This window comes from Trachurus trachurus (genome assembly GCF_905171665.1).
Source record: "Trachurus trachurus genome assembly, chromosome: 6".
NCBI lineage: Eukaryota > Metazoa > Chordata > Actinopteri > Carangiformes > Carangidae > Trachurus > Trachurus trachurus.
This window is the reverse complement of record NC_139897.1, coordinates 12,652,038-12,894,156: the sequence shown is the minus strand read 5'-3', so window position 1 is coordinate 12,894,156 and position 242,119 is coordinate 12,652,038. Positions and strand designations below refer to the sequence as shown.

At 41.3% G+C, this 242,119-nt stretch overlaps 14 protein-coding genes across 14 annotated transcripts; 5 read left to right on the top strand and 9 right to left on the bottom strand.

Moving 5' to 3' along the window:
- Window positions 1-48,609: 48,609 nt before the first annotated feature.
- cyp11a1.2 (cytochrome P450 family 11 subfamily A member 1, tandem duplicate 2) lies at window positions 48,610-51,518 on the bottom strand (the record flags this gene model as incomplete). Its single annotated transcript, XM_083973521.1, has 9 exons — window positions 48,610-48,744; window positions 48,840-49,031; window positions 49,149-49,227; window positions 49,718-49,884; window positions 49,957-50,120; window positions 50,215-50,418; window positions 50,525-50,724; window positions 50,850-51,005; window positions 51,247-51,518. The coding sequence occupies 9 exons, from the start codon at window positions 51,516-51,518 to the stop codon at window positions 48,610-48,612; spliced, it is 1,569 nt and encodes a 522-aa protein (XP_083829647.1).
- Window positions 51,519-51,754: 236 nt separating this feature from the next.
- On the bottom strand, window positions 51,755-57,085 carry stoml1 (stomatin (EPB72)-like 1). Its single transcript, XM_083972995.1, has 7 exons — window positions 56,774-57,085; window positions 55,704-55,810; window positions 55,458-55,607; window positions 52,949-53,152; window positions 52,669-52,867; window positions 52,393-52,578; window positions 51,755-52,193 (listed from the first exon to the last, which is right to left on the bottom strand). Exons 1-7 carry the CDS (start codon window positions 56,928-56,930, stop codon window positions 51,997-51,999), a joined length of 1,200 nt encoding a protein of 399 aa, XP_083829121.1. The 5' UTR covers window positions 56,931-57,085; the 3' UTR covers window positions 51,755-51,996.
- Window positions 57,086-58,278: 1,193 nt separating this feature from the next.
- LOC310988000 (photoreceptor-specific nuclear receptor-like) lies at window positions 58,279-60,540 on the bottom strand (the record flags this gene model as incomplete). Its single annotated transcript, XM_083974480.1, has 8 exons — window positions 58,279-58,411; window positions 58,563-58,668; window positions 58,760-59,000; window positions 59,096-59,283; window positions 59,448-59,711; window positions 59,846-59,949; window positions 60,103-60,253; window positions 60,465-60,540. 8 exons carry the CDS (start codon window positions 60,538-60,540, stop codon window positions 58,279-58,281), a joined length of 1,263 nt encoding a protein of 420 aa, XP_083830606.1.
- Window positions 60,541-66,996: 6,456 nt separating this feature from the next.
- On the bottom strand, window positions 66,997-71,788 carry hexa (hexosaminidase A (alpha polypeptide); the record flags this gene model as incomplete). Its single annotated transcript, XM_083973520.1, has 14 exons — window positions 66,997-67,060; window positions 67,185-67,292; window positions 67,395-67,485; window positions 68,369-68,543; window positions 68,799-68,871; window positions 68,964-69,050; window positions 69,310-69,490; window positions 69,660-69,792; window positions 70,032-70,133; window positions 70,227-70,337; window positions 70,479-70,525; window positions 70,740-70,805; window positions 70,924-71,031; window positions 71,527-71,788. The coding sequence occupies 14 exons, from the start codon at window positions 71,786-71,788 to the stop codon at window positions 66,997-66,999; spliced, it is 1,608 nt and encodes a 535-aa protein (XP_083829646.1).
- Window positions 71,789-72,197: 409 nt separating this feature from the next.
- arih1 (ariadne ubiquitin-conjugating enzyme E2 binding protein homolog 1) lies at window positions 72,198-84,826 on the top strand. The gene is made up of 14 exons (XM_083974255.1): window positions 72,198-72,639; window positions 78,037-78,104; window positions 78,227-78,374; window positions 79,559-79,651; window positions 79,733-79,788; window positions 80,669-80,735; window positions 80,915-81,021; window positions 81,157-81,199; window positions 81,309-81,380; window positions 81,471-81,601; window positions 81,736-81,793; window positions 82,224-82,484; window positions 82,750-82,862; window positions 82,955-84,826. Exons 1-14 carry the CDS (start codon window positions 72,352-72,354, stop codon window positions 83,037-83,039), a joined length of 1,590 nt encoding a protein of 529 aa, XP_083830381.1. The 5' UTR covers window positions 72,198-72,351; the 3' UTR covers window positions 83,040-84,826.
- Window positions 84,827-86,058: 1,232 nt separating this feature from the next.
- Window positions 86,059-97,941, bottom strand: cUnh15orf39 (chromosome Un C15orf39 homolog). The gene is made up of 3 exons (XM_083973821.1): window positions 97,662-97,941; window positions 90,119-93,389; window positions 86,059-87,999 (listed from the first exon to the last, which is right to left on the bottom strand). The coding sequence occupies exons 2-3, from the start codon at window positions 93,345-93,347 to the stop codon at window positions 86,888-86,890; spliced, it is 4,341 nt and encodes a 1,446-aa protein (XP_083829947.1). The 5' UTR covers window positions 93,348-93,389; window positions 97,662-97,941; the 3' UTR covers window positions 86,059-86,887.
- A 4,654-nt stretch (window positions 97,942-102,595) lies between these two features.
- Window positions 102,596-113,813, bottom strand: ppcdc (phosphopantothenoylcysteine decarboxylase). Its single transcript, XM_083973091.1, has 5 exons — window positions 113,580-113,813; window positions 110,944-111,039; window positions 110,500-110,628; window positions 110,228-110,396; window positions 102,596-103,680 (listed from the first exon to the last, which is right to left on the bottom strand). Exons 1-5 carry the CDS (start codon window positions 113,721-113,723, stop codon window positions 103,592-103,594), a joined length of 627 nt encoding a protein of 208 aa, XP_083829217.1. The 5' UTR covers window positions 113,724-113,813; the 3' UTR covers window positions 102,596-103,591.
- Window positions 113,814-113,963: 150 nt separating this feature from the next.
- hacd3 (3-hydroxyacyl-CoA dehydratase 3) lies at window positions 113,964-117,579 on the top strand. The gene is made up of 11 exons (XM_083974154.1): window positions 113,964-114,144; window positions 114,751-114,793; window positions 114,890-114,963; window positions 115,064-115,228; window positions 115,731-115,776; window positions 116,041-116,151; window positions 116,248-116,375; window positions 116,483-116,595; window positions 116,986-117,092; window positions 117,179-117,310; window positions 117,399-117,579. The coding sequence occupies exons 1-11, from the start codon at window positions 114,067-114,069 to the stop codon at window positions 117,473-117,475; spliced, it is 1,074 nt and encodes a 357-aa protein (XP_083830280.1). The 5' UTR covers window positions 113,964-114,066; the 3' UTR covers window positions 117,476-117,579.
- An 873-nt stretch (window positions 117,580-118,452) lies between these two features.
- ints14 (integrator complex subunit 14) lies at window positions 118,453-123,876 on the bottom strand (the record flags this gene model as incomplete). Its single annotated transcript, XM_083974153.1, has 11 exons — window positions 123,595-123,876; window positions 123,356-123,463; window positions 123,109-123,264; window positions 122,404-122,522; window positions 122,154-122,296; window positions 121,965-122,057; window positions 120,506-120,650; window positions 120,229-120,362; window positions 119,776-119,894; window positions 118,769-118,834; window positions 118,453-118,686 (listed from the first exon to the last, which is right to left on the bottom strand). The coding sequence occupies exons 1-11, from the start codon at window positions 123,817-123,819 to the stop codon at window positions 118,453-118,455; spliced, it is 1,542 nt and encodes a 513-aa protein (XP_083830279.1). The 5' UTR covers window positions 123,820-123,876.
- Window positions 123,877-124,678: 802 nt separating this feature from the next.
- LOC310987322 (sodium/potassium/calcium exchanger 2-like) lies at window positions 124,679-126,362 on the top strand (the record flags this gene model as incomplete). The annotated part of the gene is made up of 2 exons (XM_083973519.1): window positions 124,679-124,790; window positions 125,304-126,362. The coding sequence occupies exon 2, from the start codon at window positions 125,436-125,438 to the stop codon at window positions 126,360-126,362; it is 927 nt and encodes a 308-aa protein (XP_083829645.1). The 5' UTR covers window positions 124,679-124,790; window positions 125,304-125,435.
- Window positions 126,363-126,452: 90 nt separating this feature from the next.
- LOC310987321 (sodium/potassium/calcium exchanger 1-like) lies at window positions 126,453-127,757 on the top strand (the record flags this gene model as incomplete). Its single annotated transcript, XM_083973518.1, has 6 exons — window positions 126,453-126,457; window positions 126,572-126,623; window positions 126,743-126,835; window positions 126,926-127,015; window positions 127,200-127,360; window positions 127,486-127,757. The coding sequence occupies 6 exons, from the start codon at window positions 126,453-126,455 to the stop codon at window positions 127,727-127,729; spliced, it is 645 nt and encodes a 214-aa protein (XP_083829644.1). The 3' UTR covers window positions 127,730-127,757.
- Window positions 127,758-130,865: 3,108 nt separating this feature from the next.
- LOC310986795 (sodium/potassium/calcium exchanger 1-like) lies at window positions 130,866-136,617 on the top strand (the record flags this gene model as incomplete). The annotated part of the gene is made up of 9 exons (XM_083972872.1): window positions 130,866-131,909; window positions 132,743-132,802; window positions 133,031-133,139; window positions 134,332-134,412; window positions 135,000-135,088; window positions 135,268-135,522; window positions 135,608-135,697; window positions 136,110-136,276; window positions 136,368-136,617. The coding sequence occupies 9 exons, from the start codon at window positions 130,866-130,868 to the stop codon at window positions 136,615-136,617; spliced, it is 2,145 nt and encodes a 714-aa protein (XP_083828998.1).
- A 785-nt stretch (window positions 136,618-137,402) lies between these two features.
- dennd4a (DENN/MADD domain containing 4A) lies at window positions 137,403-160,171 on the bottom strand. Its single transcript, XM_083973096.1, has 31 exons — window positions 159,943-160,171; window positions 154,963-155,294; window positions 154,513-154,759; window positions 154,342-154,411; window positions 154,064-154,233; window positions 153,060-153,298; window positions 152,891-152,957; window positions 152,698-152,756; window positions 152,458-152,602; window positions 152,020-152,195; window positions 151,552-151,652; window positions 150,321-150,539; window positions 149,768-149,913; window positions 149,321-149,341; window positions 147,618-147,751; window positions 147,121-147,253; window positions 146,646-146,852; window positions 146,413-146,541; window positions 146,161-146,305; window positions 145,141-145,263; window positions 144,021-144,131; window positions 143,289-143,363; window positions 142,343-143,184; window positions 142,027-142,243; window positions 141,347-141,438; window positions 141,060-141,235; window positions 140,453-140,840; window positions 140,016-140,133; window positions 139,564-139,726; window positions 139,408-139,472; window positions 137,403-139,075 (listed from the first exon to the last, which is right to left on the bottom strand). The coding sequence occupies exons 2-31, from the start codon at window positions 155,271-155,273 to the stop codon at window positions 138,939-138,941; spliced, it is 5,226 nt and encodes a 1,741-aa protein (XP_083829222.1). The 5' UTR covers window positions 155,274-155,294; window positions 159,943-160,171; the 3' UTR covers window positions 137,403-138,938.
- Window positions 160,172-172,025: 11,854 nt separating this feature from the next.
- On the bottom strand, window positions 172,026-222,987 carry megf11 (multiple EGF-like-domains 11; the record flags this gene model as incomplete). The annotated part of the gene is made up of 25 exons (XM_083972983.1): window positions 172,026-172,201; window positions 172,468-172,683; window positions 173,376-173,420; window positions 174,742-174,805; window positions 174,896-175,065; window positions 175,230-175,466; window positions 175,565-175,693; window positions 175,838-175,966; window positions 176,622-176,750; window positions 177,335-177,463; window positions 180,106-180,249; window positions 181,699-181,845; window positions 184,716-184,818; window positions 184,937-185,100; window positions 186,453-186,573; window positions 190,651-190,825; window positions 191,314-191,526; window positions 193,111-193,247; window positions 194,076-194,196; window positions 194,366-194,612; window positions 216,096-216,116; window positions 216,280-216,372; window positions 220,731-220,831; window positions 221,285-221,386; window positions 222,881-222,987. The coding sequence occupies 25 exons, from the start codon at window positions 222,985-222,987 to the stop codon at window positions 172,026-172,028; spliced, it is 3,420 nt and encodes a 1,139-aa protein (XP_083829109.1).
- Window positions 222,988-242,119: the final 19,132 nt, after the last annotated feature.

Sequence of the window (242,119 nt, the reverse complement as noted above, 5' to 3'; positions counted from 1 at the left end):
GTGGAAGTAGTTTTATAATCCAGGTACCTGCATCTTTAGTCTGTCTTGTTGTTAATGTCAAGTTTTATCAAGTTCTAAGAAATCATTTACTTAAACTGCCAACTAAGATTGAACAAACATATTGAGAAATCTGTCTTGAACTATACACAATATTTGAGAATAAATGGATTTAATAATATGTGTAGTCACACTGCTCAGGGTTAAGGAAATGAAGTAAAGCTTGTCTAGATTTTTCTTTATCGTGCCAAATGGTGTCTTTTGTCAGCTCACAATATGCAAATAACACAACAAACATGGCCTTCTGTCCATTGTGTTGATTTACAACGGGGAAAGCAAACTCAGCAAAAGTTTCCCTAACAGAATAAATTCAATTTACCACTGAATATTTTAAAGAATCACAACTGTTTCAATCAAGGTGAAAAAGTACCACAGCAAAATCTACAGTGTCGATGATGGATAAACACATTTTGTTACAGACTAGATGTCTCACAACATGAACATCCTCTGCTTCTCTTTCATTTCTATCACTGCAAACTGAACCCCTTTGGGATTTGAACTGTTTGTCAGACTAAACAAGACAATGTGAATATGTCACATTGACTTCTTAGAAACTGCAAGGAGCATATTTACTTGTGTCTGATTTCCACAATCACAATAATAGTTGCAGGTTGAAAGAAAATCATTTTATATTGTTTATATTGTCATTCACATTTTGTTGTGAACTGACAGGCCTCGTCACGTTGGGTTTTGAATTTCCTGGTGTGATGATTTCCAGGGGAACAATTAATGTTAATCTTATCTTACCTTATTTCACCTTATCATGTTATCAAGTGATGGCCCAGTGCGTGAGTCATGACAAATCTCCGTTGCATATTAAATCCTCACTGTGTAGCAGCAGGACACACAAGATAGACCACACAATTACAACAGTTTCAATTGCCTGATTTTTCCTTCCTCTCCTTTGTATTGTATCCTACTCACACTGTTCACGACCTCCACTGTTGTGTCTTATTTCTTATAGAAAGAACAAGTCTCAGAACAACCACTGTATTTGTTTCTTAGGGGACAGAAAAGCCGAGGAATTTAAGTCAGCTAATAACTGCAACAAGTGAATAAAGAGAGGCAAAATGATCACAGAGGACCTCTGACATAAGAAAAGCACAAGCATGTGAGTTCTACAGAGACACACTAAGGTCAAGGGTCATGAAAACACCTTGCTGCAATTAATGCCTTTTTGCAACAAGTTCAATAAAAACCACATCACATATCTGCATTGCTATATTTACCACTACACACACAGCGGGTTGCATATATCTTGTGCAACATGTCTGCATCAAATCCTGCAATCAGCTGCAGCCAGCTGAGACTAAGTCAGTTTTGCAACACTGCCTCCATGTCAGCGTACACTCATTATGCCGGGATTACAGTCACACAACTTTTAAAAGCAACAAATTTTCCCTCCTAACACTCCTGAGAAAACATGGTTTCTCAAGCACATTAAGCCACCAATCAAAAATGCTCCCGAGGAAAAAGCAGCCCAGCAAATAAAGGGGTCACTGAACAAAGAATGCTTTGAACACTTATAATTACATCACAGAGAACCAGTTTGATTGAGCCAGACATCTTACTTGTATCAGGTTTAGTAAGTCGGCTCCAAAAGCCCTTTGGTAAAAAAAAATATAAATAAATAAATAAATCTGAAGCACAAGCCTTGTAAAAACAAACATAATTAAATTACTGTTTTACTAATCCATTTTAATAAAGGGCAACATCATTAACAGTGGCAGTGACAAGTCAAGCATCCATAAACTAATTATATGTGAAATGAGCTCAGTTTGCAAAAGCATAAAATGCTTAGAAATATATCAACAGCATATTTCAGAAATATTTTTTGTAAATATAAAACAACATCCTGAATTTTGCTCAGACCCCCATGACACATCAGTTCTCTACTTTCCATAGGCCACTTGAACACATCCATATCACATCATAAGACCGAGGAGCCGAAATGTTCCTCTAACGATTATACGGATTCAGTTGATTTTATGTCAAATGTGTTGCCAGTTATGCCCTAGCTGTCCGGAAAAACTCTTCCTTTTTCATTTTTGCGCTGTTTAAAATCCTATCCAACAGTGAAACAGGCACATCTCTGTTGTCCTAGATGCCGGGGCTGAGAACGCCAGTCTCCCCCTCTGTGAGATGCAGCTGCACCAAAACCGTGCAGGTCCTTTGGATCATGGGGATCATCTGGATCCGGTTTCAAACAGACACATTTCACGTCTTTGAAGTTGAGCTTGAGCTTCAGGCAACAAAGAGACCTTCATCTTGAGCGCCATAACAGGTAACCCAGTCACCTGTGCGTCACGTGTGGCGGACGAAACCATGTTCACACGAGGAGTTCAATTGTGTATTGTTAGTTTTTTTGTGTGTGTATCGGACCCACATGTGCGGATTTGCTTGACTGCAGTATCGCGATAGGAGAGTGTTTTATTGTGAGTGTATTTTATATCACCTACATTGACTAATTGGGTTTATAGACTTAAGATTCCTGGTTACTCACCGGCTGCCTGCAGGTGTGCTGCAGCCAGGTAGGCGTGGAGGGTTGATTTATGTCAAAGCGCGATTATTAGCACCCACAGCCAATTCTCTCAAGCAAGGAAATGAGCAGGTGAATGCCATAGGCTAGCATAGGCCTACTGGTTTTACACAATCCACTGAAATTCAAGATGAATTAGGATCTTACCTCGTGTTTTTCTCCTGCAGCCTGCGTCTTGGTTTGGAAAAATTCAGAAGACTTGAGTTTTAATCACTCCCCAGCCAAACCTCCACCTCTGACAGGTTCAATAATCACGTAAACAACACCACAACCTCAAGAGCAACTTTGCCTTTTTTTCCCCCTCCACACCTCCCTTAAGAGGCCTAGTGTGTGGTGTTGGGACTTTGGACGGTCTCTATCTTGTTGTGGTGAGAACATCATAAATTGCTGCTGCATGCAAAGTGGAGAAAAGTTGTTGTGAAACATAGACATGACAAATGTGGACAAGTTCAGGTCCAGGCTGCAGGTTGTTGACCTTGATCTATATGAAATTAAATAAAATCATAAGGAAACACTGCCGAAGCTTCTTTTCACAAAATTAGTATTTCATCTGTTCATTTAAAATTGTCCGTGTTTTAAATTTGTATATTCAGTGACCTTTGTGACATCCTGCTGGACTTTCTGTGATGTTGACATTTCAGGTTTGGGAAGATGAATCATGTCATAGATGCAGCAACATTACAGTCACGGAGAAATCAGACATAGGTATATTTTTGATTTCCCAGCAGTTTTGTCACAATGGATGGGAGTCACATCATAGTAAAAGGGAATTTCAACCAAAGAGGAAACTAACTACTACGCAATACAATGAGACATCATCCAGACTAACTCCGGATGGATTGATGTGACAGCTAAGGTTTAGACCGGGGTTCTGCTTGTGTAAGGCCCAGACACAGAGATTGATGTCAAAGATGGATACAGAACACTTTGCCAAACTTAACTTGTTTGATGGTCAGAAGATTTCTATCAACACAGTAATATTGTCTTCGCTTCTATTGATGCACCAAGGACAGTTCGGGACAAGTATCACCTCAGACCCTTTGTGAATAGCATCATTGGGATTGTATGGAGGCTCAGGTGTAACAAGATCAGAGACATTGGTCATTTATAGGAACTGAAATTACAACAGTTCAAATCCAGCTCCATTGTCACTACTTAAGTTCAGCAGTTAGCATCTCCTAGTTCCGTGGCATCACTCTGTCAGGATTGTTTGCACTAAGATGCCCTTCTCAAATGCATCTCATCCATAAGACTCCACTGATCCCCATTGATGTCAAAGAGTAGATTCAGGTCGTTTGGCCCAAATTGCCAGTGGCTGTATGGGCCTGAATTAAAATTTGTTTTTCTTTTCTTGTCCAGCTTTGTGCCACTGACACTGGAGTGAAAATCTAAAATGGGAACCTTTTCTGCATCATAAGGAGTCCAGACCTGTTCCTCCGCTTACCAGGAAAACCTTCATATGACCTTTCCATAAAAATGAGTGAGTACATCTTCCTACGTTAACTGTTGTTTCTCACTGTCTCTAGGTCAGTTGTTAAGACTCAACGCTGACTTAAAATAACTGAGACTAGAAAAATAATCACGAGGAAAAGCTTTCCATCATAATAATTAACTAGCTGACTCAACTTTTCTCCTCTGAAAAACATTGAACTGAGTTGGCTGTCTGCTCTCAGAGCTGCCTTTTAATTACTTATTGCATTGCACATGAAATATTAAGATATTGTCACAGTTTTTCCAAGACTATTTTTCATTTAAAATTGCTTAAAAAAAAAAATCAAACAAACCCATCAGTAATTGTGGTCCATTGGGATTGATAATTCCTGTATTCTTTATTTGCTTCTATATGAGAAATAACATTGGCAAAGTCAATTCAAAATGAGTAATACTGAGAAATATCGCCTCAGTATTAAATCATGCCTCCTGGAGGTCTCCTGGGTGCCAGTGGCTAATTACCGGGGATATTTTTTCTCCCGCTCACTCTGCTGCTTTGCCTCTGTCATAATCAATGAGCCTTGTAACACTCAATTAGAACATAATTGGATTTGTGTGTGTTCAAGGTGGAAAAACATGTACATTTGAGCGGACATAAAAGAACTGCTTATCTCTGTTGACAGCTGTAATGAAGCTGAACTGGATCGGCCAGTTGTAAATTTCAGTCAGTATACTGTAAGCATATTCCAACAATCCTCTCCTATTCTTCACCCACATGTCTTGCATTTGGCTCGGTTTAAAACGGCCTGAATTTACATTGTAATGTTTAATTAATGATCTTCACTTGGGCACGTAGCGCTGTCTAAATCGAATGAATTTATAAGCACTGTGCACAGGACAGAAGGAGTTGATTTTTTTGCACATATAACTGTAAACTGTAAATTTGTGCTTTTTTAAAAAAAAATCTTTCGAAATAGCTATTCAACAGCTTCCGACAAACAAAGAAAAAAGTTACCATGTGCTCACAGGTGAGGGGTAGACTCCAGATAATTTGTTCAGGCGCTCATGAAGTTGAGAAGTCCAAAGTAGAGAAAGCAAAAGCGAAACGCTTACAGTACTTCAGGCACTCCGACTGAGCCAAGGAATTCTTTAAAAAGCCTTAAAAGTCGCTAACGCCCTGACGAAGACCGTCTGGTCGAAACCGGTCGGTGTCTAATATATTTTAATAGAGATATGTCCTAATTAAAATAAAGGCTTTTTAAAGAATTCCTTGGCTGAAGTAAGCGTTTTGCTTTTGCTTACTCAGCTATTCAGCAGCTTTTGGACATTTGTAGAAACAGTGGTTGTGTCTCAATTCATGTCCAAGATTTAAGCCTTTGGGTGTGCGTTTCAATGACAGCAATTGACTGACTGAAGGCCAATGCTGGGAGGTACACTGTCAACTCCAGTGGAGAACATCGTGCCCATAGACTGTATGAACATTGATTCAAGAACTTATTTTCAACCAACACATAGACTGTTACAGACTGAAACTGTCCTGGTCTCAGTGCTTTGTATGTTACCCTAGAGTACAGTAGGGAGGACTCGAACCAAAACTTCCTGTCTCCAGGAGAACACCAAAGTATGGCATGATTAGTTAGATTAATACGGTGCTGTCTGAAAAGACAATAATGTCCTGTAATTGATTTCAATAATCAAGTTCTGTTGTAGATGTGCTTCCATATTGCATTTTGACACCTAAGGTTGATTGCAACTAAACGACCACAAGAAGAAAAAAAAAAATCAATTTCAGTCATGCAGGCCGTTTCTGTTTTGATATATCACTGTTATTGTTGTAGGCCAGGAGGGGAAGATTTATGTCCCAGTTTATGAGCACAGAGAATGGGATGTTATATCTAAGGAGCCTGTGACAACCACAAATCTTCCTGATAGTTATTAAAGTGGTCATGATCACTTTGCCGCAGACTCAGCACTCGGTCTCCCACGTTCCTGCTGCGCCTGCCTGACAAGCGCCTTGGATTCATGGTTGGGCGGCAGGGTCGTGTCTGAGCGGCGGCGGCGGCGCAGTAATCCTCTTTATATAACTGTTGGGAGAACACTTTGGCAAACACAGCACACACACTTTAATTTGATCCTCATGATCTGTTTATCTTAAATGACTTACACTTGATGTAAGTATGCCACAGCCGTCATACAGGAGCACTTACACTGACTCGCCAGTTTATTAGCTACACCTACAGTATATATGCTAATGTTCCCGTTGTGTATGTAAATGGGGTTGACAAAGTGTCACCTTTTAATTCGACACAAGTACATTATCAATGAAACAATACTTTTCTGACATGTTGTAACCAAATCTGAACAATTTACACTAAGCGCCACAGGAAGTTGTTGTATATAAGACTGCATTAGCTTGTGTAGGCAGCTCAGTCTGCACTGTGTGTTGTGCTGATCCAGTGAGATAAAAAAAAAAACAGGATTCACTGTTTGATATCAGGTGTTTATTGCTTTTTGAGATGTGTGCGCGTGTTGATGTCTGTTTTTAGCTGGGGTGTTGTACATGTCAGGGTGATAGATGACGTCCTTGCCATGGCCTCTATTTTGTCATTCTGTGTGTGTGTGTGTGTTGTTTGGGTGGTCTGTGTAAGCGTAAATTTAAAGGCTTTGGCGATGTGCTAATGTGGGTCATGTGTGTGCCTCAGATTATCAATTTGTTGTTTCATTTCGGATGTTGCAGTCTTATCTAAGACCTATAATCCTACAGGAGGATACAGAGGTCAATTATATTGACATATTTTCACGACCTTTAATTTTTTCCTTCGAATCAGAAACATGATTTGCTCTGTTTGTTTTTATTTTGCACTTTGCTCTTTTAAGAATGTGATTTCATCAGGTGTGAGGAAAAGGCCGATGAAGCGGTGGCTTTTAGATTAGGGAAGCACAATATCTCATGTAGGAAAAAGAAAATGAAGTTACACAAAAAAATGTATCCCAGATAATGTGCCATGAATACAAATTTCCCCATCAGCCTGATGGGGGATTTGCATTTCTCACATCTCAGAGTTTTTAATTATGGAATGAAATATTCACCACAGCATGCCGAACATAATTGCTATCAAAATAAGAGATTTGCCAAAATGTCCCAAAAGAGCTAATTGAGGGCAAAAAAATACTGATTAGGTTTGATTCTCTGAGCACACAGGATTATGTATTTCATGTTTGCACGTGTTTCCGTTAAGAGCCTGTTTGGTTTTTTTTTTTTTTTTTTTTATTCTTAACACATCAATAGACATTCTGTCTGTTTCTGACTTTGTGCAGTTTAAATTAGAAATCATCCATTCTTTTCATTTATTTCATTGTTGTGGCTGATCAACACAGAGTTAAAAGCAGGCACGTTCGATCATTCTTTGAAAAAATGTATTCTCTTTTGTATTTTCTGCTGCTAGACTAATATCTGAAGTGACTCTTCCATGCAGAGAGTTTGAAAATCTAATGTGTGGTTATTTAGCATGCCTTTTAGTAGAGAATCATTTGTGCCGCGGGGCCTGAGTTTGGCCAGTTTTTCATAAGAGACGACGCCTCCTGATCTGCAAAGCACTAGCATTTTCTGATGAATAATGTATTCATAGTCTGAAGCTGCAGACGCGTCTCACTGTGTGTTCAGAGATGCTTGACTTTCACACCTCTCTGCTGGAATGAGGCTGAATCAAGAGTTTGTCTCGGTTATCAGCAGCTGTGGGGAATATCCGTCTATGTGCCACAGACAGCGATGTTAGGGCATTTCAAAGGCTACATGCCGGCTTCAGAGGCTTTTATAACGGTGGCTGTCTGAATACACACTTAATGGCCACACAGGCAGAACCCTGCAAATTGCATGAACAGTGTTTCCAATCTGAAATGTAGGTTTTTTTAATGTCACAAATTCTAATGCATGGCAAAAATCTAAGCTCGCATGAGAACTAGAAGGAAATAAAAGGAGATGGATAATATTATTAAAACCATAATACAATATAATATACTACTAGTGTTGTATGGTATCATCTGCATCTGTTGCAATCTTTATATCTTTATGTCTTTCTCAGATAATTTATGATTTAACTCCAGATCATAACATAGTGTGCTTGGATTTTTGTAATGTAGTGAAGGTATGGGTCACATTGTGGAAGAATAAATTCCAAAAGTGCAATAGTAAGACTCAGTCAGGCAAAATATTAATGGGAGAGGTCAATATTATATTTGTCTGTTGAGAGGTTTTGTTTTTACAGTATATGTGAAAGTAAGCGGGAGAGTCTTAATCATTATTTCGAACAATAGGATTTATCATCATGGACTCTAACACTGCTGTGTTCTCGTTGAAGAGGATCAATATTGAGGATCACGTTGCTTCCATTGGGCCCAAAATCAATCATAGTGTTTTCCTTTCATAACAAAAGTCATTGAAGCATAGGAAAAATAGTTTCTCCTCAGTGTAGATAATGGTTGCTGCTTGGCCTCTTGTCAGAGGGAGGATTTTGACCAGCAGTCATAAATCTGTTGTCGTCTTAGAAGATAAAGACTCGGTTACTTCTGCAAAAGTCATGCAAATTATGACAGAGAAGAGATAACGGATGTTACACTGTTGATTTGAACACCTTTTATAAGTGATCAGAGTTACACATACAATGTTTACGACCTCCTTACATAAGTATGGTTAAATTGTTTTATAATAGAAAAAATGTAGATCACATTGATTTGCAGTGTTTCGAGTCTTCTAAACACCACTGCGATGCCTCCTCCGTCAGAGTAGATGGATTGCGGGAGCAGCTTTGAAGACAGTGAAGTGGTCAGCGTGATGATTTGTAAAAGTCAGTGAAGCACAAATGGCCAGGCGAGCGGGAATCTGGGTGTTCTCTGAAGCTGATGGTAAATCCCATAGAGGCCATAATGCCATCACACTGCGTAGGTCCCCTGCAAGGATCACTCACGCCAGACTCCATTAGCAAAAGGCTGCTCTCCACATGTCACTGCCTGAACAAAGACGCATGCATTCATCTGACACTAAGGGAGGAATGCCGTAGCAGCCATAAATAAGGTTCTTCTCAACACGTTCTGACACGAGGAGAAACAAAAGCTTGTCTCGTTTATAAATTGCGATATTGCGTAACGCTGAAACTGCACTTTGTTGTGTTACTATAGCCTTGATTGCCTGACGACGTGAAACGTTCAGTTCAGGATAATCTGAACCGATGTGCTTCAGAGGCGAGATCATCTGATAAAAGAGAGCGGTGATTCCCAAAGATGGGAGATGATTGTCAAAGCAACGTTCGTGTCACCTCAAAGGAAACCTGCTCTGCATGTTGCAGCTGTTGACACTAGTGTGTGATGTTATTGCTGTGATGTTACCACCACCTCTGCAGTCTCTACACAGAAGAAAGAAATACTGCATACATTTACTGTAGCAACTGTGGCTTTTAGACACTTTTTGGAACCATCTGTCCAGTATTATGTTCCTGCATTTGTGATGATAGTTTCCCTGATGTATTATCATTATTGGTTTTAATACCCACCTGCTGTCACAATGACATCATGGTATTGATTCCCCATATGACTGCTATGGAAAACTGAGTCATGTTTCCCGGAGAGGTTTGACTTAGATAAGCCCAGCGAGGAAACCCCCTGTGGGCATTGTATGGGCAGGGCGCAGTGCTGTGATTTCATAGCGAGTGTCCTTCAGTGCTTCTTGAAAAAATGATTTCTGACACAATTTTCATAACATCACAGTCCCAGCCTTCATCAGTAGGCTGCGCGTTGTCTGATTGGATCATAAAAACGCCTCTTTGAGCTCAAGGAGTCACACCGCTCTCTCTTTCACGTGACCCAGACCTTAATTAGTACAGCAGCAGATTGTCATTTGCATGTACGTGCCCCGGTGAGTAGAGGGGAGGTGGCGCACATATGGGGGGAAGGATAGTAGCACTTCAGGGCCAGTTTGCTTAACAGACCCCAAAGGTACAGTCAGTTTACAAGTGCTGTTGTTATTGTCGCTTGTGGAGACATTTTACTGTGCACAGTTTCCTTTTAATAACCAGAATCATTTTTATGTAGTGTGCCGGTGCAGTAAAATGATAAATTACGGAATAAACTTAATTTATTGTGTCATACTGTTGCTTTTCAGGATGACTGTGCCATTTGCATGAGAGGTTGATTTTGAGCTTCACACAGCTCACCCTCACTGAGCACAAACACAAAAGGCAACTCCACAGAGCGTCATTATTTTTCAAAGCAGTACCCTGATCCCGACAAAAAAGATCCGCCTGGAATACCTGCCGGGAATTCCTGCCCCTGGAGAAAAAGAGCGTCACTGCTGCGCTGTAAGACTCCTTTTATTTAGCAGGCAGCCACATTTAGACGAAACATGCCTTTTGGCAGTTTGTTTTAAAGTAAAGAAAAAAGCCATGTCTGCCATAGACAGTCCACTTTGTTCTAATACTGATACAACATCTGTTCTGTGGTATCAGGTTGTGAGTTTATGAATTGCTGGAGTGAGTCATGAATCGTGTGTAATCATGTATTTGGGTTTCCTCTGAAGGCTGCAACAAAGGCCAGCTGCGTTGTATAGTACTGTATTTTTCATAGTGTTTGAACTCACATAGGAAATTCAAAATGCATTACAGTATCAGGAAGATGGTTTATTGACCTAGGTTTCTTATTTTACATGTTTTCAACAAGTATTATTTACCACCTCTAGTTATAATTAAACACATAATTGTTTTTCTCTGATCTTTAATCTCCTCCTTCAGCTCATATGTCACATCCAAAACCATTTCCCCTGCCCCTGTGTGAATTAGTTTTTGTAGTTCATTACCTGTACCATTTGTCAGGCGGGTTGTCAGTTGTACACATGCTCCTGGCCAGTTTAATATCTCGCACCATCGCTCATACTGTTATTAAGCTGCTAACTACAGCGCATGCAAATATTCTCCGCAGTGATTTGCATCTATGCTGCAGACACCCATCGGTGTCGCTCTATTGTCGCTCCATTGTCCACACCAGCATCTACTCTCCATACCTGTGCGGCCCACAGATTCCCTGGTGTATCATTATATCACATTCTTTATTTCTCTGGCAAACCGGGAGCCACACAAAATGGAAGAAAATGGCTGTTTTCCTGTACTCCATAGTGACCCTGCACTGAGTATCTTGTTGATTGACAGGTAGAATCCCTGAAAGCCTCTGCTGCCGTGTTATTGCTCTGGGTCAGGAGCAGGCAAACAGGAGTTACTCCCCCCTATATCTACTCTTTGCTTTTTCTACCTACTTGTTTTTTTCTTTTTTTACTGTCCACTATCTGTCTACCTCCTTATAAAATTTCTTGCCACCCTTTGAATTATTGACTAGTCCAGAATCCCATGAGACTTGGCTTATGTTGTGTTGTTGTCCATCAGCAGCAGCAGCAGCAGGATAGAGCCTTTTTATTTTTTTGTAGGATCCCTGAACCAAAATGAAAACACGCAGGGATTTATCATGTTCAGAGTCAGAGGGAATGGCGAGGATAGCATTTCACACTCCACATATACTGTATGCAACTGCATACTGTAATGATGGCAAGAAAATGGTGTATGAATAAATACATTTTTAGTGTATAAACTGGATTGCTGTAGATGACTGAACACAACATGCTACATCTAATTTAAGAAACATTTCCAGAAATGTAATTTTAATTTAGACAACAGATCAGATTAAATCACATTAACAATGGCATCTTCATCTCATGGACATGAAGTGACACATCTATAGTATAACGAGTGGAGCTTCCTCTGTTTTGTGGACAGGACTGATGTCAAAATGTATTTGACTTTTGGACAGGACTGTTTCTTGTATTGATTTCCTTGTTTGTGCGTTAACATTAGCACTTTGCCAAGGTCAATCCATTGCAGGAAATGGATTTTTAACACTATCAGCAGCTTCTGAGAAACATGGCCTTGCAGCAGTCACTGTTTTGAATGGTAAATAGAGACAATCATGCTATCTGGCCAATACTTATTGACACCTGTTGGACAGGAAACACAAAGAGAATACCGTAGGCACGTGAAAATGTTTTCAAGACTGTAATATAACCCTCTACACTAACTCTGCCCAGACAAGTCCATTTGTTGTTGAAGATGTAAATATTTAAAAATTGACTCTTTTTTTTTCAGTTCAGTTATTACTAAAACAGAAAGAAATGGAGCATTTACTGTGGGCTGTTTTCAGAAAGCCTATTTGTGAGTCATTGATATATTTTTTTCTTGTACTGTTTTTGTCTTAAAAGGAAAGAAAGACTATAATTGGATTTAAACATGCCTCATAGTAATTAACGTAAGTATATTTAGAAATAATGTCTTAAAAGAAAAGAACTATCCGCTATAATTAGACTTAAAATTTAACATTATTCTACATTTAATGCCCTGATTCTAATTTATCTGAGTGTATTGAAAAATAATCATCACACCAATTTATTTTCATCAGTTTGCCTCTGATCCTCAAAATTCAAGCAATGGGGTGTTATTCTTTTCTCTCTTTTTTTTCAACATTTTCACATCAAATGAAAATGTAATGGTCTGTTTGACAGACTCTTGCGCAGTCACACACACTGAAGGTTTTCACAGATTTGTTTTCTTCTAACTTTAAAACCTGATCTGAGCCAGATATTCATGGAAGATCCCATCTGGGTGATGAGATGGTTTCCATCATGACCATTTAAACTCGCCAACCTGAGCCTGTGCCTGGAAACCGCTGGCGGTGCAGGGGAATGTCGATTCATGTGGAGCTGGAGACGGCCTTGCTGTTTACGATAAATGCTACCTCATTGTCCTGGGCTAATTATTCCAGTGACAAGTGTGACAATGTCCCCCATCTTTGAACAGAGCTTTGAACAGTATTGAGTGGCTCAAGGTTGCCATCTGATGTGACTTTAAATTGAAATTCGAAACCCCGCTATGAAAAGCTGTTGCTGCATGTACAGCAGTGTGTGTTGTGAAATTACCTGTTGCTTAGGAACCAGTGTGACTTGATGCATGAGAGCAGGCTTTGCCAAGGTCTTTGAGCCCAAGAATTTCCTCTACAGTTGTGTCTTAATTATTGATATATTCTGTATAATGTATAAGATCATATGGATTAGAATTACAAAGCAAACTGACCTGGTTTTTTTGTCACCATTTTTACAGACTTTGTGCATTTTGAGCTCTTTTCATTGTAACGCTTAAAACAGGAAATAACACCTGTTTTTTCAGAACATAGTTGTGAATGATAATATCATAATCAGTGTGTCTAATTGGTATTATCTATTCACTCCTTTAGCATATTGTGTTTATTGTTTCCTCTTTTAGCACATTTCACAACTGAACAAAGGGATGTGTGAGAATATTTTTTCCAGGTTACTGATGATCTGAGGGAAGTGGAGGTGTTGGACAAAGACGCCCACATGTTCAGCAATCACTACGCAACCGTACATGGTGATTACCTTCCCCCAGCAAATGAAAAACACAGATCACAGCCATGTGAAACAATATGAGTATCACATCTGTTAGTTTTACTCAATACACATATCTGAGGATTACACAACCTTTGTGAGAAACAACATGAACAATATGTGCAACATCTGGATATTGTAAAAAAAAAAAGAAAAAAAAAAGAAAAGAAAAGAAAACATCCCGTTTTCCAAAGACAAAAGTTCAAACTTGAGCGCACTCAAAAACAACATCCTCTGTGGTGTTGCAATGTTTATGTTTGTCCTCGTTTCACATGTTGCTTTGTTTTGTGTTTTTCTTTCTTGAGAAATGCTCACAATTACTTTTTCACAAGAAATTCTGGTGAACAGAAGTAACACATGTTGGTCTTTTCTTTTTTATGCTGCATTTGGGAGACAAATGGGACATTTATTAAGTAGAGGTCTAAAGTACAAATCTAATCTAATTTGTAATGGTCAGGCTGCCATTGCAGTGTTGGAATATTATTTATCACAGTACTTGTAAATCATTACAGCACTGATTGGTCTTCAAATTAGTTTATTTCATTGGGAAATGAATTTACTGTAAGGAAAATGCCAATATATACCAGAAAGGATATATTGAATATAGTGGTACTTAACTTCCAGTGAGCACATTTAACTGAGTGAGTGGCAGGTATACAATCCTCAATAATTTATTCATTCATTATATGCAGTTTATACACTGTAATGAAAGGGCATTGTGCAAGTAAATATAAGCCTTACAACTAAGAGTACGAGGTGCTACGCCTCCAATAAGCAATATTTCTCTAATATGATATTATATAAAAATGTAACAAAGAGATGCAGAGACAGACACATTGCTGTACGGCGGCGAGGGAGCTGTGTGGGGGCGAGTTTTTGCCATCTAATCAATGTCTCATTGCACACAGCCAAGAAAAATCTGTCCTTGATTAGTGAATACAAGTAAAGGGGTGTAAAGCCGTGGACGCCATCCCACCCTCTCTCCCTGATTTGCACTCCCACTGTGAGGAAAAGCTCTGGTCAAATGAAGACGGCAGACGCAGTCGCCATCAGTGGGGGCAGCATCAGAGGAACAGCAGCACTTCAAATGGAATGTGGAGGTTTTCAAGGCATACAGTCATAAATTTTTCATCTGCAAGCGCCTTTGAGGCAGGAGAGGGGGGCAGGCCAGCCGGGCTCCATATTGAAGGCTTCTAACAACAAACCAGGGCTTTCAGAGACAAAAGGTAGACGGGGGAAGGGCACTTGAAATGAGAAACAACAAAAATCCTTTGTTTACAATAGATGAACAAAGAGCAGTAAACAAAGTCACTGTGGAGTGGCTGTGGATGAGGGAAGTGACAAATATCTCACCAGCAATCGAAAAGATAATGGCACAGCAACAATTGTGAATATTGTATGCCTTGAAATAATGGCTGCCACAACAACAAACCTGAAAAGATAAGTGGCAAATTGAAATTAATTTTACAGTCATCCTTTTCATAACATCTGTACTGTGAACATCCAAAGAAAACGAGACCAAGCCTTTGTAGAATTAAATTGTAAATTATTTGAGAAAATGGTATAGAATGTTTTGATTAATAAAAAACTCAATAACATGTTGACATTCACACATTAGTTCAGTGATTTTCACTGAATCATTTTGTTGAAAATGACAGTCCAGTATAGCATCACTAAGCTCTTATTTTGAAATTTGGATTTCATTGGCATGTAAACTGTTTTTTATAGCCTAAAATGAAGTGAACAACTTGCAGACTATTAAAAAAAAAACAATACAGAAGAGGACTAAGCATGAACTGCAGGCTTAAATGTATTTTTAGCACAGTCCTTTTTGGTAGCTGGCAACAAATTAGCATGCTGTAAATATTGAATGGGCACTTTCAGGGCCCTGGTGTACAAAGATGGCATGCCAGCTCTCCCACAGTTCAGAAGTAAAAATATAACCCACGCCTTTTTACAACTCCATTTTGACCAAAAACATCCTGGGACATTGTGTCATATGTCAACAGGCGTCTCTTTATCTGTGAAGTGAATCAGAAATATGAACCTGAGATGAACGCATCCTGACCATGAAACGCTGTCCCTCATCCTGTAAGCAGACGGTGGGGCTCTGCAGAACAGCTGCAAATTTAATGACTGAATTTTCCCGGCACCGCTGAATCCTTTGGGTGCAGAGTATGTCTGGATGCTAATACAGCCTGACATCTCCATCCTTGTTTAAACAACCCCATGTTATCCTGAATGGGCCACAACAATGCTAAATTGAAGGCAACTTTACTATAAAGATCCATCTGAACACTGCTGCTCTACTTTTTCAGTTTAAAGTCACATCCTGGTCTGATTTGATCCTGACGACATTGTGAAGGCAGTTTGAGAAATCAGACGACAGCACTGTGCTCTTTTGAACACAATACACAGGATTAATTTTACATACTGAATTCATGAGTGGTATTTTTTTGTGTCACTTTTAGATGCTGCAGAGAAATTAGCATGTCATAGAAATACAATTCAGTCCAGTCTGATCCTTCACACAAAAAGTATCCTCATACATTTCACATGAATACCGTCATCCTCTCAACTGAAAGCAGTGACATAAGCTTGCTGGAAACATCCATTACATCCCTCTTCTCTTAAAGGGGTCTGTCATCAAGATTTGTGTTAACAATCTGTAAATCATAGTCTGTCGCAGTTTCCTGTTTCTCTCTATACCTACAGTACACTGAACAAAAATGTAAATGCAACACTTTTGTTTTTGCTCCCATTTTCCATGAGCTGAACTTAAAGGTCTAAAATGTACACAAAAGAAAAATTTTTCTCAAATATTGTTCACAAATCTGTCTAAATCAGTTAGTGAGCACTTCTCCTTTGCCGAGATAATCCATCTACCTTATAGGTGTGGCATATCAAGATGCTGATTAGACAGCATGATGGTCAGAAAACCAGTCGGTATCTGGGGTGACCATTTGCCTCACGCAGTGCAACACATCTCCTTCGCATAGAGTTGATCAGGTTGTTGATTGTGGCCTGTGGAGTGTTGGTCCACTTCTCTTCAATGGCTGTGCAAAGTTGCTGGATATTGGCAGGAAGGAACTGGAACACGCTGTTGTATATGCCGATCCAGAGCATCCCAAAGATGCTCAATGGGGGTGACATGCTGCTGGCCATGCAAGAACTGGGATGTTTTCAGCTTCCAGGAATCGTGTACAGATCCTTGCATGGGGCCGTGCATTATCATGCTGCAACATGAGGTGATGGTCGTGGATGAATGGCACAACAATGGGCCTCAGGATCTCGTAAATTATTTTTAGGAGATAAATGTTGGTCTCATTGATGAAATCTAACAATTACGGCAGTAGCATTAGTTTGTTTGAATGAAAAGTGAAGCTTCATGTATTGGACAGAAGAGCAGCACTGCCTCGGGGCTCTGTATGTAGCCTACAGAAATCAGCATATTACATCAATAAATAAATGTTTTACAATGAACCGATCAGTCTGCATTCAATTTTATTTTATTTTATTAAGTTATATAAAATGGTTACGGTACACGGCAAAGATACTTCACTAATCTAAACCGTATTTGGTTACGGTTAGACGTCAGGGTCTGACGTCGGCTACCCAAAACTCTGTTTTTCTCTGTTTACATGGAAAAAATCTTCACTCTAGCTGGAGATTTTAGAAAGAATTGTTTGTGAATTCTCTGTTTGCGTCCAAACGAAGGGTGCACGATGGTTAATGTCTCCGTTTTTAAAAATAACCGCGTACGTATAAACAGGGCCTTAGAGCGGCCTTTTATTGTGGCCAGCCTAATGCACACCTGTGCAATAATCATGCTGTCTAATCAGCATCTTGATATGCCACACCTGGGAGGTAGATGGATTATCTCGGCAAAGGAGAAGTGCTCACTAACAGATTTAGACAGATTTGTGAACAATATTTGAGAGAAATAGGTTTCTGTGTACATAGAAAACATTTTAGATCTTTGAATACAGCTCATGAAAAATGGGAGCAAAAACAGAAGTGTTGTGTTTATATTTTTGTTCAGTGTAGATTACCTTGCCATGTTGTAAGAAGTGTTGAGTGTTGAGGTCTTTGTGGTTTTGTCCACATCGTTGCACTCAGTTGTTAGTCTCACCACATCTGTCTGAACATAAAACAGTTTTATGGAATAAAATCAGATTGAATCAGGAATTATGCCCTTTTTAAGGCTAAAGCAGATGATTTGTGTGTAAGGGGATGGAGTATAGATAGTTTGGCTTCATTCCTGTGTATTCATTATGTTTAATGGAGTTAAACCAGTGGAAAAATATTGTATGAGGTTCTTTGTTTCCTTCTCTCATATTCTTTGGCCTTTGGCTATTTCAGGTCTTAATCCTCTTCAGCAAGCTAATTCAGATGATTATGTGTGTGGTAAGTGGTGGTGGAAATACATTTGCTCACATGCAGTAGCGAGTCCAGATCCAGCTGTAGCATCCAGCCTAGATGTACCTACATGCATTTGTTTGTGAGATTAGGGGCAACGTCATGTCACAAGGGCAGTCAGGCCTGGAGCTGTATGCCTGGAAGCAGGTGGCACGTTTCTTACGTTCTGGCTAAGAGGGATTAGGCCTGTGAAGGGAGAGGGAGTGTTATTTGATTAGCCCGTTCAAAGATTTGGGAGGATGGAGGGCTGTTCATGTGATTACTAAGGTATTTTGAGCTCAGGTCCTGATTTCTGTGGACGTGTATTTTAGAACTTCTTGCGAAATACAACAGTGTTATTTCAGTGGAAGAGGCAGCTTCGCTCTGTCTCCACTGGAATGTACAAAAAAAAAACTCTGTGTGCGTGTGTGTGTGTGTGTGTGTGACCAAACCGTAGGTCTCCACAAGACTGTTTGAGAGTTAAGAAGTAGTTTTAACTTGGGGTTAGGTTAGTGTTAAGGCTTATGAAGTTATGTCGAAATCCTTATTCAGATAATGAGGAGTGTAATTGGTATTATTGCTTTTACGTATACTTAAGGGGGGAGATCCTCCTTCGTGATACGTTGAATCCTTTCCAACTAAAAATCAGTGTGTTTCGAAAGCTTAATCTTTATTTGTAAAACTAAAAGGAGGCATTTGTCCTAAAGTACAAAACAACATTTGAGTGAACACCATGACAACACTAATCTCAGTGGTGTAATTTACATTTGGGAGGAGAGTGCCTCAGAAAAAAAAGAAAAAGACTTGCATCATTAAAACAAAGTGTTATTTCCCCACCATATTATGTATGTTTGCATCACTGCATTTACAGGCAGAGTGGAGTGGATGAGCTCCTGTGGGTGGAGGAGTTGGAGGTGACCCGTTGCACCCACCAGCCCACACACAGGCCTCTCATGGGAGGAGGAGCTCTTCACTGAGCTCTAGGAACAGCAGGCCTACAGGGAGGTAAGCAGCCAAAGAGCGCACCACCACCAAACAGGATGGAGTTATTGGGTAATGTTGTGTGGGCTCGGCTTCCGATTGTGCATTACAGTACACAGAGCTAAGAGCACAGTGCAAGGAATAATGGAAAGGGATCAAGTTTTTATTGGTTTATTGTGGTTCATCTCATTAGGAATGTAGTATGATGTTTTTTTTTTGACAAATCACTTTTCAACATGAGTTAGGTCTATGAATGGGTCCCAAGTATGGTTGCCCTACAGCTTCAACCGATTTGTTTTTTGATGCTGTGACGTTGGACGAAAGCAGGTTGTCCGTTTGATCCCCAACTCTTTTTGCCACATATCAGTGGCCCAGAAGTGCCCAGAAAATCCCTACAAGTGGGGACGTCACAGTCATGTTTGCCACAGATACCAATCAACAATGTGTGAGATTGACTGATGGCAATCCTTCTTGGCATGCATTGCAGATGTTGTTATCATATCATTCTCTCACACTTTGTTGAAGTTCCACATGTTGTTTCTTTTTGGTGGCCTGTCACACAATGGCACATTGAACAAGGGTGTAGGTAGGACCAGACAATACAGCACACTCTCTAAACTGGAGGCACCAGATTATTAACCACTGCTTTAGTACAGTAGGGAGGAGCATTAGATGCTGAGTAATGCATTGCATTGCACTTATTGTACTGCCTGAGTTGTCAATGCTTGTCATGTTGTAGTATTGTGTGTTGGATGTTGTGCGTACAGAGTGACAATCAATTTCCCTTCAGAGGGATTAATAAAGTAAACCAACCAACCAACCAACCAGCCTACAGCTGATCAAACATGTATTTTTTAATGAAAATGAACTAATCATGACCATTAGGCTGAACAATCAAGGCACCCCTACTTATGTGATGATATTTGGATGGTATAAAAGAAACAGTAAGGTGTGATCTGCCAGTAATTAGTGTTGGAGTTGCACTAACTGTCCGAAATGCAGAGCTCTGGTATGTAGCATTGTTAGCATCCCTGCGTGTTGCCAGTTCTGTAGATTGAAAGGCAAGGCAAGGCAATTTTATTTGTATAGCCCGTTTTTACAAACAGTTTGTCTCAAAGGGCTTTACAGGGCTTTTTGAAAGGTGACATCAGCACAGACAGGACAGAGGTGAACTGAATTTTTGAGTTTGTTTTGTTTTGGATACATTTCTCGAGGTTTGTTGATGCAATTCAGGAAACACTGGATGCTTCATAAAGTCGTATTACTTTGTTTGGGGTGACCAAACGCCCTCTTTTACCCGGACATGTCCACTTTTTACGTCCTGTCCGGGGCGTCCGGGCGGGTTTTATAAATTCATGAAAATGTCCGGTTTTCATTGTTTTTCATGTGACCATTAAAAATACTTTACTGGCGCTTTGCACAGAATACTCTGGTATTTTGTTGCGTCTCTGATGTAGGCTAATTCCCGAGAGGCTGCCTCTGTATGTGCGGCTCTGTGACGCGCTTGTATACAGAGGGAACAGACGTCGGAGCAGCGTTGCCTCTGCTCTCACATAATGCCGAAGCGCAAGTGTAGCTTTACCAGGGGCGGACTGGACATCTGTGTGTTCTGGAGAAGAACGGCCGGTAGCCCAGGACGGCCGGCGGCTCACACGTTCACTGTTTTCCTTTTCTTTTTTCTTTTCTAAATACCCGACAGCGTGCTTATCTGTGATCAGGGCCGGCCCAAGCCTCCATGGGGCCCTAAGGGGCCTCTATCATTGCCAATAATACTGATTATTGATCATTTACACACTAATTAAAATTTTTCTGTCGTCACAGATCATCATCCTAGCCTGGAATTTTTTCTTAGCCATCTATGGTTTTTAATCTGAAATGATATCAAATTCAGCCAAAAGTGCAGCCTTTTAGTCGATTTAGGCTAAACTTAGCCTATTATTCGGAGTGATATTAGGCCTAGTACTAAATGTCATATGGGCCTACTAAAAGTAACAAAATAAACCAATAGCCAATGCATTTGCTGTAAACATGTCATAGCCTACTTTGTTTTTGGTTTTAAACGAAGTGCAACACCAATGTGAAACAACAACTTAAAGTGCAACCACAACCAGGTTGACTGTCGTCTTTTTTGGAAATCAAAATATGGTCACCCTAACTTTGTTAGCCGATACGCTAAACTTTCAAGTGCTGACTGAACTCCAACATCAAGAGAAGACAAACATGTTTCTGAAGTCTCTCTGTCAAAGCAGATGAGGAGCATTAATTTCAGGAGTGAAAAATTGGGCTCATGCTTCTGAGAAACTGTTGCATTTCAGGGACCTTTCTCTGAATGTTTATACTTCATATTTTCCAATTTCGGTTTACACTAAATATTGGCGGCACAAATGTATAGTGTAAAATTGCTTTGCCTTGCTCTGCTCACCGGGGCTCAACTTCAATGTCGATGGTAATTGTCGAGCTTGGGTCCGTTCGTTCACAGAGCATGGTTTCTGCCTGTTAAGTGACAGAATAATTACACACAAGCCTAAATAGCGAGTGAGTGTGTGTGGAGTGATAGCAGTGGATGTGGAGGGAATACTGATGGTCCAGCAGAGGCAATGTAATGTTTCTGAAGCCTCCTCCCTTTGTTCGAGTCCCTGCTTTATTTGCCTACGGCTGCCTCCTCCCCTTTGCGGCGAAGCAAGCTCATTGGAGGACAGCAAAGTCACGGGGTTGGCGATCAGACGGGCAGCATTAAGGATTCTAACTGTTGCTAAGGTATCTCGAACGGTTAGCTGACCGTTACACAGCTTCATTCGCTATCCATCTTCACCTGCTCTATGCTGGGAGATGGTATGGAATGTGTTGAAAGTGTGAAATCTCAGGATTACTCACTTTTCTCATCAGTGAGACAGACAGTCAACACCATCACTGGCTGTCTGGGCTGTTGACGGCTTCAGGCAACATGTGTTATTGAGATTTGACCCACATCGTCTTGGATTTCTTCATATTGAACGTCTTTTAAATCCTCTGCCAGGAGAAATTTGGCAAAGACTCGTGCTGTCTACAGATAGGCCTCTAAATGGAGCTGGGAAGAAAGGCTTAGGTTCACGCTCAGTTCAGAGCTCGTGTAGTGGGAGAGCTATTTCAGTGGTGCAGACTGAGCACATCATTGAGGGCAAGAGTCACAGGAGCTTTCTTTAAGCCCAGTTATCTCTGAATGTATTCAGTTAGACACTGTGTGTGTTCAATAATTTAGTGTTAGTCTCTGAAATTCTCTATTTCTGGGAACTAATGGGAATTTTTCTCTTTTCCCCCATTTCTCTTTATTTTCTGTATTTATGTATCAAAAAGACACAGGTGTGTGATGTCTGGTCCCAGTTTGGATGAATTTTTTTTATATCTTTGCTCTCTATTATATTATTAGCCTATAAATGTACTCCCCGTGTGTAAGCCAAATAAGAGAATTTAATGTGACACAATTAACACAAAATATCGCAAATCCAGAATGTGATAAAATATCTAAGTAAAGTAAATGTGATAGTGTTGGTTACTTCAGTCAGCTTCACTGTACCCTCCTGCCTAGACGCCCCTGCAGCCTTTCCACTGCTACCATTTGGAGCTGTTCCAGCTGATCTCACCTACTGTACCCACACTCTAAAGTCTTTTTCTGGATAACAAACTGGAGCAGAGAAATATGTCCGATACAGGTTGCTGCGCTTTGCTGGCGGCGACGGCGTTTCTGCGTACACCTGTCACCACCTCTCAGCGCCTCCACCTGTCAGCTGATTTGTGTGACAGACCATTATGCTCCATCCACGTTACGTCCTGTCCTTCAGTTAAACTAAAATGAGCTCAGTCAAACGCCATCAGCACTTGTCCCCCAGTATACCTCTCTGCTCTACTACCCTCCTCTTGATACTCTAGTTTAAATTTAGGTTCACCTCAGACCACACACCATCATTATGTCTGACTATGGAGGAGAGAGAGATGAGAGCCGCTGGCCCTGTCTGTGATTCTGGGGGAGCTCATCATCCCGGCTGCGTGGAGCAGCATGAGGCTGGGCTGCCTGGGACTGTTGGTATTGAGCAGGGAGGAGCGCTCCGGGCACAATCCATCAAAAAGGAGCTGTTTGCACTATGGGAATAGGCATGAATAATCCATGCTTTCTTTACCCTTTCCTGTGTAACTATGCGTATCCCATTACATTCTGTGTTGCCTTTTCTTCCAACACCCAACCGAGCTATTTGTATTAAACATTTTTTGATTTAATATCTTTTTTTCATTTTTTTTTAAATATCTGTTGAAAAAGAAATCTGTGAAATCTATAAATTCATAATATTTTGTGTTCAACAAACTCAAAATGTGTTGCAGACATAAGCAAAGATGATAAGCTGTTTGGATTCTCTGATATATTACAATTTAGATTTCAACATTTTCAAAAACTATATCTATTTGTTTTATAATAACCACTGGTTCTGTCATTATTGGGAAAGTAGACAAGTCAAGGTGAACGATCACCACAGGGAAAAGACTGCAATCATATGCTATATGGGTTGGATGACATTTTACTGTTCTACAGTATGTGACAGGAGTCCTTGTACCACTTTTACTATACCACATACATAGGCTGATTCTTTCACAAACAGACAAAGCAAACTCATTATTATGCAGATGGACATCAGGCAGCAGAGAGCATCCTGTAGCTGCTGCACTTGTTACTCCCCACAGGTTTAGCCTGTTCTCCTCCATATTCTGCCTCAAGCACAAGCAGAGTGAATATCTCAGTGATGCTGATTACATTGTACCAAATCAGTGTCTGTGGGCAGTAAGTGCTCAACTCTTCATCTGTTCCAGGGACTGAACTGCAGGGTTGGTTAAAGCAGGGAGTTCAAGGACCAGTGGACTGGTTTCAGGTTAAATCAACATAAAGCTGGTAAAGAACAGATTTTATGGATGAATCGGGATCTGGGGGGCTCTCTAGTTTGCAGTTTTTTTATGGTGGTCATAAACATTGATTTGTGCAGCATTGTTAATGGAGGACTCTCTGGAGAGCTCTGAGCAATAATCACTGTTTGCGAAATCCACTGGTTCTCGGTAGTTCTTCCTTTATCCTCCAAAGACGGATGCCATAGCTTTAACTAACCATCAACATTATTTGTTGCTAAGTGAATTATGCAGTGAATGCTGCTGCTGAGGTTATTTCATTCTACAGTAATGGGATTATTGTTTAACAGACTACTGCCCCACAGTGGCAGTAATAATGCTGTGACCAAGTGTCACATTGTGGCTGTTTCCTTCCTGTTATTACTGTTCCAGCGGAGGTCTCTTATAATCTGGAGAGTCCAGATCCTTCCTCAGTAGCTAACCTTCACTTGAGGTTGAACACACTTTTCTTCATCCTACATGAATTAAGTTATTAACATCTCCCCATTTCCCCTATGTTTGGTTGATAAATTGTTTAAATCCTCTGACAGTGATAAATATCCAGCAAGATGCGAAAAGGCGGTTTACCGGCTCTGGATCCAAGCTATTAGAATGTCGAAAATCATTTTGCTTTAATTAGATCTGAGAATATCTGATAAGATACCCAATCTCAGTTCTCCGTTTTCACAGCTCTGAGCAAGCAAGATGAAAAAGATGCTAACTTAATCAAGCAAAGTGAGAATTTAATATGAACCAAATCTCTCCATTGATCTTTTGCCCACCAGGTGGTATTGCAAAGCATGGGTTTAAATGGCTGTATGTGATACTGCATAACTTAAACTGACCAGCAGAGATGTGCCGTGTTTGCAGATGAGCCAGTGTGAGGGATTTGTGTTGTGCATGCTCCCTCCCTCTCTCCACCCCTCCCTCTCTTTCCTCTCCTGCTAAATAAATCAGTCTTGCTTTTAGGTGCTCCTGCAGGCTATGGAAAAGCTCACTGAAGAACCCTCTGCAGTTGGCCTTCTGCCCGCCGTGGCCAATATCGTCCCTGACTATAGCACTCAGACGGGTCAGTCAGAAAAAATATCACTCTTCTTTTTATTCTGCCTCTGTGAGCAGTATAATCAATATGCTCCTGCGTTATTGTGCAGCTGGTGGGCGGGGCCCGGTGCCTCGCCCAGCGGAGGGGGCAAGTGCACACCAGCATGGGAACATCCTGTAATGCACTAATGCACCTCAGTGCTTTGACATCAATTAGGAGAGACAATGGACAATTGTCCCGTGCACTGCAGGGTGAAAACGCTGTTTACAGCTGTGGTGTGTGAGGCAAATTCAGGTGCGGAACAAGAAACCTTCACTGCAGATCACATAATGTGACATTTTGTTCTCCATCTTTAATACTTCTTCATTTTCTTATCATCTCTTTAACATAATAGAATAGTTTAACAATTTAAATAGCCCATGCTTTTCTGCTTTCTTTGTGACATGAGAAAATTGATACTGTCTGCACTCTAAATCCAGTTATCTTAGCTTAGCTTAGCTTAGTTTAGTTTAGTTTAGTTTAGTTTAGCAGAAAGATTGGAAACAGGGAGATACAATAATGTGACAGATCTTCAGCCTACACCATAAAACTACAACTTGTTTTTTGGAGGAATCAAGCAAATGAGATTGATTAGTGGGGATCGGAGGTGGTGGGAGGTGGATTTATCTTACCTGAAAAACCAGACTGTTTACGTTTTTTTCAGTCTCACTATACTGAAATAACTTGCTCCAGTATCCAACAAGAGCAGTATCCTCCCATAGCACAGAAAAAGCAAATAAGCCATAAATGTTCTTTAATGGCAATATGTCTTTATTAGGTTTGTCTATATTATTATTCAGTCAATAAATTAGTTTTATTTAACTTTTCCAATGTCTGGTAATATTAACAACAATAGTATCAGAGGTGTTAGTGTCAGGTAGAGCTTTTGGCTCCATCATCTGTGATTCTGGCCTGTCTGGACACAGTTGGAGCTTTTCCGTCTCTGTCTCTCCTGCACCTACCGCTCTGCTAATAATAGTAAAGCTGTTGCCAAGGTGCAAATGGTACAAGTCAATGTTTTATTTATTCGTCACTCAAATGGATTTCTCGGCTGAGTGTCAAAACCTTAATCTGTTGCAGGGATGGCGGTCGACACCCATATCATGTTTTCATTTATGCCTTTTGTGAGTGGGGGTAGCCACCACAGATTCTTATTACTCCTCTGGAAATCGGAAAGCAATTCTCTTGGTGGGCATGTTTCCATCACTCAATTTAATGTAAATGATGTGTTTGGGAAGAAGACACCTGAGCATTTCCTTTGTTTTATTTTGTCCTATTAGAATGTTTTTATAGTAGAATTCATCAATTATTGATTCATTATTTTTGATAGTAATGTATAAATGTTGGAAGAAAACATGTTTTTCCTCATGTGTCATTTGGGTTTAAATGATGCCATCATGCTTTCCAGCAGGACTGGCTGTGAGCTTAATATTTTTTCCAGCCTTTCGCCCCCACCCTCCACACCTCACTGCACAGGGCTGACTTCAGGTATTCTTCACGTGCTCTTTTTGGCCTTTTTTAATTGGGTTTTCCCCTGAAGCACATCCAGAAACACGACGGGATGATGTATCCAAAAGCCTCCAGATCAAATCGAAAGCTCTGTGTTTCTCTTGATGGCTGTAGATGAGTGTGGATGGGCAGGGCATGGCTGACATCCCAGAGTCATGGGGGGGAGCTGGAGTCTGGAGGACCGGCATGTCTTCCTCTCCTCTCTCTCTCTGTTTGTCGCTCGCTATCACCGTCTGTCACACCACAGAGCGCCGCGGCCACACATTCTCCTCTCGTGCATCTTTCCGTCCGAGCCATCATGGCACAACCCTCCCTCACACACTCAACACCTCAAAGGGGAAACATGTCATCCTCCTCTCCTCACATAGCGCTAAAAAGGCCCCACTGCTCCAGAGGGACCTCTGCTTCTCTTCTGTCGATCGATCTGCTGAACCCTCGCCTTTACTCATCCACCTATCTATCTGTCTTCCTGTCTTTATGCCTTCCCATTTGTCTCAGTCTTTACCGAATACTTCTGTCCGCTCACTGAGGATATCTCAATAGCTTCTGGTCGTAATCAATATTCTGTGTCCCTCTCTCTTTAGCATATAAATAATGAATATTAGTGGTTTTAACATGGATCCAAAAAGCTGCACATCCTGCACCTGGTACATGTTCTCATCAAACATGGAGTGGAATCCCTCCCACTGATGTAAATCTCTCACTTAATGTAATGTATGCAGCCTGTTTGGATTTTGCTTTCCCTTGCAGTTCTCTTCCAACTCTTCCTTAGATTGCTTTTTTCCCCTCCACATCCCACCCCCACGCGAGTCGTATTGATCGTTCCAGTGCACTAATTATCCTTCTTGGCCTTGAGTGTCTCTGTGAACCGCAGTCAGCCTTTGATAGACATGTCTGTGTGCCGCATATCACTGTTAAAAAAAAATAAACGCAGAGAAACAGTCTTGATTACATGTACTGTATGTTTGGGGTGTTGACTTCTGATCTTTGTAAAACAAGTGTGACGCCCTCTGAACTGACCAGTCTGATCGGTCCGCAGTCACTTCCTGTGCCATAGGATGAGCTCTTGATCTGACCATGTGTGGGTGTGTGTCTACTGTATGAGGGCAGTATTTACATACCGTATGCATCCATGCATATGTGATTACTCTGAATGTATGTGTGTGTCTGTGTGTGCATACGTGCATGCGCATGTGCGTGTGGGCAAAATTACAGGTCGGTACATCCTGCTCTGCCACCATCTGTGCTCAGGCAGGCAACAGGCCACTTCATACACTGTTAGCCTCTCTATACAGCCCATAGCTCTATTTGTGTTTGTTTGTTTTTTTTGGCTTGTTGAAGATATTAAAACGCCCTCAGTTTGATAGAACAGATATGCCCCTTTTATATACAGTAAAATGACCATGAGACGACGACTTGCCTGAGTGACTTTAAAGATGATCTGGGCAATTCAAATTTTAGGTTTGCATTAAATTACATTGCATTATCAAAGTGTATGAAATACGTACAATTAATGTTGTCAGTTTACCTCTGCTTTCATCTAAGATTGTGCTGAGTTTCTGTTTGCTGTGAGAGCTACTGTGTGTGCAGCCTTTTTTCATCAAGTGGGAGTATAAATCAAGCCCCACTGAAAAAATTTATAAAAACACAAGGTGTTCAACACAGCTATTTTAGCGATTATAACTGTAGCTAAAGGCTGAGTTTTTCCTTCTATATTCTTTACTATACTAGCACAATCAAACGGGTAGATTGCCAGAATATGACGTTTCTGTTTTTTCTTGTCCTCTCGAACTGAGCTTCAATTGTTTTGAGAGCAGATATTATTATACATAAAAAAATTATCATTGAATGTCACCACATATGGGAAAAAGGTCCACAAGCACACAGAGGAATCCTTGGTCTTTGGCTGAATTATACATGTTGGCACAACATTACAATTCCAGATCCATCCTCAGACTGAATATATTTCCATGATTAGGATTTCAGTTCCGTCTGTAATTGCCAGGCATAATGGCAGTAGATTGGGAATCAATAAGGAGCTCTGGAGCCAGTGTCACTGGTGACCTTTGGGTGCGCCGAGAGGAGCCTCAGCCAATGACATTTGAAGCTCAAAGGTCCCCATGGATAAGCACTCATCGGGCGGTGTGTAAATGACACTTTGCAATCTCTGTGTGTTTCTAAACAGCGCTCATTCTGGCAGAACATATAGACGCCCCGGAGCAGTCGGCAGCGTATGTTCGGCATAAGCACCCATACACGGTAGCACAGAGCAAGAAAACATTCAGAGGGTTAGAGACAGGTGACGAATGTGAAGAATGCAGACCAGTGTTATTTATAAGCCCTAATGAGCTGAAACATCTGTCTGCCTGGGGCACATTGTGACCCCTCTCCAGCCCAGTCAATTCGAGTCCCTTTGCCCCCCGCCCCCATACCCCCCCTCTGTTTGGCACTGCCTCCCGTCCTCACCTGCAGGGCCCTCCCTCTTTGCACACCCCAGCGTCAGTACCATCTGCCAGCTCCCTCCAGGGCACCAGCCAGGTGCTGGGCACGCTCTCACCCCAGCTATGCCACAACAGCACTGCCTGCTGGGATCGGCCTCACTGTGCCAACTGTTGATCGTCACGTCCTCTCAATCCCGCCCAGAGACTCTCTTATTAACCCAGGGACACGCTGTGCTTAATATAGATTCACAGTAGACTAAGGATGCATTCAGAGTATGTTTTAATTTTTGATGAATGCAGCTTATTTCCTGAAGCCACACTGAGTCTTGGTTGTACTGTGCTCCTCCCTTGTGTTTGCTGCAGGTCTCCCAGGTTGTTTCCCTCAAGACGCAGCACGTGTGGAACACACAGGTTTCAGTTTGCGGAACAAGACGGTGCTGCCATGTTTACTGGAGCTGCTGCTCTGATGGTGGAGTTCTGCATAACCACCGGTAACACAAGGACAAAGTCAAACAGGTACAGGAAGAAATGTGAGACTTAACTGTTGCTAAATCAGGAATGTTTACACTGAATATGCCCTGAGACCTTCCTGCAGAGTCTTCCTATTGTTGCTGCTGTAGCTGCTCACACGACTCCTCCAAAAAGATCCAAACAGGAAGCTGATATCAGCAATGGAGCAGAAGCATGAAGGTGAAACAGCTTCTCCTAAGGGTTGTAACAGTCATATTCTCCACATTGTAGATGGCACAGCATGTGTTTTACGTATATTGCCATGACAACAGTCCTTCTTTGTGCTTCTTGTATCTTTGTTTTCCTTTGTTATTTCCTATTATTGTAGAAGAAATCGAAGTCTGGATTGTTTGGATTGTGTCCACAGACATTTCTACACTCTAGCTGTCAGCAGAGCATGGCATCCACAAAAACACTTATTTCTTTTTTTTTTTTACCTCATGAATGATGTTTTGTTCTGCCAAATAAGTGAATTTTCAAATGGCCAAATGCTGAATTTTCTGATTTAATCAAGTTGTGGCCTCCATTAAGTGTGGGTTAGATTTCACTGCAAGTCACAATTCAACCACTTTAATAAGTTGAAGTATTCTTATCTCTCTGATTCATCCGCAGCAGCTATTTTCCTGCACATTTACTACTGATTTTTACAATCCACATCAGGGGACATGGTGGATCATTTCATCCCTGCTTTCAGTCCATGTTTTAATGTTACACCAGGTGCCACTGTGAGTTTAAACTCAGTCACTTAACTCTTGTTTTTAACTGATGTGCTTTCCCAACGACACAAATATTGATGCATAAGTCAAATTTCCATTATTCTTTTTTCACATTAAGCCACACAGACCTGTCATGAGGCCCTAAGCCTCACTTCCCAGTGCAGTTAGTAAAAGAATAAGTGTACCACTTGCCTGGAGAGGGCATTTAACATTCTTTATTGCTCTTTAATAATTGCTTTTTATGATTGTTGTCTTAATGCATTCTCTTTTATGGGATCAGAGAAAATACCATTTACTAGCTCTTGGGAGCAGCGTGGCAATCTTGGATGTGGTGTGTCTTGTCACCTATGTCCCTGCGCCGCCTCTCTCCTGCTGTTTGGATCCTTTATGAGGCCTGATTCATTGGCACGCTTCAGCCATGATATTAATAGATCTCTGAACAGACAGGATGTCTCTCTTGTGTGTTATTCTCGTAAGTATGATGATGCTGGACAAAACGAAATTCCCCACTTCAGTGTTTTATTGCGGATGTGTAAAGAATCACTGCTCAGCTGAGATCATCTTTCACAGGAAATCAAGATTTCTTGGTGTTGTGATCCAAACTTGGCCTTGTGCTCAAGGTCACAATATATGGCTGCATGGGGGCTCTCATACATAATGTATACAATATAGCATTCATTGCTAATTAGCACTAACAGGAAAGGATGCCCCCTGATTTCCCCTGATTTTAGTCTCATTTGCATAAATATAATGGGGCACAAGAGAGTGTAAAGCCCAATGTCTGTCCTCCCCAAGGGGAGGAGGAGAGGTGTTACTAGGATCTGCGTGTACAAGTGATAATTGTTAGAGAGCTGTTATTCTGACAGTCAGATCGTGAACTAGACAGTGTGAAGTGAACAAAGAGGTAGCGGCTGACACATAAATGTGCCATACAACTGATACTTTAAAATGTTCATATCGATTAGTTTGTGTCCAGAGCCCTTGTGCAATTACCTCATTTCTTTTAGTTTGAGATAGACATTGAATTTAATGGAGACAGTGAGTAAATGCTTGTGTCTGACAGATGTGATAATAGCACAAGATAAATGGCATCACTAATGAGAACAGATTGGGATCAAACATCAGTGATTCAACTTTCCTTATAAAATGTTAAAAGGCTTCAATGGAAGATTCGCTAACAGGTGTGTTAAAATGAAAAAAAAAAAAACAATAAAAGGGCTAAATAATGGGGATATGAGGGATGGATGTGGATGGGGGTTACAGTGGTGTGTGTGTGTGTGTGTGTTTGAGGGGGTGGCTGTGATATATTATTCACAGGGGTGGGGGACTTAAGTGCCAAATTAATTTGTTTTTTCTTTCCAGTTGGACGGCAGAATAAATGGGCGCTGTCAGTTGTGCAGTAAAGTGGCGTGCATTCATTTAGACAAGTGTTATTGCTGCACTGGAGCAATATGGTTTTTAGCGAAGCAGGCCAGGCTGGTGGGTGGAAGCTGTGTAATTATCTCTGGTTCCTATGATGGCAATGATTGCTAACGCAGCCAAGTGGTCCCAGAGCACAGCAGGTGTGACTGTCAGGCTGCAGGGTGGTGGGCCTGTCGCTGGATATGAGTGCGCATGAGGAGCTGCGTCTGTGACTGAACATACATTTGCTTAGGTTTAAATTTCGTTCCTCTGTGATGACAATAGCTCACTGATGAGTTACTTCGATCGCAAGAATTTGATTAAAAGGAAATATATTGAGTTTGATTTATTGGCCCGTGGTTAATAATAGCCATGTAAAGCAAAAGTCTCCTGAGGAATCAAACACCATAATTCACACTCTGGTCCTGTCCTAACACATTTAACCTCATATCTAGCTTCTATCACCTCCTCCTACTCCATCAATCTAAGCATTAGCATGTGTTTCCAAGTTGCCATTAGCCTCCGCTCTGTATAATGATCTTGAAAATATTTTTACAACAGATTTTGTTGTGACGCTGATTAAAGCAAACCAGGCAGATGTTTCTCCTTTAGAATTCCTCCATCGCTTCTGAGCAACTCTGACAATGTGCAAAATGCAGAAACACAGACATCTGCGGCGCTTCAAAGGACCAGAAGAACAGAAAATGAATACTAATGTGGCTGAAGCGCATCTATCTGTCTGGCATTCAAAAGATCTAAATGCTCTACTTATTTCCCAAGATGCAGAGGAAACTTGCAGGACTCTCTGTGGTGTGAGTCAGACCGTGGATATGACAGATGTTTGCCGAGAGATATGGTTTTTTATTGACACTCCCACACAGCTTGCACCGACAGAGATATTGCAACTGGTTTATTTTCTCTCTCTGAATTCCTGTATCAATGTCTGTGCTGCAGAGGCTCAACTGGTGTGGACACACAGAAGCAGGCAGTAAGTTTTACTTATACAGTCATTTTAACTATACGCTTATATAAAAAAAAAACTGCACAAAAAAGGGGTTTGCCATCTCTCAGCCAGTAAGCCTCTAGTTTTTTTTTTTTTTTTTTAGCTGTCATGTTGTCTGGTTCTGCCTGACAGAGAGACAGAAGATGATCTGCTGCTCTTCTTGCTGTTGTGTAGCGAGACACTGTTTGAGATGATCAACACTTACTCGGCTGACTAATGAGGTGGATTCATACGGGGCAAAGGGTTGGGCTGAACGTCTTTGTTAGACAGGCCCGCAGCCCCCTTCTTTGCAGCCCGGTCCCAGGGGAGGCCTCACAGACTGCCTAATTGAATCAAGTACACATGGTGCCTCCCCCTTCACAGCTCGGCCCCTCCCCGTACGCATGGAGCGAGGAGGAGAGCTTCAGCTTTGATGCTTTTGTTCTCCTCAGAACCATGGACAGCGCCAGGGGGCTTCGCTGCAACCCGTTGCCTGCTGCTGAATGGAGAGGCACATCATCACTGCAGCACTCCAGCAGCCTCTATCTCCACAGCTGTTCTCATTACACTCCTGTGCTGAGGCTGAAGTTTGGTGTTGGACTCTGCACCACTAACACACCATAAATTATTAGTCTAGCTTCAGACAGGGGGAGCTGCTCTGACCAGGCAGATCAAAAGGGTCAATAGCCTATTTAATCTGTATTTGGTCGAACATGGAGTAACATCCCCACAGTATAATTCATGTGGGCAGGTGGGCCAGACAAGAAGCACAAACAAAGACAAGACGGTGTGACTGCGCATAGCTTAGTGCCTTGTATTTCCTTAGTGACCATATTGCTGTCTCCTCAAACACGCCCAGACACAGACCACGTATTCCCGACTCCTCGCAGTTCAGCACCCTCATTTCTGAGAGGCAGATTGGAGTCGTGCTTCAAGGAAAAGTCTGCTTACAAGATGTCCTCCAGATGCCAGGTTAATGAAGGATCCATTTGTGAGCCGGGATTCAAATTGCAAGAAGCAGAGCAGCAGAATCCGTCTGAGTGTGAGGCCACATGAGGTCATCTCACAGACCCATCCTGTGGGCTGATCTGTTCTCTATTACGTAGTATGTTTGTGAGCATTCCAGGTGAACTTTTCAACTTTGATCTGGCAGTAACATTTCAGCACAGTAGTTGCCCTGAATTCAAAAATAAAGGTTTGTTATTTTTCAGTCCACATAGAAGAATTTACTGACTCAGTATACATGGAAATAAATAACACAACACAGTGGCTGCTGCCATCATAAATGTAGTCTGTCCTGTAAAAAAAAAAATAGTGCAGTCAGCCTTAGAGATTAGATGATTAATCAGTTGGTTGATACACAGAAAATGAATTACCATCAAACAAGAATGCTAAACATTTTCTGCATTTTCAAGCTTTGCAAATGTGAGGATTTGTCACTGTCACACTGACACAATAAACTGAGCGAGGTTTTTTTTGTAGAAAAAATAATAAATCAATAAAGCGTACAATCAGCAGATTAATTGACAATGGAAATCGTCATTCACTGCTTCCTCAATTCAAATATCTCTAAAATTAAATTGAATATGAATGAGACTTGTAAGTATTTTTTACCAGGCTCCCTCCCCAGTCAGTAACTCAATCAGTATACGCTGCCCGGAAAGCACTGTTGCAATGAACTTGGGCCAGATATGTCTAAGAGGCTAAAATGTAATTGTGGGGAACAGCTGGATTAGTCCACGCTATGTGTATCCGCTCCTAATGATATTAGATTGGAGTCTGGAGAATACCTTCCAGCACACAGCTCTCATTTTGATGAGCTAGACGAAGTCAGCGATTTGTTTCAACCTCTTATAATACAGGCTCTGCAGGTACTGAGTTTACCTTCAAGTGTGCTGGGGTTACATAACCACTGCAAACTAATTTATAGTTGCAATTTCATAATTAGATTTTAGTCTTTTATTTATATAATATCACTATTTGAAAATGTAATACTAGTAATGCCTGGGGTAATGTGTTGACTGTGTGGTGGTATTTAATCCAGAGCACAGGTGCTATCCAGAATCAATATTGAGTTCTCCATGCAATCTCCTGGTCACTGTCTCCTGCTTGACAGACCGAGAGGAGGAGTCCCTTACTTGTGTTGTCCCTCCCAGGCAAGAGGACCATGCCCAGCCCAGATCTGTGTAAGTCCTGCTCAAGTCTCACTGCAATTGTGTACTTTGTCTGTACACAATTGTTGCTTTTATGCTCATTAGATAATAATGAGCATAAAAGCAACAGCTAAATTTAGAATAAATGACTCATTGTGATGATATAACTCGTATGCATTCTGCTTGAGGTTTGATTTATAACAGTACAGTTGTGTGTGTTAAACTACATATTGATTGTAAATCTACATGAGCTTTCAAAAGTCTTTTGACTGAGACTGATCAATACTCACTCTCAGTACAAATTTTAAATTCATCAGTCCTCCTTATATGCTATTGATTTTGTGCAATGGCTGCCCTGAAAAGAATCTGATTACTTTTTTCCTCCATCAGTCAGAGCAAACAGAGGCCAGATAGCAGCAGTCAGGTAGATCTGCCGTGCATTAATACTTCCACTTTTGCCTTTTTGTGGTGTACGACTGAGACGTATAGATAAGACTGTAAAGGAGAGGGATAAAAGGGTATTTGTCTGTGATTTCCTCGCATGCATTTAATCATCCGTGGGTGGCTAAAGTGAAATCACCCTTGCACATTATATCAGTCAGCATTAAATCCAACTTGTCGTGCATCTGATTGTCAAATTGTTCTCTGAGCATGTGCAGCATGTGTGAAATCCTTTGTGTGTGTTTTATTGGCAGGGCTGTGGTCCTCCCCACAGGCAGGACCCCAGGTTCAGATGCACTATAATATATGCAGTCCTACTCCAGTAGAGCTGCAGTGTACAGTAATTTCTGATGCCCCCCCACCACCCCCCCTCCCTCCAAACGCCGCTGGGCACTGTTGTGGTTTGAGAATATTGCAGGATAGAAGTGGGCCTGAATAGTAATAGCTTTACAGACACTTTTCACACATCGCAGCTGTGCAGTCCAGACACAGTAGTGTGTGAGCATCCCATTACAGAGGCAGTCTCCCAGTACTCGCACATAGAGGTTAGTGTAGGTCGGTCAGCTGACAGGAGATGAAATGGGGTCACAGTGACATCTAGTGGCTTTGTCTTATCACTAAGAGGTTGTCTTGTAGATTGTGGTTGTAGAGTCTGGTTTTGGTTTTGATTATTTTAAGAATTAGAAATGAATTGTCCAGTGAAACAAATTTATGGCCACAATTAAAATTAAAACAGCAGGTCAGGACACCAGGTGACATTAGAATTCAACCCAAAGCTGCATGAATTGAAATTGCTCAAAGTATTTTATACACAGACTGTTCTCCTTATGATTATGACTCAAACCTTGAGAGTCTCTCTTTTTTCATAAGTACGTTTCTATTCTGCTGTGTTGTGTCTGTGCTGGAATGCAGACAGTGATTTTTTTCTCCTCTCCATTATTTAATTTGTGCTAGAAATTGAAGACATGCAGTAGATAACATGATCAACAAGGACAAAAGGTACCGGGCACAAACCGTGTATACATAAGTCTTGGGCTGAAATGTATAAGCTGATGTGATAGAAGCTCTGGCCTTGGCAGACAAAAGCAGAAATAAAGAAAGGCTCCTGAACAAACCAGGCAAGTGTGGGGAGGGGGAATCATGAACGTGGGCGGTTCAGTCTGACTCTAGATACGAGAGCTGAGAGCTTTAAAGACCTTGAACACCGAGGGTCATCATAAGCCAAGGTTCTCATGTCTGTTATGCGGAATAGCCCGAGCACATGTGCGCGTTTATTGTGATTTGGAGTCATCACCATTAGAAAACAACATTTATCAGCGACTCTTATTCACCCATCTGGCAAAAAAAGCAATTTGTGTATATTTCCAGGTTAGCAGCACACCTCACAGGCATTTCATGGGAAACACTGCATACCGCACTTCATGATTCTCCATATAACAGACAGTTAAGTCATTAAAACGGTTCTTACCAGACTTATTTACTGCTAATTCCTCAGTTGTTTACCTCATTCTCCTGTTGTTCTCTGATAAGGGCAGAGTGGGGATGGAGGGAGCTCCTCGGCTCCAGTCTGCTGTGCAGGTTGGGCTGGGTTGCTTTGTTTGAAGTGCCATGTGGAGGCCTCTATCTACACTTCGCAGCTGGAGCAAGCAGCCCAGACCGTGTAGAACAGATTTAAAGCTATTCAGCCAAACATGTAACCTCACGCTCACCTCTGAATACAGATGTTCTGCCGCCGCTTGCTTCACAATGAAGCTGTGCAAGCAGTGTCAGCTATTGTCAAGTTTGTCTTGTGTCAGCTCCAGTTAATTGTCTATCATATGTCCATCTCTGCAGGGCTGAAACCCTACTGAATAGACCAGAGATCAGAGCATTGCTTTGAACAAAAAAAAGGTTGAAGGGTTAACTTCTCAATTCCCCAGTCTTATCTGATTTTAGAAATGTAAATGATGCACCCTGACTGCAAAATATCTCAATAGCCCCCTGCGCCTTCACTCCCCTTGGTCGATATGAAGCTAATGTAAGTCTTTAACCCTCTGATGGACCCCAGGCTAATGCCATTAATTCCTCCCTGCACATGATAAATGGTCTTTTCCAAGGTTGCATGGAGCCTATGACTGATGAACGCATACCAAACAGCACTCTAAACAGCCATCTTCTCCATAGTAATGTACACTGGAATGGGGGTAATTTATATGGTCGTCGTCTGGATCCATTGACCCTTTCTTCTATGGCAGCGGTGCCACTGACCTGTTCTCTTTACTGAAATAATCAAGATGCAGGTCTTTGGCTTTCAGACACAAAATGTTGGGAAGATATCTATCTTCTGACGGGATCTGGGGCGGAAGTTGGCGTTTCCCTTTAAGCCTTGTAATTACATCAGTTGGCTGTCTGACCTCAACCCTGTGCTTACGGGAAGGGGTGTGTGGCCGGGTGTTGACATCATTGCATCACTTGTCTGCCCTCTGATGTAAATTCAATCGCAGTGACACTCCTGCCAAAATAGGGATGATGTATCACACAAAAGCTACGCCTACCACTCTCTCATCAATCTTCATGCCCTTTTCACAGCTTCAGACAGGATGTGCTTTAAATTTTAAACAAAGATGTTTAATCCATGTGGATTTTGTTTGCTTTGTTGTTGTGTTATTGTTACAACTACCTGACATGATTTTCAACTCGTTCTTTCTTTGCTATTGAATAATTTCTGCAAACCTCATTAATAATGTTGTAGCAGATCATTTCAGATACTGGTGCAGTTAGTTAACACGGTGTTTACAAAATTTCACACAAATCTCCCTCCCTTTCACTCTTGGGGTGAGTGGGTGTGTGTGTCCCATCCCGTTTGGATACAAGCAACATTAGCATTTTCATGTTTCTTTGAACTGTCTGGCGGTAAGCTGGCTTCAGTAAATGTCAACTGGTGTGTTAGTCATTAAGCTTCAGTTGTATAGCATTTTGGAAAGGTCATGTTGAGCCGGCAGGGAAATGCAGTCACTGATACTCGCTGTGCTGCGGCACAGACACCAGCCTGCTGTTGGCTGGTTTGGGTTGATTGTCCCCAGAGGCTTAGTCATACTTCCTGTGAATTCACAGAGGACATACAGGTTTTACAGAACCCCAAAGTAGAAATTTAAAGGCTCTCAATGTGCTGTATCATAGTTTTGGTTAGCTGGCTGTAATTTTTCCATTATATGCCACTTAATATTTAAACGTACATCACACAGAAATAGTGCAATTATACTCATGACATGAAATTTGACTGAATGGCAGCTACTACAGTCATTGTTTACTTTTCAGATTGAACTTTTACTTTTTAAAAACATTGAACTACTTCATGAAATAAATACATTGTTAAAGATGAAACCAGCTGTCCCCCGCCCTTTCCAATAAAAAAGGTGTTTATGTCTATGAATTATGAACAGTTACACCAACGATTACAGAAACAAAAAAATAAATCAAACATGTTTTCCTCATTAATATCTCATAACTCCTCCGATTGATGTTGTTCCACTCTGGGGGAGCTTCATTCATAGATCAGTATCAAGTGAAACTGCTCTGACATGAAAGTAGATAAGCAAGCTGCACCTCAAACAGCTATTGAAGTTAAGTGCTACTTAGGCATTAAAGCATCAATATAAACAGCCATGTAATTTATATTCCAATTCACAGCAGCAGATCTGATAAAAAGAAAAGTTCTGTAAGTGAACAGAACAGCTGAACAGTTCTTACACCATGGACTTCTTGACCAAATATACTAAGTCGTAATAAAGTGGAGTGAGGGAATGAATTTTACTGCCCTCATTGTAGCTGAGCAGTGTGTTTGGATGCACTCATTGGCCACACTATTCATTATGCTCAGGCTCCTTCCTGCTTTTATATGTGTGCCCTGTTTCTTTATGGAGGACTGTGGTTTCACGGCAGCATAACCATAATTGACAGACGTTGATTTAGTGATAATCCTTGGCTTTGCTCTCACTGTGGGCCTCATAGGGAGTGGTATTGGCTCTCAGCCTCACACGTCCTTGAGTCAAAGCTGCATGTTGCCCTTGACACACACCTCTCTTTCCCTCTCTCTCTCTCCCTCTCCCCTGCACCCTTCCTCCCTCCTCTCTCAATTGCTATATTTTAAAAACCTTTATAGCCACAGTCCAGTGACGGCTCACTGCTGATATGATTTTATTTTGCTGACAGGGCACAGATGTGATTACACGCAGAGCAAAATGTCATTTTCCCAGGGGAGACCCGTAATTAAATATTGTGGTGCCACAAGACACATTCGAGTCACGGTTTGCTGAAACAACAATTAACTGAAACTCAATTGTACATACTTGAATTTGATTGCATGTAGAGCCCACCTGCAGATCAATTATCACCAATATGGCTAAATTAGAATTTGAATGGGAATTTTCCATGATATAATTCAGAGCTACAATTAATATAAGCTGGTATTGTAGGCAGATGTGGTTAGTTTGACAAAAATGTGCTCCTCTGTGAATATTTAAACGTATTTGAGCTCACTCTCATTTAAAAAGCACCTGAGTGAGAAATGCTCTCTTGTGAAAGATAAGCAAGACTATGTTTCTCTCCTCTAATCCTGTTATTCCTTGATTAAGATCTCCACTAGCAGCAGCGGAGACATGAAACAGGAACCCAGCAGCCCACACGGCGGTGCTGAATTCCTGTGGTGACAGATACCTGAACTGCTACATCCTCTTTTCTCAGTGTCTGTTTTTCTCTTTCTGCTTCGATTGCCAACAGTTCTCTACAGTAAAACCCCTGTGTCCATTAGCACACCACAAGTATTTCCACTTGGCTTGCCATGTGTAGATATCGGGGTTGGAGGGTAAAGGAAGCAGGATGGATGGGGAAGGAGGTCAAATGTGGGGAAAATAGGAAAAAAGGGTGACATCTGGGTCAGATGAAGGTTTGGAAAAAAAGTGGTGGTGGACAGACAAGGTGGAATATGTGGAGGGAGAAAGAGAGGGAGGGAGGGAGAGAAATCTCCTGGGAGCCACCTCGCTCTGGCAGGCTAATTGAAGCCCTGTGTGGCAGCAGACTCAGAGCTGTCACTCCAATGAAGAGCCCATTTGCTGCATTTTGCAGGCTGTGTGCTGAATTCTGATTATGTTACAAAAAGCTCCAACCACAGACTGGGACTGTCAGTGAGAACCCACCCAACCCCACAGACACACAGACACACACATCCTGTATGGGAATACACAACATACATATATCCCATTCCCCTCCTCAGCTCTTCACAGATTACATGTAACAGGTTCAGAGACATTCTGAACACGGGCGGCGACCGCAGAGCACAACATGTGAATATGAATGATTCTGTAAATTTGTCAGGCAGTTTCATACATGATAATGTGATATTAGACTCTGCGGGAAGTGTTTTCAGTTGTACAGGTTTTCCCTTGTTGGATTACAAGAGATTATGTCTTCTAGCAGAGCACATAGCTGCAAGCGCCTAGTGAATTATTTATCATGAATTAAAGCAGTCACTTGTGAAAATATTTAACCAAAGAGAGGATTTTGTAATGATAAGCTGGAGTAGAGATATCCATGTTGCACGTACATGAGTAGGACATTTGTAATGCATGAATATGAAATACAATTTTATTAGCCTACGTATTCATTTTGGATTAGGATTTATTGGCACTGTCCCGTTGAGCAGTGTTTTGTTGTTGTTGTAGTTTATTGTTGCTGTTTAAAAGTAGAGGGAGCATGATGGAGACTGGGAAGTGAGTTTGTAATGCAATGCCTTATGTCATTGATGAATTTCCCTCCCCACCCCCACTTTAATCATTAAGTCTCAATCAGATCTTGTGCCATCAATGATGTCTGTCCGAGCCTTCACTACTAATGAGCAACCGAAGGAGAAGAGTTATTGATCCACAGCTATTGAGGGTTTCACATGAATTTGCATATAAGTATATACAATGTAGACAAGTTACTATTTACCCTACATGGGCATATTTTCAGTGTGTGTGTATACACACATGCACAACTATCCTGTTATGTGAAGGCATTAATGTGCCATGTGCCATGTGCTAGTGGCTAGTTAGGAAGAAAAACTTATTCTTTAGTTTTTGTTTGTTCAGAAAAATAAAACACTATATATTTCCTTCACACAGCATCGGTAATTTGACATCAGGCCCTCAGTGAGTTGATTGCATCTGTGAATAAATGTTCGGCAGTGCCACAGGTGCTGCACAGCAAATCTCAGTCCCCATCAATCTCATTAATTCACCCGGGGGCTGATATTTACTAGACAGGAACCTCCCTCTTGTTTCCATTGATTGTTGCACAGCGTTTCCTGGCATAAACATCAGGTTTGGCATTACTGGTAAGGCTAAGATACAAAAGAGCATAGCAGAACCACAGTTATTGCACCGGCCATTTCAGTGTGATATTTTCCATCATTATAATATATTGCATGACATATACTGTTTGTTATATTAAAGCAGAAGTGAGTGATCCGGTCGTTTTCGCTAATGCTGCGTTCCAGGCAGGCTTTTGAAATCATAAATTACAGCTTCAAGTCACAACTTACGACTTTGTAGCGTTCCAGGCAACCCACTCGTGTTTTTCCGACCTGTTTTACCGGTGAAAGTCACTATAACGGCCACTCGTAACTTCCGACCCGTGAAATCGTACCAGTACGTCTTTTTGTACAGTCTATGTACCAGATCAAACTGGTACAACTTCACAGGTCGGAAAAAAACGAGTTTCCTTGAACGCACCATAACAGTCCTCGTCCCTACGTCACCACATTCACGGCGTCCCTTGGCTGCACACACAGCCCTGCATGCCGTTCTCTCTCCTCATTGGATAAAAACTGTAGGATACGATAAATGTTTTCTCCTCGACTCAGAGCAGAGCAGAGTGACTGACAGACCCGTGTTTCAGACCAAACACTCTATGTAAGTGATTGCTGTCGGAAGATATAACTATTTAAGACTTATATTAACACAAATATATCACTTACTTCTGCTTTAATCTATAATGATATATCATAGAATGTTTTTAGTTTAGTTTATAATAGTATTTTGTATAAATACCTTCATAAAGAGGAGGGAGGAAGGGTGCAGGGGAGAGAGGGGGAGAGAGAGAGAGAGAGATTTTTAAAATAAACATGTGATATTACAATAGGAATAGAAATCTTCAAAGTAACAGGTGATTAGACTGTTGAGGAGTGAAAAGTACAATATTTAGCTAAAATATGATGGAATATGAGCATAAAAATGGAACCACTAACTAACTTAAATTTGTATATAACTACGGAGCGTGAGAAAATGTACTAAGGTACCTCTTATCACTGCAAAAGAGAGATTCTGAAATGCCAGATACAAATAGATTGTATTGAAACATGATACCACAGAGCTTTGTGCAAAACCTTCTCGTTAGACTCAAAGTGTTGCTAAGGCTTGTGTTGTGGTTACAGGCTGACTGTTCAGGCTTTCGCTTCCACCTTCAGTTATGTGTTCATTCTTCTGATGAGGACTCTGACATTTTCTGTCGGATGAAGGCCTCAAAAAAGACAAAACCACTCGTCAGCTCTGCAGCTAGGCAGGTAGGCTCTGAACGTGTGGAGGTATGTGTGTTGGACTGTGGGAAGATAATAGATAATGACGGTGTTTCATGTCATTTCTTTGAATCTGTGCAACCTGGCAACCGCAACCATTGACAGAGCACACTGTATATGCATGGCTCATACTTAAAGGACTTCAGGGCTGTTGACTAAGAGCTCTCATGATATGAAGTGGGCCCTGTATGCATAGTGATGTAACAGCCTTTAGGAGATGAAGAGGTAGAACAGGCCACAGACACACACACAAAGTATTGAGAGGCCATAGCTGCAATGTTTTTTTTTTGTGATAAAAGCTTCCATTTTCTGTAAAATGTGTGTGGTGGATTTAATGTTACCATTGCAAAGGTAATTTAGTCCTCCCACATTGTTATGGGAGATTTTTTAGCATTTTGCTTGTTCTGCACAACTACAGTAACAGCCAAAAGTTAATTCTCCTTGCTTGTGAATTTTGTTAAATCTAATCATGTATTGTTGAAGTTATTATTATGATTATTTTCAAATCCCAATATAACGAAAGTATTGAAGTGATAATCCTTACCTTTGCCACCAACTGTCTTAACATAATCCATGCAGGTATTAAAATATAAACTCTAAGAGATAAATATAAATATGTAAAACTCTAAGCATCAACCTGAAAAAAACAAAAGTATGTGATCTTTTTGTGGTTAAAGACAGTCTTTAGGACATCAAACACAATATTATTGTTAAACGTTAGATTTATTTTTGTTCTATTCCTGACACAGCTTCAAGATTAATGTGGAGATGGACCTCGCCACTAAAACCAGTGTTTTCTCTACAGCTTCAGAAGCAGAGGTTTCACCTCCCATCTTATGATGCCGTGGCACAGATCCTCCCAGATCACTGGGACCTCGTCAGTGGAGCAAAATCTGAGCTCCAAAATGCAACATATCGGAAGCAAGAGAGACCCGCTAAGAGGGCAGAGTCTTCACCAGCCAACAAACCTAACATAAACCACACATATCATGTTCATCATCCACATAAACGGTAAGACAGATGTATACATAATATTTCACTAAGAGTAACACTGAGATTATATGGATTCATTTCATTATTGAATCAATTTTCTTCATTGTTTCCATACTTCAGACCCCCTCTGCACGATTTTGCAGATGATCCCAACATAGCAGAGATCAACAACCTCCAAATTAAGGTGACTGGACACACTCAATATGTTAACTCTAAAATCAATCAGTGAGGCAATCTCCACTGTCACGTTTAGTTAGTCAACGGCAACATGGGAAGGCCCCTTAGACGAAGCGGAAACTGGGAGCCAAAATGGCAGCACATGGAATAGATTAACATTTCTCTGATTGCACTGAAGGAGATCGAGCTGATGAGGTTTAAACTTGTGTTATTATATATGCATATCCTGACATTTTCTCCTGTTGCTGTGAGCTTTTCTTCATCATTTGATTGTAAATTCACTGTGTAGATCAGTGGATTGGCTAAAATTGACTTTATGTTGATTAATGTAGAATTTGATGATTTCACAGTGATGCTGCACCCATTAGTGTATGATGATAATGATACACCCTCATCCAGCTTCCTCGGCATCCTCAAACCAGCTGCCTTCTATTTTTGATGTATCAGGGAGTGACAGTCTGTATGACAAGCAAGACTATTTTACTGTGTTTAAATCACAGTATGGGGAGGGAACCCCCAGTGTTCACCTGCAGAAACCGAGGCTCCCCTTTTATTTCTGACACATGAAGGGACGTTGGAGAGCTGTCTTTCCCATCATGCCTGTGGGCCCCCCAACAGAGACACAACCTCATCTGCAGTCATGATTGTCACCTCTCCACTGCCCTTTCAATTAGATGCTCAATTTCATCCTTTGGTCCCATGGGAGTCACAAACACACCATCTAAGATTGGAATCCCCTAATCGACCACCACCTCACACACACACACACACACACACACACACACACACACACACACACACACACACATATGTAACCATGCAGCTGGATCCTACTCTTAGTCTCCATACATTTCCATCTATTCAACTTGATAGAGGGGCCTGTGACAGAGCAGAGAACAATACTGGTAGCCAACAGGCACATGCCTTACACAGAAAGATGCCCTGATAACAGCTCTGCAACAATGTGATTCCTGAAAAGGAGCTCTGAATGCTTTCCTTGAAACTATAATCAGTGAGGAATATTTTATGTAAGATTGGCAGAATGTGGGAAAAAAAGCAAAGAAAATCTGTGAAAAGTTAGATACAGTATATGTCAAATTGGTGTTTTTTAGTTTCATAATGAAATATTCTCAAGAATTTGGCACAAATTTCACCTTTGCAGTTCAATAGATGGGCTTTCACAGTCGGATGCTCCCTGAATGCACGACTAGGATTTATCCATAATCCTCTGTTAAAGCTCCCGTGACAAAAGATGGCACCATAGGGTGTTGTTGTCCCTCTGGATCTGAGGAGCTGGGGTCTGAATAAAATGTAACCCGGCCTTAGACAATCGGTTAAGAGGAACATCACACTTTATGCCAGAATTTTATGTTTTGGCTCAGCTGTGTCCCATTAGTCATTTCTCATATTAGGTGTTCATCTGAAACCAGGAGTAATCAATTATTTATTGGGACACTGAGCCTCAACTGTGCACACAATGGGAATTTGTTTCTGGGGTCTTAATGTGGAGAAATGTCCTGTTGACTACATCCTGGAAGACTCTGTTAAAAATGGGGTTGAAGAGACACCTAGAGGTGAGATTAATGTAGAGCAACACAACATGAAAACATCCCTTTATGTTACTGGGGATTATGTTGATACTGTAACACTGGCCCTGTGTTGTTCTTGATATTTGTAGGAAAAAACTGACATGCAGCCAAAAAAAACAGTCAATGTTTCTGGTTATTAGGTACCGGTATTCCACTGGGGAGTAATAGGTTTCAGTCATTTTTGCACTTTACACCTTAAACTTAAACACAGTTGCACAAATGAGCACTAAAGAGGATTAGCCTGAAAAAGGGGGTGAGATTACTATTGTTAACAAATATCCCCCTTCAAGTTTCAACCATGATATTGACAGGTAACTCTTGTCCATCAAGGAGGTGGAAAACTATCGTTCAGCCATGAATAAGATGGCAGAAGACATCATAGGGCTGAGAACACAGTTGGTGACAGTGGAGGCAGAAAACAGCCAGCTCCGCAGTGATTTGTCTCTGCACCAGCACCATGGCAAAGATCTGCAAGATGAGGCAGACGTTGACGTCATGACCAAGGCTGAGATTTCTGACCATATAGGTAAACCACAACAGAACACTATGCTTGATGACTCAAACGTTCATTCATTAGTGTCCAGTCTTAACACGAGCCTGAGCTAAAACCATGCAAAAAGATATTCCTTCAGTTCTTCAAAAGATGAGATTAAGTGTTAAAAAAAAAACCCAGATTCATCAATGTCAGAAAGTTTACCATCCAACCAGCAGTTGAACCTTTTGCCCATGATGCTGTGAATTTAAGGGCATTTCATTGGCACATGATGTCGTGATATGGACAGCGGCCCACTGTGTGTTTGCAAATCCTTGTGAGAGTCTCCTCTCATGCAGACTGTGCTGTTTAGTGATAAGGCAGCTCATTTAGGCCACAGACCCTGATAAGCTCTGTCGCTGGTACATCCCTTATCTCCTGAAGGACAGTCTGTGACCCTCAGAGAAAAAAGATGTTCACAAAGGTTTCTCTGCTGGCATCAAAGCAGAGGGACTAGATTTAAGTCACTTCCAAAAGAAAATCCATAAGATTTCAAAGGATTTACTGATGAGTGTTTTGATCATAATTGTTCAAATCGCCAGGCCTCAGACTCGACATGTTCATCTTTATAGATTTCCATTTCAAATACTAACTCATCTTAGATATGACTGACTGTCAACTTGCTTTTCCCAAGTAAACACATGCTTCCAAAACTATCATGTTTCTATGTTAATAAGATGCTGCTCAAATACAAACAGGAATGTATCTTTACCAATATTTATGCTGCTGTGTGTATGCTGCTTTCCTTTTGAAGCCTCTCTGAAATTCAAGCTGGCCAATGAGGCCAGTAAGGCGGCTTCGCAAAGGGACAGGATCCAGCAGCTGCAAAATGAACTGATCAAGGTTAGAGGATGAACCAAACCACACGTGAAACTTAAATTCAGTTTTTTGTCACTGTATTTGTAGTGTTTATGTAGTTTTCTACCCTTTCGTGTTCCCATGGTTGTTGTGCAGAAGAACGACAGAGAGAGAGAGCTGCTTAAACTTCACAAAGACCGGCAGCAGCAGGAGCATCTGCAGCACCACCAGGGTCACCTGGCAAAGATGGCAAGTTTGGGCGCCACAGTCAAACAGCAGGAAAAGGTGAACAGTGAGAAAAACGTCTGTCCGCGCTGCATGTAGCGGTGTAGCATTTATATCTAGTTTATCAACAGGGAATGCTTGTGTCTCTCTGTACTTGTGTTATCCCAATTTTCCAGGTGATTGAGAAGATGGAGAAAGCATTCAACAGCAGACTCACAGAGAGGAACAGAGAAAGTGGTGACAAAAGTCTGCCTTTGAAAAAGCACAGAGGTGAGTGGACTGAGTGAGGTGAAAATATACACTTACTGGGCACTTTATTAGGAACGTGTCCCTTTGCCTCCACATGACATTGGAAACATTCCTATAGGTCCGTATTTCAAGCTCCTGACCTGTATGTGCATGATTTCATGTATTGCAGTGCTGCCAACTGACTAGCTGATTGAATAATTGCATGAATAGATACATAATGAATTAATTGATAAACTCTCCTCATGCTGTCTAGGTGAGACTGCGTCGGCCCTGGCAACAGAAAATGCTCGTCTCCGTGAAGAGCTAGATCGGATTCGCAGGCAGCCTACTCCTGTCATTGTACAGCAGTCAGAACAGGTACTCCCACTCATTCAAGCCAGAATTTAGAGACGCTTATGTTATGTTAGATAAGTGATTATAGCCAAGCATTATGATTTCATACAGTATGACCACTAGAACATATCACAATACCCAATAAAATATGTACGTTTTGTCTGAAAGTGACATGTGTCATGTTTCCCTCAGAGAAAAGAGGTTCGACCACTCAAGGAGAGACTGAGTTTACTGAATAAACTAGAGAAAGCTGAGGCCAGAGTCCAAACCCTCCAGGCTCAGGTAAAAAGTCATGTGCTGCTGCATACAGTATGTCTCACCCAGGGGGCTCATGGTTGCTCACATGCTCTACCTTTGTTTGTATCTGTTACAGCTAATGGACAACTCTGAACTGTGGGGGAGAGAGAAACAGGATCTGTTGACCAAACTGAGCGAGCACAAGCACGGGTTTGTCCGGACATCCACCATGATCCTTCATAATGGTTCTCCGGTCAGTTGAGTACAGTTATTCTTCACTTTCAATACTGTGCTCTCATGTATATTTTAAATTATGGAACAGTTTCTTCCTCTGTCATACTTCTTTCAGAGGGCTGTATCCGATTCCTTACATCAGCAAAGCACAGAGGAAGCAGAAAACTGAAAAGTGCCCTTATAAATAACTGGAAAAAATTATAGAAAAAGATATAGATCTAGACATATTTTGTGTCAGTTGAATTGTTTATTCATTTGTTTGTTTCAAAAATATTTACATATATTTCCTGAATAAAGACACTGTACATTCCAGGTTTATTAGTAAAGTGTACATACGTATATAGGCTTAATATTATAATAATGTATTATTATTTACTAAGTAATATACACAATGCATATAAAATTTGTTCACCAGTTATGGAATTACTGAGGTAATTTGTTCATGCACATTTCTTTTTCTTTCCTCATGTTTTTTTTTCTTGCTTTCTGTCAGCATACCAGGCTGGAAGGTTTTATTCAGTATGTATATTGTGGTACTTGGTGAAGCCCTTTATAAGTATGTGTGATAAAGGGAAAACCAAAAGGGCCTGATTTGTCATGCACAACATCATTTCTCTCATATATGGTGTTGCTGACTAGTTTGTAGAGGTTTCAAAGTCAGGATTATGGGCTTGTCTGGTAACAGAATGAGCTCGAAGGTGCTCTGCACTTCCACATGGCGCGGCTTCTCAACTCTGAAGTTCTCCAGCATCTGCAAACGCCAGATATAATGCAAACAGTTAGTACGATGTGTAAATGTGTGACAAAAAAGTGGGGAAACTGCTCTCTGTTCATTGTATATCTCACATGGATGAGGAAGAGTTGCATCTCTGTCTCAGCTATCCTGCGTCCTAAACATTGACGGGGGCCAAAACCGAAGCCCAGGCTTTTGAAGTAGTGTGTCTCTGTCCTCAGCCAGCGGGAAGGCTGATACTGCTCCGGACGAAAAAACACCTTGGGGTCCCTTCCCATTGCATATAGTCCTAGCTGAACCAAAGTCTAAACACAAACAAAAAACAATTAACATTGCCTCTCACACTGCACAGCTTGGAGGGAAAAAAAGCTCAAATACAAGAACATGACTAGATAATTTATCATTTGGCTTGTCTCTCTTACCCCAGCTGGGATGTGGTAGTTTTGAATAATGATATCCTCTGCTGTGTATCTTTGCAAGCACACTGCAATTGGGTGTAACCTGTGGCACAAAAGTGAAAATTCAGTATCAAAAGAGATTTATTAACTCTGTGGCAGCAGATGGCAGAACTAAGATAATTATTTTAAAAAATAAAATAAAAAAATGTCGAAGAAACTGTATCATAGGTAAAAATGTATTGTTACAAATGTGAAAGAGTAAATATGACAAAGTATGTCCATACATATGAGGACATGTTGTGTTGCTGGACTTCTAAACACCTATGTGTTACATTGATACAAACAAATTAAGGGTGAAATAAATTCAGGAAGGGCTCCCTATACTTGATCAATTAGGAAGGATAGGGGCATTAAAGGGAGTGATGCAATTTAGATGAAATGAGAAGAGGACACAGACAGTGAAACCAATAGCTGTTCTAGACTGTGATCCAATTATCAAGTCTTCACTTCCCAATATCTGCATTTTCTTTCTCACCTTCCATCTCTGCAGTATTACTGCATTCTTTACAAATGCTTGAAACAGGCTTTTTCACCTCAGTGTTTCCTTCAGAGCTCCTTTGACCAAGGGAATCCGCTTCAACATCTCTGGTAGGTCTCCCTGGCTTTCAGCCCGAGCTGCAGCCACCTCTGCCCTCAGCTCCTCCTGAAGGCTGGGGTGCTTGGCTAGTTCATACAGTGTCCACAGCAGCGTTACAGAGGTCTGAAACACACAAACTGAATTCAGCAGTCTTATAGGATAAAAAGAAGTCACAGTGGAGATTAAGTTTCTTACTGTATCTACTCCTCCAGCCATTAGCTCAGTGACGCTGGCCTTGATGTCTTCAATGGATAACTTATCCAGCATGAGCAGGCTGGCTAGGACTCCTGGGTATTTATTTGAAGCGCCAGTCTCCTCCTGACGTAACTGCCTGTAGATGTTCTGGATGCAGCGGTCCGCTGATGTAACAAAAGTATAATACTGGAATAAGAAATGTGTAGTTGTATAAGATATAGTAATAGTAAATATCAATCATGGCCCTCTGAGTCCTACCTTGGTTGAAGATCCCATCCCATGCCTGCACATGGTCCCTCCACACCTTCGCTCCAATCTGTCTCAACAGAGCAGGAGGTATGTACAGCATGGGGGAGGTAGTCTTGAACATGAGGGTGATGCAGTCAATGAAATGTTGAGCTTCAGGGTCAATGTAGTCCAGCATCAAACCCAGACGCTCACCGTACAGCACCGAGCTCACCGCTGTGCAGAAACAAGAGCAAGCAATTTGTCAGGAACAAATCGGCTGTGACCTACACTGTGAGAATATCAGATACATATCATTAATAACGATAAAAGTCAGTCCTACATTCTAGTGCATATTTAAAGAGTTCTTGAGAGAGGTCCGTAGTCCATTTGTTCTGGCCACTTCGCTGTATCTTTTTGTGAACTCTGGCCACAAAATCCTGGCCCACTTCGTCCAGCAAAGGCACAAAGTTTTCCAGCACTTTGGGGGAAATCACTTCCTTGTTGAGAATCACCCGGTTTGATCTCCAGTCTTCTCCGTCCCTGTGGGAGGATCAGATGTCAACTTCAAATGGGCCCATGGTCTCACAGCAGTTTATAAACCACGTGTAAAAAATATTAATGAAAAACAAATAATACATGCAGAGAGATATAATAGTACCACATACTTGAGTAAAACTCCATATTTGCGATTCCTGTAGTCTCTGTATGCTGTCCATGCTTCAACTTTCAGTCTTTTAGGATAATGGCCCTCTGCTTTAAACAAGATGGCAGCATCCTCAGGATTGATGATATTTACACTTTCATAATAACCTATTTTTTCCCTGGCATACAAAGGAAGAGAAGGGGTTGAGAATACCATATCAGCTGCTTGTTTTCACAAAATATGACCTTGTGCATTGTAGGTCACAGATGCTTTCATGAAACAAAAAAATATTTTTATTTGGACTGGAAGACATCTTCCAATGACACAATTCAGAGTCACAGATGTTTTGTCTCTTTAACTTAAGATAGTAGACACCTAAGTATTATAAAGATTTATGAAACTCCCTTGACTCTCATTACCTGTAGATCGGTCCGAAAGTCTTGAAGTTCTGCACCATAATACGATGAAGGTTTTTGAATCCGTCCAGTTTCCAGAAATTGTACAAGTTGGCCACCCCATTCTTCCACAGTCCAGGTATCTCTCCGAAAGGCCTGACAATGGTGCCGCTTTCTGAGAACGCCTGTTTTACCACTGGCATATTACTGCTGCAGCGGACACCTGATGATGCGAGCTCTTGTATCCAGGATACAGGCAGCGTCAGAGGGCTGCGCCACACACTCCACCTGGCCATCCTACCAACTAAAATGCTCACTCTGTTCTACCTTCAGCAGCTACAGTACTCTGGCTTTCCCAGGGACAGCTGGCGTAAAAAGGAGGCTGGTCTAAATAGTCAGCCCCCCCTCATTATGCTGATCAAGGCTCTCCAGTTCATAGTTACAGCCTAACAGAATACACCACAGCACAATATGTGTATGACGTTTTTAAACCGCATTAACTGAATCAATCAGACAATTTTATTAACACAGAATCCTTTATTCATCTCTTAGTAAAAGTGTGTCGAAAGATGTATACACAAAGCTGACAAAAATTAGGCCTGAAGACCTTCAATACATTTGTTGTTTTTGTAAACAAGCTTTGATTTGTGAAGAAAGACAAGGCCATTACAGAAATAATTCAGTTTCAATGTTATCACTGCACACATGGAAGATTTGTACTTTACAGTTAAAATCAAGGATTTTATAAATACATAAACAAAGTTTATATGAAGGCTATCTCTTCAGAAGCTTTATAAGTTCCTCCAGTTTCATGGCAGTCCTAATGTCTCCTTGGATTTTAAGCCTGCCACTGGTGTATGCAGCAAATGTTTGTAACCTGCCCTCGAACATGGCCAGAAGGTCACTGTCACTCATACTCAATGTCACATCTGGTTGTCGGTACATGAACCCTGATCCAACTGCACCGCTACCTGCAGAACACACACACACAAAGTAAAAGAGATATTTGATAGTTATGTAACTGGACTTTTGTTTCTATTTACCACAAACACTTAAATATTATTCTTCCACAGATTCATTTTACATTGTTTGCAAACAACTACAGGCCTTCTCTCAATGAAAATTCAATTTTAATTGTTGCATATCACAACAATATCTGCAACCCATTACCTTGGCTTAAATCCACATAGTAACTGTGAAGCTGTCCATCACGTGAGCTGATGTCAAACTGGAAACAGGCGCCAACTTGGCAGACCAAAGTTTCAGAGAGCAGGGGCTTCACCCTGTCAAGCAGCTCTTCAACAGAACCTGCTGTGGCTTGACTGCTGAGCTCATCCGTAAAAGTTATGCTGACCTCTTGAGGGGAGAAAAAGGCACAGATTCATTACACAGCATCATCACAGTGGCGGCGTGTTGTACAGAAGTAGCTGTGAGTGTCAGTCAAACCTTGTCGAGGCTGTGGGTTCAGGAAGTGCATGGCCAACTGCTGAATAGGGCCAGCGAGGCCTTCCAGTCCAGGCACAGAGGAAGGCATGATGAGGGGCTCAGAGGTCCCTGCTTCTGTTGCTTTCAGGACAGACCCCAGGGTAAGTTCTACCCTGTCCACCTCCAAACCCCAGGGTTGAGTCATCTCATTAATATCCACCTGTAAACAGCAAGATATGATGCAAGTCTGGGCTGAATCAGTGAAAAGCCAGCAGAGAGTTACTCCACTTGTGGGTCTCACCTGAAGATATTCTCCCAGTTTGAGTCTCTCAGTTTGGACCTCGTGGGCGGTCTTCTTGGCCAGACTGTGGGTTAAAGCATTCTGTGCTGTCATCCTGGTTGAGGCGTTCAGGTCCTGGACTGATACCACGGACATGACCGGGTTCCAGATCCTGAACTGGATGTCTGCTCCCACTGACAGCACACCACCGTCACGAGTGGTCACCTGCAATCATAGGGTAAGATTCAGTTTCATGGATGCAAACATTTGCCACAATTTAAAGAACATAGAAACATCCCCCCTTAATTCTTTTTGCAGGTTTTCATATTTTCACTGTCTAATACTAATGCTCTAATACTGACCAAGTACACAGTTCTAGACAAATTTTAACTTTGCAGATATAGACTTAAAACTAAATTTTGAGTCAGCCAAGCATTTGCATGTAATGAAGAAAGTTTGGTTGGAATAAGCACATGTAAGACAGTCCAACCCCCACCCTAAACTCTCATCTCTGAAACAATGGAACTACTTTGTATGTGTTGTACTTTTAATTATTTGAAACTGCATCAATCCCCTATGTTCGAATTTCACTAGTTAAAGATTGTCTCTCATCACTGTTTCTACCTACCTGACTTCCACTTGAAATGTTGATGGTCTCATGGCCAGAAGTACAAAAGTTTAAGTGGTTCATGTCATTAGATACATGCCTGAACAACAACACACATACACACATGTTGCTTATCACATTCTGAGAACATGCGTGGACAGTGGTTGGCCTGTCCACGTCACGGGTAACTGTCCAGTTATATTCTGTCGCGCAGAAGTCCAACCTCTGTACGGAAGATAAATGTGAACCATTTCCTGAAATCGGGGCTCGCTCCTGACTCAGATCCTTCGTGAGCTCTGTCACTCCGAGCCCAGCGCTGCTGTACTTTATCTGTGACCTGATCAAATTCTACTACTGTGAACTCAAGACTTCTCCGGTTTGTTCTTGGGCTTCCAATGAAAGAATCGGGCTAACAATGTGAAAAGACCCCCTGATGGTCTCCAGACGTGAATGGTGTCTCCATGCAAATTCCCATTTGACATAAGAATATACAGGACTTGCAGTTACAACAGTGACCAAACCTTTCTGTTCAGAGGAGAATAAAAAAGAAATAAGGCATGTTAACCGAAGTGTTTACCAAATTTGGCGAGGCATCTAAGTTAACTGAATCTAAAAATCAACACGCCTGTTTCTCAAGTGGGCTATTGTTATTATGTTATTATGTCATTATTGCTATTGGCTATAGTTTGTTCACTTTGTATGTCACAATAAACTGGAATGTTAACCACTAATTTTCTAATATTACCTTGTTGAGATTTTTATTCTAGTGGTGAAGGATCTGTTATCAGTTACGTATTAGGTCTTTAGTTATATGGTAAGTTATGCTTAAAGGGATAGTTCAACATTTTGGCAAATTGGCCCATTGCCATAATCCCTATAGTTTTAGGAGTAGGTTTGTTACCTTTAATTGTCGGTGCAAGCTATTTTTAGAACGGTGGAGCTGAGCCACAAGCTGCTCAGAGCTACGCTTTGGAGGCTCATGGGATTTCTTGTTTTCCCTCATCAAATTCTTCCAATACACAATCCAAGAACTCCAAAATGCTCTTGTGGACAAGTTGTGACCTGCACGTTTACCACGCTATGAGATAATAACGGAAAGTTACGAGACAGAGTTGTTTTTTGAGGCAAATATAGAGACTGCTTGCCGAAAAACTGCCCCCGACGGGAACACGAATCAATGGTTTTGCATGAATTTATCTTGAAAACAACTCTGTCTCGTAACGTTCCGTTACTATTATTACTAGAGATCCTTCAAAAAGTGATATTTTCATATGTCCCCTTTAAGTATCACACTGTATCAATTAATTGGTGTTCTCTTAATCTCCCATTACATGCATCACCTGCCAAGTGAACAACAGTTTACCAACACTGCCATCTGTTGGACAAAGTGAGCCACACACATCCAACAGAAATGTTGATTTAGCTCAGTACTGTTGATCACCAGCTACAACTCAGCTCACATCTCATACAAGAAACACACATTAACATTTTACACAATTTTGACAAAAGACACTCTGCCAAACTCTGGTTGCCTGTGATGAGCATAAAATATGTGTTCATCAGAACACCTGTTTACGTATATTATTGTTGTGTTTTTTTGTCATATGTAAAAGAGTTACACTATAATTTTTGTATAGTTTACTTCACGCACTGATGACATGTCCAAACTGCACCAAAAGGTGTATTATACAACACTGAATGAAAAGAAAGACCAGTTACATGTGTCTGCAAGCTGAAAGGACAACCTCTGGGAATCTTATCAACGTCATCTAGCTTTCATTTCATGTAACTGTTTTTTCTTACCTATACAACCTTAGTGTAATAGTAGAAGTAGAAGTATTTCATGTCAACAAGTTCATCATACAATGATGAACAAGTTCATCATAACAGCTGACTAAGGATGAATGGAGTACTGCGATTTACCTGGCAAGGGGGGATGTTGAAGGCGCGGGTACGGAGGTCTACTTTCCGCCACTGATCAATGAGGGGAAGCACAAGGACAATACCAGGACCCTTTGGAGGACAAATTCGCCCCAGACGAAACACTACTATCCTCTGATAGTTAGGCACTGTCTGCAGACAAAAAAAAAAAAATCAGACTCACAGTTGTTTTTTCTCTGTGAGTGGACATGCAGTGGGAATAAATGATGTGAGATCATTGCAACTTACTTTGAGCACAAACCATCCTGTTATAGGGAATGTTATAAAAGTGCAGATGTAGACAAAGAAGATGACAACCAGGTTGCAAATCCAGGACAGACATCCTTGGGTGGTGTCTTTAGGAAAAGAGAAAGAGAATCAAACAAACGTGTTGATGTTAAAATAAATAAATAGATGATTGAATTTTAAAAACAGTTGAAGGAGTATGTTGTAGGCCTATGGTAACATTATACTACTTAAGTCCATTTTGAGAAACAGAGACATATTCTATAGCCTAAAAACTACTAAAAGGTTAGGGATATTCAACTTTTGGGTGAAATTTATGGAAAATGCAAAAGGTCCATGCTATGGTGACATTATATCGTGAAAGCAGGACATTTAAGTAGAAATATTGAATGGTAATTTCTTCATTTCAAACTACTGAAACAAACACTAACAACAGTAGTGGATATACCACAATAAAAAAATGTCAATGTCTCAATAATATTTTCAAAGCACGTCCACTTTTGTGACACTTCCAGTCTCTCTGTGTCTCCGTTCAACCTGCTGATGACACTCTGAGCTCAGTGGACACTTCCCTCTGACAGCATCCCATGGTCTGAAGCTTCCACATGTCCAGGTACTGTTGATGGATTGGTAGGTGTCATCTTGGTCTCATGATGCCAACATGTTAAGAGCATGATGAAGAGGACTGTTTCCATACAAACTGTCACTGAACCAGAACATTTAGTGGTCGATTCATGGATCAGACACTTGTTGTGGTTTTTGTGCTTAATCACGTTGTTAGAGAACAGCATATTGATGTTATACAATATCCCTAACTTTTTGTGAGTAGTATAAGATGATCCTGCAGATTCTATGCATATTACACTTTTTTAATTATAGATTCAATGTATTTCATGACGATTCAGATGGGACTTTGAACACAATAAATACACAATAAACAGGCTTAATTTAATAGTAAGAAACCTGCTATTTTTATGTTTATATTGGACAGGTTTGCTGTTGGAGTTCATTCAAATATAATATCTCATCACGTCCACAAAGCTCACTGCAGTCAGTGTTTGTTAGTTACCTACCAGTGAAGTCGTTTTCAGAGACTTTGGGGATGTAGTCAAATGACAGTCCCTTGTCAAAGCGCCTGTGTGAGAAGTTGTTGGTGTCCACAAACAGCCCGGGAGTCCTGGGAGCTGCCTGCTCCCTCTGAGGCAGCAGCTGATACGACTTGCTAAACATCGTGTCTTATTTTAAAACTACTCCATGTTATGTATCTGTCTCCGCTAACAGATGACAGCCAAAACCGCTAGGCTGAAGTAAGTTACGCCGTTATATTTCTAGGCTAGCTCATTATGCTACTACCAAGTTGTTCCGTGTTGTTATGGTGTTGTTGCTCTTCGTCTTCTCTGTGTTTCCGGACTCATCATCAGTCCATGCGCTCATTACTGCCACCTACTGTTCCTGAGATAGCCTACCTACTGCAGGACAAGGCAGAGAGAGGCCAAATGTAATCTGACGTGGTTTCCAATTCCCCATTTAGACATTTTTTTGCAGTCAGATGTACTGCATCGAATCCCTCATCATCGAACACTGCAGATGATGAGGGATTACATCTGGATTGAGACAACAATTGATCCTGAATCTTTAGCAGGCTTTAGCACGCTCTTGAAGATCGCCCTGGTATGGCCTACTCATTCAAGATACTGGAAGGCTACTGGATTTTTCAGGCCATGAAAACTGAAAATGTGCTGAAATGTTGCGTAGTGGATGACTCATAGCCTACAGATGATCAGCCAGTATCTGTGTGTGTGTGTGTGTGTGTGTGTGTGTGTGTGTGTGTGTGTGTGTGTGTGTGTGTGTGTGTGTGTGTGTGTGTGTGTGTGTGTGTGTTTTATATTCTGTTTTCCTTCCATTGACCCAATAAATAAAGGACCTTTAGTCAAATAAAGCAAATACAAAATTTATTTAGGGCAAATAACTATAAATAAAACACTTATTAAACTGTAATTTTTTTTAAAAAGTCAGTGCCTATACAAAATGAGGTGTCATCCGCACAAATTTAACATTTACAGAACAAATGCTCACATTCATTTAAATAATACTGTAATAAAAAATGCATTCCCAGCAACTTAGTACCTGTATTTAAAATGAGTTCCCATGTTTGTTATCAGCAAAAACTGAACATTTACAGAGTAGCCTAAATGGTGTTCAGTTTCCACTGAGCAAAAGCTGTATGCAGTTTTAATTTGAATGCAATAAACCGTAACAGCTTTTTAGGACATTTTGTCCTATGGTATGAAAAGCACATGTTTTACAAATTATATAAATAATGGCCAAATAAGTTATGATAATGTGACAGTGAGTCAACATGTACCATATCAGGACCCTAAAAATAAAGAAGCAGCAAAATGAAATTCAACTATCAGTATTTTTACTACCTGCATGTACATGTGCTTTGTGAGGCATGTCAAAATGTCATCGCTGTAAATATCATCTAGTAGACCTGAACATGTGAGCTGAATGATGAGGAAACGTGTTGTTTATTGACTGTGCTGTCCTCGTAGAGGTCGGTTTTCTTGATGCTTGTTCAGTTTTTGAACATGTCACACAGCAGCTTCTCCATGGGTGTGCTGCCAATGGTCCTGTGAAAGAACAGCTGCTCTATTTTCTCAGAGCTCACAAAGCGGAGGGACGGCAGCAGAAGTAACAATCTCCCAAACCTGGAAGCACAAGAACAAATTTGAGTAATTTCAATGTTGTTTGTTTGTTAGTTTTTTTAATGCCATTTACAGTATAAACACACATTCACATAATCCAGATATGCCTGTGCTTGAAAATCATCCTGTCAGAAAATTAAGATACAACATTCACCTGGCATTTTGGCTGGGGTATATTGAATGGATGTGTTGACCCAACAACACCTGCGACTGATCCTGTAGATTCTCCACTTGCTCTGAGTCTTTGAGACTGTGTGTCTCTGCTCCAAGGAGACAAAAAGCAGATATAAGTTCAACTGTCCATTCAAAAACAAACTCCAAATTGATGCAATTGATACTGTAACTTCTTACCTGACTTGAACAGTACAATGGCTTTCAGGCACGCAAACTCAGTTGGATCCACAGCCAGGGCCTTGAAGCGATTGAAGACCTCTTCCAGGATGCGGATGTCAGCTGTGGGGAGATTGACTTTGGCCTGCTGTGTTGGGGAAACGTCTGGCAGCGACAGAAGAGGACACCTGTCCATAGGCATGGACCACTGGATAGCACATAGGAGGAACATCTCACTCCAGGCTTCCTCCAGGAGAATTACCTGAGGACATCACAGAGGTAAGTCTCGTCTATAATTCATATGTGTGCAAGTCACCTATAGGAAATGTGCAAAAAACATATCCCAGGTAAGCTCACCTGGTCTCGAAATGGCAGGTGAGCGAAAACAGGTAAATTCTTTGCCCACTTGACAGACATGAAGAGGAGTCGTGCTGACGTCTCATATACACTTTCTGTGCAGGTGGAGGTGTACGGCGACATACGGAAGTCAGTGGGAGTCCGATCTCTCTCTGAATCGTTTGTTGTCACATCAATATTCTCCTCCACTGTACATTAGAGAAAGAGAGTAAAGTCACATTTCTTGGGTTTCAATCCAGACAAGCGTTTGTGACTCAGAATTGTTTATCACATAGGTAGGCCAAAATAAATCATTAGGTTAAGAATGAATTTTCCCATGTCTCGCTACAAGATCCACTGGAACTTTTCTTACCATCCTCAGGTTCCAGTTTTGCACAGGTCTCAGCAGTTAGCAGGCTGACCATGAAGCGGTGGTTGTTACTGGGGTTGCCACCGGGTTGCATGGTGGCAGAGGTGGCGACAGATGAGCTGACCAGAGGCCTGCAGATGGCTGATGAGTAGGTGGCAGCAGAGATGAGTTCTCGTGTGGTGGCCAGGTGCTCCTTTTTAGTGTCCATGCTTATAGAGTCTAGACTGACATGTGCTGTGCTTCTGGGCTGTCGCTCATTCTGCACAGCTGCAAAGGGGACAGGTAAATATAGCAATTATATAGGGACAGGAATGGCTGTACATGATTTGTACTGCCATATGATAGAAATGATACATGCACGACAGTTGTACAGTTAACTTATTCAGAATATCTTTGCTCACCATCTTTGTTCATGCCAGCTTGGAGACACTTCTTTAATCGACAAGCTTGGCATTGGTTGCGATGAGCCTTGTCAACAGGGCACCTGCCAGTTCCAGCCTGACACCTATGATTTTGATTCAAAGAAATACATTAATAAATTATAACTAGTAGATGATTAAAATGCAAACATTTTGCTGACAAATAAATTACATTTCTCTATATTTACCCTAACATAAAACTACATACATGTATTACATCCAGTCTGCGTCTTGCTCACCTGTAGATGAGTCGTCGTCTCACACTACGCTTGAAGAAGCCACTGCAGCCGTTGCAGGCGTAGATGCCATAGTGTTTACCACTGCTTGAGTCCGAACACACATTACAAAGCAGGCCTTGGCCAAGTGCTTTTCCTGGGACTAAACTTTTTTCTGTAAAGAACAGACCAAAGAAATAAATACTTGAAATTATTTTCACGCTTTATCAAAGATGAACGGAAGACTTGATTATACAGGTACGTTTTTTCCTGAAAATATTTATTGATTTGTCCTAATATTGTATTTTATATTGTAACACACAAAACTATTGTGGTCATCATTATTCTGACAACATAAAGACACATTACAACAATTTGGGGCTCACCTGACTGAGTTCCATCGGTGCAGTCGTCAGAGATGTCAGAACAAAACATGTTCATTTTGGTCACATGGTCCTCCATTTTAAAAAGTGTTCCAATGTTTGAACTTTAAAATTTGTTTAGGCAGTTATTGGCATGACCAAAGCATTTCCTCCTGTAAGGTGTTGACACACTCAATGCACAAAACCAAAACAGATGTAGAATTTCCACTAAAGTTTAAGGTTCAGATGTAATTTCTTCAGAGATCAGAGTAACTCGAGGAAAGTTTGATGATGTTGATCCAGTGCTGAAGTCCTTTTTCTGCCGTTTCTGATGTAACGTTACGTGGGGTCAGCGGTTACTAGCCTACTTCTACGTCTTCCTGCTTCTTTCTCCCTGTTAGAATGAGTGTGTGAGCCTGAGTCGTCTGGGGGCTTTCTGGAGGTAGACAAGGAGATTAGCAATAGGCGCTGTGTAAGCAAATGCTGATTTGTCATCCTCTTAATCTTTACTGTCTATAAGGGTGAATCAATCAGTCACACCACCTACAGGCAGAAGCGTACTGAACAAAAGTGAACAATCAAAAAGAAAGGAAAATAACATTTCTTGTTTATTCTCACCTTCATTATTTTCTACCGATCATAACACTATCTCTCTTGTAATCAACACTGTTGTTATTATTCATGGTTCAGACTTTATTCATCATTATTTCCAGCTGTTTCATGTAGAGTGGCTTCACTCATATATTCATCGGATTAGAATGACATTACATTCAAACTGCAACCTAATACCAAAGGAGTTGCTAATCATTACAAGTTCTGTTAGTCTGTGATATTTTACACCAACACCAGTGCAGAATAAATAAACTTGAGACCAATCAAATAGTTTCTGACTATGAAATGGGGGTAAAAGTATATAGGCAAAATATAGGAAATATAGGAAAAATATAGGCATAAGCAAATAAGCTGTGTTGATGTTATTTTAAATCTAGTTTCTGTGTGTCTTTAAACACTCTGAGCATTGCTACCCACAGCATCAACTTAACGCCATCTTACGAACAGGTAGACTATTCAACCACTACTGCTCAATAAGACATTTCAAGAGACTGGAATACTGATTATTTGTCTTCCTGGTACACAAATGTTCCCTAACCTCCTTTAAACAGAATTGCTGTTACACTCCATTCCAGTTAAGACATCCCCTCTGTGCCATATTGGCCCAGTCAATGACAGTAATGGCCTCAGGAGTAGTACAGCCACCCCAAATCACCAAAGTAGCTTAACCTTGCATGAAATGTGGCCTTGGGGGTGGGCTGACGAAAAGAGGCTGATGAGAAGAAAAACAATTAGTGCAGAGATTGAAAGACCAGCAAAGAGTTGACCCTTAATTCCATTCTTCTGCCATATGGTGGTTACTCTCTGGGGCCTCAGTCTGGCTAATTAGTTGCCCATGTGCAATTTGCTGTCAACAAGGCTCCTAGAATCACAGTTTTTCTCCTTTCCTCTTACCTAAAGCTATTGAACAGCAGGTAAATGTCTGTCCCTATCTGTCAAGCAACAGTTATGACTGAAGTCAGCTTTCCGTAGAGTTAAAAACATTGAGTTCAGCTCTTTAATCAGATCACCAACAAAGACACAAAAGATACACACAGACTGATTTCTACCATGTCTGTAATCCCTATTAAGTCACTCTTGATTTTAGGAGGACAACTTAGTTTTCAAAACAGAGCTCTTTCTGTTGACTTAAACTGCTGTATAAAAGGATTACGAACTACAGGGGCTGAGCACACAGGGCCATTTGAGCTAAGAACATGTTGTCTGAATCACTTTTATAATCCTGGAACAGGGACACTTTACATTAGGATATCAATGGTCTCAATAGTTGCAATGGCGTTTGTATACATGTCATTTTCATCCTTGTCAAAGGTTTGCTCTAACTTGGTTTGATTCATTGTTCTTTCATTTATGATTTATTCTTATCAATGTTTGTAAGTTTTGTTTTGTTGCTCTAAAGCATGCCTTTGTTGTATGGTAAGATAGACACCCTTTGGTGAAAAGCATTGTTGAAGGTACAACATGTGGACCTTGAGGCAGATGGATCACAACAACAGAGAACCGCCTGATTTGACGCTGCAGTGGACACAGGGTGGGTAGATTTCTGCTAAGGAACACAGATAGGGTCGCACACTAATGGACACCTGTATTGTGTCAGCTGTCCAGGCCAGTGGTGTAATGGTTTGGGGAATGTTTTCTGGTACTCTTAGACCACCTAACACCAATCAATCATTGTTTGAATGCCACAGCCTGAATACTGTTGCTGGCCATGTGCATCCCTTCACCATCTACTAATGCCTTCCCATTCTTCTGATCTGAATCCTATAGAACACCTGTGATATGGTTTATGGATTATGGGATGTGGTGTGGCAGGATTTTCGTAGTGTGAGTGTGCAGCTGACTATTTCCAACATGGAATCCAAAGAATTGAGGCTGGTGAGTGCAAAGGGAAGCACTTGGCCAACAGGGCTGGTATCATGGATACTGTGCCTTGTATCCAGACTAGATATAAAACTATGTGAAGCACTTTTGTAGTTCAAATAAAGCTTTAGTAACTTGTGATTTGAGGTCACTTCTCAAAATGTTCTCTGTGGGAAACTGTAAAAGTTTGACACAAAAAAAAAAATGCTTGTTTGCGCTCAGTTATGCAGTGGTTGAGAAATACTATTGTAGAGTTTTTAAGTTCATACAAGCTACACTAAGTCTTTCATTGTGGTCCACAAAACATTTGCACAGAACCTTTGGTTGCAAGACAAATTTACACTTAAAACACCATACATACTTTATGGATAAGTCTAAAATACATTTTACACTGACCTAAGCAGTTCTGAGTATAGTAATCTGGAGTCCCATATCAGATTACATAACATAGTTGTTACTCATATGTGGGGAGCAGCTCATCATCTTATTCTACACATGTGCAGTCAGGAAACTTATCTAATTCACGAAGGTCAATTTGAGGAAAATATTTGGTTAGATATTTTTGATGTTTTTGTTTCAAACTGGATACTTTGCCCAGCTTGTTTGTGTTCAGTGATAATACATTTACATCCATATTACGTATAATATATATATATTTTAAAAAGTGCAATTTAAAAGATTTACATCAAACTGAAACTTGTAATAGTCCTGCCTGTCCTCTCCTGGATGCGTGTCTCTCCAGTCGTCTGCACCGGTAGGATGCTGCTGCCATCAGCAAAGTGCTGCTTTCCTGGCAGGGATAACTGTCACGTTTCGTCACCCTCAGCCCTGTGATTGTTGTACAGATGCAGCCAATCTTTAGCAGCCTGCTGCCATGAGCCAACTAGATGATTATGTATTTAGTGGAAACATTTGTGATGACGGAGCCCTGCAGGTGATTGAATGCGCGTCACGGGTAAAACCTTAGCTCAGATGCTTGGCAGGTCAGGCAGACTGGCTCTTCAGTAGCGTGTTGTTATCTAGAGCATTACAAAGATAAAAAACTTTTCGCTGCAATCATTTGCACTTCATAAGACATAAGCGGCACACAGCACTGCAGCAGGCTCATGTTGTCCTTCAGATGATGCCCTTGAATGCTAGTTCACAAATCTTTGCATCAGACTAAGCGGCTTCTTGATATAATCTCTTTGAATGTCAGCTATTGTCAAAGAGTGAGATTAACTTTTAAAGTTGTTATCATTAACTTAACACACACAGTGAGCAGGTGCCTGAAGTTGCTGAGGCATAAAATATGCTTTTGATATTAAGCATGTTTATAGTTAGGCAAATTTTGTTTTTACAAAAAGAACAAGATGAATTGGTTGAATAAAATCACTTTTTCATCAATTATACTCACAAGAATATATATTATTTTTACTTTATGTTATACACACATACATTTAATATGTAAAGTTAACTATTTCAGATGAATAAAGTCCATAAAATGCTTCAACGGGATAATCTTATTCCTGCCCAGTTATCATGGCATAAGCCTCTATTATACCACACTCAGCATGATCTGATTCCAAGTAGATGCAGAGAGAGGTTAACCAAGCTTGGTTGGTTAAGCTTTGTTAGGTTCACTTCAGCGTTTCTTCTGCACCCCCCAAGTCAGATGAAGTAGAAGGATTGAAGTGTCAGCACTATAGCTATACCAGGGATTGCTCCGCCTTGCCATCTGCTGCCACTGCTGTAATCCACACATTGAGAAAATCACTTGTCTCGGTTTATATCAAAGTCATGCTAGCTTGATTCAACAGGTAAACTAACATCAATGCAGCGCAAATGCACGGTACTGCTGAGGAAGCTTATTTTGTTAAATCATCTTAATAAAAACTCAGAAGATGAACATAGATTAAACTGAATTTTTTCAAATAAATTCCCTGAAATTGAAATGTAAATCAACTCTCATGTCGTTTGAGAGATATAAAATGACTGCACAGAATGGATTCTTCTAGCATACTCAACTTGCTTTTTATGATTGTTCTGTTAATGTTTGACTGAATACTAAAAAGTAGGCCAAACAAGCTTTAAAACGAAATGTGACATATTGTAGCTTGTCATATTTTGCAGTATATTCTCAGCCAAAGCAAAATAAGAGGGGTAACTCTGCACATGAATATAAAAGCATTGCCAGCAGCCCCTAGCGGTAATGAATGTGAGTTCCTACACCAAACCAAAACTCAGTCATTAAAATATTCTCTGTGTATTTGCTAATTTATAGAGGAAGCAGGAAGGCCGAAAGATCCCTTTCACTGTGCTGTGGTTTAAAAATGAAGCCTCATGTAGCCAGCCATAAATTGGGATAGTGAAACATTAACTTTCAGGCCTTTGTGACAGTCAATGGTGTCAGCCTTTTTGTATAAACTGTCATGGTCTTTACCGATGTTGTTGATCCTAGCTTGGTCTCTAGAGGGAGACACACGCCCTCTGACTGTACCACAAAAGTGTGGTAGGCTGTACCAGCTGCAATGTGGCTGATGATAGCTTTTCACAGGGTTGTGTGAGGTTGTCATATATAGATGGTACATTAATTGCAGTAGATTATATGTAGGTTCAGTGTAATCCCAGTTAGAAAGCCAACCAGGAGCACCAGTGGAGTGCAAGAGCTGCTAGTTGCTGTCCACAGGGCCATGGAAAAAATGTGTTTTTAAACATCCAATCACATGTCCCTTTAAATACTTGCTACATTTAGAATATTCTCAGTGGTTTGGGAAAACAGCACTAACATTTTTTTCAACTGTTGAACTATAGTGCATCTATTGAGTGATGCTCTCTAGTAATCAGTGTTTCAGCCAGGGTGGTTGACTTGGGAACAGACAATTAGACTACCTTTGTTTACTCACTCCACCGCTGGAACACTTGATGCATCCAATTAAGTGGGTGACAAAGACTGTGTCCCTTACCAAGTCACCTGCCTTGGTACGACTTGGTCTGACTTGGGGAAAGACAAGTCGGACAAATGTGCCAATGTAGTCAACTCAAGAACACCTGCTTCAATTTCACCACACCAATGTTATTTTATTACATTTCAGTTAAGACTACAAGCACTGGCAATGTTAATAATTAAAGTAAAACATACATGGTATAATTCATTGTCATCTTGTCAGTAAAACAGTAAATCAACACAACATTACAGTGCAGCGCTATGGTTTCCTACAAGGAGGGTTTTGATAAAGGAATATTTCAACATTTTGGCAAATTCGCCTAGGTCCATTACCTTTAATTGTTGGTGCAAGCTGTTTTGAGATCGGTGGGGCAGAGGTGAGCTCTGCACGACGCGTGGTATTTCCAGGCTTTTCCCTCATCGAACTCATCAAATGCACAACTCCAAAACGCTCTCATGGACAAGTTGGGACCTGCACATTCACCATAATAATACAATAATAATGGAACGTTACAAGACAGAGTTGTTTTCGAGGTAAATACGTAACCAGAACTACATTCCCGACACAGCTGCTCAGCAGAGTGACTTCAAAAGCGAAAGTTGTTCCGAGTATTTGTCTTAATGTTACATAATTATGCGTTATTATTTCATAGCGTGGTGAATGTGCAGGAGGTCACAACTTGTCCACGAGAGCATTTTGGAGTTGTTGGATTGTGTATTTGGTTTGATGAGGGAAACGTTGAAATACCATGACCCTCCGTTGCGTTAGTTGAGAAGCTTGCGTCTCTGCCCAGCCGATCTCAAAACAGCTTGCACCGACAATTAAACATAATGAACCTACTCCTAAAACTATAGCGATTATGGCAATAGGCGAATTTGCCAAAATGTTGAAATACCCCTTTAACATGTCGATTTCTGAATGCTTTGTATTCAAAGTGTAAAAACTAAAAACACAATTACTCTTACAAAAATGTTTAAATAAGAATATATATATGAGTACCTGAGTCCTTGAGTGTACATACTGAAGATTGGAGGAACAAAATATTTGTTAAAGATTTTACACCACTTTAAATGCCCTTTAAATGAAGATAACTATTAACTTAACGAGTTACTTCAAACTCTCTTCAAAATCTTGCAATGTCAGTCCATCTATAATCTTCAAACACCTTGATATTCATGTTTGCAGTGTCCAACGTTGAGAGGCGATGCCTGGATGCCACGCCTTGTTGAGAAAGGAAGGCAGAAAAACGAACATGTGATAAAGCAGATATAATGAGAAAGAGCTCGATTTCTTGTCAAGGTATGCCAGAAATGTACTCTTCAAAGATATTTGCAAGTGATAGTACCTCACAAGTTTGCAGCGGAAGTCATGCAATCGAGGAAATGCCTTGTCCACACTCAAGGTCTGCTTCTCATCACTCCACAGCCTCTCCGCTGCAGCACTTGCCCTTGGCCTGTCATTTTGGATGCAATCAGTGACTTTTTTGGATTGTTGCAAAACTTAATGTGGTAATTTCACTCTAGTGATGATGTCAGAGGACTTTTTAATGCCATACCAAAGATGTGGAGTGAGATTGGTGGCATCAACATATTCTCCCCACATGCAGATCTCACCCCCAATCACTAGCTTCTTTTGTTGTTCGGTACCTGTGAGAGGATGAACACAAAAGGTTTTATTTAAGTCAGATGAGTTTACTACTAATCAGAAATTCCACTTCAAAATGATCACACCACTTCCAAGTCAAACTCCGCAAGGCAATAACTATGTGGTCCTATAAAATGTATAGCCCCCATTTGCAACTCCCATTGCCAGACTGCAATTATCCCCAGCACATACACAAAGCCAGGTTATAGTTGTGCATGATATTAATTGGCCAGACACACATCAGAAGAGTTTTGTGGCTACACTGCGTATTTCTTGTGCCGGTGCTGGCCATAGGAAACATTGTTAATGTGACATGGACGAGCCAGCTGGACCCTTTTGCCAACCTTGGGCGATCCTGCACTTCTTTTGCCTGGGCCCTTCCAAATGTTCAACTCTGTGATATATTGTTACTGACCCATCTACCTTCAGTATCTTTCTATTGATTGATCTGTTTATTTGGTTTGGTTTCATTTTTCAGGACAGCAAGTCCTATAGTATCTATTAAAAGCTCTAACCAAGAAGGACACACTTTTACGTCACATACTTACTTACTTGTCACCTATTTTGCCATTAGTAGAAAATTGATATTTGCACTTTTTTTTTCTAGATCTAGAACATTTTGTATGCAATTAGTATGGATTTTGGACAGGATATAACTGTAACCTAAATACTACATAAACAACAGTCTTTACTGCCCCCTAGTTGTATGGATGCTAATGTAACAGTCTTTAAAAAAAAAAAAAAAAATCCATATTACGTTCTGCCATGTGTAGTTATCCAATAGTTTACAGGAAACTAAGTTTAATTGCAAATTATTGTCAGAGACACAAACCACTGCAATTAATGCTACTACTACAAGCCACAGCATACAGGTTATTCTCTGACCCTTGAAGGCAAGAGGCCACACAGTGTAGTAGCGGGCCCAGTTGTGTGTGGGTCCTGGCAGGTCCAGATACCAAGGAGAGGCCAAAATCACCCTGATTCCTGCTTTAACCACCTTGCGTATTTCACACAGGTAACAGCCCTCTCTCCATACCTCCACCACAGACAGAGTGCTGCGCTGCAACACAGTGCTAGAGTCAATCAGACTTTGCATGAAGTATTAGTGATGTAAACACACAGTGATGCTGTGATGACACGGAAATTTCAAAGACATTCAAATGAATGTTAAACTCAATTTTATGTATACTTGCAGAATAAACATTTCTAATTGTTTTTTAAACAATGTCCATATAATGTCTATGAGCCTATATTAACACAGCAGGCAGAAATAGGTTGTTTTGTTTTACAGCATAGAGGTGTTATTTGTACTTACTCTTTCATGGTAGTCAAAAACATCCTGCCACACGATAGATGTCTTATTGAGAGCTAAAGTGATATTCATGATCCTGGAAAAGCAGATATGTGTAACATTAATCAATGTGTTGGTTGGTGTATTTCACTGAGTGATCTGTGACGTACATTCCCCTTTACAACTAACTTTTCCATGTAGAAAGCCTGCAGTTTGGAGAATTCTCCTCCAAATCCCATCTTCTGCATGAAAGCACGGACATCAGGATTGGATTTCCTATGTAAACAAAAAATTTAACTTAACAAATTGTACTGATTGTTTGCAAAAGCTTACAGTTACCTCAACTAAACCTTTTACTTTGACAGCAGAATTGGGCACACACATAGACGTCATATTTCTGTTTACATGCTTGGCATCTTTCTACTGCCAGCTCAGTGGTAATGTAAACAAGCCGGAGTGATCAAAACCAGGAAATCCTGGTTCAGATCAACAACAGCTGGGAGGCATTTTCATGATCTGTTAAATTTGAGCCTACCAGCAGGAATAGTCAACTTCATCCCCCCCTAAGTGGATATACGAATCGGGAAACAGTGATGACACTTCCTGGAATAGTTTTGCCATGAACTGGTAGGTGGTGGGAAATGCTGGATTAACGGGACCAAAGGTACCCAAAGGGATGCCCTTTTTGTAGCAGGGGGTTAACAGGTCAGACTGCCCTGGGGAATAAATAGTATCACATTTGGTTAGAATTTTGTTTTACACATTCACAGTGCCACTGACATGCACTGACTCAAGCCCAAAGTTTTGTATAGCCTGTTGCCATATACAGTATAGTTTGAGAAAAGCATGCAAGTAAATGTGGCTCATTTTGTCTTTGAATTATACCTTTTCCCCAAGAATTAGTGTGGCCGGGTGAATCAAACTCAGGAAGAACTCTTATTCCCCGCAACCTGGCATATGAGATCACCCTTCTCACATCTGATTGTGTGTAGATGTGAGTCATCGGATGGAAAGCCCCCTGAAACAGAGCCAGAAGCCTTTGTTCAGGGTGAATGCAATTTTTCAGACTTTTCCTAACTCACGATTCCACTTGCTTGTTAAGATCCTCAGCTATAATTCATCTAGGATATGAGCTTCAAGATATTGTTGTTCCATCTCATAAAATGCTGATTAAAATATTTGTAAATCACATTATGATGAGAATGCTTATTCTTCCTCATTAATAGTTGAACAGCTTTCTTCATCTACATGACATACCTTACTGGAAAGCTTTGGGAAAATGTGGCTCTGGTAAGGGAATGAGGGGTCATCAACAATGTGCCAGTGAAACACATTCAACTTACTGTAGGCCATTGCATCCTACAGAAGAAAAACACATGTTAACACCACTGATGACAAGAGTTATTGATCATATAGAAATCTGAAGGTCTGATTATATCATTTGATCTTTACCAGAGTTTTAAAAATGGTCTGCACTGGTAAATAATGGCGTGAGGTGTCCAGCAAAACACCCCTAAACTGAAACCGGGGGAAGTCCTCGATCTCAGTCTTGTTAACAAAATACTGGGGGGGAAAAAACAATCATTAATTCCAAACATAAAAACCACTGTGAAACAATATTAATTAAACATTAAAAAACTTTTTTTTTTATTATTATTCTTCATAGGCATCATGAGTTTGATCGTTTGGGAAATTCTAACTTACTGAACCCAAATCATCTTGATAGACGAGCTGACTGAAGGTTTCCAGACCTGTGCTTAATGAGAGGATATAAAATCAGAAATCATTTGAGTCTGCATAAATAAACATAGGATGACAATTAGGTGCAACTTGCTTAGGAAACATTGAGGAGAACTTAATGTCTGATCGTTGCTAATGTAGCTAATTATGTGTTATGTTTGTTTTTACTTTTGCGTATTTATGTGTCATGAAAAACATGTCATGTTATGTCATGGCTTTAATCACCTCTTATAGCCCCCCACACTGTTTCTGCATTTAGAAATGCTTTCCTTTCACTGACTGTCAGATTGTCTGGAACACAGATAGGAGCAAGTTAGATAATGCATTCGACCATGCCAGTTGGGATAGCTGTTGGTACTGTGACCCTTACCTGTCATGCTCTGGCTTGGATAAATGTGTTGATACTCACATTTTTCAGAAGAGTCGTCCTTTGGATAATCCTCACAGCCATCATGGTCAACACTGATCTCCACTGTAAATGGGTTATCCTTTCTGAATTGCTGGACACCATCATTTGCTGTTGGTCATAAAAGTGACATTGTGGTTGCAGTAGCCTATGATAAAAGTTGTGAAACTATAGCCATGACACGTTAACTGTCATTCGGACAATCTGATGTCACAGAGCCATCATTCAATTAGCTAATTTTGAAAACACAAACATGTAACTGTGTTACTATGGTCCATTCTCATTGTGAGTTTTAGACAAGGTAGGCCTACACTGGCTGGGTGATGAACTGCTGCCTCTACAAAGCCCATTGATGGACTTTAGAAGCCATGACAAAAAAACATTCAAAACAAAACCACAGTGAGCACTTTTGTGGGCATTCATAGATGACTTTTAAATGTGAGTATCACCACATCATCTACTCACTAGACACACTAGAAATGAAAAAATAAAATAAAAATAAAAATGCAGGGTTTAGGTGTTGCATACGCTCCATCAAAATTGTTTTAACTTAGGTTTTCCTTTTACCATAATCTTAATCTTACCTCATTTTATTAGGATACTCACCAGATATTTTGTCTGGAAAGATAAGAGGAATATATCTCTTAAATGCAGCATCCAGAACAGAACAGCCCTGCTGTGCCGCTGACTGTTTTCCGTAACCAAACTGGAAAGCCTGTGGGTTTAGTGTGTATCGTTCCGTGGATGGGATGAAAAGCTGTGGTAATGGCCATACTCCCTCCGCTGTGTGTAGACCGAGTTGGACAACAATAAATAATAGTAAAATACAATTTGGACGAATGTAGCGTTCAAAACTGACGGCATACATGACTCTCAAATCAGCGGCGCTCAGTGAACTGTCAAACTGTAGAGACTAGGTGGACCATGCAGTCACATGACTAGACTCTACAAAAGTAGGGCTTGTTTGTATCATAGGCTGACAAAATATTGTAATGTTTTACTAAATAAAATAGGCTACCTGTGTACCATGTTAGACTCATGTAGTTTGACTGACTATTTTTTTCCACAAGGGTTGGCATTGCTGAACGTTTTAGCTAAATGTGTTCAAATGAAACGTATCCTTTTTATATATATTATTTTTGTGTGTGTGTTTTTTTTAAACGTGTTAAATATATTTGGTGAAAATAAAGTTTGTAATAAAAATACAATTTAAAAAAAATTCTTGCTCAGTCCAACTGACGTAAGAACGTCGTAAGTTAGTGACGCTGTGTCTCTTTGTTGGCTTAGCAGCGGCGACGTTTTGTTGTTATTTTCGCTGCAGCTGAAAAACAGGCTCGGATAATTTTGGTTTTCGTATTGTTACGCGATCAACGTTTTTACACGCTGTAGACCGTAAGGTGTGCTTGTCACAAGTTGATAACCACCCTAGGAATGGACTCAGACGAGGGTTATAACTATGAATACGACGACGAAGAGGAGGAATGTAGCGAGGACAGCGCCGAAGAGGAGCCCGAGGACGACACCCTGGAGCTCGGAGAGGTGGAGTTGGTCGATCCCGTGGTGGCCGGTGGGGAGCGAGACGAGTGCGGCGAGACTGGTGGAGGTGGCCACGGTCCCGGCGAGGAGGAGGAGGAGGACTACCGCTTCGAGGTTTTGACTGCCGAGCAGATCCTCCAGCATATGGTGGAGTGTATCAGGGAGGTCAACGAGGTCATCCAGGTAGGTATTTTGGTATGTCAGCGTCAGGAAAGACCGGGGTCCAGGCTTGGATGATGCATAAACAGGCCATGGACGTTAGCTTAGCCATTAGCATAGCAGGAGTAGTTTACTTGCTGGAAGTTGGCAGTTTCACAACTGTGATAGGATTCACACAGTACAAAAAAAATCTTTATTGCCAGTTTAGCCTTATTAAGTGCACGTATCCTTTTAAACAAACCCGGTGACAACTTCAAATGTGTGCATTTAAGTAACAATCTACACGAATTCTGTTCCAGGAAGTAGCCTAATCCCTATTGAGAAGTTGGCAGTAGCGCTTGCTAAGCTAACGTTAGCTCCTGAGTTAGCTAGCATGCTAACAGGCTAACTGAAACCGTCAAACTAGCACCTCATTGGAATAACGTTAAATACACCCCAATGAAAAAAACATGACGCATTTGATTCTGGATTTTGTTAACTGCCAGTTCCTACTGCACGACAACCAGAGTCCGTTAATCGTGCAATTTCATGTTAACGGTACTAAATTTGTAAAATAACATGACCGTTAGTGCTGTTATAATGTTGGACGAAAGGCTTGGTCATCGAGTTGGTTAGCAAGTTATATGCCAGATTACTGGCGTTAACGCTAACGAGCAAAATTTAACGTGATATCTTGAAAGAACAAAAAAAGGTCTGGACGTTTCACACGAAGACGTTATAATCTGTCAACTGTTAAAGATTAAATATGGGGGAAACTTAGTTGAGCCTTTAGGCTTAGCGTTACTTGGGCCTCCATTTCCTTTCACTTAGCTTCACTTGGGCTCAGAATAAAATGGAAAGTGCTCTTGACAGACCCACCACTATTCAAAATGTTAAGCTGTAGTGATGTATTCAAAACGCGTGCGTGTTTTTGGTTCTCACAACTCCACTATAAAATTCCCCAAAACTATACTGGTTAAAATAACAGTTCTGTGGATACTGTAAAGCCGCATGGCAGTTGTTTCTACAACAGAAACAACTGACAGGGCCATTCTTCTATAAATAGTATTTAGGGCTAGCTTTTTAATTATCAGGTTTGCAACACTAACCAATAACTTTTTGAAAGTCAATTCAAAAATGTGTTCAATGAAGTTTTTAATGTGGAGCATTCTGCAACTCCTATCATCTAGTGAACTTCACTTGAATATAGGCTACTCTTATCTCTAGGCTCTAGTGAATGTGTCTTCACATGTCAAGAGTGACTGGTTTGTCTAGTCTCTGAAGACAATTTAGGGTAAAGTAACAATTGGTTGATGTTTTTATTTATTTATTTTTGTTGGCTTTATATGCAGTCAAAGATAAACAGCCAAACAGAACAGGCAAAGCATCAACATTCTCCCAAATACACAGAGGTCAAAAAGTTAAAAAAGGAGGATGAAGTTGAATCTGCTCTGTAAAACATCGTCAACAAATACTGACCATTTCACCTACAATTTAGGTAGGGATTTCTGCAGGGCTGCTATTAGATTGAATGACTTTTAGATAGGTGTTCCTAATAAACAGGCAATCTGGCATATTGCCATATTTTGAGTTGTACTACAATATTCATACAGCAGGACCTATGTCATGATTTGTTCTCTTTGAATGTATTCTGCTTTGAATTCCAGCTGTTTATGTTCAAGAACCATCGATATTTGGAAGACAGCATGAATTTTGCATAAACACTTGCAAAGCTGAAGGCAAGACATAGTGCTCTGTAGTGTATCACTGCCAACTGCATTTTGAGAAATGATATGGTAATTTCTTGTACTTGAGATAAACTCATTATTACCAGTGTTATATTAGTATTGTCTCGTGAACTACCGTGTGATTTCCCACCTATACACCAGGGTGGCGTGAAATAAATACTGTGCATATGAGCATGTCCATGGAGACAATTTTCCTGTCTAATATTTAAATGACTGAGAGCAACCCCTGTTGTTTTCTATTAGGGTTGAGTCATGGCTCTGGCCTATTATGCACCCTACTGCAATGATCTTTCTCATTCTGAAATTCAGATGTAAAAATTTGTATTTTCATCCATAAGTAGAATACAATATACAAAATGAATATGCACTACACATCTTTGAAGCTGGCATGCATCACACCCAGGTATTCTTGGGAGACCACTGAATACCTGCTGTCACCATAGTGACACTTAAATGTGTAGTGATGTGGGATCCTGAGAACATGATTTTTGAACATTACATACAGCAAAGGGTGAAACTTAGCATGTGACAATGATGAACCAATATTAACAGCAGCTTTTTATAGTAGGCGTTGTTTGTTAGTGGAGTAGAAGAGCTTTTGAAAAGTTGGATGATAAGTGTTGTTTCATATTGGACTATACTGCTTTTACAAGCAAGCTTCATTCAATCACAATGCAAACCAAACATTGTCCTCTGATATTTATAGCTATTAGTGCAAGAGAGTCGTTTTGAGTCTTTTGGCCACAAAAAACGGGAGTTGTCCCTGACTGATGATTTGATATTATTAAGTTTGTAGGTGCGTGTGTGTGACCGCATAAATTTACAATAAGATTAAGATTATAAGATTTAAACAGAACTCTTAGTTTTTCCATTTCAAAATTGATTAAAAAAATTATCAGTTTATTAAGAAAGTTGAATTGTATACTAGCTTAGTTTTGGTGACCTACAATTTTTTTTTCTCAAATTGTACAGACACAACATACAATAACTCATCATTTGCTTGAAACTTTGCATTCCACCTCTAAAATTTGCTTCACTTTAACCCTTTTCCACTGTATGGTACTGGATCAACTCGCGCTAATTGGATTCATATTGGACAAAAGTTGTGGTAGATGGCCCCTCTTATTTTTTCTTTAGCACCACCTCTGCCAAGGTTCTAACGGAGCTGAAACAATACTGAAAGGTGACTTGAAAACATGCAGACTGATAGTTTTGAATGAATCACCACTACTGCATCATCAAATTTGTGCACAATGAGATGTTCTGAGGAAGGCTGCGTTTCTAAAACAGCCAAATGACTGCACCGATTACTATAGCCTAGCCTGTTACATTTGGAAGAGGGGGCTGTTTTGAATTATCCTCCATTTGTTCATGTTTGTGTTGCATTGAAGATGAGGTCACAACAGTTTTGTGCATTGTCACTGTAGTAACCTAATTGGAAGATCACTATTCACAGGGGAAAAGGTACCTGGTATCAAAAGTATATAGAGTTGAATCAGTATGATACACAAGGAAACACATCATATGTGTAACTTCACTGGAAGTCAGCATCAGTTATGGCAAATTGTATACTGAAGCAGAGTGTCTCTCATTTTGACCAGAGAACAAATGGGAAGAAACAAGAATAGATGGAACACCTGGAGAGTTATTGTTTCATTCTGTTGACATAACACAGTGGTCAAGTCAAGTGTTTGGCATAGAAAGTAGTAGTATTTTTGTTCTTGGAAAGCAAAACTGGAGGGAGCAACATGTTTCTGTCATCTTTCTGTGCATTATTTTATGGATTTATAGAATTTATGCAAAGGCAGACTAAAGCTGTTTTTGCAGGTCCTGGTGGCTAGGCACCATACTAAGACACTGTATGTTGCGATTTCCTTTTGAGTAATAAATCATCTCACATAGGTGAGACTGGCCTTGTACATGTAATGGCGTGGTCACAAGCTGTTCTACATGGAACAGAAATTTAGCAATTTCACTTTAAAATGTGCTACTGACAGGCAGAACATTTCTTTTGGTAACTGAAGCTTACTCCAGCTCTAGATAGTAACCTCATTAATTCAGCAGCATTGTGCATTCACTTCTTTCATTAGTGACATTGCTCTAATTTATTACTGAGCTGGCTTTATGAATGTAGCCAATAAACAGTGGGAAGTAAGAAATGTTACTAAATTGCAAATGGAATACAAATACTTTTACATTTTGTATAAGTGACATTTGCTAATTTCCGGAAAAGGCGCAAGAATAATATGCACTGCATTGAACGTCTAAAAGCCCTAGACCCTAATGCTGTGTTCACATGGAGTCCGGCAGACAGCAGACGGTCAGTCCGACGGCACGGCAAGGCACAACGACAAGACGCGTCACCATGTTGCTATGGCAGCATCAGCATAGTCGTACTCATGCGCCATGTTCGGTTGAGGATACCGTCGCGGCAGACGGCAAAAGTTAAAATATTTGAATGAAACAGGTTCTCTTGCGCTTCAGCCGGGTCTCATTCACTGATCGGTGCTCACAGCCCAGGACGAGATACTAGCTATACAGATATCAAATGGGCCAATTCAAAGTGACTGCACCCAAATGACGGGAGACTGGAGCACTCAATAGGATGAAAAAGTTTATTGTGCCACGACTAACGTTTCGACCCTGCACAGGTGTTCATCAGAGTAAAATATTTGAACTTGGGACGGCATTGCCGTTTGCCATTGCTGTCCACGGTATTTTTTGCCGGCCTCCCTCAAGTTTTACCGTCGTTCTCTCGTCCACTAACATGACATCCGGCTTGCCGTCTGCCAGACTCCATGTGAACGCAGCATAAGTATAGTGTAAAGACACTGGGTGAGAAATTGTCATAGCATCCCTGACATTTCACTGCTGTACAGTACAATATGCTTCGGTACCATAACAGTACAAACAGTACAGGATCTAGGCCTATGTTGCAAATCAAATGGGAATTTGCACAGATAGCTTTTAATTAAACCAGAGATGAGATTGATAGGAAAATTATGTGATGGGACTTTTATGTAAAATGCTTTTGTGGACAGGTCTGGTTTTGGTGGTTTTACTGCAACATGTGCAAGCTTGTCTATTATACTTGTTGAAATCCTCACACAGGTTTGCTTAGTTTCCCCTGAGACACCATCACCTATCCAGACGCAGGAAACGGTGCCTTCAAATGTTTGTTTTTTGTCGAACCATGTATCTATTGTGATTTATTGCAGAATATTGTTGTGGTTTATTGCCTGTGAAAAGTCAACAGATACAATACAAAATACAAAACTTTAATCTGGGTGGAATGTATGTACTGTGATATTAGGTGCCTGCTCTTGAGCAAATACTTAAACAGAAAAAGTGGAACTCCACCCTGTAGTGGGCAGATATGATTGTATATGCCAACCAATATACATAGGCGGACAGTGAGTGGTAATGCAAGTCAGAAGTATCAAATCTACATTATTTTTGGTCATTTGCACACTATTTCTAATACAGGGCCTAATCACATCAGTAACGTGGATCCTTACGCCTGTTTGTTATTACATAAAACCTTTTCTCTTATTGTGAGAGCAGAAACTGCAAATAAATAAACTCTTCAGGACAGTGGTTGTCTGAATTGTAGGTTAGGAGAAGATTGAAAATTGGCAGTTGTTGAATGAAAAATCCAGGTTTATTTCTGACAAATCATTTCTTATTCCTCTAGAATCCTGCAACAATAACGCGCATCCTTCTCAGTCACTTCAACTGGGATAAAGAAAAGCTTATGGAAAGGTAACAATGTCTGAATTATGTTCTTTATTTGCTGCCTTTTGCCACCAGGGTGAGCCAGTGTCTTCTTGCTCTTTTCTAACACTTATGTATTTATTTATTCATTTTTGTCTCCATTTATACAGGTATTTTGATGGTAACCTGGACAAGCTTTTCTCTGAGTGTCATGTCATTAACCCCAGTAAGAAGCCTCGCATCCGTCCTCCAATCAACACTAGATCATCGGCACAGGATATGCCATGTCAGATCTGCTATCTGAACTTCCCCAACTCTGTGAGTCCCATAATGACACCTACATTGCATTGCATGAGATAATTGTGTTTAGATGCATGTTGTTTTTTGTGTAATTGTGTTCTTAATGGCCCACTGGAGATTTAAGGCATATTTAAATTGTCTAATGCAATTCTTAACTGAGGCATTTCACAGACAACCAGACATAGTTAACACCCATGGCTGCAAACTAGTAATGGAAAAATGATATCTTATAAGTATCTTTTCTATGAATAGTATGGGTAACATCACAAAATGTGATCACTGTCTGTCTCTATTCTGAAGGTCTAGGATTAATGTTTTTTTTTATACCTGTTGTAATCAGAAAGAAATCAGTGAGTGTAACTTGCTTTCATTGCCTAAACCCAGTTTTCTTTACTATTGTTGCTGATTATGTACTGATGATGATTCTTTGTCAGTATTGTAACATTGTTTTAGTTTTCAGACTAAAACATTTTTTAATTTGACTTTGGATATTGATAGATACTTGGTGCCCTGTAATCAGATATTTCCCAAACAGCCGGTGGCTTTGGCTTGCCAGGTATCAAAAATCCTTAAATAATAAAATGTTCCAATATTAAACAAAGATAACAAAGAACTGAGGGGGAAACATGTTTTGCTGTGTTACATAACTATTGGAAAGCTGAAAGCTTCTATGTCCCTCTCACTTGTAAGGATCAGAGGGAAAACACTGGAAATACCACAGCAGCTGTTCAGTGGCAATGCTATACAATTTCAAAAAGAAAATTATTTTGTCGCAGGATTGGTTACATTTGTGGCATCCATTTGTAATCAACATTAAACAGTCAATCCAAATGAAGGCATGATTAATTTTTCACAGCATTGCATGTAATTGTACAGTACTGTATGGACAGACAGGTGGAGGAAGTATAATTGTTTAAGAGCTATTTTGCTGTCAAGCAGAATAATACATATTGGCAACAAAGTTTTAGTGTTGTCAGAAAGAAAATGGCAAACTCTAGACTATTTAAATCTATATTGTTTATATGTGAGAATTTGCAGCACTCAAAATGATCCATCAGTTATTTTAATCAGTTTATTAAAACAAAACCGTTTGTCTAGCCAAAACTGCACATTTTTTCTATGACTTCTATGTTTGTAAATAGCACATGTGCTTATAAGCATTTGATTTGTTTGAAAGTAAATTAGATGCTTCTCTCCTCCAGTATTTTACAGGCCTGGAGTGTGGACACAAGTTCTGCATGCAGTGCTGGGGAGATTACCTGACCACCAAAATCATAGAAGAAGGAATGGGACAGGTACCCACTGAGATTTACTGATCACTCAGAGTCTTTTAATAGCCATTTGACTAATATTTTTTGTCCTCTGGTTCCTCTTAGACCATTTCATGCCCCGCTCATAGTTGTGACATTTTGGTTGATGACAACACAGTCATGTGAGTATCTGTTTGTCTTTATGTTTGTTTCGATTTTTTTTTTTTTTTGCATGTTGGCCAGCAATAGATGTAGATGTGACTGATCCATTGTAGTAACAAAGAGAAGGGAATGAAAATTATTCTTCTGGTTGTTATTTTTCTAAAAAATACAATTACACTAAGGCAGACACAGTTACCAACTAACTGCTTGTGAAGGAACATCCCCATCTGTGTTAGTTTTAACTATTTTGCCGAAAGGCTTTTAAACCATAACGAAGCCCTTTGACTACACAACTTTGTTATACATTTTGTTGAAATGGTCAAAAATATGAATCACAAACGAAGCTGAAGAAAATGTATGTCATCATCTCATGCTATCTTCTATATTAGTTTAGTGCCTTTGCCTTTAACAGGAATACAATCTGTGAATCTTCCAATAATCTTTTACCCGGCATTCTTTTGTCAGTAGTCTACTTCTTAGTGCAAAGAAATATACCTCCATATTGGAAGCATGGACACTAATCTCTTTTACCGGCTTTTAAGCTGTCAGTAATTGTCTTAACCTACATTCTGATCACCAGCTAGCAGGAAACCTGGTCAGCTAAGGGTGTGACTTACACACAATCATGTTCTCAATGTCAGCAATTAAATCAATGAAACAAATGTTGTACCATAGTTATTGGCTTGTATTAAATCTCATTAGCTTGAAATGTAAGGAATTGTGTTGGCAAGCAAATATGAGAATTTTGATTGTAATGTTAATCCAAGAAAAAGTGATATTGTTTAACTATTTTTATTGCCTTTGGATGGTCTGCATAGTGTGAAAGGAAGGCAGCTTTTACAAAAGTAATCCATTCTATGAAATGAAGGCTAATAATAAATAATTTGACTTTTCCTGTAGGCGCCTCATAACAGATTCTAAAGTGAAGTTGAAGTACCAGCATTTAATTACCAATAGTTTTGTAGAGGTAAGCTTTGCGTTTTTTTCTCAAATGGGCTGTAAAATCTTCATCTATTATCTTGAGCTGTTCAGGTTATCCACATGCACTGCTAGGTAGAACATTTCAAGCTGTTTTCCAAGCAGTGCTTCTTTGTAATTTAACATGAAACTATAAGTTAATATTTTATCACTTGTTACTGCTTTTAGTGCAATCGACTGTTAAAGTGGTGCCCCGCACCAGACTGCCATCATGTTGTGAAAGTCCAGTACCCAGATGCCAAGCCAGTGAGGTGCAAGTGTGGCCGCCAGTTCTGGTAAGAGAGCTTGTTTGAAGAGGAGGTGTATTAGATTATTGTGAACTGACAGTGGCAGCCCTTGAATTTCGATTCTGAAAGTTTATCAGTAATAACTGAGGATGATTTGAATTTGATCTTTTGTTTCTGTTGCAGCTTCAACTGTGGAGAGAACTGGCATGACCCTGTCAAGTGTAAGGTCAGTCAATGATTATCTTATCATCTTTCTCTTTTTATCTTGTGTGAAATTCTGTTAAGATTGGCATTCAGACTTGACGTGATTATTTCTTATTTTTACGTGTTTGTAGTGGCTGAGAAAATGGATTAAAAAATGTGACGATGACAGTGAAACTTCGAACTGGATTGCAGCAAATACTAAGGTATGAAATCAATACGGTCTGTTGGTTAGTATTTTGTTGTTGTAAAACCTCGAGCAGAGAATTAAAATCAGTAACCCCCTCTTCTGACAGGAGTGTCCCAAATGCCATGTGACCATCGAGAAAGATGGTGGCTGCAATCACATGGTTTGTCGGAACCAGAACTGCAAAGCTGAGTTCTGCTGGGTCTGCCTTGGTCCATGGGAACCCCATGGCTCAGCCTGGTAAGAGCTAATGACCTATAAATGACTTTTTCCATGTTGGACTATACTTAAAATAGGTCTTTTTTGATAGTGGTATATTCACTTCAATTAAAAACTTGAACCTTTTTGAAAATGTGGAAATTGTAACATTTCAGGTACAACTGCAACCGCTACAATGAAGATGATGCCAAGGCAGCCAGAGACGCTCAAGAGGTAATAAATTATATGATAGATTTTGCCTACTGTTGCCACATAATGCCACAATATCAATGTGCAACATTCAGACCTGTTTGCAATGGGCGTAACAGCCAAAATATTAACAGTCATCAGCAACACCCAACTATACTTTCCATCCTGCTGCACTGGTGAAACATGTACAGACAAGAAATACTCTTTTGCCTCTTTTGTCTGCTGGAGTACCTAATATAAAATCCAATTCAACTAATCAGACCTTGTGTACAAAGTTCATCCAAAAACATTGGTAGTGGGGTCTGCTCCATGGACCCAATAACAATTGTCCATTACATCTTTTACAAAAATTGTTGCAGAATGAAGTATGGATGTTGCTGATGACCCAATGAGTTTGAAGATCTGTGTTAAGTAAAAGTTGAGTTAAAGCCGGTTCCACGCTGTGTGTGTGCAGCGCTCCAGGGCAGCCTTGCAGAGGTACCTCTTCTACTGCAACCGCTACATGAACCACATGCAGAGCCTGCGCTTCGAGCACAAGCTCTACGCTCAGGTCAAGCAGAAGATGGAGGAGATGCAGCAGCACAACATGTCCTGGATTGAGGTGCAGTTTCTGAAGAAGGCTGTGGATGTGCTATGCCAGTGCCGCTCCACACTCATGTTCACTTACGTCTTTGCCTTCTACCTCAAGAAGAACAACCAGTCCATTATTTTTGAGGTATGATAAGCGTTCAATCAAATGTCACAGTCGTGAGCAGATGATGCATGACATAAATAACTATCAACTGGAATCTCTGAAGAAATTGCATTGGTACTGCTGCGTCTGCACAAGCTGAATGAGAGAAAATGGCCCACACTTCCTGTAGCCTGAGCTGGGCCTTAGGCTAGGCACTCTAAAGTTTATTCGTCATAGATAATTGACAGTTCTGTTTTTTTATTTATATGATAGATTAATATTGTTTTTCAAACTTTTGGTTCACCAGAACAACCAGGCAGACTTGGAAAATGCCACTGAGGTGCTGTCTGGCTACCTAGAGCGGGACATCTCCCAAGATTCCTTGCAGGATATCAAGCAGAAAGTACAAGATAAGTACAGGTCAGTGACATAAGAACCATAATCAGTGTCTGCCATCATTAGTTTGTGTGTCTCTTGGTCTCTAAATAAATAAATCCTTCTTGTGTCTGTAGATACTGTGAGAGCAGGCGAAGAGTGCTGCTACAGCACGTGCATGAAGGCTATGAGAAGGACCTGTGGGAGTACATCGAGGATTGAGGACACGTCCCAATGCAACGGACTCTTGGGTATCTTGACAAACTAGAGCGCTGATGCAATTTAACAGGGCAGCACGGGCCTTCTGCCGCCTCTCCTTTGGCAAACCAACCACTTTTGCATCATTTTCCTGGATTTGTTTAACAAAATCTTAAAAGTAAATTATATTTAAATAAAAGGTAGAGTAATAAAAAGAAAGTGTACTACAGTATTGTTAGCAACAGAGTGAAGTCTTGAGAAAGCAGAAAATCCATCTTAAACAAATACATCCTTTTGGCTTGTATTGTAACACCTCCCCTGAACTATCTTATTTTCCTGTTTTTTGCTTGTGAATCTTTTTGTTTTGATTTTGACTTTTGTTTTTCCCATTAGTGTGAAAATGTTTTCAACACAGCTTTAATTGTCCTGGCCATGTCTGCAATATGTGGTGAGATCCTTGTCTGGGTGGCTGAATGTTGATAGGCTGATTGCAAAGGGGCAAAGACATTTCAGGGGGGGCGGGGGGAGGGGAAGGGAAAAAAAACATCAAAAGAACAAAATAGCAAGTCTGTATTTTTCAATTTGTAAATAGTCCATATGCATGGAAGTTAAAGAGCAAGAGTGGCACGTGTTTGCATAATTTTGAAATTTTGAAATATTTATTCTTTACCGATATTGAAAAAGGTGTACTTTTGCCATGTAGGTTGAGTCTGTTTACTCCCTCCATCGTGTGTGGGGGTTTAGAGGTCTTCGGCAATAAGGCATTCGCCCTATCATCCTCAGTCTCTTCAGAGCAGTGCACAAGTCACACCTTATCAGTAAATTTAATTGGGGACTGATAGAAAGGATTTCTCTTAGTTGCCAAGTAATCAAATGAAGAACTCAGTGAAAGTGCACAGCTGAGTCACTAAACCAAGAGTAGAAAAAGTTTAACAGTTCAAAGGAAAGGTTGAATGCACAGGCCCCGTGTCCCTTTATTCTAACCTTTTGCTGTACCCTCTTAGTTGTTTTTAGAGGTGTTTAACATTAAGACCATTACTAATAATTTGCAAGAGCCAAACTGAGTGACATTCACTCTTTCTTTTTTTTCTCTCTTTCCCGACGTGGCTTGAGGTCGCCCTCTTAAAGCTCAGCTTGCACCTTGGGGATTGAATGAGGGTAATAGAATGTACTGACAGCACAGCTTTGTAGTGCTGCTAATTGGGCTGGATCACTGTCAAACAGGGTCAGGCATTTGCATCACTCTTGCAGGGAATACTTGGATGGCATGGGGCTGATAATGGCCGCGCCTCTTTGAAGAGATCTCTTGCCTTGCAGTGAGACTGAACATTGCTTTAAACTGAGCTACACAGATGGACTTGCGTGATCCTTGGGCAGATGAGGAATATAGGGCAAACTTCTAAAGGTTGTAGGACTGTTTTATAACGCTGTTATGCTTTTGCATTAAAGACTGTATTTTTCGCACATGGGTTGAGGATTTGACATTGAAATGTCAGTGCCCCTCCAGGTTTTGCATTTTCTGTATGGTGGTTGCTCTGGTTGTCAAGCCCTCCTTGTAAATGCTCGTTCGTGTCTCTGCAATATGGCAGTCTTCACAAGATTGACTGGAGGGGACATGAATATACAGGCACTGATGCAAGTCAGAAGATGACACCAAAGTGTCAGCCATCATTAAAACACATCCTTTGCCCCAGTTTCAGATCTTTGGGGAATTCTCTCCCAAATGCTTCTTATGTGTTCAAACTTATTATTTTATCCTAGCAAATTATAAACTGTATTGTTTATTTGAATAAATGTCATGAGAAATCTCATTTTTGGGAGTTCTGTGTGAGTCATTAGAATAGGTTTGGTCTCAATCATATTAATTACCCAAACACCCATGATGCATTTCTGCGCTATGTATTTTGCAATGTAGTGTACTACAGACCTTGACAGAGCTGTGTCTTCCAGAATAGCGTGGAATTCATTTGGTACCTTTCATTGAATAATTTTGATTTTAGGCAACAATGTTAGCTCTTTGCACCACTTTTACTTGCAGATTGTGAGATCAACTGGTTGTTTGTATGATGTCACTTTTTGAATTCATTTTGTCTCAAGTCATAAACCAATGATGACACAAGTTGAATGGATAATAACAAAAGATGGGCTATTTTCACTAAGCTGTTTTGCAGGTAACACACCAGCTATAGCTGTGGTCATTAGGCTAATATGCTCTCCAGGGCTCACTCTGTTTTCATTGTGTCTGCTAGTAGTTCATAAACATTTCATAACGTTTGAAGTAACAGAAGCAGCTACTTACATTAAACTGAGACATCCAAAAACTTTTAATACTTTTCTACATATCTTTTCTTTATGCTATCAAAGGTGTTTTATTTCCTATTAGTGTAAAAATGTGGGAGAAATTAGTTGTCTGTTTTGGAGAAAATATTAAAGTGCAAAATGTTGCAAAACATCGTTCTGGCATGGGTGGTTGTTTGATAATGGACACTCTGCTTTTTGTTGTGGCAGCAGCCATTCAATTTTTTTTTTTTTTTTTTTTTAAATGCACCAGCTTTAATATTTGTAACTGTGAAACTGTGTCCTAAAAGCCAATGTGTACTCTGTCACTGAAGCAAGCTAGATCATTCCCATCAAATAGTTTGAAACTAAACAGCACTTTTCACTAGTTCAAAAGGGAACTTGCAGCTACACATTTTGCCACTGGATGGGGACAAAGACACTGCAGTTCTCTAAATATTTCAGGTGTGGCTATCCTCCAGAGTTTTCAACGTTGACACTGACAGCTCTTTTTTTAGTGTGTTTCATTTACAGCATGACACTATTACAAACCGGGTTTTTGATGGTGACCAATTAGAATGACCCCTACCATGGCAATTCATTTACAAAACTGCATGGCAAATGGTAAAGATTTTCCAGTTATGTGGAATTTAGTGGCAATATTCATGTTTGTTTTCCTCTCCCATGCAAAAGTGTCACAGCATTTTACAAAGTTGTGAAAAATAATGTGGGAGAAACACAGTTTCAACGATCATCAATCAAGAATCATGACATTTGACTTTATTTGAGACAACAGTTATTAATATTTTAATAACTCCATCTGCAGAAGTCTTAGAAAATGATACAAAATTAATATACAATCTGAAGTGAAAGGGATCCTGTCCCTGTGTGTCTTCAAAGACCTCTTGAGCAGCTTAGTACAGAACTACATGAATGCCTGTTCAGCTTCAGTTACTCACACCAAAAAACAGTCATCAAGATAAAAAAAATCACTCTGCTATAATTACATACAAGACTGGCACTCTTATTGTAAACCTACATGAGGCTGGTACTGTTTGACAGTCAAACCCTTGTAAAAAAAATTCAAGTCATTCAACTTTTTTTTTAGGAAATTTCAAATAAAAAATGTGAAACTATAAGTTACTAACTTCACTTTTTACCCAGAAAAGTCAATGATGTAAACAAATGTATAATTTGCTTATAAACAATGATAAGGATGTTTACATTTTTGGTATTTTTTAAAATTTCAGTTAAGCACAGTAAGGCCACACATAACCATAATCTAAATTGTGAATAAACCAGAAAAGCTGTTGATAGATGTGTCAAAAATAAGAGCTTAAAAAATGTGATACTGTATACAGTCCGTGCCTGAAGAAAAACGGGTCATGTAGCTGGAAAGTGAAATAATTTTTAGCTGACCTGTTGACACAATAAAAGTCAGTCTGACTTCACTCTTAGACACGTATACAGAGCCTTATCTGCCTGTTGTTGGCAAGCAAAACAAGGAAACCGCAAAGGGAGGCAATTCAAAACTATCACTGCACCTTGACCAAAAACCAAACTGTCATGGAAACACTGGCATGATAAAATAAAAATCAGTCTTCAATTTTCAGCCAGCCTTTTTTATAGTCTATCAGCAGCTCCAGGTAGTACTTCCACTCTGGCTCACTGTCATACCTGACCTCAAATACAGTCTTTAGGGGGTTGGTGTGGGCCTCGTGGATACGAAGCACCTCTCCTCTATACCACACTTCTGATTTGTCGTCTTCTTCGTACAGATGATGGATCCTCTTTCCCACCAGGTCAGGGTAGTACAACCTCATGGCCCTCCGAGCTCTTTGGACGGCCGAGCGCAGGACCCACCGCCGCCGGTGCTCAGCGCTGTGGCAAGCGGACAAGTAGGGACAGTATTTGATCTTTAAGAGCGACCTGTGTTTTTGTTTAGAGGAGCTGCTGAGGGGTCTTAAGGAGTGAGAGAAGCTGCCCGTTCTCTGCCATCTGTGGGTTACTTTGGGCATCCTCCTGTGAAGGTCCCTCTCGCTGCTCACCTCTCTGTCCAGATCCTCAGTCGGTGAGAGGGAGGCGTCACCAAGCGACCCCAAGTTTGACACTGCTTGGTAGCGTGCCTTTTTTCTGTTCAAACCTTCACTGAACAGCCTCCTCAGTTTGAGAATGACCCCTGAACAATTTTTGGATCTGACCAGAGATTTCTCTGGTCCAGAGGACTGGCTACCAGGCTGCAGACTGGAGGGCTCCTGTGTTTCTGTGTCGCTGGAAGATGGGGAAAGCTCGTCAAAGGTTAAAGGACACGTCCATGAATTATCAGAGGTTGGGCTTTGTGGAATGGGCGATGAATCCTGCTCTGCTACCAGACCATAACTTCCTCTATTCTCACTCTCCTCGGACCAATCGGCACTCCCGTCTGTCTTGCGAAATCCATCCAGCACAACTCCATTTACAGTCTTTCCTGCGTCATCTGGCTCGTCATCTGACACACTGTTGTCCAAAAACATGCGCCTCGAGCTGCACTTCACCCTGCTTTTTGCTCTCTCTCTGCTCAGATGGGATTTTGTTTCCTCGTCCTTTGGATGGCTCAGCGAGTGTGACTCTGGAGGTGAGACCGATGAAGCAGGGATGTCTGAAAATACAGAGGTCTCCTCACTGCTGTCACCTTTGTCTCTGCTAGATGGATCCTTTACATCTAATCCTGCAACACAAGGGATAAAGTAATAAAGAGAGGTTAAAATAATTACTAAAATATGACAGATTCATTCAAGAGAATTGGTTGAGAGTGAGAGTTAAATAATTTATAGAATTTAGTTAGTGATCAGGGAAACAATTCAACAGCAAATCAGAGATTTTGGATTTTGGATTTAAAAAGAAAAGAAGCATCCCCAAAAAAGCCAGCTACCAACCAACACCTCCACACAGGCTGATAAATCAATCCTCCCATAGTGCATATTCTGCAAGAACAATGACAACCCATTCTATTAATGTCAGCAGATATGGTGATCAGACCACAGGATCCTGCACCATGAAACACCATTTCTACAGAGACAGAAGAGAAGAGCTTTGGGTGTGAACACCGAGGCTGGGAAAGAGTCAGCTGCTACAAGGGATGCTGTCAGTCAGGGAATACACCAAAGTCAAGTGCTCCCAAACCATGTGAACTGTTAATAAAGTCAGCAGTGAACGGAAATTTGATTAAACCCAATTCGGTTAGCGAATGCTTGTGCCAAATAAAATAATAGCTGTCGAAGAGCACAAAAGTGAAAAGGCAGAATTTCAGGACAAGTCTGGTGATGGTCTATATTCGTCTCACTGTCCCCAAAACAAACTAAGAATGAATCCTTCCAATAAGCATTGTTTGTGCAGCCAAAGCCTCATATAACTTGTTCAAATTGGTTAATATGAGCATAGACAGTGTAGTGACCATAACAAAATAGAGCATCACCAGCCTTGTTCCTTTAACAGACATGGGCAATACACAGTTTTAACAACAGCACTCATTTAGTCCCACTTGTCTCTGTGACTACACAGCAAAGATGGTGACATAATGATGATGATCACCACCTTCTCTCCAATCCAAAATAACTCAAAATATGCCGGTGCACAGTCTAACCCCCCACCCCTGCATGGTGCAGGCTGATACTTCCTTCTTCTGGTAGTGTGATTCACCAGCCTGCCCCACACCACATCTACCATTGCTAACTACAAAAAACAAAAACAAAAAAAGTCAGTTTCAGTTTCAAGCGCAGCACCCTTCCCTTCACCCGCCCGTTATCATGCAGCTTCTTGTGATTTGTTATTGAAAGCCAGCAGAAACTATTCCGGGGGAGGGGGGGAAAAAAGCATAGAACAGTGAGATTGAGGGACAACACAAAAAAAATATACCTGGGCTCTCTTTTGGACATCAGGTGAAGTTGATTCTGTAAAAAATAAATGAATTTTATATTGAATATGTATTGTTTACTTTTTAAGTTTCTATTTCACAAAAAAGGGCCAATAATGCAGATAAAAAGGAAAACTAAAAAGACTGTTTGAGGGGGGAAAAAGGAGATACAATAAACAGTCAGAGTAGAATGCATCAGTAAATCACACATCTATGAGCATCTATCTGCCAGGGAGGGATTTCCAAAAATCTGTAAAGCAAGGCAGGAAATACTGTTCCTTTGGAAGTCGTATTAAACATTATCAAACTAAAGGTACATACTTTCAAATGATCTGTATTTGCATCTGAAACCGTGTCATATGATTTTCAGTGTCATGTCACATAAACAACTGACACGTCATCCTTCTCTTTTTTAACAAGCAAAAAAAAAAACACTTCACACATTCACTGAGGTGAAAAGTTGAATGTTTATGACTTCCTGACTAATTAACTCTGCCGTGCTGATAATATAAAGTGCTGTCTTAGCACTGAAAAAACACAAGTAGTCTGTATATACACAGTTTAAGTGTCCATTATCCACTCATTTCCTGTCTCCTTCATTAACATGTTTATTTCAGTGTCAGTCATCAGCAGTGGTGTCCCAACTTGCCCCCATGAGGGCTGATTAACACAAGCGCTGCTTGTTGCAACACCTGTGATTTGTGTGGCTTGATAAGAGAGACAAAATGCCATAATACCATCCCACAACATTCTTAATAATAAAAAAATAAATTATAATTTGACAGAAATATTTTAAAGGCCTTAAACTAGATGTTTATAACCAACATCAAAACACAGCAATACCCCTTTAATTTCACTTAATTACTCTGGAAAATATTTAATACAGCATATTTCCTACATTACCTCAGTAGGTCTGAGGTGAACATGCACTCACCCAGATGTTTGGAGACATAGGCGTAGTGCAGAAGGTTGACCACATCAGCATAGATGTCAGGCAGGTGTTTGAGTGACATCAGTCTCCTGAGGCGGGACGAGCAGGCCCGTTTGTGAAGCTGGATGAGGATCTTCTCTTCGGAGAGCGTGGTGGGCCGGAGCTCCACTCTGTGCTCCTGCAGCACCTGGTCGATGAAGCCGCCCTGCACCGTTGGAAACAGCATCTCCTTCATCACCAGCATGGGGAGGAACACGGCCCCTGTTCGCATGACATGCGGAAAAGGACAGCGCTTCTGGATGGTGTACTCTCTCAGCCTCTCGGTGACCTCATGGAGTGCTGACTCGATCTCCTCATTGAGCCACACTTTTCGGGCTTTTACCCCCAACAAACACGTCACTTTCTGGACTTTGGTTGATGCAGATTCAGGTTCAGTCAGCTTCAGCTGAGACAACCAGGTTCTGAGTTCCTGCTCTGAAGAGGCAGACACAGATTTGGATACTAGCTTGCAAAGGGAATGGTGCAACTCAAGGAAATGCTTGCGGACTGGAAGTTGGAGATCTACTTTTGGTATGAGATCAGTTGTTGGCTGCGAAGGGGGCTTCTCTGGGGGTTGAACAGGGGTGGAATGCTTCATATCAGGGAGAATGATTTTGTAGGTGGAAAGTTTTAGACACTGGGGAGGAATGTTTTTGAAATTTAGCTTTCTCTCAAATGGTTGAGGCGTAGTAATGGGCTTGGATTGGCGGGCGGCCACGTGCTCGTGCAGTGTGCATGCATCATCCTGAGAAGATGAGTTCAACCGTGCAGACTCATCTGAAGTGTCATTTTCATTCGGTAAACGGGTTTTACTTTCAGGTTCCTCAGGTTCACATTTCTTTATCACACACATGACAGGGTCAATGTCACATGAACCAGTCTCTACAAGCTCTTTTTTGACTATGATGCTACAGTATTCGTTCTGAGGAGACTCTGCAGCGTTGTCTGTGTCTGATGGATCTACATTTTCCACTTTAATATTTTTGGGCTCAATGATTTCTACAACAGGCTTCTCTGATGGAGTATCTGGAGAGATCTCTTTAGAGACTGGACAGACAACAGACTGCTGCCTCTCTCCATCTGGCCTTTTCTCTTTGGTGCCTGGCTTGGTTTTGACTTCACTGTGCTCAGAAGACTGGACAGTTCTATGAGGTACTTTGCCCGGAAATAACACTCCAGAGGCCTGCAGGTATGCTTGGTATGGCGCCAGACTGAATACATTGTCAATGACTGGCATTGGAGGAGAATCAGTTTTATTTCCTACTCGGGCATTCTCCGTTTCCACCCTTCGTCGTTTCTTGATGGGTTCCACCTCACATAAATCCCTATCCTCCTTTTTTATTTTGACGGGTGGAGATGAGTGAGACAAACTTCTCTTCAGGATCCCTTTAAGAACAGTGGTGCCTGGACTGGATGTAGGGCCATTGTATCCATTTCCTGTTGCCACAGAAGGGGAATAAATTATTTTTCTGGCATTTGCACTGCTGCTTACAGCTGCATGGATGCGATCTGAACTGTGACTGGGTGACTGGGGCAGCCACGCTGCTGGGGAAACAGGAAGGCCTTTTGACTGTTGCGGACATGTAGCCCGGGCTTCACAGGGGGAATAGTCCACGAGTCTGTTCATGTTCAAGCCAGCTGGTGGAAGGATGTGTCGGTCTATGTGCAGGCCGGGGAGTGAGGGGAAAAATCTGTTCATTTGTAAGGCGGGTGGTGAGACACCAGGTTGGCTTATACACCTGGCAGGACTGGTTTGGTTCACACGTATGAAGGGCGAGGAAGGTTGTGGCTGGTCCACGTGCAGCCTGGTGTTTGGTTTATCTTTATGTAGACTGGTTGCAGTGGTTGGATCCCTGTGCTGGCTGGATGGGGAAGCGTTTACGCTGTTAGTGTGAAAACTAGGTGATGCGTGCTGCCTTTTTTGGGACACTCGTACTTGACTCGGGTTTAAATGAAATCTAGGGACTGCATAACACGGATAGTCAAAACCCTGCATGAAGGAATGATTTGGGAATATTTCAGTGTTAGGCAAAGGCAAAGGAATTTCACCGTGAAGCGACTGAGGCACTATGTAATGCTCCCTGGGGTTTGAGATTGTGTGTTTGAGAATAACAGGGACATCTTCTCTCTGCTTACTGCCAATACTTTTACACTGTGTGCTGTTTTGTAGCTCCTCATTTGCCTGGGGGTAGTAAAACACTGGGTGCTGTGTTAGCTGGCCATATTTGGACATGGGAGAGCGTTCCTGATAAACCTCTGAGGTCATATGCTCATATGTAGGATGGGTGGGGTATAGGCCAGGGTAGCCTCTGGGGGAAGTCTGTAAGCGCGGGCTCTTTTCACCTAAAGAACCAAACAGTGTGCGAGTTGGGGTGCAGGGGTAACTGCTATAGTTTGGGTCCATCATTGCAGGCAAAGTACTTGCTCTGCTCGGGCTGTACGCCTCCACAGTTATCCTCTTCACCGGCTCTGCGTGGGGCTCAAACTGTAATCCTCTCTGCTGCAGCAGTTTGTCTTGTGCCTTTCTCTGAATGGACTGTCTTTCAGCGTAGTGAGCATCAGTTTGCATCCAGTCGTGCTCATACACAGTGTTTGGGATCCTTGGAGAGCCACACTGTTCCATGCTGAATCTCTGTCCTTTCACACAGCCCAGTTCATTACAGCAGGGGTTATGTCTGTAAACAGGCTTAGGGATTGCTAGGTAAACAGAGTTTTCAGACGGAGGAGATGCATTCTCGCCTCCAGATTTTTGTTTTCTAACAGTCACTGATGTAGCAGCTGTAGGACTTAGCCCAGCTAGCCCAGGACTTTTGGTGTATATGGTGAAGCCCTGTTTTACAGGTGGGTGACATAGGGAGGAAGAATGGGGATGACCCTCCTCTTGAGAATTACTGTCCTGTCTGAAAAGTATGTGGTTTTGTCCTTCCATGCCAGAGAGGTGACTCATAGGACTTCTGCCTTCCAGCAGAGAGCTCTTTGAGTTGCTCCAAGGTGCAGTGAATCCTCCCCCGTCCTTTCCTCTGGGGTCATAAGTGAAGTAGGACCCGTTGTACTGCAGCGCATGCTTATCCAGGAAACCAGGCATGCTTTGTGGCTTCGACAGTCCCGCGGCTGCTATAGTCCCATCAAACAAAGGCATCTTGCTTCGAAACACTGGGTCAATGAGGGTCTGCATCGACTGGCTACTCATCATGTTGGAACTTTATTATGCTGGTGCGCTGATATGGCTCCAGATCTAGGAATATGAAAACAACAATTAGACACTGGCATTCAGTTTTTAACATTCATGCAAGATTTTTTTCAAAAGATCCATCCCCTTAAATAACTTGAATACAAAGGAGATCATCAGGAAAAAACAAAAAACATACTTTGCACACTCAAAAGTGAGTCAAGAGATAACACTAAGCTTAAGGGTTTTTTCTCAACCTTTGCAGATCTTGTGGCTTATCACTTAAAGCCTTATCAGCCAACGACAAAATGCGACACGTGACAATCTTGTAAAGGGATTTTTAGAACATGAGAAAAGTATGTGAACCGTTTCCTTCAGAGAGCTAATGTGAAGCTTTAACACACTGCAATAAACAAAGCAGCACTGGTGATGTAGCCTCCAGCATCACTGGTTACATATGATCTATGTGACTGAAAGCAGCTCACTTCAAGGACACTAGGATTATTAAATGTGAATATTACTGTGGTACATGGAGTCCTGCATTGAGGGGGGTCCTGCTCTGACTTATTTCTCACGTCAGAAGGTCTTATCACAATCGCTCTAAAAAGGCCCAGTTTCACATTTATCAAAGCAGGACTTATCTGGCAAGTATTTCAAGTTGTCTTGTCATCTTCCTGAGATGCAACACTACCACAGACTATATGTTTCTATTCTGCATTTTAACAGCGCAAGCTTGGTAAAACCTAGTTCCCCTTTCACACACTTCTCTAATGGGGGGATGCAACTAAACTGTTATTTTCCTTTTCAGATAGTCGGCTGCTTTGAAATTCAATGGAAAAAAGTGGCTACAAATGAATTTTTGTCAATGGACTACTCACTTAATAAACTTATCATTTCTACAATTAAGTACAAATTAGTCCACAACACTTACTAAAGAAGCATTTTAACTTGCAATGGGCAAATATAAGCATGTAGGTCTCTCGTCTCTCTCTTGTTCTGCAACTGGAGCTATTTTTAAAGCATGTGTGAAGACATTATGGTAAACAGTGTGAGTTAGTTGTGACAATCCAAGTCACAGTCACTGTCTTCAAGCACATTGCCAGAAAGGCATGTCATATATAAATGTTGTTGACTAACAGAAAATGTTGAAGGATGGGTTTAACCATTTAAAAACTGAAATTTTGACACATTTAAATTTGGAGAGACTTGTACTTCACCACCAACCTGCTTCTCATTAAAAGACTTTCATGAATATACACTTCATATCATCAGTATTTATTTTGCATGATAAATAATATGAATATTAAGCCTTTAAACACAAAGCAATAGCTATATCTGTAACCGAAGTGAATGTGAGTCAACCAGTGATGCAGTAAGAGGTCTGCACAGTGCACACCTGTGCTGCATAAGGAAATTGGTAGGGCCTGAAGAAGGTTGGCGAATAGGGAATAATGGTGTTAACCAGAGGGGGCCCATGGCTGGGGTGGGGTGAGGCAGGGGATTCCAGGAAAAGACGACATCATTAAAACCCATCTCAAGGAAATCTAGGAAAGGGAAACCATTATATCCAGAATGATGACAGTAGTAGTCTTTTGTTTGTTTTTTGTAGGAGTAGAATCCACCTGAGATAGAAGGATACTTTTTCTATATAACATGGTGCACAGGCACACTGTTGTTTTCAGTTCAGCCCTCTGGGGGAACAGCCTCTGGTTGTTCCTGTAAAATGGAATAAACTGTATTCACAGTTAACAATAACAGAAGAAAAGCAGCTAACTCTCAACTAAAAAGCTGGAACCAGTGAAAATGTGGTATTTCAACCATTGATCAATGATCAAACTATTGTCTAATTTATTTTCTGCTGATTGATTAGTATATCTTTTTTTATAGATCTCTCTCAAATTCAAGTTGCCCCTGCATTTACCCCTGTTATCACAATATCAATTGATACTCTTCTCCTAGTTCTGGCTTTTCCAAAAGGCACCTGAAGGCAGCACAGAGTCAACATGCACAACACAATCAGCTTGTATGAGGGGCAGAAGGATGATCTCATCACGTGACAAATTCTTAACTCTGCCTCTCCTACATGCCAGCTCCACCAGGGCAAGCGCCACGGGGAAAATGCTCCAAGGCACTGACCTCAAGTCACAGCTATCAAATAGATGCAATTCGCAAAAAAAACAGAAAAGTTGCCAACATAGAATGAATGGGAGGAGGTCAAAAACAAATACATTATTTGACTGTTTCAAACATCTACTGCTCCGACATACTTTCACCCAGAGACTCCATTTAAACTTTAAAATAAAGACACAAGTCTTGTCTATTGATGTAGGATTCCATGTTAGGTCGTTTTCCATCAGTCAACATTCAGTGACCATCATCATTTTTGGAGAAATTATGAGATTATAATGGGTGTTTTCTTTTTCTGATAGGAGCTACTGTTTTGTCACAATGAGCCCAAATGTGAGACTAACGCCCTCTTTCTCACTGTTTCTGTCTGCTTCAGCTGTGGGTGCATCTATCGTGGCAACCCCCTCAAATTGCTGTGGCAACCTCTGAGCCTCAGGCCAGAACCACAGCTGAGGCTCATTCATTAATCTGATATCTTAATCAACTTCTGACCCCTATCCGCCATACATTTATATGACGTCTCTGTGAAACACAACCACACACACACACTTGCGTGCGCATGTGCATGTGCACATACACTTCTGTGATTAGCTCTTCCTTGACACAACCACACATACCATCACACAAATGTGTACGCATGCATGCACTCCTCTCTCACACACACAAACACACACACATGTGATGCGATATGTGTGATACAGTTCCACACAGGCACACACAACACACAGACAGATAGACAGACACACATCCTCAACGCAGTGCTCAGAAAGATGGCACCCCAGCAGCGGCCCCTGTGGCACTCAAAATTTCTGCAAGGGAATTTTCTAGTAATTATTTATCATTGGTGTTGTTTTCCAATGGTGGACACTCCCCTCCACTTTACCCCCCTCAAAACTAACAGATCATAGTGCAAAACATCCCTCCCACCTGTTGACTGCAGCCAAGCTCACAGTGGAACATCTGCCAATATGGTGAAACAGCTGTATCAGCCCCAGTGAATAAAGATCTAACTGTGTAAACGTAGGCTATTCATATAATAATAATAATAATAATAATAATAATAATAATAATAATAATAATAATAATAATAATAAACAGCTAATTCTCACTCTATTGGTCTCCTACAGTCTATAGACAGGACACTGCCAGCAGATGTTATCGCTTCATCCTGTTGACACCTCTACAGATCTGTGGCTCGTCGGCGTAGTAGGCTACAGCGAGGAGAAATGTGGTTTGTGTGCATGAAGGAAACTGCACACACTTTCAACGGTCTTTCAAGCACTCTGTAAAGTGGTGTGTGTGTGTGTGTGTGTGTGTGTGTGTGTGTGTGTGTGTGTGTGTGTGTGTGTGTGTGTGTGTGTGTGTGTGTGTGTGTGTGTGTGTGTGTGTGTGTGTGTGTGTGTGTGTGTGTGTGTGTGTGTGTGTGTGTGTCTGGACTCCCAGATCTGTAGGGCAAGGGTGATGGAGAGAGTCACTTCCGAAAGCAAACCGACCAAACTGTCAGCCTGGGCCTCAAGCCACGTGGGTAAAAGAGTGAATGAGGGGGCTACTGATAAATATATTGATAACAATAACATTAACAATCACTTAATTCCGGTTTGTTTTACAATTAGGTGCCCTGGCTGCCTGCCAGTGCCAGACCAAGTGAAGTTGATCTGCATGTTCACATGACGTGAGAAAAAACAACAACATTAGTTTCCGCCTGCTGGTCTCATAGTTAACAAAAGACTCGCGTCAAGGCAAAAAAAAAAAAAAAAACGGAACCTTAACTTTGCATTTTTGCTCGTCGGCTTCTTTTAGCAGCCAGGTGAGTTATAGCTTCATGCACGTAGCCTAGTTGTTTGTTTATCGGAAGCACGCACTTGGTGCCCTGCCTCCATAAACAGCTGCTCAAATGAACAGGACGCAGATATTAATAAAGATTGACAGCCAGTGCGAGTGATTTCCACACGGACTATGAACGCGTCTCGCGCCACCGTACAAACCAACATTAGACTACACACACTCTCTGTGCGTAAAATAAACAGCGCCCCTTCAAGTGTCTGCCTACGAGCAGCTTGGATCGATCTGAAATAGTTTCACATGCTTTGCTAAAAGGACACGCAGCGTGCAGTTCGATACAATTTGATCCCGCTCTTTCTCCTCTGTGTCTCACAATCCGACTTTAATTGAGACACTTGATGACTGAGTTAGTAAATAAAGAGTTCTTACCTCGCGGCGGCTGCTGCTGCTGCTGTGATGACAATTAATGATTTCCACAAGTACTCCATGAAACGCAACTAGTGAGAAAGAAGGGAAGAGCTTGTTTCTCCGCTTGTTAGTGGACTTGTCAGTCCGGATGCGCCCAGAATAAGAAAAAAAAAATCCCACGGAATGAGATCAAGGCCTGCCAAACGGTCTGAGCGGCTCACGCGAAGCCCACGCGGCTTTTGGAGAAGTTAAGAAACTGGAGAAAAGACAAAAGGGAGGAGGAGGATGGTCTTTGATCAATAGGCGGAGTCACACCCCTGTGTCTATCCGCGGCTGATTTTCTACACATGTGATGTTTTCCTGCTGGTGACTCTTGCTCACTTTTATTGGCTGTATCCCAATGTCCGGCTGCCAGCTGGCTGCTGCTACTGGCTCAGATCAGCCCCTGGACTATCAGCCTATGTAACGTACTAACAGATAGTGAAGACAGACACACGAATTCAAGTGTGTGCTAGCCTATTGATTGATCTACATGAGGTTTCAGCCTTTCTCTGCTGTTGCCAAACCACAGCTCTGACGTCTGTCCTTGAGGGGATTCCAGGGGGAGGTGAGGGGGTCTACAAAAATATATGGGCCTATCAAATTAATCTAAAGTCGGTATGTAGTAATGTATGTTTTTGCTTAGACCTATAACTAAGCCTACCCTACTGCAGTTCCATTAAAATGACTGTGGCACTGCAACAAGAAAATGACATGTCATGGTAATCTGGTGACAGCACGATCATGTCAGTCTTGCAGCAGACTGTTGAAAGAGGTGAATAAAAAAAATAAAAACTTTATTGAACTACAAAGCAAAGAAGTTAAAGATGAGAATAACATTACATCTACATTGTTTGTGTCGTCAGGTAGCGCTGTGACAGAAAAGTCTGGTGGATTTACCATTTGTTGACCTGATCCTAATGTAGTTAATGGTTGACCTCAGTTACAAAGTTGAAATCAGGTCAGTCATTACCTCAGTCAGTGTTTTACCTCCTCTTATTGATCATGTCCTACATTTTAGTTTGTCCATCGGCAGTGATATAGCTACACTTTTACTTTACTCTGAACTGCACTAGAACAAGTGATGTTTGACTAAGCAGCATTACTTTAATTAGGTTCATACAACATCCATGTCAATGTAAATTCTTCCACTTGATTTGCCCTCTGAATGAGTTAATTTCTTGTTGCACTTGCATCATACTGGTCCCTCTTCACCTGTGAGTTGGAGTCTAATTTGTGTGTCTCGTGGGGCTGCCACAGTTTAGTCTCAACAAGTTGGTGGCTTCCATCAGTCCCTGTGGCGTTGCAGGTAAAAAAGATGCTCATCGAGGGGTTTGACTGAGGAGTGGAGGCAGTCAAGTGTCCCCACGGAGGGCTCGCACATCTCCCCCATTTCCAGTTACCATGGCATTACAGCTTGAGGCTAGCCAACACAAGGCATCGAGGGGCTAACAGCATACTATATGGGTACAGCAGCACAGATGTTCAAACATAGAAGACAAATGATGCATTAAACACATACAGTATACTGGAGTCAGTTGTTGTTTCTAAACTGCAAAGGAAAACAGATGTGGCAGTGCAGCATTCCCAGACTGAGAACTTCTGAAAAGGGTCTGGTCACATATTCTCATGCAGCCACACACACATCCATACAGACCTGCATGGATAAGTCAGTGAATGATTATACAGAATGAGAAGACAATTTGATTATCTGTCTCGTTTAAAGGAACCTGCTGCCTCTTTTCTCCTGATACTTACAAATCAGCAGCGTATGCAGAGTTGGCAGCAATATTTTGCTGAGGATTATCCCTCACTCTGAAACTTCCTCATGCTAATCTATCTCCATAAATACATAAGGATGGATAGCAAACAGATAATTCCAACCGTTTGTAAGAGAAACAAACGAGATCAAAAACGGGTTTGTCTTTCCCTGGGGCTATCAACATGCATAAAAAAAAATCTGTTTGTTGGTTTCATATCCTGGATGGAGGGGAGATTATGTGAGTAGTTGTAGTAAAAAAAAAAAAAATGCAGGTCTTTTTATTTTGACAGACACATTTTGAGGCACTTTTATTACTAAATTCTCCTCTGTAGGCTACTCATGGTATTTCTAATGGCAGAGGCACAACTTGCTTTTTGTGTAGCATATATTATAGTATAAATAAAAAGCAGGCCTGTCCGTAATATGACAAAAAAATAAAGTACAATATGTCAACACATGAGAGAAATACACTTCATTCATTTCTCCTTGTTCCTGAGTGAGCCTGCAGGGTGTTTACCACTTTTAAGCATCTGAGAGTCAGTAAAGTGAGTTATGGTGTCACAGGGAGCAGAGCGGCTGATCTCTCAGGATCTAGATTCTGATGAAACATGGTTGAACATTCCCAGAGGCCAGAGACTGCTCGTGTTGCATCAGACACAAGATACATGTGCACCTGAGCGTGCACGTATAAGACAACAATATATCATATCGGTGTAATTGCATATCCAGTGTGTTGGCAGTACTGTGAACTATATATGTGAGTGAAAGGAAGGTGGACTGTTTGGTATTGTTTTTTTTTCTGCCACTTCCTCATCACGTAATACACCTTTTTAATTTTCATAGTGACCTCACTGCAACTGTGCACTTAGAGATCCCTTAAGGTGATATTTAAATTAGCCTACAGCAAGTAAATTTTACAATTACTCACACCAGATTCAAATACTTTATCCAAAAAGCTTTCTTTCTTTTTTCCCCAAAATTTTCAACATGATGCCTCTGCTGCCTGGTTCCTTATTGCTAATAAACTATGTGGTTAAAAACAGGTTCTCAGATTAGACCACGATAAAGTCATTTTCTTGGTAAAAAAGGAAAAGAAAAAAAAGGCTGTGGCTGCATTCTCAGTAGAGAGCTGGCTGCTTGGTTTCAGTTCAACAGTCAAATCTCCAAAATTGCTTCAGAATCCAATAACTACATCTGCTCAGATGCCCCACATGTGTGCCCTAACCTTGTCTGAACTAGTTTCAGGCAAAAATGTATCCGTATAAAAGAATAAACTGCAAACTCCTCTCATGATTCTGTCCCTCTTTAGTCCTTCTTGTGTGGTTCTAGTCTCAGGTTTCTTGATTTGAGGATGGAAGTATGATGATAAATATTTAATCTAATAGCATGACAAATAAACCCGTGATGAGCTGTTAATTGTTGCACCACTGCTGTTGTGCGATGAGCTGTAATGCAGCAAGGCCAGTCTCTCACAGGCTTGGAGTTTCATTATCTTCTATGTTTTGCTTGTTCATATTGGAATCCACGGGATTCACAACAAAAAACAAAGTGGTTTGATAGAGCTGAGAGTAAGATAAAATTGTTTGTGACACTTATTTTTTTTTTTTTTAGAAACGTCTTGAAATAAACAACTTTTGATAAACAGGAAATGAAGTGAGAGTGGATAAGAGAGGTATGTTTAGTCTTGAAAAGCAAAGCTGTGAGTAGTTCACACTCCCTCTGACTGCTGAGCCTATCTGCAGTTTTGGTGATTTGACGATAGCTGTGAGAACATGGTGTTTATTCCCGGCAGACGCACCTGCAAACTGCTCACTCCCACGGCGCTGTCAAGGCTGCACTGACACTCCCCTCATCGGTGTGGCTGATGTAATGTGCCTCTGGCCTCATTAACAGAAACACAGCAGCCAATAGCAGCAGGACAGGTTATGGCTCAGGGAAGGATGCTCCTCACTGAGCGAGCCATTCACACAGCTCCATGTGCTGCAACCTCGACTACCCAACAGTAACAATGCCCCCAGTTATTTGCAAACCAAATCTCCCTCGCGTCCTTTGGATTTGGTGGGACCAGAGATAAACCAAGATAAAAACATAACTATGTGAACAGCATGGAAGGGGGAAAAAAACATGAACAGTGCTAATGTCCACGTGTGGGGTCATAAAGGATGCATTCACTCTCACAGAGAGGAGAAATACCAATGCTTTGGAATCTAGTTTACAGTTACATGACAACAGGATACAATTAATGATTCACTAGCAATGGATCTGAGTAGAACACATTTATTTTATGCAGTAAAACAATAAAAGCTGTGTGACAATATAATTATTTTAATGATCAGTTTTATACTGACAGCACTAGATTTAGATTTAGATAGTGTGTGTGAATGTCAATCTGTTTTCCAGGAAAGTTCTTGTCAACAGCTCCTGGTGTGTGAATGATGAGTATTCATAGTACTTTGAGCCCATAGCCTAAAATGTCCGTGTTAATTTTCTGACATAACGTTGCAGAGACACACCTGGCTCCAACATTACCACCTACAAAGTTCAGTTCCTTTCAGTGTATTATAAGTAAAACAGTTGTTTTAGTCTGCGTCTTCTCACAGCACAGTATATAAACAAACCATTGTCTATGGTTTCTTGACACAATCCAGACTGGTACGTTTCACTTTGTTAGGAGATGGAAGGTTTAAACAAATATAAACATGTCTAACGCTAATGTGAGCTGTGGGTTTCATCGCTTTTTTTTTCCTTCGATACTTTCAGACATGGTGAAAAGTTTAGGTGAGAACTGCTTTGGGACATCTGTTACACCTTGGTGTTTCCTTTAAAAGTGTACGTTTGCTAAAATTCAACTGCCACCAGAACCTAGTGGTTACCAAGCATGAGGCACCTGTATCTTAGCTGACAGTTTCACGTGTAACTGCAGTACAGCCAGTCTGTCAAACTGCCTTGTGGGAAAAGACTTTCTGCAGCTTTGTTTCACATAAATAACCCCATAGGCACCATGACAGTTACTCTTGATGACGGGTCCTGAAGTCCAGACTTCAACCTTGCCACTATAACTTCAGTCAAACACAGGAGAGAGTCAGGGTTCAGCAGCAGAGTTTTATTTGTTCACAGGCAACACAACCAGTACAATTATTTAATAGAAAAATACATAGATAAACATATATTTTTTAATGATCTCTCTCACACCTGAAACATGCAGAGGGACCTTTTTCACAAGTATCACACCTGCATTACACCTGAAGTCTTCCTTGATGACTTGAACTGATGACTGATTTAGACATCCTTTTAATGATTTAGTTTGTCTTTTATCTATAATGACCTCTTTGCCGAGGTACACCTGTGTTGCTTTTCTCTGCGCACCACATGACATGACAGTTATTGCTGATTATGAAAAACAAGACCTTCAATTTCTGAGTCATTTGCTTATTTAGGACAACCAATTAAAATACAAATACAATACAAATCAATATGAAAAGTGTTTTAACCTCACTTTCTTCCTTTGATATCCAGTTCTAATGAACAACACTACTGGTATTACAATCCTCCTTTTTAAAGGAAGTTGGCAAAGAAATGGTGTCTTACTTTTATCCTCTTGGAAAAAGGGTGAGGTTTAATGGACAAACAGTTTGGTAATCCTGGTTAATGACATGCTGCCCTTGACTTTCTTGGCTTTGTTCCTCTTAATGTCATAGTTTATTTAGTGGTGAATGCAGTTATACATTACAGTTGTGCTTATACTGGACATTTTGTGTTCTGTCAAATAGCAACATCACTGAAGTTAAAATATTGCACCTTTGTAAAGAAAAAGTCAAAGAAGTGTATAATAGGCATTTTCAGGGTTGGGAGTGACCAACCATACACAGATTTCAGTATGAGTAACAGACATTTATACCTTAAGCCATGTCAGCAGATCCATGACCTCACCGAAGTCCTGAAAACAAAGGCTACAGGTGTGTGTTTTCCTGCCTCAACAGGTGTGACAAAAAATAATAAGAGAGATACTAACGAGTCTGTACACACCCACACATACCAAGAGGAGGAGACTTGTCACGTAAAAAGGGCAAACATAAATCCAATTAATTAGGAGGACCAGTCATCATATTTATTCTTTCATTGGTGGCTGATGTCAGTTTGCTCAGCTGATTCATGTTTGCTCAGATGACTCATCTGGTTTCTGTAGATACTGTCTGACAACACTGATGATTGTTGATACCTCTGCCATGGCTCCTTTACCTGCAACACAGTAAAGAATTAGTGGTTCTACAAACAACTTCTGCAGAGAGGTATAAATCAATAAAAAGATCAGACCAGAAGACATATTCTCTTGCACATACAATGGGTTTGCATACCTAGATTTGCGCTGAGTCACTTAAGTGTTCTGTTCATACCTAACCAGTGAATCAATGACACATAACACTGTCAGGAAGCTGGCCTGCACTAGAGATTTATCTTGTTCTGCTGTTAATGCAAACAGCTTCAAAATAAAGATTTACAGAATAGAGAGAGAATTTGTCAAGCTATTGCTCTAAGATTATATGTTGGTTTAAATCATCTTTTGGACACTTTTAGATTATAATGGATCACTAACACATTGTCTTTCCTAGTTTTACAGTGGTTCGTGGGAGTAAAAAAGTAATGTACCAATGTCCTTCAAAAACAGAGCTGATTAGGGAAAGGGTTAGCTAGACCAGATCATAAAGAATAATGAAGGCCTTGCACTACATCATGCTATGTATCAATATATATGTTTGTAAATGTATTGTAAGCATTTTCGTAAAACACACACTCATAATATTCTTGAACGAACAATAAAAATATATATTCTTGATAAAAGTGTATCTTCTGCTTTACCATCTTTTTATACCAGTCATCACTGGATTTCATTGTTATTAGTACTTTCACCTTGAGCCATTTATAGCTCATTCAGAAAGCACTCAGACCCTTTATTTTTTTCTAAATTGTCTTATATTGCAGTCTTATAGTACATCGCCACTTGGTACCTCATAATGACAAAGCAAAAAACTGCTTTTTTGAATCTAATACTTAGCCTCGTATAGATCACCAACTGAATCTTGATTTCCCTACACCTTGACTTTAGTCAATTTGTGTTAGATTTATGGACATGATTTGGAAAGACATACCCCTTGTTGCCTGCTTAACTCAGACACAGCATCAGACACAGATCTGAATAGCTGGTTATTTATATACCACAGTGGGGCTCCAGACAACTCTGATTATATTTTATCATGCACTCTTCATCTATAGCAACACTTTGATTTACAGTGATATAGAATATGTCCTCATTAACTAACCGTCTGTGACTGTGGTACATTTTTGATAATTAACAAAAGATTATATATATATTATATATATATACAATATTGAAGAAATGTGCACTAAGTATGTTTAATAGTCCTAGGTGTGCATTGCAAATAAATGGATGTTATTGGCAGTTCAGATGCGTAGAGGTACAGGGTCATTAGTTAATTAAAAACTTGTACCGGTATATCATGAGACTCTCTTGTTTTCATGTTACTACCAGGATCATGGACCATATCCATGGGGACCCTTGAATGGCATGATTGTGTGTAAAAAATTATGCAAGACAGATGCCAAACAGGTTTGTTGGAATAAATGATCAACTCTGGGGGAAAAAGTGGAAGTGATGCTGTAAAAAAAAAAAAAGGTGGTGATGCCTGGGGAAATATGTTCCAGATGTGGAGATTCTCAGGGGGATATAATGATTGTTGGACTTTACTTCAGTGTATGTGTATTGATGAGTCAGCCTTGCTTTGCTGTATTTTGTATTTTTATAAATCTTAGACTCATATTCAACTGAATTGTTTCTGTGTGTTTCTTGACTCTCTCTTGAGTGTTTATCCTGTTTTTTTTTGAGTAAATCCATATTGGTTTTGAGTTAGGTGTTGCACAAGACCTGAAGATCCACTGGCCTTCTGCCAGTTCTGCCATGACAACAACATACTGGTTCAGGTTGTACTGCACTCTGTATTCTTCCACTACAGAGTGTGATATCTTTTTAAAAATAATTTATAATAATAGTTAATATTACAATAGTTGTGGTGTGTTGTATTGTCACAAAATAAGAAGATAATACAGGGACATTAGGTGGAGTAATGCTGTTCTAACATTTAAAGAATCAATTTGAAGACATATTAGATTGGATGTTAGATTTATGCCATTGACAGAATGATGGGTGTGCCAAATGACAACACAAGATGGACCACATATCATAGATAGACATTAAATACATTATGGAACTGATTGTACCTCTCTGTGAAAAGGACATGGTGTGTCTATGGGCTGCTATAGGCTATTCTGATAGGAAATACACTCTGCCAAGTTTCACATGACATACCAATGATGAGTATCCTGCCCCCCTATGTCAAGATTAGTTGAGGGTAGAATCCACCCAAGCACACTGAGCAGGTTCATATGCCCTCCTCCTACACATTAGCTGTGTCCTATGATTCATGCAGTCTCCTGTTCAGTGGAGACGTTTGTTCTGAAACTGAGGACATGTACCCAGGAAGTGCTCTTTGTTGTTACAGAATGCAGCGCAAGCCTTAATTTTGCTTGTTTCTTTGAGAAGTTGAAGTATTTATTGGAGAACTCTGTGGTTGCTGTGCGCTATGTGAAATAGTGACCGTCGTGCACCCCAACTTCCTCTTATCTGTCTGAGACCTTTCCTTTAGTTCTGTTAAAGACACAGCTCAGTGGGGCCAGCTGTTATGCACTGCCTACTCAATTGGTACCTTTCAATGCAAAGGAACTGTGGTTGTATGAAGTCCTGCCTACATCTTCTTTCATAAAAAGTCAAAGGCTGAGGCCCACTGGTGGAAGCCTGGAGCCTGGCGGCTGGGCCTGCCAAAGGCTACAACCAGGCAGGAAAGTCAAGGGGCCTTGAAAAAAATCTCTGCCCTAAGGCCACAGTGGACTTAATGCCCCGCCCGCACTGCCCCAGTTGACTTTGCGGTTTTCTCTTCTGCCTCTTTTCTGGCACACGGCTTTGAAAACCTGCGTCTTTTAAGAAAAAAAAGCGTCTTTTGATGACATTCTAGCAATAACAAGGGTTTGATTCGAGCTTGGCATGAACCGCTATAATGACAGTTTGACACCAATCTATCACCGGCCAACCAGGAGACTTCATCAAACGCACCCCCCACCACTGTCTGTCGGTGTCCGCGAGGCTGTGAATGTTTCTCTGGAGCATCTAATTTGCATGCAACAATGTAAGTAACTATTTGTAAAAACGTTATTGCTCTCTAAAATGTTGAGTGTGATGGTAATGACAGATGTATGAGGGACAGCGATATTTAACTATAAATAAATTGCAAATTGACTGAACAAATATAAACTAGGCCTTATATGAATTTGAAAAATGTCTTCTTACAGTAGGTTGTTATGCTAGACCAAGGCAAGTGCTAATGCCCCCCCATCCAAGGCACTGACGGCACTGAGAGACAGTGCTGGGATTTCTTGTGTGTTTCTTTTGGTAACTGAACAATGATGAACGCAGATCAACAAAATGTGAACAAAAGGTGGCGGATGTAAAAGCCTTGTCAATTAAGTTTTTTTTCTCAGGGCTTTCTCAGTTGCTTCACTGTACGAAGCTCAAGTTGCTCAGGCTCTCCCTCCAAGCCCAGATATTCTGCTGTACCAGGTAACAACATTGTACACTCAGATCCATCATCTAAGATGGCATAGGTATCAAAGGTTTTGTCCTTGTTAGAGAGTCTCACTTCAACAACTTTGGGCCTTTCTCAAACGAAATCTGGTGTTTGTCATATGGTGCCTGTTGGGGCTCTATATTACATTCCTCTTCTGTATCTCTCCCTCTGAGTAACCCTGCTCATACTGCTCAACTCTGTCCATCAAGTCTGGAACCATACCTCTTAGTGCTGTCTTTACACTACCTGCCCAATTCCAATTTGTTGCCTTAATCCAATTTTTTTGACTGTCTATTTACATATTCTATCAGAAGTGACCCATATCTGATATCTGCCTTTACACCTGCTTTATTTGTGTGAAACAACCCGCTGGAAATAAACTAGTTATTTATTTTTTTAAGACGGGAGTTTGTCACGTTATGATTCCATATTTTAAACAAAGGTGAGTCTGGTGCTCAGAGTTTATATCCAACACGTCACTGTTTACAAAGTGAACACCTAGTCTGTCCTTACTAAATAAAGTCAGTGAAGTGGCTGCGTGGAGCGGAGCTGTTGTAAGATGAGCAGCTGACAGTGACAGTTGTGCCACCGTTCAATCCTCCGTCACTCAAGTGAGGACAGGACAAAGCCTCTTGGACACATTTGTGTACATTGTTTGTTTTTCCTGTCTTGATTTCTAATCGGCTCAATTCAGTTTTTGCCGGCAGGAAAACGAAATCTGGTGTTTGTCTCGCGCGCTCTCTCTTTTCACACTCCCTGGCTTGCCCTCGTATCGATCCGCACAGACTGGACAAAAACAGACATGCCAACGCCATGAAAATGAAACACTATATAATTCCTGTGACAACCTGCCATGGTAGTCCAGGTGAGTCCCACGTGTCAATCACAGGCTACAGAGGTTAGGGAAACGTGTGGGCATGTGAATTAATATGATCATTGATGACATATGACACGCATTGCCAGGAAAGATCTGATCTGTCTGTTTAGACTGCAGACGTATTGGCAGATATCCAATTTGTATCTGATTTATTTCCATATATAACGGGGGCCTGAATCTGATCTGACAATATCCGATTCCATGCGTATTTGTCCCGTTTACACATTCATGTTACAGATCCGATCTGAGCCACTTGAAAGGAAAAAATCGGAATTGGGCCACTTGAACCGTACAGTGTATAGACAGCCATGCCACTTCCAGCCTCAGTAGGACAGATTCAGGAGGCTGTGATACAGGTGCCGCTCTGGCCTGTGGTTGTTGGGGAGGCCTGCCATAAAGTTAAGATGTTGCATTAGGTGTTTAGTAACAGTAATAGAAGAGACAAGAGTGACCCTTGTGAAATGTACCCTGGGAGAATGTGTTTCCTGCTACTTACATTTTTCCTGTCTTAACTAAGTTGATTAGCCTCATCTGGAGGATGAATGCAAGGTCGTAAAATTATATAGGCTAGATCCTGTCTCATGTTCATGGACATAGAACATGAATTGTGTATGTTAAACAGATACAGTAATTGATTAGATTTACAGGAAACATGGATGGCTAATGTTAATGTGCCTAATATGATAAGCTATATCCTTATGTTGGGAGAAGGTGGAGTTTTGGAGTTAGAAAGTATATAAGGTTATGGTTTTGAGCCATAGAGAGAGAGATCTCATATGGGCACCAGAGATGCTCCAGGATTCTGCATTTTTTGCACACATGCTCTTCTTCGTGTTAATAAACTCCTTTTTGAATACAAGTGAAGACGTGTCGGCGGTGATCCCTTCTTTTCATCAACACATCAATATACCACATTGCTGAACGGGTCATGGGTCCATTTTCCAGCATGGGTGTTTACTCCGGCTGATGATGTGTGATGTCCAAAAAGAGTGTTAAAGGTCATAGCTAAAACTTTTTCATACATTTTTCAAAAATAATGCATCCACAGAATGTCTAGAGGGGTGCAGAATAAACGTATTAATTTTACTGAATTTAAAAAAAAATAGTATATAAATAATTGTTTAATACATTTTGGCGGGTCCGAAATATATAAATATTTACATCTGGTTACGTTGGCAACGTCAGCATGGAATGATCTCTGTGGCAACAGCATTAGAACGTTGATGTCATGTGTCTACTGCTGTAACTGGCGACCAGTAAAACGGAAGGTCGGAGCGAGAGCAGTCAGTTCTACACCTACTGGCCAGGAGGAATTTAACTTGTAGCTATCACCTTTAAATTACTTTTAATGTGTTATTGGCCGTCTGTGTTCTTTTTGGAATTAATGACAATCTGCCTATGGGGGAAAATAACAAAAATGCGAAAAATAAATAAATAAAAAGCTGCTTCTATGAAAAGGCTATCATATTTTAATTTACTTATATTGACCCTAAAAACAATTTAGTATAGGTAAGGTTTTGCCCACTCAAGTGATACCGGTATCTGGTCTGACCCAAGGACTATAAGGGGGCACTACTCTGCCAAATGAATGCGCACAAACAAGCACAATGGGCATTCCAAAAACTTTCTAGGTGCATTTCTCTACAACTATCTTTACTAAAGTGTGCCCTGACTGTATCTGGAAGCCTGGAACCACACCCAACAGAGATATTATAATTTACTTACACACCCTGGAGTGCAACACATCACATCATCAAAGTAAAACCACTGGAGAGGGAGGCTATTTGATAAGTTGTTCTTTGAATCTATAGCAACAGTACACTTGCACATATGGAAACCTTTTTTGTACACTAATTACTGTAATTCTAAAATAACTATAATTATAATTTTATGCAAATTGGTATTTATCTGTACTTGTTACCACCTCTCTGCTCTGTCATGTATTTAGCTCATCTTCTGCTTAATTCACAATTACTGCATTTGATTATGACTCATCTGTCATATTGTAAGAAGTAGTTCTTACAATGACTTGCATACGTAAAACATTTTTTAGGCTATAATAATATATATATATATGAAAGATTATAATGTAGTTACAATCTATATGATAGTATTTCTAATAATGCACGTATTCAAATTGTTAAGGTCCAACCAACATGGTTCTACATTGTGGAATTCTTATTATTTCATTTCTTTATGTGGTATTAAAACCCACCTTCATCTCCACACACTAGCACCTTGGCAATGCAGGGGATTTCCACATATCCAAACTCCTTCAACCTGGAAACCTGCTCGGCTGTAATGGGATGCTGCCACATGGCTGTATTCATTGCAGGGCAGAAGAGGAGAGGTCGACTGGTATCCCAAGCTCTTACCACACTGGTCTGCCAACATACAAACGTAATAATAATAATTTCATATACCACATGATAGATTTTTATATGTCAGAAAAGATTGTGGATAATCTGATAAAAATATCATGCTCACCAGCAGATTGTCACAAATGCCACTAGCAATCTTTCCAAGAGTGTTGGCATCTAAGGGGGCAATGACAAATAGGTCTGCCCAGCGCCTCAGCTCAATGTGTAGCACCGGGTCAGATCTCTGTGTCCACATCTAGAGCACAGACATGCTGTTAGACACACATTATTTACAAGTGATTCACTTCCTCCAGTGCATGATACTTTAGACCAAGGCCTCTCAGCGCCTTCTAACCTTTGATCATGTTTCAAAATTCCCATGAGCTCAGCACCTGTAATGCTGTTGAGTGAATACTTGATGACTCTTACTGCATTTGAATATACTTAAGGTGACTTTGAGAATGGCATTAGTTTATATTTGAATTTCAGGAGCATGAAAAAAAAGCTTCAAACTAATACAGCATTGATGTTGCATAGGTCAGTTAATAATAATAATAAAAGTGTTTGTTACCTCCCACTCATCTTTGTCACTGTAGATTTTTACTGAAACGTCTGCAGGATTGTAGAAGTGCTTGGCATGCTCTGTGGTGATCACTCTCACATCCACCTAAACCATGAAACAAAACAGAGACATCTTTCTATCTCTTTCTGTTTTGTTATGTGTTTTACACTTTAACATAGGTCCAGTGTGTAAAATGGGGAGGGGGGGGTGTGTATTGCCAATAAACCTTGCCAATACACACTGAACCTTTAGCAACTATTAACAGTGTGGGTAGATGTGTGCAATAGGGCATTTAGCTTTCACAGCAACACCAACTATTACACCATATGTAATATCTACCCAAGTTTTTGCAACCACTGCATCAACATTTTATTATTTGCTGTGGACTACGTGAGCCTTTAAATGAAAACCACATCTTATTCAAGTTCAATTATAGCTGCTGCGCAGCAATGGGTCGGGTCCGGGCTACTTTTGGGCAAATTTAGGCAATTCTGAGCAACAAACAGGAGAATAGGAAGACAAGACAGTTGACCTTATAATGTCCAATTTGCATCAGTTTAGGATTGAACCCACAACCTCGGGAACCAAAGACCATTGTCTATCGCACTGAACTAATTGACAAGTGGCAGTTCAACAGTGGCTTCACAAATTGAGTAAGCCATTCACTGTCGTGTAGGCACATTTGAAACCACAGTAAAAAGAAAAATCAGTTTTTGAGGTAAAATAATGATATGTATTTGTCAAACATCTACTATGAGTCTAAGATGTTAGGAGCCGTCGCACATGGTCCAGTCCAAGCTATTTGGATTTTTAAATTTAGAGGCTTGCTGTGATGCCACCATTAGGACAATTGTCTTGTGTTTCGTGTTGAGGACAACTGACATTTTGATCTGTCATCATCATCATCACCCTTGCTGGGTCTCGAACCCACAGCCTCTGACACCAAGAACCAGCTCCTAACACGCTGAGCTAATTAGCTGGTAGTGAGACCTGCTGTGTAGCTTCATTTATCCACTCAGGTGAGCCAGTGCCCGGGCAGCTGTTGTGATGAAATGGTCAAAATTTCAGAAATTCAGTCATCTAAACAAAAATCTGATAATACATAAATTGCATCTTGACAGCATGGAAATGTTGGAATTTGTTTTTAATGATAAGTGTTTTGCTTCATAAGAGAAAATATGTTTATAAATTCCACTCTCACATTGACTGCAGTTGTTCCCATGAGAGCAGAATTCAAAATGTTCTAGAAAATTCAGTTTTTGAGACAAAATTCTGATATTTTCCAAACTTCATCAACCATGACTCCAGAATATTGTCTTTTTTTTCAGGAAGTTTGAAAATGGATTTATCAAGAATTTGATGGTATATGTCTACAGTACTGTTTACAGTCAAACGTTTTCATGCACTGTTGGCTCAATTTTTGCTTAATCAAAAATCCGAGAAACAAGTTTTGTGGAGGACAGTCTGGAGATGCTCTGTAGCAAGTTTGGTGTCAATTGAGCAAAAATTGTGGGAGGAGATACATTTTAAAAGTTTTACAGTTATTGAAAAAAAACAGAGTGATGGACTTCATAATTTGTAATAAGTTTAAGTGGACAAAAGTTTCAGCAGTATTGAGGCTACATTATGGTGAAGTTTCAAAACTTTAGCATCTACCGTTGGTTTGGTAGGAATTTTTAAAGTTTTTTTAATTTAAACGCTTATTGTGCCCCCCCTAGGAGGGGGGGGCACATGTCCTTGGAGTTGAGTAAATCTGGCATGGGACTGGACCTTTGTGCAAAGTTTGGTGAGTTTTCGCCCATGGGAAGTATGACTTCCTTGGAAGAAGAAAGAAAGAAGAAGAAGAAGAAGAAGAAGAAGAAGAAGAAGAAGAAGAAGAAGAAGAAGAAGAAGAAGAAGAAGAAGAAGAAGAAGAAGAATTCCTAGGAATACAATAGTGCCCGGACCCTAAAGAATTCCTAGGAATACAATAGTGCCCGGACCCTAATAACAGTATCTGAAAACTACAATAGCAAGATAGTACTGCTGTCTTGTTGATGTGGTTGTATTGTTGCCTGACAGCTGCAATATCTCCATCTTGTGGCTAATCTGTAGTCATGAGGGCCCTGTCAGGCAGACAAACAATAATCCCAAATAATCCTTACATTAGCATCAGAAACTTAAAAAAAAATAAGAGTTCAAATGATCCTCTAATAATATTTGCCCTTCTGATGAAGCCAGTATTGTGTAGTTGCTCATGCAAACTTAACTAACCTAAACTAAATCTAAATCAAATCAGTATTTGCTAGGTTGTTCCAAGGATCTCGGTGGGCTTGGCACAGTCTGGTCTGCCTCAGTGTTTTCTGCCTCTTCTTCATTTAATCCGACTGAATCCATGATGCTGGCGTCAGGGCTGTCAGGCCATCTCTTCTAACACTGAATGCTCTACTTGTCTCTGGGGATAGCTCTGTATGACTGGTTGTATGTTTGGGATCGTTGTCGTGGCGACACATGTTTCCTCACCACTGGATATGACATCCTCAGTAAAGCCTTTGCTTAGCACTATTCTTGGTGCACAAGTAAGAGAGGCAGACGAAGAAACGAAAACTGAGTGCAGACTTCGAATAAAGATTAAAAAAAAAAACATATAGGGAAGAGCAGCTCACCCCAGATATCTGAAGAAGCTGGGAGACCAAGAGAGGCAGTTTCAAGGCTGCAACGCTTCCCGTTACGCCAACAAGAACACGAAACGTCCCACAAGTCTTTACCAAATCATTTCGGAGACATGAAACACTGTCTTCGGTTTGCATATTTACACCACAACAACCAGAACCCCCGACTGACTAACTTTTGGACTGGCCTTGCTGTGTAGTGCGCCCGCAAACCACCTGTCTACGCCGTCGCTTCCGTAAATACTCTCTTTCCGCCAACGAATCAGAGGAGAGCACAATCAACGGGTCTGCGTCGTGAGCGAGCACGTCGCTTTTACGCTGACGTTCGGAGAGCGAGCGCGTTCTCAGAACATTCTGGGTGGGTTATCTACTGAAGACTGGCGGGCTAGTCAGCTAGCGAGGAGGCTCCATTTATTTATTGTGTACCAAAGTATGCTCTTAAATAAATCCTGGTAAGAAAGGGAAAAGCTGAAAACGAACAATGACACTGACACCTCTCGTCTACTGGGCTCAACGACATAAAGAAATCTACCTGCGAGTGGAGCTGACAGACGCTCAGGTGAGAAGCTAAACTGGATACACACACCACAGGACCCTCTGTGGTGACTTGTCTCTGCACTCACTTTTCCATCAGTAAATTGTTTTCAAACGCAGCTACAACACTACTCTGTGCCTACAGAGGCAAACATTAGATCATGCAAATGAAGGCGGTATGTTCCCCTAAATGCAACACCAGTGGGTAGCAGCATAATTTGCATTTTGCATGATATACTAAAGAGATCCTTATCGATGATGGTTGATCTTTACATAGCCCTCTACGAAAGCCTGACATTATCTGGCTGACACCTTTGATCTCACCAAACCTGCTCAGCAATGCCCTGAATTAGTAAAGATATTAGGCCGTGTATGTGTGTATTTGACTGAGTGCTTGTGCAAATTCTGTTATTATATTAATATTTATAGTAAATGTTATAGTCAGATTAATTATTATAAATATTATAATCTTATCTCAATTGTATTTATTAATTTGCATTCAAGTCTGATTAATAGGCTATGTCTTTTTATTTGTCAGTTCCAGTATAGTGCACAGGAAGTAATATGATGCTTGAATTCTCCATTTGTAGGAGGAAGTAAGCTCATCATTTGTCTCTTCTTTTTTTTGCAGAATATTGATGCCCATGTGCATGAAAATGTTCTTCTGTTTAAAGGTGACATATTTAATTTTCATTTAAATGTGATAATATATATATATATATAAAAAAAAAGTATAATCTGTGACATTGTGTATGGTATTTTGTTTGTAGCCCAGGGCCACGGTGCAAAAGGACAAAATGAATATGAGTTCAGCTTGGAGTTTCTTTCACCAGTGAAGCCAGAGGTATGAGCTCATTTCACCTGTCCTCATTGAGATCACTCAGCTGTTCTTTCTCACCTATGGTTTCTAGTTTTACTGATCATCAAATTCACATTGTCGCCAGGTGACCTACAAGTCCACACAACGGCAGGTAAATATCACAGTGCGGAAAGAGCAGCATGGCTGGTGGGACAGACTCACTGTACAGGAGCGTAAACCTGTCTTCTTGACACCTGACTTCGACCGCTGGCTGGATGAGTCAGATGCTGAGATGGAGATCCGGGAAAAGGTGAGATTGAAGTTGTGCTTTTAACTCACTGGAACATTACACATCATCAGAAATGTGCATTTAATTGAATAGCATACCAGTAAACAAAATGGCTGCCCCAATGTTAAACTAAGTTTGTACCTTAAGAAAGGAGTATCTGTGCACTGCAGCCCCTCCACAGGTGGAGGTCGGTGCTCTCAGGAAGGACCAGCAACTTGAAGAAAAGAAAAAAGGAGCCTGGAGCACACGAGTCACTGGTGATGCGAGTAGTTTACTTAGTGCAAAGCAACAACGTCTTCATCAGGGTCAAAATGACCCTTTGACCCTGATGAAGACGTTGTACGTCGAAACGTTGGTCTTGTTGCTTTGCACTAAGTAAACTACTCGCATCACCAGTGACTCGTGTGCTCCAGGCTCCTTTTTTCTTTTCTTTAAGTTTGTACCTTTTATATATAAAAGATTAAGACTAAAAATATTATAAATATAATATAAATAATAAATGTTTCACTTTTTATTTTGAAAGGAGGAGAAAAGAAACAGGCTGAAGGCCTCAAGGCACAAAGAGGAAGGTGAATATTAATCTTGTTAACAGGAAATGTCTATTTTTGTTGGTGTTTTTTTCAAATGTATTGCAAATTTAAGTTGTTAACTGTGCAATACAAAAATTAAAACTCATTTTTTAATGCATGTCCTTTGTGTGTCTTACAAGTGTCTTCCCAGATTTCATTGAAATTTTGTTTGTTTTTGTGACAATTTAGTTTTGTATTTTTTGGCATTATGCTTTTACTCTAACTTTATGCAAACAATAATTACTTTTCTTTTAAATGTTTTAGGGTTTTTTGGCCTGAAAACAGGATTTTTGTTCGTGTATAACCTGGTGCAGTTTCTTGGTTTTTCATGGATCTTTGTCAACATGACTGTGCGCCTCTTTATCTTTGGCAAAGGTGAGGAATTTTAATTGGGCAGTAGCCTAAAAGTCTCTCATTGCTTTACAAAAAACGTGGTAAGACCACTCACTTACAACACGACTGTCTTTTCAGATTCTCTTTACGACACATTTCACACTATATCGGACGTGATGTTCTTCTGTCAGATTCTGGCATCAGTAGAGGTCCTCAATGCTGCTTTTGGTGTGGTCAAAACAGCTACCTTTCCAACTCTTATACAGGTACAGGATGCTCCTTTGCCAGTTTCAGCTTCATGGGGCCACAGATGCCGTGCCAATACACTTCTAGAGTACTGATTTATCATTTTTGACTTTTGCTCTTTTACTAGGTGGTTGGAAGGAATTTCATCCTCTTCATCATTTTTGGTAGTTTGGAGGAAATGCACCACCAGCCTGTTGTCTTCTTTGTTTTCTATCTGTGGAGTGCCATTGAAATTTTTAGGTAATTATGCTTTGCCTTGATGCCTCCCTGTTCCTGGTGAACAGTCTTCCAGGGGGCTTCTCTACATTAAGACTTTTCTTTTCACAATCCCAGCAGAATCTTTTGTATTCAGTAATCTTCGAATCACAGCTGGAAATCAATAGAGGAATATACATTTCTGCTACTGACTTGCTAGCAATAAATATGTTATTGTCCTTTTGATTTGATTCTACTCACTCAGAAACATGTCTGAAAAATTGTATTTTTTTTTAGCAACAAACGGTAGTCACTGTTTACACCAGAAGCATATTTTCACTAAAACTGGGTAATTTAGGTGACACTATCATGTTAGGTGATAAGCAACTAGATATGTGTTGCCTGCCTACAACTAACAGGATGTTCAAATCTCAGGTATCCGTTTTACATGCTGGGCTGTTTTGATACGGAGTGGAAAACCCTGACATGGCTGCGGTACACAATCTGGATGCCACTGTACCCATTAGGTGTTTTAGCTGAAGGTGAGCTTCTTTACTTTTCACTTAACTAATAACAATTCAACACATACAAACACTAAACATGTATCTCCTCTCCCTCTCTCATGCAGCCGTAGCCGTTGTACAATCCATTCCCATCTTCTACGAGACCAAACTCTTCAGCATTCCTCTGCCGAAGGCCATTGGCACTTCCATCAGCTTCTCTTACATTCTGCACATTTATCTCGTTCTTATGTTCCTGGGTACGTCTCCAGATAAAACAGGAATCATTTTGTTGTCTAAAGAAATGTTGCGGCCTGATATGAACTTTTGGTCTCTCTTCCTCCTCAGGACTTTTTATCAACTTTCGTCATCTCTACAAGCAGAGGAAGAGGCGTTTCCACACCAAGAAGAGGAAAGCAAATTAAAGAAAGAGCGCCAACAACAACACCTTCGCTGCCTGTTAATATATGAAGAAATTATCCTCACAAACCACGATCCAGTTATGTTATGAAGATGTTCTCTTTTCCACAGCCTGTTTACTCACTAAAATGAATTCCTTAATGGTCAATGTGAACATCCATAAGATGATGCAATATTTCATCACTGCACTGACGTCTCACTCACTGGTGATTGATTTTGTTTCCATGAATTTTAGTTTGTAGAATAGTGAAGTAAGCCATAGCAGGCCACAGACCTTGAGATTCTATGTGATACCGTGTTCCTTTTTCATTTTAATCTTGGTTTAGTTTTTGTTTGTTCAATGTGGTGGTAGTTTCGGTTCACTAGCACTGGTCTGGAAACACTGCTGTAATCATTTAATACACAGTTATTTGTGTATGAATGAAGAAAGCAACAACATTCTCAACAAATACTGTATTTATTATTCCAGATTTTTGATCCGTCCTGCAAACCTCAGGGAAAATTGTCCTGGTGACTACTTAAATATAAAGAGTGTTTTGTGTCCCCTCTCCTCAACAGTAACAAGCCAGGAAGGAATTTTGTTTGTTTCCATTCCTTACTCTGCTGTATTATTATTTTGTAACCTTAGCCCAAACTTACACTGTCATTATCAAGATTTCCTGTAAATTTTGCAGTTATGTGACATTGAATAAAAATGGAATTTAAATCTGGTCAAATTGCGTATAAAGATCCTACCAAGTAAAATGTAAAAAAAATATGTACATGCAAACATTTTACAAATACCTCATTATGTGTGTTTTGCCATATTTTGGCAGAGTCGCAGAGGAGTTTCATGTTATCCATCATGACTCATTTTCATGAACTTGAAACTGGCTGAATTCTTCAAACTAACATCCAGCATACACCAGATGCTGTCTCCACATTGGTCCACACAGGCCGAGGCTGCTGTATTCAAGTCCGTCTTTACTAACTCAGATGTGGCTCAGCTTGAGAAGTCAGTGTGCATGGGGGCGATGTTGTGATCAAAAGCAGCATACTGGGAATCGCCAGTGCTGGCCAGTTTGAGCTGCTGTGCGGCGTGGGAGAGTTGAAACGCAGCATCGGGATGAGCCGAGTCTGGCAACAAAGTGCACTCTCTCTCCAGCAGGTCGGCCACTCCTTTCAGGAGCTCCCAGAAACCAAAAGCCAAGGCCGCTTTGCGCAGACGGTTGAGCTCCTGACAGATAAAATTAGAAGACAGTTCATTCAATCACAGTTCAGCTGTATTTTCACATCCGAGTAGGTTCAGTCAAGCCTACCTTATAGAAGGTTTGAGTTTTATCTGGTAGTTTTCTTGCATTCCTCAGAATCTTCTGCACATCTGTCTGTAAATTAAAAAAAAAGAAGCACATATTACCCACAAAATGTTTGTTTGCCGCACTGAAGAGCAGTCATTCAAGTAATCCTTTAAACTCATATTGTTAAGGCTTTGACAATATATCTTCTGACTTGTTCACATCAGAACCGTTCAGTGAACACAATCCATGGTCTCTACAACAACTCATTTTGAATATTATGTGGCATTTTCATTGTCTGATATTTTGTGGGATTCTTTGAGCAGAGCCAAAAGCGACTTCATTGATCTTCTCCACAAACTTCACTGTGAGAAAAGTTGGTGTATCTGCTTTAAGAAAGTTGTGTACCTGTTGTAACTGCCTCCTACTCAACTCAGCCCTGATAATTATTTATTAGGTGTTCAACAGCCTGTTTGTGAACTACTTTTATTGGCTGCCTCCATTAGCTAAGAATGTTGTTTATGGTAGAAAACATCTTAGTGTAGTGCAAAGGCTGTAAGACAGGTGCATGAGTTAAAGTGCATATGAGATACTGAGGTCAAGCTGACCCCAGATTAGAGGGAGCTGTATTCTCTCTTCCTGCTATCTCTGGCTGTGTGAGGAGCCTCTCCCTCCCACACTGAGATAAACCAAGAGAAGGGGGTAGAGACCTTGAGGATTTAGACAACATTCATTGGGTGCTATCATTTATGGGGGTAAATTATGGCGACACGGATGCTTTTACTTTTTTTTTGATGGTGTTTGTTCTTTGATATTGATAGCCACTTCGACAGCATCCCACTTGTTTTATGTTCACTGTGCATTGCTGATCCCTCAGGTCTCTTCAATCGAGTGTATTTCAATAAATCCTATTTAATATAAGACATCAGTGTCTCCAGCATTGTTTTTTCACACTGACCCTGAGCCACAGCCGAAGAAAATCGTCTACACAACACAGAGAAAAGATCTCTGATTCAGTGATACTACTGTACCTGCAGTCCACTGGCCTTGATCCACACCGTCACATTCTGAGCATAGCTTCGTTTGACCGATGGTTGGACAGGAAAAGGACTCTTACTGTCATCCTCCCCATAGGGATTCTCTGCAGCCTCTGAAATACCACAAAGGTTATGAAACATCAAAGGGAAATCCGGAGGCCTACACGATCACAATCGGAGCCATTCAACTTTGTTACAGATCGGAGTAAATAATTAACTGCTCGATGATGTAGACAATACATACAAGTACAATGAGGCCTTTGCTCTTTAGGGATAGACAGTCATTTACCCGGAGTTTCAAAATATCCCCCAAATGCCCTAAAAGATTCTTAAAATGATGCTTTCATTACATTTTGTAAACAGTACCAGAGACTCTAGACATTTGCTGTAAATGTGCAGGGAACTACTTGCTGTTATAGCTTGTCTAACAGGTCTGTCACAGGTTACCTGAGATTGGTCCCAAATGTGAGATCTTGCCCAGCCAAGGCAGAGGTTCTGCACCAGGATCAAACAGAGACATCATCAGATTTGATTTCTTCTTACTGTCTGCTTGGGAGTACAGCATGCCGTACCACTCTGGCCTGGGGGGGGAAAGAGCAAACTGCACTTAACCTTTTCGCTCACAAACCGCATGAACTCATTTTGCTGTGCAGGCGTACTGATCAATCAATGCACACAAGTTCTTTCAAATAAGTTAAATATAATGAAGTCCGTTGATTCTCACCCCAGCTGGACCAGTGCCACCATTCCTTCAACTTTCAGGCTGCCATGTAAAAGCACACAAAAATTTGGACTTTTGCCTGCCATCTGACTGGCAGAAGGCTCCTCCTCGAGCTCATCTGTGGCTCCTGTGCCAACTTCATCCACATCTGAAGTCAAGTGCATATAAAACATGTTAACAACACCATAAAATGATCTCATTGATGCTGGAATTCAAAGTAAAAATGTGTGTTCATGTTAAAAGTGGACATTAACCATCAAAAAGATTAACACCTGGATCATCGCTGCCAAAACCATAAAATAGTATTTGCTTCAAAAACTATTCAACCACCAAGAATCAAATGTTGTTCTTGTTATTAATTTGTCTTATTTTTCTCTGCTAAACGTATTTGGGGAGCAAAAACTACAAAAGAAGATTCAGGAAAATTAGCAGATGGGTAAGGTCAGGGGTTTGAAATGCTACTTTTCCTACGTCTTGCTTTATTCCTGCAATAATTCAATAACAATTTATACATACACGACTGAAATGCTTACAAGTTTGAGAGAGCTAAATTGTAACCCTCCACCTGCAGTGGTTTAGCCACCGCCAGCTGGTTGCTCCCCTGTGTACAGCTACAGCACATTTACATTAAGGTATGAATGTGTCGCATCTATTAAAGTATAAGGTCTGTCAGGCCAAAGGCACTTCCTGAGGTCTTTATATGGATTAAAGTGTGTAGAATGAGTGCATTTCTCTGCAGATGATATATACTCTAGGGAGGAGAAAAGAGACCTTGAGGAGTAGAAAACACAGAACACGGTGCCTCCACTGTCGGCGCCATAGGTAATTTATGACTGTATGTTAGACTTGCTTGTACTTTTGAAATGGACAGCCACAAATTACTTTAAAGGGTACACTTGGGGACTAAGAAACTGCAGTAAGGACCAGACTGACAACTAAGGTAGCATCATGCACTGCATGTAGCGGTGATGGCTCTGTTCCTCTTGATCTAGTGCACTTCAGCAAACTCTCCTCAACACGAGACATCAGGGGCTCCAGAGGTCTCCTTCACTCAGACTCATAAACCATGATGACAGAAAACCTCCCCAACAACTAATTTATGGCCCCTGACAACTGTCTCTTGTAGCTGTATTTTAAAAGAATTTACTTCTCATGCAAACTGTTTGCCCCTCATTGCTCTCTTTGACTACTTTTACTGAAATCACAATTCTCTCAGGGGCAAAAGGACATACTGTAGTTGAAAATAGTTAAAAAAAAAAAAAAAAAAGGTTTCTTGAAACATGAGACAACTTTCAAATTTGGGCTCAAAAGATAAAGGTGAAAATCAGCTTCACATTATTTGCTCCTTTAAAGAAAATTATATGTTTTCTGTGAAAATCAGCCATGAGGCAAAAATTAAAGCAGTTTTGTCTATGAATGTTCAGTTTACAATTTAAACATGACAAAAATTTTCAACACTAACCTTTGTTTACAGCAATAGGCAGCACCAAGTGTCTGGATATAGTAGGAGGACTGGAAATGTCAGCGATTTCAATGAAGCCCACAATTTCCAAATCTGAAACATGCACAACAGAACATGAACATTTATCTGAAGAAAAAAATTTGAGTTTCAGTTAAATTCTAAATCAATGCATTAAAGCTGCCCGAGTACCTGTATTGACTATCCGTGGCATGGGTTCCACCTCTTCATCCACCACTACAGGCTCAGGCCGAGGGAACACCTGAACGTCTGAGGACAGGTTCCCACAGTGCAGGACCGCGTGAAAAGGAGAATACGCATAATCGATCAGCCTCCTGTAGACATAGAAAGGAAAAAAAAACCACTGTAACAAAGGACAAAAGCTGCCACAGTAAACATATAAACATGATGAAAAAACAGTTTTCCCCAGTAATAGCCATACCCAAACATGGCTTGTACACTTTTCATGCAAAGTGGCCCCTCCATGGTGAAGATCTGTCCATCGCCTCCACTGATCCTTAGTAGTTCCTCCAAGTTGTCCATGGCATCAGTCATCTGTAACTGAGATTACACAAGAACGTGGGTCTAATTTGTTGCTGCTAACAAAGATATTGCAAGATAGATAAATACTTTATGTATCCGGAAGATGTCGAGATTATTGACAGATGTAAGTTACAGTGCACAATACAATACAATCCATATACAATAGTTACAGTGGAGTTTGATACCAATGACATGGTTGAAGTGAGGCTACATATCAGATTAGGCCTCATATTGTCTTCAGTCATTTGCTTGCTGCTTTAATGATAAAAGACTTCACTATGCAAACCCTGTATTGACACATATTCTTTAGGAACTCACTGACTCGATTCAGGAAATGAGATATCTCCAAAGTGTGCATAGTCAGCTAAACAGTAAAATAGATTACCCTTAACCACAATTCACAAGTTACTGTAATATCACAGTCTGAATTAATACTCAACAATATGGATGTCTGAAGGCTTCTTCAGCAATATTTTATAACATTAAGACCCAGTAGAGCCAGGACCTTGAATTTAATGTTGGCAGATGCCTTTCATTGAATGGTTTGGATAAAGATGTAAGTATATAAAAAAAAGGATTGTTGAACAGGCATCCGAGTCCGTACCTCCTCTGCATTGGCTATACACATGATGTACAGTTTGGTGGGGAAAGGGAAAGGGAGTGGGAACTTCTTGTCATCCCCTCGCTGCTTCAGAGTTTGAAGGGAGTGGCGTAGAGAACCTTTTCCAATACCCAGAGATCCATCAGTAACCAGCATCACCTACAGGACAAGAGGGATGTATGTAAGCACAACACCATGTATCAACGTAAGAAATATGTGCAGATAGTTGAAATGACAAATGTAAAAATACCTGACAGGGACAGCCACTGCCCCACTCCTGTACGACAACATTACTAACTCCATTAAGAGCCGACTCAACACAAGTCTTGTCATAGTCTTCCAGGTTGCTCAGAGCCTCCTGCAGAGAGAAAAAAAATCAAATCACACATCAAACCTCTTCACTAAAGTCTTTCTTCATATTAAATGGAGTCAGGGAAAGGGAAACTTGCTTTGGCTTTCTCCTTTATACGTATTTGAGGCACACTTTACCTGCAATGCATTGTAATCTCTGGTGAAAGGCACCAGGAGCTCCCAGAGGGAGGAGAAGGCCATGAGAGATGTGAACTCCAGGCGGTAGTTTGAGGCCATGTGCTCAAACAACATGTTGAGTCCGTGGACAGCCAGGTTCTTCCTCTGAAACTCCTCGCTGCTGCCGTCCAGAGACACCGGCCGTGTCATGGACAGAGACACGTCCATTAGGACCACGGTAGGCATGGCTCGCTGCTTATGGACTCTCACAATGATGCAGTGAAACTACAGGACCCTCCAGCGTGCTCCTGCTGAAGCAAAAAAGAAGAAAAAGTCAAGTCAAGTCAAGTCATCTTTATTTATATAACACCTTAAACACAACACAAATTGCTCCAAAGTGCTTCACAAAAAGAAAATAAATAAATGCTTATATAAACACAGTACAAAAGAAAAGAAAAACTGAATGATCATAAAAGCTGTTGGTGATGAATTTGACAGGCCAAGACCGGGGGGATTATGGAATTAAACGAATAGAAAAATGAATTATAGTAAGATAATCAAAAGAAAGAGAAAGAAAAAGAAAGAAAGAAGAAGATGATGACTTTAATGGGTACAGCAGACTGAATACCAAATAGCTCATCGTCCGGTCTGCTGAGGACATGTTAAAAGGATATCTGCCATTTCTTTAACCACATTAATATCAGCGCAAATGTCACAAAGAATTTACACTTTAAAACACCAACTATTTAATGAGGTTAAAGCTTCAAATGAGATAACTTGTCACAGCACAGGACTGTTAGCTCATGTTTGCTAAATTACGATATCTTTCTGTAACACAGCACCGGAAGACCCGGCTGAAGAAACCTTCAGGTTGCTATTTCACTAATGTGATCATGTCTTTGTCCACGAAGTGAACACCTACAAACCACCGTGTATGAGTAAATAAATAAATAAATTCGTATACGTGCCATTCAGTTTGTAGCTCGCCATCCACTGTTTTGTGTTGCGCTGTGTGTGCACCGCTACTTCCGTCCGGCTGAAACTAGGGTTTGCTTTATTAGTTGTTCCTACCTGAGGACATTTTCTTGTTTTTGCGCTGAGAGACCTACATAAACACAGGGTAGGGAAAATCATTTATAACTTCAACAATACCACTGTAGGCTCGTTAACGCTTTAAAATGAAGGCTGTGTTTAGATGTCAATTCAAGCTGTGGTGGGTGAGTTGTTTGTGCCATAACTGACTTGAAAAAGTTTTGCGTGGAATTTTCTTTTTTTTTCTTTTTTTCTTTTACAAAGCAGAAAGTGTATTGTCCCTAAAGTGCCCAATAAGCCTTTTTGCAATTCTTTCTTTTTAAAAGGAAAAACTCTGAAGTAGCCTACTGCCTCTTAAAGGCTGTTGTCACACTTTGTTACTATGTTTATGGCTGAAAAATACTGTAGGCTAGATAGGCCTACTAGAAACTACAAGGGGTTTCAGGGGTTTGGGTGATTAATTAAAGTGTGAGAATGAGACACTGTCATATTCATCTTGTTTCGAGTAGGCCTATGCATATGGCCAGGATGTCCCACTTCCCACACCTCTGCTTTGCCAGATGTTTGGTAATGCTGCATCTATTTAAAAAAAAAAAAAAAAAATCAATGTGTTTATTTATTTATTTTTAAAGGAAATTTGCTCCCCCTACTGTCTCAATAGACTATAATTTTTATTTTAAATATCTCTTTGATTTCAGATTTACTAAATTCAAGAAGAAGATTGAAGATTTGCATCCTTTCACTCCACAGTCCGCTAATGAGAAAGCTGGACTTCACCTCTGGTCACTGATGTATTTTGGGTTTCTGTAGAGGTGCTTTTGCAGTGTAAAATGAACTCTGCAACAGGGAGGAGAGTGCAGCTGAGCCGAGGTTTGTTTCTCCCCTCTGGGATTTTCTTCTGTACCCTTTACCAGCTGACCATCAGTACCTATGTGGGGGGAGAGACTGGAGAAGACACTACAGAGAAGGCTATGACTCAGGGGCTGAAGGAACCTGTCACTGCAAAACATGAATTTGAGCCCACAGGTCAAACAACACCTGGGATACATTTAGTAAATCAACTGCAAACAACTTCAGATTGGAAGTCATCCGCCTCCACTGAATCTCACGCTTTTTCCGGTGAAAGGGCTGCATTCCCTAGTGATGTCTTTTCTATTGAGGACCGTCGACGAGGCTGGGTGATCCTCCATTTTCTGGGGATGATATACATGTTTGTGTCACTTGTAGTTGTGTGTTCTGAATTTTTTGTTCCTGCACTGGGAGTAATCACAGACAAGTTAGCCATCTCTGATGATGTGGCAGGAGCCACCATCATGGCTGCTGGAAGATCCACCCCTAAGTTTTTGTCCTTCCTCATTGGGGTCTTCATCGACAACAGTGATGTGGGAATTGGCACAATCGCTGGTTCAGCAGTTTTCAACATTTTGTTTGTGATAGGAATGTGCGCTTTGGTTTCTCGAGAGGTTCTTCATCTGACCTGGTGGCCACTTTTCAGAGACGTATCCTTCTACATATTTGGCCTCATCTTGCTCATCATCTTCTTCTTGGACAATGTCATAATGTGGTGGGAGAGCATGATGCTGGTGGCTGGGTACACTGTCTATGTGATTTTCATGAAGTTTAATGTGCAAATAGAGCATGCCGTCAAGACCCAGCTGTACAAACACAAATGCATTGTCAAAGTCATTGCTGTGGAAGAGCCTGAAAAGGTAAGTACTGCTGTGACTGTTGTGGGTGAAATCTCAAAGACCAGTTAGAGCCGTCTAATAAACATTGAGAAAATGGTTCAAACCATTTCAACCATTAATATATCATTAAGGAAAAAGTATGGAGCGCTTTAAAGTAACATGGGGTAATATTAAAGGCTTTAGGAAATAAACATGTTCAACCTTAATAAATTAATCCCGATACTCACACCAAATAACTTCTATTGTGTATGATGAGCACACCAAATGTCTATTCCTAGGGGGACGCACCTGCAGGAGAGGATGGGTCAGGATGCTCTCCAGAATCTGACAGTGAGAACGATCCAAAAAACAATAAAACCCATGAGGAGTCCACCAAACATAATAATTGTGAGAATAAAAAAGATAATGAAGAAGAAGAGCACAGAAAGGATAAGCCCCTTTCTTTAAAGTGGCCAGACACACCACGTAAACAAGCCACCTACCTCTTCCTGCTGCCCATAGTTTTTCCTCTGTGGCTCACAGTTCCTGATGTTCGCAAACAGGTAAGTCCAAGACACATTTCTGAGATTATCTATGCATCAAATGGCTCAACTGTGTTTTGTTTTTTTGTTTTTTTTGCATTTGTTTAACAGAAATACAGAAAATACTGTGTGGTCACCTTCCTGGGCTCTATTGTGTGGATTGCTGCCATCTCCTACCTCATGGTGTGGTGGGCCTTTCGGGTCAGTGAGGAAATGTTTTGCCTTGTTTTCTGATTGTGCACACAGGCACAAAGCAAACAGTGCTCACAAAGACTGGTGTATACCCCGATTGTAAATATAAAAAAAAAAAAAAATTGTTTTTTTAAAGATAGAATTTAACAGTAATTCTGTATTCTCTATTCTGAATGCTTGTTTACTCTTGTAGATTGGTGAGACCATCAGCATCTCACCTCAGATTATGATGATCCTGGCTTCAGCGATGTCCTCCCCCGACCTGATTACCAGTGTTATAGTTGCACGTAAAGGTCGGGGGGACATGGCTGTGTCCAGCTGTGTGGGCAGTAACATCTTTGACATCACTGTTGGGTGAGTTTCTAATAACCTAATATGTCATGGCTGCAAAAGAGAAGTGCTGCTGATGTACATAAAGTTCACAGGATTCTTCCTCTCCCTCTTGCGTTTCTTTCTCTTTCCCTTTTCCCTTTCAAAAGAATGCCAGTCCCATGGCTTCTGTACTCATCCATTCACAGTTTGGCTCCAGTGGAGGTCAGCAGCAACGGGCTCTCCTGTGCCATCGTGCTTCTTTTCCTCATGCTCCTCTTTTTTATCGTCTCCATTGCATCCTGTAAATGGAAGATGAATAAGACTCTGGGTTCCACCATGTTCCTGCTCTACTTTATCTTCCTGGTGCTAAGTGTGATGCTGGAGTATCGCATCATTATCTGCCCTCTCTAGCAGTTGTTTACTTCACTTGTAACATGAGGCATGTTAACCTATGCAAGTATAGTTCTAATGAGCAAGTGTCTGGTCATCATTGCATCCTGTACGTGGAAGATGAATAAGATGCTGGGCTTCATCATGGTCCTGCTCTACTCAGTCTTCCTCGTGGTACTGTACATGTGGTGGGGCAGTATAGCCAAACATAATGTTTTTATTCATTTGTATGCTTATTAAATAACTTTTGCTTGTGTATGCTATGAAGAAACATACAAAGCGTTAAACATACACATTTTGATAACTAATCCTAGATTTGTACTTGACTAAAAAGTACAACTACTTAAATGGCAACATACTGTAATGTCCAAGCACATTAAAACCTACTCCTGTACACACACCAGGCCATAACATTCAGGACTAGCCAAGAGAAATAAACAGATATATCAAAACATTTTTATTTTCTTTCCTGTACACATATACATGTACATTTAAACATATGCACATTCACATTTCCCCTGTCCCTTTCATATTCTGTCCCTATACTCATATATTGTGCCTAATATCTAAACACAATTGTTATTCACTTTCTCACTCTGTAAATTGTTTTTTCTTATTTTTTTTTTTTTTTAGAAATAATATCATTGTTTAATAATGCTGAGCAACGAATGTATTCTTTAGACAACATTTGTATTTCATGTATGGATGGTGAATTTCATTTTTTCATTTATCTGAATTGAAATCTCTCCAGGTTATTTTCCCAATCCCCTGTCACATTAAATATCATAAATAACAAAAAAATTGTAAATACCAATCACAGGAGTTCTTTGATCTTCTTCTTTTCTGACTATTTCATTATTTTTTATTATTCGCAGTGTTATCCTATTTGTATTTCATCTTGGGTTTTTTCCCACAAACATAATGACATATCAGTTTATCTCATGAATAATATAAGCACTGATTTAAATTTAAATTGTGAAAATTATGCCCTGGATGTCTCATTTTAAATGTTCTGAGGCCCTTGTTCCATGGGATATGGATGTGCACCAAATGCAGCTCACCAGCACCACCTGCAGGACAAAAACAGAACTACATTAATAAACACACCCCAAAGCTGACATCTCAGTGTTTACTACAAAGATTCATCCTTATATTTATGTTCAATTTTAATTGTATAACTTACAATATTATTGTTGTCATCTTTAGATATAGTTTTGACATTTTAAAACTTTTGGAGCCCCACACAGGAAAAGGTGGGCCTATGCTGAAATCATGTCAAAAGACGCTACCTCATTTCAAGATGTTTCACTGTAACATCTTTTGATAATCTGATGCCGAAGTCATACAGCATACAGTACAATGTCTGCCTCCGTTGGCAGATTAAAAAAAAAATTTTTTTAAAGAATCAAAATGTTTTATGCAAACTCCACCGGATTCTTGTTCTACATGATGCCAGCTGCCTCTGTGAATATTCTCATTTGTCATCGTTATCCCCAAAGATTCTTTCAAAATTAATTTTTAAAGAATTCCTAGGAATAGCCTACAATAGGGTCCCCTAATAAGAACAACCAGCCCTGCAACAGATGGTCCAGCTCCCACAAGGCCCTGATCTCAACACTGTGGTATCAGTCTGGGACTACATAAACTTTGTGACAGTGGACACTGAGTCTGTCTCTCGTACCAGGACATGAAACTTTGTTGACTTTCTTTTTCATGTTTACTACACTGTGATTTAAAAAATCTAGGCCTATAATTAAGTATATTTTTTAATCTCATATATTGTAGCTACATTTTAGAGTGTGACCCATTGTTTCAGTATCAGATTTGTATGTTGAATCTTCAAAGTCAGCAAAGTAACAAGTTATAATGGTTGGAAAGATAAAAGTATAAAAGTAAAAAAGCGCTTGTGGAAGTGGAAGAATAAAGTTGCATTAAATAAATACAACACACGTCCAGTTAATAATCACTTCTAAAGGCTGCTGTCTGGCTAACAGTGCTGCCGACATATCTTTCTGTAAACATAATAGCCAAATAAAACGTCGGCAGAGCAACTAAAAGACAGACTAGTGTCAGTAGAAACCTGGTAGAAACAAAGGATCTTTACAGCCTACCTTCGAAATTTTCTCACGCCAGCAGGTGTAATGTGCAGTACTGCGTCCGTCCGGCTGGAAACAGTGTAAAGGAAAATAGTTCCTATGTGATATAAATATTTTTAAAATTTCAGAATAAATGAAAAAAATAAAAACTCTGCAAGGAATATGTCCGCTAATTGTAAGTAAGTTATTGACTGGTTGTTTGCAAGTAAGTAGGCTAATCTATTCCAGTTCAAGTTGTGATGTTTCTCTCAATGTCAGCCTCTGTAAAATTAGGCTATTTATAGGCTATCCATTTATTTATTTTACATATTAGTATGAGACTACAGCACCACTTTTATTTAGCTCTCAATTGAATATTTCAATAAGAGGTTCACGATAAAGTGAGAGTGAGACAATGCAGATAATCCTCTTAGAAGACTTCAGGTATTATGCTGATCCATTGTGAAGACTTGCCCCGTGTCCTACATAACCCTTTGGCCACTTGCAGCAGTTTGGATTTTAGTTGTGCCACGAGCTGTGGAAATCTTTTGGAGATTTTTGCACCTCTGACTTTGAATATTCATTTTATGGTAAGTCAGCATTTGTGATCAAGGTGCATATTGTCTGTTGTAGTTGATCAGGAAATTAGCTAACCCCTTATCAGCCAACATTTTCTTTTTCGTTTTGATATCATCCATTGTCTTCTATGCATTCGTGTTTTACATTTGCTTGGTGTTTTCCTTTTTCTTCTCTGCCACTCAGATTGTTCATGTTCTTTCTCAGAAAACAACTTGTGTGTTTAGAGGGTAGCTTCTCAATGGGCTTATCAATAATATTGTGACACAGTTATGTATGAGGCGTACCTGCCAGTGTTTCTAAATGTCATTATGTCTCTGATGCTTCTGCTCATTTACAATTAGGTTGGATTTCCAGGGAGCTGAGGATGTGACATGAATCACACCAGTGAAGTTTTACATTCTGTCACCCCATGGTCCACTGGGGAGAGAGCAGGACTTGTCCTCTACCAAAGCCCATGTATGCAGTGTAATTCAACATAGTTCGCTGCAACACTGCCTTGGAAAATGTACTGTACAAGAAGAAAGAGACTGCAGCTGAGCCGGGTCCTGTTTCTCCTCTCTGGGGTTTTCCTCTGTACCCTCTACCAGCTGACCATCAGTGCCAGACTGTATGAACCTTTGCCAATGCCTCAGATTGGAGAGGATTTTATAGAGGGTTCAACAGAGGGGGTTGAGGAGGTAACTGTGGAGACTCAAGGGCTGGAGGAGCCTTTCACTGCAGGACAGGAGTTAGAGCTCACAGATCAAACAACGCCTGAGATGCATACGGTACAGCATCTGGATACAACTCCAGATTTGACAGCATCCACCCCCACTGAAGCTCCAGGATTGCCAACCACAAACCGGACTGTTGTGCACTGCATCTATGTGGCCCCTGAGCCTCCACAGGAAAGCCCCACACCAATACCGGCTCCTCCTGTAACCACCATCACTCCAGCTTCTCCTGGTGAGGCTCCACATGTTAAGGGTGAATATCCTGAGGATATCTTTTCTGTTGAGGACCGTCGCCGAGGCTGGGTGATCCTCCATATTTTTGGGATGATATACATGTTCGTGTCACTTGCAATTGTGTGCGATGAGTTTTTTGTTCCTGCATTGGGAGTAATCACAGACAAGTTAGCCATCTCCGATGATGTGGCAGGAGCCACCTTCATGGCTGCTGGGGGTTCTGCCCCCGAGCTTTTTACTTCCTTGATAGGGGTCTTCATTGCCCACAGCAATGTGGGCATCGGCACTATAGTTGGCTCAGCAGTTTTCAACATTTTGTTTGTGATTGGAATGTGCGCTTTGGTTTCTCGAGAGGTTCTTCATCTGACCTGGTGGCCCCTTTTCAGAGACGTATCCTTCTACATATTTGGCCTCATCTTGCTCATCATCTTCTTCTTGGACAATGTCATAATGTGGTGGGAGAGCGTGATGCTAGTGGCCAGTTACTCTGTCTATGTGATTTTCATGAAGTTTAATGTGCAAATAGAGCATGCCGTCAAGACCCAGCTGTACAAACACAAGAGTATTGTCAAAATCATTGCTGTGGAAGAGCCTGAAGAGGTAAGCACTGCTGTAATGAAACATGGCCTGGTGTATTATCACATGTCAGGTCTATAATAAGGTATTTCTAACATTTCCTGTCCTTAAGTGGCAGAGTTGTTCACACAGTATGTATATAATTGAGACCAAAGCTGGCACTTAAAAGAGCGATTATACAACTCAGATGAATGTACATACTGATTAATTAAAAATGTGCAGATCTTGAGGTACCTCAAATATCATTTATGTGCAGCAGTTTTGCTGGTGTTTAATCTTCTCAACAAAACAACACTACCACCACACACACACACACACACACACACACACACACACACACACACACACACACACACACACACACACACACAAACACACACACACACACACACACACACACACACACACACACACACACACACAAACACACACACACACACACACACACACACACACACACACACACACACACACACACACACACACACACACACACAAAGATCCATATGCCCAAAAGTGAGACCATTGCTTATGTGCATGCATAATTTTGTGTCTTATCCTGCCATGCTCATCAGAAAGCTGGAGCTGAGGTTCCTCTGAAGCAAATGTGATTATTTGATCTGCTGAAAATAATGCTTTACGTCCTACGCCCAAAGTACATTTTCTTATTGGTTTTAATTGGGTGAGCAGTAATTTCACCAAATTATGATCCTATACAGAACACAGAGCTACATTTTCTTTCTGTCACCCTACCATAACATTATATGAAGTTTATACTAATATTGATACTCTAAAAGATTAAATAGCTTTGGTCAACTAATGAATGATTATCACTGAAAAAACATTGTTGCACGCAGATGGATGGGGACGATGAAGATAATGCCCCTCCTGCTTCAGAGGACAAGAATCGGTTAACGGTAAAAAATCAATTTTAAGTCAACTACAAGAGAAACTCACAAAAAGTACATGTACATATCGACTTAATAATGTTTTGCTTCTTATTTACCCTCCTACTGTACAATTTATAGAACATCATGGAAAGTGTTGGCACATGTAAAAGCAATTGTCTATGAAATGAAATACAAGGCTGCCTTCCACTCTGTTGTGAGTAGCTGTTGTGACCTCGGCCATCTTTTCCCCCCCAGTTGAAGCCGGCCCTTCAGCGAGGGGGAAGTTCAGCTTCTTTACACAACAGCACCATGAGAAACACCATCTTCCAGCTCATGATCCACACGCTAGACCCCCTGGGAGAGGGTGAGTACCATATCAGTGTGGCAACAAGCCAAATGACTGTGTGTCTTTAAAACTGCTCTCACAATGAGTCTCTGCGGACTACGTCCTTCTCATAGTAAAATGGATTAGCAAAGTGTCCCAAATGAACGCAGCGCTAAGTCCAGATTGAAACTATAAGCAGATAAATACCCACCTCACTCTATGGAGGGATACACTTGGAGGCTCACAAAGAAATATTGAAAAAAAAAAGATTCACAGGATACACTAAGCTTGGCTCTACATAGACATGTTGTTTCTATGAATACATAATATAAAGGCATCCCTGAAGGGTGATTAATTCTTTTAGTCAGAACAAGAGAAGTATGAAGATATAAACTGCTGATAGCTCGTTAAATAGAGTGGTCATGGACAACTTTCCCACAGTTTCCTCTCATAGAGAAGTAGAGTTCACTCGATGGTGTATCATGCATTACAGTAACCCTAGACCATCTTACAGAAATGTTCCTGTTTCATTGCTATTGTAGACTATCTTATAATTTTTGTACCAGTGGCCCTGGTCATTTCTCAGGCCTTGGGGCAACAAACACTCAAGCATAATAATCAGCTTTTACATGAGTCCACACAATCACACGGCTGGTAACCCCTGTTTCAACTCATTTCCTTCAGACCACTATTGACACTGCGATGCATTAAAGCAAAATTACAAATGTCTGTGACTTATTTAACTTCCCTAAATTAGAATGTGCTGTCAAACTAAATAACAGAAACATGGTTTAGATCAAATATAATTGTCATTTTTTTGGGGTAATATGAGCACAGTTAGAAGACAAACAAGCTTTAAAAGTTTGAAATCAACAGCTTTACTTCTGTATTTACTTGTCCATTTGAAACCATTTGCTGTTTCTATTGGTCGAAGCAGCAGTGGAAGTCATGTGCAATATAATGAGTTTCCCTGTCTTGTCTTGTACTGTGCAGCACCTCTCGTGCAATTCCTTTGATGAGCTCATTTTTCCCTCCATGACATTGCTCTCTGCTGCGCTAAGGATTATGCTGCTGGTGTTGTTTTTGATGTTGTGCTGCAACATTTTGGTCCGTGCTTAATTCATGATACTGTGACTGATTCTCTGTCCTCCATATATCACTGAGAAGTTATTCCAATTAATATCACATTCTGCCCACTGAGTTTTGTTTTTGCTTGTTTGATTGTTCGTAGGAAAATTTAAGGAAAAGGCTGAGACTCTGAATAATGTGGCTAGCCGGAAGGCAGAGAGAAAAACTCAAGACAAAAGTGAAGGTAACTTGGAAGGAGGTGTTGGTCAGCCCCTGAACAGATTCCTTTCATTAAGCTTTCAGAGTCTGCCATGAGGAGACCCTGTAAGCTGCACGTTTACAACACACTGCTTCTCCACAAACCACGCATGAGTCTGAGTCAGGTTTTGTGATTGCATGTCAAGGTTAAAGTCAACTATAACGTAACGTAACGTTGCACAACATAATATATTTATTTTGGAGGAATCCTAACGACTTGATGGGTAAGGCTTATACCCAGGCTTAGGGGCTCTGGTATCTTCTCTAAGAGGATATCCCATATGGGAAAAAATATCTTTATGTGTGCGTTAGTTTTAGTTAAACACTGTAAACTTAAGAGACTACATCTAATTGTACTCAGGTACAATGTATTATAGAAAATCAACATATCTAGAACATTAGAGCAATGGCAAAGTACCTATAAAGAGCATGCCATAAAATCCCCAAAAGCTGGTTTCATTTCTCTATATGAGCAGTTGTACAATAAAAAATAACATGTGAGTTCTTTTAGATAGCTGATCGTCAGAGGCATGAGGGAAGTGCACAGACAGAATCTCTGGTTTCCTTTTGCAGGCAGTGGGGGGAAAAGTGAGCAGAGCAAAGAGCCAGAGGCAGCCCCAGCGACAGACAAAGAGAAGAAGGAGCAGCCAGAGGATAAGAAGGTACTCCCAGTCCCCAACCATGTCCCGGTGGTTATCAAAAAGCCCAGAAGTCAGTCTTTGATACCTGTTTATGTAAGAGTCAATGTACAAAGCTGCAGCTTTTGGCAATCGGCCTCTTTAGACTTATCTTGCTGCTGCTGATGTCCTGTTTCTGTGACGTCTTTTCCCCAACACCAAAGGACGATGTACCCGCAGGAGAGGATGGGTCAGGGGGCTCAGATGACTCGGGCAGTGATGAAGACTCCAGCGATGAAGACAGCGATGAGTCTAGTGAAGATGAAGATGATGATGAGGATGAAGATGATGAAGACGAGGAGAAAGAGGAACCACTGTCTTTAGAGTGGCCTGACACACCACGTAAACAAGCCACCTACCTTGTCCTGCTGCCCATAGTCTTCCCTCTGTGGCTCACGGTTCCTGATGTTCGCAACCAGGTGAGGTACAAATACATTTCTGATATCAGCTGTGGTGGCTCAAAAAGTCTGAACTCTGTGTTTTTTGCTTTCACGTCCACAACAGAAATCCAGAAAATTCTTTGTGCTTACCTTCCTGGGCTCTATTATGTGGATTGCAATCTTCTCCTACCTCATGGTGTGGTGGGCCCATCAGGTCAGTGACTTGGGTCAAATTCTTAGATGAGAATGAAGCTTTCTCATGATAGTGCAGTCTCTCTCAAACATTTTTACATCTAGTTCTGTCAAAAACTGGACCACAAAGGTGTTTGTGGCCAAAAACAGTCATACAGTCTCACCCCTAGGTCTTTGTGTTACCTATGGATGAGACCCTTGTGAAGACATGTTATTCGTTTTTTATAGAGATCCCCTATAGGAACCCAGACTGATTTAACCAAAAACTTCCATTTGATCAGTTTCATACTGACCTCGAAACGCAAGTAAACAACAACAGCAACAATTAGATGTTATAAAGGACAACCCTCGTAATGAGAAGCTAAAAATACACAGAGAATTGACTTGACCTGGATCCATACATGAGAGGTGAAAAGACTGTTTTGCCCTTGTAGGTGGGTGAGACCATCGGCATCTCTGAGGAGATCATGGGCCTCACAATCCTGGCTGCAGGGACGTCCATTCCTGACCTCATAACCAGTGTGATTGTGGCACGTAAAGGCCTCGGGGACATGGCTGTCTCCAGCTCTGTGGGCAGTAACATCTTTGACATCACTGTGGGGTGAGCTGCAGTAGTCTAAATGCGTCACAATTTCAGAGGAAATGCTGTTGGTTAACTGCTCTTTGTGTTGCTCTGTGTCCCACTCTGTCAGTCTGCCAGTCCCATGGCTTCTGTACTCCTCCACCCACGGCCTGGCCCCCGTGGCCGTCAGCAGCAACGGGCTCTTTTGTGCCATCGTGCTTCTCTTCCTCATGCTCCTCTTTGTTATCGTCTCCATTGCATCCTGTAAGTGGAAGATGAATAAGACTCTGGGTTCCACCATGTTCCTGCTCTATGTTGTCTTCCTGGTGCTAAGTGTGATGCTGGAGGATCGCATCATTGTCTGCCCTGTTTCCATCTGAACTAAGCTCTCTCTATCTCTCTAGCGGTTGTTTACTTCACTTGTAACATGAGGCATGTTAACCTATACAAGTATAGGTCTCATGAGCAAGTGTCTGGTTATCTGCAAACACCTTTCAGAAATCTTGTGTATTTATTATTTTATTCTTGACTCACCTGTCAGCAGCTGTACACACACTACAACATTTACTAGAACTGTTTGTTCATTGTTAGACACAGTGGCAGCTTTTAACTTTTCTGTCACACCAGGAGATGCAGATCTACTGACTATCATAGTGCAGATTGTTCAGTTATAGCAGTAAAAGACTGACACTATGAACAGGGATAATATAAGATTTTTTCACTCTTTACAAAACAACATCTGCACAATGGAATTAGAAATCTAGAATATGTGCATTTTGTGTGAATTTTGTATAAAATGAAAGTATTCACTTGCACTAACACAACTGTTTCATAACATTCATTATAGAGAACCTGAGCTTGCTTGAACTCACTGTTCTTTCGTGCACAGCAGTTTTTATAATAAAAGGTCTATTCATTTTGGACAAAAGAAAAGAGAACTTCTGTAGAATAAACGTGTTTATTCATAATGAAAGCAAACTATAGATCCAGCCAGGGAAAAAATTTGATTTCTTTTTTTTATGTAAAAATCATACAAATTAGTATCTGTGTTACAAATGATAAATAATACTTCATAAACATTATTTGAATTGACAAATAGTGTAAACAACATGTAGACATCAAATGATGTTTTGGTCATCACTGTTTTTTTGTTTGTTTGTTTGTTTTTTTCTCTTTTTGTCTTTGTTTTTTTTAACAACTTGTTACAACTTACAAGGTGGTTAAAATACAAATGCACATGCTGTGAGCGCACAGCTGTATCTAATCCAGCATCTTATCATTATCAGTATCTGTGAGGTTCAGTAATAAGCTGTGCAGCTGCATCACACTATAGAAATCTAGGCAGGTTTTTGTCAGTTAATAGTGAAAGACAATATTAACACAGTGAACAATTTTTGGACGTGATTTTGAATTAGGGCAGGTCAGAGCTGCGGTCAGAGATTTTTTTTTTTTTTAACAAACTCAGTGCAAACAATTACTGCACTGCCTCTGTCCAAAAATGTTTTCAACAGTCAGTTTTATTTTAAGTGGTTACAATGACCTTAAGCAGTGCAGTGTTGTCCATGTATTTATACCTGATATCTACACCATAAAGTGAAGACCAAAAAGAAATATACAAAATACTAGAATCAAATACTTTGTACAATTTTATAGATCTGTTTCTGTGTCAACACATTCATTTGTTTATCAAAAACCTTGTTGATTAAACAAACAGAAACCTACTTTTCAGTTTTTCTTTGTCACCTATTAGTTTGATTGTACTGTAAGGATATTTATCTGTGGTGGTCCCTTATAACACATAAATTATTCAGTCCTCATTTTAAAAAAGGTATTGCTTAAAAACTGTAAATAAAACATAAAACAAGTATAATTCCCTTTTTGGGTTCTTTTGGTACATTGTACAAAAAAACACACGAATAAACATTGTGCATATACATCAATTGAGTATTCCCTTAATATCATGTTTTATAATTTTTTGATGTTGTTGTCTACTTTAGTGTATTCAGGCATGTGAGCATGGCCCTGCCAGGTTTAGATGAGAAGCAATTTCTTTGCTTTTGTGAACTTTGTCTAATGGAAATATTAGGCAGAACAGTAAATCCCTCAGCTGCCAAAGAGAAAAGTCACTTAAGCGTGGGCTGCTGGGCCACAGCTTTATATTATGTTAATGAAAATGAAAATCCAGGGCTCACCTTGTCTAAGTGCTTCATAAAAACATGAATGTCTAAGAGCAAGAACTTATTATACACACACTCGACAACAGTCTTAACGAGGTCACCAGGACCACTGAGGAATTTAGACAACATGGTCATACACTTACTTTTACATACTTAACTCATAGCTTCAACAGAAACAAAGTCATAAAATAGACCGTATATTAACTGTACAAACATTTTACTGTAGTTATACTGAAAATACAGTGGGACTTTCTAAATATTTACAAAAAACAACAAGGCTCATTGCTCCATGCCTCTCTTACTTCTCCACTATAACAGTATACACAAAACTCATGGCAGTTGCTTCACATTATTAAGTGTCATTTACCCAGTTGTGCTTTAAAGAGCTCTGTGGTCCAGTCAGGTGAGCAGGTCCTGAGTCTGAAGAGCAGTCCTCATTAAAAAAAAAGAAAGAAAGAAAGAAAAAAAGAAAAGGAAACAGCAGCAGTGACCACAGTTTGAGGGAAAAACATACTGGTAGTAGTTTACAAACTGGGCTCTTTAAAAGTCCTCCTGCACTCCATGACCCCTGCTCCAGGGGGCCGGTCACAGTTGTGTGTCAGTTTAACCAGGTTGGGTGTGAGGCGATCATAGGCCAACTTGTACTCCCGGTCAAAAGCATCTGCAATGAGATAATGGTTAGTTGAAACATTATTTACTTAAATATTCACTAACTTAGTTTAGAATGATAAACATTTTTGAGATGCAGTGGATGGGAATATAATTTATTTCCCAAAGAATTGGATCAATTCAATGTATGACCTCCTGGTGGTGCTGAAGGAAAAGTCAAAACATCACCAGTCATTACGATTCACCCAGTGAGGACTATTGATGTTGGTACCAAATTTCATGGCAAGATGTTGAAATGTTTCAATCTGGTGAACCATCCACCCAACAGACTGACAGCACCATCCCATTCCACTAGCATGAATACAAATAGGCCTCTAAACTCACCTATATTAATGTTGTTCTTCCCCAAAGCCACAAGAGCGAGGAACAATAAATCTCTGTAGAGGCTCCTTTATGCAAAATGAAAGAGAAAGACAATTAGACTTTCCATTCACATTACAGCCTCCACGAGACTCTACACTGACATCATTATTTCTTCACCTCTGCCGCCTGAAACCCAGCTCCGGCCCCAGCAGCTGGATGATCTGGCTCATGGGCTGATATAAATCACTTTTCTTAATGCTTCTCACAAAACCCTGCAGTAGCTCCACAGTGAAGAGCTGGCCTTCTTCACACAGCCCAGAGCGAACCAGGGAGTTGGCACCTGCGAAGAAAGAGAGATAAAAGTCACGCCGATCAAAGCTTCATTCATCTCCATCACTCAGAATCCAGTCTGAAAGTGCATCACTGATAGAGGAGGCATGACTAATAGAGTTCCCTGGTGAATAATGCATGGTTTTCTAGTTAATCATATGCATTATTTAATTTGTATGTAAATATCTGACCTTGTTCATACTTGCCGGCATTACCATCATTTTCTGTAAGTAATTTCACCTTTTGAAACATAATACACTGTGCAGCAGTCTGTTCAGGTAAATGCTGAAATAACTTACAGTGTGTGTTCCACAGGACGTAGCAGGGCTGAACTTTGTCTTGGTGTAATTTCAGGTTGTCCCACATAATCCTCACGAGCACCTGCTTACTGTCCTCGGATGAAATGCTCTGAGGAGTCTAAAGGGAGTAAAGTGAATATTAATCCTTTAGTCTACATCTTTTAGGTTGTATGAGGAGGGATATGATGTGGTTACATATATTATTATGACTTTTATTATAAGGGCAATAAGGAAAATTTTTGCTTTTTTCCTATGTTCCTGTTTTGGCAGTTTCTGTTTTTAAAACTACCACCAGGGGACGCCAAAGTCAAAAATATTAACATCCCACACAAATGAGCTTTTAAACAAAGTTAATTAAATGGTGACTTTGCATTAAATGGATCAATCAACACACAGCCGTGTGTGTGCGTGAGCTTAACAGATGTTAACATATTTACCTGGTCTCCATGGCTACAGTGCTGGGAGGCCAGGATTAGAGCTGGCAGGTCACTTGGCAGCTCCAGTCGTCGGAAATACCACACAAGGTTCCAGAAGACTATGGGGTGTTGGTCGACAACACTCGGGGTGGAGATGGCCTGGTCGCCCTCGTTCACCAGCAGACTCTCCAGCTCCTTCCACAGCACCAGGGGGCTCAGGTAGGGCACCGTCACCGGGGCAGAGGTGGAGGCCGGTGCTGCTGCAGCCCCACAACTCCCTCCACTCTCCAGCTGCTGCGGGGGATCTGCAGGTGACTGTGCATCACAGTCTGACACAGACATTTTGGCCCTGGGATTGAGAGATGCAGCCATGTCCTCCTCGGTAACAGGATTACTTTGCTTAGAAGACCTGAGGGGACACACATGATGGATCTGTTTAAAGAGGCCACTGGGATAAAAGATGTTTATGCGTGTGTGTAAAGCGAGCAGTTTAAAAATAGACAACCGTGTGTACATTAAACCTCATATTTTAGATGAATTCAGCCACAAATGATGTAGGTAACTGATTCAAAGTGTGTGTGTTTGTGTGAATACATACTGAGTGTGTCTGAGCCAAGGGAGGATTTACCTGCTCTGTGGTCTCAGATCTTTAATCTCCACATTGAGGAAAGGCAGGAAGGCTGTGCCACAGAAGGGACAAGTGCTGTTGAGGTTTGAGTCATTTGCCGTCCAGCCGGCCATGATTTCCTCATCATACACCAGACAGTCGCACGTCTTGCACAGCGAACAACTAGACATAAGCACCTGTAACAAGATGTTGAGGAAATCAGATGCAGCGCAGCGCTCGGTGATGACGGTGTGAGTCATTCTGGAGATGAGTGTCTGATCGGGAGCTTCGATGCGTGAGGAACTTACCTCTATGGTGTAATTAGGAGTGGGCTGGAAACGGCCGGTGTCTGGAGAGGAATCTGGAGTGTGAGGAGTTTTAGAGGCAAGTGCCAAACCACCTGGACACAATGGAGGATTACACAATTAGTCACACAAGTTGAAGCCAAGATTCAACACAGCTATCAAACCTGGGCACGTCTGAATGAAACAAAGCAAACGTGCAATAATGAAACAAAGCAGCGAGAGAACACTCATGGACAGTTCAAGTTTGTGTCTCTTGGAGTGTGCACGTGAGTGTGCATGCACGTGTAGATGTTTAGCAAAGGGCCTGTGGCTGAGTGCAGCAAAGCCCACACAGTGAATCAGCCCTCCTGCCTGCTGGCCTAGTTTCCCACATAACAACACCCGACTCTCTCCATTACTGAGCCCTACACTTGCTCTAAATCTAGGCAGTCAAGAAACGTTTTTGCCGGGAATCAATACAACGCTGCAGTTACTAAAGCACCAATTTAACAAGTGTGGCTGTGAGCAATGACCTTTTTTTAATGTTGGAGATGCTCTCATTAGGACTACAAACGACCTAAAATACATGTGGGTTGTGCTGTTTTTTGAGCTCAAACATTTTGAGATTCCACACATTAATAATGAACCAGAGCTAGCAGTTTCATTCTACCAGTATGAATTATACAGATGGTTAAGGGACAAACCAGAGAAGGAGTTGTGTCTGAACACTCTGTTGGGTGTGCTAGGGCTGCCCAGGTTGGTATGACCCACAACGGGGCTCCTCCTGAGTCTAGACATGCTGCCATGCTGGGGTGACGTAAAGCCATCTGGGTCCAGACAGGAGTCATTATCAAGCAGCGAGGAGCAGTCTGCCTCTCCTGAGGTCAGCGAGGATACGCTAATCCGGTCACAGTTTGCATCCTGCAGGAGAGTACAAAGAACAAACATGTCGTGACGTTATATGAGCTCGTCGTGGACGCAATCTCACATTATGATGAGCAGTCGTGTTGGAGATCTGACCTGTGTTAATGAAGTCTGGGACGACAGACGAGAGTAAAGGCGGCTGGCCTTCTCCGCCACGCCCTTCCCTGCCGATATGACGCTGCTCTTGAAGATGTCCAGCGTCGGCGTGAGGAGAGAGTCCATGGAGAAGGACGAGGTGGAGGGAGTGGGTGACGAGGGTGACACTAATGAGGAAGGCCTGTCCCTGCTGCTGGTACCGACACCCAGAGGCAGAGATGGCGAAGGCCTCAGCCTCTCCTTGGGTTTGGCGGGCAGCGGGAGGTGCGCGCTGGACGACAGTGGAGCGGAGGGTCTTGGTGACGCGTGAGGAGAGGAGGGGGGTCGGAACAAGGGGCTGGAGGGGTTCTGCAGGTCCATGCTGGGCGTGCGGCTGCTGAGAGGGCTGTTGCCGCTGTTCATGTACACCTCGATCTCCTCTGCGAGGTCGCGGCGAGTGGTCGGTGTGGTGCAGCCGTCCCGGTCGCTCTCCTGCACCGTCTCGGTTGCCATTAGCGACAGAGGGTCCAACCCCATCTCTATCCCCGACCTCCTCACAGCTCCACCACTGCAGCTCGCACTCCTCTCCATGGAGACACCTTGCCTCTCCAACGCGCTGCTGCAGCTCACACTCCTCTCCACCAGAGGTTTCTGTCTGTCAGTGTCTGTCTCCTCTTCCTCTACTCCGTGCAGTCTCTCGGCAGCTGCGGGATGCTGTTTCGCTAAGCTCAGATGAGGCACGGTGAGCCTCAGGCTTCCCTGTCCACCTGACAGGTCCAGAGATTTTGGTCTTTCACTCTTTGGCAGAACTCCACCCAAAATGGCGTCACTCGATGAACTGGAAACGAGCCTGTCAACGGTACCTGTCAGAAAACAAAAAATCCAACAAAGGCATTCACCTCTGATACAGAACAACTCAAAATCAGTTTTACATAATCATATTGGTTTCAGTATGAATAAAACTCACCTGCACTGGCATCAGTTGATTTGTAGTTTTTAGTGGATGGAGAGATGTTGCTGATTGGGACCTCAGCCTCAGGTACTGCAGATTTGAAAGATACCACATTGTTAAAAAAAATACATTTTTATTACCTTCTCAAGCATCTGGCCAGTCTATCAATATCTCTAAAATCTCACAGGATGCTGCTAAATTCTGCACTTAATGAAGGAAATCACAGGTGAAAAGGATCAATGAATTCAATTAGGGATTCAAACTATAGTTAGAGTGCGGTTGTTTTCACCAAAAAATAGTTAGATAGCGCAGTGGGGTGTAGATAGGAAAACAGGCAGGGGGTCACTGTTCATCTTAAAATGTGGTTGTCTTATCTATATTATATACTATACTCTAACAAAGTTAGACGTAATCAGAACTGATGAAATTCCACGCTTGTTAGGGTGCTGTGTTGAACAGAGAGATACAGCATGTTGTTGTTTGCAAAAAACTGGAGACAAATCCTATCACGTACACAACCACCTGCTTACGTAATGCATTCATCCATCAACAGAAGCCGTTTCTCCAAAACATCTAAATATATCAGCAAATGGATGGGGAGAGAATATATCACACCCACACTGCAATATGACTCCCAAGCTTTTAAAGAGCGAGTGTTCATTTCACTGACAGTAAGCAGTGATTCACTTCTGCACAAACGGTCACTAAGTGTCAAAGATTAGAGGGAGCAGTTAATGCATAACTCACTGGACTGGCTCTGTTCTTTGTCTTCCACCAGCGGTGTGCCGTCACTCTCTCTGCCACACAGCCTCTCCTCCTCCTTGGACAGTGAGTCGTAGCCTTGGTCCGACTGTCCACCTAAAAACAGAATAGAAGCTTCATTCCTCTGAAAATCTGTTGTTTTTCATGTTTTATTCCTCACTGTTTTCCTTTTTCAGAAAGCGCTGAGTGAATAAAAAAACAGCTATTTAGTCTCAATGGATCCTTTGTGAGAGACAACTGATCTGAGAGTTTTGTGCATGGTGACATTCCCCAAAGTTTTGAGCACATTCAGCAACACTCCCAGAATAGAAAAACAGGAGCAGCAGGAGAAGAAAAGAGTCTTTGAAAACTTGCATCATATTCACAAGGTCAACCTGCGGGGAAATGTACAAACCTGCTGTAAAATCCATGATAATGTTAGAATCAGAGCAGAGGCTCAGCCTGCTGATAGACCATTAAAATCTCTGATGTCTCAGCAGTGCATTAGTCATAATATAAGGTAAAGGGCAACATAGGAAACAACGCCTAAAAAGTTGACCCATCCATTTGTCAAAGTCCATGCAAAATAAAAGCAGAAATAATCATCTATTTGTGTATATTATTGTGAGCCAGCACCTGGAAAGGTTTTACGGATGTGCATGTCTCCTGATGAGCGTCTAGTTTACCTTTTCCATGGTCGCTTTTAAATGCCACTGGAATACACTTAGCATATTTTTTGCATTTGTTATTTCAAAATATTTACTCAGTGGAATTATAATGTGTCATTTTGTGGATTTAATAGTTATATGGTGACAAGTTCCTGAGGCGTTTTAATGCTAAAAGGAGACTTCCATTTCTTTCTGTGGGTGTCAGGTGATTGACAGAAAGCAGACTGTGTAGAGTTCCTGTCAGAACAATTTATTGAAGTACAGTGACATTTAAGCAAAAGGAAGCAAAGGTTTATGAGTCGTGGGGTTTGGGCACTTTTGAGGTGGTAAATCAAATCAAATCAAATCAAATAAGTTACTTAGAAAGACTCTTAGACAAAGGAAAAGCAATGACACTATTAGGATGAGAGTGCAAGAGTTGTAATAAGGACCAAGCAGAGCCGTGGCTTCCTACCTACCTGTACTAAATCCATCATCACTGGAGTCCATTTTAGTGAAGTCAGTGTCGATGGAGGTTCGCTCAGCAGAGTCATTAGCACTGTCCAAACTCCCATGACTGACAGTGTCAAGATCACTGCCGTCTGCAGGGAGATAACAGATAAGAGAGAGGATGAGCGGTTAAAACAAATGTCCAACAGGATTATAAGACTACAGCCCAGATGGACTAAGAGCACTTTATGTAATCATTATCATCCACTGCAGTGAAACAGGGATGCTTTGAATACCACATCCAGTAGCTGTCATCGTGATCGAACATTGCTGAACATTAAAGACGCCAGACATCCTAAAGAAAAAGAAGCTTTCACTTCTCTGACTTATTCTTAGCTCAAAGGAGAGCAGCATGGGGGCTGTGCGGATCACATTAAACTGCTCATTTTCATTTCATAAATCCATAAGAGATCATTCTTCCCAACATGATCACATTTCCAATTTTGGGAACTTGCAAAAAAAAAAATCCTCTTTGTGAAGTGAACTGAACACAACAATGTCACAGTGTATGAGGCAAAGCATGATGTTTTCATTAGAGCACCTCATACAACATGTTGTAATGGTAATGACAGGCTCTTTGGGCTGTTGTGGGAATTGACATCAAGAGCAACCTCTGTACTCTGACTGCAGGGGAGGAAAACCACTTCATTCTCTTTAATTAGAGTCATTAAAGAAATGTGGGCTGGGAACAATGTGTGCTGGAGGAGGCTGAAGCCAGGATAAACCTTGTTATGATACCAGGAGAGATGCCTGCTACCACAGAATCAAATCCATTTACATGTCTGCTCATTAAGAACAGACATAAAATCCTACTCAGTCAGTCTCATCATTTACTGTATGTGCATACAAGAGAAAGGTAACTTAATGCAATCCCAAAAAACGTACAGTAAGAGCTGCTAACGCTTAAATATAAAGTAACTATTACTGGTGTATGTTTTAGTATTTGTGTGGAGGCAGTGGGAGTGCATTAGTGAGTTTGTTTTTCTTACCTGAAAGTTGAGGATCTCTGTGAGGAGTCTGTTGTTTTTTCCCTGCTTGCTTGAACTGGAGCACACCTAGGACCACGTTCCTCAGCTTACCCCACAGGAAGTAGCCTCCTCTGGTGGTGGAGGGCCAGGTGCTCTCCAGTACCGCCTGAACCAGAAGCATGACCACATAGTCAAAAATGTTAACCTAAACTGTTCAATTCAGAGACAAATGGGCTTGTTTATTGCATATCCCATGTAGGTATGATCACACACCTTGTTGTAGTACCCATAAGTGATGGCATTGGGTTGAACTCCAGCTTTTTTCATCTCAAACAGCACCCGAACAGCCAGAACAGGCTGGCTGTACTGGCCACACAGCTGCAGCAACACACGGTAACACACCTTGAAGAGAAAACATCAGGATTTCAATGTTAAAGGATGTGTGCTGAAACATAATACAAGTCAGCATGCTGTACATCTGTGTGTCATATATTTCAGTTTCTCACCTCGTCTGGAGCTTGTAGCTTCTTGTCTTGCATCTTCCTCAGCACATCATAGGCTGTGCGCAGAGCTCGCACCTTAGAGTGGCAGGTCCCGACAAATCCTGGCAGGCAGATGAACCACAGGCCGTAGCAGTGGCGCAGCAGACACTTGGACCACATCTGAGGCATAGATGAATAGGTTTTGGCCATCCTTTGAGCTGATTTGATCTCCTGAGATAAAACAAAAACATCAGAGACCATTCAGATCATTTATCTTTCTTTGGAAGTCAAATTTGCATTTTGCATTCACATTTATACCCTTACACATCATTACGAAGAATGTGTGCAGCAGTAAAATAAGCTCAACATGAAAAGAAAAAAATAGGCCATCTGACAATACATTTAAAACATTTTAAAATTATCTATACTAAGGTGGTTTCACAATAGAAGAAGCAAGTTGAGGAGATTTTTAAAAAGAGTAGTTTTGCAGATGGCTGACCTGTTTGGAGCGTCTAAAGATGGCTGTAGGGCTGGCTGGGCTGCTGTGGCGTGAGGCCATGCCTGCTGATGGAGTATTTTGTCCCTCCAGTGGCTCCAGGAGCTCAGCATTCAGCACAGGGAACCCGGAGTAGCTGCAGAAATACAGATATCCACAGATATCTCATATACCATACCATGAGATAAAGTGAAATAGGCATCAATCCCACATAAACCATGGCGAGCCGACTGACGCGCACATCAGCTTGGCTCTGACACCCTGGAAGCTTGAGCAACAACACAGGGATCCAAAGACGATGTGTTCCAGCTCAAAAATAATCACAAAGCCCCACAGCAGTGACAAATTCTTTAACAAGAGAGCCAGTTTAGGCTAAGCCTCTCCTTCAGGAGCCACATTGTGTGCACACCGTGTCTGTGAGAAGTGCTATTGAAGTGAGACAGTGTAAAAGGGAGAAACAGTTTGTTTTGTCGTTACAAGATTGATCTGCAGTGTTGTACCTATAGCACAGGGGATGCTCCTCTCCCTGTGGCAGTGGAGGCAGCTCTGGGGGGTTGATATAGACTGTGTGCTCGCTGCGGTGGGATTCATCCAGTTCAATCAGTCTGGTGTCCTCCGGCCGCTCGCTGTCCATCTTGAAAGAGAAACACACTTTGATCATTATCTTTCATCATTGCTCTTAGCTTTGCTGTAAACACAAATCCATAGGCTGAATGCTATTCATAGGTGCACATGCGTATGATACGATATGAGCCCTCAGATCAAAGCAGACATGGGGGGCAGTGAGGATAAACAGATGTCACTAATGAGTCCATCTACACCAGAAATACGGTTCATGTCCCCGGTTGAGTTATCTAAAGTGTACGGCCAAGGCAGAGGCCGGATCCTATGAATCTTCCAAGACTAAATTAATCCAAGCTGCAGTGACCTGGACAAAATGCCACATAGCTCTGGGGACATGAAACCATTACACTTAACTGCTTTGGCAGCAATGCTTGATACTAAGCTGTCACATCTCCTTCAACTCAAAACTGACCACCGGATCTGCTCTACGGGGAGAGCACAAAGACACACTGCCTGTCTGAGAACAAAAGCAGCGGCAGCACAAAGGAGGATGACAGGTAGAGCTTACACGTTTCTTTTTAAGAAGAAAATCACCACTGAATAGTTGTCTGGCAGATCATAGAAAGCCTGCTATGCTGATGTGCAGTCACTTGGCTTATCTGAATCGATTAGCAGCTTATCTCAGACATGAGCTTCGCAAAAAACGTTAATATTATGGCAGTGGCTGAATAGCTCCCCAGTGGTACTGCGTTTACAGCGTTTGTTCCACTCAGTCGAGTGGATGATTCAGTCAACTGACTGTCACTGACCCATTTGCCCTCACTTCAATTCCACTCAGTGTTTCTCTGCTTGATTCCCTTCCTCTTACACCCGGGAGGTCTTTCCCAATCACGCACTTGTTGTCAACCTCAGCAGCAATGACGCTGAATGAATCAATGCTTCCACTTCTCAATAATAACCGCAATGGCCATTCATACAGGAGTTCGAAATGTTTGTGCAGGATGTAAATGTGACTTCCTATTGCACAAGTTTGCAAGCACAAATGGTTTTTCTGCAGAGGAGGGTGGTGTTTTGTCATTTTCTTTGTTACAAAACATGTGTAGGCAGGATGTGTTAATAAAAGCTGTCAAGTCCCTAAATGATCAGCCCTCTAACTGACAATGAGGCCCACAACCCCTTTTGATTTCAACAACTAAACTAATACAATTTTGACAAATAAGGATTATCGCCTCCATTTTTATCTTCCTGTTTTATGTTTCTAAAGGACTACTGAAGTCTGGACAGTGCCCAGAGTCTGAGATAAAATGGCACAAATAATTAATCTCTTTGTCTCAGCATCACCTCAGAATCAGCTCTGAATAACTTCACAGTGCAGTTCATTCTGATGGCACCTGCTTCAATAATGCAGACATGCTGACACACACAGATGGCTAATGCACATCTTCACATTTAAGACCTTAATACACTTTTAGCTTTACTGTGTCTTAACTTCAGTTTGACTTATTAAGATTGACTACACACACACTCTGAGCCGAGTCATGGAAACACATCACACCTGAAGCTACTGTCACTGAAAGAGGAAAACTGTGTAAAAACATGCACCCAGGTTTAAGCTACAGAACAAGCTCTGGCAGCTTACCTTGCCTCCAGTGGTGAATAGCTGACAGGCAGGTGGGTCAGGATGACAGACAGAGAGAGAGAAGACAAAAGACAGAAAATCAGAGAAATGGAAAAAGCTGAAGGGAGAAGATGGGAAAACACTTTGAGGGACTGAAAAGAATGCGGGGGAAATAATAGGCGAGAAAAGCTCAGTACTGATGTTAACAAGAAGCTCGGGGGAGATGTTGGGGTGCTTGTTTATTTCTATTAGATCCTTTTATTTGCTTATTAGCTCCTTCAAATTAAACAAAGACCTCAATGAGACATCCTAATTGAGAGGACAGCATGTGAGTAATCTTTCCTCTAAATGCCTCAGCTTTTTTCTGAGAAGTTCTGCAATTGTTCTTACACAGCACATTGATGCAGTTTTGTAATGAATCGTCTCTGACACATAAAATCCATAATAAAGATTAGCTGCAAGCCTCACCTTATCAACACACTCATCAAAGAAAGCCAGGCTGGCATCTTTATCGCTGACGAATGAGCACTCTTCTATGAAGCGGCTGAACATTTGAGTTTTGGTCATGAGGGAGTAAAACCTCTGATGGGAACGGTCTCTGCTCTTCACGAAGCCTATGGAACAAAACATGTTGCGAAATGACACGTTAATAGCAGTGTCGTGATTAAAAAACTGGACATGCACTTTTCAAACTGTTGCAGAACATTTATCGTGACTAGATGCAGCGTTTTCAGGAAACAGATACCACGCTGTGAGACACGTTGTCCTAAGAGCACACAGATGTGCGAGGACATTGAGCTATTAATTGTGGCCATTTCTCTGACTTGTCATCCAGGCCTAATTTCCACAGAGGCCTAAGCTAAATCACCAGAGTCATTACAACAGTGATTTAGGCCAATCTTTGTGCTGAGACCTCGTGTAGCACAGAGTCACATGAAGGCAAGGCTTCAAAAAATATCTTGTCAGTGCACTTGGCGATTACATAAACTCAATTATATTACGGGCTGAGGTGGAAGTATACCTTGGATGTCAAAAAGCGAGCTGGCATCCGTTGTCTTCTCAGAAGGGGCCTGGGTGATGGGCAGCAGGTAGGAGCGGTATCCTCGTAGGATGGCCGCCATGAAGCGTAGGAAGGCCTCCTGGATCTCCAGCTCCAGAGTGTGGAGGCTCTTCCCCCCGTTGAGCTCACTGTCAGTCACCGTGTGCTCCATCTGCACATCTTCACGGTTCAGTTGACCATCTGAGAGCACACAAATGGAGTAGATATATAGGACATGAACAAAGTAGCAATACAATATATTCAAACTATCTATCATTTTTGTGCTAGCCAGTCTTAGCACTCTTTCTCAGTGGAGCATCTGGCAACCAGGAGGAAGGTAAAGGTAAATGCAACATGTTACATACTAACATGTGCACACTGGCAGTGCTAACATTCAAATAGGTATACGCTTTGGCACGTTATGAAGTTTAACTTAACATACTAACATTTGCCCATTAGCTTAGAAAAGGCTATCATTAGTTTTACAAGCATTTGGTTATAATATTTAGAATAAGTGGTGATCGCAAAATATGAAAAGGCCATGTTTAAAAACAAATGTCAACCTTGACTGATCCTTCTGGGGACAAGATTGCATGGTAATCCAGCTGGTATGGGTACATCTTCTGGTATTTTACTCTGACTGGCATTGCCATACATGGCTGAAACACCCTAAAACACATTTTTGCCGCTACTGGCAGTGAATTACTGCGTGTACAGTGTGTTTCAGTATAACTGGATAAATGTAGACCAGATGACATTGCGTTATTCCAGTTGAGTTAAAATGTGTGTTAGCGGAGAGTGATCAGGGATAAATATTAATTTGCTGCAATCAAAGGACTTTCTTTTTCGGGGATTCATTTTGCATTGATGTTTAATTTCGACAATGAAAGAAATCCATGTTAGACGAGACAGATATTTCTGCTTCTCTGCTGACAGACCACATTAGCCCGTGATACGAAATAGCCTACATGCTGAAATTTGAGTATTAGCAGATGAGGCAAGCTGAGTAGAAGGATATAACGTAAGAGTAAATTACACATCCACAATATCTCCAGGGATGCACTGAACATTATTGGTTGGTTTTATATAACAACGTAATCATCTAATGAGGTTTTCTGTAAATTCACTGTACAGGCTGACTCAACAGACTCAGGTAACCAGTCTAAATTATTCATGAAACTGGATCTAAAATGACGGAGCAGACTGGACTTACCCTCAGTGAGCTGCTGATAGAGCTTATTCAGGGTATTCAGAAGATATTTGCAGGCTCTCCTGGGCAGGATTTTCCATGTTAAAGCCTTCTTGTCGTCTTTTCTGAAAGCACACCATATGGTTTTCATTAAACGGGAGGACAGTGAAGAAACATTGCAAAAAGATAAAGGCGGGGAGATAGACTGACTGGCATCAGCACTTACAACTACAATTGCAAAATAGCTTTTGAATTGATGTGGTAGACCAGTGAGACCCCAATGTGCTCTTGTGTATAGGAGGAATATTTTACATTCCAGCTCTTATCATTACATAAAAGAGGCCCTCACTGACAGATACAGATAATCCTGGGAATAACTTTCATCATCAAACCAATAAAAACCTAAATTATGGGAGGGTGATTTTTAGCGGGGTGTCGAAAAGTTGAAGTAGCCATATATCACGGTCGCGGTCGCGGCTAGAGGTTACTTACTGTGAGATTGTGTTGGTGTCCAGATCCACACAGCTGATGTCAGCTGGGGGCACGTAAAGGTCAAAGTATCTGGAGTCCACACCCACAATGAAAGGACATGGTGCACTGAGCACATCTGCTAGGGCCAGTGGGCACAGGGGGATGTAGGGACACGGCCAGTGAAAGGGAAAGATCATCTGAATAAAAGGAAGAGACACATCCATCAGTGCATTACATCAATATAATTGATACATAAGAGAAGAGATTTAAGCAGGGAGAAAGACGGAAACCACTGCACCACTAATACCATGAGAGAGATGTGATTATAGGTGATTTATTGATGCCACAGCCCTGCCTCCTACCTCCTCTACCGGTGCACCTCTAATCACATTAAAGACCATCCTCTTTCAAGTTATTATTGGGAAAAGTGTAATGGAAAGGAAAGAACAAAATACTCACAGACACAAGGGCCTCTGTAACACTAGTGAGTACAGCTGGACGCAAGGAGTGAACCAGGATCTTGTGCTCTGTGACAGCCAACACCAGAAGAGTGGCTGCGTTTTTCGGGCCCAGATTCAGCAGTAATGTGGAGAGGCTTCCTCCACTAATGCAGAAAAAACACAACAAGTCAGATCAAAAAAGCAATAAATATAGTATGTCCTTGTGTTATGATTTTATATTTTATGATGTTTCCCCCACCTGAGAGGCAGTGGAGAGGAGACAGGCTGGCTCAGCATCAGGCTGTCATGCGGAGACAGCTGTGGAGGATGCACAGAGGAGCGTTAGAGTATCAGTGGGTGGAGGATTCAGCTCATGACTACCGTGTGTTTACAGACACTCATGTTGAACCAGAGAAAGCAAACACTCATAAAATGTCACATCTAAAGCTCACCTGCACTAGGATGCGTGGTCTCTGAATGGAGGGGAACGGCACGCTTTGCATGAAGTGAAAGATGTGCCTGAAAGTGAAGAGAACATTAGTGTATACAGCCAACAGACTAGGAATGAACTAGTTTCTGATAGGCTTCAAGAAAAAGACTAAATGAGTGAACTTTGCTAACTTTTCAATCGGCAGAGCATGTGGTCCAGAGATGGAGTATCGGTAGAGGAAAGTGAGAAAGCTCCTGAAGGATTGGAAAAAGGGCCAGTGAGAAAGCAGACAGACGCTCTTGTTGCTGTAAACACTTCTGGTCCCATCAGGTCCGAGATCAGAGCTTGGCAGGCCGAGCTGTGAGCGCTGACGCTCAGACAGATTCTCCTCTGAGTAAGGCTCATAGAACTGGATGGCGGCTCCATACACCTGCACACAAAGGCATCTCAGTAAGAGTATTGATGATCCAATGCATACATAAGTATGCACACATACACAACCATTACAAGGACTTACACCACATTAGGCACAGGTCCTTAGAAAGAGTGTATTCAGGTAAGACACTGTGGCTGCTCCACTCGAGAATTTATCATCATAATAAATTTGCTAAATCATCCAAAGTCCTTTGAAGCTGTTCCCCCCAAATAAATAAACAAATCATCCCAGGCATGAAGTGCCAGGAGACCAGCTTGCAGACTAGAGGTTGCGGGAAAGAAGAAGCGAGCACTGAGGCATTCAGCAGTTAAACTTGTGCACCAGCCCAAGTGGCGCATGAGTTATCCATTATTCAAAAGATGAGCTGCAAAAAAATCTTTTATGCTGCATTGCTTTCAAAGTCTAACTGCCTTTTAGTATTCCAAACACAGTCTTTAGACCATTTTTGATTCCAGTCGGAGTTTGGAAGTTGATTAAGATTGTCTGGTATTCTTAGAAATACTCCTGCAGTTCATCAACAAACTAATCCATAAGGGATGCTAATGCGCAGAGATAGACAGAGGGGGAAATCAAGATGGAGAGGCTGGCTGAAATGAACCAATTAATGGAGAATTGGTGCACTAAAGGGCAGAAAACTGATGTCAACTTTGGGAGAACTGTAATTAATTATAATGTAAATGAAATGATGACGTAAATGAGAGTCTGAAGGAAAGATCTTGGTTGTTGGCAACACTTTAGTTAATAGGTGGTGGTTCTTACCTTCTCTCCGGAGGCTCCCGTCAGCACAAAAGTGGAAAAAACAGGCAGGGAGTGTTTGGTGTGAGCTGGCCAGCACTCGATCGTTGCCCCCATGGGCAGGCAGAACATAGGCACTGACTCGGGCAGTGGGAAGGACTCGTAGTCCTCTTCAGGGTACCTACACAGCAGACCTACACACAAATATACACAACACAGTCAAGCACATCTTGGAAACTTTACTACACGATGACACATTTCAAATATCAAATTTCATACATAGTGTATATTATGCGGTTTACCTGCTTTGTATGCAATTGTGTTTGCTTTAGCCAGAGATTTCTTATAACAAAGGTAGACAGAGGATCCCCACTGGAATATGACAGAAAACACAGACCACCACAGATTAGTGAAAACGTGAATTATTTTTGCAAGCATGCAAGATTTAGCTTGTTCTCAGAGGTGCGTCCCACCATGCTGCTGTTGAGGTTCTTGTCCACCTTGCAGAAGGTGTGCGGGGGTGTCTCCCCCTTGCCTGGGATGATGATGCAGACATCAGTGACAGCCAGTGAAGTGTGGGGCTGGCTCTTTGGGGCACGGCGGTAGGTGATGTAGATGCGCTGGGAGGATGAGCTGCTGATGTTGGCAGGGCGACCTGAGGGCGTGGTCTGGACGATGTGACATCCAGGCTTCAGCTTCTCTTTCCACTCATACAGAACCCTGAAACACAAGGTAGCGTTTGACTTGTTACACAATCGTTTTAAAACAGGACATTGTGGAGAAAAATACTACTTTAATAATATACTCAATGAAGAGATGTCACGCTAAAGTATGTGTTTAAGAGCAGATTACAGTGACCCAAGGCAGAGGAGTGATTAGTGGTGCTGGGTGAGTAAAGGGTCAGACTGAGGATTACTGCTTACCCAAGATCTGTCAGTGGAGGCTTATCTCTGCCTCGCTTAAAACACAGGAAGATCTGCGGGCCCCTGAGGCTGGCTCCATTGAGCTCTGCAGAGAGGCCTGAGGGGGTGCTTTCCACACAGGTGAATCCCGGGGGTACCTCTTCACCCAGGGAGCGGATCACCACAGTAACGTCGGTGATGGGGGCGTTGGGTTTCACAGACTTGGGACCGGCGTCGTCAAAGTGGAGCTCTTCCTCCAGGGGCTTGGACACGTCAGTGAGGCCCGCAACCACAAAGTAGTCGGCTACACGAGGCCCTTTATCCTCCATCATTTCCCATTCCCACACTGGGGGCTGGAGAGACAGAAGGAGAGAGGTGGGGGGGTCCATTATACATTTGAAACATATTGCAATTACATATGATGTAGTGTAGCTTGAATAGGGGAGACAAATGAGCCCTTGCAATCAGGAGGGAACCTGCAGCTGCACAGACTAATCCTTCTATGACAGCATCAGCATTAAATTCACTCTTCAAGTACACTATTAATTGTATTGCAGCTATAACTGTTCAATTAATCATGGGAATAGAGATACCATGCAGCATGTAAAATACATTACATACACTGCACATACATTCTATACTGAAGGAATAACTAAATCTAATGAGAGCATCTGGAAGCATTTAGCAAACATTCCTGTCTGCAACAACACCATGTTTCACCAAGAAATATGGGAGGGCTTAAGATCAATGACCTTGCTATATGCCCTGACTGATTATGTAAAATAAAACACATGCCTGTGTAGAAAAAGAAGAAGAAAAATATGCGTGGATGGGAAAAGTACCAGAACTAGGACTGAGCACTGAGAAGCGAAGAGAGTACTGTGCTGTAGTGCAGCAAAAAGCTTTTTTTGGAGCTTTTAGCGAGGTGGTATTCAGGCAGCATACATTCTGCACTAAACAATGTTGTGAAGAAGAAAGGGATAGAGGGAGCGCCTGTGAGTCAGCTTGTTATTGCTTTATCACAAAGCACGAAGCCCTAGAAGGCCTCTTAGCGTTGGGCCAGCTTATTGTGCCGCAGCCGAAAGACCTGTTTTATCTCTCTCAGCAGTTCCTCTACACTCACCATCAAATTGATAAACAGCTGCCTATTATTTTCCCCACTGGGATGTGAGAGAGTTAGCATGAAGTTATCCCACTCTTCTGTGCTAGATGTGTTGCTACCAGGAGCCGTGGCACTGCAAGAAGCCGCGACCATATCTCACCCACTTAGGACTTCCGCTTCCACTGGCTTTAAAGCGAATGTATCTGTGTGCTCTCGTCCCCTCTGTGGCCGTGTGATGGGACGCAGAGCTAAGCACTGCTTACAGGCTTAGAGCATGAAACTGACCGCTAACATGTGAACACAAGATAATCTACAGAAGCAAACATGCTGGAGCATTCCCATCGTCATCCTGGGGGATGAGTATGATTCAGACGTTAATCAGTCAGAGATCAAATATCACCTACATTTATGTATTTGGATAATAACTGAGCCTCCTAACAACCAAAACACCAATCAAAACAATATTCAGTTCACTACACGTCCTGTTACAGGAGCCTGTTTGCTCTGTGCATCAGTGAGAGCGATATATCTAAAATTATGACTCCTCACTGCTCTTGACCTTACAGTTTTTTTGTCTGCATCAAAGACACTCTATGTCCAGTGGTCCCTTGTCAGCCAGTGGCTGTTTTGATGTAGGTTATACTGTAGTACTTTGCAGCCTTCAGCGTAAACCCAGTGACTCAGATTTCCCAATGGCAAGAAATGTCCTGTTTTGTCCTATTTCCTTCAAAACTGTTTTTTTTATTGAGAACAAAAGTATGTTAACACACATTACAGTAGCACTTGAATTATAGTACTAGTGCACTATGTCACCTTTGCAACTTTTATTCCCCCTTGTACTCAAAAAAGAAAGAAAGAATCCACAAAGTGTACAGTCGATTTCTGAAAAACAAAAAGGTCCAGAATCTGACACTTTCAACCGATTCATATTTAAATTTGTTTCGGTACTCAACAAGTCTCTTTTCTGTGATTCTCCACTGCATTTTCCTGTCACTCTGACAAATGGCAAGATTTTTTTTTTATTCACCAGCCTTTAAATTTTACATTATTAGATGTCTACCAAAATAAAAGATCTCATACTGCTCAAGTGTCATCTGAGGGAACTCAAATCATTTGTTGGAGGGTCAGAAACTTTTCCTCAGTCATTGTGATCACTTGTCCTAATGGAAACACAGTAAAACACAGTGATTATGTTAAATAATTAATATTTTGTTATTCTGTGATCCCCCTTTGTCTATGACACAGCACCAATATGCAAGGGCATTGCATGAGTGCTGCTAAATATACAGCTGATGGCATGGCAGATGTGTCATACAATCCTTGGAAGGTTTCAGGATTAAATATAGATGTAATCTCCAGTTCCAACTACCACGACATCCACTGCGTCTGTTCCTCCCCCTCAACAGGAAGCACAGGCCTAAAATCATATCTAATCCTCACCATAGCAACAACATTAAAATTGAACTGAAGACTCTGGGTTTTCTCACTGAGATGCTGAAGCGAGTAGCGACCAGTGGGTTGTTTAATTACCACAAATGTATTCTGTTCATAAAGCAAAACCACAGTCTATGGGAGAGCCAGAGAATAAAACAATTCAGGTGCAGATATTAATCCCTGGCTGCAGAATAAACCGTTTCCAGTTTCCCTCTGTTTACCTGAATGTGTTTTTTATGTGTGTTAATGGCCTTTCGTTGCATTGACCTGGAAGCTGTGACACACTCATGTCCCCTCTTAGTGAACAGGCTGGTCCACACTTTTCCCTTTTCTCCTAACAGTGTTTTTTTGTGTGTGTTTTGCCCCGATTAGTAATGCTGGGCAGGCTGAGAAAGGTTATCAGCCTTCTGCTGTCAGGTGTCTTGTGTTTTGTTTTGTTTCTCCATAATCCTCCTGCATCACTTTGATTATTCTGTGCATCGATCTAGAAAGACTTGTCTGCTAAACTCCTTTGAGACCTGTGTTTGTGACAGAAAAGCCTAGAAATAAACCCTATTCCACCAGACTTGTGGTTTTATTTTTCATATGGTTTTCAACAATCTCACACGTATTACAGGCAAGCCTGTCTGAGCTCAACACTGGAAGTGAGTGACTCACAGTCTCCCCAGAAACTGCAATCGTTTCATTCACCACAGCTTTCTTCATAAAAGCAGACAAATAAGGACACAGCGGATTTCCTCTGCTCACTAGCAAACAAGCCAAGTTCCCCATTCACATTCACTATAGTTTTTATGAGTCACCTCCAACCATCAGATTTGCTGTAATGTGCCAACCACAAGTGCCATAATATTCCCACTTAAGCCACTTACTTACTTACTTTTTCCCACATTGCCTCAGAACACAACTTAACATTTTTAGTATCTACTGTATAGTCCCACAACTTCCTTTAGCATAGTCCAGGATGCCTTTGGTATTTAGTTTAAATGTAAAATACCTCATGCATCATTTCAAAATCTCCCTTTTAGTTCAACCTAACGTTTCAGGCTCAGCTACAATATTAATGTAAAAGAAAATGTTAAAAGCAGTAGCAAATATATAGTCCTCACTGAATTACGATTAAGGTTAAGGTTCCTATATTGTCATTGTATCTATCCAGTGAAAGAATTGTACAACAAAATTATATTACACTCAGTTAAAAAGAGGGCTCAGCCATAGAAGAATAATAAAATAAGACAGTGAAGTATAGGGGGGGGGAGCATTTACACACCATCCACACACCAGTGCTGCACCAACAATAAAGAGGTGATTGCACATGTACAGTTGTTGTTAAATTAAATCCAATATGGGAGTGATGAAAGGATCATTAATCATTTCAAAAAACAAACTGATTATTTATTTTCAGTGTCTTCGTTTATTTATTTATTCTAATTATTAAATTTCTGCCCTACATTTTTCCTGGCAAAATTTTGACATAAAGCTTTAAAAAAAATAAACATTTTTGACCATCACTCTGTATGTGATATTGTGACATGGAAATAAATAAGCGCATTTTCACTTTCGCATTAAGCATCATGGTGTTGTTATGGTCCAACAGACAGAGGCCGCGGCTGCTGGGCGGTCAGAGCCAGGCTGTGCAGGGATTATAGAGGGTTGTGTTAACAGCAGGGGGGCAGGGAAGATGGGCAGTCTGATCTGGGGAGGGAACCACCACAACATTTCACTCAGCATCTGTTCCCTCTTAGCCATGAAGACAACCCTCACCCTCATCAGCCATTTGCATTCCTTGTGTTTGACAGGGGGAGACCCCTAAGTGCTTGATGAGGAAACCACACACGCCCAAGATAAACAGAGCAGAAAGACGAAGAGGACAATACTATAGGTGGTGCAGCAAATAAAACATATAGTACATTAGCCTATGTGCATGCATAGCCTAGGCTACTACAGGAACCCCCCATGAGCAGCCTGCAGTTGCATTAGCAATAGGCGGACGTAAAGAAAATGGCCATAAGCAAACACAGGTGATCACAGCGACCATGATAACACCGAGGGGTTTTCTCCAATCCCCCATCACAAGGAGCCATCTTACAGAGCATCTACACGGGATGCAACGAAATAAGCCTCCATATGACTTCATAGTAGCCAATGAGCGCACTGTATAGTGTATCACACACAGCCAGCGATGCTCACTATCTAGCATTAAGTTATTCTTGCAATGCGCGTGGCTATACGAGGAAAAAAATACCTGTTTACCGTTTTAAATCTCCTAATCAAGCATCCAATGTCAAAATGACAATACAGGATTCAGTTTGTGACGATAACGTCATAACATCACATTCAATCACAGTTAAAAGATAATTGTAATAAAAAATAATTATAATAATATTAAGGTTGGGAGACTCTTCGTTACAGAGACTGGGTGTGTGAGTGGTTTGTTTTTATGTTCAATAGAAGCAGAATCTACTCACATCTGACGAATCACGACGACTCAGAGATGAAGCTGTCGAGTACGAGGCGAAATTAAAAATTAAAAAAGGAGCCGGATTTCTGTTGACAGTTGATATTATTCCCCGGCGTTTGCTTTCCTTACTGATATTTTTTCCTCAAATAATTGTAATAGTATTAATTCACAGTGGGATGGACGCATGCATCCGAATAGACTGTGTAGTCCCCAGCACCGCTTTATCCAGACCTGCGCGGTTCACGTGACTGATTACAAATCTCACCGACGTCACTGATGACACCAATGGCAGCTGTGACAGAGGAAACAACGTCTGCAGCTGTGTAGAAACATCTGGTTCTTACTGTATTACACCACTGCACTGAGGAGAAAAGACATTATTATTATTATTATTATTATTATTATTATTATTATTATTATTATTATTATTATTATTATTATCGGTAACTGTGCTGGTAGTGTTGTTGTTGTATTTCTGGGATATTTACCACATAGGCTAATATTTGCAATAACTTTACATTAAAGTGACATTTTCTATTACTGAACTTTTACTTCTTTTTAGCCAAAGCCCAAGAGGAATGAAGGCATTTGATTCAAAAAACAGACATGTAAAATTATAATTTATGACCCATATAAGTTTAGTTTAGTTTAGTTTAGTTTAGTTTAGTTTAGTTTAGTTTAGTTTGGTATGTTGTATGTCCACCTTTATTTCTAATAACAAACTCAGTCATCCTGAGCATGGATGGTGCCATAAATGTTCTGCCAGAAGATTCTTTACACCCTAACCCTGTTGTTCATTTTTGGGTGTACAGACTTGAATTCATAGTGCCATCTATTACTGTCATCCCCCCTGCACCTTCTGCACACATGCATCCTCATTCATGTTTCATGGTCAGCCCTGTGCAGCCACTGTGGTGGTCCTAGCCAGGTTCACATCAAACATGCTAGATGCCATCAGATTTTTAAGAACAGCAAATGTGTCTCTTGGTACTTGAGTACAGGTCCTCCTGTGCTTCATAAACCTTCAGGTAATTCCTTTCCAAGTGGAGTCATGTTGCACTAGACACATTAGGCCAGAGCTGAGTAAGCTGTGGTGCACCTACACTCGTTTGTTTACAACCTTGTTCATGTAATTAGCCTTAATTAGAGATCACAGGTCACAGGTGTAGCCTACTCGTTCTAGTTCCGTTTCTCTGACCTGTTAGATTAACCTACATTTTGAATGATGTGACATTTAAAGCAGATATCAGTGGAATGTTTTTGTTAATATAAGTCCTAAATAGTCCTATTTTCCGTCAGCAATCACTTACATGAAGTATTTCAGCCTAAACACGAGTCTCTCCGTCACTCTGCTCTGCTGTAACCCGAGGAGAAAATTTTCCTTGTGGGATACAAGTGTTATCCAATGAGGAGAGAGAACGGCATGAAGGGCTGTGTGTGCAGCCAAGGGATGCGCGTGAATGTGGTGACGTAGCACGAGGACCAATTGATGCCTGACAAGGGCGGGGGCTGCTAACTCATGGTGCGTTCAAAGAAACTCGTACTTTGTGTTTTTCCTTCCTGTGAAGTCATACCAGTTCGATCTGGTACGAGTTCACGGGTCGGAAGTTACGAGTGGCCGTTATAGGGAACTTTCACAGACAACAGGATGGTAAAAACACGAGCTACGGGTTACCTGGAACGCTACCAAGTCGTAGTTGTGACTTGAAGCTGTAACTTACGGTTTCAAAAGCCTGCCTTGAACGCAGCATTAGCCGAAACGGCCGTGAAGCTGATATCTGCTTTAAAGGAGATATCAGTGAAATGTTTTTGTTAATAAGTCCTAATTAGTCATATTTTCCGTCAGCAATCACTTACATAGAGTGTTTCGACCGGAACACGAGTCTCTCCGTCACTCCGCTCTGCTGTAACCCGAGGAGAAAACATTTCTTCTGGGATACAAGTGTTATCCAATGAGGAGAGAGAACGGCATGAAGGGCTGTGTGTGCAGCCAAGGGATGCGCGTGAATGTGGTGACGTAGCACGAGGACCAATTGATGCCTGACAAGGGCGGGGGCTGCTAACTCATGGTGCGTTCAAGGAAACTCGTACTTTGTGTTTTTCCTTCCTGTGAAGTCATACCAGTTCGATCTGGTACGAGTTCACGGGTCAGAAGTTACGAGTGGCCGTTATAGGGAACTTTCACAGACAACAGGATGGTAAAAACACGAGCTACGGGTTACCTGGAACGCTACCAAGTCGTAGTTGTGACTTGAAGCTGTAACTTACGGTTTCAAAAGCCTGCCTTGAACGCAGCATTAGCCGAAACGGCCGTGAAGCTGATATCTCCTTTAAGGCTGTTAATGAAATCTGAATATGATATAAGACATACAAATAATACTAATAAATTAATTTATCAAACATTTTGACTGAAACATTTTACTTTGGGGAAGACAGCGATAATTGTCTCATGTGTTGGAGTTGATAGTTTTGGAGTAATAGCTATATACCTGTAGAGATCATCACAGTGCTTATTGTCCTGTGTTGTATTTTGTATTTTTTTTGCACTCTGTTGTTGTAAGTGAAACCTGACTATAAGTGATGTCCTCTGGCTGAGCACCAAATCACCCTCCCGGGGATAATAAAGATAGACTGATGACTGAAATGTACTACATTTATATTATAGTGGTTCTGTCCCAAGAAAAACATTTGTGAAATCATCCCAGCACCACTGATATATGAGGGCTAATATAAAACACATTACAGACTCCAAGTATTATCCTTATGTATCAGATAATTTTATAATTAAACCAAACCCATGTGGATATTGGTGCACAACACAAAAAACATGACAAACTATTTGATTTTATTTGACTACTCTATTAGTGAAATAAACATTCAGAAGGATTCATAGCTGAAAGACTGTGTGAGTAGTTGAGCAACGTTAAAACAAACTAGTGCCTGAGGCCGGAGACAACATGGCCTTTTGTCCTGCCCTCTACTGCCCTTGTGTGGAGATTACCAAGACACACAGTTTTCATGAAACTTACAAATGACCATATTTGAGTATCGGAAGGCTGCAGGCAGTTTAGATGTATGAGCCTCTCAGATATTTTGCTGCGTCATCTTTGATGTGGTAATTATAACTTTATAATAATCATATCCATGCTGTCCTGACATTGCAGTTTTGTGGTATAAGTGATCATGACAATCACTAAATCATTAATGTCAGACTTTGTATTATCTTTACAGAGATGAAGGAAGGTAGGGAAAGTGAGGGATTACTTCAGATGAAAAGATAAGATCTGGAACAGGTAGGGTAGGAATAAATCTATGAATGGCTGCGCGAAGCTCCGGTTGGATATGAAAAATATGGAGAATATAAATGCAAGAGATTACAAGGAGAGACAACTTGAATGCTCCAAATTGATTGCATAGCCAGCAGCAGCATTTGTCTGTGAGATTGAATCATACGCAGAGAGAAAGCCCCTGACTCGGGTCCAGGACGTCTGCGCAGAAACAAAAATCAGCGTCTGCTTTCCCCAAAGGCTTTTTTAATCACACAGAAATGTTGTGTTGTATTTCAGATGTGCCTGCGTTCACAGAAAGTGTAACAAGGTGGTCGAATTTAGCCTGGATGGGTGCAGCCACTGGAGCTATAGGATCGGTTCAAACTATTTGCTCATTCTCTGCAGTTTGTCTATTACAACCACCCTCCATTTAGGAAACTAATTGTTCACTTATTTGCTACAATAGAACAATTCAGATGCCTTTGATACAGCAATTTGTGAGGCTTTCACTGAGATGTCCCATCATCCAGTTTTAAATCAGATACCTCCAAATCTACCATGATAGTGCTGTCTGGAAAATAACTACATAAACAAATTCGGATCAAAGCCTAACAAGTTCAAGTTTCCCCCACACATTTGTTTATTATTCATGATATTCCGAGGCAACTCATATTTGTTGCAACATTCATTTAAATGAAAAGATCTTCATCATGCCTTTAAACACTTTTTATTGACACCTCGGGGCCTTGACCAGAAACTATAAACAGGGGTTTATGAGGTTAAATTCTGACTTAACTACAAGTAGCAGTTTGACAGAGGTCTCCAAGTCTTCCACAATACTGGTGTGTTGATGGATAAATAATAAACAAACTAAAAAAAAAAAAGTCTCAAAGTGCACTTGTGTTATTTGATATCTATCTGCATTAGGTGACAACAGTCATTATGCTCTTCAATTATGTCAAGATCACTAAGTAAATGTTTTGTGACCTAAAGTAACAAACAATTTAGCTTACCAGAAAACCTGACAAAGGTGGATGAGTAATTTGAATGATGAATATAAAGGCATATGAAATGTGAAGGGCTGTCAGGCACGTTGGGAACTGGCCTTCAACTGGATTCTGGTTGTCAAACATCTGCTCCGTTGAAGTGGCTTGATAACTGCTTAAACTGCTTCCAGGTTTTCAGTGTGTTTTTCATTAGCTATGACCTTAAATCTTGACGTGGAGCAGAGCAATGGAGCACATATAGGCAGCAAATATGGACTTACATTTAAGAGTATAACTTGCACAAGATCTCAGCTGCAGAATATGATCAAAGGTGATCATAATAACATTTAATGCTATGGTCGGTCTCGATCTTTGACGTCTTATTGGGCGCCTCAGAAAACATTATGCACCTCCTGCCTTATGAAGCCGGAGACAATGAAGTTGTTACCCCTGCAGAAACATGAAATCTCAGCACTTACATCACATGACATTTTTGATCTCAATGTGAAGCTCAGCATGAGCTCAGGAGTTATAGATCAAAGACAAAACAGAGAGCTTCTGCAGGCGTTACACCCATTCACATAACAAGGAGAATGTAACGATGGAGCCTGTGATGAAGGCCTGTCAATAACTACAGTCGTGCTGCTTCAAACCAGGGAAACGAAGCATCCATAGCAATAGCCTGCTCTATACAACAGTGAAATATTTCAAAGAGGAAGACAGTAGATTGCAAAAAGAAGAAGAACTACATTTAAGTAAAACACATCGATCTGAGCAGGAAGTCAAGATGGTCATTTCATCAAAAGGTAGGAGAGGAGTAGTGGTGAACTAGTTTGTCGTGCACAAGACCATTTATGGGCCGAGAAGGCACAGAGGAGAAGAACTGGAGCCTCCCTCCCGGCGCTGTGACAGCTTTATTTTAGTCTGGCTTATGTAAATGTGTGAGTCAGCTTGTCATTACTTATGATCAGTGATGGCAATCTGAATTATGTTACAGGCAGGGTGTCCGTGTCCCCGCTTACTTTTTGATGGACTGAGCCTATTGTCGATGGCAGGCTAATTTATTTGGCGAAAAATAAATCACAAAGTGTTACAAATAAAACTGAAATAAATACTCAATTAGTCTGAAAGAGCATTCATCACTTTTCTTCTCTGTGAATGTGTCAAGCTGGTTGAAAATCAGCCAGTCTGAAATACTTGTTTGTGTTGGATCAAAATTGCTGAATTATGGCAAATAAATAAATAAATAAACAAATAAATAAATAAATAAGCACCACAAGACAGCTTCAGTGGCTGTGGTCATGCAGGCTGCACCAACTTAACCAGCTTCTGTTGTCTTTTTCAAGAGAGTATTGTCCTACAGTAGCTATAATCTTTACTGTTGCCAAATAATAACATCATCAATCAGACTTTATGGAGATGCTTTTGAATTAAACTTTGATTTACAAACTTTGTACAAACTTTTTTTTTCTGATAAAACTGCATTATCCTTGTCTGATATTAGTGTTGCTTCTTTTATGTTAGGCCACCATAAATAAGCCTGTCACTTTCTGAAGGTCATCTTGTTTGAAAATATAGCTATATGATGAAAGGTGGACACTACAGACCTCCAGCGAGTGAGCTGTGTGCTGCCTGTATTACTTACCGTATATTGATTATCTCATATGTTAACAACATTTTGGTGAGAAGTACGTGATTTATGATAATTTGTGAAAAGTCAGGTCCTACCGAGATTTGAACTCGGATCGCTGGATTCAGAGTCCAGAGTGCTAACCATTACACCATAGAACCGATGTGTAACGTCCCAAAATTATATTCATAATTTGGGTCAAGTATCTAGAATTTCAATATTTTTGAATTATTTTCCATGACTTTTGCTTTTACTACGCAACTACAGTGGAAGAAAACCATAGAAAACTCATGTGTTACTAACTACCCGGTACTAACTAACCACTCACGTAGACGTAGACAGTCTTCAGCTCTCCACCAACTCCCACACCGTCACGTTGTCTGTATTGTCTGCCTCCTGTCGGCGAGGAGGAGAACGGCAGCGTCCCTGGCAAATGGCTTCACCGAGCAAGGTTGACTGAATTCATTACAGGACTTTGTATTGACATTCAGAGCTGATGAAGAAATTTAATTATGAACAACCCATCTGTAGGCCTGTGTATATAGAGTATATATATACTGATTAGATACTAATTAAATTACTAATTACAAATAAAAGTAGTAGGAGAACATTTATCAGGGATGCTTTTTTTTTTTTTTTTTTTTTTTTACACAATAGGCAGCATCAATTTAAGTGTATCCTTTATTCTTTAAAAAAAATAGTGACTCCAGCACATCTGTAGCTTGGTCCAACACAGTAAGTTTGTGTAGGTACAAAGACAGAGTTTTTGTCAAAGAAGAAAAAAGAACAAATCACCACAAAATATCAATGTTCTGCTTTGCCTCATGGGGAGATGGTCCCTTTCAGCTTTGAGCTGATGTGTAGCCTAAATGACGGGCAAGTGTGTTCTCACAGAGTTCACAGAGCTTTTGTCCGCATAATCTTTGTTCCAGACTTTGTGTAATAGCTCAGTTGGTCGGAGTTATATCAAGGTAGGCTACATCTCTATTTAAGAGCAGGTATAGACACAGGAAGTGAAAATGATCAGCTTGACTGTGATGAATACTGATGATCTGTTAAGAATGGTTCAGTAAAGATGCAGCCACTGATTACATTCATTGTGACAATAAGAAGTGAAGCATCTCTCAACACCAATGAGTCAGATGCTGGGGAAAAAAGGAAAAAGTTTCCAACTCATGTTCTCCTCACTTCCACATAAATCTACCTCCATGGCTCTCAGTAGCCGATGTCAGACTGAAGTAAAAGTGACAGGTTATCCAGTAGCAGTGTGGTCAGCATCCAGGTGTATAGTCTCTTGAGAATAAACCATAGGGGCAACTCTGTCAGATCATTTAGAAGTATAGCCTCTTTTCTGTGGCAGCTTCTGAGAAAAATAGCTTTGGCTGAAAGCTATAGCTGACAGGCTGACTGCAGCAGAAAGGATTATGCCGGAAGCCTGCATTAGTAAGTCCCCGCAGTTCTTCTTTTTCCTCTGCAATATTTTACAGCCCTTAAATAATCAGCCAAGAGACGGTCCTGCACATGATTCATACACTGTCCAGGTTCTATCATTACATTTCTCTATTATTTCCATTTGGTTTTCATGAAGCTAAATAATGTTGTGGTGCTTGGATTGCAGCTTCACAAAACAGGAAATAACTTTGTTGGCTAATATTGGCTATTGTGCTACAATTTGACATCAACTGTTGTCTTGACAACATCTGCTGGACAGTAATGGAGAGCAGAGTTTCATACTGCACAACCTAGATACAATTCCCCTGCAAATCATTAGGCTACTTTTAGTAACACTCCTGTGCAGAGTGCAACTGAGTGTTTGTTGTGTACTTGAAGTTTCACGCTTTCCCTGCTAGTTTAAGTCTGTGTGGTGGATGTGGGCCTCATTGTCTTTAGGTGTTCTCCTGTAGGCCCTATGTATTCCTCTTTGTTATAATAAATTTATTATATTCTTCTGTACATGTTGTTACTCAAAGCATTTTAATGCAAAGCACACTGAACTCACCTGATAAAATGTGGTCCATGAAGTCTTCACATCTCTCATTGTAATTTTTACATTAGAAACCTGCCAGTTGCACAGAACTTTAACTGGTGGATTTAATCAAGTGAAAATATGCAGCAGACTGAAAAACTTAAGCATTCAAGGCATTCCCCTGAAAAAGGAACAGGAACAGAGAGTCAGAGATTAGTCTTTTTCCAACTGTGATTAATTTTATACCTGAAAATGTGATACATAGAAAAACAATGTCCCTCCTCTACTAAAACAAAATGCTTAGATTGACAACATTTATTTATATATTTAACAGTGACCTCTAACCAGTACAGCCCAGAAAGGTTGAACAATCATTTAAAACCGCAGAAAATCAAAAATATTTCCTTCTTTTGTCACAGTGACTCAGTTGGAAAGAGGCGGTGTCGGCTCCTGAACAGCAGTAATCGTACCTCTATTTGAACATCAATAATGGTTCCAGTTACATTTTCAGGGAAATCTCCTGCTGGGAAGAGTGAGATCTGATTCTCACACAATGTGAACACTTTCCACCTTACACTGTCTGTCCAGCTGTGCATCTGACGTTTGGAAGTTGAATGTAGTCTCTGTGTTGGTGCTCCTCTTTACCCCTGTAAGCCGCCGCGAGGTATCATATGAATTATTTCACGTTGAGAAGATGAAACAAACTACACCAAAATCAGTATCGCACCTTACTGTGGTGTGACCTTGTATTTTCTTACTCTCTCTCTCTCTCTGAAGTACTCACTTGTATTCGGTCCATTAGCTCCTTGACTTACTGGCTGCCTTTCCTTTCAGTGGGGCATCACTCAGGAATTGTTGGCTGTCAACTGGGCGGTGTGTCCATCATCTGTGGAGCTCAGGAAACTGCTCCTAATCACTGAGAAGCAACCGGAGCTCCTCCACTGTAATGGGTTTTCACACCTTCTCCATGCTTCCATATGAGCCTTTCTGTTTACAGTGAAAACAACTTGCTTAATAATCAGCTTCAATTCAGCGGTGTCTCTTCATGCATCAGACAGAGTTCAGACTTATCATTGAGAGAACATTGTTTCACTGCAGATCATTTTATGCAGGTTTGGTTTTGTTGTGGAGGTCATTAGATGCCTGAAGCGGTAGTTCAGCTTGTGCCTGTGAAACACTGCAGTCCTGTAAGTCCACAGTCATATTTGCATTTTATGCATAAATGAAAGACTGAACAGGTAGAACATTTTATATTTGCATATTGCATCTAATTCTGCCTCATGCATTGTATTTTATCATATTCAATGTTTAATTGTACAAGTATGTATCTTTAAGTACTTGATATCATCATTTTGCAGTTTTCTTTCACTGTACTGTAACACTGAACATTTCCTCACTTTGGGACTAATAAAGGAATATCTTGCATTATCTCAATTCATATGGTAACAATTTCAAAATATTTGATAATCAACATCTCGTCTCCTGGTGCAAATCTCGTAGAAAGGTACCAAGGGAAATTAAAAAGTAACTTTACATCAATAAAAAGGCAAATGTACCCCAGGACGTCACTATGGTGGAGGTGTCGTGTTGACCATCATTCCTATTGTTCTGCTCCTGATGGATGTGATTAAAGATAAAAATGCTGTAAAATCCTGTCAGTGTGTGTTTCAAACTTCCGTGCAGTGTTTCAGCATCTGATAAGTCTGTCAAACACATTAAACTTTCATTGTATCACCAGTATCTACAGTACACTCTCACCAACACAGCTAGCGCTCTGTGGTGGTGCTATGTTCACTCTGAAGCCCCCCGCTCAGTGCAACAGAGCAACTTCTCGTCAGTGATGCTGGCGGTGGTCAGAGGTGCCACAGTCATGCTTCTCAGCCTGGAGTACAGTTCAGGAAAAGGTTGAATTCCCACACTGTCAGGTTTATTAGAAATGAAACAGTGGTGGTGCTGACTGTAGGAATTCAGCCTTTTCTCATACAATAAATATGAGGGTGATTCTGTCCCCTGACTGAAGTTTGCCACCAGCGTCTCGTTGTTTGAAGATAAGCTTGACATACCTTTAAAATAATAAAGTGCTATTCAAATCCCAAGCTGCGCAGAGCCGAAATTGCATAGTCACCTCTTTGAAGAGTCTATTTAACATGAGAGCTCTCTGATAGAGTGGGCCAATTCTTGAGTCTAGAGGATGTTTACAAAAAATAATGCGTGGCCATGATTTTTCTCACCTGTTGATTCTAGACTCAAAACATTTTGACACTTTGTAATTCAGGCAGAGGAAGGTCATAAATGGTAAGCACTCTGCTACAGACTTGAATAACATTTCTTATTTGTTAGTGGAAACCTTCATTCACCTGCAACAAACAGTCTCGTCAACATTCATCACTGTGACATTTCAATATTCCCCGCCACAGATGAGGAGAGACATGTCCTGTCCAACACTTGACATCAGCAGTGAATTCATTAAAGTCACCCTCTATCTGTATAGACCTGACTGAAACAGGTTTCTGATGATAGAATAGGCTTTTAATTTGAAATTTATGTACCAAAACAACAAGCAGCATTGATATGACAGCAACTGGAAAAACGTTCCTCGGAGGAAAAACAGCCACATAAAATATGATCCACTGTCACCACACTGGTCAAAGATGGTCAAAGATAATGTCCAGTACTAATGAAATGCTGTCTGGGCATCGATTGTCAACATGTTATTGCTTCTACAGAGGGTGAAATGGAATTCACATAGTGAATTAATAAATTATCTTCAATAAATAAGTTACTTAGCCTGATACAAACATAAAACATTTTTGAAAATGGACTTTTTACATACAGTTCCCTTTGTAAATACTGCACATGGTATTTGTGGGTCTAGAGTTGGTCAGATGAAACCTTACTTTAAATTTACAGTCTGACAGAGAGAGAAATAACAATCTAAGTGACTTCAAAAACGGTTCACAAAATGACACTGATCATCTCACAAGAAGATAAATTGTGTGTTATCTACATCGGTGGGTATCCATTATCTGATCATGCTCATCTTTTCTTTTCTTTTTTTTTTTAAATCCTAGTGTCACATTGATAAAACTTCACCATCACTAATATAAATTAATGAATAAAGCAATTGCCTTAATAAATACAAAACATAAAAAGTCAAAACAATCCCTTCTTAACACCCAATATTTCAAAAATGTAAACTAAGACATTTGCAAGAAAAATGCTTTCCACATAGAAAACAACACAAGATCTGATCACTTCATCAGTGTGGGGAATAATCCAAAGTTTAGACCTACTGTGTGTGTGTGTATGTGTGTGTAAGTGTGTGTGTGTGTGAGTGTGTAACTCAGTTATACAACAGGGGCATGAACACTGGTGACCTGAATACATACACTGGGCCTCATTTACACTGTAACTTAAAAGAAAATCTCAAGTTACAGACAGAGATCACATTAATATTAATTGTGTGATCATTACCGCGTAAGAATGAATAAAGGACCATTACAATATATTTTATTATTTATCCATGCTTCATCAGACTGGGTTCGCTCTCAGCTACGTTTCCACGTTTAACATTTAGAACAGAGGTTTCTTGACTATATGGCAGAACATGTCTTAACTTCAGAGCAGATGATCGTAATCACTTCATGTCAGCTCAACATTAAGATGCAGCTGCTGCACACAGTGAAGGACCATAAACTCTGGTGTCTATGTGGTAAATCTTAACTTGCTTTGACACGGTCAAGGTTGCTATACCTTCCTGATGAAATCCCTTTTGTTTAGGGGATATTATAAACACTTGGCTGCCTTAGTAGTAAACCTATACCATGGGCTAAAAATGAGTGACTATAGCTCTCTCCCTGTAAATAATCCCCCCAAACAATCCATGTACGCCGCCCATAGCGCAGTCTGGAACCATTAGGTTCCACTTCAGGAGGTCCATAAAGAGGCCGGGCAGCAGTTTGAGTGATCAGTTCTGTAAGAAAATAAAATGGACGAATGGTCGCTGGTGTGTGGGACACTCTTTTCCTCCCCTCCCTCCTTCAGGGTCACAGAAATATTGTGAGTGAGGGAGCCAAAGAGAGCAGGGTCCAGAGGAGCTGTGGCCGTCCCTTCATCTCCACATCTCAGTATCTAAATCAAACACGTACAGAGACACGAGGGAGGGCTGTTGGTTGAGAGTTGGCTGAATGTTGCCTGGATGTGGGCACGCTGTCAGGGCCAGGTGGGAACGTTTACCCTCTAGAGGAGGGAGCTGGGGCTTTCTGGGGGTGGCGGGGGTGTGTGTGTGGGGCTGTGACGCATCGGCAGTATGTCATAGTGGTTGGGGATGTGGCTGCTGCGGGGAAGGTCATAGGGGCTCTGGGAGAAGCCGGTGGCCATTCCATTGGGTCCCTGCAGGACGCTCACCGTCGGCTCTGTGATAGTTCGGGAGAGAAGGAGGAGGAGGGAAAAAAGGAGAGGTGCATAAGACTCACTGAAGTAGAAAAGTGACGGGCACACACAGAGGAGAAGAGAGGGAGGAGAGAGGAGAGGTGCATGCAATAGAGTGGCAGGCAGCTCACACTTCCTCTTATCACGGCTTACAGAGTCTGTACAGGCTCACAGCAGGGGGCATGACCAGAGAGGCCATAAGCTGCAGGACCCTGCTGAGCTCCACACATCAGAGCAACAACGCACTCACCAACATCATAGACATTCCTGCTTGCACTGCCCAGGAGGGTGGCAGTGCCTCCAAAGGGCACTTCACGGTGGGAGGGGGACTTCATCTCCACATAACTGCTCTCTGTATGCTTGCAAGCCAACCCCGGTGGGTCTCTAATGGTGGCATATGGATTCTCACTATTGAGGGAGCAGGAGCTGTTGCTGCACATGGAGCCCTTGATGTAATCTGCAGCGGCTGCGAGACAAGGACATATTCGGTATCAGCAGAGATGAAGAGATTGTCACTTACCTATAGCAGTGGTATTAATGCTAGACTCTAGACAGCACAAGTCAAATTTAAAGAGACATCAGCGAGGCCGGGAGAATAGCAATGAAAATCATCGCTATTCGGAAGAAGTTGTACTTCTTTTGTCTCTGACATGTGACTAATGGTGGTATATAGTAATCAGAGTACAAAGGGGAGAAAGTGGAGGGCTCATCTCATCCATAACAGTCTCATCAGCCTGATAAGAGGCCTCATTAGAGACCGCAGCAAAGCTCCTTCAGACCACTCTTCACACCCCTGGGTCCCTCACATTCACCACCGACTGCACAGTGTGGGAGACAAAATGACGTATCGGGCACTGAGCCATAGAGAGCAATTACCGTTGGAACAAAACCTCAGCCCACCATGATCTTGTCCAAAGTGGAGAGAGTTTTCACATAAATCATAGAGAATATAAGGATATGGGATTTCAGGTCACATAAATAGCAGTCTCGGAGGGGAAGAGAAACCAAATGGGGAAACTGATACATGGGCTGTTGAGCATAAAAGGATTTTGTAATATTGGTGCTGGTGAAGCTGAACAGGATTCTACATGCAACGTATGTCTGCGCACACACTCACACACACTTACGCACGTACTGTTCTTACACTGAATTATTTACCTTTTCTCGACCCTCTCTGTGTCTGTGTCTCTCCCTGTTGAACATCTGTAACAAATGTCAAAACACAAAAGTCAAGCATCACATATGAATTCCCCCGATGTGCGAAGGCTGACAGCAAGTATCTCATTAAGGGACAATGTAGTGCGTCTTACTTTGTTGGATGAAAATGAGGAATGTGACTGGGGGATGTTATTGAACACTTCGCCCGCTTTCTATCACATTCCCCTGAGGCTTACAAGCTTACACGTATAATCAACGGTGGTCATGATGGGATATTTGCCAAAACAACAAAACATCATGAATAGAAGACGCGTCTGGCGCCAGGCGACATCCGTCTAATGGACGGATGCACCCTTCAGTACATCAGGACGAACATGCACGACTTTCTCTGGAAGTGACTTGTCATTAAGACTGATGTGCTGTGCGCTCGAACACAAACTGGAATGTGCAGATCAAGATATCTGACTTTTAAGTCAAGCATGACAAAGCCCAAATCGTATGAAGATATTCAGATTTTCGCATGCTGCTTAGCAGTAATGAGCCTGTAATGGGAACACAAGCACAGCTTTTCATATCGGCAGCACAGTTTTTACAATCTATTTTAGTTTGCACCATCACAATCCCAGAGACTATGAGGAATCATCTATGTATATAAGAGTTTAGCATTTATAAAGAGTATGTTAACATTTCATACACTGTTTATAACATAATACAAGTGTATTGTACTGAGGCAATTTTTAATTGTCTGTAAAAGCACAGTAATTGGCAACAATATAACTTCTCCCATAAAGACACATTTATACATCTTTGCTACTTTGTTTTACTACATTTCCATTCATGATGTTTACAGAGCAGGAGTTACAGCTATTGACAAATAAAGTGATAAAGCCAAATTATAGTGTTTTATAAAGCATTCATTAAATGTATTGGAGCTAAATGCCAAATAGGAAAAGGGAGAGAGCTAATAAACCTGAAATCTAAGCTATTATTAAGTAATTTTATTATCACACTTAATTTTCTGTAACCCATAGACCACGAGTGTACCGCTTGACCCAGTGCAAGTCATCACATAGAAGTGTGCAACCGGGGGAAGTGAGAGAGGACTAATGAGCTCACAGTGACCCCTATTCACCTCTGCAGCGCTGATTTCTCTGTCCCACCCGCATATCTTATCAAAATCAGAGCAAAGGTTACTTCTTAACAGGAACCCCCTGGTTCATCTTCATTCACAGCAGGATAGCGATGTCCAGGTTGGTGTCATTGAAAGGTTTGCACTAATGGCACATGCGTCTTTGCCCTTGAAGTGACCGTCCAACAAAGTCTACGTATATTCAGGGGTTCATGTAAGAGAGAGAGGAAAACCAACCTAGATCGTTGAGGTTGCAGTAGGCCCTCCACTCGGAGCCATTTCTGCTTTTCAGGGTGCCTGGCTGTGAAAGGAAGAGCAAAGTGTGTTGTTGCTGCAGTGTGTTACTGGGAAATGGGTGTTTCATGGAAACACACATGGAGATCGGTCATACTTTGAGGGTCAGGGTCCCATCCAGGTTACTAGAGATGGTGGAGACAACGTTACACTGGGCCACAGTGTGGTAACTGGGGTTGGAGAAGCACTGGGCGCTGCTGCTGCTGCCGCTCTGGCTCTGATTGACCTCTGCAGCACTCGTCCTCATCGCTACGGTACTGCCACACTCTGAGGGTTCAAACAGCAGGTTGAAAGATTTAAAACTCAATCTGTGTATTCAAATACATGGACATTTGAACAGATTGGTTTTTACTCTAAATAAATTGAACATAATCAAACATGTATATTTGACTGGTGGACTAATGTTCAGTCATAGTGATTAAGTGTCTTACCAGAGAGTGAATAGTCAGTGTTGGTGATGTGCATCTCCTGTGTGTAGGACACACTGGGCTGGATCTCGTGGCCTTTGTCCCTCTGCCTCTGTCTGTACCACACAAACAGACTGAGCATGGCCATTATGATGAGGAGGAGAAAGATGATGCCCATGACGGCCCCCGCTGACTGGCGCTCAGAGCCTCGCGCTGGGCTAATCTTGGTGTAGGGGTTCAGCTCCTCCATCATCAGAGCTGCTACAGACACAGGAAGTGGGTTGTTTAAACATCGTGTGCACATCTGCGCTCGAGTGATATTACAGTGGAGAGTCTCGATCGGCTCGATCGCCCCTCACCTTGATCACACCTGATGCCTTTATATCCGGGGCTGCAGTAGCATGTTCCAGTAACATAGTCACAGGTTGCATTGTTCAGGCACTCGCAGAGCTGCTGGCAACCATACCCAAATGTGCCAGCAAGACACTCTGCATGGGAGAGAGGTGCATTACTACACCCATCAAAATTAAAGCACTTAGAGAGTGGGAGCCAAAGTGTTTATAGAACACATACACATAACCACACTCATCCACAGGGAAATTTTTGCTCAGAATGAGCTGGGCCTACTCAACTCTGCTCACAGCTCGTCCCAATGAAGCCTGTCCGGCAAGCACACTGGCCGGTGATGTGGTCGCAGTCTGCACCGTTTTGGCAGCGACAGACTTCAGAGCAATCCCTGCCGTAGAACCCTGAAGGACAGCCTGGGACATGAGATGGATAATATGTTGGGATGGGAGGGGGCGGAGAAAACAAAGAGAGAGGAAGACAATGTATAGAGTCAAGGTCATATTGCAAAGGTGCAGCAAAATCAATAACGTTCAATGTCTCTGCAGCATACTCAATAAGGGACAATGAGAATGAATGGAAATGAAACATTTCCTGCTTCAGCAGAAAATGCATTTATGCTGTGGACATAACAGAGGTGGAGATAAAGCACAAGACGACTGTGAATAGTAAGAATCTCTGTGAGGTAGGAAGAAAAAAAACTGTTAAAACAAATGTTATTTCCATGCACAACAGCAGGAGCATGGCACCATGAAAAAAGACTGAATAAACCCTTGGGGTGAAACATAATGGAATTCAAATTAGTGGACTGATGTTGATGGTCTGCATTATCCCTGTGTGAGTGACTGGAATTTATAACAAGCAAAATAATGGACTAAAAATCTGTTTTATTTTGCTGTTGCTTTTGTTAAAAAAAAAAAAAAGAAGTTAAATAAATAAAGTAAACAGAAACCTAGTATCATCCAGTTGCCTCTGACAAAAATGTCTTGTTTCTCATTCGTCGTCTGCTGCAGTACTGCTGGAGTGCCAGTAGATGACAGTGTGTGTCTACTAACTGCATGTGAGACTCACGCTGTGTGCAGTAGAGTCCGGTCCAGCCGGGGCTGCACCTGCACTCCCCATCGTAGGCACTGCACTGGGCTCCGTTGTGACAGTTACACGAGTTGAGACAATCAGGGCCCCAGTGCCCAGAGGGACAGGCTGCAGACGCCAGAGACACAGTCAAGCTCATGGTCACACACTCTCCCATACAAACTCAAACACAACCACGCACATACAATATTCCACAGTACATTTAACACACATCCTTGCAAAAAAAAATTAAAAATCTGGTGTGAACTCTCCCCTCCGTTTTCCCATCATCTGTGTTATGTGAGTAGACGTCGGCGTCAGGTTGAAGAAGAAGCCCAGTAAAGCACTGGTAATGTAACATCTATCTGATCTGAAGTTGTTTTTTTTTACTTTAAGTAGTTAATGCAATGAAAAACCAAACATCAATTTCACACGGCATGACAGCTCAAGCTTTGCTAATGATCTTAGGCCTACAGTGCTGTTAATCAAAGAGCATAATGTATTACAACAATCATTTAAGCAAACTATGTGTTTTACATCAGCTGGGGCTCAGGGTAGTTCTTGGAAATGGGGGGGCCACAAAAATGATAGATGTGTATGAAGGTAAGCGAAAGAGAGAAATTAGGAGTGGAGACAGACAATGAGAGAGAGGGAGGGGGGACGGGGAAGAGGGGGGACTGAACACAACATTATAGGAGAGAAGCCATCCATACCCTGTGAGCAGTCCTCTCCTATCCAGCCAGGGAAACATTGGCAGGAGCCATCGATGGGGTTGCAGGTGCCGTTGTTGGTGCAGAGGCAGATCTCACCACAGGCCCTCCCATACCTGCCACTTGGACACACTGGGACACACAGAAGAAAACCCACACACACACACACACACACACACACACACACACACACACACACATAGACAAAACATCACTTGAAAAAACAACCCTGATCTGCACGTTATCACTTTCATGCAAAGACCAACAAAATCCATTAACATTATGACATCAAACTTGGACACATTATTGTGAGCGCGTTTATACAGTACAAACAAACTCATCCTGCAAAAGGTTGTGTAAACATAATTCTCTAATGGATGATATTGTTTTGTTTGAGTGGACATGAAGTGATCTGTTTAGACAAAAGGAGGAGTCAATCACTGCCTCCTGTGGCACGACTGCCCCATTTCCATTCACTAGAGTGGAATGAGTGATGTGCCACAGAATTAAAATAGACCATGTACACAGACCACTCTATACATTTTTTATGAAATTAATATTTCAATGCTCTCTGGCACTCTTCAATAAAAGATGTAATTTCCAGTGAAACCTCCATTGTGTTTTCTTGTTGGACCATGGGACAAAGTGAGCCAAGGTGTATCCATAACCATCAGGATGAGGGAGCTGCAGCAGCACCAGCGGACACATCAAAAGGTTTCATATAAAGAGAATAGCCCAGAGTTACACATATCAGATAAGGTGGCTGGCTGTGAAAGACATGGGTCTAACTCATTTTCTTGTGGGGTGATTTTAATGATTACATTTCAACTGGCTTTCCCCTCTTCTTGAGAGCTCTTTCAAGCTCCTTCAAGCAGGTTGTCATTAGGCCACGAGGTTGGCTCCCCCATACTGCTGCTTCTGGGGATTCAAGACTCAACACACCAGGAGAGCTTCATTAGGGCTGGGACTCTGTGCTGGACGGAGGACAAGTGAGGACGCCAACGAGGCTCAACAAGAGGAGAATGTGCATGTTGTTGGCCACCTTCGTCCCTCATGGCCTAACGCCTGCTCACCAGTAATTATAGTCCAGACAAATTAGCGCTGGTTCTCGTTATTTCTTCTTCCTTTCCTTGAGCTAACCTATTAAACTTTTATTTGTAAGACATTGCTCAAAGCCATGAAAGAGAATTCCAAAACTCCCCTCTGCCTTTCTGTAATTTATTAAAAAAAAGGGTAAATTATTATTAGACGTAAAACCTACAGTGGATTGTAGGTATTTCTCCTCAACACAGTGATGGAAAACGTGATTTTTATTGCACTTCATGGCCAAAGAGAAACTGCTGACTTGACAAATACAACACCTCTGGTCACACACATGAATAAATATTGGATAAACCAAAACTACTTACTATCTACAAGCACCATATTAACTTTTTATGAACGTTTGTATAGCGTAGCATTATGCAGCTATATTGATATTTTTAGGTGCTTATCGATGCAGAGTATTCGCAAACAATTAAACTTTATTTGTGAAGACATCCTTCATTAATTTCTCCTACAATTCACAAAGAAATGTTTGCATTACTTTGTTGTGATAAATTATTAATTTACACTCTAACAACCAAGTGTGGGTGTCTCACAATAAGTCTTACACTTGTTAACTCTGTTTGCAGCTACATTATAGTGTAATATCCACTATTCATTATTCATCAATGCTCCTTAATTAATTTATTTAAATTAGTGCTACACATTTAAATTTTTTACATGTAGTTGACATTTTACCTCTAATTTGTTTATAGGTTTCAGTTTGAATGTTCTTTAAATGTTTAATATACAACTAGAGTACCAGCTACATTATTAAAGAGACACTTATTGTCAACACATTAGGTGACAATTACAAATCTTTCCACACTCATTTGTGAATATGAGTTCCATTTAAAATTGATGTTGGCTCAGAGGGACAAAGATGTGTTAAAGTGCCTCAAGACTTAAAAGTGTATCGTTCAAATTCAGTTCAAAGACGTCTGGGGCTTAAATAGAGAATAATGTAAGGACGTAAGCTTTTCTGTCAACATCTTGCTCTGCAGCACCACAAGGACAATTTAAAAATAAGAAAAAAGTTTGCCTCGTTGCCTTGAAATGAAATTCAACCAGAACTACAGATGTGCGCACATGTTGTGTCTTTGTCTCCTTGTTTTTGTGAGAAGCAATTTACATGCATCTCCCTTTGCAGAGTTAGGAAGAGACAGGAACATTTACTTGATGTATCCTTTGTCTGAAAAGTGGGTCTCTGCAATATTCAGGCTCCTGTTGAAGGTTGATTTTTTTTCTCCCCCCTTTAGGTCTGTGTTGCACTGATAATAGGCATTATTCAAAGTCTCAAGCCTAAGATGCCAGTGGTAGAGGCGGCAGGTCATCTTTTGATCTTATTAGAGCCACAGAGAGCAGGACTGTGAGGCGTCCTCGCAAAATCTTGTCACAGAGGCATTTTATTGACATGTGAGAGCATCCTAAGATTTTCTAGGTTTCAGCACATTGTGATTTATCAGACAGTATAGTCCCAAAACGTATGGTTTCAGTTTTTTATATTCACTGCCATTGTCTGACCATTTAAATACAGATTTTTGTATTTTATGCCAAGACAAAATGCCAAGACATTTTCAGATATAAACTGTTTTACCATTTTCCAGCAGCAAATACTAAAAACTTCACAGTGAATGGATTTGACGGTTAGTGAAACAGCAGGGAAAGGTCAAAGGGACACAGAAGGCTACAGTACTTGCCTTGGTTACAGAGCGAGCCAGCGAATCCGGAAAGGCATTCACAGTGGCCTGTGATGTGATGGCAGGGCCCGGTGCTGTGGACACACTGTGGACACGACTGGCTGCAGCGGTGCCCGTAGAAGCCCGGAGAGCAGACTGTAATCATCAGAGTATGAAAAGAGAGAGGAAAGGGAATCAGTTGACAATGTTGGGTGGCACAAGAGGTACAGTATATATATATAATAATGAAACAAGGCGTGACAAGAGTGATCAAGGGAGTGCAGAAAAATCAAGGCCAGAAGAATTAAAGCAGAAAAGATTAGGAGAGACAGCAAAGGGAGGGAAAAAGCAGGAAAGTCTTTCTTTGTTGTAGTAACTTTTATTTCATCTGGTGCCACAGATGGAGTAGTAAATGAGTTAAAAGAATAATGAAAGTCTGTTTTAATGTAATATCTTGAGAGTAGCTCGACACATACAACAGTGCGTTAATAATGTGGATTCTTATTAAAAGAATGTGAACCATTAAGAAATGTTCAAAAGGTGATAGAAAGATAATTATAAGAACGTTTTACAAGTCTTAACTGTGCAACGGTGATAAGAGGCTGCAGTTTATATTAAAAAACATATTTTCTATTCACTACAGTGAGAGCATTAAATACCCATGTTATGTTCCTTTTTTCACGGAGTGATTTGGGAAAATTCATACTCCGATATCAGCGCTCTCAGGAGACGATTGGGGGTTTCGAAAATAGAAACCTATTAGGTTGTGACAAAAACACCCTGGGTTGTTGTTTGACAACCATACAATGGTAAGTTTCCCCATGGGTTTTGATATTATTTAAAGCAGCAGGTGTGATGCACCTTTATCAGCCTCTGGAGAAGAGGAGAAGCATGTAATCCTTCAATTAAAGTTTCAACAGGAAAACGCAGCAAATCTGCAGTTACAAGCTTTTCACCCGACGAGGAAATTATCTGTGTAAACATTGAATTTGGAGGAGTAATCATTTCCTGTCTCACACACCACACACACACACACACACACACACACACACACACACACACACAGAGCTTGTTTAAGTCGCTCTCTTACATTCCACTCAAATTGATGTTTACAGGTTTGTGACTGTGAATTTCACTCCCAATCAGTGAGCTCATCACTTGAGAGCAGCTTCAGACAGACCCCATTCAGAAAGCAGAGCTGGCACTCCCAGCGAGCACGCCCTCTGATGAGCCCCGGGTGAGGACTGTGAGTCTCCCACTGAGAGTTGGCTGTGGAGGACAGGGTAGGGGGGTTGAAGTACATGCGCCTGTGTGTCTCTGTGTGTGTGTGCATCTGCGTGTCTGGTTGGCGGGGTTGCTGCACGGGGGTAAAGACGCTGTGATTAAGTGATAGCAGTGATGAAGAGTTTACACTCAAGCAGTTACGGCCGACAATGCGCCGCCTCTCCTCGCCTGGCTCACCCTTCAACAGTTCTTCAAAGATCAAAGCGAAAAAGCAAGGTCAGTTGTGTGATGGAGTTTGTTCTTCTTACACCGCTCTCTCCACGGTTTCTACAAGCCTGGTTAGAGAGGGGAAGCTGCCCAGAGACAGATAAGGATGCTCACTTCGTTTGCAGGAGGTTCCTCTGTATCCAGGTGCACACACACATGTGCCGTCCTCTGGAGAGCAGGATCCTCCGTTCTGACAGGAGCAGCTGACCGAACAGTTGGGTCCCCAGAAGCCTCGTGGACACACATTATCACAGTGGATTCCTGCACAGGGACAGAGAAATGACACATATTCAGCTAATGCACACTAGGAAGGCAAAGAACAAAGATGTTGTAATACTGTGTTAGCGCGCCTTCAGTAAAGACACATCATCAAAGTGCAGCATTCACAATGTCTGATCACAGCGGATCTGTAGAGGGTTTTTCACCCTGCATGGACCCTCCATTGATTTTAGTCCTCAATGAAGAAGCAGCAGCAGTTTGGAGTGTGTGTTTTTTTCTTTTCAGTTCAGCCCATCCTTTCAGACTCTGTTTCTCCTTTCCAAATGTATTTTATTTTTGATCTGACTGGGGCTCCCTGCCAGTGCACTGTGTTGATTAACAGGGTTGGGTCTCGGGAGAGGCCGAGCTTGTCTCCCATTCTCTTTCAGCAGAGCCGCGGTAGTGTACAGAGCCGAAGGGAAGTATTCAGGCTACAAGAGCACAGTCTGGAAGTGTCACTGTGCATCTGGCGCAGATCCAACCAACAAACGCAAAACACTGCATCCATACAGCGCTCTCACTCTGTACATGAATGCATTAGCACATCCTTGGGAGCAGCACGTTTTCTCACAGCTGTACCCATGCCATCAGAAAAAAGGGGGAGAAGTCACATGTACTCTACTCTACGTACATGCAGGTTTATAAAATGAAATATTTCGCTGCAAACACTGACACACACACAGACGTGCAGACACATGTGCACAAACTCTCCAACCTTTCAAGCGCCAGCCCTTAGTTCGAAGCCTCATTTGAAATTTCCTTTGAATGAGAATATCTGAGAATGGTGTGGCCATTAAAGCAGCATTAGTGCAGTACCTTTGAATTAAACCTGGACTAAACTCAGGGGACCAATGTTATACAGTAACCAGGGCGCCTTAGGGCTGGAATGAAGTGAGTAACGGAAAGGAAATGTTAGTGCTGATGAGGAGGGGGCATGGTAGCAGTGATTTAGTCAGAAGCCCAGCCATGGAGATCAAAAGGAGGGCAAGGCTTGTGCAAGTGTGTTTGAGGTTCTGCTAGGCCAGGCAGAAAAAAACAGTGACTGCCTTTACTGTCAGAAAATGAGCGCGGACAGAGCATCACACTTTTCAGTCTAATGGTGACAAACAGAGGGGCTTTGGATGCCTAGTGAGGGAGAAGAAGAAAGAGTGAGAGAAGCCAGAACTGAAGTCTCTTCAAAGGAGGCTTTTTGCTGAGAAGTGCCAGAGGTCTCACTATCCAATTTGTAGAGAGGGAGAGCAAAGCAAACCTCGCTCTCCCTCTTTAACTCAATCCCTCTCTCTCTCTCTCTCCCTCTTTCTCAGTGCATGTAAACACACATTCACCTTAACTGCTCTTTGACATGAACTACAATCTGCTCAGAAATAAAGGGTGAAGTCCTATCCAACATGGACCGGTACGAGTCAACGCCCCCCGCTTCAAGTCGTCTCGTCAGTCGTCACAGAGCACTGTTTTAAATCTTAGTTGGCTGATGTCATGCTTACGACAGCCCGGCAATAGCTGTGTGGGTCACAGGCAGCTTAGCCACTTACCCGCACGTACTCCTGGAGACGGGCCTCTTGACAGTTCATGCAACCCTCGCAATAAAACAAACAGGAAGTTGACAGCAAAGTAGGATGCCATGCCAACTTGTGGAGTCGGTATGACAGTGTCTGCGGAGAAGAAATGGCTATAGTGCTTCTGTAAATAGCCATTTTATTCCATCCCTGACTTAGCCCTGTGACGAATCCCACATTGTCCTCTCTCTAGGTGCTCCTTCCTACAGAGAGCCCATTGTCAAGCCTCGGCGACTCAAGTATGTATGTATGTGTGTTTGTGTGGCCCACTGGGCTGCAGGCTGCCCCCAGTCCAGCACCCCGGTGACTCAATTAAGGCTGACAGATGGTCCCGACCTGTGCAGGATTCAGAGCATGAGAGGCCCGTTTTGCTGGCACCGTTCTTGCAGATAATAAAACCCACTTTTTTTTTTTTCTCCCAGAATAAATGCCCTAAGCTCAGGAGGCTGAATGGAGTGGGCTGCTGAGAGCTCACAGGCTTGACCTTTCCTGCTGAATCTATTCCCTCCCTGACTGCACCTCTCCACCCAGGCTCAGAGACCAGGTCCTTTGCTTGCCCCCCGTATTTGACATTCAGATGCAACGCTTCATTTTTGAGAATAATGATCCTCACCCTTGCTGTGACATTCACACTTTCCTACCTCCTACTGCTCTTTTCCTGTAAGCAAATGTTTGAAATGACAAGAAACAAAGAGAAGACATATGTTCACCTAAAACTGAGAATTTGCGTCTGGAGGGGGATGAGAGTTCAAACGAGAGTGAATCCTCTGATGTATAAATACGGCAGTGGGATCATTGCGATTTCACAACGACCTGCAACTTCAAATAATTAACAGAGCCGGAAATAAAAAATATCATATATCATCGTCAGCATGGTTAAAACTCACTGGGGCATTCTGGGCAAATAATTTGATCTCCAAGTATTTATCTGGTGAGTCACTTCAGATGTTGTGTATAAATAATAATGGATGCAATATAAGCATGATTGCATACCAACATCCAGAGTGTCAGCCAACAGAATTAATTTAGAGCTCAATTCTCAACATCTCTCATTCACATACCCCGCTGGCTCAGTGGCAAAACAAATTGAACATTTAATTAACAAAACACTGCTTAGACATTCTGTAAACATACTGTAAAACACAAATCATAATGCCGCAGCATATTCTTCTGTTTTGTAAAACAAGTATGTCAGAGTTGTTTGCGGTGCTTTTGATTTCCCCTGATTAGAATAGAAAATACAGTTTAGTGCTTATCCCTGCACCTCATGTCTGCTTCCTCTCATTATTGTTTTTGCACAAGCAGAAATGGACTGACCTGTCCAGCCGGGGTAGCAGCGGCAGTAGCCACTCACGGGGTCACAGCCATTAGCATGGGTGCAGTCGCAGCGCTCGCGACACTCCAGCCCATAGGTGCCATCCTAACAAAGATTTAAAAAAAACATACTGTTTTAAAACATGGTACAAGAAGACACCACAAGTTGTATTACGGTCCAAAATGGTGAAGAGCCAAAGGGATTAAGAGCAGGAGCATCTTACAGGACAGGGCTCGTCGCAGTGCTCTCCCCTCCACCCTGGAGAACATGTGCAGATGCCATCCACAGGGTCACATGCAGCTCCATTGCCACATAAACATGTCTGATTGCAGCCCAGACCCCATGTGCCGCTGGAGCAGAGGATGGAGCAGTCCACTCCCTGCCATCCTGGGGTCAAAGAAATCAGAGAAACATCAGCCTTTAGACATCATGGATACAGCTACACCTGGAGTTCAAACCCTCAACATGAGGGGGAAGTGTGATGCAAGGGATATTTTCCCATCTATTTTGCAAAAATCTTGTTTATTTGTAGCTTTAGCCATCACGGTATTGCCTCATGCAACAACCTTTGCCCTTTCCTAATCTGTGCCAAATGATATCAACTGGGCCCGGTGCTAACAGCCTATAAAAGCTCCGGCTGCTGCTGCCAGTGTCTCTCTCACCTTCCCTGTGGGCAGCCATTTAGTTGGGATGCTTCAGTCCTTTGTTAGATATTTCCTTGTACTTTGTTTTCAGCACATCCAGCACATCCACCACCGCTGAGTCTACATTCACATTGCATCGATTGTAGAGTTTTGTGTTATGTATTTAAATGTCCTGGGCTTGTTGAATAAACTTTTTTCTTTTTGGCTGTTGAAAAGGGTGTGCCAGCCATACGATAAGGTCGCCAGGTTGTGACATCTGTCAGTCACTTAGCCAGACCAGAAATCTCATTAACTTCTGAATGGATGAGGATTATGTTTTGTACAGGTTCAAGGGCCTGCTGACTTTGGAGATACCCTGACTGTTCCCCTGGTGCCACCACAACGTTTGTGGAAGAGTGAAAAGTCTGAAAACCTATTTCTGCTTCCCCCAGGTGAAATAACTTTAGTGAGACCTTAACCTTCCCTTTGGCACAACTATAAATGCAAGAGTCTAATTATCCAATATTTTTTGACCAAATACCACAAAACTAGAAACACCCAGGAATGTTGCAGTTCACGGATGGGGCCCTAACTTCCAACAAGACATCCTTTAATTGAAACTTGAAAACTTCATGGTCTCTAAAAATCCCTCAGATGAGACGTTCCCCAGAGGTAAAAATCATTCAAGTAGATGTCTGGTTTTAAATGGTCACAAACCAAAAGTCTGCAACTCACATTTATGAATATAATTTCAGAATAGAACAGAATAGAACAGGATGTCACCCAGACGACAAAATGTTCCCCGAAAAAATGACTTATCATTGAGATTATTTTATGTTCATCATTTAATCTTTTATTAAAAAAGAAAAATGTACATAGCCAGGAGAGAATAGGTTATCTGGCAGCGGGGTCAGTCTGGCAGATGTGTGTGACAAAGCGCGAATCAGTAAACAGCCAATTAGTCTTACATTCTCAGGTACAGAAGGTAAGACAAGTCAGATCGTAACTATGTATGCAGGTAATGTCAGAATATTTCTCTTCAGCTCATCTACAGTCAGTGTAGCGATCTCACTCAGCAGCTGCTCTGAGTCTCCACCAAATTCAGTTATACTGTACCTTCCCTGCAGACGCAGGAGCCATCGACAGGTGAGCAGGATGCATGATTATGGCAGGAGCAGGTGGACATGCAGCTCGGTCCATACAGACCAGGGGGACACCCGGTAGCACAGTCCTCGCCCTGTGGTAGAAATAATGCAAAGTCATGAGGCAAAGATTCAGCATGGCAATAAATGCTGACTCTGGCAGCCCCAAAATAGGAATAATATAGTGTGAGCAGATGCAGACAGAAAGCGCTTCTCTGTATACAGACTGGGGAGAGAGGGAACTGTAAAACTCAATGGATTTACGATAGGGACTGAAGTTCAAGAGCAGGGACCACTCTTGATCACCCCAAGCTTTCGCCTCATAGCTTCCAATTATGCAGTCTATATATACATTCTGACAGCACCTACTGCCAGCCCCGCTTCCCTTTTCTGCAGCTTTGCCTCACCCCATCGCTCTACTACTCTTTCATTCTCTCTTGCTCTCTCTCTCTCCTTTTAGGTTACTCTCACGGGGGGTCTCTGAGAAAAAAAAAACTTTGAACCCCAACCCCATCCATCTCCAATCAAGCTTCTATCAAATCTGCCTGCAATACAATTATTTCTGCTCTAAACAAACTTAGGCTGTGGGTCTATGCTGCTGAAAGATGTAGGGGACTTGTGTAGACATAATAAGAGAGACCACCAAGAGTGATTAATTCCCAGAGTGGAGCAAGGCAGTGCTCAAAAGTTTCATCTAACAAATCAAAGACCAAGAGTCCAAGCCAGTCAACGGTCATTGAAAATCATGTCATTTTCCTCTAATTAGCTGCATCTACTTGTTGCCCACACAAAAAGGTGTGTACTGCAAAATCTGTAAGAGTCAAACAATTACATTCCACAGTGAGGTGGACGGATGGGAGGGGAAAGCTAGATCCCCGAGACACTGCTAACAGACTGCAGCCAAGTCTCAGTCTGCTATTAACAAGCACACCAGTGGGATATCGGCAGCCATGCTGGCTGGTGTAGCCTTTGAGTCTCCTACTCTTGCATTAGCGCGAAGCTATCGGGTAGAGAACATGGAGTATTCCTTCCCTATGTCCTTCTGCAGCCTTCGGTCATTAGAATTTCTCTGCTTTAAAAAGCCGAGCACAGCCCACCTCCACGGGTCTCGTCCCTCCCTAAGCCTGAGATCACAGCCAGTCTATGGATTCCCACACCTTCCCTTCCAACCCCCGATCTTGAGTGACAGGTGACACGATGATTTAGAGTTCCAATTAGTGGCCCAGAGGAGTCCTGAGTGGCTCTTGCTTCGCTCACCAGAGCACTGGCGGACTGCTGGCTGCTCGCTGCTCTCATTATCATTTTGAACTCAGTTTAAACAGGAGGCAGGAGGAGATGTGCCAGTGGACGCCAGGGGCAGGACACACATCTTAAAACATCTCTCCTCCCTGTACACCACATAAAAGCGCCTGTCTGTGAATGAAATTTTTATCAATCGGTTGCAATAACCTTTGTTCTACTGAAAATGACAGCTTCAAGACTGCTAACAATAGCAGTTCAGTTACAGTTGTTAAGTGGGGAGAGGAGTTCGACCCGCCAGGGGGTGTTGGCGGGGGTGAGGGGGGTGAGGGGGGGTGGGGTGGGTGGGTGTTCAGCCTGTCTTCAGAGCAGAGGCAATTTACTGGTGACTGGACTCATGGATAAAACGTCATGCAGCCACAAATGACCACATGGATTTTGTTGCATCCATGGCTGCGTCAGATTCCACATGGTTTAACCCTCAAGGTGCAGAGACCATCGGTTGGTCCGCTCTCAAGAGGGGGAAAGGCAGCTCTCTCATTAGTCGACTGATTCATATTCCTTCTGAGCTGTGAAGAATAGAAGTCTGTATGTGGAGAATCATTATTAATACACGGGCTGTCAGTCCATCGCATGAGAGCAGGAGGACCTTACATAACTACGCAGTCAATGAAGGCAGCAACCAGACCTGAGCCCACTAAGAAGCAGCCAGGTCATCCCCAGGCACCAAATTCATACCTATTAGTATCTTAATGTAATTGGGGAGTTTTTATTTATTTATTTATTGTTCCAGAAAGTCTCTCGCTGACATGGCATTGATCAGCTTGGTACCCACTGAGACTTGATGCAAATGGCAGCACTAATTACCAATCAGTCTCACTCCTTAACAGTTCATCTGACTGCAGGATGAGTGACTGCGGTTTAAAATTCATGCAGCAAGACAGAAAATGAACCGCTGAACCTTTTGATGAGGCTAGAAAGCCCTCAGAGATGGGAAAATGATTTGTTTTCACCACCTACAAATGCAGACTGGAAGCCATTTCTAATGCATTCATATCTCAAATACCGCAGTGTCAACAGAATCTCTACAAACTGTAGACATAGGGGAGAAATGTTGCTATGGAGTACATGCTGCAGATTGCAAAGGACAATGCCTGAATAGGTAACATGTAATCACTTTGTCCCAGTCAGAAAGAGCATGTCCAATTACTAGAGCTAAATCAAGCGTGCAGGAGCTCAGTCTGCTCCAACACTTTGCTTAGTTTGCCCCCAGATGGGACTCCAGAACAAAGATGCAGCGGGGAGGCTTAGTCCTATCAGCAGCCCCCTAGAGAAATGACTTCACCACCAATCACATCCCCAACGCCATCATTAGCCGCATTTTAAAATCCCACTAAGCGATAATGATCATATGCCACGCACATGACAAAAAGTTACACACTCAAGACGATCACAGCCCTACCTTTCTAACAAACCATCTGTGTTGTTTGCACAGCAGCAGCTTTGTTAAAAGAACAAAAAAACGCGATTGCTCACTCCTCTCTTTTTCTCTCTCTCTTGCTCGCACACACACACACACACACACACACAAACAGACCAATCCACCATATGAGGTGTGTCTGTTCCCATCTGACTGCCTCCTTTTCTATCCAGCTCCTGCCCTCTAGGTCTGTTTAATGGATCTGGCAGCCCTTCCCAGCAGCCGCCAAAGAGAACAGGTGGAGCAAATTAAGACACAGTCTGCGGCCCCGCTCGGTAGCTCAATTCACCACAGTGGCCCGCTGTAAGACACAGGCAATTTCCACTGAAATGTAATGTTGGCAGAAATGTACCCTCTCGGTCGCTGTTGCTCTGTAACTTCAGATTGCGAGACAAGAAATACAATGGGAAAACTGATTGAAGTTACCCAACTAATTTGACAGTTGTAAAAGGGGGACAATATGGCTGCAGAAAAACTACTAAGACAGAAACGTACTGTATATAGGTCAAAGATTCAATTTCCTCCCAATTGGTCGAGGAGCACTGATCCGAGCTCGCTAGTCTCGGCTCGTCTTTTCCGACGCTAAGAGTTCAGGTATATCAAGCGCATTTGTAAAATACACACCAACTAATTATTGATGACTGCACTTTTTAGCAAGGAATTTCCTGTGGTGCAACAGAGCCCATCCATAATGAGGCAATAATAAAATGTCTCACCTTGCTTCTGGCTGTCCATGTATAAAAAGCCACTAAAGTAATACTGGGACCACTTCCAAGACATTATGGCCGCACTGACGCAAACATTTTACTAGGGCCACAAATAACATGAAATATAAATCAACGCTACAACCTTTTCAAGTGAAGTTCATACTGTAGAGGGATGAAGCACTAGTGTTATGAGATACCCTTACTGCAATCTCTTTATATTATTATTGATATATCATTAGAGATTCTCTTTAGTAAAACAAAGATGACGAGCAGCAAGGTTACACTGACAATCAACCTGTGATAAATTTCGAGAAAAAACGAACGTAAGCAAAAACATGACTTACAAGTTGACATTTACTGCAGCAGAGATTAAAATGAAAACACAGAGTAAAGTATAGCCTAATTTTAAGGACATTTAAGGACTGAAATTGTGTCTTCATGTGTGTCCTTTTTTACTTTCCCTCCTCTGTCATTTGCTATGTGGTTCAACAGATCATAAGTTTTCCACTCTTTCTTCCTTTCTTTACTATTCTTCAGTAAATGTTGGCTGTGTGATGAATTGTTTATCATAACTGTGCTGCCATTTCATTGTGTTCAGAGTTAGATGTCATGAGACACATGAAGATCAAATAAAAATAAAATAAGTAGCAATTTAATAAATAATAAGACCTCCAACATCAAATATAACAATAGAAAATTACAATGACAGCAGCCACTGTAGAGCAGTGAAGGTACATGAAACTTACCATGAACCCAGGGGCACATATGCAGGAACCGGTGACAGAATGGCAATCAGCTCCATTGGTGCAGCTGCAAGGCAGCATGCATCCCTCTCCAAAGTATCCAGGCGGGCAGGTCTCATTACAGTAAAGCCCTGTCCATCCTGCAGAGCAGGTGCATTCTCCAGAAAGTGGGTGGCAGCTACAACATAATGAGAAAGAAAGATGCGACAGCAGGAAGAAAAAGAGTGAGGCGAAGTTTCAGCACTGAGAGTATCAACACTTCATTCCTGAGCAGGGTCAAAGTTTGAAGTCTGCGCCAACAGCAATTCATTCATCGATGTGTCTACGTGCTTGTTTCAGATAGATGAGGTGTCCCTTCTCTCCTTCTTTCTGTAATGACTTCTACGGTCGGTGCCCGACTCCAGCCGGAATCAGAGCATTAACATTGCATTAACTATGAATGCGGCTGAGAAATTATGAATGAAGCAAAGGTTGCGATTAAAAGCTAACTGGATGACACGGCTAAGAGGTGTCCAGACTTCAGAATGAGTTCTGGCTTAGAGCAGAGATGAGGCAAAATTGAGTTGGAGAGTTTAAGTCTTTATTCATATGGAGCTATAGGCAGCTTCACTTCAGGGCTTGGTCATAGTAAAGCTGTGTGTGGCCTTGAGCTGATGTTTCACTTACCTCACCGTGTTGGTGGTATTACAAGGGCAGTACTTGTCACAGATGAGGCCGTACAGGCCTGGGGGACAGAATCTCTCTTGGCAATTAGGCCCTTTAAACCCCGTTTCACACAAACAGGCCCCAGTGATGTGATGACACTTGGCTCCATTCTGACACTCACACCTCTGGTTACACTGCGGACCGAAGGTGCCCACGGGACAGTCATCCTGACACCTGGGGAAAATTACATTGTCTGTCTTTTAAATTGGTTCTCTTCAAGTGCATTAAATACATTTAAGTCAAGAGAAAGTGGTTCTGTGGTCTCTTCAAATGGGAAGATTTGCTCATTTTCTCTATTTTAAATAACCAGAAATGAGATATATCCAGGTTGTTGAGCTGTTGGTTGGACAAAACAAATAATTTGAAACAACAACAACCACCTTATGGGAAACTGTAATTGACATTTTCCAGTGTGACCAATGATGAATTTAACTGACATATACGTGGTGCAACTAACTAACTAACTAACTAACTAACTAACTAACTAACTAACTACTTGTGTAATGATTTGAAAAAAGTAATTTTGATATGAATGTCTACAGCAGCGACCGTAATATGGTCACTTTGAATTATTAATAATCTTTTTACATTTCATTATTTAAATAATGAATAATTAATGTGACAACATTTTCATAAATCCTAGGCTGGGTCAAATATCAATGACTACATGACAGAGAAGCCCTGAAAGCAGGGGGACCTTAAAAGCGACGCCCTGCTGTCAGCAGTCACGACTTCAGTTTCTCTGTAGGAGGTGGACAAGAATCGTCAACGACCGTAGAAATTAGAATTGCTGAGGAGTTTCTCCACATGAAGCACTGAAGTAGATCAGAAAATGGATTTTCTCTTCACTTGAATATACTGACTTAACTATACAGTCCTGGTAGAGCATCAATCTCAAGAGCCTAACAAAGCTATTACAAATAGCTCAATTACATTATAAAATGGTCGAGTTATGTTTCATGTTTAAATTACCCCAGCTTTAGTTTTATCAGGGGACAATAGTATTATTATACTAGACAAGAGACGGTGGGGGCTAACACAATCTCAGATTATTCCTGGCAGGTTAATTCACCTGCCACTGACAAAACGAATGAGGGCAATTTTACAAAATAATAAAGTAAAGGAGAGGTCTTGTCGAGGAAGTGTTTCTATCCAAGAGACAATTGCTTTAGCTGAACTAATAAACCCAGGCTGCTCTGGGCTGCTCTGGCAGGCATGGGGAACTAAAAAGATCTGTGGATTTCAATGAGACCTTAATATAAGCCCATTACTTATAATTAATGAGCAGAATCCAAACCGCATGTAGCCCATGGTGAGATCAATGGACAGGCTGGGATTGGAGGAGGATGAAGGCTCAAGACATGAAGCCTTGCCGACCAGCATGAAGTACGAGATTAATTAAACATAAACACCCCTATTAAAAGCTTCCAATCCACCTTCAAATGGACTAATGGCCATTTATAAATGCTTATTTCTCTTGAGCGTGAGATTATTCCTGCATTTCCTTTCTCTTTTATAAAAGAACAGCCAGGTTTGTGCCTTATTTGGAAATCAACAAAGAGAATAGGTCAATGAGTGACTGTTTAATGTGTAACTGTCGGTATGAAACCATCCCTTGGCATTAAATACTAATATCAATAAATCATACCATTGTCTGACCTATTTTCAAAGTAGGAGTACAAAAGTTTGCATGGAGTACTTCACAAAAGCCTTTTGTGCATAATAACTGAGCAGCCTGTCTGCCAGTCAGCTGCGTACCTGCGTCCACTGAAGCCAGCGGCGCACTGGCACTGTCCTGTGACGTGGTCGCACAATCCGCCATTACGACAGGAACAGTCTTTACTGCAGTTGATGCCGTGCTTGCCAAGAGGGCAGGGCTGGGCACAGACTGAACCCTGAAAAACAGCCAACAAAAGATGATCACATACTGTAGAGTGACACTTTATTGATGTTTGGACAATTCAGAGCCACAGGAACTGTTGCAGTACATCCAAGAAAATAAAAAATAATAAACTGACAATATTACCCAAAACAACAATGTTTGCCTTTTGACCTTGTTTTCACATGTTGTCTTCATAAAGCTCATATTAATGAAGAGTTTATTTTCACATGGGGAATCCAAAGTGGCCATTATATTGCCTTGACACACTCTGTGTATGTATTATTCTAATCAATCATCACTGTTTATATAAAGCAAAATTTGTCATTTTAAAATGTATTCTAGGTCGTTGCGGATGCTGTGGCAAATCAATGAGCAGGAATTATTTACAACACAACTAGATTCTTGAAAAAATGATGAGGTGCTCCAATATTATCAGGTATCTCATTCACCAAATGAGCCCACAACAGACATTTCCATCTGGTTAATTCATATGCAAACCACCAGTCTACATGAATGTGCCTAAAGTAACACTTTATAATGTTAACTGTGGGTGGCAATGTTCACTTGACTTACTTTTATTTTATGAACTAAGGTTTATAAAAGCACAGGTGGCCTCCCCACTAGGAACGTCTCCTTGCAGTGAGCAGAGGATCCCACTTCCTCATATATAATTGAACACAGCATCTTGATCCTAAGGTCCATGTTCTCAACATGTCAGTCTCTGTGTGTCGGTAAAGACTATGTTCGAGGTCTAAAGCAGAAGCTCGGTAATATTCAGCCCTTTTCTTCTCTCTGACCTTTCTTCTCTCATTGCCCTCCCACCTTTGCTACGGTGACCTACCGTCCACCCGGCGGGGCAGGAACAATCTCCAGTGATGTGATGGCATGTTCCTCCGTTCTGACAGGGGCAGCGCTGCTCACACTGAGGCCCGTGACTACCGGAGGGGCAGCGCTCTCCACAGCTGTCACCACACAAGTCAAGAAGTCAGATGTCGGAGACACACAACCTGTGTTTGCCCGCAGTGCTTTGCATCGACAAAGAATGCTCGGACAAACAACAAAAGGCACTTTTTTTTTTTTAAAGAAACACAAAGAAAGTGTCAACAGAGTAAATATGTTGCTGGTACTCACAAAGCTCCTGTGTACCCCGGAGCACAGATGCACTCTCCTGTCTCGTGGTTGCAGGTGGCACCATTGAGACACTGGCAGGGCAGCTGGCATGCCTTGCCATAGTAACCGTACTCACAGGGCTCCTCACAACGCCAACCCTGGTACCCATCAGTGCAGACGCAGGCACCTGTGATGGGATTACACTTTGCCCCATTTTGGCACTGGCACCGATTACTGCAATGAGGTCCCCAGAAGTCGCTCTCACAACCTGCAGGCACAGAGAGAAGCGGCATCAGACGGGAGCAGAGCGACAAAACAGAGCAGAATTTGCACCTGCATTTACCTTAAACATACCTCTGAAAGAATACGTCAAATTAGGCAATTCAGTTATGAATTCACTCCTGACTAATACATGTGACGGTTCATCATCAGCTGTATAAGCACGACGGTCTTGAGGTTCATCTTCAGCTCATGCCTGTATCAATCATTTTCTATCAGTTCAATAAAATCACAGCTCATTTACTTCGGTGTAATTGTGTTTCTGTCTTATGGGATACGGCTCCTGATAATCTGATTCTTGATCTTACAAGTATTATCTGTACTGCCAAAGCCTGATAGAGCGTTGTTCTCTTCAGGGCTCCATTGTCATCCAAAAACTATTAAAAAAACACATAATGGAGCCTCACTCGATAACCTCATTACGTAGAACATGGGCACTGTGGTTTATTTTGGGCCGATCCCATCAACACCTTCCTGCTGCTATATCTAAAAATACTCAGTGGAGCATAATCAGATACACCAATTACTACTGTTTGAGTATTTGCTAAAGTACTGAAATTATCTGGCCTTTTTATTAAATAAAAGCCAAAATTCATGACCCGATTTACAAGTTCAGTATGAAAAAATGTTGCAAGGACTGATTGGCAGAGACACTAAGAGATGGACAAACACACTGTACTGTAAGTCTTTTCATGTATTTCCCCACCCAATAAAAGAATATCACCACCAGCCTTACAGTATCTTTTAAATTTTATTTTTATTTGTCGTTTTTGCGCCTACTCAGGGTCACAGGGTACGAGTGCGTATTCATGCGTGCCTTGAGCAAAAAGCAGAGTAACAGCTTCCACGGGCTGTTATCCATCACAGAGCTAACTAGTGACAGACAGCCACTCACACACATCCACCAACAGACACAGGAAGAGCACGTCAACTCCACACGGCACAGACCTGAGCCAGAAATCAAATGAGACTGTGTGTATGTGTGTGTGTGTGTGTGTGTGTGTGTGTGTGTGTGACCACTGAGCCTCTGTTTCACACTTCCCAACGCTCCACCAGAATGTGTAAAGCTTCTGTAAGACAAATATAAAGCCAGCAACATTGCAAAACAAAATTCATATCTCCTGTCAATACGAGCCTTCCAGATCATTAATCAAGCTGTAACCAACCTGTTCATATCCCAGACAAGTGACTGAAGAAAGCTCCTGGCTGAAAAATATGCCACAAGTACACAGTGAGGTGACAAACATTTCTGTTGCTCTACAGACAGGTTGTTTAATCAAGTTAACTCTACAAAACATTTGTCTTTTAGCTGAGCTCACTAAATAAATCAGACATAGAAACAATAAAAATCATCTCACATACATGTTAATCTTCCATCCTGTGGGGAGTAGGCTACAAACCTCACCAATTCCCACAAAACTGTCACATAATCATTGTATATTTTAAGATGTTATTCCATTTTCTTTTTCAGAAATGGTGATATTGAGCTAGGTGGTTCCATAACAATATTAACATCCTCCAGAAAGACTGTTAATGCTAATGGCAGAATTGCTTGAAGCTATTAAGACTTCATTGACTCCTATAGCTGCATTTATTAGTCACGTTTGCTCTTGATACATTAATACTCTATATATTCACTCTTCACTCGTGTGTAAGTCTCTGCAAACTAGTTAGTGTACTGTATTTTAGAACAGCTTTATACTCTCCGTATTAACCAGCTAATGCTAGCTAACTTTGCATGCCATGTGGCCAATGATAATTATGTTTTCATTAGTTTTTTTGAGTGAAAAATGCCCAACACAATTTCATAGGGTACAACCCTTCAAATTACTTTAAGATATTCAGATTTTCTTTTTACTATCAAAGAAAGCAAGCAAAACTTATGCACAACTTTTTTTTTTAATGGTGTAGAAGAAGAACAGAGAAGAGAAGATCCTGATGAAGGTCTGAAACGTTGTGGGTTTCTTAATAAATCAATAAGCTTTTTTGTGCGAAGGTATTCTCTGTTTCACTATCAAAGAAGGCTAAGGACCCAAAAGGGTTTTTCATTTTTTCATCTGAAAAAGATTTTCTGGCATTTACTGTAAGATAACAGTTGACTAATTAAATAACAGATAACAATTGACTAATTAATCTATTTATCATTTTCACTCAGACTTGTGTGAAACCTGGAGCAGCCAACACATAACACACAGCCTAAATTATTAGTGTTAATATGTGTTTAATTAAAACCATAGTTTTGTCCTTGCATTAGGATGTCTGAAAGTGTAATCATTTTATTTAACGTGTTGGCAATACAAACAGGTGAAAAAAGAGTTTTGTTTGGCAAAGAAATAAAGTGTAGCCTACCACATCGAGTCTATGTGATGTTGACGTACCATAAACATCATAGAGAAAGGTCTTAATAACACCCTGATATTAATCTGTAAAAACGCGACGCAAATGTGCAAGCTGTTCACACCTCTCAGTGACTACAGGGAAGAGCGAAAAAGGATGCAAAGAGTACGAACATGAGGATCGAGTCATTTTTCATGTACTGTAGAACAGTTTATTACTTGTATTTCTTTTAACACCTTTTTTGCAGGTGTAACTTCTGCAGTCAGCTGTCAAAATGGCCTGTCGCTTAGGTACTGCAGGGAGTGAAAGTTTCAAACTTCTTTTAATAAATGTTCACTTTTTAAATTTTTCCAAAGCGACTTTAAACAGACTAATTGTAATGAACTTGGAGTAATAGTGCAGGAAGTTTCAATTTGATGGAATAACACCTGGATGAGACAATGTTCATCCTCTGTGACGACTGTGCAAATATCCCAGAGGTGTCATCCATCAGGAACGATGAGCAGCAAAATTAGTCTTCCCAGCTGTATTGTAATATTGGCTCTCAAGAAAATTGGTGAAGTTATATAATCTAGCTGCTTTACATGGCTTAATGTAAATAGTTCTGTGACATTACTAAGTGGTGCCTTAGGGGAATAATATAAAAGAAGCAAATTTAACATTCCTCGAGGGATGGGCCTGTTCAGAAAAGACTCACTATGTCTCAAATAGCAAATAGCAAATAGCTAATCTTCAAGGTTAAATGAACAACCAGCTTTTATGTGAGGAACAATCACTGAGCTGCACTTTTAAGATGTATTCACTCTCAGCAGGGTCCAACTCTTGAGGATCTGCTGCTGATTGGTATGGCCTTATGTCTCTCCATCGTCATCATCATCATCGCCATCAGCAGCAGCAGCAGCAGCAGCACCTGTATTGCTCAGCTTGATCTCCAGACCTGCACAACAACCAGGAAAGTGAATATTCCACTATTGATTTTCACATCATCGCAGACTCAGTTGTAAATGTAAAGACACTGCACCCTCTTCCTCGTACGGTTGCTGTGCCAGAGCTCTCATCAGCCGGGGTGGGAGCCTAATGAACCCTGTTTCATGGTCGGCACTGAGACCTGTTTTTCCATGTACACAGCAGGAGGATGATCAGCCTTTCCTTGATACAGACAGGTCTGCCCTGAAGGGGGTCCCGAAACACTGGGCTGGAGCAGTATTACTTTCTATGGTCACACAGACTAGGGGCCACATTACAGGGCTCACATTGATTTGATCTAATCTGCTCCAGGCCTCCAGTCTGGCATGAATGAATTCCCTGAAGGTTGAGCTGCTGCCACGCAAACGACCCAGGCACATTAAATCTGAGGTGTGTGCGGGCAGCCGGGGTAATGGATGAGCAGTTTAGCTGCAACTTGGTTTAGCCGTCTATAAGCACTCTTCAGAGCTCCCTCAGCTCAACAGTGCTCCCTCAGCACAGCAGAAAAAAAACAGTCAGTGCACTGGAGGCATCATCACCTCTGGTTTCAGCTTCAAACCTTGACCACATTAATAGAGAGTGCTTTTTATACTCTTACATGTATAACTCAAAAATATGATGTCAGAAAAAAAATATATCATGAGCGACAGATAAAAAGAGAAATAAACCAAAATCTATCCAACGCTTAATTTGCAGAGTTTTCTGGTGCTTAGGAGCTCAGCAAATGTTACCATTTGAAGTTTTAAACCTTCTTTAGCTTGCAGTTAGAGGCCTCAGCACATTGAGAGCAAAGCCCATTATCTCGCTGTCTCTCTCCTACACAGAGGTTCTCAAACTTTACCCAGTGGTCTCTCACTTCCCAGCTCTGACAGCATTTAACTGTGATTAAGGAGTCAGAGTTCATGATGAGCTGCCGGCAAAAACAGAGAGAAACCGCACGGGAAAGTAGCATGTAGCATGAAGGCGTGAGCTACTGGAGAGTATGGCTAAATACTGCAAGGTGAAGGGGAGCCTGTGGGTTGTGGTGTGTAGGCAGCGAATCTCACTCAAGTCTGAAGCTAGAGTCCAGCCCATTAACTGGTCTGGCCTAGGTCACCGAGCCCAACGGAGGACACAGGGAACTGAAGCCTCAGTGCTTATACCGTAACACATAACTGTTGCAATGTGGACAACCTCACACACAGGAAAAAGGTCCAATCCCAAGGTGCTAATCCCCTTGGCTGGAACAAAACAGATCACGTCGAGGGCTACCAGCAGATAGTAAACTTCTGAAGGTGATGTCCAAAGAATGGGCTGAGTGAGCCATCATGGTGGTGCTGAGCTTTGAAGTGTGCTCAAGAGAGTCTGCATGATCAGGGGCTGGCCGCAACAGGATTAAAACCAAACAGCTTTCAGCAGCTGACTGCATTCAGAAGTTCTCCTGAACTTGGCCTCTTCAGCAAAATGTTTGTCGCTGTTGTGAGTGAGGGGGAGCCTGTGCCACGGAAAGCTGCCGTAAGCTTCTCAAAACCAAATTGAAAATGAGGGCCTGAGTCAAGCTCTTTAAACACAGAATATCTCTCTCTCCATTCAAATGGGATTCTGGTTTTATTCTTCATTCATTCAGCTGGACGCAGGGCAAAAGCAAACTTCAATTAGAATCACGGCTGGACTCGTATAAACGCCAGCCAGTCGACGCGGCTGGTGCGGACGTTTGCTTGCTGCTTCGCCAACTCTGACTGGGAAAAACCATATCATAGCTATTGGAATATTTGGCTCACAGCCTGACTTCACTCCCCCACTGCATGAGCCACTCACTGTCACATAACTATTATTAACACACACTGTTGACACTTGAGGAATAACTTATCTCAAGACACGACATTAGAAGACAAATGCTCAGGCTCCTGAGAGCCTTTTACTTCTTGCTTACTCTCCAGCAGAGCTCGTGGCGAAGCAAAGCAGCGTGACTCATTGTCTTGACGAGTCTCCTGCATCGCCTCATGAGTGCACCTCTGAATTTTGTATTGTGCGTTTCACCGTTTTTTACCACTCACTTTGTTCTTTTTCTTTTTTTTTCTTTCCTTGACAGATCAGAATTTTCAAATTACACTTCATGACCAGAATTAAGGCAGACGAGTCACTCCTTCAGTGTGGCGTGGGGAGATGGGCTTTCTTTAGAGATTTTAAACGTTGGAATGATCATTTTTAAAAAGGAACAATGAAACATTTCGGCCTACAATTTAGCTGACACAAGAGTATGTAATAGTCTGCTCTTCAGTCAGTATGAGCCATTTGTTAGAGGAGTTATTCAATAAAAGAACAACTCAACATTCAGCTATTCATCACAGCTCCCTGACTCAATGACGCAGACTAATAGAGTGAAAAGCAGACAGGACTGGTACAGGGGTCTAGAGGGAAAGTGATGATTGTTGTGCAAAGTGGTAAATTTGCATTGAGTGACAAATGTCTCTCAGCGTTGTTAAACTTGCGGCTGTAAAAGCTGCCACTACGCCACGAGACGGTCCCCACCGTCCCCTCCATGTTCTGCTGACACCTATTACACAGTTATTTATTAGTCCTCAAAAAGCCCTGGCAAGACAAGTAAACAGTTAGATACATCCCCGTGAGCTTGACAAATGAATTTCTAAATATACAGAAAAAAAACTGCCAATAGTCATGGGGGCAGTTCTGCTGAATTGGAATAACAGCATGCCGCAGCTTCTGCTGTTGGGCGTGTCGTTTGTCCTGCCCTAATTCATCTTAGCTGAGGCGCTGTGTGTTCACAATCCCCTGTGGTGGTGGTGGTGGTGGGGGGGGGGGCAGCATGGGACCAAGTCTACACCTACACAGAGACTCCCTCAGCAGACCCAGTTGACTGAAATGCACCATATGCTCCCTGTGATACCACCATGGGGTTGGGTAAGAAGCAACGAGATCTGACTGTTGCCTATTTAGAACCACAGACCTAATAAGGGAATAACTTAATTCTTTTAAATCTATGCATTACTGATTAAAAAGTCTAGCCTGGTTGTTTATCCCATGGAGGATCTGATCATTTGTCCAAGTTCTCTTCAGGATGTGAACCTGGATCAATACGAGCCCTGCAGGTGCCAGCCGTCTCCCCTGCAGCGCAGCTCTAACAGGGTTAACAGGGATGGTGGTTGACCGAGACAGACAAGGCCAGGTCAATTCGTGCTTTATTCTAAACAAGCACTTAAGAGTGATGCTACTTAAAAGCGCAGCAGCCTGTCTTCCTAATAAAGCTGGCCACGTTGAGCTGTAATACAAGCAGGCTGTAAAAGATGCTTTCTCTTCAGCGCAGTAAAGCAGTCACTTGTTCAACAGAACCTGACACGGCTCATGCTTCTGGATGAGCAAATTGTTACACAGCCCACTGCTCCTTCCAATTAATAATTTATCCCTCACCCTGTCCTGCAGAAAACAAACCCTTTGCTCTCTTGCCACAGGACAACAACAAAAAAGCAATCACAGCTGAGGTGGACATTTATCTACAGTACACACCAATACACAGTGACTGGAGTATAAATAAAGCTATTGCAGACATAACACACAGCAGTCACGAGCACCGACGGCACCTCAAAAAAACAAAACAAACAAAAAACAATGTCAACCCGATAAAACCAACTGTTACCACACTTAATTTGCACACATTGATTTCCTATTTTCAATTATTAATTCTAATTAGGATGAAGTAGAATGTGCCATGGGGCAACAGCAGTCAATATGAAGGGGAGCGGTCACACATTGATGGACATCCCTGTAATGTCAGTAGGGGCATCCCCCATCAACACCATGAGAAAGTCAAAGAGTCCTCAGGGTCATATTTCATGTCTGCTGTGCCGCTGATGCAGCAGCGTGTGTGTGTGTGTGTATGTGTGTGTGTATTTGTGTGTATGAGAGAGAGAGAGGTAGTGAGAGAGTTTCAGCTTCTCTGTGCACATACACAGTGGTAGAAAACAACTAAGTGCATTTAATTAAGTGATATTGTCAAGTACAAATTTCAGGTACTTTTCTACTTTTGTACGTACATGCGAATACTATAGTTGGTTTATTTATTTATCTTTTTAAAGCTGTACAGAAATTAAAAATGAATTTGATTCCACTCTGGGTCATAAAATTAGTGTAATAACTCATCTATCAGACAATGTAATGTTTTTTTCGCATTGGATAATGCAGGCGCACAAATTATGCGTCACGTTGCTCACGATTCATCAGCCACTGATTTTGGATCCGTCATCCGTCAATCAAGAGTGAAGGAGAAGGAGGTGCGACAAACAGGACAAACGGCCATTTCTGAACACCTTTAAAGTATTTTGGGGGGCTTTTAGACCTTTAACTGACAGGAGAGCTGTAGAGAGACAGGAAATGGGGAGAAAGAAGAGAGGGGGAACAACATGCAGCAAAGGGCCACTGGGGGAATCGAACCGGGGCCGCTGCGGCGAGGACTACACCCTCTGCATATGTGGTGCCTGCTCCACCCACCGAGCTAAACAACACTCCACTATTAGTCTGTTTATTGAGTAGTTATCTTGCATTAATTATTATGAGCCTAAATCTAGGGTTAGCCTATTTGAAATGTATTATTTGTCAATATGTATGTTTTTTTTTTATTTTTTTATTTAGTATGTTGGCCGTCTAATAGGCTTTATGCACAGCTCTACTACTTCCTGAATTAAGTCAGCTCCTTTATTTCCTGTTTTACATTATTGGACCGACTGATTAATCCAGGTGTGTCTGACCATTGTTGGCAGGTCAGACACACCTGGATTAATCAGTCGGTCCAATAATGTAAGACAGGAAATAAAGGAGCTGGCTTAATTCAGGAAGTAGTAGAGCTGTGCATAAAGCCCATTGTGATGATGTGTAAATTATCTGAATAGATGATCAGGTCTCAATTTGAGGCACAAGTAGGCACATTTAAGTGAAGGAACATCTTCTGATCCTGTCCTTTTATTTGTTCATGTGTAGAGTAGATGCAGTAAAAGAAATAGAAAAAAAAATATTTTTTAAATGACAGGGATTCCATTTGATGAGAACTATCTGTGAAACGTCAGAGGATGAAATGAATGAAAACAGAGATTCCCAAGGTTGCTAGATGAAATACACAGTGAACTAAAACATCAAGACGAGGGGAACAAAACTTGGCGACATGGCAGTCCTTCATCTCGCTGCCTCTGGTGTGCTCAGCCACACAAGTGGAATCACAGCGAGCTCTTCCCCCCTGCACTGCATTTCATTTGTGTGAGTGCAAGGCTGCGGTGAGAGGGTCTATTGTTGTGTCTCAGGTATCCTCATTAGAGAGCCGTGGCTGACTAGATTTGCATGAGTGGTCTTAATAAATAACGCTCTAAACTGGAGAAAGCTGTTCAACTTCTGCACATGGTTCATATTAGTCCACCTCTCTGTGCACAGTGTGACCTCAGCTCTGCACCAGCCACACAGACAATTTGACACATTAACGGATGAGGATTTCCTATAGATGTAAACTGTGTGAGGAGTGTTTCATGTGACACTGAACATACAAGTTTGTTTATCTTCAAACAGAGGACACAAACACATTCACAGGTGAATCTAGGACTTGGTATCAGGGGATGTGAGCTTGAAAGAGATTTTTTAAACCAGTCTGTTTTAACATCTAGGTAACATCAATTATCTATGTACATGCCAGAAAATAGCAGGTTTAAAAAAAAAAAGAGGGTTTGTTTGGCGCATCACCAAACACAACCAGAAAAAAAAAATCAGCATCAGCATCAGCACAGCATGCCGCGCTTTACCCACAACACGACATCCTGGAGCCTGCAGCTGTCAGGTCAAGTCACTTAGAGTTGCACACTGCACATTATATTCAATGTCACAACATAAAAAGCGCTCACAAATTCACAAGTGACCAACAGTGAGCATTCCTGCAGTTAAATATACAACAGACACTGTTTATGCAGCCCAGCCCATACTTTTCTTGTGGTTTATTTAAGATATTTACATTTCAATAGTTTCCCTCAGACCTGTAGGTAGCTCACTAATGAATAAAGTATCCAGTGGCTGCAGTGTTGTTTTCGTGAACACTAGCAAAACCACAAAGTAAACAAATTCTATTTTTCTCCTCTGATGTGCATCATCAATTCCTGCCCAATGTCCAATGTCCAATGTGGCTCTTTGTTCAAAATTCAGGGAGAAAAAAAACCCTGCTTACCTTCAATCTTGTTACTGGAATAAAATAATGTTTGGCATTTGGCTTGAAAACTATTAAAACAGTTTAATCCAATTATCACAACAGTTCAGTGACTTTTCTGTTGATTAAATCAGTTAATGCCCACAGGAGGAACTGAGACAGTCCAACCCCAAGTCTCTTAATGACTGCACTTACAGTGGGTTATGTGCCATGACTGAACCTGTTCCTCAGTATGATTTATCCAAAGCTCAGCAGCCACCTGCCATTTGGTCAGTGGCAAAAAAAAGAACTAAGTACTCTGCTCTTGATAAGCCTGAAAGGCCGCTGTGGCTTACATTGAATTCATGGGCGCTGGATTTCAGTGCAATACATTTTCTACAGTAGATGAAAAAAAAAAAAAATTGAACATCCACATCTACACTCAGTACATTTTCGTTTTAATTGAAATATTTTTGCGAGAGCCACTCATGTTTGTGCACATGTATGGACAAATAGAATGTGTGCGTTTATGCAGCTATACTTGTTGGAGTGTTCACTTTTAGCGATTGGAAACTTTAATGGACCAGTTTAAAATCTTTGGTGAATCTCTTGCTTCCTGTACCTGTCAACTTGGACTTGGCCTTACTGTTTGTTAATTATCAATGATGTGTTCAGGACCTGAGGGGCACTAACAATACACTAACAGTCTGTGCTTGAAGAAAATACAACTGAGCTTCTTTCTTTTCTCAGCCAAATCTCAATTAGTTTCTTTTCCTGGAAACAAATAGATTTCCAGAGGAAAAACTGCAATGTACAATGACAACAAACTGAAATTAAACTTAAGTTCAAATCTAAGCTCCAACAGTAAATGAATGAAACAGGTTGATAGAGCAGTTACACACTCTTGTAACTTTTTCCATTACAGCTGTTGCATGCCTCCAAGTCATATCTTTACTGTTTATGACTAAAAGCACACCAGTCACTTAAAAAAACAAACAAACAAAAAATGTAAATAATGTTTTCCATCCATTTGATTATTGGAATTACCTAAAGCTGTATCTCTGCAGGAAAATAATAAAATTGGAGTCAAAGAGCACTAAAACCCATCACTCAACACAGAGAGGTGTATGAATGCAAATGCAGTGCAAGTTATTATTTTTTTTCTGCTTGTACGCCTTTGACCATTTCTATCCGTGGAGTGTTGTGTAAGCAAACGCCACTTGTCAGTTGTTGACTCAAGCCAACGCTGTTACGCATCGAACATGTCACAGCGTATTGGACACGTCCCTCACTGTAAACACAAACACGATTTAGCTTAAAGACGACCATCAGCGCGCCCATCCACCTTCCAAATTAATCCCAACAATACAGAAACGCATACGCGAACACAAACACAAGGATAATTGCTTTTTAATGATCTCACATTATGCAAATGCTCATCATGAAGCCATAAATCTTGGTGGGAGTTTCTACCTGCCTGGCCACCAGTAATGCCAACAGACTGACACACTGTATTATGTTGTGTGAGGGAAGTGAGGAGGCAAAAGACTTTCGCTGGCCTCCGTCTACCCGCCTGTGCAATCATAAAGTGCTCTCCCGTGCATTCAAATCACCTAAACACCGGGAAGGCATTGTTTTAACTTGCAGAAAAGTTTTGAAGTACATTCTGCTGACTTCACTAATATTTATCAAAAAAAAAAAAAAAAAAAAGTGGGAAAAGAAAAGTGTGGTATAGCAGTGTGTTAAATATCGCAGCAAATAAGCACTGGATCTTGTGAAATATTCAAATATGTTAAGTTTGAAATCCACCACAGTGTGTTTCAGTCAATTAGCAACAGTGCAGGATTGATAGAGAACTGCTACAATATAAGACAGAAAAACATCGCTAGCCTTTGATTAACACAGAAAAACTGTGGATTAAGGGTTTTTCTTCTATACCGCCATTTCTCCAGCTAGGGAGGACACTTTGGAGATTTCCAACCACCACCACCACCACCACCACCCCACCACCCCCTAAAAGAAGGAAATCCTGGAGTTCATCTCAAATGAACTGCTGGCTCTGAAAGCAGTGTTGTTCTCCCAGTCTCTGAAACTCGCTAGGCCCATGAATTATTCTCCTCAATTCTCTCAAAGTCAAAGCGAAGTGAAAAGTATACAACAGCAACTTAGGGACTATCGTGTGTGTATGTGAGAGATAGAGAGACAAAGAGAGACAGAAAGAAAGAGTGAGGGGAGTGAGAGAGTGACATAGAGGGTGAAGGGGAAAGGATACTGTAGTTACATTAATTGGGAAGCATAAAAATGAATCGAGCCATCTGGGAGGAGCAGGAGGTTTCCAGCTCCAGTCAGCATGGGGTGAAAATCCTGAATCTGGTCTACATGACATTTACTACAGTATGAGTGAAGGAGCAGTGGTTAAAATATTTAAAAGAAGAACTACGATAGATTTAATCAGTGGTCACTTTTGATTAAAGTGGGGTTGTTTTGTTTAAGGACAAACAGAAGCTACAAGAGGAAAAAAAAAATTCAATCCAAAACCTTATTTCAGAGTCAAGGCAAGAACCAGTGATATTGATCCATGGACCTTAACCCTCTTTTTGTTCTGTGGCGGAGGGCGATTTTGTCATTCATACTACAGTATACCTACGCCTGGAATGGAAGTGAGTCACAGAATCATAATTCAAGCTAATGATTAAAGTGCGGAGCAGAGCGAATCACATGGTGTCAAGTTTCTTTCTAACTCTAATTTCTCAGGGGGGCTTCATCACTTTGAGGATGCGGGCGCCTGATCCAGTAAGTCAGCGTTTCCTGTCTTTTATCCATCTAAACTTGAATTGAAAGGTCTTAATGAAGTGCACACAACAGAACATGATGAACTCCTAAAGGTCTGCTTTTTCTGCTAAGACCTTACGTCGACACGTGTTTGGCTGCTACGCTTCAGTGCCATTGACCTTGTTTTATTTTTTGAGCTGTTTGTATTGGCTTTGCAGCTAATTTTGGATCAGTTTCTGCACAACCCAGATTGGATCCTTATGAATGCATCCTTGTGTCTGGTAATGATTGCATTTCCTCTAAAATTTCCTTTGATTCTTATCATCCAGATGCCCTTTGTCAATGTTTAGATCCCAGGCTACATCTCTTTGTTCCACTTAGTACGCCCTAGCTATGTGATAGTGTCTTTTTGCATTTTGTCCTTTTCCTTTTTCCTCTGTGGCAAAAGCCACCAATTTAATTGAATTTCTGGGCTTTTAATGTCTGCATTACTCTAATCAGAGAAGAGGGGAGTTGTTTATCTCGACCTTGGTGGAATTAGCAGAGGGTATTTGTGGAGATGGTAATGTTTTGAAAAAAAAAAGAGAAAACAAAGAAAAAACTATTCTCCAAGATCGTAACCTAAGCTTTTATTGATCAACTAGTCAAAGGTGCTTATAGACATTCAAGACACTGAGGTGCACTCAGGCACGCACAAAGAAAAGCATGTTGTGGTGACAAAACGCACTAAACTCACACCAAAGATACACAGTGCTCTACTAGTGAGTCTATTCACAGACCAAACTTCTGTGTCTAATATGAAACAATGCCAATGTGGGCAAATAAATTTTGCATGAGTTGACCTAGCTTCCTGGTCTTTTGTCATTCGGCTTTGTGGCTTTATAATACTAAGATGCTAGAGCCAGATGATTCATCAGTCACAGACAGCGGAAAGATAGCACTGCCATTAAAGTAAGGTGCAGGGCATTCTGCTATCTCACACAAACAACATGCAATATAACCTTCTGAGAGGGTGGCACAACTGCAGGCGAGGCAGATCACAGTGGAATGCAAAATACAACCCCAAATACCCTAGGGCCCGGAGGCAAATTTGATTAAAAGTTTGTTTTTCTTCACTCTCAACAAACGGAGGAGCTCGTCGATGCGGCACTGACAGTTAATTGGACTTGGCAGGGCCACGAGTTCATTCGTCAGCATTGTGTGGGGCTTGCCTAGGAGGAGCAGGACAATCGATGTCCCTCAGGACGGCCTGTAATCACTGCAACACTCCAATGAAGTCCAGGGTTAAACATCAGGAGATTGCAGGTGCACCAGAGGATCTGAGAAAGACTGCTAATATGCTCCCAATCCCAAAGCAAACCAAGGACACTGCAACACAGCACCCAAAGGACTGTGATGATCCCTAAGAACTGAGTCAGGCCTCGGGCCATTATTCTGACCCAAATTATCACAAATCCAAGGTCCCTAGAGGAGATATCAGTGTCTCTGATAAGTGTTTTGTAAAGACAATATGTATTAGACTTTTCATGTGCATAGTCTAGATCGGTAGTTCCCAATCTGAGGTTCGAGACCCCCCACAAGGGTTCACAAGTTCACACTGAGGGGTCCTCCAGGATATTAAAAGAAGAAAAAACTGTTTTTTCTAATCAATATTCTGTCTCTTTTCACACCTTTCTCTAATCTTTTTTTGTGAATTATTGGATCACTTTTGGCTTTTCTGGCATTTAAGAATTATTCAAATAAAACTAAGGGAGAAAAAAAAAATCACACGTCGGATGAACTTGTCACATCAAACGCAACTGAATGAGATGATTAATAAGGAGTGAAATGGACAGTTATATAATCATTTCATTTCATTAAATCATTCTGAGTAAATGTACCTCTTCAAGTCCTGCATGACAAACTTCCTCACAGGAGGAAACAGTTCAGCTTCAAAAGGTCACAAGCCACAAAGGACATGCCACTCAAAATATGACAGTGAAGATGAAGGGAAACATGAAACAGAACATCATGAGAGTCCATGTGATAATGGGTCGACCACACACTGAACTGTAAGAAGGTCATCAAAGTCAATGGTCGGTAAAAATCAATTAAATCTATAGAAACAAACTTCATACAGTACAAATGGCAATGAACCACAAAATCAAGTGCGACTTATGTATGTATGTGTGAAATGAGCCTAAACCAGCTTTGGTCCATGTTGGTATTCTGGAGGTATCTTATCTCTCTAAACTGTTATCATAGCATTTCAGCTATTTTAGACACACTGACCTTCTCTTAAGGACAGGAGATAAGGATTTTTAACGTCCTTATTAAATCAAGCCATCTATGCAGGCTCTCAGCTGGGTAGTGTGTTCCAGGAGCTCTTAACGCTCTTTCCCTGACTAATGACAAACATCACAGTGATAATGACCAGCGGGACTGGATGTTGAATCATGCTAACTATCACCATGATATGCCATGATATCCACCGGCTTATATGCATGGAAGAAAAGCATACTCAAATTCTCCCACACACACACACACACACACACGGACGCAGACAGACAGACACACACACACACACATTTAGGCATTCTCCCAAAGGTAATGGAGCAGTGAGCTCTTGGGGAACAATAAATCCTGCTTAATGGGATGGTACAAAAAAAATCTTCAGAGCCGGGCAAAGTCAATCTGCATACTGGGCCAATGAGGCTTATATGTACAGAAAGTGTTACAGATACGTGTGTGCGTGTGTCAAACCAGCTGATGCATGATGCTAATGCAAAACCTCTTCAAAAGACTGTGTTGTGTTGCTTTTAGTAAGAATATTTTAATCGTACTTACAGTAGTTCATGATCAGCATTCGTATGTGTGTGTGGGGTCAGCAGTAAGGAGAGGGCTCTCGGCTACAGTGTGTGCACTATAATTCATTTGGTTGACTCGCCATCGCTGGGCATCAAGTCTGGGCTGGTGATTTACACCGCACATAAGTCACATGATAGACATAAAGGGAAGGATCTGAGAGGAAACGCTGTCCAAGCCACATCCTGAAGCATCTCTGTCAAAGCCTTAGCAGTGACATCGACATCCACACATGGTTCAGTCCTGTTCCACATCCAACACTGGCCACTGCTGCTAAAGTGCACATGACAAAACGCCTCCCCAAGCGTTGCATTGCCCCAGCTATTCATAAATCCATAGCAGAGTTTGTGTGTAAAGTTCATCCACTTTCCAACCTGTGCTTTACTAAATTGAGGCTTCCTTAGCTAGTTACACTTTGATAATCAGTAAATCAGTTACTGGGAAATATCTACCACAGAGGTCTTCAACAGGGGGTCCGTGACCCCTAGGGGGTCCGCAGAGGTGCTGCAGGGGCGTGGTGGAATTTTTGGTAGACAATGTTTTATATCTTTTAGTTTCCGCATTTATGTTACAAATAAAAATGTCAATTTGAATAGCTTGTCTGCATGATTATCATGTAGTTCATAGATATCAGTGTTGGTATCAGTTTTAAATGGCAGTGGCACGGCCACCCTACCTGTACACCAGGGGTGTCAAATGTGCGGCCCATGGGCCAAAACTGGCCCGGCAGGGGGTCCAATCTGGCCCTCAGAATGAATTTGCAAAGTGTGAAAATTACATAGAAGGCAGAAGAGGCATAATATTGTTTAATGTTTAATATAAAACATTTTATATAGTACAATAAAGTAGGGGTCCCTGCTCCTTGGACTGGAAAACGTTGAAGACCACTGATCTACAGTCAAAGGCAACTTAAAAAAAAAAAAGGAAGATAAAAAGAAACAAACATTTTGCAAGGCCAACATTTTATTAATTTAAAGTTTTTTTGCAAGTTTATATTTTCTCACCAAAATACAATGTATCTTTGAGGCTTTTCAAGCATCTCTGTGAAAAATTTGCAAAGCTATTTTATTAGATATTTTAAATAATACTTTGTTAATTCATGTTTGCAAGTTAGCAGCTTTGTTCTTCCCTGACTTTGCTGCTGCTACAGTATTTGCTACACCTGTTGCTCCTTACTACAACAGCAACTATTGAATGATGAACAAAACATGATGAAAGCAGCAGCAGGATGTGAACTGTGCTGCTTCTATGCTCATATGAGGTCCATAAAAATGTCTCTTGCTTGCACAGTGTACAAAGACTCCACTGGGCACATTAAACTTGTAAATGCAAATGACAGTATGACTTAATTGTATATTCAAACAAGAAGAAATAAATGTGTTTCAGAATTATGTGGTTGTATTCATGGAGTCTCAAGTGAGTGGAAATATCTTATTACATCGACCAAAGCAAAGAATATTTAATTAGTGCACCTCAAACATGATCCCAGGAATGTTAGACTGTGTTTGACAAATGCAATTTAAAGTCCACCCAGTTCATATTATCAAACAGCATTTATTGTTGAATATTAATGGGTCATACCGTGTTAGTAAGCTAACTTTAGTTAGTTCAGTGTCTTACATAAGAATTACATCTTCCAGTGTGTAAATATTTAATTACAACTATTTTTAATGTAAAAATGAGTCCGTGTGGTGAAACCAGTTCTTAGTTAGACATGAAGACCACATTCAGACCAACTGTAGCCCCACATGAAAAAAAAAAACACAGCCTCCTCATTAATATGTATGAGGCTGATCCAGTGATGCAGCGCGGGTGCCAAGACAGGGGCAAAAAAAAGGGGTCATAACCCAAACCCCCATCCAATGCACTTTGCCAAATGATGTTCAACAAAAGTTCATACAGGCTCAGCTTGAAAATAAACCAAGCTCACATTCCTGCTCACTTGCTTTTTAACATGAACAGTGTTATTTCTGCTCTTATTCACCTCACAATGTTCATAATAATGGATAAAATGATCAACAGTATTACAAACCAGTGTGCAGTGTTTTGGTATCTGATAAGCCATCTAACACATGGCTCTGTTGCCCGAGTTGGACTTCCTGCTTTATAATTCATGTTTCACCAATGCCTGAAGCAATACGTCCACTCAATTATTTTATGGAGGGCTGCTTTTTGTATGAACATGACTCAACACTGATAACTCGTTTAGGTTTGATAGTCTAAGGAAAGCTGCTTCCACTGGCTTCACTTCATCAGTGTGATATGGAGTCAGAAATGAGCATGAACTCTGTGCTTTGGAGAAATAAATAAGGCTGTCACATACTTGGCAGTATATAAACTGGCTCCAACGCTCCCCAGGAGCCCAGTGTGCTATAGAAAAACAAAACTGTCAACGCAGGAGGGTTTCATGGACACACGCGCGCACGCACACACTCGTATGGAGCAGTTAAATGTGCTCCATGAGGCTCTATAGATCGGTCAATCTTCTGCCCCCTCGAGAAATACCATTGCCCGGGCACTTTGATCTATCAAAATGAATGAGGCAGTCGACATCAGATGTTACAAGCAGCAAGCCCCCCCCCTGGAATGATACAGTGTATGATACAGAATATTTATCACTCAAAAACACCTCTTTATGCGAGAAATTTAATAGTTTTATACTTTTTAAAAAGAAGATGTGTGGACATGACATCCCACTTTATGTGGCCTCACGATCTCAAAGAAAAAGGACTTGTTGCTTTTACACTGATGTAGACGCACGCGCAAATATTGAATTCTGTTTAATCTGTGGGATTAGTGGGGAGAGAAGTTTTGAGAGAAAAGCGTTAAATTGAGAGACACTTGGAGTGATGTGTTTAGTGAGAGTAAATCTGTGTGAGCATCTCTTCTCCCTTCTGTGTAATTCACAGTCTCTTGGTCTTTGACAGCGATGCATGTCAATGTCCTGCTGCTGTGAGACTGGAGAGGAACCATATGGCTCAGATGCCAGAGGGAGTCCTCACATGGGTGTTTCTCAAGCCAGAATGAAGGCATGGTTTGAGTCTCGTGGCTCTTTCACATTGCATCTACACTATTCAACACAGCCAGTTAAAAGACTAATCACTGATTTAAAACTTTAATAATGAAAAATTTTACCGTTTTATTTGACGATTTATATAAAATGAGTAGCATGTAGCCGCCCTTGTCTACTGCAATATCCCATAAACAAGCGTTCATAGGCCACATTCATCAATTAACCATGTGTATGGCACCCATAGCAGTGGCTGCCTTCCTATTTGAATGCATTAGGGAGGAATATGTTACCTCATGGACCACGGCTGACCAAACACATTAGATTTGGCTATTAAGTGTGATAGATTTCTTTTTAGTACACAAACGATGCTTTGCGGTTAACAAAGCTAAACCTACTCCTTGGACTTTTCAGATATGCATCCTGGTAGCATTGATTTATAGAATCTCTGCACAAGTGGGCGAACGTTTTCCACCGCAGTAAGGAAAAGGAAACTCCAAGAAGGCAGAGAGAAAGAAGTAACTGTAAAATCAAAGCTCTGTATTTATGCACATTTCTTATCCCTGAACACTGGGGACCAGTATCATTATCCAACTGAAGCACATGAAATCAATGATAGTGCTTCAGTGCACATAATATTTAACAAGTGATGGCAGTCATGGCTAAATATACCTTGCACATACAACCTCTATCTTTATCAGTGTTTTTATTTGAAAGCTGTTATTACTGTAGCATATAGTGACCCCGTGTGACAGGCTCATCAAAGGGGATTTAATCACAAGTGCTGAGAGACAGAGGCAACGTCATTTCTTTGTAACTTTAGAAAAACTAAAGTCTACTTTTAAATCCAAGAAACTCATAAGATTCAGGGGAAAAAATTATAAAGTTTTCATGCAATAAACTCATAGTTTTCTACAGTGATTTGATTTCCCATTTCATCTCATACCATGTTGTTCTTTTTACAGCAACATATACTATATTTGTTGTAAACTACAACCAATAACATCACTACTTTGGCTTAACACAGCCCTGTACTTCAGTTGACTAAAATGACTAAAGACATGCTGTTCAGGCCGATAAGCAGAGCTCCATCTATCTGAATTGCGCCACAACAATTGCTGCTGTCCCTGTTTTATTGTGCCTAATATTTTTTCATCATTTGGTTTTTTTCTTCTTTTTACATGGTGCAAATCCTACGGAGAACAATGTTGTTTTTCAAGACGAACCCTTCTGACAAAACAAAGTATACACAGTGGCACAGAGGAGACAAGCACAGTGCATTTCAATATAAAAAAGAGCAGAAGGCAAAGTGACAGAAAACACAAGCACAACAGAGGAAAACAGACACAAAATAAACATTAACAGGTACATGTCACCACACTTAAATGCCCTGAGTTGTTGAATGAAGAAAAAAAAAGAAAAAGGAAATGATAATTTCATTATAGAAACATGTTCAAGACCATGTACCACAAACACAATACACAGACATTAGAGCAATCACACAAACCAACAACAGCAATTAATCATTCATCGCTCTTTCGGGACAACGCAACCTCAACTCTGACTGATCCAAATCCACGTGTGATAGATGTAGAACAAGACTTCTGCAAACAACAGTCAACAGCAAACGCCCTGCTTCGCTGTTTTATCTGTGGGTAACATCTAGCAGTGTGTCCTTGAGAAGACACCCCAGGACTCCAGGCAGGTCACCGGGGTGACTCCAGGCCGGTCTGGTCTCAGTGGGACAGTTGCCTCAGGCCGGGGAAGAGGATGAAATGTTTTCTGGCTACAGCAGGTGGACACCAGCAGGTGAAAAACAGGCGATATCTTTTCTCCAGCCTTCAGCACCCCCTCCCCAACACAACTCACTGAATCTCTCCCACCTTATCGCCTTCTCTTCTCTGGCCACAAACAGTCCAACTCTTTATTTTCACCACCTGACCCATATACAAAACTGCTTCCTGGTGGGTGCTGCTCCAGAAATGAGGTCCAAGCCTTTGATCCAGCTCCAGATCACTGGCTGAAAGACTGTCACTTCAGCTTTAGGCCTCTCAGCATCCCACGGCAGCTCTTCATCTCCAAGCCTGGGCGACACACTTTTTTCTTTTTTCTTTTTTTTAATCACATTCACACATTCTTTGTCATGCGACCAGCCCATTCTGCCCTCTTACCAGCTACTGTACCACAAAACTGGCTCTTGTGCTATCTAAACTACTTCACTCAAACATAATAGTGGTTCAGCAAACAGCGAATAAACCTTGGTGTTGACTCTATTGGAACTGTGTAGCAAGTGTGCTTGTCAGCCTATGGGACACAATATGATGGCTACATCCACTTACATGAAGTCTACTAAATATCATATCACCTATCTTTGCTGGCTGAAGGTAAAATTTACAGTGGGAGACAAAAAAAAACATGCTGAACCATTTACACGAAGGGAAAAGAGGGCAGATTTAATTTAAAAATTGGCACGCATTCCTCATTTCTACAGATGAAAGCTCATAAATGAAAAAGCCTGGATTCATGCCTGGTATGGAAATCTAAAGTTATGAATAATGCCTCTGTCTCAATCATCAAGTCTGTTTTAATAAGGTGGATTAGCCCAGCACCTGCAGGCTGAAAGGCACACACGGCTGCACTCCTAACCAACCAAGAGTGGGACAAGAGTCCCTGCGGGCCCTGAACCTCACATCCTGCCTGTTGGACCCTCACCAGTCTGTGGGAGCGAGCAGCAGCTACAGCAACAGCTCAGGCTTGTCATTTATGCCCATGAATCCACCTCCAATGGACCGGCGGCGCAGAGAGAGCGGCTGATTTACACACAGTTGCTAATCAGTTGAATGGCTCTCTTGCTAATGAAAACTCATAGATCTATACAATAACACTACTGATTTGATTTTAGCTCCCATTACTCATTCCTAAATATGCAATAGGTAACCAGACTTAAATGTTACAGGGAGCAGAGAATTTGGGGTCAGAAAGACAGAGCCTGGGGCACTACAGTACCATCTCTGTATGCACATTCACTATTTCTCTGTAGGCATATAAACATCACAAAGGTATAAATAGATTCTTTCCTCTTTGTCTGGCCCCGGCGACACTCAGCATTTAGCTGATTGCAGGATGGATATGCCGAACTCCACCCTCGCAGCCGGCTCTGGAGGCTGAAGTATAACCCCAGTAAACAGAGAGGCCACTGCAATGGTTTGTTACAGCTTGGCATTGATTCATCTTTCCACTGAACAAGTCATAGGCACCAGTCTAATCATGATTAAGACCATAACAGAGAATGCGGTAGACACAGGGGGATGCAACCATCCATCCATCCGCTATATTCATCAAGCAAATCACTTCCACTTCCAGCAAATGAGAATGAATTCATTGTGACTTACCTGTTCCATTGGCTGTGTTTGCTAAGAAGAGAGGATACAAAGCTGAGCAGCTTTGAGATAGACGAACATTGAGGCAAAAAACAGATTCACAGCAGAGTCTTAAGGACTATCTGGCTGTGAACGCCTTTTAGGAATAAATGAGTCTAAGAGACTGATTGAAGGTTTAGAAGTTAAGTGCACTCACCACTGGAGCAGTCCAGGCCGCCCCATCCAGGCTCGCACTGGCAAGTATCGGGAGACACACAGCGACCGTGGACGCACTCCTCCGTGCACAGAGCTGAGACACACACACAGATGTTCCCTCATCAGTGCAGTTCATAATGGCGTTAACACACACAAACAGAGTGTAAAACATCATTAAACCACCAATAAACAGCAGAACGAAAACCACCGAGATAACAGCTGAAAGAAAATGGCCCATAAAATTGAACACTCAATATCTCTCTAATACCATCAAGGGACTAAATCTTCGCCATGGCACTCATATTTAACATCCATCTTCACTGCTTGACACTGGGCTAAATGATTTCTTAGCAGATTGAGTCCTTGGTCAACATCTTGGTTTATCACATAGCTTTACTCTCCACAATGAGCTGTTATCAGCAGGCTGAGCCATGAAGGAACAAGCCGTAAATCCCTTCTAATTTGATCAGCCAGTGCTTTGTCATATAGTGATGCTTTAATGTAGCAGGTCCAGGCACCGCAGTGTTTACTAAGTGTGCAGTTTTCTTGATCATTCATATTGAGCAACACGGCACCCAATTGATTGGGTTGACATTAGTATTCCTGGGAGCGTGTTCACAAGAGCTGGAAGTTTGGTGCAGCTGGATAATAAAGTGACCTATAAGGATTTTTTTTTTCCTTTGCCATAGCACCATTTTTTTTGCGTCTGTGTGTGTGAGGGGCCAAGAAGGAAAAGTATCACAAAGATAGACACTTAGCATAAATAAATCTGTGGCAAGGTCATCTGGCCAGCAGGGTTAAAACAGACAGGCTCTTATCTGAGGATGGAGACAGTCTGACCAATACAACGGGAGAGAAACCCTGCCTGATGGGAATCAGCAGTTCACATGGCCTGTGGAGGGATGATACATAATCCAAGGACAGAAGAACAGACAGTCCATCCAACACCTCATCCAAGTTCTGCATCCTTTGTTCTGTAGTTTTATTATCAGAAGTGGAAAGGGCATCTATGAGTTGTTGTGTTAGTTTCTTCTTTTTTTCCCCAACAAAATTAACCCTGCTGTGATTTTTCAGCTCTGTGTGTAACACCATGGCACATACCCTGCAGGCAGAGAGGTCAGCTAGAGCTGGATGCAGGCCTGAACACTGCTACTATAGATTATCACTCAATCAGGCTTCGATTAGGATCCACCGCCAGCGGGAGAGATGCAGCAGGAGAGGAGAAAGAGGAGTGAATCCCAAACACCCACAAGCCGCTGCTAATCTCAGAAACGCTCCCAAGGCAAAAATGGTAAACCAGAGATTGAAAGATAATTCAGGGGCAGATTTCTGAGCATCAGTACTCTGGCAGGAAACTGTCTAATTGCAGTAAGCCAGGGGAGAAAAAAAAAGAAGAAGAAGAGGAGGAGGAGGGGGGAAGGAGCTCCAACATTTGTGCTGACGAAGGTGTGAGATCGACTACCTGTAATCAATGAGTCCACAGTATGCAGAGTATTCAAAGAGAAGCGGAGACGAATTCAATGTCACCATGATGAGTTGATTTCGTTTAGTTTCAATCAGCAAATTCTGATCAGCGAGAACAGGGAAATGCAAATGTGTCACATCCTTCAGGAAAAAAAAAGAAATATGGAAATGAAGTTTTGAATATGGGAGAAAGGATAAAGCGCACCCTTCTCCTGAGATCTGAACCGGTGTACTGAAGGGATGGCATAATAAAGTAGGAGGTAGGTCTTTCATTTTAATTGAAATTCATGAATCACTCTGCTTAACTCATGTCTAAGGAATCTGTTGGAAAATTGAGTCTTTCATCTAGATAAAAGGCTAATCTAACTCATTATGCAGAGGTGTTATCAGAACGGGGAACAATGGAGCTAATTGGTGATTGTCATGCAGTGTTAATAAATTTAATATTCTTGCCCAGTCAAACTACAATCTTTTAAAATGTCTGATAAAATAGATCTTTATAGTCTCTCCTCTAAATGTGTTTTGGAGGAGCTTAGCTGCAGTCAGGCAGAGGAGACCTACCTTTACTATTCTGTTTATGATTTCTGTTCTAGTTGTAGTGGTTTGGAGTACAAAGTGAAGTGAAAATCGTGGAACAATGTGATGTAGCTGATGGTTAAATCAGTCTAGGGGAGATGCCTACAGAACATATCAAACAACTTCCTCCAAAGCGTCTTTCACATGCTTCTATGTAGCAGTGGGATGATTTATTTTAAAACTACGTCTTTGAAGCATTAAAAAAAAAAAAGCAACAAAGCCAAAATGAAAAAGAAATCAAAGGCTCAGTCTTCCTTTCTGGTGAAAAATCTCATCATCTCCCCGTTCATCAAAACCCAAATGTGAAATGTGCTAGCATATTGCTGCCAGAAACTTTATCAAAACCCAACTAATTCTGCCGCCAACGTCGTTTTTAGTATCGTCTCACAGCGCCGGATGGGCAAGAGTCATGCAGGAGTCATCTGGCCTAAATGCTCTGAGAAAAGAGGGAGTCACAGCCCTGCAGAGGGTGTCAGCCTCTGAAGATATTACAAGCTGTTGTCATTAGCGAGCTCCTCTCACTTCCTCTTGCACAACTGTAATAATCATGCTTATTAGAGGGGAAATGAGTTCCTCACATCCTCCACATAGGCCAGTTACAGATTAAGGTAATAACCTACGACAGATCAAAGGTCACAGAATTAATAAAGACCTCTAGTCGGAGGCTTCAAGCGCTAATTAACGAAAAACAGATCAAAGTTCAACTCATAGTGGAGAGGCTTTGAGTAAATTAAGCAATCACATCCAAACACAGAAGGAAATAAAATAACAAAAACAAACAACCTTAAAGATAATGTTAGTGATTCTGTCAGAAGTATTCTCTTTTTGCTTATTTGTGTGATTATTTTGGTTCATCCAAGGTCCTTATACCCCCATGATTCATTTAGCTGCTTTTCATTGGAGCTAATGTAAGTGTTGATGTGGTGCCACATAATGAAAAAAAAAAGAAAAAAGAAAAACACAGGCAGGATTAAAAGGCAAACACTCTTCAAACATTTCGGACTTTTAATTAAATCGACTTCATGGAAAATGCTACAGTAAACTAACAATACACAGGGGGAGGGATATTTTACATTCGGTAAACAACAAAGTGTCCAGAAATAGACGACTTGAGTAAATTTTGGGTCGATTTCCTCTGACAAAAGGGGGCACCCTTTTTGTTACTGCATGCAAAACAGCTCGGGGAGTACAAATCTCTTAATCCTGGTAGTGAGAGTGTGAGGATTAAAAGGGGTGGAACAGTTTGCAAAGGCAGCAAAAAGCAAAGGCTGCCCTCTCTGCCCCCATCAACCCAGTCTCACCACTTTACCTGAGAATGGGTTAAAGGGGAAAGTGGCTGTTTTCACCCTCAGCTTCACATAATATCTAAGTAAAAGTAAACCTATTGTTCATACATAGACGAAGCCACACGTGAGAGGCACCTCCGCAGTTTGGAGACCGGTTAACACCCTGGAAAGACTGTCAATCGCCAAACAGCTCTATTGTCAGTCAACTGGTTAATGGTTACATTATTGATCAATGTGTTTAAGACCCCCCTGATAATCACACCAGCTCTTATCCTTGGCTGGCTGGCTGACTTCCCGGTGCTCTGCTGCCCTGAGGCTAGTAAAGCCTAGACAAGGACAAGCTCTGCTATGGTCAAAGAGCAAACCCACACGACTGCAGTCACTCTATCAGTAATTCCCTCATGCTGCAAAAGATCTAGGAAAATATTAAAGTGTGGTTCTAATCTTATTTAAAGAGAATAAAACATTAGGTAAGGAGAGAATATCAAAAACGTAGCTCTCACCAGCTTTATGTTCTGTCTTTATTTGGCCACCATGCAAAAGTATGCGGTTTGATGTGTGCAACTAAAAATAGAAATTGATGACCATTAATGAAGCTATAAAAATGACAGTGAAGGATTGTTATCAGCATATTGCTCCGGTCCAATTTTCACGGCTTCTGCTTTTTTTATGTTATTGAACTCCAGTGTGGTTTTATGGAGGGTGCTGTACCTACTCAGTCTGTAACTGGCACTCTTTTGGCTCGTTAATTTTTCTCATTGTTATACAACTTCAATTAAATTACTCTTGCAGGAAGAGTAAAGCAGGGCGCGGGCTATGGCGTAAAATGCTTTTCCTCCGTGTTAAATCACGCTCAATCATCTTAAACTGAGTAAATTCACATGGATGCTAACAGAGGAGGTGGTGGTGGTAGGGGGGGTGGGGTTATTGGATGATCATGATAAAACAAAAAAAATAAAAGGATCAGCCTGGTGTGGGGGTGACGGAGTGGGGTGGGAGGACTGCCAAGGAGTTGTAGCTTTATCTGCAAGCCAACCAGAGACTCCTTTTCTCTTAATGTCTAGCAGGCACAACCTGAAATGTCATCAGTGAAGACAGAGGAGTTACAAAAAAAAAGGACACTCACGAACACACAAGTCTCCGCTCTCAAAGTAACCAGGGCAACACTGCGAGCGACGCCTATACATGGTCCTCACTCCCCGCCGGTAAGCCGTCTTATAGCTGATCCTGGAAAAACAGACACGCAGAGAAAGCTATGTGATGTAAAGACTGACCCTTTCTGAAGGGCAGAGAAACATATAGACAGCAGACAGAAAAAGTTGTTTGTGGCATGATATTTTCTTGGAGTGGAGTTCATAAAGTAAAACAGAGAAAGAAGGATTAAAAGCCAGTTGTATTTTGTGTAAAGCACCTGCTACATAAAAGTCAGTATTTTGAGACGTGACTTTCTGTGCACTTATTTAGCTGGATGCCTACTATAAACCCTAATGGAGTAATTAAATCGTTTACCATAAGATGATTACAGTCAGATCCAGGCTTCGACTGCCTCACTGTCAGCCACATTAACAAGGACATTTATTGTGGCCTTCAGAGACTTGGCTCGGATTTTGGGAAACGGTAGAGGTCGAGCCACTGATGAAATAAATGCGGGGACAAACAAGGAGACTCTTGTAAACCTACCTGTGCCTTGTGCATTTAAACCAGTTGAGGATGTCTGTGCATCTGGTGTAATAGATCTGGTCAAAAGGGTGAGCGTAGGATTCCTGCACAGTCACAGCATAACTGGAAAACAGCAAACCACACACAAAAAGTGGTAGAAGAAATACTGTTTTATTAAATAATTTTAGGTTTACTTGACTTTTTCCATTTTACACAGCCCCTCTACATCTTAGAGGGAGATGTTGTTTTCTCAACAAGTTCTCCAAATTGGTGCGCTTCACAACATCTATCTGACAGCTGCAGTTTACTAGTAGACTTTACATAAAATACATTATGAGATAATAAATCACAAGTGCACAGTGTTAAATAAGAAATCAGTGCTTCCTGTGAGTCTCTACTAAACAGCAGTGTTTATATATAATCCCTTGTTGAGTTAGCTGCTCTTTGGCACAATAGTGATTTCCACATTGCCACGCATGGTTTCATCTAAATAACCATTTGAAAGAAGTTAGATTATACAATATTTCACAAAAATAGCAAAGATTAGAAGATAAATTTATGTAGCAAATTTGTTATTTCTTCTGACACGTTACGACAGGTCAGATTTAACTCTTGACCTATTAAAGGGGCACGACCCCTCAGTTTAGAACCACTGATTTATACCTAATGTATCTAGACTAGTTGAAATGTGTTTTCTTTTATCCAATTGAAACAGTAAAATCATCCTTGAGTGACATGAACAATTTATCTGCTGAACTAGTATTTTTAATTTAACACAAATAATACAAAAGTACATTCTGACGATTCCTCTGAAAACTTTGTCAGACGTTTTGAATGCAGCTCTTATATCTATAATGGGATTTTTTTTTAATAACAATATTGCACTGGTATTTGTACTTAAGTAAGGATACGAATACACTGCTGAAAGACACTGTGTAGAGAGAGAGAGTTGTATACGTATCAAGCAATATAGATTTCTGTGCTCCTTGGGGAGAGAAGAAAATACAACAACGACAGAAAAAACAATGTGAGAACAGCCTTTAGGTGATTCACGTTATAGTGATATATGCAGCACAAGTCTGAGGATACTGAGAGACCACAAAGCCATGGAGACAGCCCACTTAGGGAATTCATTTTGATGCCAGCAAGGTGGAGCCACAATCCTTAAGTACCCTCACCTTGGTCAAGCAATAATCCAGATAATATATCTTCACAGATTTCTTTCCTCCCCTTTGCATTGAGGACGGAAATTATTCCTGCTTATTTCTCAAAAGTGACACTGGCCGGCACAACTAATAATTATTCAGGCCCTATGGCTGTCATGATTGATTGGAATGAGAGTACACTGATCAATTTGCCTGCGTATTTCATTTGAAGCTGCAGCTCCTCCAGTCTCTCAGAGCCCGGCGACTTGCACTGTGTGGGATCAATACTGCTGTATGGACTTTGAGAATAGATCTGGAAGTTTGGTGAGGAGCGGCTGTAGCAGGTGCATTGAAAAAGTTCCAGGATCGACAGCATCGGTCCTGGGAGCCAGTGTTTCTCAGATCACTGCAGCTTCTCTTTCAAATCTAAAATTCAATGCAGTGTGGTCAACACCAGAGGATACATGCTCACCTCTCCCAGTGGCTGCAGACGTTTGGGTCGTCGGGGTTCAGACTCCACACGCCAGTGGCGAGGCCCAGGATAAGCAGCGCGGCCGGCAGGGCCACCGATGACCCCATCTTTCACTCTGAGAAGGGGAGCAGATACAGATATACATATGTGTTGTACTGAGATAAATGGATCTGTTCTCATATTGGCCTTTTTAAGAAAAAAATATTTGTTCTTGGAAGCAACATTTAAAGGGATAATTCAACATTTTGGCAAATTGGCCCATTGCCATAATGCCTATAGTTTTAGGAGTAGGTTAATTACCTTAAATTGTCGGTGCAAGCTATTTTTAGATCAGCAGAGTGGAGCCGTGAGCTGCTCAGAGCTACGCTATGGAAGCTAATGGAATTTCTTGGTTTCCCTCATCAAACTCATCAAATACACAATCCAGCAACTCCAAAATGCTCTTGTGGACAAGTTGTGACCTGCACATTCACCACACTATGAGATAATAACGGAACGTTACGAGACAGAGTTGTTTTCAAGGCAAATGCAGAGACTGCTTGCGGAAAAACTGCCCCCAACGGGAAGGCGCATCAGCAGTTTTGCATGAATTTACCTCTAAAACAACTCTGTCTCGTGATGTTCTGTTATTATCTCATAGCGTGGTGAATGTGCAGTGCACAACTTGTCCACCAGAGCATTTTGGAGTTGTTGGATTGTGTATTTGATGAGTTTGATGAGGAAAACCAAGAAATCTTATTAGCCTCCGTAGCATAGCTCTGCTCCACCGTTCTAAAAATAGCTTGCACCAACAATTAAAGGTAATGAACCTACTCCTAAAACTATAGGCATTATGGCAAAGGGCCATTTTGCCAAAATGTTGAACTATCCCTTTAAATAGATTACCTCAACATTTTGGGAAATAGATTTATACACCGTTTTCCATGAGTTAGATCAGAGGTTCAATGTTCAGCTCATGTTTTTTGTACAACGAGTATCATGCTGCAGTCAGCAGCTGGTTAGCTTATTTCAGCACAGACTGAAAACAGGTGGAAACAGGTGGTGTAAAGTGTAACAAAATCCACCAACCAGCACTTGAAGAGCTCAAACATTTAATTAGACTTAACTGTGTGTTCAGACAAAAACACAACCACATATACTGAGAGTAAGTGTGCATGAATTAAGCAGTAAACCAGGGCAGAGTCAACTTAGACAGAGGCCATGTGAGGAAAAAATGTTTAAATGTGAACAAAGTGTTTACGCTTATCCGGTGGCTTTATGTTTTTCGCTTTTTAAATCTACACAGTTGTGAGTACACAGGAGACAGACTGGAGGAAAATGATGGAAAGAACTGGAGTTCATGACGAGTTCAGGGATCAGTCACAGGCTGAGCGGTACAGATATACACTCCCACACACACGGTTGGAGTGTACATATAGCCAGCTCACAGCTAACCTCTGACAAGTTGGTACATTGGATGTTTGGGGCAAATAAACACAAACCGCACAAATGGCCCGGCAGTGAAACTCACAGGAGTGATGCAAGGTGGAGATTTGCTTTGCTTTCTGTCTGCACACACAGTTAGAAGACGCTGGTAGGCAGATTTTGTTGCATTTCCCAAAATGTCAAGCTGGTCTCTTAAAGTGCTTTCTTTGCAGGCTTGGATTGTCAAAACATACGCCACTGCTCTTTTTTAAACAATCGCTCCCGCGCCCGTCTCCTTCAGTAAGACCTTCAAAACCCACATGTGTTCTGCTCGGTGAGCGGCGGCACAGATCAAGGCTGTGAGTGACAGTGACGGAGATGCTGATTTGTTTAGACCAGAAGGTTATTTCATTACGCGCAGGCAAGAGCAAGAGCGCATATGATCAGCGGACATAACGGTGATGGATTCTCCACGTGCGCGGGTCTTATCTTAGCGTATCACTGCCAAAAGATAAAAGATAGACGCCTGACACACATTATCTCATGCTGTAGGTTAATGCCTGGATGCCATGAGCGGTAATACAACTATATCATGGTTATAGCAGTCTGCCTGAGGGTAGCAACCTCACACAGTGTTGTATGTTGTAATACGAACAACATGTGATAATGAATATAGAGAAACCGAAGCCTGAGTTTGTCTGTGTATCTCTTTTGCCGCTCAGCTCGTAGTGATCATATGCAGCAGTGATAGCGTGCCTGCATGTATACATTAGCCGGTGTGTGCTCTGCCTGTGCTCCGGGGTGTTAAAGGGGATGGGTTCAATATTTCTGAGTGACTGTATCCAATAACACAGGCATTCACATGTTCAGCTAATCTTCTGCATTGATAGCTGCATGTAGTTCACTCACATGTGAAAGAAAATCAATCAGACCTCCACTTCCTCTAAGTAGCAGTACGTCTGAGCAGGCAGAGGTTAAAGTCATGTTCATTTCCTTAACAGGATGATTAATCAAGATACACACGTGTTACAGGCTACAGCTGCTTTCATATTCAAGCCCCTCTCTGAGACAATCCTGTTAAATACTACAGGGATCCTGCTTGATTGACTAGAAAGCTTTTATTGCTCCTGTGATTAGACCACTGCCCTCAGTCATTCCTCTGTACGGCTCTGGACAAGTCGAACTTGTCATGTCATATTTGTCAAACTTCAGACGTTCTCAGCCACAGGCCCTGAGGCAAAGAGAAACCGAGGGGCGATAAAGTTAGGATTACCGTGAATATGTGGCGAGATTAAGTGAATCAGTAGTTTTTAGTAGTTGTTAGAGTGATGGCTGCAAGCAAAGTAAGTGCTACGGAGCCCTTGAAGAAAGAGACACTGACAGATCTAATAGCCGGAGGCACGTGGCCTTAAACTCACCTAATCTTACAGCCTGTGGTCCCTGGGTGTTTTTTTTTTTTTTCCTGTGGATACTGAGGGGGCTCTGAAAGCACAAAGTGACAGAAGCGCCGCTGTGCTCAGACGCACACACTCGCTGGGAGAGGTGATGACAGGTCGCAGATCTATGGGAGAGAAGAAAAATAATGAGCTTATGATGACACACAGAAGACACAGGCTTCCTTCCTTGCTCTGGCACACTTGCGCGCTCACAAACTCATAAATTTCTTAAGGGATCAAGAATCTCAACAGGGGTATAGTTCACAAGAGCTGCTCTTGAAAGGCCAATTTACTGTGCGCAGCCTCCACATCCGACCACACAGTTTTCATTCCATTTTCCAATGTCCCTCCTACCTGGTATCCACGGACACACGAAAGTTGCCCACAGGAATAAAAGCCTACATTAACTCAAGAGGGGCCGATACAATGAACTCTGTTCACACTTCAAACACTACAAGTGGCTTGTCCACAATGTGACAGGATCACATTATCTGCACTCATTAACAAAGTCTGCTCATGGGTTACTGCAGAGATAATGCAGCCACGAACAGAGCATTGATGTGTTCATCATCTCTCTCACTACGCTGCTCTTAATGACTCCTCCAGGAGGTCAGAGGGCAGGTTTGAGATTCTTCCTCCCTTCATTTACTGCAGATCTTGAATTAAGATGTAAACATAAGCACAACAAAATAATAATAACAATAATATGGCTGTTTTTGTTCTCGGCTGAATAAATTATTCAACATCTTTCTTTTGCATGTAAAGTATTGCTAAGGCCCAGCTGGATGGACATTCAGACATGAGGTGGACTCATTATGTCGATTGCGGTAATAAGATTATTTTAAAGAAAAAAGAGAGCTGATTTAAATTAACCATCCCACAAATGGCTGGCTGTAACAAAGATGTTACAATGTAGTACTACTACTTCCAAGACAAATGTATAGGCTATTCATCTAGAGAATAATTACTATTAGGATCCGTGATTTGACATTTTGTTTTGTGACCATTTTCATTCAACGTATACTAAAGCAAAAGTTGTTGTTTATATTTTGCTAGTGCTCAACTGAAGTAAAACAAATTTCAAATTAAAATCTCTATGTGATAACTCCTAAAGGACGCGACACCCATATTTAGCACCCTTCAGATTTGCCTATCAGGTTATGATGTGATGGGTTTTTTCTTTGTTGTTTTGTTTGTTTCTGGTGAATACAAAGTGTTTTGCGTGCCGTGCAGCAATTACTTCCTCATTCATTGTAATCTGCAAGCCCCATGCAGGCCGCACACACGTTTATTGTTTAATGTCATCAAAAGTGTGCCAGACACAACAAAAATGTTCATCTGAAATCAAATCTTCTGTCCAGGTTGTCAGTATGTGTGCAGCCACGCAGGGATCTGATGTCAGATTACACCCTGTTAGATCTGGTCACAAACCACCTCCGCTGTAGATATCTACGTGCAGCGCAGCATGTGCCAGTAACAGCCGGGTGACTTTAAAATCTGAATGTCAAGGACAACACATCTTTTTTTATGCCTGAAGAGATTTGCCATTTCCTTGGTGTGGATTTTAACATTTGCGATTAAAAAAAAAAGACAAAGTTTGAACAATGGTTCATTGGGTCTACGTGAGGTTCTCTTCGTTGATGATTCTGCATACAACAAGAGCACTGCAGAAGACAGACAAGTCGGATCAATATGCTGCTGTAAGCCTCCTCCCTCTATCTGCTGACATCCCAGAAAACTGTTTTGTTTCCGTTTTCACTTCAAACATGTTCACTTTGCGCCGAGCAAAATGTTCTCCAGAGTCTGTATTCACCCCTAAATGAATTTCTCTCCTGTTCCTTTGATTATTGACACTTGGAAACTGTCTAAATAGACACGCCGCTGCATCTCATCCTGCCAACAAACTGCTGAAATAGCAACGTCTTTTAGGGCCACCGATGGAGACACAAGTGCAAAAGTACAAGAAGCAGAGTGCATAGTCAAGGTGCTGGATGAATAGAAGGGTATGTGAGGATAAGGACTTCTGACAGTAAACATGTTAACGTCGCACACCTGCCTGCAGAAACACAGACACCGAAGAGACAGCGCCGCCTGCACGGCATGTCAGCAGAGACATCTGCATGATTAAAGCTATGTGTCTTCAGCGTGCGACTTATTAAAGTGCAATGCAATTAACCAGCCCGTCCCCTGGCTGACCAGATCCTGCAGTCTCCCATGAATGATGCTCAGCAGGCGTGACTGACTGGCACGAGTCAGAGGTTCACCTCCCACTGATGGATTCCAGCTGCTTTTCGGGTTCATCTTACTGCTCTATGTACTCATTCATCATAACGCTCGGTTTTTCTTCTTGCTTTTGTTAATTTACATCTACATAATGGAAACCAGTCAACGGAAACATCGTTTGGTATTGCAATCTTGTCTGGAGCAGCAGAGTGAATGCCTGATCAGTTGTGGGCTTCTGTGTGTAACATGCCTTTGCACAATCAGCCCATTATCCCTCCTCTAAATTCAAGCTGAGGGCTCATATACAATTTTTATGAGGATTCTTCTGGCCACTCAATCTGTTTTGTAATCACCACTGAAGGATTCCCAGAGCAACCTAATTTGGAGTGATCTAAAGGTTACAGGTGTAACCACGCAGCCAAGTGCCAATGAGATAAGCCCCAGTACTGGCCATCCCTGTCATCTGCTGGTGGCCATGAGTCATTAAGAGACAGGCCTCATTAGGGAGACCATGATGTTGTGCATCGTCAACACTGCCTCCCCTATAGCGCCAGCCACGTAGCTGAACGTCTCATGTTAAAGACCCGGATGACATTACAGGGCACCAGCTGGAGCAGAGCAACTGAGCAGCACAAAACTGAATCCTGAACTGGTCCTTTAAAAATGTATCATCTCCTCGGATTGTATCACTAAGTACATCTGAGCAAGTGCAATCAAGACGTACTGGCATGGTTTATTCAAGTATCTTTGTGCTTATACACTGAACATTCAAAAGTTAAATATCGTACCCCTCCTCCTGACTATCTGACCGGTGTACCACAACAAATTAAATAATATAATGACAAAACAAAATCTTAAATGGATAATATTTCAATAATTACTACTATTATAATTATATATCATTAAAAATTGGAGCTTTCTATGTCAGTACTTTGAGAACATTTTGCTAAAGATACATACAGTACTAGTACACTTGATCTAATATTTCTAGATTTTTACTTTTACTGAGGGAAAGGATCTGAATATTTATTTCCCCTTTGACTGGGGAAAAAAATCATCTGCAATAAGTTCATCTGTGCAACAAAAAATCTAGTTAGTGTTTTGTCTTCATTTCCTCTGATTTTTTTTGTTTTATTCTTCTCTTTATAAATGTCACTTTAAAGAGCCCCAACACTTGAGTTGGGCATCAAGTGTATTGAAGTCATAAAGCCCGTGAGGCTGTTTGGCGCTGCATTTATGGGAATTTTAGTAATGCTGACGGCATAAAGTGCAGCCGAGGCAGCAATGTCTTACACCTGATCTCAGTAAAAATGTACTCGTGGGTGCTTTACTTTTTATTACACTTCAGTGATTAGGAATGCCAGCTTGTCATGATCCTGCCGAGGATTAGCTTTACAATCTCTCAATCTCAGCACAGATACTCTGGCCATAATTCTGCTTAGTTATGGTTATGGACATTGGTAGTTCAACTCATTTGTGAGTGAAAGTACAGGACAAATCAGGACATACTGAGTTTGGATTATTTTATACAGGACGGGGAGGAAATTTCATCTTGCCTTTGAATATGATTTCCACAGTTGAGGGCGAAGATTGACAGGGAGGAACCGAAGACAGGCTCACAATATTCATATAGTTAACATGCACAACATTCATATGTATGGAATACGTCAGTTCCCCAAGAGAAAGTGCTGATGTATTCACCCTCCTATAGACTGTACCTCTGATGATGTATTGCATTAAAGAAGAAAAGAATATATACAAATGTGAGTATTGTGGGTGTCCACTACAAATTATACTTGGATTGCTTGTACATTCATATGCAATCACGCTTTTTCAGATCAACCTGATTTATGTCCTCCATTGCATCTTGGCTGTCTTTTCTCACTGAATAAATCATGTGGAGACACTGATTGTAATAACAACGCATCTATTACAAACAAGAAATTCAAATCAATCAACAGAAAATTAACTGGCAACCGTCTTATTATATTTGGTATAAAGTACTTTTTAAAGAGAGAATGCCTTATAAATAGCATCAATTTATTTGCCACTGTTGTTATGAAATTATTTAGCAGACTTTCATTCTGTGTGAAGCCTTCAAACCTTCTCAACTTGGTTGCACTGTATTTCAAGACACACTACCCAACATGAATGAACTTATACCCCACCAAGCAGACAGCACTGAGAAAGTCATGGGAATCATCAGTGATTTGGAAAAAGCTCAAAGATTTTAAACTGGTTGCACTTCAGATGAAGTTTTCTCATGAAACCACTAGAACACAGCGGAGACTATGGTGATGACTACCACTCTGAGATTGAGGCACCTGGGAAAAATGCTGCGCGCCGTTTAACAGGAGCTTAATTCTGGCCACATGGTTTATTCATGTGGCCACCGCTGATATCACGACTCTCATAAATCACGCAGTGCGGCATGCTGGATGTCCACGCGCCCGGGCAGGGCTCACTAATCTCAACACCATCTTTCATCTGAATAACCTTGCCTTACCGCAGGGCAGGCCAACACCAGACACAGCCCATTGGAGGGAGGCTCTCCTTGTACTTTTATTTCTTTCACTCTGGGCACAAAGACTTTCTGCAGCTTGTCGGAGCAGACAAACACAGTCCTGTGTGCTCCCAGGCAGGAGTCGGCCCACTCTCAACCACGGGCAATAATGAGAAATTGCTTCATGGACATCAGAGGAACTAATCTAGTCTAACGTTAGCTTTATGAATGTAGAATCAGACACACGAGGGAGGAGAGCAGTGGAGCCGGCCGAGCCATCTGTTCAGAAGTGGTTCAAAGAAAGAGCAGAAAATTTCAATCTAATAAGAGTAAACATGATCATCAAATATAGATAATATAATGGAGTTTATACAAACTTTGCCCTAATTTATTTTAATGCTTTTCCTACTGTCAAACATCTTTTTTTGGGTAATTAATTGGATTTGGGTCCGTATTCACATAACAGGGCACAGAATATACAGTCATGAGCATGTCACCAATTACCAGCTTTAGGCCTACATTTTTCCGTAAGAAAACTAATTAGCAAAACAACACCACTTAATGAACCAAAATAACAATGTGCCGGATGTCACATAGCTCAGCCTGCTGCTTAGAATAGTCTCTACATTTCACCGCATGCTTCTAATAACAAACCCCAGGCATCACATTGACAGCCAAATGCATCGCAATGCCCTCTGCGCTACGTCTGTCCTCTCTCCACGGCCTCGCTCTGGCCTCCTGCTGCCGCCAGTTGGAAGCACCAGTCAAGCTCCTCCTCGCACCAGTAAGACTCCCCCCTTCCCCACGCAGACAAATTAGCCACCCTGTGACTGATGGCGAGTAATGAGAGCCGCTGGAGAACAGTTGGACGTCTTAGGACAAATTAATGTGTGAATATTAGCCTGTTGAACCTTCTGCTCTTTCCCACCAGGATCATTTTTAGTAGAGAACAAAACTGAATCACTCTATTACTCTTACAGCTCTCTGGTCAAGGAATCACAATCACACTATAGTGCATACTAAACAGGCCGGATGGTTATCGCTGTATGTTATAAAGTTACAGCTCACACAGAGCCGAGCTCAGCTGAGGTATGGTGTGGACAGAAAAACAAATGGAGAAAAAAAAAGGTGGACGGAAGAAGGCACTGAACAGGCAAGTAGGGACGCAGCAGCTCACCATGAAATGCTGAAACAACAGCACGGCTGCCAGGGCAATTTTACACCCCAATAGTTTCACACCTCAGCCACCAACCCCTTCCAACTCTGAACCTTGTGTCTTCTTTGTGTCTTCATTTATTTTGTGTCAGTGTCCAAGATGTGAGAAGCCAAGCAGTGAGAAACTCGTCCCAAATGTCGCAGAGTAAGCGGTGTGTGAAGCAGACGTGGAAGCGAATGTGGGTGGGGTGGGGGGGTTTGGTGGGTGGGCGTTGTAAAGAAGAGAAAAGCCACTGCGCCCGGATGAACCTCGCTTTCTATGCAGGCGATCCTGTGAGATCTCACAGGACGCTGAAGCGAAGGAGCTCAGCTACACATTGGGCGTACACTCAGAGAAACATAACACATACTGTGAATAAATGCTGATGGCTGTATGCAGTGCAGCGGTGGAGCGAGTGTTCAGGGGGCTGCCCGATGCACGTTAAAATGCTCGTATTCAGAGTTAACAGTTGAAGAAATGTACATTGGTGTTTTGAGCACGCTGGTGGCCCCATGTAAATGGTAGATAACTCTACATGACATAATTGGATTGATAATACTGAGCCATCAAGTGGCATTTTACCGGTGTAGCTTATTGAGGTGGAGTTAATTAGTTTAGCAGTGTTTCCCGTCCGAGGGGTCAAGACGCTGTCAGAGGGTCACAAGATTTAATGGGAGAGAAAAGAAGAAGAAGAAAAAAAAAACACTACATGCTGTCAGACAAATTGTGTTCATGTAGCCAACTTTGCTCCATGTCTCTGACTAATTGTAAAACACTGCATGATTTAAACATCTTTTGAAATTAAACCCTGTGAGAAATTTTGAGGGAAAATGTCTTTTTGGTGGAAACCCAAGACCTCATCTGAAACATGACATGGACTCTGAATAATATTTGCAATAGAGAGTAATGTTGATATGACCTTGATACTTTGATGTGCTTTACCTAGGGGCTTCCCAGTGGTTCACCTGGTAGAACACATAGTAGGTTTACTCCTAAAACTAAAACAAAGTGTGTAATAGGCTAGTTTACTTAAATCCTAAAAATCCTAGTTTGAAAAGTATGTAGTAGTGAAGCAAAAGCACAGTATTTCCTTCTGAAATCATGGTAAAAGTTGTGGAAGTACAAAAATATGTACTCCTGTGTTTCAGCATCAGTAAATGTCCTTGGTTACATCCCACCACTAATGTCCTCCAGTCTTTGGTGTTTCAGTCAATCGAGCGTAAGGAAGACGTCACTGCTGATTCACTGCAATGGAAGAAGCTGTGGGATCTCGCACAGGAAGAATGTGTGTACATTTATGTGGAATTTTTTTTATGAAAATGACCAATTAAAATAAAATATTAATTATTTCTGTCCCACTAAAAGCTACATCCCCCACATCCTGAGATGAATGGTTTACTCCCTCTGCTAGTGTAGCACATTAACCTTCTGGATCACTAGTCAATGACTGAAAGAGGAATGACTTACCATCACGATTATTAAATCTGAAAATATGCTCCTGCAGCATGTTAAGCCTGGCCGTCGTGGAACCAGGTGATCTCAATTTGGTGAAATGAGAGCTCCATCAACAGGATTTGCATTAAAGATGCATGCCCAATTTTTGCCACCATGGCCTTTTAAATGTCCTTGAATCCACTTGAGCAAAATACGCCTACTTAGACTGAATGCATTAAAAAAAAATGAACAAAAGAGAGGAGTGTGCACGGCTGTGTTCCGCATGCCTGATGAACATGAGGAAGAGATGCGACAGCCAAAGTGGAAACTGGTGCCGAGAACCCAAAACGCACATAAGGCCCATGAAAGTCATTAGGAATTTTGGTTGTTGTACAATCATTAGGACACAGAATATAACCGCTGGGCTGGAGAAACAACGCACTGAAATGTATTCATTATAAATCACCTGCTTCATTAGAGGATCACACTGTTAAAACTCATCCCGTGTCTCTGTTTGCCTGCACTCCATAACACTGGCACGTAATTGTGTCATACATCACAATAGGGTAAATATCACCAAGTAATGCAACATGCAAAATAAATAAAATATGTGCTCATACCTCCAACAGAATTATTAGCCTCCAGTGCAAACAATATTAATATATACATCATTTTACAGGTACTATACACTTGTTTGACATTAATAATATCTGTCATGTCAGACTGTCCGGCCTGCTTTTTATCCACTGGTCTGAATGCAAAAAACAACAACATCTCATGCTATGCCAGAATACACTATGTGGTGCTACACATGAAAAAATACTGCTTATACGCAGAATCAAATTTGGCTTTGCTGCAAATTTTATCATATCTACATGCTCACAACCTTCACTTGTCACTCTTTTCGCATCTGCTCCATTATTCTCTCCTTTCTCCCCGTGGCAGTGCCAGGTAGGACGGCCTGGTGCTGGTGACGGAGCTGCCAAGTGTTTGCGCCCTGACCCTCTGGTCCCTGGACAGGTCTGAGTGTGAAAGCATCGCATGCGAGAGGCCAAAGGAGATGGGACACTCATGCCGACTGGTGCATTATTCATGAGTCACCCCTGTTGAGTAGGCAGTTATTCAGCATCCAAATCCCAGATGTGGTTCAATCTGTGCTCCATTCACTGTCCTGACTGCTGGCCATTGATCACAAGCAAAGGTACCCGGGTGCTGAATAAGCGCAGGGGCTTTATGTTATAGGGCTCAAAGTGCCTCACTGATAACACAAAGATCCATCACCAGACACTGGAAATGGTCCAAAGGTTGCTTCGCGAGAACCGATCAGAGGAGCTGAGAGAAGATGCATCGGCAACATTTATTAAACAGGAGTAGCACAGCGTGTGTCGGGGATGTGGCGGTGATATGTTGTCGTGTCAAATAGCCATACAATGTAGCAGGGGAGCTGAGTGTATGCAAGTAAGCATTTCTGTGTCTGAATCAAATTTCACTTCCATGGTAATCAGCTCCACTGTGATTATATTTACACACAGATAAGCACACACACACACATACACATACAGAGACACACAGAAACAGAGAGAGAAGTTGCTATGATGAGGTCCCTCTCTGAAAGATGCCAGAGGCAAGGTATCACACTCTAATAGGCATCACACCATTAGTGGACAGTTGAGCACGGTGAATCATTTGTCCACTTTAATCATCAATCACACGCAGGCAGCCAAATGTGGCATGACCACAACTTTGCCTGTCTGCATTTGTCAGGATGATGATCATCCATCATCGATCATGTTGGAGAATTACTGTATGAAATGAAATGGGAATAATAATTACCTTGTCAACTGGCCTACCTAGACGTACAGGACTAACTGTGTCCGCTTATTCAAACACCTACATAACAATCGAGCGGCCTCCAGAGGGCTCGTATTCAGGTCAGTGTTTCATGATAATTACAGGTTCTTTAAAAGAAATCAGTGTTAAACTTCATCAGACTTTTCCAAATTATTTTTTTTCCCTTCGCAGCTCACATGCTAAGGCTTTCTATTGTTAGAACATTTCTGATTAAATATTGTTTGAAACCGGGGGAACAATCTTGCAAAGTTTCAACAAATTTTTAGAGCCGTTCAAAGTTTGCACTGTGGGTTGCTGGGAAATATTTGAGTTTGTTTAACCTCTGTTTAAATAGTGAAGGGGATCTTTTTTTTTTTTTTTTTTACATCTTTTATTCATCAAGTATTAAAAATGCTCTCATTCTTTGATCTATGAATCATCTTCTATATGACATTTTGTGGGTCATTTTTAAATGAATCACGTCAAACATTAAATTTCAGCGCATGCTTGGACCATATTTCAGTTCTCTACAGCCTCAGTTCTAGGAAGAAGAGATTAGTCAAAATGTAAGATGCTCCATGAATATCTCTGGTTCGTAAATAAATGATTAAATCCTTTCTAAACTCCATAGTAATTGGTAATAAAAGCCAGTTCAACCAATCAGCAACAGTGAAGCAGTGAATAAACTATGCGTAAAAAGCATATGCCAGAGATGGAGAGGGAATCTTTGCTGTCTAAGGCATAATGATGAATAATAGCCTTATCAACAAAGACACAACACATCCCAACACGCTGAGATCTTATCACTGCTCGTGTATTTCCTGTATCTCCCGTGGAAAATGTGTCGTGTGGTTCCCTGCGCTGAAACTAACAGAATTACTCATGTCAAAAGACTCGGGCTTTATGGCAGCAGTCCTTTCACAAGACAAGGGAGAAGAAACAGGAGAGAAAAAAAGTGGCAGGTGTAAGCAGACGCATCAGCAGTATTTGCAAAAAGTCACCAGATTCCCACAAGGGACATGGTTGTCATTAAAACAAACAAGAAAAGAACTGATGAGTGCATTAATCAGAGCGCGGCCAAGCGTCGGTGGTGAGCTGTAGTCCGTGGCGTTTCTTCCCCAGGAGTGGCTTCACCTGAGGGAGGGGGGATTAACGCAGCTCCACGCCGGAACTCCTGTATCTGAAATCTGCCTGAGCTCATCGTTTCTTCTCCTCGGTTAAGAGGCTGTGGCTGGATATCAGGCTCAGGCAATCTATTCCCCCTGCAGACTGCTGGCTGACCAACATCAATGCCGTGCATTGTCGAATTATTAATTAAATGCATGCAGGCATAATCAGATGCAGACGTGGCCAGGCCTTTGGGACAGCTAACATAGAAATGAAGCTAAATCTAAATTGCAGATTCCCTGTTTTGTTTTTTTTTCAATGCCAGCTAGCTATGCTGTAGGAGTAAAATTTTGTGGCCTTAAAAATCAAGTAGCACTTTGCACTTGTTTAACTTTGTTGTAATGCAAAACATGCGCGGCCATGGCTTTTCTCAGCAATCCAGACAAAGAGAAGAACATACACAACGAGAAAGGACATAAACAGGCGTGGTTCTGCAGTTTATAGTCAAATAACGTACTATAGACGGCAGCATAAATATGTTGACATAGACGAGTAAGAGATGAGATGTGGGTGTTTGCTGTGTTCTGTTGTTTTCATTCCTTCTCCAAAGACGTGCAAAATGTAAATGCCACAGCTTTCAAAAGTAAAAGCAAAGTCCAGGTCCTGCCTCCGTATATTTCATTAACTTTTGTTAATGTAGTTTCTATGGCTCCAGGGTATTTGCTCAATGCTCAATGCACTTTTGCTGAAATAATAAGATCTATCAGTCAGCGCGAAGCAAAAACAGCTTAATTTGCAGAATAAAGGTCATTGGAGCTGTTACTTTTGAGGGGCTCTGACAGAGAACAGTGTTCAAAAAGCAACAAACTCTAGAGGAAACTATGCTTTTGAATTTTACACCCTACTGAGGTGTTTCAGTGTGGCTCTAATAATCAGCATCAAGCAACTGAGCTGATTATCATTATTTGCCCCTCTGAACCACTCAATACATTCAGCTGCTGCTGGAGACCACTGCTATTGCCAATGACATGTCTGACCAGTAGGGAAAACTACCTCTCAGCATATAAACTAATTAGTTTCTAAATCTTTTAATTCACATGTGATTAAGAGACTATTGAGTGTGTGGGTCCAAACCAGTAACTTATCAGGAGTTAATTGCATTTATTGAATAATTAAAGAATGAATGAGTGTGTCCTCTGAATCAAACAGAAATGTAAATTGTACTTACACCCTTATCTCAAATATTCTCTCATCATGTCCAATTCACATTGTGAATGGATATCACAATCAAATTCCCACACTGGAAAGCTATTTCTCCCTGGTTGCCAATGGAACGTGTCCTTGCGAAGTGAGAAAGCTGTCAGCCCTCCACAGCCACACACTTTCATTAATCAGCACTAATTAAACGTATTGATTGAGCCAAACATTGGGATTTCCAGTTGAAAAGGTTTACTAGACTGTAAAGCGACTGCTTTAAAAATACACAAGCCCACTTATGTGCCCTTGAAGGATCCGTCACTTTGGGCCACAGCTCAGAAAATGAGACAAAGATGCGTCTGCTTGCTTCTCATTAGACAACATCAGATTTCACGGCGTCTCAGAGGTAAATGTCGTCCTTGGCTTTAACTGAGAGCTGAAGCCACTGGAGCTGAACTGAGTGTCAATTTGTTTTCTGGCAGCCTGACCTCTCAAAAAGTTGTATGAAATCACAGCTTGATGCAGCCCGAGCCCTGGAGGACCACCAGATTGTATACAACAACTGCAACCTACAGACTACATGTTTTAATGAACAGCCACTTTACTGGAGGGGAGAAATAACTTTTTAAAGCTCACTGAACATGTTACCGTACCTCCAAGTGCATAATGCAGTAAATCCTGACAGACTGGAACCACTGTATGTGCAGTCCTCCAAACAAAACTAGACAAATTAATATAGAAACTGTATTTGAGGTCAGAATTTTTCACCACTGCAGTTAATAAAAGTTGGTGATGATGAGATTCAGATTAATGAACATAAACATTTAAAAAAAAACTCAATGGACGAGCTGAAAAAAGAACTGACCCAAAAAAAAGTGGCATTTTAGAAATGCAGTTTTCACAGGTCAGCGTGAAATTAGTCGTTTCATTCTACAGCCCAAATTACCGCTACACAGAAGTAATAAGAAAGGGAAAATGGAAATGTGAAAGATGTCCACTTTTGGTGTTACTCTCCAGGGTCATAATGGGCCAAAGTCACAGCTGGCTTTGTTTGGTGTTTCATTTAAACAGTTTTGATTGTGAAACTGATCGTCCAACTACAAAGCAAACAACTGTAAATTGGATGTGAATTATTTATTTGTGAATGCAAATAAATGTGTTTGTGTAGTTTTTCCTGGAGGGGCAAAAGGGAATGCTAGATTATGATTGTGTGTAGCCATTATATACTAAAAAAAAAAAAAAAAAAAAGACTTAAAAGAATTCAAGGCAACAAAGGAAAAATAAATTCATCTTCTAAATCTTATTTTTGAGAACATAGAGCCTCAAAGTCCGTCACATATTCCAACTGTCAGTCTTGGACTCAAAAGAAACCCTTAACTACTGTAGTGCCAAGGTGCATTTATGATAAATTACTTCAAAACAAATTGCTATAATTCAGGGAACCCATGCGGAGCAGTGGCTACAATGTATGCAGCTCCAGCTGGGCAGAACAACAGCAGCTACTGTAAGGCTCCACTTGCCCTATATGGCAGCGTGTGTGTGTGTGTGAGAGAGAGTGTGTGTGCACCTAATGTATCTGCCAGTGATTTGATAAAAATTATTGATTTTACAAAAGGGCTTCATGGTCTGTTTATTTTTCCACAAAGGAAATCAACAGCAGTAATGATTTCATTATTAAACCATGGTGCAGATCTGCTCATTGACTAATAGACTAATGCAAGTTTAATCAGCAGCTTTATCTTGCGCTCTGTTGTCATCTAGTGGCTCCTGTGTGATATGACATATACTGCATGTGTTCTTTCCTCTGGTCTGAATAAAAATGTTGATCACAGCTACTGGATTCACTCACCATCCTTGACTTTGAAGGACAAAACATTATCTTAAATCCTCATTCAAGGAATTAATCTGAGACTGTGGAAGACATGGTGACATTGGATTTAGACTGGCCACACTTACAGCGATGTTAATGTCAAATGTAATAATAGGAGAGCAGAAATGAAAGATGGTGATCAGGTAAAGCGATCAAACTTGTCAAAAAAAAAAAAACAGGGAACACCACTTCCACAAATGAGAAATAATCCAATCTTACACAGGAGCTGGTTAAACCAACTGCTTATGCAACAATCTGAAACATTTGCATTCACTGCAATACAACAGGCTTGTAAATCACTGTATCTTCAAACTAATAGTTTCCATGGCAGAATGGACAGGCAAAACAAAAACACGCTCACAATAATATACATATAACTGCAGCTATAGTCTAAAACTCTCCGGGATGATACAGCCCTTTTCTTTGGCACAGCGCGCACATTTCCATGGGATAGACTCGCCAATAGCCTAATTAAATAGAAAGCACAATTTGTCACATCAAGCAGCCAACAGCAGCGCTTTCCAAATGCCAGAAGACTGCGCCCCAAGTTACTGCGGGGCCGCCTCAACAACACAAAACACGCACATGCAACAGAACCAATTTGTCTCTTTTCAGAAACATCTGCAAAGCGCTTTATCACCACAGATAGTGCCGATAGGTAACGATCTGCCTGCTGCAGCATCATTAGCATCCTCTGCCGATTAAAATCAAGACCGTTTGTTTTGTTTTTGCCTCCTTTCGTTCTTTCTTTTTTCTTTTTCTTTTTTTTTACTCCTTTCGATTTTCAAGGGAAAAGCAATTAAACTCACCCGTCGGGAGACTTGAGGTTTAAAGTTATCGCCCATCAACAAAACATAATTCAGTTGGTCCACGATGCAAAACCGTCTTCCATCTTTAACCAGTCAAAACGCAGGTAGGCAAGAACAGGTAGTTTCTTTGGTGTTCAAGTGCATTTTTTTCTTTGTATGTACATAAACACAGACACACAAACACACACGCAGCGCCGCGCAGGAGTCAGGTGTAGTGAGAGGACCCGCCGCTGCTTCCTCCCTCTTCTCTCTCCTCTCCTTCACTGGGTGAAGCGCGGCCCACTTTAAACTCTGGTGACGTCATGGGCGCTGATGCTGATGCTGCGCCACCCCCCTCCCCAAATAGCCCACCCACCAACCACCCCTGACCCTGCACCTTTATAAACAGACAAAAACACAGAGAGAGAGAGAGACACACACACAACACACAGTCGTTGCCTTAAACATAACTAACAAACTTGAGGATTCACCTCCACCAGAACAGGTATATAACCTGTAGCAATAAAGCATTAAAAACATACTGATACAACCCCCTCCCCCCCACCCCCAATGCCATAAAGGATTATCGCTGCTTTCCATACCTGACTGCAACATTCAAAACCATATGAGGTGAAAATAGGGAAATTGCCTGGAACAGTGTAATCATTATAATTAGATCCTATATTTTTCTGCAAGGGTGCACACTTCAGTTCTCCCTTGAACCAGGAAAAAAGATCCAGTTAGATCAGGTATAGAGTCAGGTTTCCCTTTCTGTTCTGACATATCTTCATGTGCCTATGACAGCTTGATATTCCAGTTTAGATGCAGAATTGACTTAATGATTGATCTCAGAAAGTCTTTTCAGTTGTGAGCCTGAGCGAGGCATCTAATCTTGCATGTTCAGGCAGGGCTACATGTGGTGGCGGAAGAAAAGACCAAGCAACCCTGATGGTTCAGAACAGACAAGACTGATTGGACCATTTGATTAACACTGTTATAATGACATTTAACAGAGTTATGTCTCTGAATGGGAGGTCAGTATGAGTTGAGTTCCCTCTATATGGAATGATTGTCAAACCTGGAAAATAATTTGCAATAATTCTGGTGATTCAAGATTGGTGTGGTCCAACCGATAGCAGTGCTGTAGACATATAATGATGTCGATATAACTACGGTACTCAAGTGATGGACATATTGATGGTTGAGTGATCTTAACAAGTGCATATCAAGAACCATCAGAGGCTGGTCAAATCTGGACTGAGAGGAGCTAAATATTCTTTTGAGCAGTTTAAGAATTTGATGCACTAAATCTGTATTTTCAGTCAATTTAGTATATCGAGCAGAGGGGAGATGAAATGACAAAATGGTGAAGGATATGAGAGGCAGAAGATAAAAAGGGAAGAAAGGGCAACGAGTGAGGAGGGGCTGGAAGAACAACAGTAAAAGACAAGTCGGGAAAAATACAGAGAAGTGAGGGGAAAAAGATGTAAAAGGGGGAAAGTACATTGGCAGATAAGGATAGGGGCAGGATGGAAGTTATTATTATGACAATGACTGACAGAAATGCAGGAATAGGAAAGGGTGTAGGATGGGAAAAAGAAGGGTAAGAAAGTAGGATAAACAGAAATGTACAGAAAGTAAGATGTGAGACAGGTAAATTGAAACAAAAACATGATGTGCCACTGCCAATACATTTTGTACTTGAAGCAATAGCAATGGAGAGAAAAAAATATATTTCTGAGGAATGCAACCAAGTTTTATCAGTAAACGGAAAGGAAAATTTGTCAGCTGACAGAACAAAACACAGGGCAGCTAAAGGTCAACAGAGAAGAGCATTAAAGAGGAACTATGCAAGTCTGCTCGCTTTTCCGCTGTTTTTCTAACCCTCCTCTCGACCATGTGCATTTGTTTAAATCAATCCATGGAGTGGTGGATAACGTTATACAACATATACGATGTTACAACGTGTAGGCTATATCCGTGTAGTCTTAACTCGCATAAACAAAAGATTACGGGTTACGGAGCACGTTGCCGCAGAGATGAGAGCTGGGACACTGGGCCGGCAGCCAAGTAGGCTACTACACTGATGTTGCAAGGTTGGTTTTCAGCCATGAGACGCCAGGTGGAAGGCAGAGAGCCTCAATTCCCACTTTTAACAAGTCCCAAGTCATGTAGTTAACTATCACAATTACTCTGAGCTTTTTAATTAAGGTAAAAATGTAGCATATTCATGGGAAAAATCCTGCTTCCTC

Bases quoted from the DNA above. Each gene is read 5' to 3' on its own strand.
- stoml1 (XM_083972995.1), bottom strand. From the start codon at position 56,930: ATGTTTAGCAAGTCGTATCAGCTGCTGCCTCAGAGGGAGCAGGCAGCT. The intron at 55,811-56,773 runs GTAGGTAACTAA...CTTTTCCTAAAG, and splicing joins CTCTGAAAACGACTTCACTG to ACACCACCCAAGGATGTCTG. The intron at 53,153-55,457 runs GTAAATCGCAGT...CTATGATTGCAG, and splicing joins TCAACATCCCCCCTTGCCAG to GTGACCACTCGTGACGGTGG.
- arih1 (XM_083974255.1), top strand. From the start codon at position 72,352: ATGGACTCAGACGAGGGTTATAACTATGAATACGACGACGAAGAGGAG. The intron at 79,652-79,732 runs GTACCCACTGAG...GGTTCCTCTTAG, and splicing joins TAGAAGAAGGAATGGGACAG to ACCATTTCATGCCCCGCTCA. The intron at 80,736-80,914 runs GTAAGCTTTGCG...TACTGCTTTTAG, and splicing joins TTACCAATAGTTTTGTAGAG to TGCAATCGACTGTTAAAGTG.
- cUnh15orf39 (XM_083973821.1), bottom strand. From the start codon at position 93,347: ATGATGAGTAGCCAGTCGATGCAGACCCTCATTGACCCAGTGTTTCGA. The intron at 88,000-90,118 runs GTGAGTGCATGT...CTTGTGTTGCAG, and splicing joins CTATGTCTCCAAACATCTGG to GATTAGATGTAAAGGATCCA.
- ppcdc (XM_083973091.1), bottom strand. From the start codon at position 113,723: ATGCAAACCGAAGACAGTGTTTCATGTCTCCGAAATGATTTGGTAAAG. The intron at 111,040-113,579 runs GTGAGCTGCTCT...TTCATGGTTTAG, and splicing joins AGCTTCTTCAGATATCTGGG to GTGGATGTGAGAGTGATCAC. The intron at 103,681-110,227 runs GTGGGTTTTAAT...ACTGTGTTGCAG, and splicing joins GCTAGTGTGTGGAGATGAAG to GTAAAGGAGCCATGGCAGAG.
- hacd3 (XM_083974154.1), top strand. From the start codon at position 114,067: ATGACACTGACACCTCTCGTCTACTGGGCTCAACGACATAAAGAAATC. The intron at 116,152-116,247 runs GTGAGGAATTTT...CTGTCTTTTCAG, and splicing joins CCTCTTTATCTTTGGCAAAG to ATTCTCTTTACGACACATTT. The intron at 116,376-116,482 runs GTACAGGATGCT...CTCTTTTACTAG, and splicing joins CCTTTCCAACTCTTATACAG to GTGGTTGGAAGGAATTTCAT.
- dennd4a (XM_083973096.1), bottom strand. From the start codon at position 155,273: ATGATGGAGGATAAAGGGCCTCGTGTAGCCGACTACTTTGTGGTTGCG. The intron at 152,603-152,697 runs GTGGGGGAAACA...TTTCTGCATTAG, and splicing joins TCCTCTCCACTGCCTCTCAG to TGGAGGAAGCCTCTCCACAT. The intron at 147,254-147,617 runs GTACAACACTGC...GTATTTCTGCAG, and splicing joins GAGCATCCCCTGTGCTATAG to CTACTCCGGGTTCCCTGTGC.